The sequence below is a fragment of the Carcharodon carcharias genome, chromosome 6 (genome assembly GCF_017639515.1).
Source record: "Carcharodon carcharias isolate sCarCar2 chromosome 6, sCarCar2.pri, whole genome shotgun sequence".
Lineage (NCBI taxonomy): Eukaryota > Metazoa > Chordata > Chondrichthyes > Lamniformes > Lamnidae > Carcharodon > Carcharodon carcharias.
In genome coordinates this window covers 143,191,394-143,428,023 of record NC_054472.1, presented here as the reverse complement: position 1 = coordinate 143,428,023, position 236,630 = coordinate 143,191,394, and the positions used below count along the sequence as shown (strand labels likewise).

At 47.9% G+C, this 236,630-nt stretch overlaps 1 protein-coding gene, 49 non-coding genes and 1 pseudogene across 53 annotated transcripts; all 51 read right to left on the bottom strand.

Annotated features, from left to right (window-relative positions):
* Positions 1-18,044: 18,044 nt before the first annotated feature.
* Positions 18,045-18,117, bottom strand: trnam-cau. Its single transcript has one exon. It is a non-coding gene; the product is annotated as a tRNA-Met (tRNA).
* Positions 18,118-21,355: 3,238 nt separating this feature from the next.
* Positions 21,356-21,428, bottom strand: trnam-cau. The gene has a single exon. It is a non-coding gene; the product is annotated as a tRNA-Met (tRNA).
* A 1,583-nt stretch (positions 21,429-23,011) lies between these two features.
* Positions 23,012-23,084, bottom strand: trnam-cau. The gene has a single exon. It is a non-coding gene; the product is annotated as a tRNA-Met (tRNA).
* Positions 23,085-24,667: 1,583 nt separating this feature from the next.
* trnam-cau lies at positions 24,668-24,740 on the bottom strand. The gene has a single exon. It is a non-coding gene; the product is annotated as a tRNA-Met (tRNA).
* Positions 24,741-29,619: 4,879 nt separating this feature from the next.
* Positions 29,620-29,692, bottom strand: trnak-cuu. Its single transcript has one exon. It is a non-coding gene; the product is annotated as a tRNA-Lys (tRNA).
* Positions 29,693-31,275: 1,583 nt separating this feature from the next.
* Positions 31,276-31,348, bottom strand: trnam-cau. The gene has a single exon. It is a non-coding gene; the product is annotated as a tRNA-Met (tRNA).
* A 1,583-nt stretch (positions 31,349-32,931) lies between these two features.
* On the bottom strand, positions 32,932-33,004 carry trnam-cau. Its single transcript has one exon. It is a non-coding gene; the product is annotated as a tRNA-Met (tRNA).
* Positions 33,005-34,586: 1,582 nt separating this feature from the next.
* trnam-cau lies at positions 34,587-34,659 on the bottom strand. The gene has a single exon. It is a non-coding gene; the product is annotated as a tRNA-Met (tRNA).
* A 1,584-nt stretch (positions 34,660-36,243) lies between these two features.
* Positions 36,244-36,316, bottom strand: trnam-cau. Its single transcript has one exon. It is a non-coding gene; the product is annotated as a tRNA-Met (tRNA).
* A 1,583-nt stretch (positions 36,317-37,899) lies between these two features.
* trnam-cau lies at positions 37,900-37,972 on the bottom strand. Its single transcript has one exon. It is a non-coding gene; the product is annotated as a tRNA-Met (tRNA).
* A 1,583-nt stretch (positions 37,973-39,555) lies between these two features.
* On the bottom strand, positions 39,556-39,628 carry trnam-cau. The gene has a single exon. It is a non-coding gene; the product is annotated as a tRNA-Met (tRNA).
* A 1,583-nt stretch (positions 39,629-41,211) lies between these two features.
* On the bottom strand, positions 41,212-41,284 carry trnam-cau. Its single transcript has one exon. It is a non-coding gene; the product is annotated as a tRNA-Met (tRNA).
* A 5,672-nt stretch (positions 41,285-46,956) lies between these two features.
* Positions 46,957-47,047, bottom strand: trnay-gua. Its single transcript is given in 2 exon segments — positions 46,957-46,992; positions 47,011-47,047. It is a non-coding gene; the product is annotated as a tRNA-Tyr (tRNA).
* Positions 47,048-48,785: 1,738 nt separating this feature from the next.
* On the bottom strand, positions 48,786-48,876 carry trnay-gua. The gene is given in 2 exon segments: positions 48,786-48,821; positions 48,840-48,876. It is a non-coding gene; the product is annotated as a tRNA-Tyr (tRNA).
* Positions 48,877-57,924: 9,048 nt separating this feature from the next.
* trnay-gua lies at positions 57,925-58,015 on the bottom strand. Its single transcript is given in 2 exon segments — positions 57,925-57,960; positions 57,979-58,015. It is a non-coding gene; the product is annotated as a tRNA-Tyr (tRNA).
* A 1,737-nt stretch (positions 58,016-59,752) lies between these two features.
* trnay-gua lies at positions 59,753-59,843 on the bottom strand. The gene is given in 2 exon segments: positions 59,753-59,788; positions 59,807-59,843. It is a non-coding gene; the product is annotated as a tRNA-Tyr (tRNA).
* Positions 59,844-61,580: 1,737 nt separating this feature from the next.
* Positions 61,581-61,671, bottom strand: trnay-gua. The gene is given in 2 exon segments: positions 61,581-61,616; positions 61,635-61,671. It is a non-coding gene; the product is annotated as a tRNA-Tyr (tRNA).
* A 1,737-nt stretch (positions 61,672-63,408) lies between these two features.
* Positions 63,409-63,499, bottom strand: trnay-gua. Its single transcript is given in 2 exon segments — positions 63,409-63,444; positions 63,463-63,499. It is a non-coding gene; the product is annotated as a tRNA-Tyr (tRNA).
* A 1,736-nt stretch (positions 63,500-65,235) lies between these two features.
* Positions 65,236-65,326, bottom strand: trnay-gua. The gene is given in 2 exon segments: positions 65,236-65,271; positions 65,290-65,326. It is a non-coding gene; the product is annotated as a tRNA-Tyr (tRNA).
* Positions 65,327-68,890: 3,564 nt separating this feature from the next.
* Positions 68,891-68,981, bottom strand: trnay-gua. The gene is given in 2 exon segments: positions 68,891-68,926; positions 68,945-68,981. It is a non-coding gene; the product is annotated as a tRNA-Tyr (tRNA).
* A 3,565-nt stretch (positions 68,982-72,546) lies between these two features.
* trnay-gua lies at positions 72,547-72,637 on the bottom strand. Its single transcript is given in 2 exon segments — positions 72,547-72,582; positions 72,601-72,637. It is a non-coding gene; the product is annotated as a tRNA-Tyr (tRNA).
* Positions 72,638-74,374: 1,737 nt separating this feature from the next.
* Positions 74,375-74,464, bottom strand: trnay-gua. Its single transcript is given in 2 exon segments — positions 74,375-74,410; positions 74,429-74,464. It is a non-coding gene; the product is annotated as a tRNA-Tyr (tRNA).
* A 5,394-nt stretch (positions 74,465-79,858) lies between these two features.
* Positions 79,859-79,949, bottom strand: trnay-gua. The gene is given in 2 exon segments: positions 79,859-79,894; positions 79,913-79,949. It is a non-coding gene; the product is annotated as a tRNA-Tyr (tRNA).
* Positions 79,950-81,687: 1,738 nt separating this feature from the next.
* Positions 81,688-81,777, bottom strand: trnay-gua. Its single transcript is given in 2 exon segments — positions 81,688-81,723; positions 81,742-81,777. It is a non-coding gene; the product is annotated as a tRNA-Tyr (tRNA).
* A 1,737-nt stretch (positions 81,778-83,514) lies between these two features.
* Positions 83,515-83,605, bottom strand: trnay-gua. Its single transcript is given in 2 exon segments — positions 83,515-83,550; positions 83,569-83,605. It is a non-coding gene; the product is annotated as a tRNA-Tyr (tRNA).
* Positions 83,606-85,341: 1,736 nt separating this feature from the next.
* On the bottom strand, positions 85,342-85,432 carry trnay-gua. Its single transcript is given in 2 exon segments — positions 85,342-85,377; positions 85,396-85,432. It is a non-coding gene; the product is annotated as a tRNA-Tyr (tRNA).
* A 1,737-nt stretch (positions 85,433-87,169) lies between these two features.
* trnay-gua lies at positions 87,170-87,260 on the bottom strand. Its single transcript is given in 2 exon segments — positions 87,170-87,205; positions 87,224-87,260. It is a non-coding gene; the product is annotated as a tRNA-Tyr (tRNA).
* Positions 87,261-88,997: 1,737 nt separating this feature from the next.
* On the bottom strand, positions 88,998-89,088 carry trnay-gua. Its single transcript is given in 2 exon segments — positions 88,998-89,033; positions 89,052-89,088. It is a non-coding gene; the product is annotated as a tRNA-Tyr (tRNA).
* Positions 89,089-90,825: 1,737 nt separating this feature from the next.
* Positions 90,826-90,916, bottom strand: trnay-gua. The gene is given in 2 exon segments: positions 90,826-90,861; positions 90,880-90,916. It is a non-coding gene; the product is annotated as a tRNA-Tyr (tRNA).
* A 1,737-nt stretch (positions 90,917-92,653) lies between these two features.
* trnay-gua lies at positions 92,654-92,744 on the bottom strand. The gene is given in 2 exon segments: positions 92,654-92,689; positions 92,708-92,744. It is a non-coding gene; the product is annotated as a tRNA-Tyr (tRNA).
* Positions 92,745-94,481: 1,737 nt separating this feature from the next.
* trnay-gua lies at positions 94,482-94,572 on the bottom strand. The gene is given in 2 exon segments: positions 94,482-94,517; positions 94,536-94,572. It is a non-coding gene; the product is annotated as a tRNA-Tyr (tRNA).
* Positions 94,573-96,309: 1,737 nt separating this feature from the next.
* trnay-gua lies at positions 96,310-96,400 on the bottom strand. Its single transcript is given in 2 exon segments — positions 96,310-96,345; positions 96,364-96,400. It is a non-coding gene; the product is annotated as a tRNA-Tyr (tRNA).
* Positions 96,401-98,137: 1,737 nt separating this feature from the next.
* On the bottom strand, positions 98,138-98,228 carry trnay-gua. Its single transcript is given in 2 exon segments — positions 98,138-98,173; positions 98,192-98,228. It is a non-coding gene; the product is annotated as a tRNA-Tyr (tRNA).
* A 1,736-nt stretch (positions 98,229-99,964) lies between these two features.
* trnay-gua lies at positions 99,965-100,055 on the bottom strand. The gene is given in 2 exon segments: positions 99,965-100,000; positions 100,019-100,055. It is a non-coding gene; the product is annotated as a tRNA-Tyr (tRNA).
* Positions 100,056-101,792: 1,737 nt separating this feature from the next.
* trnay-gua lies at positions 101,793-101,883 on the bottom strand. The gene is given in 2 exon segments: positions 101,793-101,828; positions 101,847-101,883. It is a non-coding gene; the product is annotated as a tRNA-Tyr (tRNA).
* A 1,737-nt stretch (positions 101,884-103,620) lies between these two features.
* On the bottom strand, positions 103,621-103,711 carry trnay-gua. The gene is given in 2 exon segments: positions 103,621-103,656; positions 103,675-103,711. It is a non-coding gene; the product is annotated as a tRNA-Tyr (tRNA).
* Positions 103,712-105,448: 1,737 nt separating this feature from the next.
* trnay-gua lies at positions 105,449-105,539 on the bottom strand. The gene is given in 2 exon segments: positions 105,449-105,484; positions 105,503-105,539. It is a non-coding gene; the product is annotated as a tRNA-Tyr (tRNA).
* A 1,738-nt stretch (positions 105,540-107,277) lies between these two features.
* On the bottom strand, positions 107,278-107,368 carry trnay-gua. Its single transcript is given in 2 exon segments — positions 107,278-107,313; positions 107,332-107,368. It is a non-coding gene; the product is annotated as a tRNA-Tyr (tRNA).
* A 1,736-nt stretch (positions 107,369-109,104) lies between these two features.
* Positions 109,105-109,195, bottom strand: trnay-gua. The gene is given in 2 exon segments: positions 109,105-109,140; positions 109,159-109,195. It is a non-coding gene; the product is annotated as a tRNA-Tyr (tRNA).
* A 1,737-nt stretch (positions 109,196-110,932) lies between these two features.
* Positions 110,933-111,023, bottom strand: trnay-gua. Its single transcript is given in 2 exon segments — positions 110,933-110,968; positions 110,987-111,023. It is a non-coding gene; the product is annotated as a tRNA-Tyr (tRNA).
* A 1,737-nt stretch (positions 111,024-112,760) lies between these two features.
* On the bottom strand, positions 112,761-112,851 carry trnay-gua. Its single transcript is given in 2 exon segments — positions 112,761-112,796; positions 112,815-112,851. It is a non-coding gene; the product is annotated as a tRNA-Tyr (tRNA).
* A 1,737-nt stretch (positions 112,852-114,588) lies between these two features.
* trnay-gua lies at positions 114,589-114,679 on the bottom strand. Its single transcript is given in 2 exon segments — positions 114,589-114,624; positions 114,643-114,679. It is a non-coding gene; the product is annotated as a tRNA-Tyr (tRNA).
* Positions 114,680-116,416: 1,737 nt separating this feature from the next.
* trnay-gua lies at positions 116,417-116,507 on the bottom strand. The gene is given in 2 exon segments: positions 116,417-116,452; positions 116,471-116,507. It is a non-coding gene; the product is annotated as a tRNA-Tyr (tRNA).
* A 1,737-nt stretch (positions 116,508-118,244) lies between these two features.
* Positions 118,245-118,335, bottom strand: trnay-gua. The gene is given in 2 exon segments: positions 118,245-118,280; positions 118,299-118,335. It is a non-coding gene; the product is annotated as a tRNA-Tyr (tRNA).
* A 1,737-nt stretch (positions 118,336-120,072) lies between these two features.
* Positions 120,073-120,163, bottom strand: trnay-gua. The gene is given in 2 exon segments: positions 120,073-120,108; positions 120,127-120,163. It is a non-coding gene; the product is annotated as a tRNA-Tyr (tRNA).
* A 1,737-nt stretch (positions 120,164-121,900) lies between these two features.
* Positions 121,901-121,991, bottom strand: trnay-gua. Its single transcript is given in 2 exon segments — positions 121,901-121,936; positions 121,955-121,991. It is a non-coding gene; the product is annotated as a tRNA-Tyr (tRNA).
* A 3,565-nt stretch (positions 121,992-125,556) lies between these two features.
* Positions 125,557-125,647, bottom strand: trnay-gua. Its single transcript is given in 2 exon segments — positions 125,557-125,592; positions 125,611-125,647. It is a non-coding gene; the product is annotated as a tRNA-Tyr (tRNA).
* Positions 125,648-127,382: 1,735 nt separating this feature from the next.
* trnay-gua lies at positions 127,383-127,473 on the bottom strand. The gene is given in 2 exon segments: positions 127,383-127,418; positions 127,437-127,473. It is a non-coding gene; the product is annotated as a tRNA-Tyr (tRNA).
* A 1,737-nt stretch (positions 127,474-129,210) lies between these two features.
* trnay-gua lies at positions 129,211-129,301 on the bottom strand. The gene is given in 2 exon segments: positions 129,211-129,246; positions 129,265-129,301. It is a non-coding gene; the product is annotated as a tRNA-Tyr (tRNA).
* A 27,259-nt stretch (positions 129,302-156,560) lies between these two features.
* On the bottom strand, positions 156,561-217,698 carry tmem71 (transmembrane protein 71). 4 transcript variants are annotated; one of them, XM_041190366.1, is made up of 11 exons: positions 217,542-217,698; positions 196,011-196,084; positions 194,913-194,973; positions 189,583-189,792; positions 179,182-179,354; positions 177,952-178,146; positions 166,366-166,441; positions 166,206-166,270; positions 166,042-166,109; positions 161,715-161,739; positions 156,561-159,031 (listed from the first exon to the last, which is right to left on the bottom strand). In XM_041190366.1, the coding sequence occupies exons 2-10, from the start codon at positions 196,048-196,050 to the stop codon at positions 161,716-161,718; spliced, it is 912 nt and encodes a 303-aa protein (XP_041046300.1). In that variant the 5' UTR covers positions 196,051-196,084; positions 217,542-217,698; the 3' UTR covers positions 156,561-159,031; position 161,715. The 4 variants fall into 4 exon arrangements, with proteins under 4 accessions (XP_041046300.1, XP_041046301.1, XP_041046303.1 ...); XM_041190367.1 differs by having other exon boundaries at positions 166,042-166,103; XM_041190369.1 differs by lacking the exon at positions 189,583-189,792.
* Positions 217,699-230,303: 12,605 nt separating this feature from the next.
* Positions 230,304-230,682, bottom strand: LOC121278838 (annotated as a pseudogene).
* Between the last annotated feature and the right edge of the window lie 5,948 nt (positions 230,683-236,630).

Genomic DNA, 236,630 nt, shown 5'->3' with positions numbered 1-236,630 from the left:
GAATGGATGGTAGGACACTCAAGGTATAGCTCTAGTGGGGGTGGGGGGGCATAAAAGATTTAAAAATAATGGAAATAGGTGGGAAAAGAAAAATCTATATAAATTATTGGAAGAAACAAAAGGAATGGGGAAGAAACAGAAAGGGGGTGGGGATGGAGGAGGGAGTTCAAGACCTAAAGTTGTTGAATTCAATATTCAGTCCTGAAGGCTGTAAAGTGCCTAGTCAGAAGCTGAGGTGCTGTTCCTCCAGTTTGCGTTGGGCTTCACTGGAACAATGCAGCAAGCCAAGGACAGACATGTGGGCAAGAGAGCAGGGTGGAGTGTTAAAATGGCAAGTGACAGGGAGGTTTGGGTCATTCTTGCGGACAGACTGCAGATGTTCTGCAAAGCGGTCATCCAGTTTACGTTTGGTCTCTCCAATGTAGAGGAGACCACAGTGGGAGCAACGAATACAGTAGACTAAGTTGGGGGAAATGCAAGTGAAATGCTGCTTCACTTGAATGATGCTTCATGCATCATTGTTGTCTGCTGTGCCCTTTACAACTTGTTGCTGCAACGCGGTGAGGAGTTGGCTGAGGAGGAGATGGAGGAGCTGCACATCTCCTCCAATGAGGAGGGCGCTGATGGGGAAGAGGGTGAGGAGGTCCTCGGTGGTGATGATGATGGGGAGCCTCACGCACTGGCTAGATGAGGCAGGCACACTTGGGAGGCCCTCATAGCTGCCAGATTTGTGGAGGATGATGACGACATGCAGTGAGGTGTCCCCGTAGGCCGTCACGTCGCAATTGTGAACATTTGACTGTGATATTGCTCCTGTCATGGAGATCCAGTGGAGGCCCTAATAGTCCCTCGATCGCAGGAGGATGATGACGACATGCAGTGAGGACTCTCCATAGGTCTTCACATGATCTCTGAGAATGTCTTACTCCTGTCTGGCCGAGGGCAGCTTGCTTGCGCTCCATGATCAGGGCCATCTCAGAGACACAGCCATGAAACTTTAGATGCATCTGATGCTGTGTCTGCCTTTAGTACCTCAGCTCTTCAGGAGCTGGTGCACAGCATCACTGGTCACAGATGCTGGTGTGATGGGGTCCAGCCCCACCTTAAATGTCCTGAGAGCACACAGAGAGAATGGCAGATCTCTGTGGCGCCTGCCCACTACATTCTGGCAGTAATGACCAGCACTGCCAAGATGCAGACATCAGTAATGTTTCCAGGGAGTGTGAGGCTGGTCCATCATTGTGGTCTGAAGGCTGTGCAGAGCACAGGGAAGAGGCCCTGGGAAGAGGCACTTGCCTTTATCTTGTGCAGAAAGGTTTCAGGCCTGAGTGACAAGAGCACTGTTCATCAGAACAAGGATCCACATGCAGGGTGACATTCTTAGGAGTTATGTACAGTAGAACAGTATGTATAAGTGATCAACACCCATTGCCAGGCTGTGCAACTACTTTTACCTAACTTTCCTAACTCTGTCATGACGTCTTGGTGCTTCCCTGATATACACAGTGGAGGTAGAGGCAGCCTGCTGAATGAGATGACTTTGGCAGGCGTCCTCTGGAGGGCCGAGACTTGGAGGGCCCCGGCCTGCTTTTGGGGTCCTGCTGTATGGCAGTGGCACCCTCTTCAGCCTGTGAAGCTGGATCTGCGGAGGTCACAGGAAAAGGAGAGTTAGGTGGACCGGTCACTCCCAGAGTCACCTGAGTGGATGGCCCCGGAGTGTGCACCCGCTGACCCTCCTCCCTATGGGTGCCCGAAGGCCCCTGGCTGCCTTCATGAGCAGAAAGGGTAGCTGGAGTGAGATCGAGCTGCCCAGCACCCCTCTCATGTACACACTGTTGGAGGCCAGCCATGGCATTAGCGATGAAATTAAGTCCATGCAGCAGTGCATGAGTGACATCCTGGACCAAGGTCTCCATGGTGGCCAGCATCCTGCCAGTGTTGACTTCGGTACATTGCAATGCCGGCGCTATCACCTCAGATTGAAGACGGATGGACTCCTCCATCGTGCCTTGCAATCTGAGGAGTGCAGCGGACATCACTTCCCGTTGTTCCCGAGCTTGCCTTTGCAGCTCCAGTCACTGTGACATGACTAAGTCCAGTGGCTCATCATCTGACTCGGACTCAGCAACGTTCTGGCCTCCGGCAGCCTCTGAGCGCTGGGGGCTTGGGAACACCTGCCTCTGCCTGCTGTGAATCAGAGAGTGCGATGTGCTCACCAGATTGTGACCCTGAGACTGCTCTAAAGCTAGGTCCCACTGAGGTGTGTGTCTCTCCGTTGGTGGAGGGTGTGGGTGAGTGCTGTGATGAGATTTCAGGGAGGGTGTATTCAGATTCATCTTCAGAGGTTTCTTCGGGGTTTGATTGGATGCCCTGGGTCATGGGCTCTGTCGGCTGTTTGGCAGATGTGCCTGCAAAAGCAAGGGGAGATAATTACTGCATGACAGTGGCCTGTGAAAGAGGACACATCACGCACAGCATGGTTGTCTGATGGATGTTGTACTGCTGTATCCTCACTTGGTAGAGCAGCGCTGACCTCACCGTCAGCACAGAACCAGTCCCGGTCATCGCCGGCCAGCTAGGTGGCTCTGTTTTTGAATTCTGTCAGAACTTTGAATTCCGGCATCCTTCCACCTGTCTGCGACCTTTCCCTCCTGTTGTGAGCCAGTTTGTCCTGCATGGATAGAGATGGGAAGAGTGTATCAGGACGCCTGCAGGGGCAGATGATAAGTATGCCTGTGTGGGTGGTGAGTGGTCCCATGGACAGGATGAGAACAATGACGGTGTGTGTGAAAGAATGAATGGTGATGTCCCTTGCACTGGCAGTGAGTGAGGGCCCTGTGGATGTGTGTTGGGTTTGTGAGTGTGTGAGTTGGGAGTGATGAAAACAGTGATTTACCCTGGCAGAACGGAGAAGATCATTCATCCTTTAGCAGCATTGGGTGGCTGTCCTCTTCTGAAGGGCATTGGCGCTGACCACTACTGTCATCACCTCTCAAACCGGGTTGGTGACATTGCTAGTCATCCTGCAGCTAGAGCTGGGTAGAGCACATCCCAGTGGGCCTCCACGGCAGTCGCTTGAGGGACCTGTCTTTGAAGCGAGGGGCTGCAGTCTTTTTGCCTTTGCTGAACATGTCTCCCAGGCAGCTGTGATGAGTTGATGGTGATGAGTGCTTTGCTAGAGGCTGCCTTTTAAAGATGGCAGCCGGCATGATGCGACAGCAGGGTGATGGCGAACGGGCAAATGAGAGCCTGCCCACCATGGAAATGGTGTGTTTCACGGGAGTGAATATATAATGAGGCGGGCTCAAGAAGATATGGCGTGAAAACCCATCATTTTCATCAGTGGGTGGGACTCCATTTTACCCTCCTGCTACCGCACTCAGTGCAATTCTGAGAAAATTCAACCTGAAGCAATGCTGTACCTTAGGAATCATTTCCTCCAAGGTCGCCAATTATTGGGACTGATCTTGATCAGATAAATTGATTAGATAAATTGTTCTGTATGTATGGAATTCTGATCCATGGTTAAATTTTTAAAAGTGTAGGTTCTGCTTTATGAGTTTCAAAATTTCAAGATGATGTCATCATTCATTTGGAGGCGAAGGGATTCCCTGTGCTTGCCAGTTTTGGCAGGCTCTGCTACGATGATGAGCACGCTCAGCTTGAAAAAACATTTTGAACAATGGCTGTCTGGATCGACTGCCTGCATAATTTTCTTGCTCAGCGTTTTACTTTAAAGTTGCAAATTTGTCGAATCCTGGCTTTTGCTTGCTCACAGCTGAGTTCAGAAGTCACGATTCTCCCGGATTGCTTAGTTATTTTTTCTGTTTAAGAGTGTGACTTGGGGGTTGGATTTTAGCAACGGGTTTTTTCAAACTGCACTCCTGACTCCAAATTTTATAAAAGTTTCTCAGGACTTACTATAGCCTGGAGTTTTAAAAGGTTTAGTTCAGACAGCTGACTCTGAACTCTGGGATCTGAAGCCAGACTTCTAAAGGCTATTCAGTGGAGTCTTCGACTGAAGTAAGGAATTTTAAACGTATGTCATCCGCATCCAAACCTTTCTTTGGAGGCTTCCCCTGGTGATTTTTCCGCAGTGCCACTGGAATTTCTTTTCAGGTCAGGCTGTTTTGTGGAATTTTTTCTGTCTTCCAGCATTTTAGTTTATCTCTACATTTTCTGCAAGATCTTGGGTTTTTCCATGAGATCCAGGAGCAGAAGCAGGCCATTCGGCCCATCAAGTCTGCTTCACCATTCATTGAGATCATGGTTGATCTGATAATCCTCAACTCCACTTTCCTGCCTTTTCCTCATAACCCTTGATCCCCTTTCTGATTAAAAATCTGTCTATCTCAGCATTGAATATACTTAATGACCCAACATCTACAGTCCTCTGCGGTAAAGAATTCCACAGATACACTACCCTCTGAGAGAAAAAATTCCTCCTCATCTCAGTTTTAAATGGACGATCCCTTATTCTGAGATTATGCCCTCTAGTCCTAGACTCTCCCACGAGGGGCAACAACCTGTCAGCATCTTCCTTGTCAAGCCCCTTACAAATCTTATATGTTTCAATCAGGTCACCTCTCATTGCTCTAAACTCCAATGAGTACAGGCCTAACCTACACAACCTCTCCTCATAAGAAAATCCCTCCATACCCGGAATCAATCTAGTGAACCTTCTCTGGACTGCCTCCAATGCAGTATATCTTTCCTTAGATAAGGGGACCAAAACTGTTAACAGTGTTCTAGGTGTGCTCAACTAGTGCCTTGTATAGTTTAACAAGACTTCCCTATTTTTATACTCCATTCCCTTTGAAATAAAGGCCAACATTCTATTGCCTTCCCCATTACCTATTGAATTTATGTGTCAGCTTCTTGGGATTCATGCATGAGGGCTCCCAAATCCCTCTGTGCTGTAGCTTTCTGCAGTCTTTCTCCATTTAAATAATATTCAGTTCTTCTATTCTTCCTGCCAAAGTGCAGAACCTCATATTTTCCCACATTTTATTCTGTCTGCCAAGTTTTTTGCCCACTCATTTAACCTGCCTATATCCCTCTGTAGACTTTTTGTCTCATCCTCACCACTTGTCTTCCCATCTATTTTTGTGTCATCTGCAAACTTCACTTCCCTCATCTATGCCATTAATATATATTGTAAATAATTCTAGCCCCAGCACTGATCCCTGTGGCACTCCACTAGTCACACGTTGCCATCCTGAAAATGCCCCCCTTATCCCAACTCTTTGTCTTTTATTAATCAGCCAATCTTCTACCATGCTAATATACTACCCCCAACACCATGGGCTCTTATTAAGTAACCTTAACAAATGCCTTTTGGAAATCCAAATATATTACATCTACTGGGTCCCCTTTATCTATCCTGCTTGTTACCTCCTTAAATAATTCTAATAAATTTGTCAGGCATGATTTCCCCTTCATTAAGCCATGCTGACTCTGCTTGATTATATTAAGCATTTCTAAATGCTCTGCTATTTCATCCTTTATAATAGACTCTAACATTTTCCCAATGACGGATGTTCAGCTAACTGACCTATAGTTACCTGTTTTTTTGTCTCCCTCCCTTTTTGAATAAGGGTGCTATATTGGCAGTTTTCCAATCTTCTGGGGTTTTTTCAGAATCTAAGCGTTCTTGGAAAATTACTACCAGTGCATCCGCTATCTCTGCAGCTATTTCCTTTAATATCTTAGGATGCAACCCATCAGGTCCAAGGGACTTATTGGCCTTTGATGAATTATCCATCTGATTATTTAGCATTTTTGGCATGCTACTGGTGTCTTCTACCATGAGGGCTGATGCAAAGTATTTATTCAACTCCTCTGCCATTTTCTGGTTCCCCGCTATTATTTCCCCAGCTTCATTCTCTAAGGGGCCTATGTTCACTTTGGCCTCTCTCTCCCTTTTTATATATTAAAGAAGCTCTTACTGTCCGTTTTTATATTACTTGCTAGTTTACCCTCAAAGTTTATTTTCTCCCTCTTTTTTTTTTGGTCATCTTTTGTTGTTTTTTAAACTTTCCCAACCCTCCGGCTTATCACTAATCTTTGCCACATAATATGTCTTTTCTTCCAATTTGATACTATCCTTAACTTACTTGGTTTACCATGGTTGGTTTATCCCCTTCCGAGGATCCTTTTTTCTCACTGGGATATATCTTTGTTTTGAGTCATGAACTATTTTCTTAAACGTCTGCTATTGTTCATCAACAATTTTTTATGCTAAACTCCTTTCCCAGTCCACTCCAGCCAACTCTGTCCTCATTCTTTTGTAATTACCCTTATTTGAGTTTAGCACAGTTGTTTCCAACCCAAGTTTCTCACTCTCAAACTGAATGCTAAATTCTATTATGTTATGGTCACTGTTCCGTCGGGGATCTTTTACTCTGAGATCATTTATTAAACCAGCTTCATGATACATTACCAGATCCAAAATAGCCTGACTCCTGGTTGGATCCACAAAATATTGTTCTAGGAAACTGTCCCAAATACATTCTATGAATTCTTGTTCGTGGCTACCTCTGCCAATTTGATTTTCCTAATCTACATGAAGATTAAATTCACCCATGATTAATGCACTGCCTTTTTTACATGCCCTCATTATCTCTTCATTTATTCTCTCTCCTGCAGTATAGCTGATGTTAGGGATCCTGTAACTAGCCCCACCAGTGTCTTCTTCCTCTTGTTATTTCTTAGGTCCACCCATATGGATTCGACATCTTCCAATCCAAGATTATTTCTTGCAACAGCACTTATTCCATCTCATCCACAAGCTGCTGCCATGTTGAGGGATGTTGGCTACAGTTCTATAGTGTCACAACAGCTGACACATAGAAACATAGAACATAGAAACCAGGAGCAGGAGTAGGCCATTCGGCCCTTTGAGCCTGCTCCGCCGTTCAATGAGATAATGGCTGATCTTCTCTCTCAACACCATATTCCCTCTTTCTCTCCATACCCCTTGATGCCCCTAATATCCAAAAATGTATCAATTTCTTTCTTGAATATACTCAGTGACCCGGCCTCCACAGCCTTCTGTGGTGGAGAATTCCATAGGTTGACCACCCTCTGAGTGAAGAAATCTTTCCTCATCTCAGTCCGAAATGGCCTGCCCCGTAATCTGAGACTGTGGCCCCTGGTTCTGGACTCCCCAACCAGGGGAAACATCCTCCCTGTATCTAGTCTCTCTAGCCCTGTTAGAATTTTATACGTTCCAATCAGATCCCATCTCATTCTTCTAAACTCTAGTGATTACAGGCCAGTTGAACCAATCACTCCTCATATGACAGTCCTGCCATCCCTGGTATCATCCTAGTGAACCTTCGCTACACTCCCTCTATGGCAAGTATATCCTTTCTTAGGTAGGGGCACCAAAACTGCATGCAATACTCCAGGTATGGTCTCACCAAGGCCCTGTAAAATTGCAGTAAGACATCCCTATTTCTGAACTCAAATCCTCTTGCAATGAAGGCCAACATACCATTTGCCTTCCTAATTGTTTGCTGCACCTGCCTATTTACTTTCATTGACTGGTGTACAAGGACATCCAGATCCCTTTGTAAATCCACATTTCCCAATATATCACCATTTAAATAACACTCTGCCTTTCTGTTTTTCACACCGAAGTGTATAACTTCACATTTATCCATATTATACTGCATCTGCCATCTGTTTTTTTTTAAAATATGCTTTATACATAAAACATCTGGAAGAACATTACAAAACATTTCTAAATCACCATCAGAAAAAGTACAATCAGATTCAACTTTTACACATGGATCACGAGGTGTATCAATACAATCAATGAATATTACAATCATTTCAATATGATCATGACAGACAATCAGACAATGGTATCGGAGTTATCAACATACATCATGTTGCACTCTGAGGTGCTTCAATACAATTATAATACAATTAGTATTCAATGCATTAAATCATTGTGAGCAGGACAGCTTGAGGGGCTCTAAACAGTTCCCAGCCCCTCGGTGCACTGTGGCAGATAGGTCTTAGACAGCGACCTTTCCCCATTGTGCCTTTGCAGTGGCTGCCCCAATCTTTAGTGCATCCCTCAGCCCATAGTCCTGGACTTTGGAATGTGCCAGTCTACAACACTCTGTCGGGGGCAACTCTTTGCGCTGGAAGACCAACAAGTTTCGGGCAGACCAAAGAGCGTCTTTCACCGAGTTGATGATCCTCCAGCTGCAGTTGATGTTTGTCTCGGTGTGTGTCCCTGGGAACAGCCTGTAGAGCACAGAGTCCTGTGTCACAGAATTGCTCGGGATGAACCTTGACAGAAACCACTGCATCTCTCTCCAGACCTTCTTTGCAAAGGCACAATCCACAATGAGGTGAACAACGGTCTTGTCCCCACCACAGCCACCTCGAGGGCAGAGGGGGTGAGACTCCTGGCATGTAGGAAGGATCTTACAAGGAGGGCCCTTCTCACCACCAGCCAAGCTACGTCTTGGTGCTTGTTGGAAAGTTCTGGCAATGAGGCATTCTGCCAAATGACTTTGTCAGTCTGCTCGGGGAACCATCCCACAGGATCCACCCTCTACTTTCCCCGTAGGGCCTCTAAGACGTTACATGACGACCACTGCCTGAGGGACTTGAGGTCAAAGGTGTTTCTCTGCATAAATTTTGCCACCAGGGACAGGTGGTATGGCACGGTCCAAATACTTGGAGTGTTCCGCGGCAGCGTGGCCAGACCCATCCTTTGCAACACCAGGGACAGGTAGAACCTCAGCACGTAGTGACACTTGGTGTTTGCATACTGAGGGTCTACGCACAGCTTGATGCAGCCATACGCAAAGGTGGCCATCAATATGAGGACGATGTTGGGCGCATTTATTTCCCCCCTAATCTCGAGGCTTGTACATCACGTCGCTGCAGACACAATACATTTTCAACCTCCAGATAAAGCGAAAGATGGCAGAGGGTGATTGCCATCGCGCAGGAGTCGGGAATGGGATTGCCTGCAGCACGTTCAGCAACAGTGAGAGTGCCTCACACCTTATGACCAGGTTCTTACCCACGATGGAGAGAGAGCATCACTCCTAAATGCCCAGTTTTCTTTTCACCATAGACACTCGTTCCTTCCAGATTCTAATGCATGCCCTGGACCCTCCAAACCATATCCCCAGCACCTGCAGATCATCAGCCCTGATGGTGAAGAGGACAAAGGATTGGCCAGCCCAGTTCCCAAAGAACATGGCCTCGTTCGTCCCATGATTTACCTTGGCTCCCGAGACAAGTTCGAAATGGTCGCACATGTAGATCAGTCTGCGCAACGAGAGCGGGTGCGAGCAGAAAACGGTGACATCGTCCAACTACAGGGAGGCTTTGAGCTGAGTGCCTCCAATGCCTGGGATCGTCACTCCTCTGATGCCCAGATCCTTCCTGATGGGCTTAGCATAATCAACCAGGCCAGAGTACAAAGTATATCAGGCCACATTACAATGAGTGCAGAAACCTTCGAGCTGGACGTGAGCAAAATGCATGGCAGTGTGGGGAATTAACTCAAATGGTAGAGTGCTCGCTAAGCACGTGAGAGGTAGTGGGATCGATGCCCACACTCTCCACTTTGGCGTTGTCATGAGGAAAAGGCTTGAAATGCAGCAGCTTCTTGGAAGAGCCAGCAGTTCACAAATCTGCAGAACCTCCATGTGCTGCTGCAGAATGAGGCCAAACGTTTGGGAGCACTGTGGCAAGCAAGGGGTCTTGATCTTTTTGCCAGCAGCAGAGTTGGAAATCTCACCTGAATGCAAAAAAAAAATGCATAAAGCACCTTGCTCTCTCTGAGGATTGAACTCAGGACCTTCAGATTATGACACTGACACATTGCCTAATGCACTAAGAAGGTACACTGCAAAAACACCGCAAGCTGGTCAACAGACTGCGTGGGGAAATTAGGTCAAATAGCAGAGCGTTCACTTTGCATGTGTGTGACAGTGAGATGGATGGCCGCCTTATCCAGTTTGCATTTTACCTGAGGACAAAGCTTCAGGCAGAGCAGTTGTGTCACTGAGCCCACAGTTCACAAATGTCCAGGGTGGTGCCCTATGCTGGCACACAGAGAGGCCAAATGCTTTGGGGTGCTGCAGCAAAGCAAGGTGTCTCGATTTTTGCTGGCAGCGGCGATGGAAGTCTGAGGTGAGTGCTTGCAAAGAATGTGCAAAACACTTTGACCTCTGTGCGGATTCAACTCAAGAGCTGCGGATGATGAGAGTGACACGCTGCCGACTGCGCTAAGAAGGCATGCTGTGACGCTGGCAGAGAGCATAACCAATTAGTACAAGGTAAATCTGGCCACAATGCAATGTGTACAGAAACCTTCGAGCTAGACGTGAGTATGAACAATCAACCTCCGATCCGTAGTCAGTCACGTTTGCCATGAAACCACAGTCCCAACCAGCAGAGAAAGCTGGTGGCTCACAGTGCTCCGGCGTGTGGCATGAAGAGGCAGGTGTAGCCCGAGCTCGACGTCTAAAGGTGCATGGCCAACAAACAGCAAAGACTTTGGGCTTTAATGCTTCTCCTCGATTGCTCAGTTGATAGTGCGGAGGACTGGAGTGGAGAACATATCAAAATCATCCTTAGGTCAATGCTCGAATGGCGAAAGAGCGTGCGTGCTTTTCAAACAAACGCGTGGTGAGCAACGCTTAGCCGAAAGCAGAATTCTTAACTTGCAACCTAGATAACAGATTAACATGTTGCCGTCATGGCGCAGGAGCCATCTTTCCCCGTCTGAAAACAGCCTGTACACGGCGGTGACACTTCTGCAGTTGCACCTGAAGAGCAGCAGGTGCGTCCTTGAGCACTGAGGAGCACTGAGCTGAAAGCGGAAAAAGACTTCTATCACTGAGACAGGGCTCTCGGCTACTCCCTCACACTTGTGGCGACTGCTAGTTTCTGCTCGACTTGCTTGGAATCTTCAAACTCGGGCTCTTCACTGTTTCTTTCATTGCCACTGTGGTTTAGCATCGTGCTGGTGCTGTAACCTGCTGCTGTTCGTACACGCTGACTGGAGCGAAGTATGACTGTGCTCAGGCCGCAGGCCTACCCGATGCAGAATTGCTCTGCTGGCCCAGGATCGTCTTGGAGACAGGTGCTGAGGAGATCCTGGGCAGCAAATGTGAGGCAGTTGCCCAGCTGTTTGGGGAATTAGCTCAAATTGTAGCATGCGAGAGGTAGTGGGATCGATGCCCACATTCTCCACTTTGGCGTTGTCATGAGGGAAGGGCTTGAGATGCAGCGGCTTCTTGGTGAGCCCGCTTTTCACAAATCTGCAGAACCTCCAGGTGCTGCTGCAGAGCGAGGCCAAACGCTTTGGAGCGCTGTGGCAAGCAAGGTGTCGTGATCTTTTTGCCAGCAGCAGAGTTGGAAATCTGACCTGAATGCAAAAAAAAATGCATAAAGCACCTTGCTCTCTCTGAGGATTGAACTCAGGAACTTCAGATTATGATACTGACACACTGCCTAATGCACTAAGAAGGTAGACTGCAAAAATGCCGCCAGCTGGCCAACCGACTGCGTGGGGAAATTAGGTCAAATAGCAGAACGCTCACTTTGCATGTGTGTGACAGTGAGATGGATGGCCGCCTTATCCAGTTTGCATTTTACCTGAGGACAAAGCTTCAGGCAGAGCAGTTGTGTCACTGAGCCCACAGTTCACAAATGTCCAGAGTGCTGCCCTATGCTGGCACACAGAGAGGCCAAATGCTTTGGGGTACTGCAGCAAAGCAAGATGTCTCGATTTTTGCTGGCAGCGGCGATGGAAGTCTGAGGTGAGTGCCTGCAAAGAATGTACAAAACACTTTGGCCTCTGTGCGGATTCAACTCAAGAGCTTCGGATGATGAGAGTGACACGCTGCCGACTGCGCTAAGAAGGCATGCTGTGACGCTGGCAGATAGCATAACCAATTAGTACAAGGTACATCTGGCCACAATGCAATGTGTACAGAAACCTTCGAGCTAGACGTGAGTATGAACAATCAGCCTCCGATCCGTAGTCAGTCATGTTTGCCATGACACCACAGTCCCAACCAGCAGAGAAAGCTGGTGGCTCGCAGCGCTCCGGCGTGTGGCATGAAGAGGCTGTTGTAGCCCGAGCTCGACGTCTAAAGGTGCATGGCCAACAAACAGCAAAGACTGTGGGCTTTAATGCTTCTCCTCGATTGCTCAGTTGATAGTGCGGAGGACTGGAGTGGAGAACATATCAAAGTCATCCTTAGGTCAATGCTCGAATGGCGAATAAGCGTGCGTGCTTTTCAAACAAACGCGTGGTAAGCAACGCTTAGCCGAAAGCAGAATTCTTAACTTGCAACCTAGATAACAGATTAACATGTTGCCGTCATGGCACAGGAGCCATCTTTCCCCGTCTGAAAACAGCCTGTACACGGCGCTGAAACTTCTGCAGTTGCACCTGAAGAGCAGCAGGGTGCACCTTTGAGCACTGAGGAGTTCTGAGCTGAAAGCAGATAAAGACTTCTATCACTGAGACAGGGCTCTCGGCTACTCCCTCACACTTGTGGCGACTGCTAGTTTCTGCTCGACTTGCTTGTAATCTTCAAGCTCGGGCTCTTCACTGTTTCTTTCATTGCCACTGTGGTTTAGCATCGTGCTGGTGCTGTAACCTGCTGCTGTTCGTACACGCTGATTGGAGCGAAGTATGACTGTGCTCAGGCCGCAGGCCTACCCGGTGCAGAATTGCTCTGCTGGCCCAGGATCGTCTTGGAGACAGGTGCTGAGGAGATCCTGGGCAGCAAATGTGAGGCAGTGCCCCAGCTGTTTGGGGAATTAGCTCAAATTGTAGAGTGCTAGCTTAGCATGCGAGAGGTAGTGGGATCGATGCCCACATTCTCCACTTTGGTTTTGTCATGAGGGAAGGGGTTGAGATGCAGTGGCTTCTTTGTTGAGCCTGCTTTTCACAAATCTGCAGAACCTCCACGTGCTGCTGCAGAGCGAGGCCAAACGTTTTGGAGCGCTGTGGCAAGCAAGGTGTCGTGATCTTTTTGCCAGCAGCAGAGTTGGAAATCTGACCTGAATGCAAAAAAAATGCATAAAACACCTTTCTCTCTCTGAGGATTGAAGTCAGGATCTTCAGATTATGAGAATGACACACTGCCGAATGCACTAAGAAGGTACACTGCAAAAACGCCGCCAGCTGGCCAACAGACTGCGTGGGGAAATTAGGTCAAATAGCAGAGCGCTCACTTTGCATGTGTGTGACAGTGAGATGGATGGCCGCCTTATCCAGTTTGCATTTTACCTGAGGACAAAGCTTCAGGCAGAGCAGTTGTGTCACTGAGCCCACAGTTCACAAATGTCCAGAGTGCTGCCATATGCTGGCACACAGAGAGGCCAAATGCTTTGGGGTGCTGCAGCAAAGCAAGATGTCTCGATTTTTGCTGGCAGCGGCGATGGAAGTCTGAGGTGAGTGCCTGCAAAGAATGTGCAAAACACTTTGGCCTCTGTGCGGATTCATCTCAAGAGCTTCGGATGATGAGAGTGACACGCTGCCGACTGCGCTAAGAAGGCATGCTGTGACGCTGGCAGATAGCATAACCAATTAGTACAAGGTACATCTGGCCACAATGCAATGTGTGCAGAAACCTTCGAGCTAGACGTGAGTATGAACAATCAGCCTGCGATCCGTAGTCAGTCACGTTTGCCATGACACCACAGTCCCAACCAGCAGAGAAAGCTGGTGGCTCGCAGTGCTCCGGCGTGTGGCATGAAGAGGCAGGTGTAGCCCGAGCTCGACGTCTAAATGTGCATGGCCAACAAACAGCAAAGACTGTGGGCTTTAATGCTTCTCCTCGATTGCTCAGTTGATAGTGCGGAGGACTGGAGTGGAGAACATATCAAAGTCATCCTTAGGTCAATGCTCGAATGGCGAATAAGCGTGCGTGCTTTTCAAACAAACGCGTGGTAAGCAACGCTTAGCCGAAAGCAGAATTCTTAACTTGCAACCTAGATTACAGATTAACATGTTGCCGTCATGGCACAGGAGCCATCTTTCACCGTCTGAAAACAGCCTGTACGCGGCGCTAACACTTCTGCAGTTGCACCTGAAGAGCAGCAGGGTGCACCTTTGAGCAGCAATGCGTCCAATCACGGAGCACTGAGCTGAAAGCAGAAAAAGACTTCTATCACTGAGACAGGGCTCTCGGCTACTCCCTCACACTTGTGGCGACTGCTAGTTTCTGCTCGACTTGCTTGGAATCTTCAAGCTCGGGCTCTTCACTGTTTCTTTCATTGCCACTGTGGTTTAGCATCGTGCTGGTGCTGTAACCTGCTGCTGTTCGTACACGCTGACTGGAGCGATGTATGACTGTGCTCAGGCCGCAGGCCTACCCGCTGCAGAATTGCTCTGCTGGCCCAGGATCATCTTGGAGACAGGTGCTGAGGAGATCCTGGGCAGCAAATGTGATGCAGCTGCCCAGCTGTTTGGGGAATTAGCTCAAGTGGTAGAGTGCTTGCTTAGCATGCGAGAGGTAGTGGGATCGATGCCCACATTCTCCACTTTGGTGTTGTCATGAGGGAAGGGCTTGAGATGCAGCAGCTTCTTTGTTGAGCCCGCTTTTCACAAATCTGCAGAACCTCCACGTGCTGCTGCAGAGCGAGGCCAAACGCTTTGGAGCGCTGTGGCAAGCAAGGTGTCGTGATCTTTTTGCCAGCAGCAGAGTTGGAACTCTGACCTGAATGCAAAAAAAAAATGCATAAAGCACCTTGCTCTCTCTGAGGATTGAACTCAGGACCTTCAGATTATGAAACTGACACACTGCCTAATGCACTAAGAAGGTACACTGCAAAAACACCGCCAGCTTGCCAACAGACTGCGTGGGGAAATTAGGTCAAATAGCAGAGCGCTCACTTTGCATGTGTGTGACAGTGAGCTGGATGGCCGCCTTATCCAGTTTGCATTTTACCTGAGGACAAAGCTTCAGGCAGAGCAGTTGTGTCACTGAGCCCACAGTTCACAAATGTCCAGAGTGCTGCCATATGCCGGCACACAGAGGCCAAATGCTTTGGGGTGCTGCAGCAAAGCAAGATGTCTCGATTTTTGCTGGCAGTGGCGATGAAAGTCTGAGGTGAGTGCCTGCAAAGAATGTGCAAAACACTTTGGCCTCCGTGCTGATTCAACTCAAGAGCTTCGGATGATGAGAGTGACACGCTGCCGACTGCGCTAAGAAGGCATGCTGTGACGCTGGCAGATAGCATAACCAATTAGTACAAGGTACATCTGGCCACAATGCAATGTGTACAGAAACCTTCGAGCTAGACGTGAGTATGAACAATCAGCCTCCGATCCGTAGTCAGTCACGTTTGCCATGACACCACAGTCCCAACCAGCAGAGAAAGCTGGTGGCTCGCAGTGCTCCAGGCGTGTGGCATGAAGAGGCAGGTGTAGCCCGAGCTCGACGTCTAAAGGTGCATGGCCAACAAACAGCAAAGACTGTGGGCTTCAATGCTTCTCCTCGATTGCTCAGTTGATAGTGCGGAGGACTGGAGTGGAGAACATATCAAAGTCATCCTTAGGTCAATGCTCGAATGGCGAATAAGCGTGCGTGCTTTTCAAACAAACGCGTGGTAAGCAACGCTTAGCCGAAAGCAGAATTCTTAACTTGCAACCTAGATTACAGATTAACATGTTGCCGTCATGGCACAGGAGCCATCTTTCCCCGTCTGAAAACAGCCTGTACACGGCGGTGACACTTCTGCAGTTGCACCTGAAGAGCAGCAGGGTGCACCTTTGAGCAGCAATGCCTCCAATCACGGAGCACTGAGCTGAAAGCAGAAAAAGACTTCTATCACTGAGACAGGGCTCTCGGCTACTCTCTCACACTTGTGGCGACTGCTAGTTTCTGCTCGACTTGCTTGGAATCTTCAAACTCGGGCTCTTCACTGTTTCTTTCATTGCCACTGTGGTTTAGCATCGTGCTGGTGCTGCTGTTCGTACACGCTGACTGGAGCGAAGTATGACTGTGCTCAGGCCGCAGGCCTACCCGGTGCAGAATTGCTCTGCTGGCCCAGGATCGTCTTGGAGATCCTGGGCAGCAAATGTGAGGAAGTTGCCCAGCTGTTGGGGGAATTAGTGCAAATGGTAGAGTGCTCGCTTAGCATGCGAGAAGTAGTGGGATCGATGCCCACGTTCTCCACTTTGGCGTTTTCATGAGGGAAGGGCTTGAAATGCAGCGGCTTCTTTGTTGAGCCCGCTTTTCATAAATCTGCAGAACCTCCACGTGCTGCTGCAGAGCGAGGCCAAGCGCTGTGGCAAGCAAGGTGTCGTGATCTTTTTGCCAGCACCAGAGTTGGAAATCTAACCTGAATGCAAAAAAAAATGCATAAAGCACCTTGCTCTCTCTGAGGATTGAACTCAGGACCTTCAGATGATGAGACTGACACACTGCCTAATGCACTAAGAAGGTACACTGCAAAAACACCGCCAGCTGGCCAACAGACTGCATGGGGAAATTAGGTCAAATAGCAGAGCGCTCACTTTGCATGTGTGTGACAGTGAGATGGATGGCCGCCTTATCCAGTTTGCATTTTACCTGAGGACAAAGCTTCAGGCAGAGCAGTTGTGTCACTGAGCCCACAGTTCACAAATGTCCAGAGTGCTGCCATATGCTGGCACACAGAGAGGCCAAATGCTTTGGGGTGCTGCAGCAAAGCAAGATGTCTCGATTTTTGCTGGCAGCGGCGATGAAAGTCTGAGGTGAGTGCCTGCAAAGAATGTGCAAAACACTTTGGCCTCTGTGCGGATTCAACTCAAGAGCTTCGGATGATGAGAGTGACACGCTGCCGACTGCGCTAAGAAGGCATGCTGTGACGCTGGCAGATAGCATAACCAATTAGTAAAAGGTACATCTGGCCACAATGCAATGTGTACAGAAACCTTCGAGCTAGACGTGAGTACGAACAATCAGCCTGCGATCCGTAGTCAGTCACGTTTGCCATGACACCACAGTCCCAACCAGCAGAGAAAGCTGGTGGCTCGCAGTGCTCCGGCGTGTGGCATGAAGAGGCAGGTGTAGCCCGAGCTCGACGTCTAAAGGTGCATGGCCAACAAACAGCAAAGACTGTGGGCTTTAATGCTTCTCCTCGATTGCTCAGTTGATAGTGCGGAGGACTGGAGTGGAGAACATATCAAAGTCATCCTTAGGTCAATGCTCGAATGGCGAATAAGCGTGCGTGCTTTTCAAACAAACGCGTGGTAAGCAACGCTTAGCCGAAAGCAGAATTCTTAACTTGCAACCTAGATTACAGATTAACATGTTGCCGTCATGGCACAGGAGCCATCTTTCCCCGTCTGAAAACAGCCTGTACACGGCGGTGACACTTCTGCAGTTGCACCTGAAGAGCAGCAGGGTGCACCTTTGAGCAGCATGCGTCCAATCACGGAGCACTGAGCTGAAAGCAGAAAAAGACTTCTATCACTGAGACAGGGCTCTCGGCTACTCCCTCACACTTGTGGCGACTGCTAGTTTCTGCTCGACTTGCTTGGAATCTTCAAGCTCGGGCTCTTCACTGTTTCTTTCATTGCCACTGTGGTTTAGCATCGTGCTGGTGCTGTAACCTGCTGCTGTTCGTACACGCTGACTGGAGCGAAGTATGACTGTGCTCAGGCCGCAGGCCTACCCGGTGCAGAATTGCTCTGCTGGCCCAGGATCGTCTTGGAGACAGGTGCTGAGGAGATCCTGGGCAGCAAATGTGAGGACAGCTGCCCAGCTGTTTGGGGAATTAGCTCAAATGGTAGAGTGCTCGCTTTGCATGTGAGAGGTAGTGGGATCGATGCCCACATTCTCCACTTTGGCGTTGTCATGAGGGAAGGGCTTGAGATGCAGCAGCTTCTTGGTTGAGCCCTGCAGTTCACAAATCTGCAGAACCTCCATGTGCTGCTGCAGAGTGAGGCCAAACGCTTTGGAGCGCTGTGGCAAGCAAGGTGTCTTGATCTTTTTGCCAGCAGCAGAGTTGGAAATCTGACCTGAATGCAAAAAAAAATGCATAAAGCACCTTGCTCTCTCTGAGGATTGAACTCAGGACCTTCAGATTATGAGACTGACGCACTGCCTACTGTGCTAAGAAGGCACACTGCAAAAACATCGCCAGCTGGCCAACAGACTGCGTGGGGAAATTAGGTCAAATAGCAGAGCGCTCACTTTGCATGTGTGTGACAGTGAGATGGATGGCCGCCTTATCCAGTTTGCATTTTACCTGAGGACAAAGCTTCAGGCAGAGCAGTTGTGTCACTGAGCCCACAGTTCACAAATGTCCAGAGTGCTGCCATATGCTGGCACACAGAGAGGCCAAATGCTTTGGGGTGCTGCAGCAAAGCAAGATGTCTCGATTTTTGCTGGCAGCGGCGATGGAAGTCTGAGGTGAGTGCCTGCAAAGAATGTGCAAAACACTTTGGCCTCTGTGCGGATTCAACTCAAGAGCTTCGGATGATGATTTTGACACGCTGCCGACTGCGCTAAGAAGGCATGCTGTGACGCTGGCAGATAGCATAACCAATTAGGCCAGAGTACAAGGTACATCAGGCCACAATGCAATGTGTGCAGAAACCTTCGAGCTAGACGTGAGTACGAACAATCAGCCTCGATCCGTAGTCAGTCACGTTTGCCATGAAACCACAGTCACAACCAGCAGAGAAAGCTGGTGGCTCGCAGTACTCCAGCGTGTGGCATGAAGAGGCAGGTGTAGCCCGAGCTCGACGTCTAAAGGTGCATGGCCAACAAACAGCAAAGACTGTGGGCTTCAATGCTTCTCCTCGATTGCTCGGTTGATAGTGCGGAGGACTGGAGAGGAGAACATATCAAAGTCATCCTTAGGTCAATGCTCGAATGGCGAATAAGCGTGCGTGCTTTTCAAACAAACGCGTGGTAAGCAACGCTTAGCCGAAAGCAGAATTCTTAACTTGCAACCTAGATAACAGATTAACATGTTGCCGTCATGGCACAGGAGCCATCTTTCCCCGTCTGAAAACAGCCTGTACACGGCGCTGAAACTTCTGCAGTTGCACCTGAAGAGCAGCAGGGTGCACCTTTGAGCACTGAGGAGCACTGAGCTGAAAGCAGAAAAAGACTTCTATCACTGAGACAGGGCTCTCGGCTACTCCCTCACACTTGTGGCGACTGCTAGTTTCTGCTCGACTTGCTTGTAATCTTCAAGCTCGGGCTCTTCACTGTTTCTTTCATTGCCACTGTGGTTTAGCATCGTGCTGGTGCTGTAACCTGCTGCTGTTCGTACACGCTGATTGGAGCGAAGTATGACTGTGCTCAGGCCGCAGGCCTACCCGCTGCAGAATTGCTCTGCTGGCCCAGGATCGTCTTGGAGACAGGTGCTGAGGAGATCCTGGGCAGCAAATGTGAGGCAGCTGCCCAGCTGTTTGGGGAATTAGCTCAATTGTAGAGTGCTTGCTTAGCATGCGAGAGGTAGTGGGATCGATGCCCACATTCTCCACTTTGGCGTTGTCATGAGGGAAGGGCTTGAGATGCAGCAGCTTCTTTGTTGAGCCCGCTTTTCACAAATCTGCAGAACCTCCACGTGCTGCTGCAGAGCGAGGCCAAACGCTTTGGAGCGCTGTGGCAAGCAAGGTGTCGTGATCTTTTTGCCAGCAGCAGAGTTGGAAATCTGACCTGAATGCAAAAAAAAATGCATAAAGCACCTTGCTCTCTCTGAGGATTGAACTCAGGACCTTCAGATTATGATACTGACACACTGCCTAATGCACTAAGAAGGTACACAGAAAAAACATAGCCAGCCGGCCTCTAGCCTGCGTGGGGAAATTAGGTCAAATAGCAGAACGCTCACTTTGCATGTGTGTGACAGTGAGATGGATGGCCGCCTTATCCAGTTTGCATTTTACCTGAGGACAAAGCTTCAGGCAGAGCAGTTGTGTCACTGAGCCCACAGTTCACAAATGTCCAGAGTGCTGCCATATGCTGGCACACAGAGAGGCCAAATGCTTTGGGGTGCTGCAGCAAAGCAAGATGTCTCGATTTTTGCTGGCAGCGGCGATGGAAGTCTGAGGTGAGTGCCTGCAAAGAATGTGCAAAACACTCTGGCCTCTGTGCGGATTCAACTCAAGAGCTTCGGATGATGATTTTGACACGCTGCCGACTGCGCTAAGAAGGCATGCTGTGACGCTGGCAGATAGCATAACCAATTAGGCCAGAGTACAAGGTACATCAGGCCACAATGCAATGTGTGCAGAAACCTTCGAGCTAGACGTGAGTACGAACAATCAGCCTCCGATCCGTAGTCAGTCACGTTTGCCATGACACCACAGTCCCAACCAGCAGAGAAAGCTGGTGGCTCGCAGTGCTCCAGCGTGTGGCATGAAGAGGCAGGTGTAGCCCGAGCTCGACGTCTAAAGGTGCATGGCCAACAAACAGCAAAGACTGTGGGCTTCAATGCTTCTCCTCGATTGCTCGGTTGATAGTGCGGAGGACTGGAGAGGAGAACATATCAAAGTCATCCTTAGGTCAATGCTCGAATGGCGAATAAGCGTGCGTGCTTTTCAAACAAACGCGTGGTAAGCAACGCTTAGCCGAAAGCAGAATTCTTAACTTGCAACCTAGATAACAGATTAACATGTTGCCGTCATGGCGCAGGAGCCATCTTTCCCCGTCTGAAAACAGCCTGTACACGGCGGTGACACTTCTGCAGTTGCACCTGAAGAGCAGCAGGGTGCACCTTTGAGCACTGAGGAGCACTGAGCTGAAAGCAGAAAAAGACTTCTATCACTGAGACAGGGCTCTCGGCTACTCCCTCACACTTGTGGCGACTGCTAGTTTGTGCTCGACTTGCTTGTAATCTTCAAGCTCGGGCTCTTCACTGTTTCTTTCATTGCCACTGTGGTTTAGCATCGTGCTGGTGCTGTAACCTGCTGCTGTTCGTACACGCTGATTGGAGCGAAGTATGACTGTGCTCAGGCCGCAGGCCGACCCGATGCAGAATTGCTCTGCTGGCCCAGGATCGTCTTGGAGGCAGGCGCTGAGGAGATCCTGGGCAGCAAATGTGAGGCAACAGTGCAGCAGTGTGGGGAATTAGCTCAAATTGTAGAGTGCTTGCTTTGCATGCGAGAGGTAGTGGGATCGATGCCCACATTCTCCACTTTGGCGTTGTCATGAGGGAATGGCTTGAGATGCAGCAGCTTCTTGGTTAAGCCTGCAGTTCACAAATCTGCAGAACCTCCATGTGCTGCTGCAGAGTGAGGCCAAATGTGTTGGAGCGCTGTGGCAAGCAAGGTGTCTTGATCTTTTTGCCAGCAGCAGAGTTGGAAATCTGACCTGAATGCAAAAAAAAACTGCATAAAGCCCCTTGCTCTCTCTGAGGATTGAACTCAGGACCTTCAGATTATGAGACTGACGCGCTGCCTACTGCGCAAAGAAGGCACACTGAAAACTGATAGCCAGCCGGCCTCTAGCCTGCGTGGGGAAATTAGGTCAAATAGCAGAGCGCTCACTTTGCATGTGTGTGACAGTGAGATGGATGGCAGCCTTATCCAGTTTGCATTTTACCTGAGGACAAAGCTTCAGGCAGAGCAGTTGTGTCACTGAGCCCACAGTTCACAAATGTCCAGAGTGCTGCCATATGCTGGCACACAGAGAGGCCAAATGCTTTGGGGTGCTGCAGCAAAGCAAGATGTCTCGATTTTTGCTGGCAGCGGCGATGGAAGTCTGAGGTGAGTGCCTGCAAAGAATGTGCAAAACACTCTGGCCTCTGTGCGGATTCAACTCAAGAGCTTCGGATGATGAGAGTGACACGCTGCCGACTGCGCTAAGAAGGCATGCTGTGACGCTGGCAGATAGCATAACCAATTAGGCCAGAGTACAAGGTACATCAGGCCACAATGCAATGTGTGCAGAAACCTTCGAGCTAGACGTGAGTACGAACAATCAGCCTCCGATCCGTAGTCAGTCACGTTTGCCATGACACCACAGTCCCAACCAGCAGAGAAAGCTGGTGGCTCGCAGTGCTCCAGCGTGTGGCATGAAGAGGCAGGTGTAGCCCGAGCTCGACGTCTAAAGGTGCATGGCCAACAAACAGCAAAGACTGTGGGCTTCAATGCTTCTCCTCGATTGCTCGGTTGATAGTGCGGAGGACTGGAGAGGAGAACATATCAAAGTCATCCTTAGGTCAATGCTCGAATGGCGAATAAGCGTGCGTGCTTTTCAAACAAACGCGTGGTAAGCAACGCTTAGCCGAAAGCAGAATTCTTAACTTGCAACCTAGATAACAGATTAACATGTTGCCGTCATGGCACAGGAGCCATCTTTCCCCGTCTGAAAACAGCCTGTACACGGCGGTGACACTTCTGCAGTTGCACCTGAAGAGCAGCAGGGTGCACCTTTGAGCACTGAGGAGCACTGAGCTGAAAGCAGAAAAAGACTTCTATCACTGAGACAGGGCTCTCGGCTACTCCCTCACACTTGTGGCGACTGCTAGTTTGTGCTCGACTTGCTTGTAATCTTCAAGCTCGGGCTCTTCACTGTTTCTTTCATTGCCACTGTGGTTTAGCATCGTGCTGGTGCTGTAACCTGCTGCTGTTCGTACACGCTGATTGGAGCGAAGTATGACTGTGCTCAGGCCGCAGGCCGACCCGATGCAGAATTGCTCTGCTGGCCCAGGATCGTCTTGGAGGCAGGCGCTGAGGAGATCCTGGGCAGCAAATGTGAGGCACTGGCGCAGCAGTGTGGGGAATTAGCTCAAATGGTATCGCGCTTGCTTTGCATGCGAGAGGTAGTGGGATCAATACCCACATTCTCCACTTTGGCGTTGTCATGAGGGAATGGCTTGAGATGCAGCAGCTTCTTGGTTAAGCCTGCAGTTCACAAATCTGCAGAACCTCCATGTGCTGCTGCAGAGTGAGGCCAAATGTGTTGGAGCGCTGTGGCAAGCAAGGTGTCTTGATCTTTTTGTCAGCAGTAGAGTTGGAAATCTGACTTGAATGCAAAAAACAATGTATAAAGCACCTTGCCCTCTCTGAGGATTGAATTCAGGACCTTCAGATTATGAGACTGACGCGCTGCCTACTGCCCTAAGAAGGCACACAGAAAAAACATAGCCAGCCGGCCTCCAGCCTGCGTGGGGAAATTAGGTCAAATAGCAGAACGCTCACTTTGCATGTGTGTGACAGTGAGATGGATGGCCGCCTTATCCAGTTTGCATTTTACCTGAGGACAAAGCTTCAGGCAGAGCAGTTGTGTCACTGAGCCCACAGTTCATAAATGTCCAGAGTGCTGCCATATGCTGGCACACAGAGAGGCCAAATGCTTTGGGGTGCTGCAGCAAAGCAAGATGTCTCGATTTTTGCTGGCAGCGGCGATGGAAGTCTGAGATGAGTGCCTGCAAAGAATGTGCAAAACACTCTGGCCTCTGTGCGGATTCAACTCAAGAGCTTCGGATGATGATTTTGACACGCTGCCGACTGTGCTAAGAAGGCATGCTGTGACGCTGGCAGATAGCGTAACCAATTAGGCCAGAGTACAAGGTACATCAGGCCACAATGCAATGTGTGCAGAAACCTTCGAGCTAGACGTGAGTACGAACAATCAGCCTCTGATCCGTAGTCAGTCACGTTTGCCATGACACCACAGTCCCAACCAGCAGAGAAAGCTGGTGGCTCGCAGTGCTCCAGCGTGTGGCATGAAGAGGCAGGTGTAGCCCGAGCTCGACGTCTAAAGGTGCATGGCCAACAAACAGCAAAGACTGTGGGCTTCAATGCTTCTCCTCGATTGCTCGGTTGATAGTGCGGAGGACTGGAGAGGAGAACATATCAAAGTCATCCTTAGGTCAATGCTCGAATGGCGAATAAGCGTGCGTGCTTTTCAAACAAACGCGTGGTAAGCAACGCTTAGCCGAAAGCAGAATTCTTAACTTGCAAGCTAGATAACAGATTAACATGTTGCCGTCATGGCGCAGGAGCCATCTTTCCCCGTCTGAAAACAGCCTGTACACGGCGGTGACACTTCTGCAGTTGCACCTGAAGAGCAGCAGGGTGCACCTTTGAGCACTGAGGAGCACTGAGCTGAAAGCAGAAAAAGACTTCTATCACTGAGACAGGGCTCTCGGCTACTCCCTCACACTTGTGGCGACTGCTAGTTTGTGCTCGACTTGCTTGTAATCTTCAAGCTCGGGCTCTTCACTGTTTCTTTCATTGCCACTGTGGTTTAGCATCGTGCTGGTGCTGTAACCTGCTGCTGTTCGTACACGCTGATTGGAGCGAAGTATGACTGTGCTCAGGCCGCAGGCCGACCCGATGCAGAATTGCTCTGCTGGCCCAGGATCGTCTTGGAGGCAGGCGCTGATGAGATCCTGGGCAGCAAATGTGAGGCAACTGTGCAGCAGCGTGGGGAATTAGCTCAAATGGTAGAGTGCTTGCTTTGCATGCGAGATGTAGTGGGATCGATGCCCACATTCTCCACTTTGGCGTTGTCATGAGGGAATTGCTTGAGATGCAGCAGCTTCTTGGTTAAGCCTGCAGTTCACAAATCGGGAGAACCTCCATGTGCTGCTGCAGAGTGAGTCCAAATGTGTTGGAGCGCTGTGGCAAGCAAGGTGTCTTGATCTTTTTGTCAGCAGTAGAGTTGGAAATCTGACTTGAATGCAAAAAACAATGTATAAAGCACCTTGCCCTCTCTGAGGATTGAATTCAGGACCTTCAGATTATGAGACTGACGCGCTGCCTACTGCCCTAAGAAGGCACACAGAAAAAACATAGCCAGCCGGCCTCCAGCCTGCGTGGGGAAATTAGGTCAAATAGCAGAACGCTCACTTTGCATGTGTGTGACAGTGAGATGGATGGCCACCTTATCCAGTTTGCATTTTACCTGAGGACAAAGCTTCAGGCAGAGCAGTTGTGTCACTGAGCCCACAGTTCACAAATGTCCAGAGTTCTGCCATATACTGGCACACAGAGAGGCCAAATTCTTTGGGATGCTGCAGCAAAGCAAGATGTCTCGATTTTTGCTGGCAGCGGCGATGGAAGTCTGAGGTGAGTGCCTGCAAAGAATGTGCAAAACACTCTGGCCTCTGTGCGGATTCAACTCAAGAGCTTCGGATGATGATTTTGACACGCTGCCGACTGCGCTAAGAAGGCATGCTGTGACGCTGGCAGATAGCGTAACCAATTAGGCCAGAGTACAAGGTACATCAGGCCACAATGCAATGTGTGCAGAAACCTTCGAGCTAGACGTGAGTACGAACAATCAGCCTCGATCCGTAGTCAGTCACGTTTGCCATGACACCACAGTCCCAACCAGCAGAGAAAGCTGGTGGCTCGCAGTGCTCCAGAGTGTGGCATGAAGAGGCAGGTGTAGCCCGAGCTCGACGTCTAAAGGTGCATGGCCAACAAACAGCAAAGACTGTGGGCTTCAATGCTTCTCCTCAATTGCTCGGTTGATAGTGCGGTGGACTGGAGAGGAGAACATATCAAAATCATCCTTAGGTCAATGCTCGAATGGCGAATAAGCGTGCGTGCTTTTCAAACAAACGCGTGGTAAGCAACGCTTAGCCGAAAGCAGAATTCTTAACTTGCAACCTAGATAACAGATTAACATGTTGCCGTCATGGCGCAGGAGCCATCTTTCCCCGTCTGAAAACAGCCTGTACACGGCGGTGACACTTCTGCAGTTGCACCTGAAGAGCAGCAGGGTGCACCTTTGAGCACTGAGGAGCACTGAGCTGAAAGCAGAAAAAGACTTCTATCACTGAGACAGGGCTCTCGGCTACTCCCTCACACTTGTGGCGACTGCTAGTTTGTGCTCGACTTGCTTGTAATCTTCAAGCTCGGGCTCTTCACTGTTTCTTTCATTGCCACTGTGGTTTAGCATCGTGCTGGTGCTGTAACCTGCTGCTGTTCGTACACGCTGATTGGAGCGAAGTATGACTGTGCTCAGGCCGCAGGCCGACCCGATGCAGAATTGCTCTGCTGGCCCAGGATCGTCTTGGAGGCAGGCGCTGATGAGATCCTGGGCAGCAAAAGTGAGACTACAGCGCAGCAGTGTGGGGAATTAGCTCAAATGGTAGAGTGCTTGCTTTGCATGCGAGAGGTAGTGGGATCGATGCCCACATTCTCCACTTTGGCGTTGTCATGAGGGAATGGCTTGAGATGCAGCAGCTTCTTGGTTAAGCCTGCAGTTCACAAATCTGCAGAACCTCCATGTGCTGCTGCAGAGTGAGTCCAAATGTGTTGGAGCTAGTGGCAAGCAAGGTGTCTTGATCTTTTTGTCAGCAGTAGAGTTGGAAATCTGACTTGAATGCAAAAAACAATGTATAAAGCACCTTGCCCTCTCTGAGGATTGAACTCAGGAACTTCAGATTATGAGACTGACGCGATGCCTACTGCGTAAAGAAGGCACACAGAAAAAACATAGCCAGCCGGCCTCCAGCCTGCGTGGGGAAATTAGGTCAAATAGTAGAATGCTCACTTTGCATGTGTGTGACAGTGAGATGGATGGCCACCTTATCCAGTTTGCATTTTACCTGAGGAGAAAGCTTCAGGCAGAGCAGTTGTGTCACTGAGCCCACAGTTCACAAATGTCCAGAGTTCTGCCATATGCTGGCACACAGAGAGGCCAAATGCTTTGGGGTGCTGCAGCAAAGCAAGATGTCTCGATTTTTGCTGGCAGCGGCGATGGAAGTCTGAGGTGAGTGCCTGCAAAGAATGTGCAAAACACTCTGGCCTCTGTGCGGATTCAACTCAAGAGCTTCGGATGATGATTTTGACACGCTGCCGACTGCGCTAAGAAGGCATGCTGTGACGCTGGCAGATAGCATAACCAATTAGGCCAGAGTACAAGGTACATCAGGCCACAATGCAACGTTTGCAGAAACCTTCGAGCTAGACGTGAGTACGAACAATCAGCCTCGATCCGTAGTCAGTCACGTTTGCCATGACACCACAGTCCCAACCAGCAGAGAAAGCTGGTGGCTCGCAGTGCTCCAGCGTGTGGCATGAAGAGGCAGGTGTAGCCCGAGCTCGACGTCTAAAGGTGCATGGCCAACAAACAGCAAAGACTGTGGGCTTCAATGCTTCTCCTCGATTGCTCGGTTGATAGTGCGGAGGACTGGAGAGGAGAACGTATCAAAGTCATCCTTAGGTCAATGCTCGAATGGCGAATAAGCGTGCGTGCTTTTCAAACAAACGCGTGGTAAGCAACGCTTAGCCGAAAGCAGAATTCTTAACTTGCAACCTAGATAACAGATTAACATGTTGCCGTCATGGCGCAGGAGCCATCTTTCCCCGTCTGAAAACAGCCTGTACACGGCGGTGACACTTCTGCAGTTGCACCTGAAGAGCAGCAGGGTGCACCTTTGAGCACTGAGGAGCACTGAGCTGAAAGCAGAAAAAGACTTCTATCACTGAGACAGGGCTCTCGGCTACTCCCTCACACTTGTGGCGACTGCTAGTTTGTGCTCGACTTGCTTGTAATCTTCAAGCTCGGGCTCTTCACTGTTTCTTTCATTGCCACTGTGGTTTAGCATCGTGCTGGTGCTGTAACCTGCTGCTGTTCGTACACGCTGATTGGAGCGAAGTATGACTGTGCTCAGGCCGCAGGCCGACCTGATGCAGAATTGCTCTGCTGGCCCAGGATCGTCTTGGAGGCAGGCGCTGATGAGATCCTGGGCAGCAATTGTGAGGCACCAGCGCAGCAGTGTGGGGAATTAGTTCAAATGGTAGAGCGCTTGCTTTGCATGCGAGAAGTAGTGGGATCGATTCCCCCATTCTCCACTTTGGCGTTGTCAGGAGGGAATGGCTTGAAATGCAGCAGCTTCTTGGTTAAGCCTGCAGTTCACGAATCTGCAGAACCTCCATGTGCTGCTGCAGAGTGAAGCCAAATGTGTTGGAGCTAGTGGCAAGCAAGGTGTCTTGATCTTTTTGTCAGCAGTAGAGTTGGAAATCTGACTTGAATGCAAAAAACAATGTATAAAGCACCTTGCTCTCTCTGAGGATTGAATTCAGGACCTTCAGATTATGAGACTGACGCGCTGCCTACTGCCTAAGAAGGCACACAGAAAAACATAGCCAGCCGGCCTCCAGCCTGCGTGGGGAAATTAGGTCAAATAGCAGAATGCTCACTTTGCATGTGTGTGACAGTGAGATGGATGGCCAGCCTTATCCAGTTTGCATTTTACCTGAGGACAAAGCTTCAGGCAGAGCAGTTGTGTCACTGAGCCCAGAGTTCACAAATGTCCAGAGTTCTGCCATATACTGGCACACAGAGAGGCCAAATGCTTTGGGATGCTGCAGCAAAGCAAGATGTCTCGATTTTTGCTGGCAGCGGCGATGGAAGTCTGAGGTGAGTGCCTGCAAAGAATGTGCAAAACACTCTGGCCTCTGTGCGGATTCAACTCAAGAGCTTCGGATGATGATTTTGACTGCGCTAAGAAGGCATGCTGTGACGCTGGCAGATAGCATAACCAATTAGGCCAGAGTACAAGGTACATCAGGCCACAATGCAACGTTTGCAGAAACCTTCGAGCTAGACGTGAGTACGAACAATCAGCCTCTGATCCGTAGTCAGTCACGTTTGCCATGACACCACAGTCCCAACCAGCAGAGAAAGCTGGTGGCTCGCAGTGCTCCAGCGTGTGGCATGAAGAGGCAGGTGTAGCCCGAGCTCGACGTCTAAAGGTGCATGGCCAACCAACAGCAAAGACTGTGGGCTTCAATGCTTCTCCTCGATTGCTCGGTTGATAGTGCGGAGGACTGGAGAGGAGAACATATCAAAGTCATCCTTAGGTCAATGCTCGAATGGCGAATAAGCGTGCGTGCTTTTCAAACAAAGGCGTGGTAAGCAACGCTTAGCCGAAAGCAGAATTCTTAACTTGCAACCTAGATAACAGATTAACATGTTGCCGTCATGGCGCAGGAGCCATCTTTCCCCGTCTGAAAACAGCCTGTACACGGCGGTGACACTTCTGCAGTTGCACCTGAAGAGCAGCAGGGTGCACCTTTGAGCACTGAGGAGCTCTGAGCTGAAAGCAGAAAAAGACTTCTATCACTGAGACAGGGCTCTCGGCTACTCCCTCACACTTGTGGCGACTGCTAGTTTGTGCTCGACTTGCTTGTAATCTTCAAGCTCGGGCTCTTCACTGTTTCTTTCATTGCCACTGTGGTTTAGCATCGTGCTGGTGCTGTAACCTGCTGCTGTTCGTACACGCTGATTGGAGCGAAGTATGACTGTGCTCAGGCCGCAGGCCGACCCGATGCAGAATTGCTCTGCTGGCCCAGGATCGTCTTGGAGGCAGGCGCTGATGAGATCCTGGGCAGCAAATGTGAGGCAACAGTGCAGCAGTGTGGGGAATTAGCTCAAATGGTAGAGTGCTTGCTTTGCATGCGAGAGGTAGTGGGATCGATGCCCACATTCTCCACTTTGGCGTTGTCATGAGGGAATGGCTTGAGATGCAGCAGCTTCTTGGTTAAGCCTGCAGTTCACAAATCTGCTGAACCTCCATGTGCTGCTGCAGAGTGAGTCCAAATGTGTTGGAGCGCTGTGGCAAGCAAGGTGTCTTGATCTTTTTGTCAGCAGTAGAGTTGGAAATCTGACTTGAATGCAAAAAACAATGTATAAAGCACCTTGCCCTCCCTGAGGATTGAACTCAGGACCTTCAGATTAAGAGACTGACGCGCTGCCTACTGCGCTAAGAAGGCACACTGAAAGTCGATAGCCAGCAGGCCTCCAGCCTGCGTGGGGAAATTAGGTCAAATAGCAGAATGCTCACTTTGCATGTGTGTGACAGTGAGATGGATGGCCACCTTATCCAGTTTGCATTTTACCTGAGGACAAAGCTTCAGGCAGAGCAGTTGTGTCACTGAGCCCACAGTTCACAAATGTCCAGAGTGCTGCCATATGCTGGCACACAGAGAGGCCAAATGCTTTGGGGTGCTGCAGCAAAGCAAGATGTCTCGATTTTTGCTGGCAGCGGCGATGGAAGTCTGAGGTGAGTGCCTGCAAAGAATGTGCAAAACACTCTGGCCTCTGTGCGGATTCAACTCAAGAGCTTCGGATGATGATTTTGACACGCTTCCGACTGCGCTAAGAAGGCATGCTGTGACGCTGGCAGACAGCATAACCAATTAGGCCAGAGTACAAGGTACATCAGGCCACAATGCAACGTTTGCAGAAACCTTCGAGCTAGACGTGAGTACGAACAATCAGCCTCTGATCCGTAGTCAGTCACGTTTGCCATGACACCACAGTCCCAACCAGCAGAGAAAGCTGGTGGCTCGCAGTGCTCCAGCGTGTGGCATGAAGAGGCAGGTGTAGCCCGAGCTCGACGTCTAAAGGTGCATGGCCAACAAACAGCAAAGACTGTGGGCTTCAATGCTTCTCCTCGATTGCTCGGTTGATAGTGCGGAGGACTGGAGAGGAGAACATATCAAAGTCATCCTTAGGTCAATGCTCGAATGGCGAATAAGCGTGCGTGCTTTTCAAACAAACGCGTGGTAAGCAACGCTTAGCCGAAAGCAGAATTCTTAACTTGCAACCTAGATAACAGATTAACATGTTGCCGTCATGGCGCAGGAGCCATCTTTCCCCGTCTGAAAACAGCCTGTACACGGCGGTGACACTTCTGCAGTTGCACCTGAAGAGCAGCAGGGTGCACCTTTGAGCACTGAGGAGCACTGAGCTGAAAGCAGAAAAAGACTTCTATCACTGAGACAGGGCTCTCGGCTACTCCCTCACACTTGTGGCGACTGCTAGTTTGTGCTCGACTTGCTTGTAATCTTCAAGCTCGGGCTCTTCACTGTTTCTTTCATTGCCACTGTGGTTTAGCATCGTGCTGGTGCTGTAACCTGCTGCTGTTCGTACACGCTGATTGGAGCGAAGTATGACTGTGCTCAGGCCGCAGGCCGACCCGATGCAGAATTGCTCTGCTGGCCCAGGATCGTCTTGGAGGCAGGCGCTGATGAGATCCTGGGCAGCAAATGTGAGGCAACTGTGCAGCAGTGTGGGGAATTAGCTCAAATGGTAGAGTGCTTGCTTTGCATGCGAGAGGTAGTGGGATCGATGCCCACATTCTCCACTTTGGCGTTGTCATGAGGGAATGGCTTGAGATGCAGCAGCTTCTTGGTTAAGCCTGCAGTTCACAAATCTGCTGAACCTCCATGTGTTGCTGCAGAGTGAGTCCAAATGTGTTGGAGCGCTGTGGCAAGCAAGGTGTCTTGATCTTTTTGTCAGCAGTAGAGTTGGAAATCTGACTTGAATGCAAAAAACAATGTATAAAGCACCTTGCCCTCTCTGAGGATTGAATTCAGGACCTTCAGATTATGAGACTGACGCGCTGCCTACTGCCCTAAGAAGGCACACAGAAAAACATAGCCAGCCGGCCTCCAGCCTGCGTGGGGAAATTAGGTCAAATAGCAGAATGCTCACTTTGCATGTGTGTGACAGTGAGATGGATGGCCCGCCTTATCCAGTTTGCATTTTACCTGAGGACAAAGCTTCAGGCAGAGCAGTTGTGTCACTGAGCCCACAGTTCACAAATGTCCAGAGTTCTGCCATATGCTGGCACACAGAGAGGCCAAATTCTTTGGGGTGCTGCAGCAAAGCAAGATGTCTCGATTTTTGCTGGCAGCGGCGATGGAAGTCTGAGATGAGTGCCTGCAAAGAATGTGCAAAACACTCTGGCCTCTGTGCGGATTCAACTCAAGAGCTTCGGATGATGATTTTGACACGCTTCCGAATGCGCTAAGAAGGCATGCTGTGACGCTGGCAGATAGCATAACCAATTAGGCCAGAGTACAAGGTACATCAGGCCACAATGCAATGTGTGCAGAAACCTTCGAGCTAGACGTGAGTACGAACAATCAACCTCTGATCCGTAGTCAGTCACGTTTGCCATGACACCACAGTCCCAACCAGCAGAGAAAGCTGCTGGCTCGCAGTGCTCCAGCGTGTGGCATGAAGAGGCAGGTGTAGCCCGAACTCAACGTCTAAAGGTGCATGGCCAACAAACAGCAAAGACTGTGGGCTTCAATGCTTCTCCTCGATTGCTCGGTTGATAGTGCGGAGGACTGGAGAGGAGAACATATCAAAGTCATCCTTAGGTCAATGCTCGAATGGCGAATAAGCGTGCGTGCTTTTCAAACAAACGCGTGGTAAGCAACGCTTAGCCGAAAGCAGAATTCTTAACTTGCAACCTAGATAACAGATTAACATGTTGCCGTCATGGCGCAGGAGCCATCTTTCCCCGTCTGAAAACAGCCTGTACACGGCGGTGACACTTCTGCAGTTGCACCTGAAGAGCAGCAGGGTGCACCTTTGAGCACTGAGGAGCACTGAGCTGAAAGCAGAAAAAGACTTCTATCACTGAGACAGGGCTCTCGGCTACTCCCTCACACTTGTGGCGACTGCTAGTTTGTGCTCGACTTGCTTGTAATCTTCAAGCTCGGGCTCTTCACTGTTTCTTTCATTGCCACTGTGGTTTAGCATCGTGCTGGTGCTGTAACCTGCTGCTGTTCGTACACGCTGATTGGAGCGAAGTATGACTGTGCTCAGGCCGCAGGCCGACCCGATGCAGAATTGCTCTGCTGGCCCAGGATCGTCTTGGAGGCAGGCGCTGATGAGATCCTGGGCAGCAAATGTGAGGCAACTGTGCAGCAGTGTGGGGAATTAGCTCAAATGGTAGAGTGCTTGCTTTGCATGCGAGAGGTAGTGGGATCGATGCCCACATTCTCCACTTTGGCGTTGTCATGAGGGAATGGCTTGAGATGCAGCAGCTTCTTGGTTAAGCCTGCAGTTCACAAATCTGCAGAACCTCCATGTGCTGCTGCAGAGTGAGGCCAAACGTTTTGGAGCGCTGTGGCAAGCAAGGTGTCTTGATCTTTTTGTCAGCAGTAGAGTTGGAAATCTGACTTGAATGCAAAAAACAATGTATAAAGCACCTTGCCCTCTCTGAGGATTGAATTCAGGACCTTCAGATTATGAGACTGACGCGCTGCCTACTGCCCTAAGAAGGCACACAGAAAAACATAGCCAGCCGGCCTCCAGCCTGCGTGGGGAAATTAGGTCAAATAGCAGAATGCTCACTTTGCATGTGTGTGACAGTGAGATGGATGGCCACCTTATCCAGTTTGCATTTTACCTGAGGACAAAGCTTCAGGCAGAGCAGTTGTGTCACTGAGCCCACAGTTCACAAATGTCCAGAGTGCTGCCATATGCTGGCACACAGAGAGGCCAAATTCTTTGGGGTGCTGCAGCAAAGCAAGATGTCTCGATTTTTGCTGGCAGCGGCGATGGAAGTCTGAGGTGAGTGCCTGCAAAGAATGTGCAAAACACTCTGGCCTCTGTGCGGATTCAACTCAAGAGCTTCGGATGATGATTTTGACACGCTTCCGACTGCGCTAAGAAGGCATGCTGTGACGCTGGCAGACAGCATAACCAATTAGGCCAGAGTACAAGGTACATCAGGCCACAATGCAATGTGTGCAGAAACCTTCGAGCTAGACGTGAGTACGAACAATCAGCCTCCGATCCGTAGTCAGTCACGTTTGCCATGACACCACAGTCCCAACCAGCAGAGAAAGCTGGTGGCTCGCAGTGCTCCAGCGTGTGGCATGAAGAGGCAGGTGTAGCCCGAGCTCGACGTCTAAAGGTGCATGGCCAACAAACAGCAAAGACTGTGGGCTTCAATGCTTCTCCTCGATTGCTCGGTTGATAGTGCGGAGGACTGGAGAGGAGAACATATCAAAGTCATCCTTAGGTCAATGCTCGAATGGCGAATAAGCGTGCGTGCTTTTCAAACAAACGCGTGGTAAGCAACGCTTAGCCGAAAGCAGAATTCTTAACTTGCAACCTAGATAACAGATTAACATGTTGCCGTCATGGCGCAGGAGCCATCTTTCCCCGTCTGAAAACAGCCTGTACACGGCGGTGACACTTCTGCAGTTGCACCTGAAGAGCAGCAGGGTGCACCTTTGAGCACTGAGGAGCACTGAGCTGAAAGCAGAAAAAGACTTCTATCACTGAGACAGGGCTCTCGGCTACTCCCTCACACTTGTGGCGACTGCTAGTTTGTGCTCGACTTGCTTGTAATCTTCAAGCTCGGGCTCTTCACTGTTTCTTTCATTGCCACTGTGGTTTAGCATCGTGCTGGTGCTGTAACCTGCTGCTGTTCGTACACGCTGATTGGAGCGAAGTATGACTGTGCTCAGGCCGCAGGCCGACCCGATGCAGAATTGCTCTGCTGGCCCAGGATCGTCTTGGAGGCAGGCGCTGATGAGATCCTGGGCAGCAAATGTGAGGCAACTGTGCAGCAGTGTGGGGAATTAGCTCAAATGGTAGAGTGCTTGCTTTGCATGCGAGAGGTAGTGGGATCGATGCCCACATTCTCCACTTTGGCGTTGTCATGAGGGAATGGCTTGAGATGCAGCAGCTTCTTGGTTAAGCCTGCAGTTCACAAATCTGCAGAACCTCCATGTGCTGCTGCAGAGTGAGTCCAAATGTGTTGGAGCGCTGTGGCAAGCAAGGTGTCTTGATCTTTTTGTCAGCAGTAGAGTTGGAAATCTGACTTGAATGCAAAAAACAATGTATAAAGCACCTTGCCCTCTCTGAGGATTGAATTCAGGACCTTCAGCTTATGAGTCTGACGCGCTGCCTACTGCGCTAAGAAGGCACACAGGAAAAAACATAGCCAGCCGGCCTCCAGCCTGCGTGGGGAAATTAGGTCAAATAGCAGAATGCTCACTTTGCATGTGTGTGACAGTGAGATGGATGGCCACCTTATCCAGTTTGCATTTTACCTGAGGACAAAGCTTCAGGCAGAGCAGTTGTGTCACTGAGCCCACAGTTCATAAATGTCCAGAGTGCTGCCATATGCTGGCACACAGAGAGGCCAAATGCTTTGGGGTGCTGCAGCAAAGCAAGATGTCTCGATTTTTGCTGGCAGCGGCGATGGAAGTCTGAGGTGAGTGCCTGCAAAGAATGTGCAAAACACTCTGGCCTCTGTGCGGATTCAACTCAAGAGCTTCGGATGATGATTTTGACACGCTTCCGACTGCGCTAAGAAGGCATGCTGTGACGCTGGCAGATAGCATAACCAATTAGGCCAGAGTACAAGGTACATCAGGCCACAATGCAATGTGTGCAGAAACCTTCGAGCTAGACGTGAGTACGAACAATCAGCCTCTGATCCGTAGTCAGTCACGTTTGCCATGACACCACAGTCCCAACCAGCAGAGAAAGCTGGTGGCTCGCAGTGCTCCAGCGTGTGGCATGAAGAGGCAGGTGTAGCCCGAGCTCGACGTCTAAAGGTGCATGGCCAACAAACAGCAAAGACTGTGGGCTTCAATGCTTCTCCTCGATTGCTCGGTTGATAGTGCGGAGGACTGGAGAGGAGAACATATCAAAGTCATCCTTAGGTCAATGCTCGAATGGCGAATAAGCGTGCGTGCTTTTCAAACAAACGCGTGGTAAGCAACGCTTAGCCGAAAGCAGAATTCTTAACTTGCAACCTAGATAACAGATTAACATGTTGCCGTCATGGCGCAGGAGCCATCTTTCCCCGTCTGAAAACAGCCTGTACACGGCGGTGACACTTCTGCAGTTGCACCTGAAGAGCAGCAGGGTGCACCTTTGAGCACTGAGGAGCACTGAGCTGAAAGCAGAAAAAGACTTCTATCACTGAGACAGGGCTCTCGGCTACTCCCTCACACTTGTGGCGACTGCTAGTTTGTGCTCGACTTGCTTGTAATCTTCAAGCTCGGGCTCTTCACTGTTTCTTTCATTGCCACTGTGGTTTAGCATCGTGCTGGTGCTGTAACCTGCTGCTGTTCGTACACGCTGATTGGAGCGAAGTATGACTGTGCTCAGGCCGCAGGCCGACCCGATGCAGAATTGCTCTGCTGGCCCAGGATCGTCTTGGAGGCAGGCGCTGATGAGATCCTGGGCAGCAAATGTGAGGCAACTGTGCAGCAGTGTGGGGAATTAGCTCAAATGGTAGAGTGCTTGCTTTGCATGCGAGAGGTAGTGGGATCGATGCCCACATTCTCCACTTTGGCGTTGTCATGAGGGAATGGCTTGAGATGCAGCAGCTTCTTGGTTAAGCCTGCAGTTCACAAATCGGGAGAACCTCCATGTGCTGCTGCAGAGTGAGTCCAAATGTGTTGGAGCGCTGTGGCAAGCAAGGTGTCTTGATCTTTTTGTCAGCAGTAGAGTTGGAAATCTGACTTGAATGCAAAAAACAATGTATAAAGCACCTTGCCCTCTCTGAGGATTGAATTCAGGACCTTCAGATTATGAGACTGACGCGCTGCCTACTGCCCTAAGAAGGCACACAGAAAAAACATAGCCAGCCGGCCTCCAGCCTGCGTGGGGAAATTAGGTCAAATAGCAGAACGCTCACTTTGCATGTGTGTGACAGTGAGATGGATGGCTGCCTTATCCAGTTTGCGTTTTACCTGAGGACAAAGCTTCAGGCAGAGCAGTTGTGTCACTGAGCCCACAGTTCATAAATGTCCAGAGTGCTGCCATATGCTGGCACACAGAGAGGCCAAATGCTTTGGGGTGCTGCAGCAAAGCAAGATGTCTCGATTTTTGCTGGCAGCGGCGATGGAAGTCTGAGGTGAGTGCCTGCAAAGAATGTGCAAAACACTCTGGCCTCTGTGCGGATTCAACTCAAGAGCTTCGGATGATGATTTTGACACGCTTCCGACTGCGCTAAGAAGGCATGCTGTGACGCTGGCAGATAGCATAACCAATTAGGCCAGAGTACAAGGTACATCAGGCCACAATGCAATGTGTGCAGAAACCTTCGAGCTAGACGTGAGTACGAACAATCAGCCTCTGATTCGTAGTCAGTCACGTTTGCCATGACACCACAGTCCCAACCAGCAGAGAAAGCTGGTGGCTCGCAGTGCTCCAGCGTGTGGCATGAAGAGGCAGGTGTAGCCCGAGCTCGACGTCTAAAGGTGCATGGCCAACAAACAGCAAAGACTGTGGGCTTCAATGCTTCTCCTCGATTGCTCGGTTGATAGTGCGGAGGACTGGAGAGGAGAACATATCAAAGTCATCCTTAGGTCAATGCTCGAATGGCGAATAAGCGTGCGTGCTTTTCAAACAAACGCGTGGTAAGCAACGCTTAGCCGAAAGCAGAATTCTTAACTTGCAACCTAGATAACAGATTAACATGTTGCCGTCATGGCGCAGGAGCCATCTTTCCCCGTCTGAAAACAGCCTGTACACGGCGGTGACACTTCTGCAGTTGCACCTGAAGAGCAGCAGGGTGCACCTTTGAGCACTGAGGAGCTCTGAGCTGAAAGCAGAAAAAGACTTCTATCACTGAGACAGGGCTCTCGGCTACTCCCTCACACTTGTGGCGACTGCTAGTTTGTGCTCGACTTGCTTGTAATCTTCAAGCTCGGGCTCTTCACTGTTTCTTTCATTGCCACTGTGGTTTAGCATCGTGCTGGTGCTGTAACCTGCTGCTGTTCGTACACGCTGATTGGAGCGAAGTATGACTGTGCTCAGGCCGCAGGCCGACCCGATGCAGAATTGCTCTGCTGGCCCAGGATCGTCTTGGAGGCAGGCGCTGATGAGATCCTGGGCAGCAAATGTGAGGCAACTGTGCAGCAGTGTGGGGAATTAGCTCAAATGGTAGAGTGCTTGCTTTGCATGCGAGAGGTAGTGGGATCGATGCCCACATTCTCCACTTTGGCGTTGTCATGAGGGAATGGCTTGAGATGCAGCAGCTTCTTGGTTAAGCCTGCAGTTCACAAATCTGCAGAACCTCCATGTGCTGCTGCAGAGTGAGTCCAAATGTGTTGGAGCGCTGTGGCAAGCAAGGTGTCTTGATCTTTTTGTCAGCAGTAGAGTTGGAAATCTGACTTGAATGCAAAAAACAATGTATAAAGCACCTTGCCCTCTCTGAGGATTGAATTCAGGACCTTCAGATTATGAGACTGACGCGCTGCCTACTGCGCTAAGAAGGCACACAGGAAAAAACATAGCCGGCCGGCCTCCAGCCTGCGTGGGGAAATTAGGTCAAATAGCAGAATGCTCACTTTGCATGTGTGTGACAGTGAGATGGATGGCCACCTTATCCAGTTTGCATTTTACCTGAGGACAAAGCTTCAGGCAGAGCAGTTGTGTCACTGAGCCCACAGTTCACAAATGTCCAGAGTTCTGCCATATGCTGGCACACAGAGAGGCCAAATTCTTTGGGGTGCTGCAGCAAAGCAAGATGTCTCGATTTTTGCTGGCAGCGGCGATGGAAGTCTGAGGTGAGTGCCTGCAAAGAATGTGCAAAACACTCTGGCCTCTGTGCGGATTCAACTCAAGAGCTTCGGATGATGATTTTGACACGCTTCCGACTGCGCTAAGAAGGCATGCTGTGACGCTGGCAGATAGCATAACCAATTAGGCCAGAGTACAAGGTACATCAGGCCACAATGCAATGTGTGCAGAAACCTTCGAGCTAGACGTGAGTACGAACAATCAGCCTCGATCCGTAGTCAGTCACGTTTGCCATGACACCACAGTCCCAACCAGCAGAGAAAGCTGGTGGCTCGCAGTGCTCCAGCGTGTGGCATGAAGAGGCAGGTGTAGCCCGAGCTCGACGTCTAAAGGTGCATGGCCAACAAACAGCAAAGACTGTGGGCTTCAATGCTTCTCCTCGATTGCTCGGTTGATAGTGCGGAGGACTGGAGAGGAGAACATATCAAAGTCATCCTTAGGTCAATGCTCGAATGGCGAATAAGCGTGCGTGCTTTTCAAACAAACGCGTGGTAAGCAACGCTTAGCCGAAAGCAGAATTCTTAACTTGCAACCTAGATAACAGATTAACATGTTGCCGTCATGGCGCAGGAGCCATCTTTCCCCGTCTGAAAACAGCCTGTACACGGCGGTGACACTTCTGCAGTTGCACCTGAAGAGCAGCAGGGTGCACCTTTGAGCACTGAGGAGCACTGAGCTGAAAGCAGAAAAAGACTTCTATCACTGAGACAGGGCTCTCGGCTACTCCCTCACACTTGTGGCGACTGCTAGTTTGTGCTCGACTTGCTTGTAATCTTCAAGCTCGGGCTCTTCACTGTTTCTTTCATTGCCACTGTGGTTTAGCATCGTGCTGGTGCTGTAACCTGCTGCTGTTCGTACACGCTGATTGGAGCGAAGTATGACTGTGCTCAGGCCGCAGGCCGACCCGATGCTGAATTGCTCTGCTGGCCCAGGATCATCTTGGAGGCAGGCGCTGATGAGATCCTGGGCAGCAAACGTGAGGCAACTGTGCAGCAGTGTGGGGAATTAGCTCAAATGGTAGAGTGCTTGCTTTGCATGCGAGAGGTAGTGGGATCGATGACAACATTCTCCACTTTGGCATTGTCATGAGGGAATGGCTTGAGATGCAGCAGCTTCTTGGTTAAGCCTGCAGTTCACAAATCTGCAGAACCTCCATGTGCTGCTGCAGAGTGAGTCCAAATGTGTTGGAGCGCTGTGGCAAGCAAGGTGTCTTGATCTTTTTGTCAGCAGTAGAGTTGGAAATCTGACTTGAATGCAAAAAACAATGTATAAAGCACCTTGCCCTCTCTGAGGATTGAATTCAGGACCTTCAGATTATGAGACTGACGCGCTGCCTACTGCCCTAAGAAGGCACACAGAAAAAACATAGCCAGCCGGCCTCCAGCCTGCGTGGGGAAATTAGGTCAAATAGCAGAATGCTCACTTTGCATGTGTGTGACAGTGAGATGGATGGCCTCCTTATCCAGTTTGCATTTTACCTGAGGACAAAGCTTCAGGCAGAGCAGTTGTGTCACTGAGCCCACAGTTCACAAATGTCCAGAGTTCTGCCATATGCTGGCACACAGAGAGGCCAAATTCTTTGGGGTGCTGCAGCAAAGCAAGATGTCTCGATTTTTGCTGGCAGCGGCGATGGAAGTCTGAGGTGAGTGCCTGCAAAGAACGTGCAAAACACTCTGGCCTCTGTGCGGATTCAACTCAAGAGCTTCGGATGATGATTTTGACACGCTTCCGACTGCGCTAAGAAGGCATGCTGTGACGCTGGCAGACAGCATAACCAATTAGGCCAGAGTACAAGGTACATCAGGCCACAATGCAATGTGTGCAGAAACCTTCGAGCTAGACGTGAGTACGAACAATCAGCCTCTGATTTGTAGTCAGTCACGTTTGCCATGACACCACAGTCCCAACCAGCAGAGAAAGCTGGTGGCTCGCAGTGCTCCAGCGTGTGGCATGAAGAGGCAGGTGTAGCCCGAGCTCGACGTCTAAAGGTGCATGGCCAACAAACAGCAAAGACTGTGGGCTTCAATGCTTCTCCTCGATTGCTCGGTTGATAGTGCGGAGGACTGGAGAGGAGAACATATCAAAGTCATCCTTAGGTCAATGCTCGAATGGCGAATAAGCGTGCGTGCTTTTCAAACAAACGCGTGGTAAGCAACGCTTAGCCGAAAGCAGAATTCTTAACTTGCAACCTAGATAACAGATTAACATGTTGCCGTCATGGCGCAGGAGCCATCTTTCCCCGTCTGAAAACAGCCTGTACACGGCGGTGACACTTCTGCAGTTGCACCTGAAGAGCAGCAGGGTGCACCTTTGAGCACTGAGGAGCACTGAGCTGAAAGCAGAAAAAGACTTCTATCACTGAGACAGGGCTCTCGGCTACTCCCTCACACTTGTGGCGACTGCTAGTTTGTGCTCGACTTGCTTGTAATCTTCAAGCTCGGGCTCTTCACTGTTTCTTTCATTGCCACTGTGGTTTAGCATCGTGCTGGTGCTGTAACCTGCTGCTGTTCGTACACGCTGATTGGAGCGAAGTATGACTGTGCTCAGGCCGCAGGCAGACCCGATGCAGAATTGCTCTGCTGGCCCAGGATCGTCTTGGAGGCAGGCGCTGATGAGATCCTGGGCAGCAAATGTGAGGCAACTGTGCAGCAGCGTGGGGAATTAGCTCAAATGGTAGAGTGCTTGCTTTGCATGCGAGATGTAGTGGGATCGATGCCCACATTCTCCACTTTGGCGTTGTCATGAGGGAATTGCTTGAGATGCAGCAGCTTCTTGGTTAAGCCTGCAGTTCACAAATCGGGAGAACCTCCATGTGTTGCTGCAGAGTGAGTCCAAATGTGTTGGAGCGCTGTGGCAAGCAAGGTGTCTTGATCTTTTTGTCAGCAGTAGAGTTGGAAATCTGACTTGAATGCAAAAAACAATGTATAAAGCACCTTGCCCTCTCTGAGGATTGAATTCAGGACCTTCAGATTATGAGACTGACGCGCTGCCTACTGCCCTAAGAAGGCACACAGAAAAAACATAGCCAGCCGGCCTCCAGCCTGCGTGGGGAAATTAGGTCAAATAGCAGAACGCTCACTTTGCATGTGTGTGACAGTGAGATGGATGGCTGCCTTATCCAGTTTGCATTTTACCTGAGGACAAAGCTTCAGGCAGAGCAGTTGTGTCACTGAGCCCACAGTTCATAAATGTCCAGAGTGCTGCCATATGCTGGCACACAGAGAGGCCAAATGCTTTGGGGTGCTGCAGCAAAGCAAGATGTCTCGATTTTTGCTGGCAGCGGCGATGGAAGTCTGAGATGAGTGCCTGCAAAGAATGTGCAAAACACTCTGGCCTCTGTGCGGATTCAACTCAAGAGCTTCGGATGATGATTTTGACACGCTTCCGACTGCGCTAAGAAGGCATGCTGTGACGCTGGCAGACAGCATAACCAATTAGGCCAGAGTACAAGGTACATCAGGCCACAATGCAATGTGTGCAGAAACCTTCGAGCTAGACGTGAGTACGAACAATCAGCATCCGATCCGTAGTCGGTCACGTTTCCCATGACACAATGGTAGCTCAATCAGGACATGATTTCTGAGTTCAGTAGGCTGCCTATCAATCCTAGGACTTGATAGGCACACAAAGTTGTCGGGAGACATCAAATGTTTGTCGCGCTGCAGCAATGAAGGCGTTTTTTTTTTGGCATGCAGCAAAGATGGTAAGCTGAGGCGAATATAGACCCTTGGCTAGACCGTACTTGGAGTGCTATGATTGATCATGCTTGATCATTCATTCACTTCCATACCTTTTTGCCACACCATGCCCATACCCCTTTACGTCAGTGGCATTTAGAAATCTGTCAATCTCTACTTTACACAAACTCAACGACTGAGCTTCCACAGCCCGCTGGGGTAGAAAATTCCAAAGGTTCACGACCCTCTGAGCGAAAAGATTTCTCCTCACCTGGGCCCAAAGTCGCTTCCCCCTTATTTTGAAATTGTGCTCCTTGGCTCTAGCCTCCCCAACCAGGGGAAACATGTGACCTGCATGCATCCTGTCTATTCCTTTAAGTGTCTTATAGGTATCAATGAGATCACATCTCATTTTTCAAAGCTCTGAAGGATACAGGCCCAGTTTCCCCAATCACTCTTCATAGCACAGCCACACCGTCCCGGGAACAAGGCCGGTGAATCTTCGTTGCGCTCCCACTATGGGAATAATATCCTTCCTAAGGAAAGGGAACCAATACTGTACAAAGCAGTCCAAGTACGGTCTAGCCAAGGGTCTATAGTCACCTCAGCTTACCATCTTTGCTGCATGCCAAAAAAAAAGACGCCTTCATTGCTGCAGCGTTACAAACATTTCATGTCTCCCGACCACTTTGTGTGGCGGCACAAGCAAAAACTTTGGAAGTGTGTCGACTGAATGACAAGTCTGCTGAGGCCGAATAGATCGAGAAACAGGGTAGAGAATGTAGGACTCAGTGCCAAACCCACGAGCCTGCAAAGCGAGCGCTCTAACATTTGAGCTGCGCCCCCTGTGACATGGCACAGCTCCCTCCCGATTGCCTCACAGGAGGCTCTCAGCAACTGTCTCCGAGTGGCTCCGTGATCACCAGGGAAATCCTGCCTCGGTCGGCCTGCTGCCCATGCACAGTACATGCTTTGCTCCAGACAGCAGCTCCGAGCAGCAAGAGATGAGCATCGCCCGCACGAATTGAACAGAGACGACGTAGGAAGTCCAGAAGAGCTCGTACTTAATGATTGAAAGCGAAGCGAGCAGAAAGTGGCGGCCACCACGACGGTGAGGGGGCAGTCGAGAGCTCTGTCTGACTGATTGGATACTACTCGTGCTTTGACTTGGTGCTGGGTGCTTGAATGGATTGCTCCTCCAAGGAAATCCCTGCTGGCCAGCAGATGCAACTGCAGAAATAAAGCAGGCGTCTTCTGACTCCTTTGAAATGAAAAGAGAGCCGATGCGCCTTGGCCTCAACAGGCAAAACTTTAGCCAAATTGACAAGTTGAGAGCTCAGGCAGCAGCAAATTGCTGCTGACTGCTAAAAGCCAGAGGAGACTCTCTTAGAGCCAGAATGGAACCAGCAACCTAACGATGCCAGCAAGGACAATCATCTAACAGTCCTCCGCAAGGGGAGCCCAGCTATGACGACTCTTTTCTAATTGTTTGTCATGCGCCTTTAGCTGCTGGAGGCTTTGTTGACCCCTGAATCCTCCAGCTCTGTCAGTCTTTCAACCATCAACTGATCTCCACATCCTGGGCCTGTGCTGTTTAGCAATCAAGCGTCTGATTATGAACCGGAAGCTGATAGCTTCCTCACGTACCTGGCTTGCAGCCTCATGCAAACGTTGCATTATGACTTGGGTCACATTGCATGCTCAGCAACTGGCTCATGGTGCCTGGAAGCTCAATCAGGACATGATTTCTGAGTTCAGTAGGCTGCCTATCAATCCTAGGACTTGAAAGGCCTTACTTCAATCCCCTGTGGCACATGGTGCATTTTCTTTCTTTAGGAACACAGGGGCAGGACTGGGCCATTCAGTCCACCGTGCCTGCTCTGCTCAATAAGATCATGGTTGATCATTCATTCACTTCAATGCCTTTTTGCCACACCATGCCCATACCCCTTTACGTCAATGGCATTTAGAAATCTGTCAATCTCTACTTTACACAAACTCAACGACTGAGCTTCCACAGCCCGCCGGGGTAGAAAATTCCAAAGGTTCACGACCCTCTGAGCGAAAAGATTTCTCCTCACCTGGGTCCAAAGTCGCTTCCCGCTTATTTTGAAATTGTGCTCCTTGGCTCTAGTCTCCCCAACCAGGGGAAACATGTGACCTGCATGCATCCTGTCTATTCCTTTAAGTGTCTTATAGGTATCAATGAGATCACATCTCATTTTTCAAAGCTCTGAAGGATACAGGCCCAGTTTCCCCAATCACTCTTCATAGCACAGCCACACCGTCCCGGGAACAAGGCCGGTGAATCTTCGTTGCGCTCCCACTATGGGAATAATATCCTTCCTAAGGAAAGGGAACCAATACTGTACAAAGCAGTCCAAGTACGGTCTAGCCAAGGGTCTATAGTCGCCTCAGCTTACCATCTTTGCTGCATGCCAAAAAAAAAGAGGCCTTCATTGCTGCAGCGTTACAAACATTTCATGTCTCCCGACCACTTTGTGTGACGGCACAAGCAAAAACTTTGGAAGTGTGTCGACTGAATGACAAGTCTGCTGAGGCCGAATAGATCGAGAAACAGGGTAGAGAATGTAGGACTCAGTGCCAACCCCACGAGCCTGCAAAGCGAGCGCTCTAACATTTGAGCTGCGCCCCCTGTGACATGGCACAGCTCCCTCCCGATTGCCTCACAGGAGGCTCTCAGCATCTGTCTCCGAGGGGCTCCGTGATCACCAGGGAAATCCTGCCTCGGTCGGCCTGCTGCCCATGCACAGTACATGCTTTGCTCCAGACAGCAGCTCCAAGCAGCAAGAGATAAGCATCGCCCGCACGAATTGAACAGAGACGACGTGGGAAGTCCAGAAGAGCTCGTACTTAATGATTGAAAGCGAAGCGAGCAGAAAGTGGTGGCCACCACGACGGTGAGGGGGCAGTCGAGAGCTCTGTCTGACTGATTGGATACTACTCGTGCTTTGACTTGGTGCTGGGTGCTTGAATGGATTGCTCCTCCAAGGAAATCCCTGCTGGCCAGCAGATGCAACTGCAGAAATAAAGCAGGCATCTTCTGACTCCTTTGAAATGAAAAGAGAGCTGGTGCGCCTTGGCCTCAACAGGCAAAACTTTAGCCAAATCGACAAGTTGAGAGCTCAGGCAGCAGCTAATTGCTGCTGACTGCTAAAAGCCAGAGGAGACACTCTTAGAGCCAGAATGGAACCAGCAACCTAACGATACCAGCAAGGACAATCATCTAACAGTCCTCCGCAAGGGGAGCCCAGCTATGACGACTCTTTTCTAATTGTTTGTCATGCGCCTTTAGCTGCTGGAGGCTTTGTTGACCCCTGAATCCTCCAGCTCTGTCAGTCTTTCAACCATCAACTGATCTCCACATCCTGGGCCTGTGCTATTTAGCAATCAAGCGTCTGATTATGAAGCAGAAGCTGATAGCTTCCTCACGTACCTGGCTTGCAGCCTCATGCAAACGTTGCATTATGACTTGGGTCACATTGCATGCTCAGCAACTGGCACATGGTGCCTGGAAGCTCAATCAGGACATGATTTCTGAGTTCAGTAGGCTGCCTATCAATCCTAGGACTTGAAAGGCCTTACTTCAATCCCCTGTGGCACATGGTGCATTTTCTTTCTTTAGGAACACAGGGGCAGGACTGGGCCATTCAGTCCACCGTGACTGCTCTGCTCAATAAGATCATGGTTGATCATTCATTCACTTCAATGCCTTTTTGCCACACCATGCCCATACCCCTTTACGTCAGTGGCATTTAGAAATCTGTCAATCTCTACTTTACACAAACTCAACGACTGAGCTTCCACAGCCCGCCGGGGTAGAAAATTCCAAAGGTTCACGACCCTCTGAGCGAAAAGATTTCTCCTCACCTGGGTCCAAAGTCGCTTCCCCCTTATTTTGAAATTGTGCTCCTTGGCTCTAGTCTCCCCAACCAGGGGAAACATGTGACCTGCATGCATCCTGTCTATTCCTTTAAGTGTCTTATAGGTATCAATGAGATCACATCTCATTTTTCAAAGCTCTGAAGGATACAGGCCCAGTTTCCCCAATCACTCTTCATAGCACAGCCACACCGTCCCGGGAACAAGGCCGGTGAATCTTCGTTGCGCTCCCACTATGGGAATAATATCCTTCCTAAGGAAAGGGAACCAATACTGTACAAAGCAGTCCAAGTACGGTCTAGCCAAGGGTCTATAGTCGCCTCAGCTTACCATCTTTGCTGCATGCCAAAAAAAAAGACGCCTTCATTGCTGCAGCGTTACAAACATTTCATGTCTCCCGACCACTTTGTGTGGCGGCACAAGCAAAAACTTTGGAAGTGTGTCGACTGAATGACAAGTCTGCTGAGGCCGAATAGATCGAGAAACAGGGTAGAGAATGTAGGACTCAGTGCCAACCCCACGAGCCTGCAAAGCGAGCGCTCTAACATTTGAGCTGCGCCCCCTGTGACATGGCACAGCTCCCTCCCGATTGCCTCACAGGAGGCTCTCAGCATCTGTCTCCGAGGGGCTCCGTGATCACCAGGGAAATCCTGCCTCGGTCGGCCTGCTGCCCATGCACAGTACATGCTTTGCTCCAGACAGCAGCTCCGAGCAGCAAGAGATGAGCATCGCCCGCACGAATTGAACAGAGACGACGTAGGAAGTCCAGAAGAGCTCGTACTTAATGATTGAAAGCGAAGCGAGCAGAAAGTGGCGGCCACCACGACTGTGAGGGGGCAGTCGAGAGCTCTGTCTGACTGATTGGATACTACTCGTGCTTTGACTTGGTGCTGGGTGCTTGAATGGATTGCTCCTCCAAGGAAATCCCTGCTGGCCAGCAGATGCAAAAGCAGAAATAAAGCAAGCATCTTCTGGCTCCTTTGAAATGAAAAGAGAGCTGGTGCGCCTTGGCCTCAACAGGCAAAATTTTAGCCAAATCGACAAGTTGAGAGCTCAGGCAGCAGCTAATTGCTGCTGACTGCAAAAAGTCAGAGCAGACTTCCTTCGAGCCGGAATTGAACCAGCGACCTAAGGATACCAGCTAGGACGATCACCTACAGTCCTCCGCTCTACCAGCTGAGCTATCGAAGGGGAGCCCTGCTGTGGTGCTTCTTTTCTGATTGTTTGTCATGTGCTTTTAGCTGCTGGAGGCTTTGTTGACCCCTGAATCCTCCAGCTCTGTCAGTCTTTCAACCATCAACTGATCTCCACATCCTGGGCCTGTGCTGTTTAGCAATCAAGCGTCTGATTATGGAGCGGAAGCTGATAGCTTCCTCACGTACCTGGCTTGCAGCCTCATGCAAACGTTGTATTATGACTTGGGTCACATTGCAGGCTCAGCAACTGGCTCATGGTGCCTGGAAGCTCAATCAGGACATGATTTCTGAGTTCAGTAGGCTGCCTATCATTCCTAGGACTTGAAAGGCCTTACTTCAATCCCCTGTGGCACATGGTGCATTTTCTTTCTTTAGGAACACAGGGGCAGGACTGGGCCATTCAGTCCACCGTGACTGCTCTGCTCAATAAGATCATAGTTGATCATTCATTCACTTCAATGCCTTTTTGCCACACCATGCCCATACCCCTTTACGTCAATGGCATTTAGAAATCTGTCAATCTCTACTTTACACAAACTCAACGACTGAGCTTCCACAGCCCGCCGGGGTAGAAAATTCCAAAGGTTCACGACCCTCTGAGCGAAAAGATTTCTCCTCACCTGGGTCCAAAGTCGCTTCCCCCTTATTTTGAAATTGTGCTCCTTGGCTCTAGTCTCCCCAACCAGGGGAAACATGTGACCTGCATGCATCCTGTCTATTCCTTTAAGTGTCTTATAGGTATCAATGAGATCACATCTCATTTTTCAAAGCTCTGAAGGATACAGGCCCAGTTTCCCCAATCACTCTTCATAGCACAGCCACACCGTCCCGGGAACAAGGCCGGTGAATCTTCGTTGCGCTCCCACTATGGGAATAATATCCTTCCTAAGGAAAGGGAACCAATACTGTACAAAGCAGTCCAAGTACGGTCTAGCCAAGGGTCTATAGTCGCCTCAGCTTACCATCTTTGCTGCATGCCAAAAAAAAAGAGGCCTTCATTGCTGCAGCGTTACAAACATTTCATGTCTCCCGACCACTTTGTGTGGCGGCACAAGCAAAAACTTTGGAAGTGTGTCGACTGAATGACAAGTCTGCTGAGGCCTGAATAGATCGAGAAACAGGGTAGAGAATGTAGGACTCAGTGCCAACCCCACGTGCCTGCAAAGCGAGCGCTCTAACATTTGAGCTGCGCCCCCTGTGACATGGCACAGCTCCCTCCCGATTGCCTCACAGGAGGCTCTCAGCATCTGTCTCCGAGGGGCTCCGTGATCACCAGGGAAATCCTGCCTCGGTCGGCCTGCTGCCCATGCACAGTACATGCTTTGCTCCAGACAGCAGCTCCGAGCAGCAAGAGATGAGCATCGCCTGCACGAATTGAACAGAGACGACGTAGGAAGTCCAGAAGAGCTCGTACTTAATGATTGAAAGGGAAGCGAGCAGAAAGTGGCGGCCAGCACGACTGTGAGGGGGCAGTCGAGAGCTCTGTCTGACTGATTGGATACTACTCGTGCTTTGACTTGGTGCTGGGTGCTTGAATGGATTGCTCCTCCAAGGAAATCCCTGCTGGCCAGCAGATGCAAAAGCAGAAATAAAGCAAGCATCTTCTGGCTCCTTTGAAATGAAAAGAGAGCTGGTGCGCCTTGGCCTCAACAGGCAAAATTTTAGCCAAATCGACAAGTTGAGAGCTCAGGCAGCAGCTAATTGCTGCTGACTGCAAAAAGTCAGAGGAGACTTCCTTCGAGCCAGAATTGAACCAGCGACCTAAGGATACCAGCTAGGACGATCGCCTACAGTCCTCCGTTCTACCAGCTGAGCTATCGAAGGGGAGCCCTGCTGTGGCGCTTCTTTTCTGATTGTTTGTCATGTGCTTTTAGCTGCTGGAGGCTTTGTTGACCCCTGAATCCTCCAGCTCTGTCAGTCTTTCAACCATCAACTGATCTCCACATCCTGGGCCTGTGCTGTTTAGCAATCAAGCGTCTGATTATGGAGCGGAAGCTGATAGCTTCCTCACGTACCTGGATTGCAGCCTCATGCAAACGTTGTATTATGACTTGGGTCACATTGCAGGCTCAGCAACTGGCTCATGGTGCCTGGAAGCTCAATCAGGACATGATTTCTGAGTTCAGTAGGCTGCCTATCATTCCTAGGACTTGAAAGGCCTTACTTCAATCCCCTGTGGCACATGGTGCATTTTCTTTCTTTAGGAACACAGGGGCAGGACTGGGCCATTCAGTCCACCGTGACTGCTCTGCTCAATAAGATCATAGTTGATCATTCATTCACTTCAATGCCTTTTTGCCACACCATGCCCATACCCCTTTACGTCAATGGCATTTAGAAATCTGTCAATCTCTACTTTACACAAACTCAACGACTGAGCTTCCACAGCCCGCCGGGGTAGAAAATTCCAAAGGTTCACGACCCTCTGAGCGAAAAGATTTCTCCTCACCTGGGTCCAAAGTCGCTTCCCCCTTATTTTGAAATTGTGCTCCTTGGCTCTAGTCTCCCCAACCAGGGGAAACATGTGACCTGCATGCATCCTGTCTATTCCTTTAAGTGTCTTATAGGTATCAATGAGATCACATCTCATTTTTCAAAGCTCTGAAGGATACAGGCCCAGTTTCCCCAATCACTCTTCATAGCACAGCCACACCGTCCCGGGAACAAGGCCGGTGAATCTTCGTTGCGCTCCCACTATGGGAATAATATCCTTCCTAAGGAAAGGGAACCAATACTGTACAAAGCAGTCCAAGTACGGTCTAGCCAAGGGTCTATAGTCGCCTCAGCTTACCATCTTTGCTGCATGCCAAAAAAAAAGACGCCTTCATTGCTGCAGCGTTACAAACATTTCATGTCTCCCGACCACTTTGTAAGGCGGAACAAGCAAAAACTTTGGAAGTGTGTCGACTGAATGACAAGTCTGCTGAGGCCGAATAGATCGAGAAACAGGGTAGAGAATGTAGGACTCAGTGCCAACCCCACGAGCCTGCAAAGCGAGCGCTCTAACATTTGAGCTGCGCCCCCTGTGACATGGCACAGCTCCCTCCCGATTGCCTCACAGGAGGCTCTCAGCATCTGTCTCCGAGGGGCTCCGTGATCACCAGGGAAATCCTGCCTCGGTCGGCCTGCTGCCCATGCACAGTACATGCTTTGCTCCAGACAGCAGCTCCGAGCAGCAAGAGATGAGCATCGCCCGCACGAATTGAACAGAGACGACGTAGGAAGTCCAGAAGAGCTCGTACTTAATGATTGAAAGCGAAGCGCGCAGAAAGTGGCGGCCACCACGACTGTGAGGGGGCAGTCGAGAGCTCTGTCTGACTGATTGGATACTACTCGTGCTTTGACTTGGTGCTGGGTGCTTGAATGGATTGCTCCTCCAAGGAAATCCCTGCTGGCCAGCAGATGCAAAAGCAGAAATAAAGCAAGCATCTTCTGGCTCCTTTGAAATGAAAAGAGAGCTGGTGCGCCTTGGCCTCAACAGGCAAAATTTTAGCCAAATCGACAAGTTGAGAGCTCAGGCAGCAGCTAATTGCTGCTGACTGCAAAAAGTGAGAGGAGACTTCCTTCGAGCCAGAATTGAACCAGCGACCTAAGGATACCAGCTAGGACGATCACCTACAGTTATCCGCTCTACCAGCTGAGCTATCGAAGGGGAGCCCCACTGTGGTGCTTCTTTTCTGATTGTTTGTCATGTGCTTTTAGCTGCTGGAGGCTTTGTTGACCCCTGAATCCTCCAGCTCTGTCAGTCTTTCAACCATCAACTGATCTCCACATCCTGGGCCTGTGCTGTTTAGCAATCAAGCGTCTGATTATGGAGCGGAAGCTGATAGCTTCCTCACGTACCTGGCTTGCAGCCTCATGCAAACGTTGTATTATGACTTGGGTCACATTGCAGGCTCAGCAACTGGCTCATGGTGCCTGGAAGCTCAATCAGGACATGATTTCTGAGTTCAGTAGGCTGCCTATCATTCCTAGGACTTGAAAGGCCTTACTTCAATCCCCTGTGGCACATGGTGCATTTTCTTTCTTTAGGAACACAGGGGCAGGACTGGGCCATTCAGTCCACCGTGACTGCTCTGCTCAATAAGATCATAGTTGATCATTCATTCACTTCAATGCCTTTTTGCCACACCATGCCCATACCCCTTTACGTCACTGGCATTTAGAAATCTGTCAATCTCTACTTTACACAAACTCAACGACTGAGCTTCCACAGCCCGCCGGGGTAGAAAATTCCAAAGGTTCACGACCCTCTGAGCGAAAAGATTTCTCCTCACCTGGGTCCAAAGTCGCTTCCCCCTTATTTTGAAATTGTGCTCCTTGGCTCTAGTCTCCCCAACCAGGGGAAACATGTGACCTGCATGCATCCTGTCTATTCCTTTAAGTGTCTTATAGGTATCAATGAGATCACATCTCATTTTTCAAAGCTCTGAAGAATACAGACCCAGTTTCCCCAATCACTCTTCATAGCACAGCCACACCGTCCCGGGAACAAGGCCGGTGAATCTTCGTTGCGCTCCCACTATGGGAATAATATCCTTCCTAAGGAAAGGGAACCAATACTGTACAAAGCAGTCCAAGTACGGTCTAGCCAAGGGTCTATAGTCGCCTCAGCTTACCATCTTTGCTGCATGCCAAAAAAAAAGAGGCCTTCATTGCTGCAGCGTTACAAACATTTCATGTCTCCCGACCACTTTGTGTGGCGGCACAAGCAAAAACTTTGGAAGTGTGTCGACTGAATGACAAGTCTGCTGAGGCCGAATAGATCGAGAAACAGGGTAGAGAATGTAGGACTCAGTGCCAACCCCACGAGCCTGCAAAGCGAGCGCTCTAACATTTGAGCTGCGCCCCCTGTGACATGGCACAGCTCCCTCCCGATTGCCTCACAGGAGGCTCTCAGCATCTGTCTCCGAGGGGCTCCGTGATCACCAGGGAAATCCTGCCTCGGTCGGCCTGCTGCCCATGCACAGTACATGCTTTGCTCCAGACAGCAGCTCCGAGCAGCAAGAGATGAGCATCGCCCGCACGAATTGAACAGAGACGACGTAGGAAGTCCAGAAGAGCTCGTACTTAATGATTGAAAGCGAAGCGCGCAGAAAGTGGCGGCCACCACGACTGTGAGGGGGCAGTCGAGAGCTCTGTCTGACTGATTGGATACTACTCGTGCTTTGACTTGGTGCTGGGTGCTTGAATGGATTGCTCCTCCAAGGAAATCCCTGCTGGCCAGCAGATGCAAAAGCAGAAATAAAGCAAGCATCTTCTGGCTCCTTTGAAATGAAAAGAGAGCTGGTGCGCCTTGGCCTCAACAGGCAAAATTTTAGCCAAATCGCCAAGTTGAGAGCTCAGGCAGCAGCTAAATGCTGCTGACTGCAAAAAGTCAGAGCAGACTTCCTTCGAGCCGGAATTGAACCAGCGACCTAAGGATACCAGCTAGGACGATCACCTACAGTTACCCGCTCTACCAGCTGAGCTATCGAAGGGGAGCCCCGCTGTGGCGCTTCTTTTCTGATTGTTTGTCATGTGCTTTTAGCTGCTGGAGGCTTTGTTGACCCCTGAATCCTCCAGCTCTGTCAGTCTTTCAACCATCAACTGATCTCCACATCCTGGGCCTGTGCTGTTTAGCAATCAAGCGTCTGATTATGAGCGGAAGCTGATAGCTTCCTCACGTACCTGGATTGCAGCCTCATGCAAACGTTGTATTATGACTTGGGTCACATTGCAGGCTCAGCAACTGGCTCATGGTGCCTGGAAGCTCAATCAGGACATGATTTCTGAGTTCAGTAGGCTGCCTATCATTCCTAGGACTTGAAAGGCCTTACTTCAATCCCCTGTGGCACATGGTGCATTTTCTCTCTTTAGGAACACAGGGGCAGGACTGGGCCATTCAGTCCACCGTGACTGCTCTGCTCAATAAGATCATAGTTGATCATTCATTCACTTCAATGCCTTTTTGCCACACCATGCCCATACCCCTTTACGTCAATGGCATTTAGAAATCTGTCAATCTCTACTTTACACAAACTCAACGACTGAGCTTCCACAGCCCGCCGGGGTAGAAAATTCCAAAGGTTCACGACCCTCTGAGCGAAAAGATTTCTCCTCACCTGGGTCCAAAGTCGCTTCCCGCTTATTTTGAAATTGTGCTCCTTGGCTCTAGTCTCCCCAACCAGGGGAAACATGTGACCTGCATGCATCCTGTCTATTCCTTTAAGTGTCTTATAGGTATCAATGAGATCACATCTCATTTTTCAAAGCTCTGAAGGATACAGGCCCAGTTTCCCCAATCACTCTTCATAGCACAGCCACACCGTCCCGGGAACAAGGCCGGTGAATCTTCGTTGCGCTCCCACTATGGGAATAATATCCTTCCTAAGGAAAGGGAACCAATACTGTACAAAGCAGTCCAAGTACGGTCTAGCCAAGGGTCTATAGTCGCCTCAGCTTACCATCTTTGCTGCATGCCAAAAAAAAAGACGCCTTCATTGCTGCAGCGTTACAAACATTTCATGTCTCCCGACCACTTTGTGTGGCGGAACAAGCAAAAACTTTGGAAGTGTGTCGACTGAATGACAAGTCTGCTGAGGCCGAATAGATCGAGAAACAGGGTAGAGAATGTAGGACTCAGTGCCAACCCCACGAGCCTGCAAAGCGAGCGCTCTAACATTTGAGCTGCGCCCCCTGTGACATGGCACAGCTCCCTCCCGATTGCCTCACAGGAGGCTCTCAGCATCTGTCTCCGAGGGGCTCCGTGATCACCAGGGAAATCCTGCCTCGGTCGGCCTGCTGCCCATGCACAGTACATGCTTTGCTCCAGACAGCAGCTCCGAGCAGCAAGAGATGAGCATCGCCCGCACGAATTGAACAGAGACGACGTAGGAAGTCCAGAAGAGCTCGTACTTAATGATTGAAAGCGAAGCGAGCAGAAAGTGGCGGCCACCACGACTGTGAGGGGGCAGTCGAGAGCTCTGTCTGACTGATTGGATACTACTCGTGCTTTGACTTGGTGCTGGGTGCTTGAATGGATTGCTCCTCCAAGGAAATCCCTGCTGGCCAGCAGATGCAAAAGCAGAAATAAAGCAAGCATCTTCTGGCTCCTTTGAAATGAAAAGAGAGCTGGTGCGCCTTGGCCTCAACAGGCAAAATTTTAGCCAAATCGACAAGTTGAGAGCTCAGGCAGCAGCTAATTGCTGCTGACTGCAAAAAGTCAGAGCAGACTTCCTTCGAGCCGGAATTGAACCAGCGACCTAAGGATACCAGCTAGGACGATCACCTACAGTTACCCGCTCTACCAGCTAAGCTATCGAAGGGGAGCCCCGCTGTGGCGCTTCTTTTCTGATTGTTTGTCATGTGCTTTTAGCTGCTGGAGGCTTTGTTGACCCCTGAATCCTCCAGCTCTGTCAGTCTTTCAACCATCAACTGATCTCCACATCCTGGGCCTTTGCTGTTTAGCAATCAAGCGTCTGATTATGGAGCGGAAGCTGATAGCTTCCTCACGTACCTGGATTGCAGCCTCATGCAAACGTTGTATTATGACTTGGGTCACATTGCAGGCTCAGCAACTGGCTCATGGTGCCTGGAAGCTCAATCAGGACATGATTTCTGAGTTCAGTAGGCTGCCTATCATTCCTAGGACTTGAAAGGCCTTACTTCAATCCCCTGTGGCACATGGTGCATTTTCTTTCTTTAGGAACACAGGGGCAGGACTGGGCCATTCAGTCCACCGTGACTGCTCTGCTCAATAAGATCATAGTTGATCATTCATTCACTTCAATGCCTTTTTGCCACACCATGCCCATACCCCTTTACGTCAATGGCATTTAGAAATCTGTCAATCTCTACTTTACACAAACTCAACGACTGAGCTTCCACATCCCGCCGGGGTAGAAAATTCCAAAGGTTCACGACCCTCTGAGCGAAAAGATTTCTCCTCACCTGGGTCCAAAGTCGCTTCCCCCTTATTTTGAAATTGTGCTCCTTGGCTCTAGTCTCCCCAACCAGGGGAAACATGTGACCTGCATGCATCCTGTCTATTCCTTTAAGTGTCTTATAGGTATCAATGAGATCACATCTCATTTTTCAAAGCTCTGAAGGATACAGGCCCAGTTTCCCCAATCACTCTTCATAGCACAGCCACACCGTCCCGGGAACAAGGCCGGTGAATCTTCGTTGCGCTCCCACTATGGGAATAATATCCTTCCTAAGGAAAGGGAACCAATACTGTACAAAGCAGTCCAAGTACGGTCTAGCCAAGGGTCTATAGTCGCCTCAGCTTACCATCTTTGCTGCATGCCAAAAAAAAAGAGGCCTTCATTGCTGCAGCGTTACAAACATTTCATGTCTCCCGACCACTTTGTAAGGCAGCACAAGCAAAAACTTTGGAAGTGTGTCGACTGAATGACAAGTCTGCTGAGGCCGAATAGATCGAGAAACAGGGTAGAGAATGTAGGACTCAGTGCCAACCCCACGAGCCTGCAAAGCGAGCGCTCTAACATTTGAGCTGCGCCCCCTGTGACATGGCACAGCTCCCTCCCGATTGCCTCACAGGAGGCTCTCAGCATCTGTCTCCGAGGGGCTCCGTGATCACCAGGGAAATCCTGCCTCGGTCGGCCTGCTGCCCATGCACAGTACATGCTTTGCTCCAGACAGCAGCTCCGAGCAGCAAGAGATGAGCATCGCCCGCACGAATTGAACAGAGACGACGTAGGAAGTCCAGAAGAGCTCGTACTTAATGATTGAAAGCGAAGCGCGCAGAAAGTGGCGGCCACCACGACTGTGAGGGGGCAGTCGAGAGCTCTGTCTGACTGATTGGATACTACTCGTGCTTTGACTTGGTGCTGGGTGCTTGAATGGATTGCTCCTCCAAGGAAATCCCTGCTGGCCAGCAGATGCAAAAGCAGAAATAAAGCAAGCATCTTCTGGCTCCTTTGAAATGAAAAGAGAGCTGGTGCGCCTTGGCCTCAACAGGCAAAATTTTAGCCAAATCGACAAGTTGAGAGCTCAGGCAGCAGCTAAATGCTGCTGACTGCAAAAAGTCAGAAGAGACTTCCTTCGAGCCAGAATTGAACCAGCGACCTAAGGATACCAGCTAGGACGATCACCTAAAGTTCCCCGCTCTACCAGCTGAGCTATCGAAGGGGAGCCCCGCTGTGGTGCTTCTTTTCTGATTGTTTGTCATGTGCTTTTAGCTGCTGGAGGCTTTGTTGACCCCTGAATCCTCCAGCTCTGTCAGTCTTTCAACCATCAACTGATCTCCACATCCTGGGCCTGTGCTGTTTAGCAATCAAGCGTCTGATTATGGAGCGGAAGCTGATAGCTTCCTCACGTACCTGGATTGCAGCCTCATGCAAATGTTGTATTATGACTTGGGTCACATTGCAGGCTCAGCAACTGGCTCATGGTGCCTGGAAGCTCAATCAGGACATGATTTCTGAGTTCAGTAGGCTGCCTATCATTCCTAGGACTTGAAAGGCCTTACTTCAATCCCCTGTGGCACATGGTGCATTTTCTTTCTTTAGGAACACAGGGGCAGGACTGGGCCATTCAGTCCACCGTGACTGCTCTGCTCAATAAGATCATAGTTGATCATTCATTCACTTCAATGCCTTTTTGCCACACCATGCCCATACCCCTTTACGTCAATGGCATTTAGAAATCTGTCAATCTCTACTTTACACAAACTCAACGACTGAGCTTCCACAGCCCGCCGGGGTAGAAAATTCCAAAGGTTCACGACCCTCTGAGCGAAAAGATTTCTCCTCACCTGGGTCCAAAGTCGCTTCCCCCTTATTTTGAAATTGTGCTCCTTGGCTCTAGTCTCCCCAACCAGGGGAAACATGTGACCTGCATGCATCCTGTCTATTCCTTTAAGTGTCTTATAGGTATCAATGAGATCACATCTCATTTTTCAAAGCTCTGAAGGATACAGGCCCAGTTTCCCCAATCACTCTTCATAGCACAGCCACACCGTCCCGGGAACAAGGCCGGTGAATCTTCGTTGCGCTCCCACTATGGGAATAATATCCTTCCTAAGGAAAGGGAACCAATACTGTACAAAGCAGTCCAAGTACGGTCTAGCCAAGGGTCTATAGTCGCCTCAGCTTACCATCTTTGCTGCATGCCAAAAAAAAAGACGCCTTCATTGCTGCAGCGTTACAAACATTTCATGTCTCCCGACCACTTTGTGTGGCGGCACAAGCAAAAACTTTGGAAGTGTGTCGACTGAATGACAAGTCTGCTGAGGCCGAATAGATCGAGAAACAGGGTAGAGAATGTAGGACTCAGTGCCAACCCCACGAGCCTGCAAAGCGAGCGCTCTAACATTTGAGCTGCGCCCCCTGTGACATGGCACAGCTCCCTCCCGATTGCCTCACAGGAGGCTCTCAGCATCTGTCTCCGAGGGGCTCCGTGATCACCAGGGAAATCCTGCCTCGGTCGGCCTGCTGCCCATGCACAGTACATGCTTTGCTCCAGACAGCAGCTCCGAGCAGCAAGAGATGAGCATCGCCCGCACGAATTGAACAGAGACGACGTAGGAAGTCCAGAAGAGCTCGTACTTAATGATTGAAAGCAAAGCGAGCAGAAAGTGGCGGCCACCACGACTGTGAGGGGGCAGTCGAGAGCTCTGTCTGACTGATTGGATACTACTCGTGCTTTGACTTGGTGCTGGGTGCTTGAATGGATTGCTCCTCCAAGGAAATCCCTGCTGGCCAGCAGATGCAAAAGCAGAAATAAAGCAAGCATCTTCTGGCTCCTTTGAAATGAAAAGAGAGCTGGTGCGCCTTGGCCTCAACAGGCAAAATTTTAGCCAAATCGACAAGTTGAGAGCTCAGGCAGCAGCTAATTGCTGCTGACTGCAAAAAGTCAGAGAAGACTTCCTTCGAGCCAGAATTGAACCAGCGACCTAAGGATACCAGCTAGGACGATCACCTACAGTCATCCGCTCTACCAGCTGAGCTATCGAAGGGGAGCCCCGCTGTGGTGCTTCTTTTCTGATTGTTTGTCATGTGCTTTTAGCTGCTGGAGGCTTTGTTGACCCCTGAATCCTCCAGCTCTGTCAGTCTTTCAACCATCAACTGATCTCCACATCCTGGGCCTGTGCTGTTTAGCAATCAAGTGTCTGATTATGAAGCGGAAGCTGATAGCTTCCTCACGTACCTGGCTTGCAGCCTCATGCAAACGTTGTATTATGACTTGGGTCACATTGCAGGCTCAGCAACTGGCTCATGGTGCCTGGAAGCTCAATCAGGACATGATTTCTGAGTTCAGTAGGCTGCCTATCATTCCTAGGACTTGAAAGGCCTTACTTCAATCCCCTGTGGCACATGGTGCATTTTCTTTCTTTAGGAACACAGGGGCAGGACTGGGCCATTCAGTCCACCGTGACTGCTCTGCTCAATAAGATCATAGTTGATCATTCATTCACTTCAATGCCTTTTTGCCACACCATGCCCATACCCCTTTACGTCAGTGGCATTTAGAAATCTGTCAATCTCTACTTTACACAAACTCAACGACTGAGCTTCCACAGCCCGCCGGGGTAGAAAATTCCAAAGGTTCACGACCCTCTGAGCGAAAAGATTTCTCCTCACCTGGGTCCAAAGTCGCTTCCCCCTTATTTTGAAATTGTGCTCCTTGGCTCTAGTCTCCCCAACCAGGGGAAACATGTGACCTGCATGCATCCTGTCTATTCCTTTAAGTGTCTTATAGGTATCAATGAGATCACATCTCATTTTTCAAAGCTCTGAAGGATACAGGCCCAGTTTCCCCAATCACTCTTCATAGCACAGCCACACCGTCCCGGGAACAAGGCCGGTGAATCTTCGTTGCGCTCCCACTATGGGAATAATATCCTTCCTAAGGAAAGGGAACCAATACTGTACAAAGCAGTCCAAGTACGGTCTAGCCAAGGGTCTATAGTCGCCTCAGCTTACCATCTTTGCTGCATGCCAAAAAAAAAGACGCCTTCATTGCTGCAGCGTTACAAACATTTCATGTCTCCCGACCACTTTGTGTGGCGGCACAAGCAAAAACTTTGGAAGTGTGTCGACTGAATGACAAGTCTGCTGAGGCCGAATAGATCGAGAAACAGGGTAGAGAATGTAGGACTCAGTGCCAACCCCACGAGCCTGCAAAGCGAGCGCTCTAACATTTGAGCTGCGCCCCCTGTGACATGGCACAGCTCCCTCCCGATTGCCTCACAGGAGGCTCTCAGCATCTGTCTCCGAGGGGCTCCGTGATCACCAGGGAAATCCTGCCTCGGTCGGCCTGCTGCCCATGCACAGTACATGCTTTGCTCCAGACAGCAGCTCCGAGCAGCAAGAGATGAGCATCGCCCGCACGAATTGAACAGAGACGACGTAGGAAGTCCAGAAGAGCTCGTACTTAATGATTGAAAGCGAAGCGCGCAGAAAGTGGCGGCCACCACGACTGTGAGGGGGCAGTCGAGAGCTCTGTCTGACTGATTGGATACTACTCGTGCTTTGACTTGGTGCTGGGTGCTTGAATGGATTGCTCCTCCAAGGAAATCCCTGCTGGCCAGCAGATGCAAAAGCAGAAATAAAGCAAGCATCTTCTGGCTCCTTTGAAATGAAAAGAGAGCTGGTGCGCCTTGGCCTCAACAGGCAAAATTTTAGCCAAATCGACAAGTTGAGAGCTCAGGCAGCAGCTAAATGCTGCTGACTGCAAAAAGTCAGAGCAGACTTCCTTCGAGCCGGAATTGAACCAGCGACCTAAGGATACCAGCTAGGACGATCACCTACAGTCCTCCGCTCTACCAGCTGAGCTATCGAAGGGGAGCCCCACTGTGGTGCTTCTTTTCTGATTGTTTGTCATGTGCTTTTAGCTGCTGGAGGCTTTGTTGACCCCTGAATCCTCCAGCTCTGTCAGTCTTTCAACCATCAACTGATCTCCACATCCTGGGCCTGTGCTGTTTAGCAATCAAGCGTCTGATTATGGAGCGGAAGCTGATAGCTTCCTCACGTACCTGGCTTGCAGCCTCATGCAAACGTTGTATTATGACTTGGGTCACATTGCAGGCTCAGCAACTGGCTCATGGTGCCTGGAAGCTCAATCAGGACATGATTTCTGAGTTCAGTAGGCTGCCTATCATTCCTAGGACTTGAAAGGCCTTACTTCAATCCCCTGTGGCACATGGTGCATTTTCTTTCTTTAGGAACACAGGGGCAGGACTGGGCCATTCAGTCCACCGTGACTGCTCTGCTCAATAAGATCATAGTTGATCATTCATTCACTTCAATGCCTTTTTGCCACACCATGCCCATACCCCTTTACGTCAATGGCATTTAGAAATCTGTCAATCTCTACTTTACACAAACTCAACGACTGAGCTTCCACATCCCGCCGGGGTAGAAAATTCCAAAGGTTCACGACCCTCTGAGCGAAAAGATTTCTCCTCACCTGGGTCCAAAGTCGCTTCCCCCTTATTTTGAAATTGTGCTCCTTGGCTCTAGTCTCCCCAACCAGGGGAAACATGTGACCTGCATGCATCCTGTCTATTCCTTTAAGTGTCTTATAGGTATCAATGAGATCACATCTCATTTTTCAAAGCTCTGAAGGATACAGGCCCAGTTTCCCCAATCACTCTTCATAGCACAGCCACACCGTCCCGGGAACAAGGCCGGTGAATCTTCGTTGCGCTCCCACTATGGGAATAATATCCTTCCTAAGGAAAGGGAACCAATACTGTACAAAGCAGTCCAAGTACGGTCTAGCCAAGGGTCTATAGTCGCCTCAGCTTACCATCTTTGCTGCATGCCAAAAAAAAAGAGGCCTTCATTGCTGCAGCGTTACAAACATTTCATGTCTCCCGACCACTTTGTAAGGCGGCACAAGCAAAAACTTTGGAAGTGTGTCGACTGAATGACAAGTCTGCTGAGGCTGAATAGATCGAGAAACAGGGTAGAGAATGTAGGACTCAGTGCCAACCCCACGAGCCTGCAAAGCGAGCGCTCTAACATTTGAGCTGCGCCCCCTGTGACATGGCACAGCTCCCTCCCGATTGCCTCACAGGAGGCTCTCAGCATCTGTCTCCGAGGGGCTCCGTGATCACCAGGGAAATCCTGCCTCTGTCGGCCTGCTGCCCATGCACAGTACATGCTTTGCTCCAGACAGCAGCTCCAAGCAGCAAGAGATGAGCATCGCCCGCACGAATTGAACAGAGACGACGTAGGAAGTCCAGAAGAGCTCGTACTTAATGATTGAAAGCGAAGCGCGCAGAAAGTGGCGGCCACCACGACTGTGAGGGGGCAGTCGAGAGCTCTGTCTGACTGATTGGATACTACTCGTGCTTTGACTTGGTGCTGGGTGCTTGAATGGATTGCTCCTCCAAGGAAATCCCTGCTGGCCAGCAGATGCAAAAGCAGAAATAAAGCAAGCATCTTCTGGCTCCTTTGAAATGAAAAGAGAGCTGGTGCGCCTTGGCCTCAACAGGCAAAATTTTAGCCAAATCGACAAGTTGAGAGCTCAGGCAGCAGCTAAATGCTGCTGACTGCAAAAAGTCAGAGCAGACTTCCTTCGAGCCAGAATTGAACCAGCGACCTAAGGATACCAGCTAGGACGATCACCTACAGTCATCCGCTCTACCAGCTGAGCTATCGAAGGGGAGCCCCGCTGTGGTGCTTCTTTTCTGATTGTTTGTCATGTGCTTTTAGCTGCTGGAGGCTTTGTTGACCCCTGAATCCTCCAGCTCTGTCAGTCTTTCAACCATCAACTGATCTCCACATCCTGGGCCTGTGCTGTTTAGCAATCAAGCGTCTGATTATGGAGCGGAAGCTGATAGCTTCCTCACGTACCTGGCTTGCAGCCTCATGCAAACGTTGTATTATGACTTGGGTCACATTGCAGGCTCAGCAACTGGCTCATGGTGCCTGGAAGCTCAATCAGGACATGATTTCTGAGTTCAGTAGGCTGCCTATCATTCCTAGGACTTGAAAGGCCTTACTTCAATCCCCTGTGGCACATGGTGCATTTTCTTTCTTTAGGAACACAGGGGCAGGACTGGGCCATTCAGTCCACCGTGACTGCTCTGCTCAATAAGATCATAGTTGATCATTCATTCACTTCAATGCCTTTTTGCCACACCATGCCCATACCCCTTTACGTCAATGGCATTTAGAAATCTGTCAATCTCTACTTTACACAAACTCAACGACTGAGCTTCCACATCCCGCCGGGGTAGAAAATTCCAAAGGTTCACGACCCTCTGAGCGAAAAGATTTCTCCTCACCTGGGTCCAAAGTCGCTTCCCCCTTATTTTGAAATTGTGCTCCTTGGCTCTAGTCTCCCCAACCAGGGGAAACATGTGACCTGCATGCATCCTGTCTATTCCTTTAAGTGTCTTATAGGTATCAATGAGATCACATCTCATTTTTCAAAGCTCTGAAGGATACAGGCCCAGTTTCCCCAATCACTCTTCATAGCACAGCCACACCGTCCCGGGAACAAGGCCGGTGAATCTTCGTTGCGCTCCCACTATGGGAATAATATCCTTCCTAAGGAAAGGGAACCAATACTGTACAAAGCAGTCCAAGTACGGTCTAGCCAAGGGTCTATAGTCGCCTCAGCTTACCATCTTTGCTGCATGCCAAAAAAAAAGACGCCTTCATTGCTGCAGCGTTACAAACATTTCATGTCTCCCGACCACTTTGTGTGGCGGCACAAGCAAAAACTTTGGAAGTGTGTCGACTGAATGACAAGTCTGCTGAGGCCGAATAGATCGAGAAACAGGGTAGAGAATGTAGGACTCAGTGCCAACCCCACGAGCCTGCAAAGCGAGCGCTCTAACATTTGAGCTGCGCCCCCTGTGACATGGCACAGCTCCCTCCCGATTGCCTCACAGGAGGCTCTCAGCATCTGTCTCCGAGGGGCTCCGTGATCACCAGGGAAATCCTGCCTCGGTCGGCCTGCTGCCCATGCACAGTACATGCTTTGCTCCAGACAGCAGCTCCGAGCAGCAAGAGATGAGCATCGCCCGCACGAATTGAACAGAGACGACGTAGGAAGTCCAGAAGAGCTCGTACTTAATGATTGAAAGCGAAGCGAGCAGAAAGTGGCGGCCACCACGACTGTGAGGGGGCAGTCGAGAGCTCTGTCTGACTGATTGGATACTACTCGTGCTTTGACTTGGTGCTGGGTGCTTGAATGGATTGCTCCTCCAAGGAAATCCCTGCTGGCCAGCAGATGCAAAAGCAGAAATAAAGCAAGCATCTTCTGGCTCCTTTGAAATGAAAAGAGAGCTGGTGCGCCTTGGCCTCAACAGGCAAAATTTTAGCCAAATCGACAAGTTGAGAGCTCAGGCAGCAGCTAAATGCTGCTGACTGCAAAAAGTCAGAGCAGACTTCCTTCGAGCCGGAATTGAACCAGCGACCTAAGGATACCAGCTAGGACGATCACCTACAGTTATCCGCTCTACCAGCTGAGCTATCGAAGGGGAGCCCCGCTGTGGCGCTTCTTTTCTGATTGTTTGTCATGTGCTTTTAGCTGCTGGAGGCTTTGTTGACCCCTGAATCCTCCAGCTCTGTCAGTCTTTCAACCATCAACTGATCTCCACATCCTGGGCCTGTGCTGTTTAGCAATCAAGCGTCTGATTATGAGCGGAAGCTGATAGCTTCCTCACGTACCTGGCTTGCAGCCTCATGCAAACGTTGTATTATGACTTGGGTCACATTGCAGGCTCAGCAACTGGCTCATGGTGCCTGGAAGCTCAATCAGGACATGATTTCTGAGTTCAGTAGGCTGCCTATCATTCCTAGGACTTGAAAGGCCTTACTTCAATCCCCTGTGGCACATGGTGCATTTTCTTTCTTTAGGAACACAGGGGCAGGACTGGGCCATTCAGTCCACCGTGACTGCTCTGCTCAATAAGATCATAGTTGATCATTCATTCACTTCAATGCCTTTTTGCCACACCATGCCCATACCCCTTTACGTCAGTGGCATTTAGAAATCTGTCAATCTCTACTTTACACAAACTCAACGACTGAGCTTCCACAGCCCGCCGGGGTAGAAAATTCCAAAGGTTCACGACCCTCTGAGCGAAAAGATTTCTCCTCACCTGGGTCCAAAGTCGCTTCCCCCTTATTTTGAAATTGTGCTCCTTGGCTCTAGTCTCCCCAACCAGGGGAAACATGTGACCTGCATGCATCCTGTCTATTCCTTTAAGTGTCTTATAGGTATCAATGAGATCACATCTCATTTTTCAAAGCTCTGAAGGATACAGGCCCAGTTTCCCCAATCACTCTTCATAGCACAGCCACACCGTCCCGGGAACAAGGCCGGTGAATCTTCGTTGCGCTCCCACTATGGGAATAATATCCTTCCTAAGGAAAGGGAACCAATACTGTACAAAGCAGTCCAAGTACGGTCTAGCCAAGGGTCTATAGTCGCCTCAGCTTACCATCTTTGCTGCATGCCAAAAAAAAAGACGCCTTCATTGCTGCAGCGTTACAAACATTTCATGTCTCCCGACCACTTTGTGTGGCGGCACAAGCAAAAACTTTGGAAGTGTGTCGACTGAATGACAAGTCTGCTGAGGCTGAATAGATCGAGAAACAGGGTAGAGAATGTAGGACTCAGTGCCAACCCCACGAGCCTGCAAAGCGAGCACTCTAACATTTGAGCTGCGCCCCCTGTGACATGGCACAGCTCCCTCCCGATTGCCTCACAGGAGGCTCTCAGCATCTGTCTCCGAGGGGCTCGGTGATCACCAGGGAAATCCTGCCTCTGTCGGCCTGCTGCCCATGCACAGTACATGCTTTGCTCCAGACAGCAGCTCCAAGCAGCAAGAGATGAGCATCGCCCGCACGAATTGAACAGAGACGACGTAGGAAGTCCAGAAGAGCTCGTAAAAAATGATTGAAAGCGAAGCGAGCAGAAAGTGGCGGCCACCACGACTGTGAGGGGGCAGTCGAGAGCTCTGTCTGACTGATTGGATACTACTCGTGCTTTGACTTGGTGCTGGGTGCTTGAATGGATTGCTCCTCCAAGGAAATCCCTGCTGGCCAGCAGATGTAAAAGCAGAAATAAAGCAAGCATCTTCTGGCTCCTTTGAAATGAAAAGAGAGCTGGTGCGCCTTGGCCTCAACAGGCAAAATTTTAGCCAAATCGACAAGTTGAGAGCTCAGGCAGCAGCTAAATGCTGCTGACTGCAAAAAGTCAGAGCAGACTTCCTTCGAGCCGGAATTGAACCAGCGACCTAAGGATACCAGCTAGGACGATCACCTACAGTCCTCCGCTCTACCAGCTGAGCTATCGAAGGGGAGCCCCACTGTGGTGCTTCTTTTCTGATTGTTTGTCATGTGCTTTTAGCTGCTGGAGGCTTTGTTGACCCCTGAATCCTCCAGCTCTGTCAGTCTTTCAACCATCAACTGATCTCCACATCCTGGGCCTGTGCTGTTTAGCAATCAAGCGTCTGATTATGGAGCGGAAGCTGATAGCTTCCTCACGTACCTGGCTTGCAGCCTCATGCAAACGTTGTATTATGACTTGGGTCACATTGCAGGCTCAGCAACTGGCTCATGGTGCCTGGAAGCTCAATCAGGACATGATTTCTGAGTTCAGTAGGCTGCCTATCATTCCTAGGACTTGAAAGGCCTTACTTCAATCCCCTGTGGCACATGGTGCATTTTCTTTCTTTAGGAACACAGGGGCAGGACTGGGCCATTCAGTCCACCGTGACTGCTCTGCTCAATAAGATCATAGTTGATCATTCATTCACTTCAATGCCTTTTTGCCACACCATGCCCATACCCCTTTACGTCAATGGCATTTAGAAATCTGTCAATCTCTACTTTACACAAACTCAACGACTGAGCTTCCACATCCCGCCGGGGTAGAAAATTCCAAAGGTTCACGACCCTCTGAGCGAAAAGATTTCTCCTCACCTGGGTCCAAAGTCGCTTCCCCCTTATTTTGAAATTGTGCTCCTTGGCTCTAGTCTCCCCAACCAGGGGAAACATGTGACCTGCATGCATCCTGTCTATTCCTTTAAGTGTCTTATAGGTATCAATGAGATCACATCTCATTTTTCAAAGCTCTGAAGGATACAGGCCCAGTTTCCCCAATCACTCTTCATAGCACAGCCACACCGTCCCGGGAACAAGGCCGGTGAATCTTCGTTGCGCTCCCACTATGGGAATAATATCCTTCCTAAGGAAAGGGAACCAATACTGTACAAAGCAGTCCAAGTACGGTCTAGCCAAGGGTCTATAGTCGCCTCAGCTTACCATCTTTGCTGCATGCCAAAAAAAAAGACGCCTTCATTGCTGCAGCGTTACAAACATTTCATGTCTCCCGACCACTTTGTGTGGCGGCACAAGCAAAAACTTTGGAAGTGTGTCGACTGAATGACAAGTCTGCTGAGGCCGAATAGATCGAGAAACAGGGTAGAGAATGTAGGACTCAGTGCCAACCCCACGAGCCTGCAAAGCGAGCGCTCTAACATTTGAGCTGCGCCCCCTGTGACATGGCACAGCTCCCTCCCGATTGCCTCACAGGAGGCTCTCAGCATCTGTCTCCGAGGGGCTCCGTGATCACCAGGGAAATCCTGCCTCGGTCGGCCTGCTGCCCATGCACAGTACATGCTTTGCTCCAGACAGCAGCTCCGAGCAGCAAGAGATGAGCATCGCCCGCACGAATTGAACAGAGACGACGTAGGAAGTCCAGAAGAGCTCGTACTTAATGATTGAAAGCGAAGCGCGCAGAAAGTGGCGGCCACCACGACTGTGAGGGGGCAGTCGAGAGCTCTGTCTGACTGATTGGATACTACTCGTGCTTTGACTTGGTGCTGGGTGCTTGAATGGATTGCTCCTCCAAGGAAATCCCTGCTGGCCAGCAGATGCAAAAGCAGAAATAAAGCAAGCATCTTCTGGCTCCTTTGAAATGAAAAGAGAGCTGGTGCGCCTTGGCCTCAACAGGCAAAATTTTAGCCAAATCGACAAGTTGAGAGCTCAGGCAGCAGCTAAATGCTGCTGACTGCAAAAAGTCAGAGCAGACTTCCTTCGAGCCAGAATTGAACCAGCGACCTAAGGATACCAGCTAGGACGATCACCTACAGTCTCCGCTCTACCAGCTGAGCTATCGAAGGGGAGCCCCGCTGTGGTGCTTCTTTTCTGATTGTTTGTCATGTGCTTTTAGCTGCTGGAGGCTTTGTTGACCCCTGAATCCTCCAGCTCTGTCAGTCTTTCAACCATCAACTGATTTCCACATCCTGGGCCTGTGCTGTTTAGCAATCAAGTGTCTGATTATGAAGCGGAAGCTGATAGCTTCCTCACGTACCTGGCTTGCAGCCTCATGCAAACGTTGTATTATGACTTGGGTCACATTGCAGGCTCAGCAACTGGCTCATGGTGCCTGGAAGCTCAATCAGGACATGATTTCTGAGTTCAGTAGGCTGCCTATCATTCCTAGGACTTGAAAGGCCTTACTTCAATCCCCTGTGGCACATGGTGCATTTTCTTTCTTTAGGAACACAGGGGCAGGACTGGGCCATTCAGTCCACCGTGACTGCTCTGCTCAATAAGATCATAGTTGATCATTCATTCACTTCAATGCCTTTTTGCCACACCATGCCCATACCCCTTTACGTCAGTGGCATTTAGAAATCTGTCAATCTCTACTTTACACAAACTCAACGACTGAGCTTCCACAGCCCGCCGGGGTAGAAAATTCCAAAGGTTCACGACCCTCTGAGCGAAAAGATTTCTCCTCACCTGGGTCCAAAGTCGCTTCCCCCTTATTTTGAAATTGTGCTCCTTGGCTCTAGTCTCCCCAACCAGGGGAAACATGTGACCTGCATGCATCCTGTCTATTCCTTTAAGTGTCTTATAGGTATCAATGAGATCACATCTCATTTTTCAAAGCTCTGAAGGATACAGGCCCAGTTTCCCCAATCACTCTTCATAGCACAGCCACACCGTCCCGGGAACAAGGCCGGTGAATCTTCGTTGCGCTCCCACTATGGGAATAATATCCTTCCTAAGGAAAGGGAACCAATACTGTACAAAGCAGTCCAAGTACGGTCTAGCCAAGGGTCTATAGTCGCCTCAGCTTACCATCTTTGCTGCATGCCAAAAAAAAAGACGCCTTCATTGCTGCAGCGTTACAAACATTTCATGTCTCCCGACCACTTTGTGTGGCGGCACAAGCAAAAACTTTGGAAGTGTGTCGACTGAATGACAAGTCTGCTGAGGCCGAATAGATCGAGAAACAGGGTAGAGAATGTAGGACTCAGTGCCAACCCCACGAGCCTGCAAAGCGAGCGCTCTAACATTTGAGCTGCGCCCCCTGTGACATGGCACAGCTCCCTCCCGATTGCCTCACAGGAGGCTCTCAGCATCTGTCTCCGAGGGGCTCCGTGATCACCAGGGAAATCCTGCCTCGGTCGGCCTGCTGCCCATGCACAGTACATGCTTTGCTCCAGACAGCAGCTCCGAGCAGCAAGAGATGAGCATCGCCCGCACGAATTGAACAGAGACGACGTAGGAAGTCCAGAAGAGCTCGTACTTAATGATTGAAAGCGAAGCGAGCAGAAAGTGGCGGCCACCACGACTGTGAGGGGGCAGTCGAGAGCTCTGTCTGACTGATTGGATACTACTCGTGCTTTGACTTGGTGCTGGGTGCTTGAATGGATTGCTCCTCCAAGGAAATCCCTGCTGGCCAGCAGATGTAAAAGCAGAAATAAAGCAAGCATCTTCTGGCTCCTTTGAAATGAAAAGAGAGCTGGTGCGCCTTGGCCTCAACAGGCAAAATTTTAGCCAAATCGACAAGTTGAGAGCTCAGGCAGCAGCGAAATGCTGCTGACTGCAAAAAGTCAGAGCAGACTTCCTTCGAGCCGGAATTGAACCAGCGACCTAAGGATACCAGCTAGGACGATCACCTACAGTTATCCGCTCTACCAGCTGAGCTATCGAAGGGGAGCCCCGCTGTGGCGCTTCTTTTCTGATTGTTTGTCATGTGCTTTTAGCTGCTGGAGGCTTTGTTGACCCCTGAATCCTCCAGCTCTGTCAGTCTTTCAACCATCAACTGATCTCCACATCCTGGGCCTGTGCTGTTTAGCAATCAAGTGTCTGATTATGAAGCGGAAGCTGATAGCTTCCTCACGTACCTGGCTTGCAGCCTCATGCAAACGTTGTATTATGACTTGGGTCACATTGCAGGCTCAGCAACTGGCTCATGGTGCCTGGAAGCTCAATCAGGACATGATTTCTGAGTTCAGTAGGCTGCCTATCATTCCTAGGACTTGAAAGGCCTTACTTCAATCCCCTGTGGCACATGGTGCATTTTCTTTCTTTAGGAACACAGGGGCAGGACTGGGCCATTCAGTCCACCGTGACTGCTCTGCTCAATAAGATCATAGTTGATCATTCATTCACTTCAATGCCTTTTTGCCACACCATGCCCATACCCCTTTACGTCAATGGCATTTAGAAATCTGTCAATCTCTACTTTACACAAACTCAACGACTGAGCTTCCACATCCCGCCGGGGTAGAAAATTCCAAAGGTTCACGACCCTCTGAGCGAAAAGATTTCTCCTCACCTGGGTCCAAAGTCGCTTCCCCCTTATTTTGAAATTGTGCTCCTTGGCTCTAGTCTCCCCAACCAGGGGAAACATGTGACCTGCATGCATCCTGTCTATTCCTTTAAGTGTCTTATAGGTATCAATGAGATCACATCTCATTTTTCAAAGCTCTGAAGGATACAGGCCCAGTTTCCCCAATCACTCTTCATAGCACAGCCACACCGTCCCGGGAACAAGGCCGGTGAATCTTCGTTGCGCTCCCACTATGGGAATAATATCCTTCCTAAGGAAAGGGAACCAATACTGTACAAAGCAGTCCAAGTACGGTCTAGCCAAGGGTCTATAGTCGCCTCAGCTTACCATCTTTGCTGCATGCCAAAAAAAAAGACGCCTTCATTGCTGCAGCGTTACAAACATTTCATGTCTCCCGACCACTTTGTGTGGCGGCACAAGCAAAAACTTTGGAAGTGTGTCGACTGAATGACAAGTCTGCTGAGGCCGAATAGATCGAGAAACAGGGTAGAGAATGTAGGACTCAGTGCCAACCCCACGAGCCTGCAAAGCGAGCGCTCTAACATTTGAGCTGCGCCCCCTGTGACATGGCACAGCTCCCTCCCGATTGCCTCACAGGAGGCTCTCAGCATCTGTCTCCGAGGGGCTCCGTGATCACCAGGGAAATCCTGCCTCGGTCGGCCTGCTGCCCATGCACAGTACATGCTTTGCTCCAGACAGCAGCTCCGAGCAGCAAGAGATGAGCATCGCCCGCACGAATTGAACAGAGACGACGTAGGAAGTCCAGAAGAGCTCGTAAAAAATGATTGAAAGCGAAGCGAGCAGAAAGTGGCGGCCACCACGACTGTGAGGGGGCAGTCGAGAGCTCTGTCTGACTGATTGGATACTACTCGTGCTTTGACTTGGTGCTGGGTGCTTGAATGGATTGCTCCTCCAAGGAAATCCCTGCTGGCCAGCAGATGTAAAAGCAGAAATAAAGCAAGCATCTTCTGGCTCCTTTGAAATGAAAAGAGAGCTGGTGCGCCTTGGCCTCAACAGGCAAAATTTTAGCCAAATCGACAAGTTGAGAGCTCAGGCAGCAGCTAAATGCTGCTGACTGCAAAAAGTCAGAGCAGACTTCCTTCGAGCCGGAATTGAACCAGCGACCTAAGGATACCAGCTAGGACGATCACCTACAGTTACCCGCTCTACCAGCTGAGCTATCGAAGGGGAGCCCCGCTGTGGTGCTTCTTTTCTGATTGTTTGTCATGTGCTTTTAGCTGCTGGAGGCTTTGTTGACCCCTGAATCCTCCAGCTCTGTCAGTCTTTCAACCATCAACTGATCTCCACATCCTGGGCCTGTGCTGTTTAGCAATCAAGCGTCTGATTATGGAGCGGAAGCTGATAGCTTCCTCACGTACCTGGATTGCAGCCTCATGCAAACGTTGTATTATGACTTGGGTCACATTGCAGGCTCAGCAACTGGCTCATGGTGCCTGGAAGCTCAATCAGGACATGATTTCTGAGTTCAGTAGGCTGCCTATCATTCCTAGGACTTGAAAGGCCTTACTTCAATCCCCTGTGGCACATGGTGCATTTTCTTTCTTTAGGAACACAGGGGCAGGACTGGGCCATTCAGTCCACCGTGACTGCTCTGCTCAATAAGATCATAGTTGATCATTCATTCACTTCAATGCCTTTTTGCCACACCATGCCCATACCCCTTTACGTCAATGGCATTTAGAAATCTGTCAATCTCTACTTTACACAAACTCAACGACTGAGCTTCCACATCCCGCCGGGGTAGAAAATTCCAAAGGTTCACGACCCTCTGAGCGAAAAGATTTCTCCTCACCTGGGTCCAAAGTCGCTTCCCCCTTATTTTGAAATTGTGCTCCTTGGCTCTAGTCTCCCCAACCAGGGGAAACATGTGACCTGCATGCATCCTGTCTATTCCTTTAAGTGTCTTATAGGTATCAATGAGATCACATCTCATTTTTCAAAGCTCTGAAGGATACAGGCCCAGTTTCCCCAATCACTCTTCATAGCACAGCCACACCGTCCCGGGAACAAGGCCGGTGAATCTTCGTTGCGCTCCCACTATGGGAATAATATCCTTCCTAAGGAAAGGGAACCAATACTGTACAAAGCAGTCCAAGTACGGTCTAGCCAAGGGTCTATAGTCGCCTCAGCTTACCATCTTTGCTGCATGCCAAAAAAAAAGACGCCTTCATTGCTGCAGCGTTACAAACATTTCATGTCTCCCGACCACTTTGTGTGGCGGCACAAGCAAAAACTTTGGAAGTGTGTCGACTGAATGACAAGTCTGCTGAGGCTGAATAGATCGAGAAACAGGGTAGAGAATGTAGGACTCAGTGCCAACCCCACGAGCCTGCAAAGCGAGCGCTCTAACATTTGAGCTGCGCCCCCTGTGACATGGCACAGCTCCCTCCCGATTGCCTCACAGGAGGCTCTCAGCATCTGTCTCCGAGGGGCTCCGTGATCACCAGGGAAATCCTGCCTCGGTCGGCCTGCTGCCCATGCACAGTACATGCTTTGCTCCAGACAGCAGCTCCGAGCAGCAAGAGATGAGCATCGCCCGCACGAATTGAACAGAGACGACGTAGGAAGTCCAGAAGAGCTCGTACATAATGATTGAAAGCGAAGCGAGCAGAAAGTGGCGGCCACCATGACGGTGAGGGGGCAGTCGAGAGCTCTGTCTGACTGATTGGATACTACTCGTGCTTTGACTTGGTGCTGGGTGCTTGAATGGATTGCTCCTCCAAGGAAATCCCTGCTGGCCAGCAGATGCAAAAGCAGAAATAAAGCAAGCATCTTCTGGCTGCTTTGAAATGAAAAGAGAACTGGTGCGCCTTGGCCTCAACAGGCAAAATTTTAGCCAAATCGACAAGTTGAGAGCTCAGGCAGCAGCTAAATGCTGCTGACTGCAAAAAGTCAGAGCAGACTTCCTTCGAGCCAGAATTGAACCAGCGACCTAAGGATACCAGCTAGGACGATCACCTACAGTCCTCCGCTCTACCAGCTGAGCTATCGAAGGGGAGCCCCGCTGTGGCGCTTCTTTTCTGATTGTTTGTCATGTGCTTTTAGCTGCTGGAGGCTTTGTTGACCCCTGAATCCTCCAGCTCTGTCAGTCTTTCAACCATCAACTGATCTCCACATCCTGGGCCTGTGCTGTTTAGCAATCAAGCGTCTGATTATGGAGCGGAAGCTGATAGCTTCCTCACGTACCTGGCTTGCAGCCTCATGCAAACGTTGTATTATGACTTGGGTCACATTGCAGGCTCAGCAACTGGCTCATGGTGCCTGGAAGCTCAATCAGGACATGATTTCTGAGTTCAGTAGGCTGCCTATCATTCCTAGGACTTGAAAGGCCTTACTTCAATCCCCTGTGGCACATGGTGCATTTTCTTTCTTTAGGAACACAGGGGCAGGACTGGGCCATTCAGTCCACCGTGACTGCTCTGCTCAATAAGATCATAGTTGATCATTCATTCACTTCAATGCCTTTTTGCCACACCATGCCCATACCCCTTTACGTCAATGGCATTTAGAAATCTGTCAATCTCTACTTTACACAAACTCAACGACTGAGCTTCCACATCCCGCCGGGGTAGAAAATTCCAAAGGTTCACGACCCTCTGAGCGAAAAGATTTCTCCTCACCTGGGTCCAAAGTCGCTTCCCCCTTATTTTGAAATTGTGCTCCTTGGCTCTAGTCTCCCCAACCAGGGGAAACATGTGACCTGCATGCATCCTGTCTATTCCTTTAAGTGTCTTATAGGTATCAATGAGATCACATCTCATTTTTCAAAGCTCTGAAGGATACAGGCCCAGTTTCCCCAATCACTCTTCATAGCACAGCCACACCGTCCCGGGAACAAGGCCGGTGAATCTTCGTTGCGCTCCCACTATGGGAATAATATCCTTCCTAAGGAAAGGGAACCAATACTGTACAAAGCAGTCCAAGTACGGTCTAGCCAAGGGTCTATAGTCGCCTCAGCTTACCATCTTTGCTGCATGCCAAAAAAAAAGACGCCTTCATTGCTGCAGCGTTACAAACATTTCATGTCTCCCGACCACTTTGTGTGGCGGCACAAGCAAAAACTTTGGAAGTGTGTCGACTGAATGACAAGTCTGCTGAGGCCGAATAGATCGAGAAACAGGGTAGAGAATGTAGGACTCAGTGCCAACCCCACGAGCCTGCAAAGCGAGCGCTCTAACATTTGAGCTGCGCCCCCTGTGACATGGCACAGCTCCCTCCCGATTGCCTCACAGGAGGCTCTCAGCATCTGTCTCCGAGGGGCTCCGTGATCACCAGGGAAATCCTGCCTCGGTCGGCCTGCTGCCCATGCACAGTACATGCTTTGCTCCAGACAGCAGCTCCGAGCAGCAAGAGATGAGCATCGCCCGCACGAATTGAACAGAGACGACGTAGGAAGTCCAGAAGAGCTCGTACTTAATGATTGAAAGCGAAGCGAGCAGAAAGTGGCGGCCACCACGACTGTGAGGGGGCAGTCGAGAGCTCTGTCTGACTGATTGGATACTACTCGTGCTTTGACTTGGTGCTGGGTGCTTGAATGGATTGCTCCTCCAAGGAAATCCCTGCTGGCCAGCAGATGCAAAAGCAGAAATAAAGCAAGCATCTTCTGGCTCCTTTGAAATGAAAAGAGAGCTGGTGCGCCTTGGCCTCAACAGGCAAAATTTTAGCCAAATCGACAAGTTGAGAGCTCAGGCAGCAGCTAAATGCTGCTGACTGCAAAAAGTCAGAGCAGACTTCCTTCGAGCCGGAATTGAACCAGCGACCTAAGGATACCAGCTAGGACGATCACCTACAGTCCCCGCTCTACCAGCTGAGCTATCGAAGGGGAGCCCCTGCTGTGGTGCTTCTTTTCTGATTGTTTGTCATGTGCTTTTAGCTGCTGGAGGCTTTGTTGACCCCTGAATCCCCAGCTCTGTCAGTCTTTCAACCATCAACTGATCTCCACATCCTGGGCCTGTGCTGTTTAGCAATCAAGCGTCTGATTATGGAGCGGAAGCTGATAGCTTCCTCACGTACCTGGCTTGCAGCCTCATGCAAACGTTGTATTATGACTTGGGTCACATTGCAGGCTCAGCAACTGGCTCATGGTGCCTGGAAGCTCAATCAGGACATGATTTCTGAGTTCAGTAGGCTGCCTATCATTCCTAGGACTTGAAAGGCCTTACTTCAATCCCCTGTGGCACATGGTGCATTTTCTTTCTTTAGGAACACAGGGGCAGGACTGGGCCATTCAGTCCACCGTGACTGCTCTGCTCAATAAGATCATAGTTGATCATTCATTCACTTCAATGCCTTTTTGCCACACCATGCCCATACCCCTTTACGTCAATGGCATTTAGAAATCTGTCAATCTCTACTTTACACAAACTCAACGACTGAGCTTCCACATCCCGCCGGGGTAGAAAATTCCAAAGGTTCACGACCCTCTGAGCGAAAAGATTTCTCCTCACCTGGGTCCAAAGTCGCTTCCCCCTTATTTTGAAATTGTGCTCCTTGGCTCTAGTCTCCCCAACCAGGGGAAACATGTGACCTGCATGCATCCTGTCTATTCCTTTAAGTGTCTTATAGGTATCAATGAGATCACATCTCATTTTTCAAAGCTCTGAAGGATACAGGCCCAGTTTCCCCAATCACTCTTCATAGCACAGCCACACCGTCCCGGGAACAAGGCCGGTGAATCTTCGTTGCGCTCCCACTATGGGAATAATATCCTTCCTAAGGAAAGGGAACCAATACTGTACAAAGCAGTCCAAGTACGGTCTAGCCAAGGGTCTATAGTCGCCTCAGCTTACCATCTTTGCTGCATGCCAAAAAAAAAGACGCCTTCATTGCTGCAGCGTTACAAACATTTCATGTCTCCCGACCACTTTGTGTAGGCGGCACAAGCAAAAACTTTGGAAGTGTGTCGACTGAATGACAAGTCTGCTGAGGCCGAATAGATCGAGAAACAGGGTAGAGAATGTAGGACTCAGTGCCAACCCCACGAGCCTGCAAAGCGAGCGCTCTAACATTTGAGCTGCGCCCCCTGTGACATGGCACAGCTCCCTCCCGATTGCCTCACAGGAGGCTCTCAGCATCTGTCTCCGAGGGGCTCCGTGATCACCAGGGAAATCCTGCCTCGGTCGGCCTGCTGCCCATGCACAGTACATGCTTTGCTCCAGACAGCAGCTCCGAGCAGCAAGAGATGAGCATCGCCCGCACGAATTGAACAGAGACGACGTAGGAAGTCCAGAAGAGCTCGTACTTAATGATTGAAAGCGAAGCGAGCAGAAAGTGGCGGCCACCACGACTGTGAGGGGGCAGTCGAGAGCTCTGTCTGACTGATTGGATACTACTCGTGCTTTGACTTGGTGCTGGGTGCTTGAATGGATTGCTCCTCCAAGGAAATCCCTGCTGGCCAGCAGATGCAAAAGCAGAAATAAAGCAAGCATCTTCTGGCTCCTTTGAAATGAAAAGAGAGCTGGTGCGCCTTGGCCTCAACAGGCAAAATTTTAGCCAAATCGACAAGTTGAGAGCTCAGGCAGCAGCTAAATGCTGCTGACTGCAAAAAGTCAGAGAAGACTTCCTTCGAGCCAGAATTGAACCAGCGACCTAAGGATACCAGCTAGGACGATCACCTACAGTCCCCTGCTCTCACAGCTGAGCTATCGAAGGGGAGCCCTGCTGTGGTGCTTCTTTTCTGATTGTTTGTCATGTGCTTTTAGCTGCTGGAGGCTTTGTTGACCCCTGAATCCCCCAGCTCTGTCAGTCTTTCAACCATCAACTGATCTCCACATCCTGGGCCTGTGCTGTTTAGCAATCAAGCGTCTGATTATGGAGCGGAAGCTGATAGCTTCCTCACGTACCTGGATTGCAGCCTCATGCAAATGTTGTATTATGACTTGGGTCACATTGCAGGCTCAGCAACTGGCTCATGGTGCCTGGAAGCTCAATCAGGACATGATTTCTGAGTTCAGTAGGCTGCCTATCATTCCTAGGACTTGAAAGGCCTTACTTCAATCCCCTGTGGCACATGGTGCATTTTCTTTCTTTAGGAACACAGGGGCAGGACTGGGCCATTCAGTCCACCGTGACTGCTCTGCTCAATAAGATCATAGTTGATCATTCATTCACTTCAATGCCTTTTTGCCACACCATGCCCATACCCCTTTACGTCAATGGCATTTAGAAATCTGTCAATCTCTACTTTACACAAACTCAACGACTGAGCTTCCACAGCCCGCCGGGGTAGAAAATTCCAAAGGTTCACGACCCTCTGAGCGAAAAGATTTCTCCTCACCTGGGTCCAAAGTCGCTTCCCCGCTTATTTTGAAATTGTGCTCCTTGGCTCTAGTCTCCCCAACCAGGGGAAACATGTGACCTGCATGCATCCTGTCTATTCCTTTAAGTGTCTTATAGGTATCAATGAGATCACATCTCATTTTTCAAAGCTCTGAAGGATACAGGCCCAGTTTCCCCAATCACTCTTCATAGCACAGCCACACCGTCCCGGGAACAAGGCCGGTGAATCTTCGTTGCGCTCCCACTATGGGAATAATATCCTTCCTAAGGAAAGGGAACCAATACTGTACAAAGCAGTCCAAGTACGGTCTAGCCAAGGGTCTATAGTCGCCTCAGCTTACCATCTTTGCTGCATGCCAAAAAAAAAGACGCCTTCATTGCTGCAGCGTTACAAACATTTCATGTCTCCCGACCACTTTGTAAGGCAGCACAAGCAAAAACTTTGGAAGTGTGTCGACTGAATGACAAGTCTGCTGAGGCCGAATAGATCGAGAAACAGGGTAGAGAATGTAGGACTCAGTGCCAACCCCACGAGCCTGCAAAGCGAGCGCTCTAACATTTGAGCTGCGCCCCCTGTGACATGGCACAGCTCCCTCCCGATTGCCTCACAGGAGGCTCTCAGCATCTGTCTCCGAGGGGCTCCGTGATCACCAGGGAAATCCTGCCTCGGTCGGCCTGCTGCCCATGCACAGTACATGCTTTGCTCCAGACAGCAGCTCCGAGCAGCAAGAGATGAGCATCGCCCGCACGAATTGAACAGAGACGACGTAGGAAGTCCAGAAGAGCTCGTACTTAATGATTGAAAGCGAAGCGAGCAGAAAGTGGCGGCCACCACGACTGTGAGGGGGCAGTCGAGAGCTCTGTCTGACTGATTGGATACTACTCGTGCTTTGACTTGGTGCTGGGTGCTTGAATGGATTGCTCCTCCAAGGAAATCCCTGCTGGCCAGCAGATGCAAAAGCAGAAATAAAGCAAGCATCTTCTGGCTCCTTTGAAATGAAAAGAGAGCTGGTGCGCCTTGGCCTCAACAGGCAAAATTTTAGCCAAATCGACAAGTTGAGAGCTCAGGCAGCAGCTAATTGCTGCTGACTGCAAAAAGTCAGAGCAGACTTCCTTCGAGCCAGAATTGAACCAGCGACCTAAGGATACCAGCTAGGACGATCACCTACAGTCCCCGCTCTACCAGCTGAGCTATCGAAGGGGAGCCCCGCTGTGGTGCTTCTTTTCTGATTGTTTGTCATGTGCTTTTAGCTGCTGGAGGCTTTGTTGACCCCTGAATCCCCCAGCTCTGTCAGTCTTTCAACCATCAACTGATCTCCACATCCTGGGCCTGTGCTGTTTAGCAATCAAGCGTCTGATTATGGAGCGGAAGCTGATAGCTTCCTCACGTACCTGGCTTGCAGCCTCATGCAAACGTTGTATTATGACTTGGGTCACATTGCAGGCTCAGCAACTGGCTCATGGTGCCTGGAAGCTCAATCAGGACATGATTTCTGAGTTCAGTAGGCTGCCTATCATTCCTAGGACTTGAAAGGCCTTACTTCAATCCCCTGTGGCACATGGTGCATTTTCTTTCTTTAGGAACACAGGGGCAGGACTGGGCCATTCAGTCCACCGTGACTGCTCTGCTCAATAAGATCATAGTTGATCATTCATTCACTTCAATGCCTTTTTGCCACACCATGCCCATACCCCTTTACGTCAATGGCATTTAGAAATCTGTCAATCTCTACTTTACACAAACTCAACGACTGAGCTTCCACATCCCGCCGGGGTAGAAAATTCCAAAGGTTCACGACCCTCTGAGCGAAAAGATTTCTCCTCACCTGGGTCCAAAGTCGCTTCCCCCTTATTTTGAAATTGTGCTCCTTGGCTCTAGTCTCCCCAACCAGGGGAAACATGTGACCTGCATGCATCCTGTCTATTCCTTTAAGTGTCTTATAGGTATCAATGAGATCACATCTCATTTTTCAAAGCTCTGAAGGATACAGGCCCAGTTTCCCCAATCACTCTTCATAGCACAGCCACACCGTCCCGGGAACAAGGCCGGTGAATCTTCGTTGCGCTCCCACTATGGGAATAATATCCTTCCTAAGGAAAGGGAACCAATACTGTACAAAGCAGTCCAAGTACGGTCTAGCCAAGGGTCTATAGTCGCCTCAGCTTACCATCTTTGCTGCATGCCAAAAAAAAAGACGCCTTCATTGCTGCAGCGTTACAAACATTTCATGTCTCCCGACCACTTTGTGTGGCGGCACAAGCAAAAACTTTGGAAGTGTGTCGACTGAATGACAAGTCTGCTGAGGCCGAATAGATCGAGAAACAGGGTAGAGAATGTAGGACTCAGTGCCAACCCCACGAGCCTGCAAAGCGAGCGCTCTAACATTTGAGCTGCGCCCCCTGTGACATGGCACAGCTCCCTCCCGATTGCCTCACAGGAGGCTCTCAGCATCTGTCTCCGAGGGGCTCCGTGATCACCAGGGAAATCCTGCCTCGGTCGGCCTGCTGCCCATGCACAGTACATGCTTTGCTCCAGACAGCAGCTCCGAGCAGCAAGAGATGAGCATCGCCCGCACGAATTGAACAGAGACGACGTAGGAAGTCCAGAAGAGCTCGTACTTAATGATTGAAAGCGAAGCGAGCAGAAAGTGGCGGCCACCACGACTGTGAGGGGGCAGTCGAGAGCTCTGTCTGACTGATTGGATACTACTCGTGCTTTGACTTGGTGCTGGGTGCTTGAATGGATTGCTCCTCCAAGGAAATCCCTGCTGGCCAGCAGATGCAAAAGCAGAAATAAAGCAAGCATCTTCTGGCTCCTTTGAAATGAAAAGAGAGCTGGTGCGCCTTGGCCTCAACAGGCAAAATTTTAGCCAAATCGACAAGTTGAGAGCTCAGGCAGCAGCTAAATGCTGCTGACTGCAAAAAGTCAGAGCAGACTTCCTTCGAGCCAGAATTGAACCAGCGACCTAAGGATACCAGCTAGGACGATCACCTACAGTCCTCCGCTCTACCAGCTGAGCTATCAAAGGGGAGCCCCTGCTGTGGTGCTTCTTTTCTGATTGTTTGTCATGTGCTTTTAGCTGCTGGAGGCTTTGTTGACCCCTGAATCCTCCAGCTCTGTCAGTCTTTCAACCATCAACTGATCTCCACATCCTGGGCCTGTGCTGTTTAGCAATCAAGCGTCTGATTATGGAGCGGAAGCTGATAGCTTCCTCACGTACCTGGCTTGCAGCCTCATGCAAACGTTGTATTATGACTTGGGTCACATTGCAGGCTCAGCAACTGGCTCATGGTGCCTGGAAGCTCAATCAGGACATGATTTCTGAGTTCAGTAGGCTGCCTATCATTCCTAGGACTTGAAAGGCCTTACTTCAATCCCCTGTGGCACATGGTGCATTTTCTTTCTTTAGGAACACAGGGGCAGGACTGGGCCATTCAGTCCACCGTGACTGCTCTGCTCAATAAGATCATAGTTGATCATTCATTCACTTCAATGCCTTTTTGCCACACCATGCCCATACCCCTTTACGTCAATGGCATTTAGAAATCTGTCAATCTCTACTTTACACAAACTCAACGACTGAGCTTCCACATCCCGCCGGGGTAGAAAATTCCAAAGGTTCACGACCCTCTGAGCGAAAAGATTTCTCCTCACCTGGGTCCAAAGTCGCTTCCCCCTTATTTTGAAATTGTGCTCCTTGGCTCTAGTCTCCCCAACCAGGGGAAACATGTGACCTGCATGCATCCTGTCTATTCCTTTAAGTGTCTTATAGGTATCAATGAGATCACATCTCATTTTTCAAAGCTCTGAAGAATACAGGCCCAGTTTCCCCAATCACTCTTCATAGCACAGCCACACCGTCCCGGGAACAAGGCCGGTGAATCTTCGTTGCGCTCCCACTATGGGAATAATATCCTTCCTAAGGAAAGGGAACCAATACTGTACAAAGCAGTCCAAGTACGGTCTAGCCAAGGGTCCATAGTCGCCTCAGCTTACCATCTTTGCTGCATGCCAAAAAAAAAGATGCCTTCATTGCTGCAGCGTTACAAACATTTCATGTCTCCCGACCACTTTGTAAGGCGGCACAAGCAAAAACTTTGGAAGTGTGTCGACTGAATGACAAGTCTGCTGAGGCCGAATAGATCGAGAAACAGGGTAGAGAATGTAGGACTCAGTGCCAACCCCACGAGTCTGCAAAGCGAGCGCTCTAACATTTGAGCTGCGCCCCCTGTGACATGGCACAGCTCCCTCCCGATTGCCTCACAGGAGGCTCTCAGCATCTGTCTCCGAGGGGCTCCGTGATCACCAGGGAAATCCTGCCTCGGTCGGCCTGCTGCCCATGCACAGTACATGCTTTGCTCCAGACAGCAGCTCCGAGCAGCAAGAGATGAGCATCGCCCGCACGAATTGAACAGAGACGACGTAGGAAGTCCAGAAGAGCTCGTACTTAATGATTGAAAGCGAAGCGAGCAGAAAGTGGCGGCCACCACGACTGTGAGGGGGCAGTCGAGAGCTCTGTCTGACTGATTGGATACTACTCGTGCTTTGACTTGGTGCTGGGTGCTTGAATGGATTGCTCCTCCAAGGAAATCCCTGCTGGCCAGCAGATGCAAAAGCAGAAATAAAGCAAGCATCTTCTGGCTCCTTTGAAATGAAAAGAGAGCTGGTGCGCCTTGGCCTCAACAGGCAAAATTTTAGCCAAATCGACAAGTTGAGAGCTCAGGCAGCAGCTAAATGCTGCTGACTGCAAAAAGTCAGAGCAGACTTCCTTCGAGCCGGAATTGAACCAGCGACCTAAGGATACCAGCTAGGACGATCACCTACAGTCCCCGCTCTACCAGCTGAGCTATCGAAGGGGAGCCCCGCTGTGGTGCTTCTTTTCTGATTGTTTGTCATGTGCTTTTAGCTGCTGGAGGCTTTGTTGACCCCTGAATCCTCCAGCTCTGTCAGTCTTTCAACCATCAACTGATCTCCACATCCTGGGCCTGTGCTGTTTAGCAATCAAGCGTCTGATTATGGAGCGGAAGCTGATAGCTTCCTCACGTACCTGGCTTGCAGCCTCATGCAAACGTTGTATTATGACTTGGGTCACATTGCAGGCTCAGCAACTGGCTCATGGTGCCTGGAAGCTCAATCAGGACATGATTTCTGAGTTCAGTAGGCTGCCTATCATTCCTAGGACTTGAAAGGCCTTACTTCAATCCCCTGTGGCACATGGTGCATTTTCTTTCTTTAGGAACACAGGGGCAGGACTGGGCCATTCAGTCCACCGTGACTGCTCTGCTCAATAAGATCATAGTTGATCATTCATTCACTTCAATGCCTTTTTGCCACACCATGCCCATACCCCTTTACGTCAATGGCATTTAGAAATCTGTCAATCTCTACTTTACACAAACTCAACGACTGAGCTTCCACATCCCGCCGGGGTAGAAAATTCCAAAGGTTCACGACCCTCTGAGCGAAAAGATTTCTCCTCACCTGGGTCCAAAGTCGCTTCCCCCTTATTTTGAAATTGTGCTCCTTGGCTCTAGTCTCCCCAACCAGGGGAAACATGTGACCTGCATGCATCCTGTCTATTCCTTTAAGTGTCTTATAGGTATCAATGAGATCACATCTCATTTTTCAAAGCTCTGAAGGATACAGGCCCAGTTTCCCCAATCACTCTTCATAGCACAGCCACACCGTCCCGGGAACAAGGCCGGTGAATCTTCGTTGCGCTCCCACTATGGGAATAATATCCTTCCTAAGGAAAGGGAACCAATACTGTACAAAGCAGTCCAAGTACGGTCTAGCCAAGGGTCTATAGTCGCCTCAGCTTACCATCTTTGCTGCATGCCAAAAAAAAAGACGCCTTCATTGCTGCAGCGTTACAAACATTTCATGTCTCCCGACCACTTTGTGTGGCGGCACAAGCAAAAACTTTGGAAGTGTGTCGACTGAATGACAAGTCTGCTGAGGCCGAATAGATCGAGAAACAGGGTAGAGAATGTAGGACTCAGTGCCAACCCCACGAGCCTGCAAAGCGAGCGCTCTAACATTTGAGCTGCGCCCCCTGTGACATGGCACAGCTCCCTCCCGATTGCCTCACAGGAGGCTCTCAGCATCTGTCTCCGAGGGGCTCCGTGATCACCAGGGAAATCCTGCCTCGGTCGGCCTGCTGCCCATGCACAGTACATGCTTTGCTCCAGACAGCAGCTCCGAGCAGCAAGAGATGAGCATCGCCCGCACGAATTGAACAGAGACGACGTAGGAAGTCCAGAAGAGCTCGTACTTAATGATTGAAAGCGAAGCGCGCAGAAAGTGGCGGCCACCACGACTGTGAGGGGGCAGTCGAGAGCTCTGTCTGACTGATTGGATACTACTCGTGCTTTGACTTGGTGCTGGGTGCTTGAATGGATTGCTCCTCCAAGGAAATCCCTGCTGGCCAGCAGATGCAAAAGCAGAAATAAAGCAAGCATCTTCTGGCTCCTTTGAAATGAAAAGAGAGCTGGTGCGCCTTGGCCTCAACAGGCAAAATTTTAGCCAAATCGACAAGTTGAGAGCTCAGGCAGCAGCTAAATGCTGCTGACTGCAAAAAGTCAGAGCAGACTTCCTTCGAGCTGGAATTGAACCAGCGACCTAAGGATACCAGCTAGGACGATCACCTACAGTCCTCCGCTCTACCAGCTGAGCTATCGAAGGGGAGCCCTGCTGTGGTGCTTCTTTTCTGATTGTTTGTCATGTGCTTTTAGCTGCTGGAGGCTTTGTTGACCCCTGAATCCCCCAGCTCTGTCAGTCTTTCAACCATCAACTGATCTCCACATCCTGGGCCTGTGCTGTTTAGCAATCAAGCGTCTGATTATGGAGCGGAAGCTGATAGCTTCCTCACGTACCTGGCTTGCAGCCTCATGCAAACGTTGTATTATGACTTGGGTCACATTGCAGGCTCAGCAACTGGCTCATGGTGCCTGGAAGCTCAATCAGGACATGATTTCTGAGTTCAGTAGGCTGCCTATCATTCCTAGGACTTGAAAGGCCTTACTTCAATCCCCTGTGGCACATGGTGCATTTTCTTTCTTTAGGAACACAGGGGCAGGACTGGGCCATTCAGTCCACCGTGACTGCTCTGCTCAATAAGATCATAGTTGATCATTCATTCACTTCAATGCCTTTTTGCCACACCATGCCCATACCCCTTTACGTCAATGGCATTTAGAAATCTGTCAATCTCTACTTTACACAAACTCAACGACTGAGCTTCCACATCCCGCCGGGATAGAAAATTCCAAAGGTTCACGACCCTCTGAGCGAAAAGATTTCTCCTCACCTGGGTCCAAAGTCGCTTCCCCCTTATTTTGAAATTGTGCTCCTTGGCTCTAGTCTCCCCAACCAGGGGAAACATGTGACCTGCATGCATCCTGTCTATTCCTTTAAGTGTCTTATAGGTATCAATGAGATCACATCTCATTTTTCAAAGCTCTGAAGGATACAGGCCCAGTTTCCCCAATCACTCTTCATAGCACAGCCACACCGTCCCGGGAACAAGGCCGGTGAATCTTCGTTGCGCTCCCACTATGGGAATAATATCCTTCCTAAGGAAAGGGAACCAATACTGTACAAAGCAGTCCAAGTACGGTCTAGCCAAGGGTCTATAGTCGCCTCAGCTTACCATCTTTGCTGCATGCCAAAAAAAAAGACGCCTTCATTGCTGCAGCGTTACAAACATTTCATGTCTCCCGACCACTTTGTAGGCGGCACAAGCAAAAACTTTGGAAGTGTGTCGACTGAATGACAAGTCTGCTGAGGCCGAATAGATCGAGAAACAGGGTAGAGAATGTAGGACTCAGTGCCAACCCCACGAGCCTGCAAAGCGAGCGCTCTAACATTTGAGCTGCGCCCCCTGTGACATGGCACAGCTCCCTCCCGATTGCCTCACAGGAGGCTCTCAGCATCTGTCTCCGAGGGGCTCCGTGATCACCAGGGAAATCCTGCCTCGGTCGGCCTGCTGCCCATGCACAGTACATGCTTTGCTCCAGACAGCAGCTCCGAGCAGCAAGAGATGAGCATCGCCCGCACGAATTGAACAGAGACGACGTAGGAAGTCCAGAAGAGCTCGTACTTAATGATTGAAAGCGAAGCGCGCAGAAAGTGGCGGCCACCACGACTGTGAGGGGGCAGTCGAGAGCTCTGTCTGACTGATTGGATACTACTCGTGCTTTGACTTGGTGCTGGGTGCTTGAATGGATTGCTCCTCCAAGGAAATCCCTGCTGGCCAGCAGATGCAAAAGCAGAAATAAAGCAAGCATCTTCTGGCTCCTTTGAAATGAAAAGAGAGCTGGTGCGCCTTGGCCTCAACAGGCAAAATTTTAGCCAAATCGACAAGTTGAGAGCTCAGGCAGCAGCTAATTGCTGCTGACTGCAAAAAGTCAGAGCAGACTTCCTTCGAGCCAGAATTGAACCAGCGACCTAAGGATACCAGCTAGGACGATCACCTACAGTCCCCCACTCTCCCAGCTGAGCTATCGAAGGGGAGCCCCGCTGTGGTGCTTCTTTTCTGATTGTTTGTCATGTGCTTTTAGCTGCTGGAGGCTTTGTTGACCCCTGAATCCCCCAGCTCTGTCAGTCTTTCAACCATCAACTGATCTCCACATCCTGGGCCTGTGCTGTTTAGCAATCAAGCGTCTGATTATGGAGCGGAAGCTGATAGCTTCCTCACGTACCTGGCTTGCAGCCTCATGCAAACGTTGTATTATGACTTGGGTCACATTGCAGGCTCAGCAACTGGCTCATGGTGCCTGGAAGCTCAATCAGGACATGATTTCTGAGTTCAGTAGGCTGCCTATCATTCCTAGGACTTGAAAGGCCTTACTTCAATCCCCTGTGGCACATGGTGCATTTTCTTTCTTTAGGAACACAGGGGCAGGACTGGGCCATTCAGTCCACCGTGACTGCTCTGCTCAATAAGATCATAGTTGATCATTCATTCACTTCAATGCCTTTTTGCCACACCATGCCCATACCCCTTTACGTCAATGGCATTTAGAAATCTGTCAATCTCTACTTTACACAAACTCAACGACTGAGCTTCCACAGCCCGCCGGGGTAGAAAATTCCAAAGGTTCACGACCCTCTGAGCGAAAAGATTTCTCCTCACCTGGGTCCAAAGTCGCTTCCCGCTTATTTTGAAATTGTGCTCCTTGGCTCTAGTCTCCCCAACCAGGGGAAACATGTGACCTGCATGCATCCTGTCTATTCCTTTAAGTGTCTTATAGGTATCAATGAGATCACATCTCATTTTTCAAAGCTCTGAAGGATACAGGCCCAGTTTCCCCAATCACTCTTCATAGCACAGCCACACCGTCCCGGGAACAAGGCCGGTGAATCTTCGTTGCGCTCCCACTATGGGAATAATATCCTTCCTAAGGAAAGGGAACCAATACTGTACAAAGCAGTCCAAGTACGGTCTAGCCAAGGGTCTATAGTCGCCTCAGCTTACCATCTTTGCTGCATGCCAAAAAAAAAGACGCCTTCATTGCTGCAGCGTTACAAACATTTCATGTCTCCCGACCACTTTGTGTGGCGGCACAAGCAAAAACTTTGGAAGTGTGTCGACTGAATGACAAGTCTGCTGAGGCTGAATAGATCGAGAAACAGGGTAGAGAATGTAGGACTCAGTGCCAACCCCACGAGCCTGCAAAGCGAGCGCTCTAACATTTGAGCTGCGCCCCCTGTGACATGGCACAGCTCCCTCCCGATTGCCTCACAGGAGGCTCTCAGCATCTGTCTCCGAGGGGCTCCGTGATCACCAGGGAAATCCTGCCTCGGTCTGCATGCTGCCCATGCACAGTACGTGCTTTGCTCCAGACAGCAGCTCCGAGCAGCAAGAGATGAGCATCGCCCGCACGAATTGAACAGAGACGACGTAGGAAGTCCAGAAGAGCTCGTACTTAATGATTGAAAGCAAAGCGAGCAGAAAGTGGCGGGCACCACGACTGTGAGGGGGCAGTCGAGAGCTCTGTCTGACTGATTGGATACTACTCGTGCTTTGACTTGGTGCTGGGTGCTTGAATGGATTGCTCCTCCAAGGAAATCCCTGCTGGCCAGCAGATGCAAAAGCAGAAATAAAGCAAGCATCCTCTGGCTCCTTTGAAATGAAAAGAGAGCTGGTGCGCCTTGGCCTCAACAGGCAAAATTTTAGCCAAATCGACAAGTTGAGAGCTCAGGCAGCAGCTAATTGCTGCTGACTGCAAAAAGTCAGAGAAGACTTCCTTCGAGCCAGAATTGAACCAGCGACCTAAGGATACCAGCTAGGACGATCACCTACAGTCCCCCGCTCTCCCAGCTGAGCTATCGAAGGGGAGACCCGCTGTGGTGCTTCTTTTCTGATTGTTTGTCATGTGCTTTTAGCTGCTGCAGGCTTTGTTGACCCCTGAATCCCCCAGCTCTGTCAGTTTTTCAACCATCAACTGATCTCCACATCCTGGGCCTGTGCTGTTTAGCAATCAAGCGTCTGATTATGGAGCGGAAGCTGATAGCTTCCTCACGTACCTGGCTTGCAGCCTCATGCAAACGTTGTATTATGACTTGGGTCACATTGCAGGCTCAGCAACTGGCTCATGGTGCCTGGAAGCTCAATCAGGACATGATTTCTGAGTTCAGTAGGCTGCCTATCATTCCTAGGACTTGAAAGGCCTTACTTCAATCCCCTGTGGCACATGGTGCATTTTCTTTCTTTAGGAACACAGGGGCAGGACTGGGCCATTCAGTCCACCGTGACTGCTCTGCTCAATAAGATCATAGTTGATCATTCATTCACTTCAATGCCTTTTTGCCACACCATGCCCATACCCCTTTACGTCAATGGCATTTAGAAATCTGTCAATCTCTACTTTAACCAAACTCAACGACTGAGCTTCCACAGCCCGCCGGGGTAGAAAATTCCAAAGGTTCACGACCCTCTGAGCGAAAAGATTTCTCCTCACCTGGGTCCAAAGTCGCTTCTCCCTTATTTTGAAATTGTGCTCCTTGGCTCTAGTCTCCCCAACCAGGGGAAACATGTGACCTGCATGCATCCTGTCTATTCCTTTAAGTGTCTTATAGGTATCAATGAGATCACATCTCATTTTTCAAAGCTCTGAAGGATACAGGCCCAGTTTCCCCAATCACTCTTCATAGCACAGCCACACCGTCCCGGGAACAAGGCCGGTGAATCTTCGTTGCGCTCCCACTATGGGAATAATATCCTTCCTAAGGAAAGGGAACCAATACTGTACAAAGCAGTCCAAGTACGGTCTAGCCAAGGGTCTATAGTTGCCTCAGCTTACCATCTTTGCTGCATGCCAAAAAAAAAGACGCCTTCATTGCTGCAGCGTTACAAACATTTCATGTCTCCCGACCACTTTGTGTGGCGGCACAAGCAAAAACTTTGGAAGAGTGTCGACTGAATGACAAGTCTGCTGAGGCCGAATAGATCGAGAAACAGGGTAGAGAATGTAGGACTCAGTGCCAACCCCACGAGCCTGCAAAGCGAGCGCTCTAACATTTGAGCTGCGCCCCCTGTGACATGGCACAGCTCCCTCCCGATTGCCTCACAGGAGGCTCTCAGCATCTGTCTCCGAGGGGCTCCGCGATCACCAGGGAAATCCTGCCTCGGTCGGCCTGCTGCCCATGCACAGTACATGCTTTGCTCCAGACAGCAGCTCCGAGCAGCAAGAGATGAGCATCGCCCGCACGAATTGAACAGAGACGACGTAGGAAGTCCAGAAGAGCTCGTACTTAATGATTGAAAGCGAAGCGAGCAGAAAGTGGCGGCCACCACGACGGTGAGGGGGCAGTCGAGAGCTCTGTCTGACTGATTGGATACTACTCGTGCTTTGACTTGGTGCTGGGTGCTTGAATGGATTGCTCCTCCAAGGAAATCCCTGCTGGCCAGCAGATGCAAAAGCAGAAATAAAGCAAGCATCTTCTGGCTCCTTTGAAATGAAAAGAGAGCTGTTGCGCCTCGGCCTCAACAGGCAAAATTTTAGCCAAATCGACAAGTTGAGAGCTCAGGCAGCAGCTAAATGCTGCTGACTGCAATAAGTCAGAGGAGACTTCCTTCGAGCTGGAATTGAACCAGCGACCTAAGGATACCAGCTAGGACGATCACCTACAGTCCGCCGCTCTACCAGCTGAGCTATCGAAGGGGAGTCCTGCTATGGTGCTTCTTTTCTGATTGTTTGTCATGTGCTTTTAGCTGCTGGAGGCTTTGTTGACCCCTGAATCCCCCAGCTCTGTCAGTCTTTCAACCATCAACTGATCTCCACATCCTGGGCCTGTGCTGTTTAGCAATCAAGCGTCTGATTATGGAGCGGAAGCTGATAGCTTCCTCACGTACCTGGCTTGCAGCCTCATGCAAACGTTGTATTATGACTTGGGTCACATTGCAGGCTCAGCAACTGGCTCATGGTGCCTGGAAGCTCAATCAGGACATGATTTCTGAGTTCAGTAGGCTGCCTATCATTCCTAGGACTTGAAAGGCCTTACTTCAATCCCCTGTGGCACATGGTGCATTTTCTTTCTTTAGGAACACAGGGGCAGGACTGGGCCATTCAGTCCACCGTGACTGCTCTGCTCAATAAGATCATAGTTGATCATTCATTCACTTCAATGCCTTTTTGCCACACCATGCCCATACCCCTTTACGTCAATGGCATTTAGAAATCTGTCAATCTCTACTTTACACAAACACAACGACTGAGCTTCCACATCCCGCCGGGGTAGAAAATTCCAAAGGTTCACGACCCTCTGAACGAAAAGATTTCTCCTCACCTGGGTCCAAAGTCGCTTCCCCCTTATTTTGAAATTGTGCTCCTTGGCTCTAGTCTCCCCAACCAGGGGAAACATGTGACCTTCATGCATCCTGTCTATTCCTTTAAGTGTCTTATAGGTATCAATGAGATCACATCTCATTTTTCAAAGCTCTGAAGTATACAGGCCCAGTTTCCCCAATCACTCTTCATAGCACAGCCACACCGTCCCGGGAACAAGGCCGGTGAATCTTCGTTGCGCTCCCACTATGGGAATAATATCCTTCCTAAGGAAAGGGAACCAATACTGTACAAAGCAGTCCAAGTACGGTCTAGCCAAGGGTCTATAGTCGCCTCAGCTTACCATCTTTGCTGCATGCCAAAAAAAAAGACGCCTTCATTGCTGCAGCGTTACAAACATTTCATGTCTCCCGACCACTTTGTAAGGCGGAACAAGCAAAAACTTTGGAAGTGTGTCGACTGAATGACAAGTCTGCTGAGGCCGAATAGATCGAGAAACAGGGTAGAGAATGTAGGACTCAGTGCCAACCCCACGAGCCTGCAAAGCGAGCGCTCTAACATTTGAGCTGCGCCCCCTGTGACATGGCACAGCTCCCTCCCGATTGCCTCACAGGAGGCTCTCAGCATCTGTCTCCGAGGGGCTCCGCGATCACCAGGGAAATCCTGCCTCGGTCGGCCTGCTGCCCATGCACAGTACATGCTTTGCTCCAGACAGCAGCTCCGAGCAGCAAGAGATGAGCATCGCCCGCACGAATTGAACAGAGACGACGTAGGAAGTCCAGAAGAGCTCGTACTTAATGATTGAAAGCGAAGCGAGCAGAAAGTGGCGGCCACCACGACGGTGAGGGGGCAGTCGAGAGCTCTGTCTGACTGATTGGATACTACTCGTGCTTTGACTTGGTGCTGGGTGCTTGAATGGATTGCTCCTCCAAGGAAATCCCTGCTGGCCAGCAGATGCAAAAGCAGAAATAAAGCAAGCATCTTCTGGCTCCTTTGAAATGAAAAGAGAGCTGGTGCGCCTTGGCCTCAACAGGCAAAATTTTAGCCAAATCGCCAAGTTGAGAGCTCAGGCAGCAGCTAAATGCTGCTGACTGCAATAAGTCAGAGGAGACTTCCTTCGAGCTGGAATTGAACCAGCGACCTAAGGATACCAGCTAGGACGATCACCTACAGTCCGCCGCTCTACCAGCTGAGCTATCGAAGGGGAGCCCTGCTATGGTGCTTCTTTTCTGATTGTTTGTCATGTGCTTTTAGCTGCTGGAGGCTTTGTTGACCCCTGAATCCCCCAGCTCTGTTAGTTTTTCAACCATCAACTGATCTCCACATCCTGGGCCTGTGCTGTTTAGCAATCAAGCGTCTGATTATGGAGCGGAAGCTGATAGCTTCCTCACGTACCTGGCTTGCAGCCTCATGCAAACGTTGTATTATGACTTGGGTCACATTGCAGGCTCAGCAACTGGCTCATGGTGCCTGGAAGCTCAATCAGGACATGATTTCTGAGTTCAGTAGGCTGCCTATCATTCCTAGGACTTGAAAGGCCTTACTTCAATCCCCTGTGGCACATGGTGCATTTTCTTTCTTTAGGAACACAGGGGCAGGACTGGGCCATTCAGTCCACCGTGACTGCTCTGCTCAATAAGATCATAGTTGATCATTCATTCACTTCAATGCCTTTTTGCCACACCATGCCCATACCCCTTTACGTCAATGGCATTTAGAAATCTGTCAATCTCTACTTTAACCAAACTCAACGACTGAGCTTCCACATCCCGCCGGGGTAGAAAATTCCAAAGGTTCACGACCCTCTGAACGAAAAGATTTCTCCTCACCTGGGTCCAAAGTCGCTTCCCCCTTATTTTGAAATTGTGCTCCTTGGCTCTAGTCTCCCCAACCAGGGGAAACATGTGACCTTCATGCATCCTGTCTATTCCTTTAAGTGTCTTATAGGTATCAATGAGATCACATCTCATTTTTCAAAGCTCTGAAGGATACAGGCCCAGTTTCCCCAATCACTCTTCATAGCACAGCCACACCGTCCCGGGAACAAGGACGGTGAATCTTCGTTGCGCTCCCACTATGGGAATAATATCCTTCCTAAGGAAAGGGAACCAATACTGTACAAAGCAGTCCAAGTACGGTCTAGCCAAGGGTCTATAGTCGCCTCAGCTTACCATCTTTGCTGCATGCCAAAAAAAAAGACGCCTTCATTGCTGCAGCGTTACAAACATTTCATGTCTCCCGACCACTTTGTGTGGCGGCACAAGCAAAAACTTTGGAAGAGTGTCGACTGAATGACAAGTCTGCTGAGGCCGAATAGATCGAGAAACAGGGTAGAGAATGTAGGACTCAGTGCCAACCCCACGAGCCTGCAAAGCGAGCGCTCTAACATTTGAGCTGCGCCCCCTGTGACATGGCACACCTCCCTCCCGATTGCCTCACAGGAGGCTCTCAGCATCTGTCTCCGAGGGGCTCCGCGATCACCAGGGAAATCCTGCCTCGGTCGGCCTGCTGCCCACGCACAGTACATGCTTTGCTTCAGACAGCAGCTCCGAGCAGCAAGAGATGAGCATCGCCCGCACGAATTGAACAGAGACGACGTAGGAAGTCCAGAAGAGCTCGTACTTAATGATTGAAAGCGAAGCGAGCAGAAAGTGGCGGCCACCACGACTGTGAGGGGGCAGTCGAGAGCTCTGTCTGACTGATTGGATACTACTCGTGCTTTGACTTGGTGCTGGGTGCTTGAATGGATTGCTCCTCCAAGGAAATCCCTGCTGGCCAGCAGATGCAAAAGCAGAAATAAAGCAAGCATCTTCTGGCTCCTTTGAAATGAAAAGAGAGCTGGTGCGCCTTGGCCTCAACAGGCAAAATTTTAGCCAAATCGACAAGTTGAGAGCTCAGGCAGCAGCTAAATGCTGCTGACTGCAAAAAGTCAGAGCAGACTTCCTTCGAGCCGGAATTGAACCAGCGACCTAAGGAAACCAGCTAGGACAATCATCTACAGTCCTCCGCTCTACCAGCTGAGCTATCGAAGGGGAGCCTTCCTATGGTGCTTCTTTTCTGATTGTTTGTCATGTGCTTTTAGCTGCTGGAGGCTTTGTTGACCCCTGAATCCCCCAGCTCTGTCAGTCTTTCAACCATCAACTGATCTCCACATCCTGGGCCTGTGCTGTTTAGCAATCAAGCGTCTGATTATGGAGCGGAAGCTGATAGCTTCCTCACGTACCTGGCTTGCAGCCTCATGCAAACGTTGTATTATGACTTGGGTCACATTGCAGGCTCAGCAACTGGCTCATGGTGCCTGGAAGCTCAATCAGGACATGATTTCTGAGTTCAGTAGGCTGCCTATCATTCCTAGGACTTGAAAGGCCTTACTTCAATCCCCTGTGGCACATGGTGCATTTTCTTTCTTTAGGAACACAGGGGCGGGACTGGGCCATTCAGGCCACCGTGACTGCTCTGCTCAATAAGATCATAGTTGATCATTCATTCACTTCAATGCCTTTTTGCCACACCATGCCCATACCCCTTTACGTCAATGGCATTTAGAAATCTGTCAATCTCTACTTTACACAAACTCAACGACTGAGCTTCCACAGCCCGCCGGGGTAGAAAATTCCAAAGGTTCACGACCCTCTGAGCGAAAAGATTTCTCCTCACCTGGGTCCAAAGTCGCTTCCCGCTTATTTTGAAATTGTGTTCCTTGGCTCTAGTCTCCCCAACCAGGGGAAACATGTGACCTGCATGCATCCTGTCTATTCCTTTAAGTGTCTTATAGGTATCAATGAGATCACATCTCATTTTTCAAAGCTCTGAAGGATACAGGCCCAGTTTCCCCAATCACTCTTCATAGCACAGCCACACCGTCCCGGGAACAAGGCCGGTGAATCTTCGTTGCGCTCCCTCTATGGGAATAATATCCTTCCTAAGGAAAGGGAACCAATACTGTACAAAGCAGTCCAAGTACGGTCTAGCCAAGGGTCTATAGTCGCCTCAGCTTACCATCTTTGCTGCATGCCAAAAAAAAAGACGCCTTCATTGCTGCAGCGTTACAAACATTTCATGTCTCCCGACCACTTTGTGTGGCGGCACAAGCAAAAACTTTGGAAGTGTGTCGACTGAATGACAAGTCTGCTGAGGCCGAATAGATCGAGAAACAGGGTAGAGAATGTAGGACTCAGTGCCAACCCCACGAGCCTGCAAAGCGAGCGCTCTAACATTTGAGCTGCGCCCCCTGTGACATGGCACAGCTCCCTCCCGATTGCCTCACAGGAGGCTCTCAGCATCTGTCTCCGAGGGGCTCCGCGATCACCAGGGAAATCCTGCCTCGGTCGGCCTGCTGCCCATGCACAGTACATGCTTCGCTCCAGACAGCAGCTCCGAGCAGCAAGAGATGAGCATCGCCCGCACGAATTGAACAGAGACGACGTAGGAAGTCCAGAAGAGCTCGTACTTAATGATTGAAAGCGAAGCGAGCAGAAAGTGGCGGCCACCACGACGGTGAGGGGGCAGTCGAGAGCTCTGTCTGACTGATTGGATGCTACTCGTGCTTTGACTTGGTGCTGGGTGCTTGAATGGATTGCTCCTCCAAGGAAATCCCTGCTGGCCAGCAGATGCAAAAGCAGAAATAAAGCAAGCATCTTCTGGCTCCTTTGAAATGAAAAGAGAGCTGGTGCGCCTTGGCATCAACAGGCAAAATTTTAGCCAAATCGCCAAGTTGAGAGCTCAGGCAGCAGCTAAATGCTGCTGACTGCAAAAAGTCAGAGCAGACTTCCTTCGAGCCGGAATTGAACCAGCAACCTAAGGATACCAGCTAGGACGATCACCTACAGGCCTCCGCTCTACCAGCTGAGCTATCAAAGGGGAGCCCCGCTATGGTGCTTCTTTTCTGATTGTTTGTCATGTGCTTTTAGCTGCTGGAGGCTTTGTTGACCCCTGAATCCTCCAGCTCTGTCAGTCTTTCAACCATCAACTGATCTCCACATCCTGGGCCTGTGCTGTTTAGCAATCAAGCGTCTGATTATGGAGCGGAAGCTGATAGCTTCCTCACGTACCTGGCTTGCAGCCTCATGCAAACGTTGTATTATGACTTGGGTCACATTGCAGGCTCAGCAACTGGCTCATGGTGCCTGGAAGCTCAATCAGGACATGATTTCTGAGTTCAGTAGGCTGCCTATCATTCCTAGGACTTGAAAGGCCTTACTTCAATCCCCTGTGGCACATGGTGCATTTTCTTTCTTTAGGAACACAGGGGCAGGAGTGGGCCATTCAGTCCACTGTGACTGCTCTGCTCAATAAGATCATAGTTGATCATTCATTCACTTCAATGCCTTTTTGCCACACCATGCCCATACCCCTTTACGTCAATGGCATTTAGAAATCTGTCAATCTCTACTTTACACAAACTCAACGACTGAGCTTCCACAGCCCGCCGGGGTAGAAAATTCCAAAGGTTCACGACCCTCTGAGCGAAAAGATTTCTCCTCACCTGGGTCCAAAGTCGCTTCCCGCTTATTTTGAAATTGTGTTCCTTGGCTCTAGTCTCCCCAACCAGGGGAAACATGTGACCTGCATGCATCCTGTCTATTCCTTTAAGTGTCTTATAGGTATCAATGAGATCACATCTCATTTTTCAAAGCTCTGAAGGATACAGGCCCAGTTTCCCCAATCACTCTTCATAGCACAGCCACACCGTCCCGGGAACAAGGCCGGTGAATCTTCGTTGCGCTCCCTCTATGGGAATAATATCCTTCCTAAGGAAAGGGAACCAATACTGTACAAAGCAGTCCAAGTACGGTCTAGCCAAGGGTCTATAGTCGCCTCAGCTTACCATCTTTGCTGCATGCCAAAAAAAAAGACGCCTTCATTGCTGCAGCGTTACAAACATTTCATGTCTCCCGACCACTTTGTGTGGCGGCACAAGCAAAAACTTTGGAAGTGTGTCGACTGAATGACAAGTCTGCTGAGGCCGAATAGATCGAGAAACAGGGTAGAGAATGTAGGACTCAGTGCCAACCCCACGAGCCTGCAAAGCGAGCGCTCTAACATTTGAGCTGCGCCCCCTGTGACATGGCACAGCTCCCTCCCGATTGCCTCACAGGAGGCTCTCAGCATCTGTCTCCGAGGGGCTCCGCGATCACCAGGGAAATCCTGCCTCGGTCGGCCTGCTGCCCATGCACAGTACATGCTTCGCTCCAGACAGCAGCTCCGAGCAGCAAGAGATGAGCATCGCCCGCACGAATTGAACAGAGACGACGTAGGAAGTCCAGAAGAGCTCGTACTTAATGATTGAAAGCGAAGCGAGCAGAAAGTGGCGGCCACCACGACGGTGAGGGGGCAGTCGAGAGCTCTGTCTGACTGATTGGATGCTACTCGTGCTTTGACTTGGTGCTGGGTGCTTGAATGGATTGCTCCTCCAAGGAAATCCCTGCTGGCCAGCAGATGCAAAAGCAGAAATAAAGCAAGCATCTTCTGGCTCCTTTGAAATGAAAAGAGAGCTGGTGCGCCTTGGCATCAACAGGCAAAATTTTAGCCAAATCGCCAAGTTGAGAGCTCAGGCAGCAGCTAAATGCTGCTGACTGCAAAAAGTCAGAGCAGACATCCTTCGAGCCGGAATTGAACCAGCGACCTAAGGATACCAGCTAGGACGATCACCTACAGTCCTCCGCTCTACCAGCTGAGCTATCAAAGGGGAGCCCCGCTATGGTGCTTCTTTTCTGATTGTTTGTCATGTGCTTTTAGCTGCTGGAGGCTTTGTTGACCCCTGAATCCTCCAGCTCTGTCAGTCTTTCAACCATCAACTGATCTCCACATCCTGGGCCTGTGCTGTTTAGCAATCAAGCGTCTGATTATGGAGCGGAAGCTGATAGCTTCCTCACGTACCTGGCTTGCAGCCTCATGCAAACGTTGTATTATGACTTGGGTCACATTGCAGGCTCAGCAACTGGCTCATGGTGCCTGGAAGCTCAATCAGGACATGATTTCTGAGTTCAGTAGGCTGCCTATCATTCCTAGGACTTGAAAGGCCTTACTTCAATCCCCTGTGGCACATGGTGCATTTTCTTTCTTTAGGAACACAGGGGCAGGAGTGGGCCATTCAGTCCACTGTGACTGCTCTGCTCAATAAGATCATAGTTGATCATTCATTCACTTCAATGCCTTTTTGCCACACCATGCCCATACCCCTTTACGTCAATGGCATTTAGAAATCTGTCAATCTCTACTTTACACAAACTCAACGACTGAGCTTCCACAGCCCGCCGGGGTAGAAAATTCCAAAGGTTCACGACCCTCTGAGCGAAAAGATTTCTCCTCACCTGGGTCCAAAGTCGCTTCCCGCTTATTTTGAAATTGTGCTCCTTGGCTCTAGTCTCCTCAACCAGGGGAAACATGTGACCTGCATGCATCCTGTCTATTCCTTTAAGTGTCTTATAGGTATCAATGAGATCACATCTCATTTTTCAAAGCTCTGAAGGATACAGGCCCAGTTTCCCCAATCACTCTTCATAGCACAGCCACACCGTCCCGGGAACAAGGCCGGTGAATCTTCGTTGCGCTCCCACTATGGGAATAATATCCTTCCTAAGGAAAGGGAACCAATACTGTACAAAGCAGTCCAAGTACGGTCTAGCCAAGGGTCTATAGTCGCCTCAGCTTACCACCTTTGCTGCATGCCAAAAAAAAAGACGCCTTCATTTCTGCAGCGTTACAAACATTTCATGTCTCCCGACCACTTTGTGTGGCGGCACAAGCAAAAACTTTGGAAGAGTGTCGACTGAATGACAAGTCTGCTGAGGCCGAATAGATCGAGAAACAGGGTAGAGAATGTAGGACTCAGTGCCAACCCCACGAGCCTGCAAAGCGAGCGCTCTAACATTTGAGCTGCGCCCCCTGTGACATGGCACAGCTCCCTCCCGATTGCCTCACAGGAGGCTCTCAGCATCTGTCTCCGAGGGGCTCCGCGATCACCAGGGAAATCCTGCCTCGGTCGGCCTGCTGCCCATGCACAGTACATGCTTTGCTCCAGACAGCAGCTCCGAGCAGCAAGAGATGAGCATCGCCCGCACGAATTGAACAGAGACGACGTAGGAAGTCCAGAAGAGCTCGTACTTAATGATTGAAAGCGAAGCGAGCAGAAAGTGGCGGCCACCACGACGGTGAGGGGGCAGTCGAGAGCTCTGTCTGACTGATTGGATACTACTCGTGCTTTGACTTGGTGCTGGGTGCTTGAATGGATTGCTCCTCCAAGGAAATCCCTGCTGGCCAGCAGATGCAAAAGCAGAAATAAAGCAAGCATCTTCTGGCTCCTTTGAAATGAAAAGAGAGCTGGTGCGCCTTGGCCTCAACAGGCAAAATTTTAGCCAAATCGCCAAGTTGAGAGCTCAGGCAGCAGCTAAATGCTGCTGACTGCAAAAAGTCAGAGCAGACTTCCTTCGAGCCGGAATTGAACCAGCGACCTAAGGATACCAGCTAGGACGATCACCTACAGTCCTCCGCTCTACCAGCTGAGCTATCGAAGGGGAGCCTTCCTATGGTGCTTCTTTTCTGATTGTTTGTCATGTGCTTTTAGCTGCTGGAGGCTTTGTTGACCCCTGAATCCCCCAGCTCTGTCAGTCTTTCAACCATCAACTGATCTCCACATCCTGGGCCTGTGCTGTTTAGCAATCAAGCGTCTGATTATGGAGCGGAAGCTGATAGCTTCCTCACGTACCTGGCTTGCAGCCTCATGCAAACGTTGTATTATGACTTGGGTCACATTGCAGGCTCAGCAACTGGCTCATGGTGCCTGGAAGCTCAATCAGGACATGATTTCTGAGTTCAGTAGGCTGCCTATCATTCCTAGGACTTGAAAGGCCTTACTTCAATCCCCTGTGGCACATGGTGCATTTTCTTTCTTTAGGAACACAGGGGCAGGACTGGGCCATTCAGTCCACCGTGACTGCTCTGCTCAATAAGATCATAGTTGATCATTCATTCACTTCAATGCCTTTTTGCCACACCATGCCCATACCCCTTTACGTCAATGGCATTTAGAAATCTGTCAATCTCTACTTTACACAAACTCAACGACTGAGCTTCCACAGCCCGCCGGGGTAGAAAATTCCAAAGGTTCACGACCCTCTGAGCGAAAAGATTTCTCCTCACCTGGGTCCAAAGTCGCTTCCCGCTTATTTTGAAATTGTGCTCCTTGGCTCTAGTCTCCCCAACCAGGGGAAACATGTGACCTGCATGCATCCTGTCTATTCCTTTAAGTGTCTTATAGGTATCAATGAGATCACATCTCATTTTTCAAAGCTCTGAAGGATACAGGCCCAGTTTCCCCAATCACTCTTCATAGCACAGCCACACCGTCCCGGGAACAAGGCCGGTGAATCTTCGTTGCGCTCCCACTATGGGAATAATATCCTTCCTAAGGAAAGGGAACCAATACTGTACAAAGCAGTCCAAGTACGGTCTAGCCAAGGGTCTATAGTCGCCTCAGCTTACCATCTTTGCTGCATGCCAAAAAAAAGACGCCTTCATTGCTGCAGCGTTACAAACATTTCATGTCTCCCGACCACTTTGTGTGGCGGCACAAGCAAAAACTTTGGAAGTGTGTCGACTGAATGACAAGTCTGCTGAGGCCGAATAGATCGAGAAACAGGGTAGAGAATGTAGGACTCAGTGCCAACCCCACGAGCCTGCAAAGCGAGCGCTCTAACATTTGAGCTGCGCCCCCTGTGACATGGCACAGCTCCCTCCCGATTGCCTCACAGGAGGCTCTCAGCATCTGTCTCCGAGGGGCTCCGCGATCACCAGGGAAATCCTGCCTCGGTCGGCCTGCTGCCCACGCACAGTACATGCTTTGCTCCAGACAGCAGCTCCGAGCAGCAAGAGATGAGCATCGCCCGCACGAATTGAACAGAGACGACGTAGGAAGTCCAGAAGAGCTCGTACTTAATGATTGAAAGCGAAGCGAGCAGAAAGTGGCGGCCACCACGACGGTGAGGGGGCAGTCGAGAGCTCTGTCTGACTGATTGGATACTACTCGTGCTTTGACTTGGTGCTGGGTGCTTGAATGGATTGCTCCTCCAAGGAAATCCCTGCTGGCCAGCAGATGCAAAAGCAGAAATAAAGCAAGCATCTTCTGGCTCCTTTGAAATGAAAAGAGAGCTGGTGCGCCTTGGCCTCAACAGGCAAAATTTTAGCCAAATCGCCAAGTTGAGAGCTCAGGCAGCAGCTAAATGCTGCTGACTGCAAAAAGTCAGAGCAGACTTCCTTCGAGCCGGAATTGAACCAGCGACCTAAGGATACCAGCTAGGACAATCACCTACAGTCCTCCGCTCTACCAGCTGAGCTATCGAAGGGGAGCCTTCCTATGGTGCTTCTTTTCTGATTGTTTGTCATGTGCTTTTAGCTGCTGGAGGCTTTGTTGACCCCTGAATCCCCCAGCTCTGTCAGTCTTTCAACCATCAACTGATCTCCACATCCTGGGCCTGTGCTGTTTAGCAATCAAGCGTCTGATTATGGAGCGGAAGCTGATAGCTTCCTCACGTACCTGGCTTGCAGCCTCATGCAAACGTTGTATTATGACTTGGGTCACATTGCAGGCTCAGCAACTGGCTCATGGTGCCTGGAAGCTCAATCAGGACATGATTTCTGAGTTCAGTAGGCTGCCTATCATTCCTAGGACTTGAAAGGCCTTACTTCAATCCCCTGTGGCACATGGTGCATTTTCTTTCTTTAGGAACACAGGGGCGGGACTGGGCCATTCAGGCCACCGTGACTGCTCTGCTCAATAAGATCATAGTTGATCATTCATTCACTTCAATGCCTTTTTGCCACACCATGCCCATACCCCTTTACGTCAATGGCATTTAGAAATCTGTCAATCTCTACTTTACACAAACTCAACGACTGAGCTTCCACAGCCCGCCGGGGTAGAAAATTCCAAAGGTTCACGACCCTCTGAGCGAAAAGATTTCTCCTCACCTGGGTCCAAAGTCGCTTCCCGCTTATTTTGAAATTGTGTTCCTTGGCTCTAGTCTCCCCAACCAGGGGAAACATGTGACCTGCATGCATCCTGTCTATTCCTTTAAGTGTCTTATAGGTATCAATGAGATCACATCTCATTTTTCAAAGCTCTGAAGGATACAGGCCCAGTTTCCCCAATCACTCTTCATAGCACAGCCACACCGTCCCGGGAACAAGGCCGGTGAATCTTCGTTGCGCTCCCTCTATGGGAATAATATCCTTCCTAAGGAAAGGGAACCAATACTGTACAAAGCAGTCCAAGTACGGTCTAGCCAAGGGTCTATAGTCGCCTCAGCTTACCATCTTTGCTGCATGCCAAAAAAAAAGACGCCTTCATTGCTGCAGCGTTACAAACATTTCATGTCTCCCGACCACTTTGTGTGGCGGCACAAGCAAAAACTTTGGAAGTGTGTCGACTGAATGACAAGTCTGCTGAGGCCGAATAGATCGAGAAACAGGGTAGAGAATGTAGGACTCAGTGCCAACCCCACGAGCCTGCAAAGCGAGCGCTCTAACATTTGAGCTGCGCCCCCTGTGACATGGCACAGCTCCTTCCCGATTGCCTCACAGGAGGCTCTCAGCATCTGTCTCCGAGGGGCTCCGCGATCACCAGGGAAATCCTGCCTCGGTCGGCCTGCTGCCCATGCACAGTACATGCTTCGCTCCAGACAGCAGCTCCGAGCAGCAAGAGATGAGCATCGCCCGCACGAATTGAACAGAGACGACGTAGGAAGTCCAGAAGAGCTCGTACTTAATGATTGAAAGCGAAGCGAGCAGAAAGTGGCGGCCACCACGACGGTGAGGGGGCAGTCGAGAGCTCTGTCTGACTGATTGGATGCTACTCGTGCTTTGACTTGGTGCTGGGTGCTTGAATGGATTGCTCCTCCAAGGAAATCCCTGCTGGCCAGCAGATGCAAAAGCAGAAATAAAGCAAGCATCTTCTGGCTCCTTTGAAATGAAAAGAGAGCTGGTGCGCCTTGGCATCAACAGGCAAAATTTTAGCCAAATCGCCAAGTTGAGAGCTCAGGCAGCAGCTAAATGCTGCTGACTGCAAAAAGTCAGAGCAGACTTCCTTCGAGCCGGAATTGAACCAGCGACCTAAGGATACCAGCTAGGACGATCACCTACAGTCCTCCGCTCTACCAGCTGAGCTATCAAAGGGGAGCCCCGCTATGGTGCTTCTTTTCTGATTGTTTGTCATGTGCTTTTAGCTGCTGGAGGCTTTGTTGACCCCTGAATCCTCCAGCTCTGTCAGTCTTTCAACCATCAACTGATCTCCACATCCTGGGCCTGTGCTGTTTAGCAATCAAGCGTCTGATTATGGAGCGGAAGCTGATAGCTTCCTCACGTACCTGGCTTGCAGCCTCATGCAAACGTTGTATTATGACTTGGGTCACATTGCAGGCTCAGCAACTGGCTCATGGTGCCTGGAAGCTCAATCAGGACATGATTTCTGAGTTCAGTAGGCTGCCTATCATTCCTAGGACTTGAAAGGCCTTACTTCAATCCCCTGTGGCACATGGTGCATTTTCTTTCTTTAGGAACACAGGGGCAGGAGTGGGCCATTCAGTCCACTGTGACTGCTCTGCTCAATAAGATCATAGTTGATCATTCATTCACTTCAATGCCTTTTTGCCACACCATGCCCATACCCCTTTACGTCAATGGCATTTAGAAATCTGTCAATCTCTACTTTACACAAACTCAACGACTGAGCTTCCACAGCCCGCCGGGGTAGAAAATTCCAAAGGTTCACGACCCTCTGAGCGAAAAGATTTCTCCTCACCTGGGTCCAAAGTCGCTTCCCGCTTATTTTGAAATTGTGCTCCTTGGCTCTAGTCTCCCCAACCAGGGGAAACATGTGACCTGCATGCATCCTGTCTATTCCTTTAAGTGTCTTATAGGTATCAATGAGATCACATCTCATTTTTCAAAGCTCTGAAGGATACAGGCCCAGTTTCCCCAATCACTCTTCATAGCACAGCCACACCGTCCCGGGAACAAGGCCGGTGAATCTTCGTTGCGCTCCCACTATGGGAATAATATCCTTCCTAAGGAAAGGGAACCAATACTGTACAAAGCAGTCCAAGTACGGTCTAGCCAAGGGTCTATAGTCGCCTCAGCTTACCATCTTTGCTGCATGCCAAAAAAAAAGACGCCTTCATTGCTGCAGCGTTACAAACATTTCATGTCTCCCGACCACTTTGTGTGGCGGCACAAGCAAAAACTTTGGAAGTGTGTCGACTGAATGACAAGTCTGCTGAGGCCGAATAGATCGAGAAACAGGGTAGAGAATGTAGGACTCAGTGCCAACCCCACGAGCCTGCAAAGCGAGCGCTCTAACATTTGAGCTGCGCCCCCTGTGACATGGCACAGCTCCCTCCCGATTGCCTCACAGGAGGCTCTCAGCATCTGTCTCCGAGGGGCTCCGCGATCACCAGGGAAATCCTGCCTCGGTCGGCCTGCTGCCCACGCACAGTACATGCTTTGCTCCAGACAGCAGCTCCGAGCAGCAAGAGATGAGCATCGCCCGCACGAATTGAACAGAGACGACGTAGGAAGTCCAGAAGAGCTCGTACTTAATGATTGAAAGCGAAGCGAGCAGAAAGTGGCGGCCACCACGACGGTGAGGGGGCAGTCGAGAGCTCTGTCTGACTGATTGGATACTACTCGTGCTTTGACTTGGTGCTGGGTGCTTGAATGGATTGCTCCTCCAAGGAAATCCCTGCTGGCCAGCAGATGCAAAAGCAGAAATAAAGCAAGCATCTTCTGGCTCCTTTGAAATGAAAAGAGAGCTGGTGCGCCTTGGCCTCAACAGGCAAAATTTTAGCCAAATCGCCAAGTTGAGAGCTCAGGCAGCAGCTAAATGCTGCTGACTGCAAAAAGTCAGAGCAGACTTCCTTCGAGCCGGAATTGAACCAGCGACCTAAGGATACCAGCTAGGACAATCACCTACAGTCCTCCGCTCTACCAGCTGAGCTATCGAAGGGGAGCCTTCCTATGGTGCTTCTTTTCTGATTGTTTGTCATGTGCTTTTAGCTGCTGGAGGCTTTGTTGACCCCTGAATCCCCCAGCTCTGTCAGTCTTTCAACCATCAACTGATCTCCACATCCTGGGCCTGTGCTGTTTAGCAATCAAGCGTCTGATTATGGAGCGGAAGCTGATAGCTTCCTCACGTACCTGGCTTGCAGCCTCATGCAAACGTTGTATTATGACTTGGGTCACATTGCAGGCTCAGCAACTGGCTCATGGTGCCTGGAAGCTCAATCAGGACATGATTTCTGAGTTCAGTAGGCTGCCTATCATTCCTAGGACTTGAAAGGCCTTACTTCAATCCCCTGTGGCACATGGTGCATTTTCTTTCTTTAGGAACACAGGGGCGGGACTGGGCCATTCAGGCCACCGTGACTGCTCTGCTCAATAAGATCATAGTTGATCATTCATTCACTTCAATGCCTTTTTGCCACACCATGCCCATACCCCTTTACGTCAATGGCATTTAGAAATCTGTCAATCTCTACTTTACACAAACTCAACGACTGAGCTTCCACAGCCCGCCGGGGTAGAAAATTCCAAAGGTTCACGACCCTCTGAGCGAAAAGATTTCTCCTCACCTGGGTCCAAAGTCGCTTCCCGCTTATTTTGAAATTGTGTTCCTTGGCTCTAGTCTCCCCAACCAGGGGAAACATGTGACCTGCATGCATCCTGTCTATTCCTTTAAGTGTCTTATAGGTATCAATGAGATCACATCTCATTTTTCAAAGCTCTGAAGGATACAGGCCCAGTTTCCCCAATCACTCTTCATAGCACAGCCACACCGTCCCGGGAACAAGGCCGGTGAATCTTCGTTGCGCTCCCTCTATGGGAATAATATCCTTCCTAAGGAAAGGGAACCAATACTGTACAAAGCAGTCCAAGTACGGTCTAGCCAAGGGTCTATAGTCGCCTCAGCTTACCATCTTTGCTGCATGCCAAAAAAAAAGACGCCTTCATTGCTGCAGCGTTACAAACATTTCATGTCTCCCGACCACTTTGTGTGGCGGCACAAGCAAAAACTTTGGAAGTGTGTCGACTGAATGACAAGTCTGCTGAGGCCGAATAGATCGAGAAACAGGGTAGAGAATGTAGGACTCAGTGCCAACCCCACGAGCCTGCAAAGCGAGCGCTCTAACATTTGAGCTGCGCCCCCTGTGACATGGCACAGCTCCCTCCCGATTGCCTCACAGGAGGCTCTCAGCATCTGTCTCCGAGGGGCTCCGCGATCACCAGGGAAATCCTGCCTCGGTCGGCCTGCTGCCCATGCACAGTACATGCTTCGCTCCAGACAGCAGCTCCGAGCAGCAAGAGATGAGCATCGCCCGCACGAATTGAACAGAGACGACGTAGGAAGTCCAGAAGAGCTCGTACTTAATGATTGAAAGCGAAGCGAGCAGAAAGTGGCGGCCACCACGACGGTGAGGGGGCAGTCGAGAGCTCTGTCTGACTGATTGGATGCTACTCGTGCTTTGACTTGGTGCTGGGTGCTTGAATGGATTGCTCCTCCAAGGAAATCCCTGCTGGCCAGCAGATGCAAAAGCAGAAATAAAGCAAGCATCTTCTGGCTCCTTTGAAATGAAAAGAGAGCTGGTGCGCCTTGGCATCAACAGGCAAAATTTTAGCCAAATCGCCAAGTTGAGAGCTCAGGCAGCAGCTAAATGCTGCTGACTGCAAAAAGTCAGAGCAGACTTCCTTCGAGCCGGAATTGAACCAGCGACCTAAGGATACCAGCTAGGACGATCACCTACAGTCCTCCGCTCTACCAGCTGAGCTATCAAAGGGGAGCCCCGCTATGGTGCTTCTTTTCTGATTGTTTGTCATGTGCTTTTAGCTGCTGGAGGCTTTGTTGACCCCTGAATCCTCCAGCTCTGTCAGTCTTTCAACCATCAACTGATCTCCACATCCTGGGCCTGTGCTGTTTAGCAATCAAGCGTCTGATTATGGAGCGGAAGCTGATAGCTTCCTCACGTACCTGGCTTGCAGCCTCATGCAAACGTTGTATTATGACTTGGGTCACATTGCAGGCTCAGCAACTGGCTCATGGTGCCTGGAAGCTCAATCAGGACATGATTTCTGAGTTCAGTAGGCTGCCTATCATTCCTAGGACTTGAAAGGCCTTACTTCAATCCCCTGTGGCACATGGTGCATTTTCTTTCTTTAGGAACACAGGGGCAGGAGTGGGCCATTCAGTCCACCTGTGACTGCTCTGCTCAATAAGATCATAGTTGATCATTCATTCACTTCAATGCCTTTTTGCCACACCATGCCCATACCCCTTTACGTCAATGGCATTTAGAAATCTGTCAATCTCTACTTTACACAAACTCAACGACTGAGCTTCCACAGCCCGCCGGGGTAGAAAATTCCAAAGGTTCACGACCCTCTGAGCGAAAAGATTTCTCCTCACCTGGGTCCAAAGTCGCTTCCCGCTTATTTTGAAATTGTGCTCCTTGGCTCTAGTCTCCTCAACCAGGGGAAACATGTGACCTGCATGCATCCTGTCTATTCCTTTAAGTGTCTTATAGGTATCAATGAGATCACATCTCATTTTTCAAAGCTCTGAAGGATACAGGCCCAGTTTCCCCAATCACTCTTCATAGCACAGCCACACCGTCCCGGGAACAAGGCCGGTGAATCTTCGTTGCGCTCCCACTATGGGAATAATATCCTTCCTAAGGAAAGGGAACCAATACTGTACAAAGCAGTCCAAGTACGGTCTAGCCAAGGGTCTATAGTCGCCTCAGCTTACCACCTTTGCTGCATGCCAAAAAAAAAGACGCCTTCATTTCTGCAGCGTTACAAACATTTCATGTCTCCCGACCACTTTGTGAGGCGGCACAAGCAAAAACTTTGGAAGAGTGTCGACTGAATGACAAGTCTGCTGAGGCCGAATAGATCGAGAAACAGGGTAGAGAATGTAGGACTCAGTGCCAACCCCACGAGCCTGCAAAGCGAGCGCTCTAACATTTGAGCTGCGCCCCCTGTGACATGGCACAGCTCCCTCCCGATTGCCTCACAGGAGGCTCTCAGCATCTGTCTCCGAGGGGCTCCGCGATCACCAGGGAAATCCTGCCTCGGTCGGCCTGCTGCCCATGCACAGTACATGCTTTGCTCCAGACAGCAGCTCCGAGCAGCAAGAGATGAGCATCGCCCGCACGAATTGAACAGAGACGACGTAGGAAGTCCAGAAGAGCTCGTACTTAATGATTGAAAGCGAAGCGAGCAGAAAGTGGCGGCCACCACGACGGTGAGGGGGCAGTCGAGAGCTCTGTCTGACTGATTGGATACTACTCGTGCTTTGACTTGGTGCTGGGTGCTTGAATGGATTGCTCCTCCAAGGAAATCCCTGCTGGCCAGCAGATGCAAAAGCAGAAATAAAGCAAGCATCTTCTGGCTCCTTTGAAATGAAAAGAGAGCTGGTGCGCCTTGGCCTCAACAGGCAAAATTTTAGCCAAATCGCCAAGTTGAGAGCTCAGGCAGCAGCTAAATGCTGCTGACTGCAAAAAGTCAGAGCAGACTTCCTTCGAGCCGGAATTGAACCAGCGACCTAAGGATACCAGCTAGGACGATCACCTACAGTCCTCCGCTCTACCAGCTGAGCTATCGAAGGGGAGCCTTCCTATGGTGCTTCTTTTCTGATTGTTTGTCATGTGCTTTTAGCTGCTGGAGGCTTTGTTGACCCCTGAATCCCCCAGCTCTGTCAGTCTTTCAACCATCAACTGATCTCCACATCCTGGGCCTGTGCTGTTTAGCAATCAAGCGTCTGATTATGGAGCGGAAGCTGATAGCTTCCTCACGTACCTGAATGCAGCCTCATGCAAACGTTGTATTATGACTTGGGTCACATTGCAGGCTCAGCAACTGGCTCATGGTGCCTGGAAGCACAATCAGGACATGATTTCTGAGTTCAGTAGGCTGCCTATCATTCCTAGGACTTGAAAGGCCTTACTTCAATCCCCTGTGGCACATGGTGCATTTTCTTTCTTTAGGAACACAGGGGCAGGACTGGGCCATTCAGTCCACCGTGACTGCTCTGCTCAATAAGATCATAGTTGATCATTCATTCACTTCAATGCCTTTTTGCCACACCATGCCCATACCCCTTTACGTCAATGGCATTTAGAAATCTGTCAATCTCTACTTTACACAAACTCAACGACTGAGCTTCCACAGCCCGCCGGGGTAGAAAATTCCAAAGGTTCACGACCCTCTGAGCGAAAAGATTTCTCCTCACCTGGGTCCAAAGTCGCTTCCTGCTTATTTTGAAATTGTGCTCCTTGGCTCTAGTCTCCCCAACCAGGGGAAACATGTGACCTGCATGCATCCTGTCTATTCCTTTAAGTGTCTTATAGGTATCAATGAGATCACATCTCATTTTTCAAAGCTCTGAAGGATACAGGCCCAGTTTCCCCAATCACTCTTCATAGCACAGCCACACCGTCCCGGGAACAAGGCCGGTGAATCTTCGTTGCGCTCCCACTATGGGAATAATATCCTTCCTAAGGAAAGGGAACCAATACTGTACAAAGCAGTCCAAGTACGGTCTAGCCAAGGGTCTATAGTCGCCTCAGCTTACCATCTTTGCTGCATGCCAAAAAAAAAGACGCCTTCATTGCTGCAGCGTTACAAACATTTCATGTCTCCCGACCACTTTGTGTGGCGGCACAAGCAAAAACTTTGGAAGTGTGTCGACTGAATGACAAGTCTGCTGAGGCCGAATAGATCGAGAAACAGGGTAGAGAATGTAGGACTCAGTGCCAACCCCACGAGCCTGCAAAGCGAGCGCTCTAACATTTGAGCTGCGCCCCCTGTGACATGGCACAGCTCCCTCCCGATTGCCTCACAGGAGGCTCTCAGCATCTGTCTCCGAGGGGCTCCGCGATCACCAGGGAAATCCTGCCTCGGTCGGCCTGCTGCCCACGCACAGTACATGCTTTGCTCCAGACAGCAGCTCCGAGCAGCAAGAGATGAGCATCGCCCGCACGAATTGAACAGAGACGACGTAGGAAGTCCAGAAGAGCTCGTACTTAATGATTGAAAGCGAAGCGAGCAGAAAGTGGCGGCCACCACGACGGTGAGGGGGCAGTCGAGAGCTCTGTCTGACTGATTGGATACTACTCGTGCTTTGACTTGGTGCTGGGTGCTTGAATGGATTGCTCCTCCAAGGAAATCCCTGCTGGCCAGCAGATGCAAAAGCAGAAATAAAGCAAGCATCTTCTGGCTCCTTTGAAATGAAAAGAGAGCTGGTGCGCCTTGGCCTCAACAGGCAAAATTTTAGCCAAATCGACAAGTTGAGAGCTCAGGCAGCAGCTAAATGCTGCTGACTGCAAAAAGTCAGAGCAGACTTCCTTCGAGCCGGAATTGAACCAGCGACCTAAGGATACCAGCTAGGACAATCACCTACAGTCCTCCGCTCTACCAGCTGAGCTATCGAAGGGGAGCCTTCCTATGGTGCTTCTTTTCTGATTGTTTGTCATGTGCTTTTAGCTGCTGGAGGCTTTGTTGACCCCTGAATCCCCCAGCTCTGTCAGTCTTTCAACCATCAACTGATCTCCACATCCTGGGCCTGTGCTGTTTAGCAATCAAGCGTCTGATTATGGAGCGGAAGCTGATAGCTTCCTCACGTACCTGGCTTGCAGCCTCATGCAAACGTTGTATTATGACTTGGGTCACATTGCAGGCTCAGCAACTGGCTCATGGTGCCTGGAAGCTCAATCAGGACATGATTTCTGAGTTCAGTAGGCTGCCTATCATTCCTAGGACTTGAAAGGCCTTACTTCAATCCCCTGTGGCACATGGTGCATTTTCTTTCTTTAGGAACACAGGGGCAGGACTGGGCCATTCAGTCCACCGTGACTGCTCTGCTCAATAAGATCATAGTTGATCATTCATTCACTTCAATGCCTTTTTGCCACACCATGCCCATACCCCTTTACGTCAATGGCATTTAGAAATCTGTCAATCTCTACTTTACACAAACTCAACGACTGAGCTTCCACAGCCCGCCGGGGTAGAAAATTCCAAAGGTTCACGACCCTCTGAGCGAAAAGATTTCTCCTCACCTGCGTCCAAAGTCGCTTCCCGCTTATTTTGAAATTGTGCTCCTTGGCTCTAGTCTCCCCAACCAGGGGAAACATGTGACCTGCATGCATCCTGTCTATTCCTTTATGTGTCTTATAGGTATCAATGAGATCACATCTCATTTTTCAAAGCTCTGAAGGATACAGGCCCAGTTTCCCCAATCACTCTTCATAGCACAGCCACACCGTCCCGGGAACAAGGCCGGTGAATCTTCGTTGCGCTCCCACTATGGGAATAATATCCTTCCTAAGGAAAGGGAACCAATACTGTACAAAGCAGTCCAAGTACGGTCTAGCCAAGGGTCTATAGTCGCCTCAGCTTACCATCTTTGCTGCATGCCAAAAAAAAAGACGCCTTCATTGCTGCAGCGTTACAAACATTTCATGTCTCCCGACCACTTTGTGTGGCGGCACAAGCAAAAACTTTGGAAGTGTGTCGACTGAATGACAAGTCTGCTGAGGCCGAATAGATCGAGAAACAGGGTAGAGAATGTAGGACTCAGTGCCAACCCCACGAGCCTGCAAAGCGAGCGCTCTAACATTTGAGCTGCGCCCCCTGTGACATGGCACAGCTCCCTCCCGATTGCCTCACAGGAGGCTCTCAGCATCTGTCTCCGAGGGGCTCCGCGATCACCAGGGAAATCCTGCCTCGGTCGGCCTGCTGCCCATGCACAGTACATGCTTTGCTCCAGACAGCAGCTCCGAGCAGCAAGAGATGAGCATCGCCCGCACGAATTGAACAGAGACGACGTAGGAAGTCCAGAAGAGCTCGTACTTAATGATTGAAAGCGAAGCGAGCAGAAAGTGGCGGCCACCACGACGGTGAGGGGGCAGTCGAGAGCTCTGTCTGACTGATTGGATACTACTCGTGCTTTGACTTGGTGCTGGGTGCTTGAATGGATTGCTCCTCCAAGGAAATCCCTGCTGGCCAGCAGATGCAAAAGCAGAAATAAAGCAAGCATCTTCTGGCTCCTTTGAAATGAAAAGAGAGCTGGTGCGCCTTGGCCTCAACAGGCAAAATTTTAGCCAAATCGCCAAGTTGAGAGCTCAGGCAGCAGCTAAATGCTGCTGACTGCAAAAAGTCAGAGCAGACTTCCTTCGAGCCGGAATTGAACCAGCGACCTAAGGATACCAGCTAGGACGATCACCTACAGTCCTCCGCTCTACCAGCTGAGGTATCGAAGGGGAGCCTTGCTATGGCGCTTCTTTTCTGATTGTTTGTCATGTGCTTTTAGCTGCTGGAGGCTTTGTTGACCCCTGAATCCCCCAGCTCTGTCAGTCTTTCAACCATCAACTGATCTCCACATCCTGGGCCTGTGCTGTTTAGCAATCAAGCGTCTGATTATGGAGCGGAAGCTGATAGCTTCCTCACGTACCTGGCTTGCAGCCTCATGCAAACGTTGTATTATGACTTGGGTCACATTGCAGGCTCAGCAACTGGCTCATGGTGCCTGGAAGCTCAATCAGGACATGATTTCTGAGTTCAGTAGGCTGCCTATCATTCCTAGGACTTGAAAGGCCTTACTTCAATCCCCTGTGGCACATGGTGCATTTTCTTTCTTTAGGAACACAGGGGCAGGACTGGGCCATTCAGTCCACCGTGACTGCTCTGCTCAATAAGATCATAGTTGATCATTCATTCACTTCAATGCCTTTTTGCCACACCATGCCCATACCCCTTTACGTCAATGGCATTTAGAAATCTGTCAATCTCTACTTTACACAAACTCAACGACTGAGCTTCCACAGCCCGCCGGGGTAGAAAATTCCAAAGGTTCACGACCCTCTGAGCGAAAAGATTTCTCCTCACCTGGGTCCAAAGTCGCTTCCCGCTTATTTTGAAATTGTGCTCCTTGGCTCTAGTCTCCCCAACCAGGGGAAACATGTGACCTGCATGCGTCCTGTCTATTCCTTTAAGTGTCTTATAGGTATCAATGAGATCACATCTCATTTTTCAAAGCTCTGAAGGATACAGGCCCAGTTTCCCCAATCACTCTTCATAGCACAGCCACACCGTCCCGGGAACAAGGCCGGTGAATCTTCGTTGCGCTCCCACTATGGGAATAATATCCTTCCTAAGGAAAGGGAACCAATACTGTACAAAGCAGTCCAAGTACGGTCTAGCCAAGGGTCTATAGTCGCCTCAGCTTACCACCTTTGCTGCATGCCAAAAAAAAAGACGCCTTCATTTCTGCAGCGTTACAAACATTTCATGTCTCCCGACCACTTTGTGTGGCGGCACAAGCAAAAACTTTGGAAGAGTGTCGACTGAATGACAAGTCTGCTGAGGCCGAATAGATCGAGAAACAGGGTAGAGAATGTAGGACTCAGTGCCAACCCCACGAGCCTGCAAAGCGAGCGCTCTAACATTTGAGCTGCGCCCCCTGTGACATGGCACAGCTCCCTCCCGATTGCCTCACAGGAGGCTCTCAGCATCTGTCTCCGAGGGGCTCCGCGATCACCAGGGAAATCCTGCCTCGGTCGGCCTGCTGCCCATGCACAGTACATGCTTTGCTCCAGACAGCAGCTCCGAGCAGCAAGAGATGAGCATCGCCCGCACGAATTGAACAGAGACGACGTAGGAAGTCCAGAAGAGCTCGTACTTAATGATTGAAAGCGAAGCGAGCAGAAAGTGGCGGCCACCACGACGGTGAGGGGGCAGTCGAGAGCTCTGTCTGACTGATTGGATACTACTCGTGCTTTGACTTGGTGCTGGGTGCTTGAATGGATTGCTCCTCCAAGGAAATCCCTGCTGGCCAGCAGATGCAAAAGCAGAAATAAAGCAAGCATCTTCTGGCTCCTTTGAAATGAAAAGAGAGCTGGTGCGCCTTGGCCTCAACAGGCAAAATTTTAGCCAAATCGCCAAGTTGAGAGCTCAGGCAGCAGCTAAATGCTGCTGACTGCAAAAAGTCAGAGCAGACTTCCTTCGAGCCGGAATTGAACCAGCGACCTAAGGATACCAGCTAGGACAATCACCTACAGTCCTCCGCTCTACCAGCTGAGCTATCGAAGGGGAGCCTTCCTATGGTGCTTCTTTTCTGATTGTTTGTCATGTGCTTTTAGCTGCTGGAGGCTTTGTTGACCCCTGAATCCCCCAGCTCTGTCAGTCTTTCAACCATCAACTGATCTCCACATCCTGGGCCTGTGCTGTTTAGCAATCAAGCGTCTGATTATGGAGCGGAAGCTGATAGCTTCCTCACGTACCTGGCTTGCAGCCTCATGCAAACGTTGTATTATGACTTGGGTCACATTGCAGGCTCAGCAACTGGCTCATGGTGCCTGGAAGCTCAATCAGGACATGATTTCTGAGTTCAGTAGGCTGCCTATCATTCCTACGACTTGAAAGGCCTTACTTCAATCCCCTGTGGCACATGGTGCATTTTCTTTCTTTAGGAACACAGGGGCGGGACTGGGCCATTCAGGCCACCGTGACTGCTCTGCTCAATAAGATCATAGTTGATCATTCATTCACTTCAATGCCTTTTTGCCACACCATGCCCATACCCCTTTACGTCAATGGCATTTAGAAATCTGTCAATCTCTACTTTACACAAACTCAACGACTGAGCTTCCACAGCCCGCCGGGGTAGAAAATTCCAAAGGTTCACGACCCTCTGAGCGAAAAGATTTCTCCTCACCTGGGTCCAAAGTCGCTTCCCGCTTATTTTGAAATTGTGTTCCTTGGCTCTAGTCTCCCCAACCAGGGGAAACATGTGACCTGCATGCATCCTGTCTATTCCTTTAAGTGTCTTATAGGTATCAATGAGATCACATCTCATTTTTCAAAGCTCTGAAGGATACAGGCCCAGTTTCCCCAATCACTCTTCATAGCACAGCCACACCGTCCCGGGAACAAGGCCGGTGAATCTTCGTTGCGCTCCCTCTATGGGAATAATATCCTTCCTAAGGAAAGGGAACCAATACTGTACAAAGCAGTCCAAGTACGGTCTAGCCAAGGGTCTATAGTCGCCTCAGCTTACCATCTTTGCTGCATGCCAAAAAAAAAGACGCCTTCATTGCTGCAGCGTTACAAACATTTCATGTCTCCCGACCACTTTGTGTGGCGGCACAAGCAAAAACTTTGGAAGTGTGTCGACTGAATGACAAGTCTGCTGAGGCCGAATAGATCGAGAAACAGGGTAGAGAATGTAGGACTCAGTGCCAACCCCACGAGCCTGCAAAGCGAGCGCTCTAACATTTGAGCTGCGCCCCCTGTGACATGGCACAGCTCCCTCCCGATTGCCTCACAGGAGGCTCTCAGCATCTGTCTCCGAGGGGCTCCGCGATCACCAGGGAAATCCTGCCTCGGTCGGCCTGCTGCCCATGCACAGTACATGCTTCGCTCCAGACAGCAGCTCCGAGCAGCAAGAGATGAGCATCGCCCGCACGAATTGAACAGAGACGACGTAGGAAGTCCAGAAGAGCTCGTACTTAATGATTGAAAGCGAAGCGAGCAGAAAGTGGCGGCCACCACGACGGTGAGGGGGCAGTCGAGAGCTCTGTCTGACTGATTGGATGCTACTCGTGCTTTGACTTGGTGCTGGGTGCTTGAATGGATTGCTCCTCCAAGGAAATCCCTGCTGGCCAGCAGATGCAAAAGCAGAAATAAAGCAAGCATCTTCTGGCTCCTTTGAAATGAAAAGAGAGCTGGTGCGCCTTGGCATCAACAGGCAAAATTTTAGCCAAATCGCCAAGTTGAGAGCTCAGGCAGCAGCTAAATGCTGCTGACTGCAAAAAGTCAGAGCAGACTTCCTTCGAGCCGGAATTGAACCAGCGACCTAAGGATACCAGCTAGGACGATCACCTACAGTCCTCCGCTCTACCAGCTGAGCTATCAAAGGGGAGCCCCGCTATGGTGCTTCTTTTCTGATTGTTTGTCATGTGCTTTTAGCTGCTGGAGGCTTTGTTGACCCCTGAATCCTCCAGCTCTGTCAGTCTTTCAACCATCAACTGATCTCCACATCCTGGGCCTGTGCTGTTTAGCAATCAAGCGTCTGATTATGGAGCGGAAGCTGATAGCTTCCTCACGTACCTGGCTTGCAGCCTCATGCAAACGTTGTATTATGACTTGGGTCACATTGCAGGCTCAGCAACTGGCTCATGGTGCCTGGAAGCTCAATCAGGACATGATTTCTGAGTTCAGTAGGCTGCCTATCATTCCTAGGACTTGAAAGGCCTTACTTCAATCCCCTGTGGCACATGGTGCATTTTCTTTCTTTAGGAACACAGGGGCAGGAGTGGGCCATTCAGTCCACTGTGACTGCTCTGCTCAATAAGATCATAGTTGATCATTCATTCACTTCAATGCCTTTTTGCCACACCATGCCCATACCCCTTTACGTCAATGGCATTTAGAAATCTGTCAATCTCTACTTTACACAAACTCAACGACTGAGCTTCCACAGCCCGCCGGGGTAGAAAATTCCAAAGGTTCACGACCCTCTGAGCGAAAAGATTTCTCCTCACCTGGGTCCAAAGTCGCTTCCCGCTTATTTTGAAATTGTGCTCCTTGGCTCTAGTCTCCTCAACCAGGGGAAACATGTGACCTGCATGCATCCTGTCTATTCCTTTAAGTGTCTTATAGGTATCAATGAGATCACATCTCATTTTTCAAAGCTCTGAAGGATACAGGCCCAGTTTCCCCAATCACTCTTCATAGCACAGCCACACCGTCCCGGGAACAAGGCCGGTGAATCTTCGTTGCGCTCCCACTATGGGAATAATATCCTTCCTAAGGAAAGGGAACCAATACTGTACAAAGCAGTCCAAGTACGGTCTAGCCAAGGGTCTATAGTCGCCTCAGCTTACCACCTTTGCTGCATGCCAAAAAAAAAGACGCCTTCATTTCTGCAGCGTTACAAACATTTCATGTCTCCCGACCACTTTGTGAGGCGGCACAAGCAAAAACTTTGGAAGAGTGTCGACTGAATGACAAGTCTGCTGAGGCCGAATAGATCGAGAAACAGGGTAGAGAATGTAGGACTCAGTGCCAACCCCACGAGCCTGCAAAGCGAGCGCTCTAACATTTGAGCTGCGCCCCCTGTGACATGGCACAGCTCCCTCCCGATTGCCTCACAGGAGGCTCTCAGCATCTGTCTCCGAGGGGCTCCGCGATCACCAGGGAAATCCTGCCTCGGTCGGCCTGCTGCCCATGCACAGTACATGCTTTGCTCCAGACAGCAGCTCCGAGCAGCAAGAGATGAGCATCGCCCGCACGAATTGAACAGAGACGACGTAGGAAGTCCAGAAGAGCTCGTACTTAATGATTGAAAGCGAAGCGAGCAGAAAGTGGCGGCCACCACGACGGTGAGGGGGCAGTCGAGAGCTCTGTCTGACTGATTGGATACTACTCGTGCTTTGACTTGGTGCTGGGTGCTTGAATGGATTGCTCCTCCAAGGAAATCCCTGCTGGCCAGCAGATGCAAAAGCAGAAATAAAGCAAGCATCTTCTGGCTCCTTTGAAATGAAAAGAGAGCTGGTGCGCCTTGGCCTCAACAGGCAAAATTTTAGCCAAATCGCCAAGTTGAGAGCTCAGGCAGCAGCTAAATGCTGCTGACTGCAAAAAGTCAGAGCAGACTTCCTTCGAGCCGGAATTGAACCAGCGACCTAAGGATACCAGCTAGGACGATCACCTACAGTCCTCCGCTCTACCAGCTGAGCTATCGAAGGGGAGCCTTCCTATGGTGCTTCTTTTCTGATTGTTTGTCATGTGCTTTTAGCTGCTGGAGGCTTTGTTGACCCCTGAATCCCCCAGCTCTGTCAGTCTTTCAACCATCAACTGATCTCCACATCCTGGGCCTGTGCTGTTTAGCAATCAAGCGTCTGATTATGGAGCGGAAGCTGATAGCTTCCTCACGTACCTGAAATGCAGCCTCATGCAAACGTTGTATTATGACTTGGGTCACATTGCAGGCTCAGCAACTGGCTCATGGTGCCTGGAAGCACAATCAGGACATGATTTCTGAGTTCAGTAGGCTGCCTATCATTCCTAGGACTTGAAAGGCCTTACTTCAATCCCCTGTGGCACATGGTGCATTTTCTTTCTTTAGGAACACAGGGGCAGGACTGGGCCATTCAGTCCACCGTGACTGCTCTGCTCAATAAGATCATAGTTGATCATTCATTCACTTCAATGCCTTTTTGCCACACCATGCCCATACCCCTTTACGTCAATGGCATTTAGAAATCTGTCAATCTCTACTTTACACAAACTCAACGACTGAGCTTCCACAGCCCGCCGGGGTAGAAAATTCCAAAGGTTCACGACCCTCTGAGCGAAAAGATTTCTCCTCACCTGGGTCCAAAGTCGCTTCCCGCTTATTTTGAAATTGTGCTCCTTGGCTCTAGTCTCCCCAACCAGGGGAAACATGTGACCTGCATGCATCCTGTCTATTCCTTTAAGTGTCTTATAGGTATCAATGAGATCACATCTCATTTTTCAAAGCTCTGAAGGATACAGGCCCAGTTTCCCCAATCACTCTTCATAGCACAGCCACACCGTCCCGGGAACAAGGCCGGTGAATCTTCGTTGCGCTCCCACTATGGGAATAATATCCTTCCTAAGGAAAGGGAACCAATACTGTACAAAGCAGTCCAAGTACGGTCTAGCCAAGGGTCTATAGTCGCCTCAGCTTACCATCTTTGCTGCATGCCAAAAAAAAAGACGCCTTCATTGCTGCAGCGTTACAAACATTTCATGTCTCCCGACCACTTTGTGTGGCGGCACAAGCAAAAACTTTGGAAGTGTGTCGACTGAATGACAAGTCTGCTGAGGCCGAATAGATCGAGAAACAGGGTAGAGAATGTAGGACTCAGTGCCAACCCCACGAGCCTGCAAAGCGAGCGCTCTAACATTTGAGCTGCGCCCCCTGTGACATGGCACAGCTCCCTCCCGATTGCCTCACAGGAGGCTCTCAGCATCTGTCTCCGAGGGGCTCCGCGATCACCAGGGAAATCCTGCCTCGGTCGGCCTGCTGCCCACGCACAGTACATGCTTTGCTCCAGACAGCAGCTCCGAGCAGCAAGAGATGAGCATCGCCCGCACGAATTGAACAGAGACGACGTAGGAAGTCCAGAAGAGCTCGTACTTAATGATTGAAAGCGAAGCGAGCAGAAAGTGGCGGCCACCACGACGGTGAGGGGGCAGTCGAGAGCTCTGTCTGACTGATTGGATACTACTCGTGCTTTGACTTGGTGCTGGGTGCTTGAATGGATTGCTCCTCCAAGGAAATCCCTGCTGGCCAGCAGATGCAAAAGCAGAAATAAAGCAAGCATCTTCTGGCTCCTTTGAAATGAAAAGAGAGCTGGTGCGCCTTGGCCTCAACAGGCAAAATTTTAGCCAAATCGACAAGTTGAGAGCTCAGGCAGCAGCTAAATGCTGCTGACTGCAAAAAGTCAGAGCAGACTTCCTTCGAGCCAGAATTGAACCAGCGACCTAAGGATACCAGCTAGGACAATCACCTACAGTCCTCCGCTCTACCAGCTGAGCTATCGAAGGGGAGCCTTCCTATGGTGCTTCTTTTCTGATTGTTTGTCATGTGCTTTTAGCTGCTGGAGGCTTTGTTGACCCCTGAATCCCCCAGCTCTGTCAGTCTTTCAACCATCAACTGATCTCCACATCCTGGGCCTGTGCTGTTTAGCAATCAAGCGTCTGATTATGGAGCGGAAGCTGATAGCTTCCTCACGTACCTGGCTTGCAGCCTCATGCAAACGTTGTATTATGACTTGGGTCACATTGCAGGCTCAGCAACTGGCTCATGGTGCCTGGAAGCTCAATCAGGACATGATTTCTGAGTTCAGTAGGCTGCCTATCATTCCTAGGACTTGAAAGGCCTTACTTCAATCCCCTGTGGCACATGGTGCATTTTCTTTCTTTAGGAACACAGGGGCAGGACTGGGCCATTCAGTCCACCGTGACTGCTCTGCTCAATAAGATCATAGTTGATCATTCATTCACTTCAATGCCTTTTTGCCACACCATGCCCATACCCCTTTACGTCAATGGCATTTAGAAATCTGTCAATCTCTACTTTACACAAACTCAACGACTGAGCTTCCACAGCCCGCCGGGGTAGAAAATTCCAAAGGTTCACGACCCTCTGAGCGAAAAGATTTCTCCTCACCTGCGTCCAAAGTCGCTTCCCGCTTATTTTGAAATTGTGCTCCTTGGCTCTAGTCTCCCCAACCAGGGGAAACATGTGACCTGCATGCATCCTGTCTATTCCTTTATGTGTCTTATAGGTATCAATGAGATCACATCTCATTTTTCAAAGCTCTGAAGGATACAGGCCCAGTTTCCCCAATCACTCTTCATAGCACAGCCACACCGTCCCGGGAACAAGGCCGGTGAATCTTCGTTGCGCTCCCACTATGGGAATAATATCCTTCCTAAGGAAAGGGAACCAATACTGTACAAAGCAGTCCAAGTACGGTCTAGCCAAGGGTCTATAGTCGCCTCAGCTTACCATCTTTGCTGCATGCCAAAAAAAAAGACGCCTTCATTGCTGCAGCGTTACAAACATTTCATGTCTCCCGACCACTTTGTGTGGCGGCACAAGCAAAAACTTTGGAAGTGTGTCGACTGAATGACAAGTCTGCTGAGGCCGAATAGATCGAGAAACAGGGTAGAGAATGTAGGACTCAGTGCCAACCCCACGAGCCTGCAAAGCGAGCGCTCTAACATTTGAGCTGCGCCCCCTGTGACATGGCACAGCTCCCTCCCGATTGCCTCACAGGAGGCTCTCAGCATCTGTCTCCGAGGGGCTCCGCGATCACCAGGGAAATCCTGCCTCGGTCGGCCTGCTGCCCATGCACAGTACATGCTTTGCTCCAGACAGCAGCTCCGAGCAGCAAGAGATGAGCATCGCCCGCACGAATTGAACAGAGACGACGTAGGAAGTCCAGAAGAGCTCGTACTTAATGATTGAAAGCGAAGCGAGCAGAAAGTGGCGGCCACCACGACGGTGAGGGGGCAGTCGAGAGCTCTGTCTGACTGATTGGATACTACTCGTGCTTTGACTTGGTGCTGGGTGCTTGAATGGATTGCTCCTCCAAGGAAATCCCTGCTGGCCAGCAGATGCAAAAGCAGAAATAAAGCAAGCATCTTCTGGCTCCTTTGAAATGAAAAGAGAGCTGGTGCGCCTTGGCCTCAACAGGCAAAATTTTAGCCAAATCGCCAAGTTGAGAGCTCAGGCAGCAGCTAAATGCTGCTGACTGCAAAAAGTCAGAGCAGACTTCCTTCGAGCCGGAATTGAACCAGCGACCTAAGGATACCAGCTAGGACGATCACCTACAGTCCTCCGCTCTACCAGCTGAGGTATCGAAGGGGAGCCTTGCTATGGCGCTTCTTTTCTGATTGTTTGTCATGTGCTTTTAGCTGCTGGAGGCTTTGTTGACCCCTGAATCCCCCAGCTCTGTCAGTCTTTCAACCATCAACTGATCTCCACATCCTGGGCCTGTGCTGTTTAGCAATCAAGCGTCTGATTATGGAGCGGAAGCTGATAGCTTCCTCACGTACCTGGCTTGCAGCCTCATGCAAACGTTGTATTATGACTTGGGTCACATTGCAGGCTCAGCAACTGGCTCATGGTGCCTGGAAGCTCAATCAGGACATGATTTCTGAGTTCAGTAGGCTGCCTATCATTCCTAGGACTTGAAAGGCCTTACTTCAATCCCCTGTGGCACATGGTGCATTTTCTTTCTTTAGGAACACAGGGGCAGGACTGGGCCATTCAGTCCACCGTGACTGCTCTGCTCAATAAGATCATAGTTGATCATTCATTCACTTCAATGCCTTTTTGCCACACCATGCCCATACCCCTTTACGTCAATGGCATTTAGAAATCTGTCAATCTCTACTTTACACAAACTCAACGACTGAGCTTCCACAGCCCGCCGGGGTAGAAAATTCCAAAGGTTCACGACCCTCTGAGCGAAAAGATTTCTCCTCACCTGGGTCCAAAGTCGCTTCCCGCTTATTTTGAAATTGTGCTCCTTGGCTCTAGTCTCCCCAACCAGGGGAAACATGTGACCTGCATGCGTCCTGTCTATTCCTTTAAGTGTCTTATAGGTATCAATGAGATCACATCTCATTTTTCAAAGCTCTGAAGGATACAGGCCCAGTTTCCCCAATCACTCTTCATAGCACAGCCACACCGTCCCGGGAACAAGGCCGGTGAATCTTCGTTGCGCTCCCACTATGGGAATAATATCCTTCCTAAGGAAAGGGAACCAATACTGTACAAAGCAGTCCAAGTACGGTCTAGCCAAGGGTCTATAGTCGCCTCAGCTTACCACCTTTGCTGCATGCCAAAAAAAAAGACGCCTTCATTTCTGCAGCGTTACAAACATTTCATGTCTCCCGACCACTTTGTGTGGCGGCACAAGCAAAAACTTTGGAAGAGTGTCGACTGAATGACAAGTCTGCTGAGGCCGAATAGATCGAGAAACAGGGTAGAGAATGTAGGACTCAGTGCCAACCCCACGAGCCTGCAAAGCGAGCGCTCTAACATTTGAGCTGCGCCCCCTGTGACATGGCACAGCTCCCTCCCGATTGCCTCACAGGAGGCTCTCAGCATCTGTCTCCGAGGGGCTCCGCGATCACCAGGGAAATCCTGCCTCGGTCGGCCTGCTGCCCATGCACAGTACATGCTTTGCTCCAGACAGCAGCTCCGAGCAGCAAGAGATGAGCATCGCCCGCACGAATTGAACAGAGACGACGTAGGAAGTCCAGAAGAGCTCGTACTTAATGATTGAAAGCGAAGCGAGCAGAAAGTGGCGGCCACCACGACGGTGAGGGGGCAGTCGAGAGCTCTGTCTGACTGATTGGATACTACTCGTGCTTTGACTTGGTGCTGGGTGCTTGAATGGATTGCTCCTCCAAGGAAATCCCTGCTGGCCAGCAGATGCAAAAGCAGAAATAAAGCAAGCATCTTCTGGCTCCTTTGAAATGAAAAGAGAGCTGGTGCGCCTTGGCCTCAACAGGCAAAATTTTAGCCAAATCGACAAGTTGAGAGCTCAGGCAGCAGCTAAATGCTGCTGACTGCAAAAAGTCAGAGCAGACATCCTTCGAGCCGGAATTGAACCAGCGACCTAAGGATACCAACTAGGACGATCACCTACAGTCCTCCGCTCTACCAGCTGAGCTATCGAAGGGGAGCCCCGCTATGGTGCTTCTTTTCTGATTGTTTGTCATGTGCTTTTAGCTGCTGGAGGCTTTGTTGACCCCTGAATCCCCCAGCTCTGTCAGTCTTTCAACCATCAACTGATCTCCACATCCTGGGCCTGTGCTGTTTAGCAATCAAGCGTCTGATTATGGAGCGGAAGCTGATAGCTTCCTCACGTACCTGGCTTGCAGCCTCATGCAAACGTTGTATTATGACTTGGGTCACATTGCAGGCTCAGCAACTGGCTCATGGTGCCTGGAAGCTCAATCAGGACATGATTTCTGAGTTCAGTAGGCTGCCTATCATTCCTACGACTTGAAAGGCCTTACTTCAATCCCCTGTGGCACATGGTGCATTTTCTTTCTTTAGGAACACAGGGGCGGGACTGGGCCATTCAGTCCACCGTGACTGCTCTGCTCAATAAGATCATAGTTGATCATTCATTCACTTCAATGCCTTTTTGCCACACCATGCCCATACCCCTTTACGTCAATGGCATTTAGAAATCTGTCAATCTCTACTTTACACAAACTCAACGACTGAGCTTCCACAGCCCGCCGGGGTAGAAAATTCCAAAGGTTCACGACCCTCTGAGCGAAAAGATTTCTCCTCACCTGCGTCCAAAGTCGCTTCCCGCTTATTTTGAAATTGTGCTCCTTGGCTCTAGTCTCCCCAACCAGGGGAAACATGTGACCTGCATGCATCCTGTCTATTCCTTTATGTGTCTTATAGGTATCAATGAGATCACATCTCATTTTTCAAAGCTCTGAAGGATACAGGCCCAGTTTCCCCAATCACTCTTCATAGCACAGCCACACCGTCCCGGGAACAAGGCCGGTGAATCTTCGTTGCGCTCCCACTATGGGAATAATATCCTTCCTAAGGAAAGGGAACCAATACTGTACAAAGCAGTCCAAGTACGGTCTAGCCAAGGGTCTATAGTCGCCTCAGCTTACCATCTTTGCTGCATGCCAAAAAAAAAGACGCCTTCATTGCTGCAGCGTTACAAACATTTCATGTCTCCCGACCACTTTGTGTGGCGGCACAAGCAAAAACTTTGGAAGTGTGTCGACTGAATGACAAGTCTGCTGAGGCCGAATAGATCGAGAAACAGGGTAGAGAATGTAGGACTCAGTGCCAACCCCACGAGCCTGCAAAGCGAGCGCTCTAACATTTGAGCTGCGCCCCCTGTGACATGGCACAGCTCCCTCCCGATTGCCTCACAGGAGGCTCTCAGCATCTGTCTCCGAGGGGCTCCGCGATCACCAGGGAAATCCTGCCTCGGTCGGCCTGCTGCCCATGCACAGTACATGCTTTGCTCCAGACAGCAGCTCCGAGCAGCAAGAGATGAGCATCGCCCGCACGAATTGAACAGAGACGACGTAGGAAGTCCAGAAGAGCTCGTACTTAATGATTGAAAGCGAAGCGAGCAGAAAGTGGCGGCCACCACGACGGTGAGGGGGCAGTCGAGAGCTCTGTCTGACTGATTGGATACTACTCGTGCTTTGACTTGGTGCTGGGTGCTTGAATGGATTGCTCCTCCAAGGAAATCCCTGCTGGCCAGCAGATGCAAAAGCAGAAATAAAGCAAGCATCTTCTGGCTCCTTTGAAATGAAAAGAGAGCTGGTGCGCCTTGGCCTCAACAGGCAAAATTTTAGCCAAATCGCCAAGTTGAGAGCTCAGGCAGCAGCTAAATGCTGCTGACTGCAAAAAGTCAGAGCAGACTTCCTTCCAGCCGGAATTGAACCAGCGACCTAAGGATACCAGCTAGGACAATCACCTACAGCCCTCCGCTCTACCAGCTGAGGTATCGAAGGGGAGCCTTGCTATGGCGCTTCTTTTCTGATTGTTTGTCATGTGCTTTTAGCTGCTGGAGGCTTTGTTGACCCCTGAATCCCCCAGCTCTGTCAGTCTTTCAACCATCAACTGATCTCCACATCCTGGGCCTGTGCTGTTTAGCAATCAAGCGTCTGATTATGGAGCGGAAGCTGATAGCTTCCTCACGTACCTGGCTTGCAGCCTCATGCAAACGTTGTATTATGACTTGGGTCACATTGCAGGCTCAGCAACTGGCTCATGGTGCCTGGAAGCTCAATCAGGACATGATTTCTGAGTTCAGTAGGCTGCCTATCATTCCTAGGACTTGAAAGGCCTTACTTCAATCCCCTGTGGCACATGGTGCATTTTCTTTCTTTAGGAACACAGGGGCAGGACTGGGCCATTCAGTCCACCGTGACTGCTCTGCTCAATAAGATCATAGTTGATCATTCATTCACTTCAATGCCTTTTTGCCACACCATGCCCATACCCCTTTACGTCAATGGCATTTAGAAATCTGTCAATCTCTACTTTACACAAACTCAACGACTGAGCTTCCACAGCCCGCCGGGGTAGAAAATTCCAAAGGTTCACGACCCTCTGAGCGAAAAGATTTCTCCTCACCTGGGTCCAAAGTCGCTTCCCGCTTATTTTGAAATTGTGCTCCTTGGCTCTAGTCTCCCCAACCAGGGGAAACATGTGACCTGCATGCGTCCTGTCTATTCCTTTAAGTGTCTTATAGGTATCAATGAGATCACATCTCATTTTTCAAAGCTCTGAAGGATACAGGCCCAGTTTCCCCAATCACTCTTCATAGCACAGCCACACCGTCCCGGGAACAAGGCCGGTGAATCTTCGTTGCGCTCCCACTATGGGAATAATATCCTTCCTAAGGAAAGGGAACCAATACTGTACAAAGCAGTCCAAGTACGGTCTAGCCAAGGGTCTATAGTCGCCTCAGCTTACCATCTTTACTGCATGCCAAAAAAAAAGACGCCTTCATTTCTGCAGCGTTACAAACATTTCATGTCTCCCGACCACTTTGTGTGGCGGCACAAGCAAAAACTTTGGAAGTGTGTCGACTGAATGACAAGTCTGCTGAGGCCGAATAGATCGAGAAACAGGGTAGAGAATGTAGGACTCAGTGCCAACCCCACGAGCCTGCAAAGCGAGGGCTCTAACATTTGAGCTGCGCCCCCTGTGACATGGCAAAGCTCCCTCCCGATTGCCTCACAGGAGGCTCTCAGCATCTGTCTCCGAGTGGCTCCGCGATCACCAGGGAAATCCTGCCTCGGTCGGCCTGCTGCCCATGCACAGTACATGCTTTGCTCCAGACAGCAGCTCCGAGCAGCAAGAGATGAGCATCGCCCGCACGAATTGAACAGAGACGACGTAGGAAGTCCAGAAGAGCTCGTACTTAATGATTGAAAGCGAAGCGAGCAGAAAGTGGCGGCCACCACGACGGTGAGGGGGCAGTCGAGAGCTCTGTCTGACTGATTGGATACTACTCGTGCTTTGACTTGGTGCTGGGTGCTTGAATGGATTGCTCCTCCAAGGAAATCCCTGCTGGCCAGCAGATGCAAAAGCAGAAATAAAGCAAGCATCTTCTGGCTCCTTTGAAATGAAAAGAGAGCTGGTGCGCCTTGGCCTCAACAGGCAAAATTTTAGCCAAATCGACAAGTTGAGAGCTCAGGCAGCAGCTAAATGCTGCTGACTGCAAAAAGTCAGAGCAGACTTCCTTCGAGCCGGAATTGAACCAGCGACCTAAGGATACCAACTAGGACGATCACCTACAGTCCTCCGCTCTACCAGCTGAGCTATCGAAGGGGAGCCCCGCTATGGTGCTTCTTTTCTGATTGTTTGTCATGTGCTTTTAGCTGCTGGAGGCTTTGTTGACCCCTGAATCCCCCAGCTCTGTCAGTCTTTCAACCATCAACTGATCTCCACATCCTGGGCCTGTGCTGTTTAGCAATCAAGCGTCTGATTATGGAGCGGAAGCTGATAGCTTCCTCACGTACCTGGCTTGCAGCCTCATGCAAACGTTGTATTATGACTTGGGTCACATTGCAGGCTCAGCAACTGGCTCATGGTGCCTGGAAGCTCAATCAGGACATGATTTCTGAGTTCAGTAGGCTGCCTATCATTCCTACGACTTGAAAGGCCTTACTTCAATCCCCTGTGGCACATGGTGCATTTTCTTTCTTTAGGAACACAGGGGTGACTGGGCCATTCAGTCCACCGTGACTGCTCTGCTCAATAAGATCATAGTTGATCATTCATTCACTTCAATGCCTTTTTGCCACACCATGCCCATACCCCTTTACGTCAATGGCATTTAGAAATCTGTCAATCTCTACTTTACACAAACTCAACGACTGAGCTTCCACAGCCCGCCGGGGTAGAAAATTCCAAAGGTTCACGACCCTCTGAGCGAAAAGATTTCTCCTCACCTGGGTCCAAAGTCGCTTCCCGCTTATTTTGAAATTGTGTTCCTTGGCTCTAGTCTCCCCAACCAGGGGAAACATGTGACCTGCATGCATCCTGTCTATTCCTTTAAGTGTCTTATAGGTATCAATGAGATCACATCTCCTTTTTCAAAGCTCTGAAGGATACAGGCCCAGTTTCCACAATCACTCTTCATAGCACAGCCACACCGTCCCGGGAACAAGGCCGGTGAATCTTCGTTGCGCTCCCTCTATGGGAATAATATCCTTCCTAAGGAAAGGGAACCAATACTGTACAAAGCAGTCCAAGTACGGTCTAGCCAAGGGTCTATAGTCGCCTCAGCTTACCATCTTTGCTGCATGCCAAAAAAAAAGACGCCTTCATTGCTGCAGCGTTACAAACATTTCATGTCTCCCGACCACTTTGTGTGGCGGCACAAGCAAAAACTTTGGAAGTGTGTCGACTGAATGACAAGTCTGCTGAGGCCGAATAGATCGAGAAACAGGGTAGAGAATGTAGGACTCAGTGCCAACCCCACGAGCCTGCAAAGCGAGCGCTCTAACATTTGAGCTGCGCCCCCTGTGACATGGCACAGCTCCCTCCCGATTGCCTCACAGGAGGCTCTCAGCATCTGTCTCCGAGGGGCTCCGCGATCACCAGGGAAATCCTGCCTCGGTCGGCCTGCTGCCCATGCACAGTACATGCTTCGCTCCAGACAGCAGCTCCGAGCAGCAAGAGATGAGCATCGCCCGCACGAATTGAACAGAGACGACGTAGGAAGTCCAGAAGAGCTCGTACTTAATGATTGAAAGCGAAGCGAGCAGAAAGTGGCGGCCACCACGACGGTGAGGGGGCAGTCGAGAGCTCTGTCTGACTGATTGGATGCTACTCGTGCTTTGACTTGGTGCTGGGTGCTTGAATGGATTGCTCCTCCAAGGAAATCCCTGCTGGCCAGCAGATGCAAAAGCAGAAATAAAGCAAGCATCTTCTGGCTCCTTTGAAATGAAAAGAGAGCTGGTGCGCCTTGGCCTCAACAGGCAAAATTTTAGCCAAATCGCCAAGTTGAGAGCTCAGGCAGCAGCTAAATGCTGCTGACTGCAAAAAGTCAGAGCAGACTTCCTTCGAGCCGGAATTGAACCAGCGACCTAAGGATACCAGCTAGGACGATCACCTACATTCCTCCGCTCTACCAGCTGAGCTATCAAAGGGGAGCCCCGCTATGGTGCTTCTTTTCTGATTGTTTGTCATGTGCTTTTAGCTGCTGGAGGCTTTGTTGACCCCTGAATCCCCCAGCTCTGTCAGTCTTTCAACCATCAACTGATCTCCACATCCTGGGCCTGTGCTGTTTAGCAATCAAGCGTCTGATTATGGAGCGGAAGCTGATAGCTTCCTCACGTACCTGGCTTGCAGCCTCATGCAAACGTTGTATTATGACTTGGGTCACATTGCAGGCTCAGCAACTGGCTCATGGTGCCTGGAAGCTCAATCAGGACATGATTTCTGAGTTCAGTAGGCTGCCTATCATTCCTAGGACTTGAAAGGACTTACTTCAATCCCCTGTGGCACATGGTGCATTTTCTTTCTTTAGGAACACAGGGGCAGGAGTGGGCCATTCAGTCCACTGTGACTGCTCTGCTCAATAAGATCATAGTTGATCATTCATTCACTTCAATGCCTTTTTGCCACACCATGCCCATACCCCTTTACGTCAATGGCATTTAGAAATCTGTCAATCTCTACTTTACACAAACTCAACGACTGAGCTTCCACAGCCCGCCGGGGTAGAAAATTCCAAAGGTTCACGACCCTCTGAGCGAAAAGATTTCTCCTCACCTGGGTCCAAAGTCGCTTCCCGATTGTTTTGAAATTGTGCTCCTTGGCTCTAGTCTCCCCAACCAGGGGAAACATGTGACCTGCATGCATCCTGTCTATTCCTTTAAGTGTCTTATAGGTATCAATGAGATCACATCTCATTTTTCAAAGCTCTGAAGGATACAGGCCCAGTTTCCCCAATCACTCTTCATAGCACAGCCACACCGTCCCGGGAACAAGGCCGGTGAATCTTCGTTGCGCTCCCACTATGGGAATAATATCCTTCCTAAGGAAAGGGAACCAATACTGTACAAAGCAGTCCAAGTACGGTCTAGTCAAGGGTCTATAGTCGCCTCAGCTTACCATCTTTGCTGCATGCCAAAAAAAAAGACGCCTTCATTTCTGCAGCGTTACAAACATTTCATGTCTCCCGACCACTTTGTGTGGCGGCACAAGCAAAAACTTTGGAAGAGTGTCGACTGAATGACAAGTCTGCTGAGGCCGAATAGATCGAGAAACAGGGTAGAGAATGTAGGACTCAGTGCCAACCCCACGAGCCTGCAAAGCGAGCGCTCTAACATTTGAGCTGCGCCCCCTGTGACATGGCACAGCTCCCTCCCGATTGCCTCACAGGAGGCTCTCAGCATCTGTCTCCGAGGGGCTCCGCGATCACCAGGGAAATCCTGCCTCGGTCGGCCTGCTGCCCATGCACAGTACATGCTTTGCTCCAGACAGCAGCTCCGAGCAGCAAGAGATGAGCATCGCCCGCACGAATTGAACAGAGACGACGTAGGAAGTCCAGAAGAGCTCGTACTTAATGATTGAAAGCGAAGCGAGCAGAAAGTGGCGGCCACCACGACGGTGAGGGGGCAGTCGAGAGCTCTGTCTGACTGATTGGATACTACTCGTGCTTTGACTTGGTGCTGGGTGCTTGAATGGATTGCTCCTCCAAGGAAATCCCTGCTGGCCAGCAGATGCAAAAGCAGAAATAAAGCAAGCATCTTCTGGCTCCTTTGAAATGAAAAGAGAGCTGGTGCGCCTTGGCCTCAACAGGCAAAATTTTAGCCAAATCGCCAAGTTGAGAGCTCAGGCAGCAGCTAAATGCTGCTGACTGCAAAAAGTCAGAGCAGACTTCCTTCGAGCCGGAATTGAACCAGCGACCTAAGGATACCAGCTAGGACGATCACCTACAGTCCTCCGCTCTACCAGCTGAGCTATCGAAGGGGAGCCCCGCCATGGTGCTTCTTTTCTGATTGTTTGTCATGTGCTTTTAGCTGCTGGAGGCTTTGTTGACCCCTGAATCCTCCAGCTCTGTCAGTCTTTCAACCATCAACTGATCTCCACATCCTGGGCCTGTGCTGTTTAGCAATCAAGCGTCTGATTATGGAGCGGAAGCTGATAGCTTCCTCACGTACCTGGCTTGCAGCCTCATGCAAACGTTGTATTATGACTTGGGTCACATTGCAGGCTCAGCAACTGGCTCATGGTGCCTGGAAGCTCAATCAGGACATGATTTCTGAGTTCAGTAGGCTGCCTATCATTCCTAGGACTTGAAAGGCCTTACTTCAATCCCCTGTGGCACATGGTGCATTTTCTTTCTTTAGGAACACAGGGGCAGGACTGGGCCATTCAGTCCACCGTGCCTGCTCTGCTCAATAAGATCATAGTTGATCATTCATTCACTTCAATGCCTTTTTGCCACACCATGCCCATACCCCTTTACGTCAATGGCATTTAGAAATCTGTCAATCTCTACTTTAACCAAACTCAACGACTGAGCTTCCACAGCCCGCCGGGGTAGAAAATTCCAAAAGTTCACGACCCTCTGAGCGAAAAGATTTCTCCTCACCTTGGTCCAAAGTCGCTTCCCGCTTATTTTGAAATTGTGCTCCTTGGCTCTAGTCTCCCCAACCAGGGGAAACATGTGACCTGCATGCATCCTGTCTATTCCTTTAAGTGTCTTATAGGTATCAATGAGATCACATCTCATTTTTCAAAGCTCTGAAGGATACAGGCCCAGTTTCCCCAATCACTCTTCATAGCACAGCCACACCGTCCCGGGAACAAGGCCGGTGAATCTTTGTTGCGCTCCCACTATGGGAATAATATCCTTCCTAAGGAAAGGGAACCAATACTGTACAAAGCAGTCCAAGTACGGTCTAGCCAAGGGTCTATAGTCGCCTCAGCTTACCATCTTTGCTGCATGCCAAAAAAAAAGACGCCTTCATTGCTGCAGCGTTACAAACATTTCATGTCTCCCGACCACTTTGTGTGGCGGCACAAGCAAAAACTTTGGAAGTGTGTCGACTGAATGACAAGTCTGCTGAGGCCGAATAGATCGAGAAACAGGGTAGAGAATGTAGGACTCAGTGCCAACCCCACGAGCCTGCAAAGCGAGCGCTGTAACATTAGAGCTGCGCCCCCTGTGACATGGCACAGCTCCCTCCCGATTGCCTCACAGGAGGCTCTCAGCATCTGTCTCCGAGGGGCTCCGTGATCACCAGGGAAATCCTGCCTCGGTCGGCCTGCTGCCCATGCACAGTACATGCTTTGCTCCAGACAGCAGCTCCGAGCAGCAAGAAATGAGCATCGCCCGCACGAATTGAACAGAGACGACGTAGGAAGTCCAGAAGAGCTCGTACTTAATGATTGAAAGCGAAGCGAGCAGAAAGTGGCGGCCACCACGACTGTGAGGGGGCAGTCAAGAGCTCTGTCTGACTGAAAGGATACTACTCGTGCTTTGACTTGGTGCTGGGTGCTTGAATGGATTGCTCCTCCAAGGAAATCCCTGCTGGCCAGCAGATGCAAAAGCAGAAATAAAGCAAGCATCTTCTGGCTCCTTTGAAATGAAAAGAGAGCTGGTGCGCCTTGGCCTCAACAGGCAAAATTTTAGCCAAATCGACAAGCTGAGAGCTCAGGCAGCAGCTAATTGCTGCTGACTGCAAAGAGTCAGAGGAGACTTCCTTCGAGCCTGAATTGAACCAGCGACCTAAGGATACCAGCTCCGACGATCACCTACAGTCCTCCGCTCTACCAGCTCAGCTATCAAAGGGGAGCTCCGCTGTGGTGCTTCTTTTCTGATTGTTTGTCATGTGCTTTTAGCTGCTGGAGGCTTTGTTGACCCCTGAATCCCCCAGCTCTGTCAGTCTTTCAACCATCAACTGATCTCCACATCCTGGGCCTGTGCTGTTTAGCAATCAAGCGTCTGATTATGGAGCGGAAGCTGATAGCTTCCTCACGTACCTGGCTTGCAGCCTCATGCAAACGTTGTATTATGACTTGGGTCACATTGCAGGCTCAGCAACTGGCTCATGGTGCCTGGAAGCTCAATCAGGACATGATTTGTGAGTTCAGTAGGCTGCCTATCAATCCTAGGACTTGAAAGGCCTTACTTCAATCCCCTGTGGCACGTGGTGCATTTTCTTTTTTAGGAACACAGGGGCAGGACTGGGCCATTCAGTCCACCGTGCCTACTCTGCTCAATAAGATCATGGTTGATCATTCATTCACTTCAATGCCTTTTTGCCACACCATGCCCATACCCATTTACGTCAATGGCATTTAGAAATCTGTCAATCTCTACTTTACACAAACTCAACGACTGAGCTTCCACAGCCCGCCGGGGTAGAAAATTCCAAAAGTTCACGACCCTCTGAGCGAAAAGATTTCTCCTCACCTGGGTCCAAAGTCGCTTCCCCCTTATTTTGAAATTGTGCTCCTTGGCTCTAGTCACCCCAACCAGGGGAAACATGTGACCTGCATGCATCCTGTCTATTCCTTTAAGTGTCTTATAGGTATCAATGAGATCACATCTCATTTTTCAAAGCTCTGAAGGATACAGGCCCAGTTTCCCCAATCACTCTTCATAGAACAGCCACACCGTCCCGGGAACAAGGCCGGTGAATCTTCGTTGCGCTCCCACTATGGCAATAATATCCTTCCTAAGGAAAGGGAACCAATACTGTACAAAGCAGTCCAAGTACGGTCTAGCCAAGGGTCTATAGTCGCCTCAGCTTACCATCTTTGCTGCATGCCAAAAAAAAAGACGCCTTCATTGCTGCAGCGTTACAAACATTTGATGTTTCCTCACCACTTTGTGTGGCGGCACAAGCAAAAACTTTGGAAGTGTGTCGACTGAATGACAAGTCTGCTGAGGCCGAATAGATCGAGCAACAGGGTAGAGAATGTAGGACTCAATGCCAATACCACGAGCTTGCAAAGCGAGCACTCTATCACTTGAGCTGCGCCCCCTGTGACATGGCACAGCTCCCACCCGATTGCCTCACAGGAGGCTCTCAGCACCTGTCACCGAGTGCTCCGAGAAATTAGTTCTGTCGAAGAGTCGGGCAGATTCGAAACGTTAACTGTGTTCCTCTCCATACATGCTGCCAGACCTGCTGAGTTTTTCCAGGTGTTTTTGTTTTTGTTTTGGATTTCGAGCATCCGCAGCTTTTTCCTTTTATGTTAATACTTCGGAGTACTGCTGCTCGATCGAACTCCCTGCTGGCCAGCATGTGCAACTGCAGAATTGAAAGCACTATTAGAATCGAGTTTTCGGACAGGAAATGAGGGCTCCTGTGCTTTTGTGGCAGCATGTTCTCCATAGTCTTTTGGGAACTTAAGAATGCTGCCTTCAGCAAATTGCTGCTTACCAAACACTTCTTTCAAATCAGCACATGCAAATTTAAGCCCATCTTGAAGCAGACACCTGAGGGCACACTTGGTTTGCTCTGCAGGGAAATTCAGCACATTTCAGGCTGAGAAATGAATGAAGATCAGCGAAGATGACTTAGTTTGCTGATAGTCCGCAGGTGAACCTTTCGATTGCTGTTCATCCCACTTTGTAGCACAGCTCTGTAAGATGTGTATGAAGGGCCTGAAGCAGTCAGTTGGGCCATTGGCTCCATGGATAACACGTCTGACTACGTATCGGAAGATGGTAGATTAGAGTCCAACCGGGATCCATGTGGTTTTGCAATCCAATCGTGGTCACTTCACACACTTTGCAAACTGAACTTTCTGCTTCTGCTGTCTCACAGTTTGCATGCTGTCGTGTTCAGTGGTTCATTATCCAAATCAAAACAATGCGCAACATTCCGCAAAGTACTTTGTTGCAAGACCTTTTTTTCTGCTCCCTCACCTGAGCTCTGCATCTTTGCTACATAGCAAATGAAGATCACTTGACTCCGACAGCACGTCAAGTCATTTGCTGTCTCTGTTCTCTTTGGCCGTCCGCAGGAGGACAGCTTTTGGAATAAATTAACTTCACTAGCGTAAACTGACATTTGACACCTTGATTATGTATCAACAATTGAACAGAGCCGACAGAGAATTAGTGGGTGTCGGTCTTAATAACATTGTTTCCCACATGTACAGCAAGCACTGTGTAATTTGACCTTGCTACCCAATGTCTTACAGCTTTTTCCCCTTGAGGTGTTGCAGCAGGATATCAGAGCCAGCATGCCAGTTGCTCCCTTACTAGCAGGGATGGCCTGCTGCAAATTGATCACTGTCTCAAATTGTGAAATGCTTTATCTTGAACACCATGCCCAATCAGCAACACCCAGGTAATTTTAGTTCCGACAAACGCAATAATCTTTAAAGACGCCGAGAACCGCCTAATCTTGCGGAAGCGCCAAAGGAGACTGCAAACTATCAGCAGCCTCCAACCAGCGGCAGCAGGCGAACGTGCTGTTTGACCGATAGAAGACTTCCATTGCTTTCATACTAAGACTTGGGAGTTTTATTTCTACCTTTGAGCCTATTTCAATTCCTTCACCGCATCCCACGCCTACTAGGGCTATCTGTACCTTGCTTGTCCTGCTTTCTACCCTTAATTAGCACATTCCTTTGAAAATGTCACCACATTCAACACGTCTTTGTCCTTTTTTCTATGACATCTTTTAACTATCTCCACTATTACTAGCCCTCTATCCATCCCTACCTGTCCCACCACCCCCATTAAAGCAGCTTATATTTCAACTCTCTTCTATTTTTACTTGGTTCTGTTGAAGAGTCGGGCAGATTCGAAACGTTAACTGTGTTCCTCTCCGTAGATGCTGCCAGACCTGCTGAGTTTTTCCAGGTGTTTTTGTTTTTGTTTCGGATTTCGAGCATCCGCAGTTTTTTGCTTTTATGTTAATATTTCTGAGTACTGCTGCTCGATGGAACTCCCTGCTGGCCAGCATGTGTAACTGCAGAATTGAAAGCACTATAAGAAGCGAGTTTTCGGACAGGAAATGAGGGCTCCTGTGCTTTTGTGGCAGCATGTTCTCCATAGTCTTTTTGTGAATTTAAGAATGCTGCCTTCAGCAAATTGCTGCTTACCAAACACTTCTTTCAAATCAACACATGCAAATTTGAGCCCATCTTGAAGCAGACACCTGAGGGCACTCTTGGTTTGCTCTGCAGGGAAATTCAGCACATTTCAGGCTGAGAGATGAATGAAGATCAGCGAAGATGACTTAGTTTGCTGATGGTCCGCAGGTGAACCTTTCGATTGCTGTTCATCCCACTTTGTAGCACAGCTCTGTAAGATGTGTATGAAGGGCCTGAAGCAGTCAGTTGGGCCATTGGCTCCATGGATAACGCGTCTGACTACGCATCGGAAGATGGTAGATTAGAGTCCAACCTGGCTCGCTGTGGTTTTGCAATCCAATCGTGGTCACTTCACACACTTTGCAAACTGAACTTTCTGCTTCTGCTGTCTCACAGTTTGCATGCTGTCGTGTTCAGTGGTTCATTATCCAAATCAAAACAATGCGCAACATTCCACAAAGTATTTTGTTGCAAGACCTTTTTTTCTGCTCCCTCACCTGAGCTCTGCATCTTTGCTACATAGCAAATGAAGATCACTTGACTCCGACAGCACGTCAAGTCATTTGCTGTCTCCGTTCTCTTTGGCCGTCCGCAGGAGGACAGCTTTTGGAATAAACTAACTTCACTAGCGTAAACTGACATTTGACACCTTGATTATGTATCAACAATTGAACAGAGCCGACAGAGAATTAGTGGGTGTCGGTCTTAATAACATTGTTTCCCACGTGTACAGCAAGCACTCTGTAATTTGACCTTGCTACCCAATGTCTTACAGCTTTTTCCCCTTGAGGTATTGCAGCAGCACATCAGAGCCAGCATGCCAGTTGCTCCCTTACTAGCGGGGATTGCCTACTGCAAATTGATCACTGTCTCAAATTGTGAAATGCTTTATCCTGAACACCATGCCCAATCAGCAACACCCAGGTAATTTTAGTTCCGACAAACACAATAATCTTTAAAGACGCCGAGAACAGCCCCATCTTGCGGAAGTGCCAAAGGAGACTGCAAACTATCAGCAGCCTCCAACCAGAGGCAGCAGGCGAACGTGCTGTTTGACTGATAGAAGACTTCCATTGTTTTCATATTAAGACTTGGGAGTTTTATTTCTACCTTTGAGCCTATTTCAATTCCTTCACCGCACCCTACCCCTACTAGGGCTATCTGAACCTTGCTTGTCCTGCTTTCTACCCTTAATTAGCACATTCCTTAGAAAATGTCACCACCTTCAACACGTCTTTGTCCTTTTTTCTATGACATCTTTTGGCTATCTCCACCTATTACTAGCCCTCTATCCATCCCTACCTGTCCCTCCACCCCCATTAAACCAGCTTATCTTTCAACTCTCTTCTATTTTTACTTAGTTCTGTTGAAGAGTCGGGCAGATTAGAAACGTTAACTGTGTTCCTCTCCGTAGATGCTGCCAGACCTGCTGTGTTTTTCCAGGTGTTTTTGTTTTTGTTTTGGATTTCGAGCATCCGCAGTTTTTTGCTTTTATGTTAATATTTCCGAGTACTGCTGCTCGATGGAACTCCCTGCTGGCCAGCATGTGCAACTGCATAATTGAAAGCACTATTAGAAGCGAGTTTTCGGACAGGAAATGAGGGCTCCTGTGCTTTTGTGGCAGCATGTTCTCCATAGTCTTTTGGGAATTTAAGAATGCTGCCTTCAGCAAATTGCTGCTTACCAAACACTTCTTTCAAATCAACACATGCAAATTTGAGCCCATCTTGAAGCAGACACCTGAGGGCACACTTGGTTTGCTCTGCAGGGAAATTCAGCACATTTCAGGCTGAGAAATGAATGAAGATCAGCGAAGATGACTTAGTTTGCTGATAGTCCGCAGGTGAACCTTTCGATTGCTGTTCATCCCACTTTGTAGCACAGCTCTGTAAGATGTGTAAGAAGGGTCTGAAGCAGTGATTTGGGCCATTGGCTCCATGGATAACACGTCTGAGTACGCATCGGAAGATGGTAGATTAGAGTCCAACCAGGATCCATGTGGTTTTGCAATCCCATCGTGGACACTTCACACACTTTGCAAACTGAACTTTCTGCTTCTGCTGTCTCACAGTTTGCATGCTGTCATGTTCAGTGGTTCATTATCCAAATCAAAACAATGCGCAACATTCCGCAAAGTATTTTGTTGCAAGACCTTTTTTTCTGCTCCCTCACCTGAGCTCTGCATCCTTGCTACATAACAAATGAAGATCACTTGACTCCGACAGCACGTCAAGTCATTTGCTGTCTCTGTTCTCTTTGGCCGTCCGCAGGAGGACAGCTTTTGGAATAAATTAATTTCACTAGCGTAAACTGACACTTGACACCTTGATTATGTATCAACAATTGAACAGAGCCGACAGAGAATTAGTGGGTGTCGGTCTTAATAACATTGTTTCCCACGTGTACAGCAAGCACTCTGTAGTTTGACCTTGCTACCCAATGTCTTACAGCTTTTTCCCCTTGAGGTATTGCAGCAGGACATCAGAGCCAGCATACCAGTTGCTCCCTTACTAGCAGGGATTGCCTACTGCAAATTGATCACTGTCTCAAATTGTGAAATGCTTTATCCTGAACACCATGCCCAATCAGCAACACCCAGGTAATTTTAGTTCCGACAAACACAATAATCTTTAAAGACGCCGAGAACAGCCCGATCTTGCGGATGCGCCAAAGGAGACTGCAAACTATCAGCAGCCTGCAACCAGCGGCAGCAGGCGAACGTGCTGTTTGACCGATAGAAGACTTCCATTGCTTTCATATTAAGACTTGGGAGTTTTATTTCTACCTTTGAGCCTATTTCAATTCCTTCACCGCACCTCACGCCTACTAGGGCTATCTGTACCTTGCTTGTCCTGCTTTCTACCCCTATTTAGCACATTTCTTTGAAAATGTCACCACCTTCAACACGTCTTTGTCCGTTTTTCTATGACACCTTTTGGCTATCTCCACCTATTACTAACCCTCTATCCATCCCTACCTGTCCAACCACCCCCATTAAACCAGCTTATATTTCAACTCTCTTCTATTTTTACTTAGTTCTGTTGAAGAGTCGGGCAGATTCGAAAGGTTAACTGTGTTCCTCTTCGTAGATGCTGCCAGACCTGCTGAGTTTTTCCAGTTGTTTTTGTTTTTGTTTTGGATTTCGAGCATCCGCAGTTTTTTGCTTTTATGTTAATATTTCTGAGTACTGCTGCTCGATGGAACTCCCTGCTGGCCAGCATTTGCAACTGCAGAATTGAAAGCACTATAAGAAGGGAGTTTTCGGACAGGAAATGAGGGCTCCTGTGCTTTTGTGGCAGCATGTTCTCCATAGTCTTTTTGTGAATTTAAGAATGCTGCCTTCAGCAAATTGCTGCTTACCAAACACTTCTTTCAAATCAACACATGCAAATTTGAGCCCATCTTGAAGCAGACACCTGAGGGCACACTTGGTTTGCTCTGCAGGGAAATTCAGCACATTTCAGGCTGAGAAATGAATGAAGATCAGCGAAGATGACTTAGTTTGCTGATGGTCCGCAGGTGAACCTTTCGATTGCTGTTCATCCCACTTTGTAGCACGGCTCTGTAAGATGTGTATGAAGGGCATTAAGCGGTCAATTGGGCCAGTGGTGCAATGGATAACGCATCTGACTATGGATCAGAAAATTGTAGGTTTGACTCCTACCTGGCTCACTGTGGTTTTGCAATCCCATTGTGGTCACTTCACACAATTTGCAAACTGAACTTTCTGCTTCTGCTGTCTCACAGTTTGCATGCTGTCATGTTCAGTGGTTCATTATCCAAATCAAAACAATGCGCAACGTTCTGCCAAGTATTTTGTTGCAAGACCTTTTTTTCTGCTCCCTCACCTGATCTCTGCATCTTTGCTACATAGCAAATGAAGATCACTAGACTCCGACAGCACGTCAAGTCATTTGCTGTCTCTGTTCTCTTTGGCTGTCCGCAGGAGGACAGCTTTTGGAACAAATTAACTTCACCAGCGTAAACTGACACTTAACACCTTGATTATGTATCAACAATTGAACAGAGCCGACAGAGAATTAGTGGGTGTCGGTCTTAATAACATTGTTTCCAACGTGTACAGCAAGCACTCTGTAATTTGACCTTGCTACCCAATGTCTTACAGCTCTTTCCCCTTGAGGTATTACAGCAGGACATCAGAGCCAGCATGCCAGTTGCTCCCTTATTAACAGGGATTGCCTACTGCACACTGATCACTGTCTCAAATTGTGTAATGCTTTATCCTGAACACCATGCCCAATCAGCAACACTCAGGTAATTTTAGTTCCGACAAACACAATAATCTTTAAAGACGCCGAGAACAGCCCGATCTTGCGGATGCGCCAAAGGAGACTGCAAACTATCAGCATTCTCCAACCAAAGGCAGCAGACGAACGTGCTGTTTGTCCGATAGAAGACTTCCATTGCTTTCATATTAAGACTTGGGAGTTTTATTTCTACCTTTGAGCCTATTTCAATGCCTTCACCGCACCCCACGCCTACTAGGGCTATCTGTACCTTGCTTGTCCTGCTTTCTACCCTTAATTAGCACATTCCTTAGAAAATGTCACCACCTTCAACACGTCTTTGTCCTTTATTCTATGCACCTTTTGGCTATCTCCACCTATTACTAGGCCTCTATCCATCCCTACCTGTCCAACCACCCCCATTAAACCAGCTTATATTTCAACTCTCTTTTATTTTTACTTAGTTCTGTTGAAGAGTCGGGCAGATTCGAAACGTTAACTGTGTTCCTCTCTGTAGATGCTGCCAGACCTGCTGAATTTTCCAGGTGTTTTTGTTTTTGTTTTGGATTTCGAGCATCCGCAGTTTTTTGCTTTATGTTAATATTTAGGAGTACTGCTGCTCGATGGAACTCCCTGCTGGCCAGCATTTGCAACTGCATAATTGAAAGCACTATTAGAAGGGAGTTTTCGGAGAGGAAATGAGGGCTCCTGTGCTTTTGTGGCAGCATGTTCTCCATAGTCTTTTTGTGAATTTAAGAATGCTGCCTTCAGCAAATTGCTCCTTACCAAACACTTCTTTCAAATCAGCACATGCAAATTTAAGCCCATCTTGAAGCAGACACCTGAGGGCACACTTGGTTTGCTCTGCAGGGAAATTCAGCACATATCAGGCTGAGAAATGAATGAAGATCAGCGAAGATGACTTAGTTTGCTGATAGTCCGCAGGTGAACCTTTCGATTGCTGTTCATCCCACCTTGTAGCACAGCTCTGTATGATGTGTATGAAGGGCCTGAAGCTGTCAGTTGGGCCAGTGGTGCAATGGATTCAGTGTATGTCTGAGGATCATAAGTTTGTAGGTTTGACTCCTTCCTCTGGTTTTGCAATCCTATCGTGGTCACCTCACAGACTTTGCAAACTCAACTTTTTGCTTCTGCTGTCTCACAGTTTGCATACTGTCGTGTTCAGTGGTTCATTATCCAAATCAAAACAATGTGCAACGTTCCACAAAGTGTCTGGTTGCAAGACCTTTTTTTTTGCTTCCTCACCTGAGCTCTGCATCTTTGCTACATAGCAAATGAAGATCACTTGACTCCAACGGCACGTCAAGTCATTTGCTGTCACTGTTCTCTTTGGCCGTCCGCAGGAGGACAGCTTTTGGAATAAATTAACTTTGCTAGCGTAAACTGACACTTGACACCTTGATTATGTATCAACAATTGAACAGAGACGACAGAGAATTAGTGGGTGTCGGTCTTAATAACATTGTTTCCCACGTGTACAGCAAACACTCTGTAATTTGACATGGCTACCCAACGTCTTACAGCTTTTTCCCCTTGAGGTATTGCAGCAGGACATCAGAGCCAGCATGCCAGTTGCTCCCTTACTAGCAGGGATTGCCTGCTGCAAATTCATCACTGTCTCAAATTGTGAAATGCTTTATCCTGATCACCATGCCCAATCAGCAACACCCAGGTAATTTTAGTTCCGACAAACACAATAATCTTTAAAGAAGCCAAGAACAGCCCGATCTTGAGGAAGCGCCAAAGGAGACTGCAAACTATCAGCAGCCTGCAACCAGAGGCAGCAGGCGAACGTCCTGTTTGACAGATAGAAGACTTCCATTGCTTTCCTATTAAGACTTGGGAGTTTTATTTCTACTTTTGAGCCTATTTCTGTTTCTTCACTGCACCCCACCCCGACTAGGGCTATCTGTACCTTAGATCGTCCTGCTTTCTACCCTTAATTAGCACATTCCTTAGATAATATCACCACCTTCAACAGCTCTCTGTCCTTTTCTCTATTACATCCTTTTGCTATATCCACCTATCATTGGCCCTCTATCCTCCACCCCCTTAAACCAGTTTATATTTCACCTCTCTTCTATTTTTACTTAGGTCTTTTGAAGATTCATGCGGACTCGAAACATTAACTGTACTCTTCTCCGCAGATGCTGCCTGATCTGCTGAGATTTTCCAGGTATTTTTGTTTTTGTTTTGGATTTCGAGCTTCCGCAGTTTTTTGCTTTTATATTAAGATTTGGGAGTACTGCTGCTCAATGGAACTCCTTGCTGGCCAGCATGTGCAACTGCTGGACAAAAACAGAATTACCTGGAAAAACTCAGCAGGTATGGCTGCATCGGCGAAGAAGAAAAGAGTTGATGTTTCGAGACCTCATGAGCCTTCGACAGAACTGAGTGAATATTAGGCGAGGGCTGAAATATAAGCTGGTTTAAGGTGGGGGAGGTGGCGGGTCGGGGGGGAGAAGTGTTGGGGTGGGGTGCGGTGGTTTTGTTGTAGGGACCAGCTAGCAGTGATATGAGCAGATAATCAAATGATGTCACAGACAAAGGAACAAAGAGGTGTTGAAGGTTGTGATATTACCTAGACGAATGTGCTAATTGAGAATGGATGGCAGCTCATTCAAGGTACAGCTCTAGTGGGGATGGGATGGAAAGACTAGCAGGGCAAACAAGATTTAAAATTAATGGAAATAGGTGGGAAAAGAAAAATCTATATAAATTATTGGAAAAAACAAAAGGAAGGGGGAAGAGCCGGAAAAGGGATGGGGTTGGAGGGGCAAGTTCAAGATCTAAAGTTGTTGAATTCAATATTCAGTCCGGAAGGCTGTAAAGTGCCTCGTCGGAAGGTGAGGTGCTGTTCCTCCAGTTTGTGTTGGGTTCACTGGAACAAGCCAAGGACAGACATGTGGGCAAGAGAGCAGGGTGGCGTGTTAAAATGGCAAGTGACAGGGAGGTTTGGGTCTTTCTTGTGGACAGACCGCAGGTGTTCTGCAAAGCGGTCGCCCAGTTTACATTTGGTCTCTCCAATGTAGAGGAGACCGCATTGGGAGCAATGAATGCAGTAGACTAATTTGGGGGAAATTCAAGTGAAATGCTGCTTCACTTGAAAGGAGTGTTTGGGCCCATGGACGGTGAGAAGAGAGGAAGTGAAGGGGCAGGTGTTGCATCTTTTGCTTTGGCATGGGGAAGTGCCATAGGTAGGGGTTGAGGAGTAGGGGGTGTTGGAGGAGTGGACCAGGGTGTCCCAGAGGGAACGATCCCTACGGAATGCTGCCGGGGGGGGTGAGGGGAAGATGTGTTTGGTGGTGGCATCATGCTGGAGTTGGCGGAAATGGCGGAGGATGATCCTTTGAATGCGGAGGCTGGTGGGGTGATAAGTGAGGACAAGGGGGACCCTATCATGTTTCTGGGAGGGAGGAGAAGGCATGAGGGCGGATGCGCGGGAGATGGGCCGGACACAGTTGAGGGCCCTGTCAACGACCGTGGGTGGAAAACCTCGGTTAAGAAAGAAGGAGGACATGTCAGTGGAACTGTTTTGGAAGGTAGCATCATCAGAACAGATGCGAGGGAGGCGAAGGAACTGAGAGAAAGGGATGGAGTCCTTACAGGAAGCGGGGTGTGAGGAGCTGTAGTCGAGGTAGCTGTGGGAGTCGGTAGGCTCGTAATGGATATTGGTGGACAGTCTATCACCAGAAATTGAGACAGAGAGGTCAAGGAAGGGAAGGGAAGTGTCAGAGATGGACCATGTGAAAATGATGGAGAGGTGGAGGTTGGAAGCAAAATTAATAAATTTTTCCAAGTACCGACGAGAGCATGAAGCAGCACCGAAGTAATCATCGATGTACCAGAGAAAGAGTTGTGGAATGGGGCCGGAGTAGGACTGTAACAAGGAATGTTCCACATACCCCATAAAGAGACAGGCATAGCTGGGGCCTATGTGGGTACTCATAGCCACACCTTTTATTTGGAGAAGTGAGAGGAGTTAAAGGAGAAATTGTTCAGTGTGAGAACAAGTTCAGCCAGACGGAGGAGAGTAGTGGTGAATGGGGATTGTTCGGGCCTCTGTTCGAGGAAGAAGCTAAGGGCCCTCAGACCATCCTGGTGGGGGATGGAGGTGTAGGGGGATTGGACGTCCATGGTGAAGAGGAAGCGGTTAGGGCCAGGGAACTGGAAATTGTTGATGTGACGTAAGGTGTCAGAGGAATTACGGACGTCGGTGGGAAGGGACTGGACAAGGGGAGAGAGAAGGGAGTCAAGATAACGAGAAATGAGTTCCGTGCTGTCGGAGTCAAGTGATCTTCATTTGCTATGTAGCAAAGATGCAGAGCTCAGGTGAGGGAGCAGACAAAAAGGTCTTGCAACAAGACACTTTGGGGAATGTTTCATATTGTTTAGATTTGGATAATGAACCACTGAATACGACACCATGCAAACTGTGAGACAGCAGAAGCAGTAAGTTCAGTTAGCAGCATGTTCACTGTAATCTACTTGTCAAGTTAAAATTGTTGCTTACCTGACACTTTCTTCAAATCAACACATGCACCTTGTAGAGGGTGGTGGTGTGTGTCAGCTTCACCTCTGACTTCTGAGCAGTCCGAATCGCTCCCACTCCCTGAGTTCTAGACCTTGGACTTATTTGGGGGTTGAGACAAAGTGCAGCAGACAACTGGTTTTGGTGCAAGAAAAAAACTGTGTTTATTGAAGTCACAAATGAATTTATAACATTAGGATTACTCTGAGATTATACAGATTTACAAAGTACACTTAGTTAAGAATGGGGAACTCACTGCATAACAAGGGAAAATCATGTTACTAATCCCCTTACCCTTGTCCCACCCCCAAAACCTAACAAAATTGAACTAGGAGAGGTCAGGGATCATGCTCAGCAACCAGGGTTCCATGACAGTTTGAAATACAGCCAGGTAAGCCGGTTGCAGTTTTGGGGTACGTTCTTTGTGTCCTCTGGGGCCTGCCGTACCCACGTGGTCCTGGTCTATGGAACCTGCAAAGATTCTTCAGTTGGGTGGAGGGCGCAGTTGTGGGTAGTCGATCTGCGTGGAGAGCTGTGGTTGCGGCCTTGTTGTCTTTAGTTGAGCCTGTCACCCTGTGCCCCTCGCCGTGATGTTGCCTGTGGGCCTGCAAACCTCCAGATCTCCTCCCTTCGCTTGGCTCAGCTCCCTGCTTAAACTCGGCTTCAACCGCTCCCAACTGCTCACTGCCCTGTGTCAGCTTTCAAAACTGCTCACCCTTCAGTGTCTGCTGGCCCAGTTATATTGTTTTTTTTTAAGTTTCTTATCTCAATCCAAATCAAGGTTAGTTCTTTGTCTGATTTGGGCTTCTTCAGGTGATTGTTGTCTCATTGTTTTTAATGGGCTTGCATGATGTATATCGTTGTCTTCCTGCCCCTGTAACTAGTCTTGAACTGAAGGCCATTGTATATGTGGAGTATTGATGGGTTCGCATAATTGCATTGATTGTTGTCTTCCTGCCTTAGTAGTTAGTAGCGATTATTTATGCAAGATTTTGATCGACTTTAGTTTCACGTAAGATGAAGTCTTTTTCTGGGTTGATTGTTTTAAAGAGAAGAATGCTTATTCTGTCTCCTCTCATTGTCTGGTTTCAGCTAAAAGTCCAAAAGTCATATCCTTGTTGATGATTTGAAAAATGTGGGACTTTTGAGAACCCTTCAACCTTCAAGCCCCTATCGAGGACAGATTTGGTTTGCTGTCTTGTAAAATTCAGCACATTTCAAGGTGAACTATTGACGGAAAGCAGTGAAGGTGACTTTGTTTGCTGATTATTCTGCATGCAGGTTTTATCATTCCTGCTCATGCACTTCTTTACAGCACAACTCGGTTAGATTTGTGCCAAGCAAGCCTACTTGCCAATTGGGCCAGTGCCATGATAGATAACACGTTTCACTATGGATCAGAAGATTGTCAGTTTGATTTCTACCTGGCTGGTGCAAGTTTTTCAATCCCTGCAAGATCACTTCACACATTTTGCAAACTGACCTATCTGGTTGTGCTATCTCACAGCTTGCACGGCCACATGGGCATGGGTTCATTTTAAAAATCTAAACATTATGAAACGAACATTGAAAGTGTCTGTTGTTGCAAACCATTTTTTCTCACCTCAGCTCTCTCCATCTTGCCAACATGCAGAAAATAATGATTCCTCACTTCCTACGGTACATTAAATCATTTGAAGTCGCAATCCTCTTTGTACCTCTGCATAAGGAAACTTATCGTAATATATTACATTCACAAGGGTTTACTGCCACTTGACACCTTGATTGTTTCTGAACAATTTCCGGAGCCAAAAGAGAATTATATGATGTGGGTGTTGATCCCGCTGCCTCTCACATGCAAGCACTCTGTAACTTGAGCTAGCTTCATTGTCTCTTGCAGCATCTTGCCCTAGATGTTTTGCAGCAGGCCCTTAGCCTCCACTGTTAGGCAGGTGTTGGTTCCAGAACAGTGTCCCTTAAAGAAGTCTTTGTTGTCTTCAGTAGGTTAACTGTAAGTCTTTATTAATTACGAGAACTATTTACACATGTACAGTAAAAAGTACAGGCTAGGAGGTGTCTCCATGCTTAGGTCATTACCTGTCTCTGCTCGATACCACACTGACTCCTTTGCCTGAGCCATGTACCTTCTTACATCACTCTGCGGATGGTACTGTTCTCAGTCCCACTTTAATCCTGTACGTACCAGATCCTTGTACTGTTGCTAATGGTTCTACTATCTTTATTCCCTCTGCAAGGTAAACCTATTCTCTTGAACTTATGTTAGCTTAGAATCTCAACTGAAAGGAATTCTGATTATTAAAGAAACATAGACTGCTTTGTCAGCCATAGACTGGGCCCTGAATAAGAGGTCCTCTATCCCAGGAGTCTCTTGCCAAACAAAGTTATTTTGGCATAAAACATCCATCGAGGTATATTATAGCAGACTAAATTATTGTCAAATTTCCCAATAGCAGCTCTTGGAATTCTAACTTAGAATCCTAGAATATTGTAATTATATATTTTGGCTCATGAGGATACTAAAGGAAATAGCTGCATAGATAGTGCACTGGTAGTAATCTTCCAAGAGTCCTTAGATTCTGGAAAAGTCCCAGAGAATTGGAAAACTGCCAATGTAACACCCTTATTCAAAAAGGAAGAGAGACAAAAAAACAAGTAACTATAGGCCAGATAGCTTAACACCTGTCATTGGGAAAATGTTAGAATCTATTATAAAGGATGTAATAGCAGAGCATTTAGAAATACATAATTTAATCAAGCAAAGTCAGCATGGCTCCATGAAGGGGAAATCATGCCTCACAAATTTATTAGCATTCTTTGTGGAGGTAACAAGTAAGATAAATGAAGGGAAACCAGTAGATGTAATACATTTGGATTTCCAAAACTTGATCGATAAGGTACCACACATAAGGCTACATAATAATATAAGAGTCTATGGTGTTGGGGGTAGTATATTAGCATGGATAGAGGTCTGGCCAACTAATAAGCAACAGAGAGTTGGGATATGGGGGGCTTTTTCAGGATGGGAACCTGCAACTAGTGGAGTGCCACAGGGATCAGTTCTGGGGCCACAATTATTTACAATACATATTAATGACTTAGATGATGGAAATGAATGTACTATCGCCAAGATTGTGGATGACTCAAAAATAAATGGAAAGGCAATTGATGAGGATGACACAAAGAGTCTACAGAGGGATATAGACAGGTTAAGTGAGTGGGCAAAAATGTGGCAGATGGAATATACTGTGGGAAAGTGTGAGGTTATGCACTTTGGCAGGAAGAATAGAGGAGCTAAATATTATTTAAATGAGAACACTACAGCATAGAGGGATTTGGGGGTCCCTGTGCATGAATCCCAAAAAGCTAGCATACAACTTCATCAGGTAAAGGGAAGACAATTGGAATGTTGGCCTATATTTCAAAGGGAATGGAGTATAAAAATAGGGAAGTCTTGCTAAAACTATACAAGGCACTAGTTAGACCACACCTAGAATATTGTGAACAGCTTTGGTCCCGTTATCTAAGGAAAGATGTACTGGCATTGGAGGTAGTCCAGAGAAGGTTCTGACATATTTATTAGCATATTTTGAGGAGGTAACAAGCAAGATAGATGAAGGGGAACCAGTGGATGATGAGATCACCCTTGGTTGACCCTGGGGGTGGAGGGATTTTCTTATGAGGAGAGGCTGAGTCAGTTGGGCCTGTACTCATTGGCGTTTAGAAAGATGAGAGGTGACATTATTGAAATATAAAAGATTCTTAGGGGGCTTGACAGGGTAGATGATGAGAGGTTGTTTCCCCTTGTGGGAGAGTCTAGGACTGGAGGACATAATCTCTGAGTAAAGGGGCACTCACTTAAAACAGAGGTGAGGAGGAATTTTTTCTCTCAGTGGGTTGTCAATCTGTGGAATTCTTCACCGCAGAGGGCTATAGAGGCTGAGTCATTAAGTATATTCAAGGCTGAGATAGACAGATTTTAAATCAGTAAGGGAATCAAGGGTTATGGAGAAAAGGCAGGAAAGTGGATTTGAGGATTATCAGATCAGCCATGATCTCATTGAATGGCTGAGCAGACTCGATGGGCCGAATGGCCTACTTCTGCTCCTTTGTCTTATGGTCTTATGAGTGGGCATGTGCATGACCTGATTGGGCATAAAATAGCACAAGAAGTCGACGGATGGGAGTCCCGACGTCATCCCGCATGTATGCAATCTTCAGGGAGCGTGTGGGTGTCAGAGCCGCACCCGCCATCAATTAAAAGGCCTATTAAGGCCATTAAAAACCCAATTGAACCTGATTTTACGTTGCCCATTAAATTTCGCGCTTGTGGCACGGGCAAAGCGGGCAGGTGGGCAGCCCACATTTTGCAAAACCTCATCCAAGAGCGGGATAAAAAGGATCTGTAGCATTGCCAATGTGAGTAGTGAAGGGTTAAGGAGGTATTCTGCTGCTGGTTGCTTATTTGAACATGACAGCTTCATCTCAGTTCTGAGCTTCATTCTTAACATTTCTAGGCTTCATTTCAGGACTCATTGGTGTCTCCAAGGCCCCCGGAAGATTTTGACCGTGTGGACACTTCCAGATATCAGACAGCCTTCCCTTACCATGGTAATAGGGATTGTGGTCTCTGCTGGAGGCACCTCCCCTGAGGAGGAAGAGAGGGGCAGCAGGGAGAGGAGGCCAGGTGTCCCAATGCAGCTTCCAGAGGAGCGACATGTGGGAGGAGAGGCTCAGGCACAAGGGGCGCAGGGCCAGCAAGTAGTCCAAGGCGGAAGGAGCTGCAGAAGACACCACTATCCTGCTACCAGGGATTGGAGGGGGCGATGCAGCTACCTCAATATGTATGAGGTGCAATGCCGAAGGAGGCTCTGCCTCTCCAGGGAGACTGTGACCTCCATTTATCAGTTGATTGGGCCTGAGATCAGCTCTGACTGTGTGGGTGGAAACCCCATGCCAGAGGCTCTGAAGGCCACAGTGGCCCTCAACTTCTATGACTCTGGCTCTTTCCAAGGTTCAGTGGGGGATCTTTGTGGAGTCTCTCAATCAGCTGTCCACAGCTGCACCAAGCTGCTGACAGACGCTCTGTTCAGGTGGGTAATAACATTTATTCATTTCCGTATGGACGAGGCCAGCCAGGCTGAGCGAGCCAGAGAGTTTGCAGTGATTGCTGGGTCCCCCACATCCAGGGTGCATTTGACTACACACATGTGGCCTTCAGCACACCAGCAGGTCAGCCGGGTGCCTTCGTCAACAGGAAGGGATTCCACTTCATGTTAGTGTGTGACCACAGGATGCAGATTCTGCAAGGCTGTGCATGGTACCCCGACAGTTCCCATGACGCGTATATCCTCAGTCACTCGCAGGTGCCAAGACTATTCAGTGCTCCAGCCCGAGTGGATGGATAGTTGCTGGGTGACAAGGGCTATTGGTTGAAAAGGTGGCTTATGACGCTTCTCCGCCACCCAAGGACAGAGGCAGAGCTGCGTTATAATAGGAGTCATGCCTCCACAAGGGCGGTCATAGAGAGAGCCATAGGTCTTCTGAAGATGTGTTTCCAATGCCTGGACTATTCAGGGGGCGTACTACAATACGCCCAAGAGTGGGTGTCCCTGATAGTGGATAGATGCTGCTATCTCCACAATCTGGCACTGGCAAAGGGGTACCCACTGAAGGAAGAGGATCTTGACGCAGCTCCACAGGCCGCAGAGGACAAATCCAGTAGTGAGTCAAAAGAGGAGCATAGCGAGAAGAACACTGAGGGCGTGGAGGCAGACCTCTGTAACCTCCAAGCAGGCAGGGACACCAGGGACACCTTGATCCATCGCTCCTTTAGCTAGACTGCCAAAGATCTTCCACCTCATGCCAAGGCTGCCACCTCCATCTTGTGTGTCTGAAATGACCCTTTCATTTGAACCCAAGGTCCACTCAGTGTCTCTGAAATAATGTTTAGAGCCACTCATGTCCAGCACTATATACTGGCATACTCTGCACTAGAAAAAAAAGCGGTGAAGCTTACTCAGGCCATTACAACAAAAACAAAATTTATCTCATTTCGATAATCCAAAAAAATTAACATAACCTTCTCTGGTCTTCATTCCCAGGCTGGTAAACATAAAGAAAACATTACACAACGGAAGATCACCCGTGACCAGTCCCTTTTGTGCTCATGGTGCCTTAAACGTATGCTTGCGAGTGCTACATCTTGGTGACCACCCGCCCTCTTTCACTGGCAGCAGCATTGGAGGCAGCCTGCTGACTCTGCTGTCTTGTTCCTCTCCGCAGATGCTGTCAGACCTGCTGAGTTTTTCCAGCTATTTTTGTTTTGACTCTGGTGTCTTGTTGGCCTTGATGACCTTGGCAGTCGTCCTCTCACCAATGGAGCCTGTGCTGGCCCTGACTGGGAGGGAGCGGTCAGTGCCATGGCTGGCATCTCCCCAGTCATCGCAGCCTCAACAGATGCCACAGTCACTAGCAGAGGGGAAGAGCAGCTGTTGCCATCATCCAGGGTGCCCCAAGAAGACCCTGCAGAAACGACAAGCAGCTCGTGCATCAATATGATGTTTCTCTGGGCCTCCCTGCTTGTCACTGATGGGCGGGTACCTAGCTGGGATACTGAGTGCCTCATGCATCTCCCACACTGGCACTGACCACCTGAGGCCATTGTCTGTGTGAGGGCTTGCAGGTCTGAGTCCCTGATTCTATTCCTGGAGCTGCCTCTCCATGAAAGTCACCACTCTCTCAATGGAGGAGGCAGTGCACTCAGCAATGAGGGTCAACACAGTGCTCATGCTCCACCTGGACTCCTCCACAACAGGGGCCATGGCATACATGCCCTCATGGATCTCCATCAGTTCCTTCTGCACATCCCGCTGGATGTCCAACATCTGCCACCTAATGGATGACTCCAGAGGCTCATCATCTGCCTTCGACTCAGCATTTTCCTAGTCTCCAGCTGACCTCTGACTGCTGGCCTCTGTGCTGGTGCCTGGTTCATAGAACAGGTGTGACACAGGTGCATGTGAAGCTTGGCAGTCCTCAAGCATCAAGGGTGGGTCTTTAGGGTCCTGCAATTGAGTGTGCGCTGGCGAATCTAAGGGAGAACAACAACATGTCATTAGTTTAAGTCATCACACTGTCACTGTGCATGCCTCGATGATCAATGGGGATTCCATTTTTGAGGCTCCTATCAATGGTGAGACTACACGAGAATGTTTGCACCATCCGAAACTCTCAACTCTGTGCACTGCCCTTGTACCTTCTTCTGACACCCCAACCTCTCCACGGCTGGTTGACCAAGGTGGGTGGTACCTCTCCAGTTCCAAGGTATCCTGCTTGAACCTGGAGAGGATTAGGAGGCTTGGAGGGTCTCCACCTGTCCGCGACCTTTCAATGATGTTGTGGGCTTTCTCCTCCTGAAAGGACAGAGGGGCATGGATTAGCCCACTCTCTACCTGTAGCACCATTGCAGCCTGGTCAACCCCACCTAATGAAAATCTTGCAGGACACATCCGAGCCGTGGACCTCCAGCAGCAAGGCACTCAGTCCAAACAGCCAGGGCTCACTCCCTTGGCCCGTTCCAGCGTCATTGACAATTGGCATTCAGACTCGAACACCCCTGTGCTCCACGGGGGGTATGGCCAGCCCTTAACACTTCAACAAACTGATCCATGCCAACACAGTACTCACCCTTCCCAAGCACAGCTTTTGTGGCACTGCACCAATGTGTGCCACAAAACATCATGGCTGCTGACCTGCGCTGCCATGTCATCCCAAGCTCTTTTTGTTAGGTGAAGTGGCTTCGTCCTTCCATCTCTGGGGACAGAGGTGTCCTCCCTAGCAGTCACCTTTATCAGGAGGATCGTGAGACACTCATCTGAAAACTGGAGGGCCGAGTGCCCATGCAACCTGCCCTCCTGCCGAGTGCCTCCAGCCATACTTGAGGCCATAACTTCAGTGTTCATAAAGCTGCGAATGTTTTCCTTCCTGGCAGCCTTGGTTGACAGGCAATGGCTGCCTGTGCCATTGTTAAACCAGCCACTAGGTCGCCAGTGGGCCCAGCAGCTGACAGGCCCCCATAAGACGTAGGAGCAGAAGTAGGCCATTCGGCCCATCAAGTCTATTCTGCCATTCAATGAGATCATGGCTGACCTGATAATCCTCAATTCCACCTTCTTGCCTTTTCCCCATAATCCTTGATTCCCTTACTGATTAAAAATCTGTCTATCTCTTGAATATATTTAATGACATCTCTGTCATAAATGGGTGACCCCTTACTCGGAGATTATGCCCTCTCGTCCTAGACTCTCCCAACCTACTCAGCCTCTCCTCATAAGAAAATCCTTCCATCCCCAGGATCATCGTAGTGAACATTTTCTGGATTGCCTCCAATGCCAGTATATCTTCCCTTAGAGAAGGGGACTAAAACTGTTCGCAATATTCTAGGTGTGGTCTAACTAGTGCCTTGTATAGTTTTAGTAAGACTTCCCTACTTTTATGCCCCACTCCCTTTGAAAAAAAGGCCAACATTCCATTTGCCTTCCCTATTAACTATTGAACTTGTATGTTAGCTTTTTGTGATTCGTGCACAAGGGGGCCCAAATCCCTCTGTGCTGCAGCTATCTGCAGTCCTCCTCTATTTAAATAATATTCAGCTCCTCTATCCTTCTCACCAAAGTGCTTAACCTTACATTTTCCCACAATTCATTCCATCTGCCAAGTTTTTGCCCACTCATTTAACCTGTCTACATCCCTCTGTAGACTCTTTGTGTCATCCTCACAACTTGCCTCCCCACCTACTTTTGTGTAATCCACAAACTTGGTGATAGTACATTCACTTCCCTCATCTAAGTCATTCATATATATTGTAAATAATTGTGGCCCCAGCACAGATCCCTGTGGCGCTCCACTTGTTACAGGTTGCCATTCTGAAAATGCCCCCATTATTCCAATGCCCTGTCTCCTATTAGTTACCCAATACCCTAATATATTACCCCCAACACCATAGGCTCTTATCTTATTAGGTAGCCTTTTGTGTGGTACCTCATCGAATGCCTTTTGGAAATCCAAATATATTACATCTACTGGTTCCCCTTTACCTATCCTACCTGTCACCTCCTCAAAGAATGCTAATAAATTTGTCAGGTATTATTTCCCCTTCATGGAGCCATGCTGACTGTGTTTGATTAGATTATGCATTTTTAAATGCTCCGCTATTACATTCTTTATAATAGATTCTAACATTTTCCCAATGACGAATGTTAAGCTAACTGCCTATAGTTACCTGTTTTTTGTCTCCCACCTCTTTTGAATAAGGGTGTTACATTGGCAGTTTTCCAATCCTCTGGAAATTTTCCAGAATCTAAGTATTCTTGGAAAATTACTACCAGTCAATCCACTATCTCTGTAGTTACTTCCTTTAATATCCTTGGATGCATCCTATCAGGTCTAGGAGACTTAATGGCTTTTAGCCCCATTAGTTTCCCTAGTAATTTTTCCCTAGTGATGGATATTGTATTTATTTCCTCCCTCCCCCTTTTTCCCCTTGATTATTTAATATTTTTGGAATGCTATTAGTGTCTTCTACCGTGAAGACTAATGCAAAGTATTTATTCAACTCCTCTCCCATTTCCTGGTTCCACATTATTATTTCCCTAGCTTCATTCTCTAAGGGGCCTATGTTTACTTTGGCTTCTCTCTTCCTTTTTATATATTTAAAGAAGCTCTTACTATCTGTTTTTATGTTACTTGCTAGTTTGCCCTCAAAGTTTATTTCCTCCCTTGTTATTAGTTTTTGGTCATCTTTTGTTGGTCTTTAAAACTTGCTCAATCCTCTGGTTTACTACTAATCTTTGCCACATTATATGTTTTTTCTTTCAATCTGATAATATCCTTAACTTCCTTGGTTAACCATGGTTGGTTTATTCCCTTCCTAGAATCCTTCTTCCTCACTAGGATATATCTTTGTTGTGAGTCATGAACTATTTTCTTAAACCTCTGCCATTGTTCATCAACCATCTTTTCTGCTAAACTCCTATCCCAGTCCACTCCAGCCAACCCTGCCCTCATTCCTTTGTAATTACCCTTATTTAAGTTTAGCACAGTGGTTTCCGACCCAAGTTTCTCACCCTCAAACTGATTGCTAAATTCTACCATGTTATTGTCACTGTTTCCTAGGGGATCTTTTACTCTATGATCATTTATTAAACTTGCCTCATTACACATTACCAGATCCAAAATAGCCTGACTCCTGGTTGGATCCACAACATATTGTTCTAGGAAACTGTCCCAAATACATTCTATGAATTCTTGTTCATGGCTACCTTTGCCAATTTGATTTTCCCAATCTACATGAAGATTAAAATCACCCATGATTAATGTACTGCCTTTTTTACATGCCCTCATTATATCCTGATTTATTCTCTGCCCTATTGTATAGTTACTGTTAGGGGGCATTTAGACTACTCCCACCAGTGTCTCCTTCCCCTTGTAATTTCTTACCTCCACCCATAGGATTCTATATCTTCCAATCCAAGATTATTTCTTGCTATCATTCTTATTCTATCTTGTACTAACAAAGCTATCCCTCCACCCTTTCCTTCCTGCCTGTCCTTTCGAAAAGTCACATACCCTGAATATTTATTTCCCAGCTTTGATCTTGTAACCATGTCTCTATAATGACTATAAGATCATACCCATTAACCTCTATTTGTGCTGTTAGTTTATTTTGTTCCGAAAACTATGTGCATTTAAGAACCATTAATTTTACCTTTTTACCATTATTCCCCCATTGACCCTACTTGCTGCTGTTTTTTAATGTTTGTACACCCTGTCACACTCTGAGTATCATTACTTAAGTAGCTGCCCTGCAATGCTGCCATATCCTTTTGCTTTGTAAGCCTACGCATCCCCTCTCCAGAACCCTCCCCCCCCTCTATTTAGTTTAAAGCCCTCGCTACAGCCCTCGTTATTTGGTTCGCCAGGACACTGGTCCCAGCAGGGTTCACGTGAAGCCCGTCGCCCTGCCTGCCACTTCCCGACCATTGGGAAGACGCGTTTCACGCGGAGCAGGCCTTAATTGGCCAACCGGTGTGAAATTGCAGTTGGGGGCTGATCGCGGGCAGCGGCCTGTTTCCCAATCTGTCGCGGGCCCACTGATCGCGCCCACCCGCCAAGGGTAAAATTCAGGCATATGTGCTGCCGCAGAGTGTTTGAGGAGCATCAAATCAGCAGGTAGCTGTGTGACATCGTGACGGCACTGATTCAAAGCCTGTGTGTGCATCCTTCTGTTGCTACAACGGTGCAAATGCTGCACAGAACGTGGCCAGTGGCATATCGCATGTCCAGGAGATGGCAATCGACCTCCATGCCTCTCTTGAAGTAGTGCCAAGCTACTGAATTTACATCTCAGAGATTGAAACTTACCTCAGTGTTAATAAGAAGACTGGGAATGTGTTCGAATGCTATTTCCTGCATTGGGACACCAGAATAATTTGAACACTGCTACTAGCTCACTTCAGCACATTCATGGCCCAGAATTGCCCATGACTGGGCCAGCTCCATTGCCACAGCTTTGCTGGAATTTCGATGGAAATTCTATGAACATGCATAAATCAAGTTTCCGCTGCATTCATGTCAAAGCTACAATGGCAGAAAGTGTAATGGAGCCCAATTCACTCGTATTCCTGTCTGTAAATTACAGACTGAGGTAAATCTACATGCTCTGGCCTAATTGTTAGCCAGTCTCTAACCATCCTTCACCTGAGGTCTACACTTGGCTTGGAAAATTCCCTAAGCTGTTCCTGCTTTGCCGCTGGAACTTCACTGGAGGTGCAGCGGGGGCTCTGTCTACACACATGTCAGTGACTCAGAGATGGACTTCCGAGCACATATCTGCAGCATCACTAGAAGTATCTTTTTCCACCTTTGTAACATTGACCATTCCTTACCTGGCCTCAGCTCATCTGCCACAGAAACCCTCATCCATCCCTTTGTTATGTTTAGATTTGTCTAATACAGCCCTGGCTGATCCCCCATGGTGCAGTTTACCAGTCCAATGGTGACAAGCTGAGAGGTGGGAAGGCTAGTAATATGGCAGGAGGAAAGCGCCAGGGAGCTTGTCATCTTCCGGCTACCATGGCATGATACTAGCATCAGGAACGCTCATAGACACAGATACCCACTGAGCTCTAATTGAATCACATAGGAGCCCAATTAAGGGTCACTTACCACACTGCCGGCATCTTGCCTGCATTGGGAGGGTCCGCTGCTGTGTGGGGAGGCCTGTTGGCCTCCCAGTGAGTTCTGGGGGAAGGATGCTTCTTAATGACTGCTTCATGGTTCTCAGATGGCCCTCCATACACCAATGGCACCCCCACCGAGGGGACAACCCCCAACCCCTGCCAGGACCACCGGCCATGGCAACATTAAAGAGAAAGCTTACCCTCTCTTGGCCTCTGCATTGAGATACCCTCTCTTTCATGTTGCAGCCTCAGCAGTGGCCATCTCTAACAGCTGTGCTCCTAAGCTGCCGACCTGTTGGTCCTCTGATTGGGCCGTATGCTCTCGGAGTTGGGCTGCCTTCCTCGCTTGGACAATTGTCCCAGCGACAGCCTCTTAATGGGCTGCCGTAAGTAAAATGCTGCCTCAAGATCCCGCCATTCACCGGAGTGGGCTTGACTCTTGCTTTTGGTCCCGGCATTGGGACCTCTTCCCTGCTTGCAAAGTTCAGGCCCCTTCAAACTTGAGGTTATCCAAAACTCTACTCTTTGTGTTCTAACTCACACCAAGTCTTGTTCACCCATCACCCTTGTTCTCATGACTTACACTGACTCCTGACTAAGCAATGCCTCAATTTTTAATCCCCCAAGGCCTACCTCTGTAATTTCTGCCAGCCCCATAACCCTCTGCACTCATCTAATTTGGGTCTCTTTAGCACCTCTGATTTCAATCGCTCCACCATTGGTGGCCACACCTTTAGCTGCCAAGGGATGAAACTCTGGGATTCTCTTTCTGCACCTCTTTACTTCTCTTTACTATTTTAAGATGCTCCTTAAAACCTACAAGCTCTTGGCGATCTGATCTAATATCTCCTTATGTGACTCCGAGACAAATTTTATAACAGACCTGTAAAGTGCTTTGGGATGTTTTATTATGTTAAAGGAGTTAGATAAATGCTGTTGTTGTTGAAGGAACATAGGAACAGGAGTCGGACATTCAGCCCCTCAAGTCTGTTCCATCATTCAATTAGATCATGGCTGATTTGTAACTTAGCTTCATTTCTGCGCCTTGATTCCATTACTTGTTACATTATTAACAAAATTTACAAGAATTTTGGTTTGTACTGACAACACTAATGCTCATTGCATTATTCAAAATTCAAAATTCTTTATTTGCAAATTTCTATTACATTCAATACTCCCAGAATCTGAGCATTATACAGTTTCACATAAATTCTTATAAATCTTTATTGCAAGATCAGCAGCTAAAACAATGTTAAATAAAGCTTTGAAATTGTTTTACAAGCATTAGTAGATCTACTGTCCATTCTGCTTCTAACAGATGATGCAAGGACTCAATGGAATTAATGTGTAGATTTTAATGACCTTATTATAGATTCCCATAAAGGGAAAAGAGAAACAAATGGAAATAATTATTAAGACAAACACTAATTTGCTGATCAGTAACATTACACTATTTTGTATTTACATGCTATTGAATTAAACCTTACACTAGTTAAAGAAATTCTACTGTTAGCATACAGTGGGTTCAAATAATTAATTAATTAGCAAGTATATGATTGTATACTCATAGCATTGGAGTAGTAACCCAAAAGTTGTGAACTTAGAAAATCACCATGTTAAGTTGTGAAATTAATCTACAAAAAAAGGCAATAGAAAAAGTTGCCCAGAGCACCTCACGGATGCTCACATTCGAGCTGTTGGATCGGTTCTTTATCTGTCCCATTTAGCCCGGTGGTAGTGCCATGCAACATGGTGGGGATCTCCACAGTATGAAATCTGCACTTGGTCTCCACAAGGAGTGTGTGCTTTTAGTATGAACAATGCTGTATGGACAGACATTTCTGTGACAGGGAGATTGGTGAAGATGAATCAAATAGACTTTTCCCCTATGTTTGCTCTCTTACCACTTGTCACAAGCCCAGTCTGGCAATTATGTCCTTCAGAATTAGGCCTGTGGTGGGATTATTGATCCACTTTTGTTGATGGACAATGAATTTCCCCACTCACTGCACATTCTTGCTACACTCAATGCTTCCTACATCTTAGGTTTAACATGGTGGAGGTATGTGATGATCAGCAGGAGGTTCCCCTGCCAATGATTGACCTGAAGCCAACATAGCTATGGGGTCTGTTATTGATGTTGGAGGATTCCTGGGGCCACTTACTCCCAAAGTATGCTCCTATCTCTGGTGGGTGTGCACTGCAGATGCAGTGATGAATGATTCTAGGATGTTGGCTGATGGGTCTGAGGAGTCATAGTGCCACCCCCTGCTGTCCTCAAGGTGGCTGTGGTGGGGAAGAGACTGCTATCCACCTCCTTCTGGAATGTGTTTTTACAAAGAAAGCGTGGAAAGAGATGCAGTGGTTTTAGTCAAGTTTCATCCCAAGTAGCTCCATGGCACAGGGTTCTATGTGCTGAGGGATGCAATAAAACTTGGGAAAGGCCACAGTCTAAAGCCCTCCTGCCATAGTCCACCAAGGGCTATAACCCATGTAAAATCCCCTGGGCTGAATGCATTGGAGAATTTTTGACATGAAACGGATATTGCAAGTATAACCTGTCATTGTAAGTGGAATCCCAGAGTGCCACATACTGTGCTGAAAGTAACTGAACTCTATTGCACTTTATGTAATGCCAAATTTGAATTGTTATGCAATGTACTTGCACAACTTTTATGAATAAAGTATATTTTTTGAGGTAACTGTAGGGATAGCACATACAAGATACTACTGTCCCGAGATTCATTATGGATGGGCACATGTGCCTGACCACTGCTACCAGAATTTCATTCTGAGGGGGCACTGATCAGCAGAAAAGCAGATTCAATGGTGTCATTTAGAATGTAGAAGCTGAATCCATATTCCAGCCACAATTATTTGAAGGGTAGAAGGGACAGCCTTCTCCAATCTGGTATCCAAAATGTCTATGGTATCAGTTGCCAGAATCTTTCACTGTCCTTAGCTCCTTCTTTAAGCAGAGGTGGAGTGTGGTAGGTTAGGTTTGCAGTGCTGTAGGAGCACTCTGATGCAGTTTGCTATGCAACATTCACACTCTACTGGGTGGACAGTATGGTTGAGCTTACATGGATCATGGTGTGGCAAATATTGGTAATGGTCTCCATCAACTGACCCACCATTTGTAGCAGATCCTTGGATACCAAAGATGCCTGGAGTCAGCTGCTAGGAGCCATCCAAGACTAGCCAGGGATAATTCTCTCCAACCGTTTTTTAATGGCCTTTCTCCAGCCTCTCCTCACTGGAGACAGAAATCTCCTCATTTAAAATGGCTCAGTATGGAAAGGGAGCTGGGCCAGATCTAAAGATCTTTGAATCTAGATTTGGGGTTAGGGCAAGAATGGATAATTCCTTACATTGAAGTACCTTTGACAGCTCCCTTCTCATTTAAGTATACCACTCTGAGTTCTGAAATGATTTAGCTTTTACTCCAGACTTGTGAACTGAAGAACAGTTCAAAGCTTTCCTTAAGACCAAAAAATAATGTCAACTTGTTTCCCATTAATTCACTATTGTCAAGATTTTTCCAACTTCTTCACTGGTCTTTCTTTAAAGCAGTTGATGTAAAATTCAGCTTCAAATTCTGTTTCAGGCAAAAATAAAACAGTTACAATCATACCATTTACAACCTTTGCATTGCAGTAAAACTTACACCTTGTCGGTTTCTATTCGGAATAGGAAGAAAATCACACTCAGTCACAACCCCATCTGAAATCTGATTTGGTAAAATGTATTCAAGCCTCAACTTGACTGACCTCTGTCTTGAATTATTAGCAATCCTAAACAGATATTTTGACAGAAGTTATAAAATAGAATAGCTAGAAGGTTTGACCACCCAGTCATGGGTTTCATGTGAATCAGCTGTAGACTTCAGCAATTGATGGATTGGCTGCGATGTGTCCAGCCAACCATAAATTGGGATCACTGCCGCTTTACCAATATCCCACAACCTTAATCTTCACCTAAGATGAAAGCAAAAAACTGTAGAGGCTGGAAATCCAAAACAAAAACAAAAATACCTGGAAAAACTCAGCAGGTCTGGCAGCATCTATGGAGAGGAGCACAGTTAACGTTTCGAGTCCGCATGACTCTTCAACAGAACTGTTGAAGTGTCATGAGGACTCGAAACATTAAATGTGCTCCTCTCCACAGATGCTGCCAGACCTGCTGAGATTTTCCAGGTATTTCTGTTTTTGTTCCTAATCTTCACCTGTTCTTTTCTAATAGCCTGCAGTGCAACATCAGACAGTTCTATATGTGCTCAGCAAAGCATATATGCTTCAATTGCTGATTGTATGCAGCAAATTCACACAGTTAATTAACAACACAGAGGCCTAGAAATTGGTTCATGCCTGACTTCCGGCACAAACCCAATGACACCTATACACTGCTGTGCCAGAAGCTGATTAACAAGAGAACCATGCCAAATTGGGCTTAGCCGCTGTGCTGGGGTCCTGCGTCAGTCACAAACAAGACCAAGGCTGGCCAGTTGGGGCACTGGCATTAGGCTGGCAGTGGGGTGCGGTCAGGAGGAGTCAACCAATGGCAGCAGCCCACAGTTTTAAAATAGTCAGGATATGCACTCCTGCTTCTCCCAGCTCCATGTTCAGTTAAGTAAATACCATTTTGCTGACAGCCTCTGGTGGTCCTTTTAAAGGCTGTTTGTTTGACTGCTTTTCACCCGAGAAGATCGATGGCAGCACGCACGGAGCATGCTGTGGTCAGCCAGGAACAAATTTGTTGAAAGGGCCTGAAACAGGTATTGTGAACCCAGATTTTCATATCAGCATTGGGCCATGCAGCAGGTTTAGGTGGGTGGCCTGGGTGACACTGACTACAAACAGCCTAACCAATATGATGTGTGACCCATACCTACAGAATCACAGAATCGTTACAGCACAGAAGGAGGCCATTCCTTTCAGCCCACCATGTCTGCACCGACTCTCCAAATGAGCAATTCACCTACTGCAATCCCCCGTCTTCTCCCTGTTACCCTGCATGTTCTTCCTCAGTGTGGAATGAATGTCCACGTGCTGTATGCTGTACAAGACTCAACAGTGTCCATTTTGCACCAAAAATGCAGGAACTACGAGATCCAATTTCTCAGCCAGAATCTTTCAAAGACAGGGGGTGGATTTCCACAGGGAATTCTCCCAAATATCCGCTGTAACATCAGCAGAAGAGCTGCGGAAACCCCAGAGATGGACTATTTGCCATTTTCCCCAGATTTCTTTGGCTCTTCCATCCAAGGTGTGGTGGAGGATTGGCAGAAATCCCCGAGCATGTTCAAAACAAGGATTCTGTTATTAACTAGCAGTAAACATGATCCTTAATTCACTCTTACAAAACATTTCATAATAACACATGACTTCACTGTGAGTAATTTAGAGAAAGAAAGCAAAGCTCATGGCACTGAAATCTTCTGAGTTAGTTTGATTTGAATTTGGTATATTTTTAATGGATATTCAAAGTGATTCAGCTGCAGTAAAAACCTGACCCCAAATAATTCTCAATGTTTGGACAGGATGAAACTGATTTAACAATGCAGCTCCAGGAATCATTACTGGAATTGACTAAGTGTAGGGTTTTTTTCCAATTTAAATGAAACTTTTCCCTTGAGGTCTCTCCAAACAAACCACCACAGCCCAGGTGAGACCTGAAGCAGGTGACCTGTGGTCTGGCATCTACTCACGGTGTCTTAATCTGGCAGATTGCAGTCAAATGACTGTGTTTGAATTAAGGTCAGGAGTATTGTCATTTTTGTTACTGGCACAGATGCAGCTTCAATCCAGTACTGTCCCAATGGCTGAATGGAGATGACGGGGTAGAAAGTATCGGATTGTCTGCCTGTTCTACATGCCACCCGATATTCAATCCTATTGATTTCAGTGGGATTTAATATTGGGCGGAGTGAATGACAGGTGGCTGATGCAGTAATGTCCGTTTTGCAACTGTCTCAGATGCGTTACTTCCCCTGCCACCAGCACCCCACCCTCCCCAAATAAATTCACCACACCAGTAAAATTCCATCGCACACAGAGTTTTGGTGGAGTTGTCCATGGTGCAGCGAATGCTTTTTATTTTGTGGACTTGGATCTCTACATTACTAATCACAATGGAAAGAGAATTGTATTTTCCTCTTATTAGACTCACACGCCTTGGCAATTGGGTGCTGTGGAAATAGTGTTGAAGCAATAATAATATCTTTAGCTGGATGTTTGCACAAGCCATTTGCTGGATTAAAAAGAATGCTATTAAATACTTACCTCAATCTTTTTTTGTGGTGATTTCCTTTAAAGGAAAAAAAAACACAGATTAGTTCAATTACAGTAGAAAACTACAATTAAAATAGACCCTTACTTTTCTGTCAAAAATGACATAAATGCGACTGTGACAAAGGTAAACTATTTCTCCTCATCCTTCTTGACCTGTCTGCAGCCTTTAATGCAGTTGATCACACCATGTACCTCCAATGTCTCTCAACTGTTGTCCAGCTGAATTGGACTGCACTTGCCTAGTTCCATTCTTATCTATCTAATCATAGCAGAGAAACGCCATCAATGACTTCTCTTCCTGCTCTCATGCTGTTACCTCAGGTATCCCCAAAGACCTATTCTCACCTACATGCTGTAACTCGGCAACATCATCCAAAAATACATGTTTCCACATGTATGCTGACCACACCCAGCTCTATTTCACCACCACTTCTCTCCACTCCTCTACTGTTGCTAAATTATCAGACTCCTTGCCTGACATTGAACCAAAGAAAAGTTACAGCACAGAAGGATGCCATTCGGCCTATCTTGTCCATGCCAGCCCAAGGACACCCAGGTGCCCTTTCTAATCCCACCTTCTTGCACCCAGCCCATAGCCCTGCAGCTTTACAGCACTTTAGGTGCAGATCCAGGTACTTTTTAAAAGAGATTAAAGCTTCTGCCTCTACCAACAACTTGGGCAGCGAATTCCAGACACCCACTATCCTCTGCGTAAAAAAGTTCTTCCTCATGTCCCCCCTACACCTTCTGCCACTTATCTTGAATCAATGTCCCATGGTTCTAGAATTCTCCATCAAGGGAAACAATTTTATCCTGTCCACTCTATCTATTCTCCTCATAATTTTATACAGCTCAGTCAAGTCACCTCTCAGTCTTCTTTGTTCTAAGGAAAATAACCCCAACCTATCCAATCTCTCCTCGTAGCTACACTTTTCTAACCCTGGCAACATTCTTGTAAACATCCTCTGCACTCTCTCCAGAGCTATTACATCCTTCCTGTAATGTGGTTACCAGAACTGCACACAATACTCCAGTTGTGGCCTCACCAGTGTTTTATACAATTTCAACATTATATCCTTACTTTTATATTCTATACCTCTGCCAATGAAGGAGAGCTTTCCATATGCCTTCTTCACATCCAGCAATGCATGAGCAGTAACTTCCTCCAATTAAATTTTGGGAAGACTGAGGCCATTTTGTTCTGTCTCCCACCACGGCCTCTGTCCCTCTTCCTGGCAACTGTCAGTGGTGGAACCAGGCTGTTTTCAACCTCAGTTTCATGGCCAGAATTTTATGCTGATTGGGCGGGCATATGTCCGACCCTAATGCACGTGAAATTGCATGAAATGACGTCGGGCATGCATTCCAATGTCATCGCGCATGCGAGCAATATTGAAGTTGGCAGGCGTGCGTGGGAATCGGAGCCATGCACATCAACAGTTAAAGGGCCAATTAAGGCCATTAAAAATCCTAATGTCCACGATTTTGTTTGCCCATGAGATTTCGCGCTCGATGCAAAGGCAAAACAGTCAGGCAGCCCGCTTTTAAAGAAACTTCATCCAAGGATGGGATGAAATGTCCAGGGTGAAATATAAGGAAAGATATCTGGGAGCTGATGTCTTTTGAGTTCTGTTGTCAGGCGCTTAAATGTGCTGCATAGACACAGTTTGGTGCATTTTTTCTTGTCATTTAATCAGTCCAGGTCTGCAGCTCCCTGAGGCAGCTGTCTGCCTTCAGGGACCTCGCTAGAAGTACCCACCCGCACCTCACTTTTGGTGGCACCAGCCCTCTCCCCGCCGCCCCGCCGCCACCCTGCCACCCTGCCACCCCCCCCCCCCCCCCCCCAAAAGCAGCGCTGAGGCTTTTTCAGCACGCGTTTCATGCTGGCTGGCCTTTAACTGGCCAGCCAGCGTGAAATTGCATTTGGGAGCCAATCGCGGGCAGAAGCACATTTCATGTCCGCTTCCAGGCCCACCACCAACTTGGCGGACACGCCAAGTGTGAAATTCAGGCCCATATTGGACCCTGAAATGCGTTTTCAACCACACACCTGTGCCCTAAGACCGCCTGGTTCCAACCTCCTAACCTTGATCTTCTCAGCCCATGCCTCAGCTCTTCGGTAGTTAGAAACCCTCATCTGTACCATTCTTACCTCTAGCTTCAACTATTCGAATGCACTCCTGGCTAGCCTCCCACATTCTACCCTCTGTAAACTTGAGGTAATTAAAAACTCTGTTGTCCATGTCATAATTCGTATCACGCTCCTTTCACCCATCAGCCCTGCGCTTGTTGACCTACATTGGTTCCCGGTCAAGCAACATCTTCGTTTTTAAATTCTTATCCTTGTTTTCAAATCCCTCCATGACCTTAACCCTCCCTGGATCTGTAATCTCCTCCAGTCCTATAACTCTACTAAATAACTCTGGCCTCTTGTGCATCTTGAATTATAATTGCTTCATCATTGCTGGCCATGCCTTCAGTTGCCTAGGCTCTAAGCCCTGGAATTCCCTCTCTACACCTCTCCAGCTCTCTATCTTGCTTTCCTCATTTAAGACAATCCTTAAAACCTATGACTTTGACTAAGCTTTTGGTCATCTGCCCTAATATCACGTTATGTGTCTTGGTGCTGTTTTGTTCTATAATGCCTCTGTGAAGCACCTTGGGACATTTTATTCCATTAAAGCTACTACATAAATACAAATCATTGTGTTTACCTGCACTATTTTCCTGAAGTTGCTGACATCTTACTAGTACATTCACAGATACTATGCTGCCTAATATCACCACTAAGTGACCATTATTCATGGTTGAATCTTTTGAGTTTCAATCAACTATTAGATATTAGAGGGCAGTGCTGTCTCAGAAACTGTACCTACACCAATAAGGAATCAAACACTTCAGGAAACTTACAGGAATAAAAATTGGAGGATTCCTGCTCCTTGTAGCCTTACAATAGCAATTTTAGCACTTAATTTTTTAGACCTTTTCTGCTCTTCTGCTAAGCCGAGTTTGCACGACATGCATATCGCAAGTCCTGTGTGTAAGTAAAATGTCACTGGGTTCCTATTTCGACCATAGGACAAACTTTAATTTGTATGGATTAATGGGGCCTGGTTACATGCTGGAAGGGCCTGGGAAATCATTGGCATCATAGAATGCGGTGGCAAAACTACCACCTCCTTTTTAAATTTGCTACTGCTCAGTGTAGGGATTTAAAATCTCCCCTTTATCAGCATCTTTGGAATAATAGAACATTTTATTTCAAAAGCTAAAACAGATAAAGATGAACACTAACTAGTCTTTATCACCTTCTACCCCCATTCAATCACTCACACTTCACTTCCCATTTCACGCAATCAGACTAAGGACTTGTATAAGAACTGTTCCATGACTGCTCTCAGTGTCTCTATATAAACTGGGGTCACTTTCAGCAAGACTTATGCCATCCAGAAGTACTTTCAATGGATAGGAATATAGGAACAGCAGGAGGTCATTTGGCCCTTTGAGTCTGTTGTGCCATTCAATCAGATTATGGTTGATTTGTATTTTCACCCCTTCCATCTCCCCTTGGTTCAGTCATCTTTAATACCTTTGCCTAACAAAAATATATCAATGCCAGTTTTGAATTAGCCTCAACAGCCATATGGGGGAGAAAGTTTCAGATTTCCAAGACCCTTTGTGTGAAGAAATGCTTTCTGACATCAGCCCTGAACAGCTGAGCTCTAATTTAAGGTTATTCCACTTTGTTCATGACTCTCCTACCAGAAGAAATAGTTTCTATCTATCCTATCAACTCCTTTAATTATTGTAAATGCTTCAATTAGATTACCTCTTAATCTTCTCTATTCAAGGGAATCCAAGACAAGTCTCTGCAATTTGAAAATTTAACGCCTACAATATGGTGAATCTGAACTGCACTCCCTCCAAGGCCAATATATTGAGTTGAGATGCTGAACCCAGTACCTAAATAGGGTGTAACCAGAGCTCTTTCGAGCCTTAACCTGACTTCCACCCCTTTGTATTCTAGTCCTCTTGAGAGAAAGACCAAATTCCATTAACCTATTTAATTACTTTTTGCCCCTATTCACTAGCTTTTGTTGATTTCTGTACATGGACACCTCGAGTCCACTGCTCATTCACGCTCTGAGTTTCTCATCAAATAACGGACACATTTGCCAACAATGGCAAGTGGACTGAACAATAGGCAGATCCATGAGCTCAAACCCATAACTCATGGTTGGGATTCAAGTACTCCACTGCATGTCTCTTGTAACTGTCTTCAAACCCAAAAACAAAGAACTGTAAATTGTTATCCTACCTCGGTTTGTGTGTGATGCAAGATGTTGTGGGATTTAATGAAACAGGGATATGCAGATTTTGCTGTATCTGTCAAAAAAAGGATTGTGGATCAGAATTCAGCTTTACTACGAGTCTCTAAGAAACCTCATTATTAAGAGTGGTACTGTAAGAGATTGTACTTACGCAGCACAGTCGTAAACACCAGCACAGTCATGAGCAATACAGCAACCACGCCTCCAAAAAACCATCTGTTCAAGAATGAGTACATCACATTGAAGGTTAGGATACAAGCCACGACACTTGAGAACAAAATTCTCATTCAATGGTCTCAAAATTTCCATACCTTGCGAACACGGCGACACATATTGAGAGGACTAAAATGATCAGGTGGAAAAAGAAATTCTTGACAGTCATAGAATCTGAAGTAAAATCAATAATGCCATTTAACCAATACAGGCAGTACAGGAGGTTTAATTTCTTAAGGAAAAAAACAAACGTTTAACCAATATATGGCGATATGAAAAAATATTCAACATAGCCATTAATACTGCAAATCAAAGTTGATTCCACAAACTGTTTAAACTTAAATGTAGGAAGCAGGTGTGCACCTAAAATTCCACTTGCATTGATCTCATCCTGTTGTCAGGCATCAAGTGTGTAAATCAGGGGCAAAAGAGAAGACTTAGTGCAAAATCAGGAATATGGGGGAGGCAGTGGTGGTGTAATGGTATTGTCACTGGACTAGTAATCCAGAACCTAGGGTAATGCTCTGGAGATGCATGGCAGGTGGTGAAATTTAAATTCAATAAAAAAAAATCTGGAATTAGAAAGTCTGATAGTGACCACGAAACCATTGTTGTAAAAACCCATCTGGTTCACCAATGTCTTTCAGGGAAGCAAATCTGCTTTCCTGACCTGGTCTGATCTACATGTGGCTCCAGACTCTTAAAAAGGCTTCTGAAATGGCCTAGCAAGCCACTCAGTTCTCAACAGCAATTAGGGATGGGCAATAAATGCTGGCCTAGCCAGCATGCTCACATCCCATGAACAAATAAATAAAAACCCCAGAGATCCAAGGGCCTTCGTCTTGTTCCCTGTTGCAGTCCCAGCATTGGCCACGAATGCGCTCTTGGCACTTCTGGGACAATTAGATTGGCCAACAGTTCCTGAAGGTGGAAAATTCTCCCCAACGAGTGGCGGAAGTGCCACTCAGCTCTTGTTTAATTGTTTAGCCCGCCCATAGCAAGTTACGGCTGCGGGACAGGCCAGAGTGGAGCCATCCCGCTCCACGCCAACTATGTTTCGGGGGTTGGGTTGTGGGTGGCATCCACTGCCACTCCCATTTTATTCAGCCCAATGTTTCTACCATTTCTTATTCTTGGGGAGAATTTTCCCCATGTTGGGCATGCTGGTCGGGAGCAGCCACGGGTGGGTACGTACCCGATCGCTGCCCACGATCAGGTCCGTGCCACCATTTTAGGTGGGCGGGCCAATTAAGGCACACCCAGCATAGTTCATGACTCCCGTGCATAGCAGGAGTGGGTGGGTGGTGATGGGCATGCTCAGACCGCCAGGTCCAATGGCGACTCAGCAGTCTGTATAAATGAAGGCCCAGCAGGTCTGGAAAGGTTACTCACAATGGCTGGGAGAAAGGCTCTACAGAGGGGCAATGTTGGTGATGCAAATCCAGACAGTAGGCCATCGGGGCAAGCCAGTCCAAAGGGTAGGCCAGCGGGGCAGTGTGCCCCTCATTTTTCAGACGAGTGCCTAGCTGCCCTCTTGGAGGAGGTGGCAGTGTGTCCGGGGGGGGGGGGGTTCCTTCTTCCTAGGGACGGGAGGCAGAGGCCCCCCCACTTGACCAAATGTGTGTGGGACGAGGTGGCCGAGAGTGTCAGCTCCCATGATGTGGTGTGGCGCACATGGCTCCAGTGCCTCAAAAGGTTCAATGATCTCCTGCACTCAGAAAGAGTGAGTATGATGTTGCCTCAAGTCAATTAATGTAGCCGTCACCCAATCCCCCAAACCACACCCCGCCCCCAACACCCCTGTCAGCTCTGAGTATTGTAACGTCATTGAATCCCTCATGGCATGTATCCCTTGCTGGGTTTGCCAGCAGAGATTGCTTATGCCCAGTTCACCCTGAGAGGGTTGAGCTAGGAAGTGTTCTGCATCCGCAGCATGTGTGACATTGACACCCAGAGTATAGAATGGGGTTAAAAGTAAAGGGTTTGCACCTAGGCAGAGTGCTGAAACTGCGAAGCATGTCGATGTCAGGGTGCTAACACGCTGGGAGGGGAACTTCCAGGTGGCGGAGCACCAATCCATCTGCTGGTCTTTGCGCTCCACGTGCTTATGCCTCCTTGCTTAGCAAAGTGATACCTTCTGGTACCACGTATAACGAAGGCAGCATTTGGACAAGGGGGGTGGGGGGGGGGATGGTGGTCAGCCCTGGCTTGTTTGGGTGAGGATGCGGCAACTGCGGGGTGATGAAGAACTGGAGGCCTGCAATGTCTCACTCTGGCTGGGTTGGCAGGGATATGATGGGAATCCAGGTGCAGGCTGGCCTAATCAACGCTCCTCTCTCCTTTTCAGGAAAAGACTGCATATAATGTGTCGGAATAAATGCGGGCTGGCCGAGGGCAGGCCTGGTTGGCCATCCTAATTGTTTTCGAGCAGCAAGCCATGGATCTTGAGAGGCGCCATGGCCCCAGGTCCACCAGTGGCGATGAGGCTGGGGTGCCATGGGGAGGTATGTTTGGCGAGCACTCAGGTCACCATGTGTGTCACAGAAGCCATGGCACTGCTGAATGCTCAATGATTGAAGTTAACAACATGGGTTTACCCTTGATTGTGGAAGGATGAGTGCATAATGATCCGGGAAGTGGCAAGCAAATTGACATTGTCTGCATTGTAACTAATCAAATGTACTTTTTGTTCCTTTCAGCATCACCAGAGCAGGGCCGGGAGGAGGAGGCAGAGGGGCCGCTTCTCGCCCCTGAAGCCCCAGAGCAAATGCACTCACCAGTGTCACACCATCTCTGCCAGGCAGGCACCAGTGCAGATTCAAGCACCTCAGTGGGAATTAGAGCTTCGACTAGTGTCCTGGGGCACAGCAGTGAGGGTACTTCACACTTGCTTGAGGTGGGGGCAGAGACAGAGAGTGCCCAGGGCGCCAGCAGTCGGAGGACTGCTGGAGATCAGGTACTTGATTGGTCAGTGGCTGATGATGTGTTTCTGGAGTTGTCCCTGAGGCAGCAAATGCTGGAAGTGCAGCAGGGTATGCGGGACGATTTGGCACAGATACATGAGGCAATACATGCCCATGCTGGAGGAGTCCATGTGGAGCATCACCGATGCGATGAGACTCATAGCTGAGTGCCATGCTTCCTCCATGGAGAGAGTGGTGACTCTCGTGGAGAGGTGCCTCCAGGAGAACAATCAGGTGAGCAGGGAGGTCCAAAGCAACCTCACGTTGGCACAGCAACTGCCTGTCATCTATGCCGCCTCCTCTCAGGGTGCTCCGGATGAGGGCAGCAGCTCCTCTGCCCCTCTGCCAGTAACTACGGCATCCGATGAGGCTGCAGTGACTGAGGAGATGCCAGCTGTGGCACTGGCTACTCCCTCCCAGGCAAAGCCATCAAATGCTCCGTGAGCCAGAGGACGTCCGCCAAGGTCATCGAGGCCAACAGGACAACCCAGTGATCAGGTGGTCTCAGATGCCAGTGCCAGTGAGGGTACAGCACCTAGGTATAACACCCATAAGCACAAATTTAACGCACCTTAGGCACACCACGGATTTCTCACTGCTGCTTTTATGATGGCCCATAGTACTTAGTGGAAGACTTGGTGTGATGTCCAACACTGTTTTTGTTTTACCTTATGAATTTACTTTTGTTTACTCAATAAGTTTTGCCATGCCTCAGGGTGATTCCTTACTTCTGCATGTGTATGGGAACCCATGATGTTATGAGTGAGTTGTTTGACATTGAGCTTTCTTGACAAGGGCCTTAGTTAATGTTGTTACCCAGGCTGGTACTCAGCTCTCAGGTATCGAGTGTGGCCTGCAGCCCTGCCATGTGTTGAAGGTCCATCTGTGGTAGGCTAGCTGGATTAAAGCCTCCTGGGTGTCCCTTCCTCCCTGGAGTATGTTCGGGTCAGCGTCTACCCCCTTAGCTATCTCCTATGTGTGCTCATCCTCAGATTCACTGTTGGACTCATCGTGTGCATCCAGAGCAAGTGCGTCCACATCTTCCTCGTCCACTGCATCGCTCCTTTCCAATGCCAGATTGTGGAGAGCACAGCATGCTACCACTATCACCAAGACACGATCTGGGGGGTACTGGAGTGCGCCCCCCCCCGAGCGGTCCAGGCATCAGAAGCGCATCTTGAGGAGACCGATGGTTCTCTCCACCACAGCCCTTGTGGAGGCGTGGCTCCTATTGTACCACTGCTCAGCTTCTGTTCTTGGATGGCAGAGCGGCGTCATGAGCCACCTTCTAAGGGGATAGCCCTTGTCACCCAGCAGCCACCTGTCAAGCCGGGCTGAAGCACTGAAGAGCCTCAGCACCTGGGAGTGTATGAAGAGGTAGGCATCGTGGGAGATGCCTGGGTGCCTGGCGCAGACTTGTAGAGTCAGCATCCTGTGATCACACACTATCTGCACGTTCATGGAGTGGAACCCCTTCCTGTTGACGAAAGCCCCTTGATGGCCACATGTCTTTAGAGCCACTTGCATGGGTTGTCCACCCACACAGTTTGCAGAGATCTCAGGCCCAATCATCTGACAGATGGAGGTGACTCTCTCCCTTGAGAGGTGGAGCCTCCTTCGGCACTGCACCTCAGACATATTGAGGTAGTTGCTTCGCCGCCTGTAAACCCTGGCAGCAGGATAGTGGCGTCTTCTGTGGCCCCTTCCACCTTGCACTTCCTGTTGGCCCTGCGCCCCTTGTGCCTGCACCTCTCCTCCCAAAGGTGGCTCCCCTGGAGGCTGAATGTGGACTCCTGACCTCCTCCTCCTTCTGGCCCTCCCTTCCTCCTCAGAGGAGTGCCTCCAGTGGAGAGCACAACTCCCATTCCCAGGCTAAGGGAAGGCTTCCTGAAAGTTGCAGGCCCCAGAAATGATCTCTACTGTAGAGTCCTGACCAAGCTTTTACTCCTGTCCTAGCAGCTGGTATGAGTTTTGAAGTCTTCCTGCTCACTCAGGCAAATATAAGTTGCTTTCACACTTAAATACCTCAAATATCACATTCGGGACCCCACTCACCCCTCTTATCCCGCCCATGGATGAGGTTTATACAAGTGTCTCCTATCCGCCAGCCTGTTGTACCCGTGCCACGCCCTGAAGATTGCACGGGCTGCGAAAAATTGAGATCAATTGCTGCCTCAAGGGCCTTAACTGGCCTGTTAATTGATGATCCGAACTTATAGCATGCCTGCCTTTCCAAATATCGTGATGGTGCGCGGTGACATCGGGACGCTCGCCCGATGTCACCGCGCTTCATTTTACACGCGGGCTGTGGAGCCAGCCCCCATACTCCAACGGGAGAATCCTGGCCTTGCATCCTGCACCTATCTTCCTGTTATCTTTCTGATGTGCCTCACACAACATGAGATATCCTGCGTGTGCCTTGTACAAGAGCAGAAGCATGTCTGTAATTTTTTTTACAGACATGCTGAGAGGAAACCATCCCTTTAGTGTCCTGAGGAAATCTCGCCCCCAGATGGTTGTCAAGGATTAAAATAGCTGCATCTCGTGGCACCCCCAAGTTCTGGTCAGAATAGAGATGGTGGTTGGGTAACTCTCTTGCCAACCCTATAGTGGTGCTATAAGTAACTGAACTTTACATATCGAATTTTTATATGATGTAACTATGCTCCACTCACTGTTTTTTGCTGGAGAAATATTCTTGCTACATGCGAAGACTACTTACTGTAGTTCCTGAGTAATTTAAAAACACAAGTCACATCGCACCTCCAACTCATTGGTTGGTACAGTCAATACTCCTTTTTAAAACTGTGTTCATTTTTTTTACAAATCAGAGGGGATGGTAGATAAAGATCTCTCAAAGTGCATGCAAAAGGAGAGTTGTCAACCAACCCCCTGAAATCGAAGATTAATCTCCTGGGGCAGGATTTTTAGGTCAGTGAGCAGGGTGCGGGGCCCGCTTGGCTACGTGTAAAATGATGCAGGATGACATTGGGAGGAACTCCAGGCGTCACTCCACATAATTTCCATTTTCAGGTCGGCGGGGACGCAGCCGAATCAGCTGTGCACCCGCCGGCCTGTCAACAGCCAATTGAAGCCTTTTAAAAACTACTTTACGTAATTAATGGACCTGCCTATCCAACCTTAAGGTTGGCGGCAGGCCGGGAGCCTGAAACCCCGTCCACGGGTGGGATGAGGTTTCATGAGGGTTTTTAAATGTTTAATGAAAGTTTCACTGAAAGTGATGGACATTTCCAGTGCCCAGGGCCAGCATGTGTGCAGGAAGTGTCTCCAGCTGCAGCTCCTGGAAGCCTGGGTTTTGGAGCTGGAGCTGCTCCTGGGGTCTCTGTGGAGCATCTGCAAGGCGGAGAGTATCGTGGATAGCACATATAGAGAGGTGGTCACACTGCAGGCTAAGAGTCCACAGGCAGGAAGGGAATGGATGACCACCAGGTAAAGCAAGAGGACTAGGCAGGCAGTGCAGGAATCTCCTATGGCTATTCTCCTGCAAAACAGATATACCGCTCTGGATACTGTTGGGGGAATGGCCACTCAGGGGAAAGTAGCAACAGCCAAATGTGTTGCACCGTGGTTGGCTCTGCTGCCCAGGGGAGGAGTAAAAAGTGCGGGAATGCAATAGGTATACGGGATTCAATTGTAAGGGGAATAGATAGGCGTTTCTGTGGCCCCAAACAAGACTCCGGGATGGTATGTTGCCTCCCTGGTGCTAGGGTCAAGGATGTCTCAGATCGGCTACAGGACATTCTGAAGGGGGAGGGTGAACAGCCTGTGGTCATGGTACACATTGGTACAAACGACATAGGTAAAAAAAGGGATGAGGTCCTAAAAGCAGAATATAGGGAGTTAGGAAGTAAGTTGAAAAGTAGGGCCTCAAAGGTAGTGATCTCAGGATTACGACCAGTGCCACGTGCCAGTCAGTGTAGAAATAGCAGGATATATCGGATGAATACGTGACTGAAGAGATGGTGTGAAGGGGAGGGTTTCAGATTCCTGGGGCATTAGGATCGGTTCTGGGGGAGGTGAGACCAGTACAAACTGGACGGGTTACAAATGGGCAGGACCAGAACTGATGTCCTAGGGAGAGCATTTGCTAGAGTGGTTGGGGTGGGTTTAAACTAAAATGGCAGGGGGATGGGAACCTAAGCAAGGAGTCAGAGGAAGGGGAATCAAAGACAAGAACAAAGACAGAAAGCGGAATAAGAAAAGTGATAGGCAGAGAAATCAAGGGCAAGAATCAAACAGGGCCTCAGTGAAAAATAGTGGGAATGGGACAAGTAATGTTAAAAAGACAAACCTTAAGGCTTTGTGCCTGAACGCGAGGAGCATTCGCAATAAAGTGGATGAATTAACCATGCAAATAGATGTAAACAGGTATGATATAGTCGGGATTACAGAGACATTGCTGCAGGGTGACCAGGGCTGGGAACTGAACACCCAGGGGTATTCAGTATTTAGGAAGGACAGACAAAAAGGAAAACATGGTGGAGTTGCATTACTGGTTAAAGAGGAAATTAACGCAATAGTGAGAAAAGATATTAGCTCCGACAATATGGAATCTGTATGGGTAGAGCTGAGAAACACTAAGGGGCAAAAAATGTTAGTGGGGGTCGTATATAGACCCCCAAACTGTAGTGGTGATGTTGGGAATGGCATTAAACTGGAAATTAGAGACACATATAAGAAAGGAACATCTGTAATTATGGGTGATTTTAATATGCATATAGATTGGGCAAATCAAATTAGTAACAATACCGTAGAGGAGGAATTCCTGGAGTGTATAAGGGATGTTTTTCTGAACCAATAGACTGAGGAACCAATGAGAGAACAGGCCATCCTCGACTGGGTATTGTGTAATGAGAAAGGAATAATTGGCAATCAAGTTGTGCGAGGCCTCTTGGGGATGAGCAACCATAATATGATAGAATTCTTCATCAAGATGGAGAGTGATGTAGTTGATTCTGAGACTTGGGTCCTGAATCTTAATAAAAGAGACTACAATAGTATGAGGTGCGAGTTGGCTATGATGGATTGGGAAAGGTTACTTAAAGGGATGACGGTGGATAGGCAATGGCAAGCATTCAAAGAGCGCATGGATGAACTGCAACAATTGTTTATTCCTGTCCAATGCAAGAGTAAAACAGGAAAGGTGGCCAAACCATGGCTTACAAGGGAAATTAGAGATAATATTAGATGTAAGGAAGAGGCATACAAATTGGCCAGAAAAAAACAACAGACCTGAGGATTGGGAGCAGTTTAGAATTCAGCAAAGGAGGACCAAGGGATTGGTTAAGAAGGGGAAAATAGAGTACAAGAGTAAGCTTGCAGGGAACATAAAAACTGACTGTAAAAGTTTCCATAGGTATGTGAAGAGAAAAAGATTGGCGAAGACAAATGTAGGTCCCTTACAGTCAGAAACAGGGGAATTTATAATGGGGAACAAAGAAATGGCTGACCAACTAAATACATACTTTGGTTCTGTCTTCACAAGGAGGACACAAATAACATACCAGAAATGTTGGGGAACACGGGGTTTAGTGAGAGGGAGGAACTGAAAGAAATCAGTATTAGTAGGGAAACGGTGTTGTGGAAATTGATGGGATTGAAGGCCGATAAATCCCCGGGGCCTGATAATCTACATCCCAGAGCACTTAAGGAAGTGGTCCTAGAAATAGTGGATGCATTGGTGGTCATCTTCCAAGATTCTATAGACTCTGGAACAGTTCCTACAGATTGGAGGGTAGCTAATGTAACCCCACTATTTAAAAAGGGAGGCAGAGAGAAAACAGGGAATTATAGACCAGACAGCCTGACATCAGTAGTGGGGAAAATTCTAGAGTCCATTATAAAAGATTTAATAGTTGAGCACGTTGAAAACAGTGACAGAATCAGACAGAGTCAGCATAGATTTATGAAATGGAAATCATGCTTGACAAATCTACTGGAATTTTTTGAGAATGTAACTAGGAGAGTGGATGAGGGGGAGCCAGTGGATGTGGTTTATTTGGACTTTCAGAAGGCTTTCAACAAAGTCCCACATAAGAGATTGGCGTGTAAAATTAAAACGCATGGGATTGGGGGTAGTGTATTGAGATGGATAGAAAACTGGTTGGCAGACAGGAAACAAAGAGTAGGAATAAATGGGTCTTTTTCCGAATGGCAGGCAGTGACTAGTGGGGTACCGCAGGGATCGGTGCTGGGACCCCAGTTATTCACAATATATATTAATGATTTAGATGAGGGAATGAAATGTAATATCTCCAAATTTGCAGATGACACAAAGCTGGGTGGGAGAGTGATCTATGAGGAGGATGCAGAGATGCTTCAGTGTGATTTGGACAAGCTGAGTGAGTGGGCAAATGCATGGCAGATGCAGCACAATGTGGATAAATGTGAGGTTATCCACTTTGGTGGCAAAAATAGGAAGGCAGATTATTATCTGAATGGTTATAAATTGAGAGAGGGGAATATGCAACGAGACCTGGGCGTCCTCGTACACCGGTCACTGAAGGTTAGCATGCAGGCGCAACAGGCGATAAAGACGGCAAATGGTATGTTGGCCTTCATTGCCAGAGGATTCGAGTACAGGTGCAGGGGTATCTTGCTGCAATTGTACAGGGCCTTGGTGAGACCACATCTGGAATATCGTGCATAGTTTTGGTCTCCTTATCTGAGGAAGGATGTACTTGCTACAGAGGGAGTGCAGCGAAGGTTTACCCAACTGATTCCTGGGATGGCGGGACTGACATATGAGGAGAGATTGAGTCGGTTAGGATTATATTCACTGGAGTTCAGAAGAATGAGGGGGGATCTCATAGAAACCTATAAAATTCTAACAGGACTTGGCAGGGTAGATGCAGGAAGGATGCTCCCGATGGTGGGGGAGTCCAGAACCAGGGGTCACAGTCTGAGGCTACGGGGTAGACCATTTAGGACTGAGAAGAGGAGAAATTTCTTCACCCAGAGAGTGGTGAGCCTGTGGACTTCACTACAACAGAAAGTAGTTGAGGCCAAAACATTGTATGTTTTCAAGGAGTTAGATATAGCTCTTGGGGTGAAAGGGATCAAAGGATATGGGGGGAAAGCGGAAGCAGGCTATTGAATTTGATGATCAGCCATGATCATAATGAATGGTGGAGCAGGCTCAAAAGGCCGAATGGCCTACTCCTGCTCCTAGTTTCTACGTTTCTATGTCCCAACTCATGTGGCAGTGTCACATGAGGGGACGTCAGGGAAGTTTTGTTTTTGTATCTTTAACATTTTTGAATTTGGCAGCACTTAGCCTCAGGAAGATCAGCGCGTTTGTTTGCGCTCATGCATATCTGCGCGAAAGAGTGCACTCTCAGCTGAGGGAATCCCCCCCGCCCATGTAAAATGGCGACATGCCCCCAATCGGGGACGCTGATTGGAGGCTCGCCTGCCCACGCCCGCTCCTGCATTCCCCCCCCTCCCCACCCAGATGGGAGGGGAAAATTCTTCCCCTGGTTGCTGCTGTGACCAAGCCAGGAGAGAGAAAATAAAATAAGGGCATAAAAACGATCGGAAATGAGAAAGAAGGTGGTTTTACTGACAGTTAAGATTAATCCAATTAGGTAATGAAGAGCCTGCTCGCTCTCTAACTGGCGTAGAAAGGTGCTGCATCATGAGGATGGCATGTACCGCGTGATAGTGGGAGAGGGGAGGCTGGAGGTGGGATGTCATGTGGTGAAACCTGTAGGAACATATCCCTGAACTGTTTAGTAGTGCTTTGAGAAATTGCACTGCTAAACCCTGTCCCCAGTCTCCACCTATCTACTGCCATTTTGTTAGGGGCTTGGGGAAAGGTGACCTGAATGTTTCAGGCAGGTAGTTTTACTGAGGTCAGTGGTTGTACATAGGATCCTGTTGCAATTTTCAGGTATCAATGGGCATAGCATGCATGATGCTAATGCTCTTCATTGACATTAGATGCAGAGTGACCCAATGCCTGGAAAAAAAGCTGTGCCAGTCCTTTTCGTTTTCCCTTACAATCTCTCACTTCCAGCTCACTTCTACAGGAGAGTCATTGGATTCCCCACATCCGCAATGATTAGTGAACTTGGTTCAGTGTTCACAGCTGACTAATGTCATGTCAATGAGGGCCAACCAGTAAAATAGCTTGGTCTTCTCGTTGAGGATATCATGATTGCTCTACACCCCAACAAAGTCCACCAATAGTTCAAATCAGCATCTGGCATTTCTTTTGCTATTTGGGTTGTACTTATATTCATTATGAGAACATTTTATTTATCATGCTCATGTGAAGATCAACTTTTGAGGAGTCTGGATTGCCCTTGTGGCCCCCCTCCATTATTGCTGCTCTACAATATTAACCTTGTCTGCTAGTACCATACTTTCTGTAGAGGAATCATTTCAATAGGTTTCCTTGACAGCACACAGCTTCATTGGATGTGAACATCGGGCAGAAATGGGGCAGTAACACTGTATCCCCAGTGCTGATGAGTCTCCACACTGACATGAAGCTGTCCAAAATTACTGCTCAGTTTTCATGCTGGAAGTGGCTAGTTTCAATGAGCAAGTGACCACTACAATAAATTGGAGATCTGAAGCAAGTTGTAAGACAACAGCTGGAGATTAATAGCGGCTGCACTTAAGTGACAAAACGGTTTCTCCATGAACAGTTCACACTTTTTACAACATTCTAATCGTATCTATGCAAAAACCTACCTGGACTTTTTGGCATGTCATTGAAGAAGCACTTTGCGTGATCTAACTGGGAATGAGAAGGAAGTTCCATAAAGCCCCCTGTTGATTTGTTTATCAACAGGCTTTCTCCAGAGTAGGTTTCACCATTAATTGAGGGCAGGTTCTCTTCCGATAGCCAAGATTTACCAGTGAAGGACAAGTCAACACTGCTTCCTCCTGAAACAACATAGAGCATGCTAGCATTTCAATCATACACCCATTTTTTTGTTTAAAGTTCAAATGTCCCATTTTCTTTTTGCACAATAATTCATTCCAGCTGGAGCGACAAAAGGAAAAATAGTGCAAAAGGAAGAAACCAGAAATCTGAACAGAAAATGCTTGACAAATACAAGTCCATCAGTACCTGAAGGAGAAAGGAAAGCCTAGTAATTTCAGTAGAGATCCTTCCTCAAAAGAATTTGGGTGTAAGGTTCTGCGGATAGGTTGTTGACTGAAGCATGAACCTCTCTTTTCTTCTTTTAGATACTGAGGTGGAAATTCGCTTTGGCCCATTTTTGGATCTGAAATAGGCGGTGTGCTGGGAGCACATGCCAGAAGGCAGAGGCCTGAGTCTCACCCAAAACAGGGCCTCAGCCTCGCCAGAATATTGTTGGTGAGCTGTAGGTGCAATTGGGCATCCATTGGCAGCACGCCACTTTCACAAGGACAAAATTAGGTTGTGTTCTCCCCAGCAGTGATATTCAAGTCGTGCCTAGAAGAGCTGGGAGGAGGGGGAATGACCATCAGAGGGATGATCAGGTCAGAAAGCGTATTCAGAGAGGTTTGTCAATCAGGAGGGTACCAATCTCAAGCAGATATCAGGATCTTCATTTGCATATGCCTGTTTCAGGCACAGGCCTCAACCTTTTCCAATGTAGCAGGCAGCGCACCTCCTAAGCATGCAATCTGCCATAATGGGCATTTAGGCACCCATTTTATGCCTGCAACACTGGTGGCTTGTCAATAAATTTCTAGGTCACATTCTAAGCTATGCTGCATTTCCAGCACTTCCGGTTTGTATCTCTGCTCACAACAGATGACACAGTACTCTGCTGTGTCTCAACTGAGGACAGGACTCAACTGCACAGGTTTTGGACAGAGGTTCAAAAATATACTTGTGTCACCACTAAGTCATTAATTACTGACTATTTAGAGAAATAAAATTACTATGGAGTTTTCTCCTAATCAGTTGCAATTATTGGAACAGCATACCTTGGTTGTTACTGAAATTGGAGTCAAAGTCACTTCCCTCATCAATCCAAGAGGATTCTGCAAGAGGACAGTCAGGTCCACTGAAAAGACTGCTGTTTAACCAGGAACTGGAGGAATCGATGGAAAAAAGGCTTGCAAATGATCTACGAACCCTCCTCTTCCGTCGAAAAATTCTGCAGAGTTAAAAAGATTTCCTTTAGGAAACAGCCGAAGGTAGAAAATTATGCTGAGCGTTATGAATTACAGTTTCTCCCATCCACCGGTTCTAGGGCCATTGTTAATGGATAAAACTGAAAAGTAGCTTCTGTAAAAATGTCTGAGTTAATCTTCCACAGTTTTCTGTCACTTTTTCAAGAATGTATATTTTGCTCATCAATGTGAGGGATGCTAATGCTGGGGATTAGGGCTGTTCCTATTTCATCCACCCAGTGTCATCATCAATTACAGTAAAACTAGAAACAAGTAAAGCTCCCTCTTTCCTGTCCCAACATGCCTCAGCCTAAGCCTAATATAAAACTCAAACCTAATCCTAAACTAAGTCGTGCATCTCCAACCTAATAGACTTCCTCCATTTCCCACCTCAGCTATTCTGCAGCCACATTTTGAGTGAGATTAGGGGTGATCTGCAGATCATATCCACTAGGATTAACCCATGTCCAAACCTATTTCACATAGGACTCTTATAGCCAGCAGACAGAGGATTCTTTCATTTGTTAGTCTGGGTTGGATTTGAATGCAAGTTTTTTTTTTCAAAAATATACTTTATTCATAAATCTTCAAAAACATTTCAAATCACCATTACAAAAATACAAACAGGTTCAACTTTTACAACATGAAACACAAGGTGTATCAGAAAAATCAATGAATATTTCAATCATTGGCAGACATTCATTTTAATCTGTACAGACTGAGGGGCTCTTTACAGTTTCCAGTCCCCCAGTGCACTGTGGCAGAAAGGTCTTAGGCAGCGACCCTTCCCCATTGCGCCTTTGTGGCGGCTGCCCCAAGCTTAAATGTGTCCCTCAGCACGTAGTCCTGGACCTTGGAAAGTGCCAATCCGCAACACTCGGTCGGGGACAACTCTTTGCGCTGGAAAACCAACAAATTTTGGGCAGACTAAAGAGCGCCTTTCACCGAGTTGATGATCCTCCAGCTGCAGTTGATGTTTGTCTCGGTGTGTGTCCCTGGGAACAGCCCATAGAACACAGAGTCCTCTATCACAGAACTACTGGGGATGAACCTCGACAGCAACCACTGCATCTCTCTCCAGACATTCTTCGCAAAGACACAATCTACAAGGAGGTGAACAACGGTCTCTTCCCCAACACAGCCACCTCGAGGGCAACGTGCAGAGGGGGTGAGACTCCTGGCGTGTAGGAAGGATCTTACAGGGAGGGCCTTTCTCACCACCAGCCAAGCTACATCTTGGTGTTTGTTGGAAAGTTCTGGTGATGAGGCATTCTGCCAAGTGACTTTGTCAGTCTGGTCAGGGAACCATCCCACAGGATCCACCCTCTTCTTTTCCCTCAGGGCCTTTAAGACGTTATGTGCCGACCACTGCCTGATGGACTTGTGGTCGAAGGTGTTTCTCTGCATAAATTTTCCCACGAGGGACAGGTGGTACGGCACAGTCCAACTACTTGGAGCGTTCCGCGGCAGCGTGGCCAGACCCATCCTTCGCAACACCGGGGACAGGTAGAACCTCAGCACGTAGCAACACTTGGTGTTTGCGTACTGAGGGTCTACGCACCGCTTGATGCAGCCGCACACAAAGGTGGCCATCAGTATGAGGGCGATGTTGGGCACGTTTTCTCCCCCTTTATCTAGAGGCTTGTACATCGTGTCCCTGCGGACACGATCCATTCTCGACCTCCAGATAAAGCGGAAGATGGCTCGGGTGATCGCCAGCACACAGGAGTGTGGAATGGGCCAGACCTGTGCCACGTACAGCAACAGCGAGAGTGCCTCACACCTGATGACCAGGTTCTTACCCGCAATGGAGAGGGAGCGTCGCTCCCACATGCCCAGTTTCCTTTTCACCATAGACACTCGCTCCTCCCAGTTTCTAACGCGTTCCCTGATCCCTCCGAACCATATCCCCAGCACCTTCAGGCCATCAGCCCTGACAGTGAAGGGGACAAAGGATCGGTCAGCCCAGTTCCTAAAGAACATAGCCTCGCTCTTCCCACGATTTACCTTGGCTCCCGAGGCCAGTTCGAACTGGTCGCAGATGTGGATCAGTCTGTGCACCGACAGCAGATCAGAGCAGAATGAGGCAACACCGTCCATGTACAGGGAGACTGATCTGAGTGCCTCCACTACCTGGGATCGTCATCCCTCTTATGCCCGGATCCTTCCTGATGGACTCAGCAAAGGGTTCTATGCAACACACGAAAAGAACAGGCGAGAGAGGGCAGCCCTGCCTGACTCCAGATTTAATAGGAAAGCTATCTGATTCCCACCCATTGATTGAGACTCCACTACTGATGTTAGTGTAGAGTAGTTGGATCCAATTGCGAATTCCCTCCCCAAACCCCTTTTGGAGAGCACATCCACCATGTAGGTGTGCGATACTCTGTCAAAGGCCTTCACCTGATCCAGGCTGATGAGGCAGGTATCCACACCCCTGTCCTGTACATAGTCAATCGTATCCCTGAGCAGCACGAGGCTGTCAGAGATCTTCCTGCCTGGCACAGTGCAGGTCTGGTCAGGGTGGATCACCAATTCCAGAGCGGATTTGACCCGAATGGCGATGACCTTGGACAGAATTTTATAGTCCACATTCAACAGTGAAATGTGTCGCCAATTTCTAATTTCCTCCCTTTCCCCCTTGTGCTTGTAGATGAGGGTGATAATGCCTTTCCTCGTGGATTCTGACATACTGCCGGCCAGGAGCATACTCTCGTACACTTCTAGCAGGTCTGGGCCGATCCAGTCCCACAGAGCCGAATACAACTCCGCCGGCAAGCCATCGCTTCCGGGAGTTTTACTCTTCTCAAAGGACTCGAGGGCCTCAGTCAGTTCGTCAAGAGCTAGCGCTTTGTCCAGACTCTCCCGTGTACTGTCATCTAAGACCTCTGTGATAGAGGACAGGAAGGACTGGGAGGCTGTGCTGTCTGTGGGCTTTACGTCATACAATCCGGCATAGAAGGATTTGCTAATCCTCAAAATGTCAGATTGCAATGACTTAACTGAGCCGTCTTCTTCCTTCAGGCTGCTGATCACAGAGCTCTCTCTGTGTACCTTTTGGAAGAAGAAACGTGAGCACGTCTCATCCTGCTCTACACAGCGGACTCTGGAATGGAAGATGATCTTGGAGGCCTCCGAGGCAAAAAGCGAGGCTTGTTGGCTCTTCACCTCTTGGAGTTCCTCCTTGATATCGACCCCCATCGACCGCAGCCAGAGCAGATTCTGCATGTTTTTCTGGAGTCGGGACATTTCCCTCCGTTCCTTTCTAGCTTTCTGGGTGCCTTTGAGGACAAAAAACCTCTTGATGTTTCCCTTGATCGCTTCCCACCAGTGTGTCAGGGACTCAAAGTGGGGTTTCATGGTTCTCCAACCTTTGTAATCCCTCTTGAGCTCCTCAATGTTCTCTGGGGTCAGCAGTTGCACGTTTAGCTTCCATACCCCCCTGCCAACCCTCTGGTCCTTCTCTAAGTGGCAGTCAGCCAGTAGGAGGCAGTGGTCAGAGAAGAACACCGGCTTGACGTCGGTGGATCTGACTGCAAATGCGCAGGACACAAACAGGAAGTCTATCCTGGAACAGACGGACCCGTCAGGCCACGACCAGGTGTATCTACGCTGCGCTCCATCTGCAGGGTTGCTGAAGACGTCGTGCAGCTTAGCATCCTTTACTGTTTCCATCAGGGATCTAGATGTAGCGTCCAATCTGCTGTCGGCCCTGCCAGATCGTCCAGCCGCATCGATGATGCAGTTGAAGTCACCGCCCAGAATGACCGGCCTGGAGGTTGCCAGCAGCTGTGGGAGCTGCTGAAAAACCTCCAGCCGCTCAGCCCCTTGTGACGGGGCGTAGACGTTAATTAACCGGAGTGCAGCATTCTTATACATTACGTCTGCTACGAGGAGGCGCCTGCCCACCACCTCCTTAACCTGGGAGACGGTGAAGTTGCCTCCCCGCAGCAGAATCCGCAGGCCGGAGGAACAAGAGTCGTTTCCTCCCGACCAGATCGATGGCCCATGGGACCACCATCGTGACCATTGCCTGTAGGAGCTGAGGTGCGGTATCGCACACTCCTGTAGAAACAGCAGGTCAGCTTTGACCTTGGCAAGGTAGTCCAAGGTCGCAACACATCGCGTAGTAGATTTAATGCTACGCACATTTATGGATACAATCTTTACACCCATTTTAAAGCAGTTAGTCGCTTACCAAACCTGTTGTCTCTGAGAGTTCCTTCATGCCCGTGGTGTGCTCAAATTGCTTCACTTGGGATGGGCTGAGGAAAGCGTCCTGAACCTCCCCATTGGAGATGTTCTGCCCGGGTGGCATCTGGGGGTCCGTGCAGAGAGCGGGGTTTGAAATGTCCTCTGTTGGAGAAGCTTCTCCAATCCTCTCCCCCTCTGGGGCGTTGCTGCTCCCGGCTTCCCGGAGCTGGGGTGCGCTGAGCGCCTCACTGCTCCCAGGTTCCTGGGGTTGTGGAGCACTGGCCTCTTTGGGTTGTGGGCCAAGTTGGGGTGCGCTGGTGTCCTCATTGTCACCAATGTTCTGGAGCTTGTGACTCGTCCTCCAACTCCCTAGCGTTTTGCCGCTCCTTCTGTTGGCGCCGCCCTGGCCCTTCTTCGTCCGAAGAGCTGCTGCTCTTGTTATCCATGTCGGATAGGAGACGCCTCTTGACTCTTGTCTGGGAAGTGATTTGGTTTCTTTTTAGCCCCTTCTTCCTTTTGGCTCTCTTCACCAGCTGCCACTCCCCCTGCTGCTTTCCCACTGCTGCCTCCTCCTCCTCCGTTGATTCGCTCTCCTGAGGAGTGGGAGGTTCAGGGGGCAGTGCTGTTGATTGGCTGTCTGCTGCCTCAATTTTTTCCTCCACCTTGTCTCTCTCTGTGTCCTCCTTTGTCCCGGTGTTCTCCCTGGGGGCCTTGGTGGTTGGAGTGACACGAGGCATTTCTTCTGCTTCCCCCTCGTTGGCTTTAGCTGCCTGTACATAAGTATGGCAACGTTTGGGGCAGATCTTGTAGAGGTGACTTGCCTCACCACACAGGTTCCAGCACTTAGCCTGTTTACAATCTTTGTCTGGTGCCCTTCCTTTTTGCAGTTCTTGCAGAGGACAGCACTGCAGTTGGCCGCCACATGACCAGACTTGCCGCATGAGCGACAAAGTTTGGGTTGCCCAGCGTAGACAAGGTAACCACGGCTTCCCCCGATAGCGAATCTGGAAGGGGGGTGGAAAACGGCTCCCTTACCGTCGGTCTTGAGCGTTACCTTAACCTGGCGTTTACATGTCCAGATCCCCAAATTATCTTTAACTTCAGTGCAGCTCCCAACCTTATCGAAGTACCTGGTAAGGAAGGTGAGCACGTCAGCGACAGGGACGTAGGGGTTGTACAGATGCACCGTCGCAACCCGTTCACGATGCAACAGTAGAACAAAGAGCGGCTCCGCCGTCAGGATCTGCATTTCTGGCAGGTCTTTCTTTTCCTCAAACACCTTCAGGAGTTTGACATAAGCTGCCACATGCTTGAAGGTCACATCAAAGAAACCAGCGCTGGGGAAATCCTGTAGGCAGTAGATATCCGCAGCCTCAAAACCACACAGCTTGAATAAGATCCTCTTCGTGAAGAAGGTCCTATCCATTCCTGTTCCTTGCTCGCTGCCCTTCACCATGACTCGGATGGTGTTAGGTACCCCATGGTAAGGGGTTTGACTGGTTATAGCCATTGCTCTTTCCCTGGCAGAAACGCGATGAAGGTCTCTCCCCTGCCAGGTAAGGATTTGAATGCAAGTTCCAAAGGTCACAGTCCAGTTTCAAAACCATTCCACCTCTGCTGATTTGCCCTTCTCACTCTCTCTTGTATGTCACTCACACATTTTTTCCTCAGTGTCTCAGATTATTTTCCTGTATATCTCACACTGTGCATACCTGTAACCATACAGACAGCAGTGGCTCAAGAATAAGGTCCATCATCACCACCTTCTGAGGTGCAACTGCTGATGGGTAATAAATGTCAGCTTTGACAGCATGAATGAATAATTGACTCGATTTCTTTTAACCAATTACATTTCTCCTTTCATCCCAATGTCTAAATATCCTTCAGTTTTACCTGCAGGGTCACTGATTTAAGTGATAAACAGTGAGAACTGCACACTGTACAGCAGCTTGGCTCACATGAAGGCACATCAGACCCACACATGAAAAGGAAGCAAGTGCTTTACTACCAGAAAACAGCACAGGCTCTCTACACTTCTCTGTTTCTTCTATGGTAGTTTGTGAATAATTAGAAAGAAATGTTTTCTATTCTTTCTGATAATTCGAAAACTCTTAAGAACCAATTTATCTTGTATGTTATTTTAAAACTTGGCGATTGTCAAGTTATAAGCAACAGCAACTTTAACTTCAAATACAAGACTTGCCATCGTTAAATCTTTCTCTGCTGGTCAACACTGTTCTACTAGAACTTTGATACAGCCTCTACCTGTTGTTGCAAATGCTTATTTTTCTCCTCCTCATTTTCCTCCTCTGATCTGCCCCATACCTCTGTGAACTCCAAGCACTTCTAACTCCTATGCACATTCTTTGTCATGTTCCTCTGCAATGTTACTTCTAGCAATTCACATCTTACAGGCCTCTACCGTTCATTCATAATACCTCTGTTTCCTTCTGGTAACATTTTTCCTGTCTCACAGATGGATTTAATCACACTTGAACTGCCACCACTTGTTATGATTTTTGGCTGTTCAAATACTATTTCCCACGCCTAGCAAAAAAGTACTGCTCTCAGAGACACATTCAAGCTTCCTATGAACTGTAAAGTGACCTCATTTGTGACGTCATCTGGAGATAGCATGCCCAGGATGAACAATAAAGCCTTTGTGCATCTAAGAAACACACAGTAGAACAGTACAAGGTACCTCACTCTTCTAGTTTCTCTGGCTGCTAGACAAATAACTCTGGCAGACAACTGGGGAGAAATACTACATTTATAAAACCCTGCTTGGGGGGCAAAACCAATGTTGTGGGGGAAGAGGTTCATTTTTCAGAGGTGTACTGCTGAATTCTAGATTTGCAGAGCTTTAGGCACTGGGAAAATAAAAATCGAGGTCCTAATCAATTTCCTGGTTCCACCAAAGTATTGTAGGTCTCTCTTAAACTGGGTCCACCCGTCTCCCCTACCTTGCCTCCCTTTCCCTGCTCCTTTAGGGCTTACCACTATTTTTTTATTCGTTAATGGGATGTGGGCTTCGCTGGCTGGGCCAGCATTTAGTGCCCATCCCTAATTGCCCTTGAGAAGGTGGTAGCGAGCTGCCTTCTTGAACCGCTGCAGTCCACATGGTGTAGGTACACCCACAGTGCTGTTAGGAAGGGAGTTCCAGGATTTTGACCCAGCAACAGTGAAGGAACGGTGATATATTTCCAAATCAGGATGGTGAGTGACTTGGAGGGGAACTTCCAGGGGGTTCCCATCTATCTGCTGCCCTGGTCCTTCCAGATGGTAGAGGTCGTGGTTTTGGAAGGTGCTGCCTAAGGAGCCTTGGTAAGTTTCTGCAGTGCATCTTGTAGATGGTACACTCTGCTGCTATTGTGCATTGGTGGTGAGGGAGTGAATGTTTGTGGAAGAGGTGCCAATCAAGTGGGCTGCTTTGTCCTTGTCAAGCTTCTTGAATGTTGTTGGAGCTGCACTCATCCAGACAATTGGAGGGTATACCATCACACTCCTAACTTGTGCCTTGTAGATGGTGGACAGGCATTGGGGAGTCAGGATGTGAGTTCCTAGCCTCTGACCTGCTCTTGTAGCCACAGTGTTTATATAGCTAGTCTAGTTCGGTTTCTGATCAATGGTAACCCCCAGGATGTTAATAGTGGGGGTTTCAGTGATGGTAATGCCATTGAACATCAACGGGCGATGGTTAGATTCCCTTTTGTTGGAGATGGTCATTGCCTGACACTTGTGTGGTGCGAATATTACTTGCTACTTGTGAGCCCAGGCCTGGATATTGTCCAGGTCCTGCTGCATTTGGACATGATGGACTGATCCAGTATCTGAGGAGTCATGAACGGTGCTGAACATTGTGCAATCATCAACGAACATCCCCACTTCTGACCTTATGATGGAAGGAGTCTTCTGAATTGATCAGGCTCTGACTGACAGGCTACTTAGGACACCTGATGTGTGACTGCTGCTCACTGGTTGAATGCAGACAAGGCTCGAGATCTAATTTTGATCAGGTCTCAGGTCAACATCTAGGGGCATGTGTTCCAATTTATTAAGAAATAAAATGAAAGCAAAACTATGCAGAAGCAAAGTAAACAGCAGATTTCATTGGGTTTTAATAAAGGAATGTTAATCTAGAAGCCAATTTTATGAATGCGCGCTATCATGGGGATTTTCATCTGGCAGACCACTTATTGGAAAATCATGGGCAGTGCGCTAACAGGTTCCAGGTGCCTACAGCCAGTGGCAAAGCTGTTCACAGGCAGCATTTCTCTGTGAAACCAAGCCCACAAAGTTCATGACCCCTCAGCAGAACGGGTCATGGACTCGAAACGTCAACTCTTTTCTTCTCCGCCGATGCTGCCAGACCTGCTGAGTTTTTCAAGGTAATTCTGTTTTTGTTTTGGATTTTCAGCATCCGCAGTTTTTTGTATATAAAATGCCTTATCTGAACATACATTCCACTGTGGGGAAGGGGGTGTGGAGTTGTTTTTCAAATCTTTAATCTCATTTTAGGGTTGTGAATTTTGTCCAAGAAGCCTCCAGTCCTCTCCTTATTGTCCAACTTCAACAGTTTGCTTGTTTGGACATTATCCATACCTTTATTATTATAAGACCATAAGACCATGGACCAAGAGACATGGGAGCAGAAATTAGGCTATTCGGCCCATTGAGTCTGCTCTGCCATTCAATCAGGGCTGATAAGTTTCTCAACCCCATTCTCCCGCCTTCTCCCCGTAACCTTTGATCCCTTTACCAATCAAGAACCTATCTATCTCGGTCTTAAATACACTCTGTGGCAATGAATGCCATAGATTCACCATTCTCTGGCTAAAGAAGTTTCTCCTCATCTCTGTTCTAAAAGGTCTTCCCTTTACTCTGAGACTGTGCCCTCGGATCCTAGTTTTGCCTACTAATGGAAACATCTCCCCCACGTCCACTCTATCCAGGCCTTTCAGTATTCTGTAAGTTTCAATCAGATGCCCCCTCATCCTTCTAAACTACACCGTGTATAGACCCAGAGTCCTCAAACGTTCCTCATATGTTAAGCCTTTCATTCCTGGGTTCGTTCTCGTGAACCTCCTCTGGACCTTCTCCAGGGCCAGCTCATCCTTCCTGAGATATGGGGCCCAAAATTGCTCACAATATTCTAAATGTGGTCTGACCAGAGCCTTATAAAGCCTCAGCAGCACATCCTGCATTTATATTCTAGTCCTCTCGAAATAAATGCCAATATTGCATTTGCCTTCCTAACTACCGACTCAACCTGCAAGTTAACCTTAAGAGCATCCTGGACTAGGACTCCCAAGTCCCTTTGCACTCCAGATTTCTGAATTCTCTCCCCATTTAGAAAATAGTCTATGCCTCTATTCTTCCTACCAAAGTGCATAATCTCACACTTCCCCACTTGTATTCTACCTGCCACTTCTTTGCCCATTCTCCTAACCTGTCCAAATCCTTCCGCAGACTCCCCGCCTCAATACTATCTGTCCCTCCACTTATCTTTGTATCATCTGCAAACTTAGCCAGAATGCCCTCAGTTCCTTCATCTAGATCATAATTATAAAGACTTACAGCTTGTCCCACCTCTGTGAAAAATTACGCCCAATTATACATGGACAAAACGTTCCGACTGAAATGTGAATAGACCGGTTTTATATTTGTACACTTGCGTGGTTTTCCAATTTTGCACACAGCATTTCCCTAAATATCGAGCTCCAGCTTGGCAACCAAGTCACTGCATAATGCTGCTGCACTCTTTCACGATGGCATGCAACATAAGGGAATACCTTCAAACAGCTTCCTTCTATATAATGTAAGCTCTCATATTGTATAAATAGGGTTTGAGGCAGTTCTCTTTGATACTGAAAGTGAACCTATTGATGGGACTTACACTGGTACTTAGATTGTGCGGTTTGGCCTACTGAAGTGGGGTATCATTTATTGAGCCATGTTGTACCCTTTGTGTTCACTGCATTACAATTGACCACAGTAATCACAGAAGGAGACACTCACCGGACGAGATTTTCTTTGTAACTGATGTTTATTTTGGATGGCGTGAGGGTGAGATTGCCTTCCTCATCCATGAAGCTCTCTTCACTTAGGTCATAATAGCCATTCATTAGCAGACGAGGACTCCGACGGCACATGCAGGGGGAACTGCTCAGCGGATTTAGGTGCCAAGGTGAACAGGAGTTTTCACTGGTCATCAATGAAAATCTTGGACTGATGAAGTACATCAATACGAGAAATGATCAAAATATTATTAACTGAAGTTAGCACACAGAATAAATTCATGATTTAGCAATATAGAGGTGGGGTGGAGTGAATCATTACAGTGGTTCTCATGTTCAGAGTGAGCCTCTGTGGTTAGTTTTGGATTGCTCTGATGAAAAGTCCACACAGACACAATTGATTGAATGGTTTCTTTCTGTGAAATAAACTTCTTCACTGGTATTTTCCTGGGGCTGCTCCCAGCCTCACAACATAAATTTGGCAGAAGTTCGGAGAACCCCAAGAAAATTCTCTAATTCCAACATGATCTCAAAACTGTAATTCTTTACTCAATCTTATTTTCTTTTTATAAATTTCTAGGCTGCTAAAACAGCATTTTAGGATCACCTGGTTTCTAATTCCCAACTTCTCTCCTCTTGCTGCTTTCCAACTACTGTCTAGTTCTGTACAATTACTTTGGCTCTCACATTATTTTTTAAAAATCAGCTATTCTCTCATCTCACATTTCAAACCTTACCTGATATCCCTCAAAGCAGTTTTTTCCCAGCCCACCATTTGAATACAGGAATTTTTGTGACATTAATAGCGGAATTTAATGTGTGCGACAGGGGTCCAGCCCACCGGTTGGAGAACCATTGGAAACCCAGCATCGCTTCCTCCAGGAGGTCCAACACAATTACCAGACAAGCAGGCACTTCCTTGGACAGCATCTCACGTAATCAAGCCCCCAGGTAGGCCAGAGTCCCGTCCCCGAGAGCTGATGTCCAATCTGAGACTGGCAGCTCCACAGTACCATCAGCGTCACCAGGAGTGGTGGCCACTGCAGGAAAACATTCAGGCTTACCTTGAGGATTGCCACTGGACCCCCAGATAGTGGTGAGTGTGGGTGGGGATAGGGGTCATCAGCAAGGGGAGGGTTGCTGGAAGCAAGAACAGTGGGGTGTTTTTCAGCGGCCTCCCCATCTTGGGGTCTCTCGATCAGGCACAGAGTGCCTGAGAATGAGGGACTGTCCATACTAGACTGTGGGTTTGCTGCATGTCTCCCTGCATAGCGAGTCCTCTGCCCACCATGGGTTGAATATGAGGCCTTTAAGTGGCTCACTTAATTGGTGCCCAGGCAAGAAGGCCACACTAATGGCCCTGAGCTTAATCGGGGGAGGAGGGTAGGCAGCAGAATCCCCATTCTGCACTCTCCCACACGATCAAATGGCCCCCCCTGCCTCTGCACTAGCCTCCAGGGAGCATTAAATTTTGCCCTGACTGATCATCTCAACTGATCCCAATTTAAATAAACATATCTAATAAAGCAAAAACAGAATTACCTAGAAAAACTCAGCAGGTCTGGCAGCATTGGCGGAGAAGAAAAGAGTTGACGTTTCGAGTCCTCATGACCCTTCGACAAGTTCTGTCAACTCTTTTCTTCTCCGCCGATGCTGCCAGACCTGCTGAGTTTTTCCAGGTAATTCTGTTTTTGTTTTGGATTTCCAGCATCCGCAGTTTTTTTTTTGTTTTTATTATATGTAAGGGTACATGGGCCTCAGTGGCAATGGCATAGTCGTGCCTCACAGCCCCAGTGGAGTGCATTCACTCTGTGGTGAAGTAACCACTGTGCCTCCTTCATCCTTCAACATACATGGAGCGCTGCATGGAAAGGTTGGGGGCGGGTGGGGAAACGGGTTTAGGCACGAAGGGAACTAGCAACGTCCACAAATCAGCTTTTTATCTGAGACTTCTCCTTGCATGGGGATAGGGTCAGCACTGTGGAGGGAGCTGGCCCCTCTGCGTAATTCACACCAGTCATGACCTGCCACACAAAAGTGGGCTGCCTTATGAGGGGTAGTATGATAAATGAGCCAAATTGCAATGTTCGAACACATGCAACATGCAACTCCACTCAAACCCATGTTCTGTTGTCTTTGAGAAGGACAAGATCAATCACAACTGCATAGAGCAGCAGAAGATGGGATTGGGAGGAGGTGCCCACATTTGAGGTCGCTCACTGAGTTCAAGGAGAGGGCATCTGAGCTTGTAGGAGTGGAGTGGGTCTGTGCCATTGGCGCTGGGGAGCTCGGACTTAGGTGCCACCTAGTAAGGATTCATCCGTCCTATAGAAACCTGAGGGTCAAATGTTGGAGGCAGATGATGCTATCACTTGAACTCCCCTCTCTCACTCACAGATGCAACCAGGAAGAGGCCAAGTGCTGTGCAGGAGGACTCCCTCTCATGCGTCAGCACCACCCCCAGCCTGAGAGGAGCCAGGAGACAGGAGAAGACGAGAGCTGCATACCTGTGCAGGCATCACAGCAGACACCTGCACCCTCCACCAGTTCAGGAACACACACCTCAGTGGGTATTAGCGCTAGGTTAGGAAGGGTGACACAATCTGGGGGTCACTGCATGGGCACGTGGACACAGCAGGAGGAGGCAGACTCAGACGAGCTCCCCAGCTCTTGGAGGACTGCTGGGGAAGAGGTCTGAGTCAGATGAGGAGCCTCTGGAATCAGCCTTTCAGGTCATGGTGGAGAGTCGGCAAGAGGCAGAGTTACATCACGCAGAGCTGTTGGAAGCCCTCAACAGAGTGGAATGCAAGTCGGAGGAGTCTGTCCCCCTGCTCTCTGGTGAAGTGCTGCCCACATGTGCATGCATTCAGGTCTCCATGGGGAGGATGGTGGATGCCATGGAGAGCCTGGTTCAGCAGGACGCCAAGTTTCTGCCAGAGATGCCCACTAGCCTGCACTCCATCCTACAGTGGCAACACAAAAGGCTGACGGGACACCTCAACGCCATTCCAGCTGCTCCTTCTCCTCAAGGACACAGGCCAGGGCCCTCGGGCACTGAAAGGGAGGAGCAGCAGCATTGGCACACCTCTGGATCATCTACTCAGAACTCTCAGAGGTTGTCTGCACCCTCTGAATCCCCTTTGCCTGTGATGCCTTCAGCCTTGTCCTCTGTCACCACAGAGGGAGCAGCTGGCCCACTGGCAGACAGCCAAGGGAAGCCATGATCCTCCAGGACTCGGATCTCCAGAGGACGACTGCTGAAGTTATTAAAGGTATACGGCAAACAAGTCAGCAGGCTGCCTCCACCCCTGCTGTGGGTGTCAGGACAGCAGCTAAAAGGAGTGGTAGGCCAAGAAAAGTCAAGAAATGTTCTTCACAACTGGTTGCATGGGTGAACACATAATTGTCACAAGTTAAACGTCTGCAAATATATTCACTTTCACTGCATTATGCCCACTGATTTTTTTCAGCATCCTTCTAAAGGCTTTGCGAGGCCCCTCCCCACCAACCCCAAGCAGTTCTCCTGCATGCAGCCAACCCCACGACTGAATCTGCAGGGAGAAGGGTATGTGGCAGGCCCTGTCAGAGCCTCGTGCAAGCACTCTCCCATGCACGCGAGTCTTCAGCCATCAAACGCATCTCACTGGTCCCTAGCATATTCAATGCTGTGTGTAGCGGTTCCCTTTCAGTTCTCCAGCTGAGATGACCTGCATCTCTGCCCACCCACTGACCCAGCTCCCATGCAGCACTGTGCCCATCCAAAGTGAAGGCTCTGCTCACTTTTGATTTGACCATCATGGTAATTGTCACAAATTTCATGAGCTCCCCAACCATTTCCTCTCCCCCAGTCACCCATGTCTTTACCCCCATTACCACTGACTACCCCTCCAGCAACAGCTTCAACTACACCACTGCCACCCTCCAGCTTGAACCCTTTTCCTTCCAGAATATTCAGGTTTACATGCACATTCCTTTCCTTCCCAAAATCCCACCCCCATTCACACTGATGACCCACACCTCCTCCTGTCCAACCCTCACGTCCATACGTATCTCCGCATTACCACTAATAACCCTCGCCGCCCCTTCACCCGACATCGTTGAACCCTTACTCCCCCACCCTACCAAGCTCCCCCTGCCCCATGTAATCTTAACCATATCCTACTATCACAATCACCCTGAGTTCGCGCCCCAGGAGTCAACAATTGACTCCACCAACTCCTTCCTGTGAAGATGTTCACCTGGACATTTCCCCCCAGTCTTCAGGTCTGGACAGTCCCCCCTTCAGATCTCGACCTTCCTCCTGCTCCTCCCCCCTGCCGCCCATCTATACCTCCGGCTGCCTTCCATCTCACAGCTCGAGGATCCCATCCCCCATGATGAAGTCCCTGGAAGAAGTTTGAACTCCATCCACCATGCGATGCATGTGTTCCTCCAGGGTCCAGTAGCTGTAGGCCTCCAACATCTTCTCCTCAGATGTCCATGAACTGACAAGGCCCTAAAGATGAGTCCCAACTTTTACCTGGCATGCTTGTTCAAATGTGTCCTGGACCAGTGTGTTTTCCCGATGGCATCGAGGAGAAGCGGGCGTGGGGAGGAAGATTCTGGTCAGGCCTTCGTTTGCATCCCATTAGCAGGATGCAAATTGCTTTCCTGCCAGGTTCCAGTGGGATTCCCGATCGGCCATGTCGGGCAACATCGCAAGATCGGTGGCGTGAAGCTGATTTTTGGACCTCCTGCCAAATTCTCCCCACAGTCCGCCATTGATCCCACCAGCGGGAGGCATGGGAGAATTCTGTAACAGGAGCAGGCCATTCAACTATCAAAAGGCTATTCCACCATCCAATCACATCATGGCTGAGAGAGAAAAGCGATGCCTAGAAATGCTGAAAATATGAAATATAAACAGAAAGTTCTGAAAATACACAGTTGGTCAGTCAGCATCTGAAAAGAGAAAAGAGAAACTCATGTTTCAGATGTCGACCATTTACCCAAAACATTAACTTATGTTTTCTCTGAGGGACCTGACGAATATTTCCAGTATTTTCTGTCTCAAATTACCTGACTAAGCAAGCCCCACAAATATTTGTGCCACTCAAGGAAGAATGTGCAGTGTTACAAGGAGAAGGTAGGAGAACGGCACTCAGTGAATCGCTAATTTGGAGAGCAGGTGCAGACACAATGGGCCTCCTTCTGCACTCTAACAAGTCTGTAATTTTGTGATTCTGTAATAGCAGTTACTTAATGTAACAAGTTCTCTTCTGAATTAAACATATCATACCCAATGTTATAAAGCAAGGAAACTATAACATGCACCACAGTGCATCAAATTACCTCTGGAGAGTCTCATCAGAGGATATCTCTTTCTGAACTTCTTCTGGAAACATCTGTACGACTGCCACAAACAACAAATAGTTCAAGCTCATTATAAGACATGGTGAGAAACAACATTACCAACAACTTGAATGAACACTAACTGCATCCATTTATACAAGCTCTGTATATGCAGTGAAACATCTCAAAATACTTAACATCAGAAGGGGAAAAACCTGGGTTATAGCCAGGTGAAGAAAAGTGAAAAATGGAGGGTGGGCCTAGTGTAAAGAAGCACTTTAAAAATGACTTTAAAAAAATCTTACGTTTTATGAAGTAATGTTGCCTGCTTTACAATAGAAATCTCTCTTTGAAAAAGGTTAAACATTAGCAGTTTAGGAGATGTACAACTGGAATGAAGTCAATTCTTATAGTGGCAATATTAGCTGAGTCAATGCACAAACCCCTCCCAAATATAACATGGCCATAGCTTCCCCAGGAACTAATATTAGGTCATTCACCCTGAGTCAAGGCTTTAGTTTTGCCTCATTCGCTCCTCCACACCCAAAGCCAGCCCATCAAATGCAAGAAATTGAGGGAGGGAATCACAAGAGCTTAGGCTGGCTTGAAGGCATGGTCGCCAATGATGGAGCGAAGGCAAATGGGGGTACACCAGAGGCGAAAGCTACAAGAATACGGAGTTCTGATTGGGGAAGGGAAGAAGGAAGTTCCAGAGATAGGGAGGGGTGAGGCCATGGAGGGATTTGAACACAGGGATGAGAATTGTCAATTTGAGGCATTGTAAGTCAGCAAGCATAGGGGTTTTGGGACAACGGGACTTGATACAAGTAAGGATACCGGTAGTAGAATTTTAGATGAGTAGAAGTTATGGATGGTAGAAGATAGGGAGCTGGCCAGTGGAGCACTAAACTACTCGAGTCTGGGGTAACAAAAGACATGGATGAGGATTTCAGCATCAAATGATCTGAGGCAAGAGAGATTATAGACACCCTTGCTGTAAAAGATCAAAGGAGAAATCGAGAAAGTCCATGATATTTTCATAAATAGAATGCTGAACAAAACATAGCTATACAGTTTCATGCAATTGATTTTATTTACCAGGTAATGAAGTCGACAAAAATGGATTATTTGGATGCATTTTTGATGCTTGTCCAGTCTTCAACAATCAAGTACTGAAAGAAGAGCAGATGAATATCAGTTAAAGAATAAACATACACAAATGATTCAGGTATAGTCTTAATAATTCACATTAAGTATCATACCTCAATGAAACTCTTGGTAACAGTATCAAAAATAGCCAAGTGCTCTTGTCTTTTTGGATCTCCAGTATAGAAATGGCAAGGGGAACATCTGTCTACAAAAAACGTTGGCTTATGCAGGACTTATAGACTACCATGTCATGAGAATAATTGATGAGATTCTGGATAGAACAATTTGTTGCAGCAGCACTATGTTTGCTACCTCACATACAGGTTGGTGCTGATTTGTAAGCATTATATCAGAGAATAAAAACAATAAGGGAGGATGAGGAACCAATTGCAAGCTGTAGATATTACCTCACAACCTTGGATCAAAAATATTTCCTGTATCCAAGTAAGAATGCATTCAGAATCATTTCAAAAGGGTTTAGCAGTTTCTATCATTGCGTTCCTTCACTGTTGCTGGGTCGAAATCCTGGGACTCCATCCTTAACAGCACAGTGGATGTACCTACACCACGTGGACTGCAGTTGTTCAAGTCAACTCAACACCACCTTTCTCAAGGGCAATTAGGGATGGGCAATAAATGCTGGCCCAGCCAGCGACACCCACATCCCATGAATGAATTTTTAAAAATCCTTTTTGATATCATTACATCAGAAACAGCTGGGGAGGAAAGGGATGACAATGTGGGATTGACATCAGATTCTCAAGCAATCGTTTGTTTTGACCTTGGGTAGGATGAGACAACTGGGAAAGGGTAAATGAAATCCTTGGTAAATTCAGGCACAATTCAATAATAATCTATTTTGTCCCTGTTTGTAGAGACTTTGAATTCACAGTTTGGATGAAGGTGGTAACATACTCCAGAAGAGTTGGTCCATCTGTGCAACAACCTCCTCATTCTTTGACAATTGGTGCATTTTGTACAATCTGCACAACTTTGGCATTTCTTACCCCCACTGCCACTGGAGAAGTTGACGGGTAACATATTGCCACCAATCAGACACGCCCCACAGCCGTTTAACATTCTAAGGAGTGTTCATTGGCTGAGGCGAAGCCTCCACTCCTCAATCAGCAGGAAGACCTGCCCCCAGGCAGTTGCTGGCCAATCTGTTTTGCCGGCAACTCTGCAGTCCCAGCTGCGCCACCAGGAACACTGGTCACTGTTGGGACTACATCAGTTCCCAGAGTCAATGCGCCACAGCCCACAGGACATGGTAACTCTGGGGTGTCACAGCGGGGAGAGGAGAAGAGGCCCAAGAAGAGGGGTTGGAGAAATGGGGGTTGGGCATTCAAAATTTGAAGGGCAGGTACGGAAGAAGCACCTGAAGGGCCCAGGGCTTGGGGGGGGGGGGTGGGGGGGGCACCTGATCTCGAAGGATGACCAGTAATGGAGGTGCCCAAATGCCCCCCACTTCCACCATTGCCCGAGGCCCAAGCAGACTTATCTGCTGGGCCTCCCCTTACCCATACCTGAACCCCGCCCAGCAGCATCAGTTTTGAGGCTGGGGCAGGAAGCAGCTTTTAAGTGGCCATTAATTGACCACTTTAGAGCTCAACTGGGGCGAGGGCAGGCCGCCTTGTCCATCCCTCCCCCCATAAAATTGCAGAAAGGTCAGAGGTGTGTGGGAGGGCGGTGGGAAGGCCACGGCAAATTTTATGGGCTTCACCACTGGCAAACCTGGCAATGGGGGCCTGTAAGATTCTGCCCTTGGCGTGAAGAACAAGTCTTTAATATATTTTTAGTTGTGCAAATAGTGATTGTCTTTTATTCTCCCTCTTTTCAGACTCATATTACCAGACATTTTACAAAGCCAGTAAGGGAGACAGTAATTTCCCTGAACCCATTAGTAATTTAAGTTGTAAGGTTACAGCTACTGAGCTCAGAATTTAAAAAAGTCACCATTTACAAATCAAATGCACTTACTCACTCAGATCATGAAATCTTAATGCACTGATGTCTGATTTATTGGATTTTGCATAAAAAGTCCTTGGGGCTTTAAACTTTGTCCGATGATGTAAAAATGGTGAAATAAAATTATGAACCCATTATATATTTTTCATTTTCCATTCCATTGAAGTCAAAAGAAGGGCGAGGGTAAAATGGGTAGCCAATTCGACAGTGCCCATTTACTACCATCACCCAAAGTTAAAATTACCCCAAATTGATTTTGTGTAGCCTTGCCAGGCATTAATGGGGTGGTAAGGTCACCAACCTTATTACTGTCCTGCTAATGCCAGAGATGCTGCCATTGCCATTTTAAAATGTTCGCACCACCTGCTTCAGCCTGAGCAGCGTGGGCTCGATCAGTTCCATCGGTGATGGTAAAGAAGAGGCCCATCAAAGATAAGTCTGGAATCAGCAGAAGCTGATGCGTGTCTTTAGTGTCCACAAAATTAAGCTGGACTATTGCCATCGCAGGACACCCATCCTCCGTGATCGTGACCAACTCCCCCATATCCATCTTGGTGGCAGCTTCAACCTGTTTTCCTGTGCCAAATCTGATGATATGCATGGATCGAGTGTTTGACGCCCTGTAGCTTGATCAGCAAATGTAAGTGAAGCAGAAGCCTCAAAATCACAACTACCACTTCAGCAGCCTGTCGGCCGCCCTATTATCAAAGCTCTTCACTCGAGCAATGGACAGATCACCTGAGACAATCCACCATGACTTTAATGAATGGATCAAGATATATAATGCACAGAGATAAAAACAAAAAACTGCGGATGCTGGAAATCCAAAACAAAAACAGAATTACCTGGAAAAACTCAGCAGGTCTGGCAGCACCGGCGGAGAAGAAAAGAGTTGACGTTTCGAGTCCTCATGACTCCAGGTAATTCTGTTTTTGTTTCATATAATGCACATGTTGTCATAGCCCTCATCCTATAGATGGAGCACTTTTCCCTGAAGGGTGAGCTGATGGAGGTCCTTAAAACTATGAAACAGTTTGATAGGGCAAAGACAGAGAAGCCACTTCCACTTACGGGTGAAAGCACAACTAGGAACCATAAACGTAAGATAGTTGCTAATAAATCCATTAGAGAATTCAGAAGGAATGGCTTTACCCAAAGAGTTGTAAGAATGTGGAATGCTCTACCATAGGGAAATATCTTAGATACATTTAAAGGGAAGCTAGAAAAACAAGACAGAGAAAGAAATCGAAGGATGGGATAAATGATGAAGAATGGGAGGAAGCTCATGTGAAGCACAAACACTGGCATGGGTCAAGTCAGGCTGAAAGGTCTGTTTCTGTGCTGTTAATTCTGTGTAACCCTATGTATTTTTTTAAATGTATAAATCTGTGCAAATGCTTTGCAGTCTGTTTGGCAATCTTGTAACCTTCCAGATGATTGGCATGCAGCTTCAAAAACAGAGTAACTTGAGTCTGATATTTAATCTTGGTCAATAGCACTGTAGTACTGGATGCTTTTCAACACAGGACAACATCTCTAAATTCCCCAGTACTTAACATGTTTTGTTATTTATAGAGCAGCGGCACATTCCCATGAACTACACACACACACAAATCCCCTGCAACTGTTTCCTTTCAGACAACATTAGTCACATCCAAAGCTGTGCAGACGGAATGAGGTCATTTCAAGTTAACGTTCCACTTGGCCTGTCCTTACTCCAGTCACAACTTGAAGTTGCACCCATAGCATCCTTCATTTTATTAAATCAGCTTCTTCTTGTTATTAACTTCAAACCTTGCTAATTTTAAATATGTGTTGTGACCAGTTAGGTTTTTAGATTCTTTAACTAAGGTGCTGTCAACTTCTAATATTCAATACAGAATCATTGTTTTTTGTTGCAAACTTACATTGGATCTCTGCCACAGTACTTCCACATTTCCACTTCACTGTGGTGGAACCAATTCTAATACAAACTAACAAACTAGCAAAGAACCATATCTTCTAGATATTCAGTGCATCTCCCTCTGCCTCCTCCACAAGTTCACTGCTTCGAATACTCTTTGCTCAAAAGGTTTATTAACTACCTATTTAATTAAACTCCTACTACAGATTACCAAGTTCAGAACAGATTTTGCTGCATTCACTGGGCTGCTGTGTTTGGGACATTGTCGGCACAAGAACAGCTGCTGCCTTTCATAAGTGTCTGCACATCAAAAGGCAATTTATTGTATGAAAAGTTTTGAAGCATTTCAAAATGAAAAGACAAGCAGTATAATATTAAAGTCAATTACTGATTGGTGAATGCTCGAGTGATAATTGGGAATGCATTAGTTCATAATCATGAAGATTGATGTACATGCCAGGGTGACTCTTTACAAGCTGCTCACATTGCTAGAATTGCTCTGATCAGGTTTTGAATACCATGTACCCATGGAATTGACAATACAGAAAAAGGCCAATTGGCCCAACTGCCGATGTTTATGCTCCACATGAGCCACGCTCCCACCCTAACAGGTTAATCAACTAATCCTTTCTGCCTCATGTGTTTATCCAGCTTACCCTTAAATACATCTGTGCTATTTGCTGCATGTGGTAGTACCATGCAGTAAAAGGTTTCACATTCTAATCACTCTCTGGACAAAGAAGTTCCTATTGGATTCCTATGAATTTCCTATTGGATTTATCAGCTACTATTTTATGTTTTTTAACCCTGATTTTGGTCTCCCAGTAAGTGGTACATTTTCTCCCTGTTAGATTATTTTTCAAAAACACATGGGGTTGCTGATTCTCAAAGGAGTTAATGTGACGTCACCGAGTTATAGCTCATCTTCAGCACTGGATTTAAATTTCAGACATTTCCTTCTGCCAATGCCAGCTACTTTTATCCCTGATTAGTCTGCGATTATTACTGAATGCACATGGACAAAAAAAAGGTCAGCAAGGATTTCACCACTCCGACAGTCCCATTTTCAGATGGAATAGTGATTGGGGAATCTCCATTGTAACTCCTTTGATTATAACGATTGAAACTCACTGCCCGATCCCAATCTGTGTAAAAAACAGCTGGTTAACCTTCAAAACCTGCACTGAAATACTTAGCATAATATAAACCATTCACAGTTCCCCAGCATGCAAACACATTGAAATGTGTTAAATGTCATTAACATTCAACATTTTGTGGAACGATTTAGTAGCTGACATCCAAAAGTTTTAACTTCTTTCCAAATCAACTGAGAGGCCCTACAGGTGGTTTGCACAATGATAATAGGCTGCATTTGCCATTGAGAAAATCAGTTATATATAAATTAGAGAATCATGGTTGCACTTCGATGGAGCAAGTCCTGTGACAAGTCTCATGGATTTCAGCTCTTAAAATGGGTATTTACTGCCCAAGTACCACAGTCTTGTAGAAGAAGTCTTGGAGCCAATGGAAATGGTGCTTTCCAAGAGGTTCCAAATGATCCTACTTGCTGCAATAAACAATTGTCCTAATTATACTATATAGAAGGCATTCTATTCCTCTGTAAAATGCACAGAGCCATTCCCATATCAATTCTGTTTAAGACTGTATTAAACCTTTAACACTAGAGGAGACGATTCAGCCCATCAATCACCTACCTCAGGGTAGCCCAGCATCTTCCTTGTTATCCAGTCACAAACATTGCCAGCAAGAGCAAAAAAAAGCTGAACAAAAATGGCAACAAACTACTCCCTGGAACTTCACTTGTTTATATTACATAGACACATGATTTTCTGTTATTGGTCAGGAACTGGAAATGGGACCCAGTTTGGAGTCCTGACCCCCACATAGCTGGTGAAAACATCCCGGATTTGTACTAAATGCCATAGTGGGTGGGTACCCGCCAGCCGTGATGGCGGGTTTTCACACCGTATCGTCCCAAACCCGCCACATTATTTATGCACACTGGGAAACATGCTATTTCCAATGTGGGTGGGTTCTCATTCACCTGCCCGCCTCACTCCACCACTGCATCAAGCTGGGCGCCATATTTAAAGTCTAGCCACAAGCACACGTCTCAATACTTCCAGCTCACCACTGCTGCACGGAAGACCTGGCCCTGACACTGAAGAAGACTGCAGCCCCCAGGTTCGCGCATCCCTCGAGCGCCTTTTGGATGCCATGGAGGCCCGCCAGGACGTCTCCTACCCCCGCTCTGGCACAGGATGGGCAGCAACAGCACTAATCTGGCTTGGGAGGCTATGGCAGCAGTGGTCAGTGCCAATGCCTTTATCATCTGGCCTGGCAGGCATCCTGCTTTCACTCTCTCCATCTCTATTCATGCAGGACAAGCTGGCAGACAAAAACAGGGAGAGGTTGCAGACCGGCGGAGGAATGGCTGAAATCAAGGTCATCAAATACTTTGAAAACAGAGCCATCCAGCTGGCCAATGATGACCAGGACTGGTCCTGTGCTGGTGATGAGGTTGGCGCTGCTCTACCAAGTGAGGGTCCAGCAGTGCAACATACATCAGACAACCATGCTATGAGTGATGTTTCCTGTTTCACAGGTCACTGCCATGCACTAATTATCTCCCCTTGCTTTTGCAGGCACATCTGGGAAACAGCCAAGAGACTCCATGACCCAGCACCTCCAGTCAAGCCCCGAAGAAACCTCTGAAGGGGAATCTGAAGGCACCCTCCTTGAAGTCCTGTCACAGTGCCCACCGACATCCTCCACTAGCGCAGAGACACACACCTCAGTGGGACCTAGCTCTAGAGTAGCCTCAGGATCACAATCTGGTGAGCACATCGCACTTTCTGATCCACAGCAGGCAGTGGCAGGGGTTTTCCAGGTGTCTGGCACTTGAAGGACTGCTAGAAGCCAGAAATTTGCTGAGTCTGAGTCAGCTGACGAGCCTCTGGACTCGGTCATGTCACAGATGCTGGAACTGCAAAGGCAAACTCGGGAACATCAGGAAGGGATACCCGCTGCACTCCTCAGGTTGCAAGGCATGATGGAGGAGTCTGTTCACTTCAAGCTGAGGTGATAGTGCCAACATGCCAACGCACTGAGGTCAATACTGGTAGGACGGCTGCTGCCATGAAGACCTTGGTCCAGGACATTGGTCCTGCACTGCTACATGGGATGAACTCCATTGCTGATGCCATAGTTGGCCTCTAGCAGTGTCAACGTGTGAGAGGTGCGGGGCAGTTCGATCTCACTCCAGCTTCCCCATCTCCTCAAGGAGTAAGCCTGGGGCCCTCGGCACCCATAGGGAGGAGGATCAGCAGGTGTACGCTCCGGGGCCATCCACCCAGGTGGCTCCGAGAGTGTCCAGCCCATCCAAATCCCCTCTTCCTGTGACCTCAGCAGCCCCGGCTCCACACGTCTAGGAGGGTTCTACTACTACACAGCAGACCAAGTCCCTCCAAGTCTTAGCCCCCGAGAGGTCATCACAGTCAGCAGGCTGCCTCCACCCACTGCTGTGGATGTCCGGGGTGCACCAAAACATAGCGGCAGGGTTAGGAAAGTTAAGAGGAATTAGTTGCACAGCCTGCGCACAGGTGTTAATCACTTGCACATACTGTTCACTATTGTCAATAAACTCCCAAGAATATCCCCCTGCCTATGGTTCCTTGTTCTGATGAGCAGCGTTCATGTCACTCAGATGTGAAACTTTTCTGCACAAGATAAAGGCAAGTGCCTCAGTACAGTGCCTCTTCCCTGTGCTTTGTGCAGCCTCTGGACCACATGGTCCAGCCTCACACTCCATGGACACATTACTGATGCCTGCACCTCGATGGTGCTTATCATTGCTGCCAGAATGTAGTGTGTAGGCGTCACAGAGCTCTCTCATTCTCTCTGTGTGCTTTCAGCACCTTTAAAATGGGGCTGGCCCTCTTCTCTTCAGCATCTGTGACCAGTGATGCTGTGCTCCTGAAGGGCTCAGGTGCTGACAGTGGACAAAGGGTCAGATGCTTCTAAAGTTTCATGGCCGCATCTCTATGATATAACCCTGATTACAGAGTGCAAGCGGGCTGCCCCCGGCCAGACAGGAGTCAGATATTCTCCGAGACTATGTAAAGATCTATGGAGTGTCCTCACTGCATGTCATCACCATCCTCCTGCAATCGAGCGATTATTAGGGCCTCCACTGCATCTCCATGACAAGAGCATTATCACAGAGGGTATGTGTGCTGCCATAAGCCAGACTGGAGTCAAACGTTCACAGAAGCGATGTGAGGATCCATGGGGTCACCTCACTACATGTCGTCATCATCCTCCACAAATCCAGCAGCTCTAAGGGCCTCCTGAGCACGCCTGCCTCATCTAGCCAGTGCGAGGGCCTCATCCACGTCATCATTGCCGTCCTCCTCGTCAAAGGAGACATGCAGTTCCTCCATCTCCTCCCCAGCCAAATCAGCTCCCTGTTGCAGCACCAGGTTGTAAAGGCGCAGGAGACGATGACGATGTGTGACACCCTATGCGGACTATATTGCAGCGTTCCAATAGACCGGTCCAGGCATCAGAACCGCATCTTCAACATCCCAATGGTCTGCTCCACCAAGCTGCGAGCTGCTGCATGAGTCTCATTATAGTGTCACTCTGCTGCAGTGTGAGGCTGCTGCATGAGTGTCATCAGGTACAGCCTCTGCAGGTAGCCCTTGTACTTGAGGAGCCAACCCTGCAGCTTCTGTGAACACTGGAAGGCTCCAGGGATATGTGACCTACTGAGGATGTAGGCGTCGTGCACATTCCCTGGAAACCGTGCGCACACCTGCAGGATGTGTTTCTCGTGGTCGCATACCAGTTGCACGTTCAATGAATGGAAACCCTTGTGGTTGATGTAGTTCACTGTGTGTTGCGATGGAGATCTGAGCACCACGTGAGTGCAGTCGATTGCACCCTGCACCCGTGGGAAACCTGAGACCTGAGTGAATCCAATCGGTCTTGCATCCTGGCTGTCCTGGTCCCAGGCGAAATGCACAAAGCTGTGTGCCCTTGCAAAGATGGCATCCATAACCTCATGGATGCATTTGTGGGTGGAGGCTTGTGAAATCCCAAAGGGGTCACCTGTGGAGTCCTGAAAGGAGTGCATAGAAATTGAGTGCCACGGTCACTTTCACAGCCATGGCAGTGGATGCCCTCCATGTCCCTGTGGTGCCAAATCCTGCAGTAGCTGGCAGATGTGAGCAGTCAGTTCCCTAGACATGCGCAGTCTTCAGTGACACTGGTTCTCGGTCATCTGCAGGAATGAAAGACAGCATCTATAGACCCTGGCTGTCGCAAGGTGCCGACCAGCGACGGTTCACTATGGCTCTTCAGAGCGTGTGCTGGAGCCCCAGCCACCCCTTCTTCCTGAGATTGCTGCTCCTGCCTCTGCATAGCCAAGAGCCTCAGTCGCTCTCTTCTCCGTCATCTTCACGCTCTGTCGGCCATCAGGCCATACAGCTAGTTCACCAGGCTCCATGATCTTGATGTACTCCTGCAAAATGAAAGAGAGAGACACGTGGTTAGTATGGGTGTACTAAGAACCTCTCCTGGTTAAGTGTGACGGTCCTTTAAAGCTTCCCAGAGAGTGCTAGCCACCACTTGGATGGCCAGAGATTAGTGCGCTGCATGGCTGCCCTGTTAGCTTGAACCATGGGGGAGACTGGTCCAAACCAGGATGCTGAGATTGCAAGGGGCTGTGAGCACCTCCAGTAGTGACTGCCCCATGGCCAGCTTTAGTGGGCAGATAAGCTCAGAGCCCGAACCCAATCATGTCAATGTGGCTGTGCCTGAACTGCCTCCGTTGCAGAAGGAATGGTCACTTTCTACAGGTTTCCCTAATGTGTGGCCGCTTCTCTCACCCGCCCTACACCCCCACCCCCCACCCCGAATGCTTGTGCACTATATTTAACATCAGGGCTGTCCTTGACCCCACCCCCACCACCAGTCACCTCAATGGCAGGGCTGCCCTTGCCCCCGACCCCCCAATAACCCCTGAAGGTTAAAGTCCAAAAGGTGACCCTGGCAAGCGCTGCACAACATTACTGTGTACTCACCTCCATGTTACACTCAAAGTGTAGGCTGCCAAGTGCATGTTTTATAGCTGTTGTGAAACACATCGGCGTGCTTTCCTGCTGATGTGGATGGACGATCCAGTGGAGGGGGGAGTGATTCTGGCGGGCTGTCCCGATAATGATATGCTGATGTATTATAATGAGGTTCCTGACATCCAATGACGGGAAACATGGCCCACCATTGGCAGGCTGAGCGGAGGATCGCGAACTGGTTTCCCGCCGTCGTAAAACCGATTGTGCCATATTGTCTGGTCACGCCACTGATCATGCCCGATGCCGGCGAGCATAGAAAATTCCGCCCAGCGTGTTTTAGACATTCTCACATGGATTTTCAAATCCTCAATCAATTAAATGCCAGGGAGTGGGCTTGCCATTCAATCATGGATGGCTGGTAGGCTCCTGACGCTGTAGGGCTAATGGGAAGACCTCCAGCACTCAGTGTTCGGCAGCCCCACTGGTCGAGGTGGGAACTGTCGATCTGGAGAATGTGAGGGACAGACAAAGGTAAGCTTGTTTTTAGGTTTTAAAAGTCATAGTGACCTGACCATGATCCTGGAGGGTCTCTTTGGGAGTAGGGCCCTAGCATGATTCATTGGCCCCCACCCATTCATCCTCAACCTACCATATTAGCATGGACATGATCCAAGCCAGTGTAGGCTGCCCTCAGTGCCAGCTGGAAAACCCAGTCAGTGGGGGAATGGAGCCAGTAATTACCAATAATTGGGCTCAACCTTTCCATGTTTGAAAATTGCTCAGGGTGGCAGCTGGGATTGTGGTGGCAAACTGGCACAGAGGCTGGTGGCACCAAACTATGCCTTCAATTCCAACCCCAAACCCTTTTAAAAATCCTGGTCATTGAGAGTGTTACTAGAATCAACACAGCTCAAGATTGAGACACTAATAAACTGAGTTTACCTTTTGCAGTTCTTGACATAGACCTCTTGCTAACTTCACATAATTACAGAATTTTAACAGCACAGGAGGAAGCAATTCTGCACTGGCTTTCCAAGTGAGCATTATGACCGAGTGCTATTGCCCTGCCTTTTCCCCATATCCCTGCACATTGTTTCGATTCAAATAATCATCTAACGCCCTCTTGAATGCCTCGATTGCAAATCACTTTAAATCTGTGCCCTCTCGTTCTTGATCCTTTTGCAAGTGGGAACGATTTTTCCCTATCTACTCTTTCCAGCCCCCTCATGATTTTGAACGTTTCTATGAAATCTCCTCTTAGCCTTCTTCTCTCCAAGGAGAACTGTCCCAGCCTCTCCAATCCATCTTCGTAATGGAAGTTTCTCATCCCTGGAACCGTTCTTGTAAACCTCTTCTGCACTCTCTCCAATGTGTTTCTATCCTTCCTATAATGTGGTGCCCAGAACTGTACACATTACTCCAGCTGAGGTCTAACGAGAATCTTATATAAATTCAGCATAACCTCCTTGTTCTTGTACTCCATTGTCCCTATTAATAAAGCCCAGGATATAGATGTTTTACTAACTGCTCTCTCCACCTGTCCTGCCACCTTCAATGATCTACATACATATACACCCGGGTCTCTCTGCCTCTGCACCCCCTTCAAAATTTCACCCCTTATTTTATATTGTATGTCCATGTTCTTCCTACCAAAATGCATCACCACACACTCCTCCGCACTGAACTTCTTCTACCACCTATCTGCCCACTCCACCAACTTGTCTATGTCCTCTTGAAGCTCCACATCGTCCTCCTCACATTTTACGACACTCCCAAGCTGCATATCATCCACAAACTTTGAAATTTTCTCCTGCACACCAAGATCTAGATCATTAATTAGGAAAAGCAAGGGTCCCAATACTGACCCCTGGGGAACTCCACTGCAAACCTTCCTCCAGCCCGAAAAATATCCATTGACCATTACTCTCTGCTTCCTATTTTTCAGCCAATTTTGTATTCCACACTGCTACTATCCCTTTTATTTCATGAGTAGTAACTTTTCTCACAAGTCTGTATCAAATGCCTTTTGAAAGTCCATGTGCATCACATCAACAGCATTACTCCCATCGACCTTTATGTTACCACTTCAAAAAATTCCAGCAAGTTAGTTAAACATGATTTCCCCTTTGGAAATTCAAACTAGCTGTCACCATGGCCTGGGTAGCATCTACCTTTTGGGTAAAGACGGATGCAAAGTATGCATTTAATACCTCAGCCTTGGCCCCTTTGTCCATGTTTAAATTCCCTTTTAGATCCCTAATCAGCTCTTCTCCTCTTTTTACCACCCTTTTACTATTTATATGCCTATAGAAAACTTTGGAATTCCTCTTTATGTTGGCCGCCAGTCTTTTCTCATAATCCCTCTTCACTTCTCTAATATGCTTTTTCACCTCCCCTCTGAACCTTCTGTATTCCTTTTGGTTCTCAATTGTATTTTACCTGACAGCTGTCATGAGCACACTTTTTCTCCTTTATCTTAATTTCTAAGTCCCTTCTCATCCAGGGAGCTCTGGATTTGTTTGCTCTACTTTCCTTTTCAATGGAATATACCTTGATCATGCCTGAATCAAATCTTTTTTGAAGGTAGCCCATTGTTCAGCTACAGTTTTTCCCACCAATCTTCCATTCCAGTCTATCTGGCTCAGCTCTGTTCCTGTCCCATCGAAGTTATCTCTCATCCAGTTAATTATTCTTACTCTGGATTGCCTATCATCCTTTTCTATCATCATCCTAAAACCTACAATACAATAATCACTGTCTTCTAAATGTTCCCCCACTGACACTTGATCTACTTGGCCCACCTCATTTCCAAGAACCACGTCCAACAGTGCGTCTTTTCTTGTTGTATTGGACACATACTGTTGTAGAAAATTCCTGAACACAGTCTAGGAACTTTTGCCCCTCTCCACCCTTTACACTAGCACTGCTCCAATCTACATTTGGATAATTAAAGTCCCCCATTATAGCTTCTCTGTAATGCTTGCATCTCTCTGTAATTTCCCTGCAGATTTGTTCTCCTATGTCCTTCTCACTAATTGACGGCCTATAGACGACACCAAGCAATGTAATTGCACCCTTTTTGCTCCTTAGCTCTAGCCAAATTGATTCTATCCTTGAGCCCTCTGGGACATCCTTTTTCTCCAGCACTGCAATGCTCTCCTTAATCAATAATATCACTGTATTAACCAGGGTATTAGCACAATCTCCTATTTCTTTCTTATATTTTATGCAATGTCCTCCGAATAAGAAAACTAACCTCATTGGAGTCTAGAAATTATGTCAGTAATGTTATTGTATGAATGCAGTCATATCAGATTTCTTTCTCTGCTATTTTATTTAAACAGTTTATCTTAATGCTCCTTAAAACACTGGAGAAAGGGATTTATATAAGTGCATTGCAAATTTGTACAATAGCAGTAATATCCACTCATTTGTATTTCAATGTAAAAGTTGGACTGTACCACAACGGTTAATGGACTGAGGTAAAACCTGCATTTTCTAAACCTTAAGACCCACTTTGCAACTGTCACTTTGTTGGCTGTCAGGGTCACCACTAGTATTACAACTGACTGGAAAATTCAAGACTAACTACTTTTTAAGAATTTGTAAAGTTACTGATGATTAATTAGTAGTGCTATCATATACTTTCATAGGATGTGGGCATCGCTGGCTCGGCCAACATTTATTGCCTATCCCTAATTGCTCTTGAGAAGGTGGTGGTGCACTGCCTTCTTGAACTGCTGCAGTCCATGTGGTGTAGGTACACCCACAGTGCTGTTAGAGAGGGAGTTCCAGGATTTTGACCCAGCGACAGTGAAGGAATGGTGATATATTTCCAAGTCAAGATGGTGTGTGACTTGGAGGGGAAGTTGCAGGGGCTGGTGTTCCCATGCATCTGATGCACTTGACCTTCTGGGTGGTTTAGGCAGAGGGTTTGGAAGGTGCTGGAAGATGTTTGGAAGGAATAATTCAGGCATTTGTTTTTTACATAAAACCACATAGAATTATCAACATTGAAACAGGCTATTTAGCTGAACAGGTATGTGCCAGTTTTGATCCACACACGCCTTGTCCCACCCTATTTCATGTGACCGTATCTGGCTATCTTGCCACAAGTATTGCTTGTCAGGTGGGTCAGTTAGCTTAGTTATCTAGGTGGATAGAATATAGCACAGAGTAATTCCAATAGTCCTAGTTCAATACCCTTACCAGCTGAGGTAAAACTTGGGATCTGCCTTCTTGCCCCGCCCCAGTGTGATATCATGGCATAAGCCACAATTAGCAACCTTTGGATAATGCTACATGGAGGGACAGAGACAGAGCAACTGTTTTTTCAGACCTTGAGTGAACAGGAGTTACTCGCTACTTGTATTCTTCAAGTAGAGATGTGGTTGAGGGAAGGGCAGGATTGGCAGCTCAACATTCCAGGATATAGAATCTTCAGGCGAGACAGGGATAGAGGGTAAAAGAGGAGGCAATGTTGCATTATTAGTTAAGGAGTCAGTTACTGCAGTAAGGAGAGATGATATCTTGGAGGGGGCATCAAATGAAGCTTTGTGGGTAGAGCTTAGAAAAAGGCGATTTCATCTTTCCCAACATTAATTGGGATAGAAATAGTGTTAAGGCCTTGGATGGAGTGGATTTCTTGAAATGTGTACAGGAGAACTTTTTAGGTCAATATGTAGGGGGTCCAACAAGGGACGGTGCAGTGCTGGACCTAATTCTGGGGAGTGAAGCCGGACAGGTGGCTGAGGTAATGATGGACGAGCAATTTAGGGATAGCGACCACAACATGGTACAATTTAAAAACAAAAAAACTGCGGATGCTGGAAATCCAAAACAAAAACAGAATTACCTGGAAAAACTCAGCAGGTCTGGCAGCATCGGCGGAGAAGAAAAGAGTTGACGTTTCAAGTCCTCATGACCCTTCGACAGAACTTGAGTTCGAGTCCAAGAAAGACTCTTTCCAGGTAATACTGTTTTTGTTATGGTACAATTTAAATTTGTTATGGACAAAAAAATCAGCAAGTTACAAAAAAAATGTTTTGGATTGGGGGAGAGTGGATTTTAGTAAAATAAGGCAGGGTCTGGCCAAGGTAGACTGGGAACAGTTACTTGTGGGGAAATCTGCAGAGGAACAGTGTGGGGTGTTCAAAAAGGAAATGGGGAGGGTACCAGCTCAACATGTTCCCTCTAGGGTGATAGGAAGGAGTAACAAGCCCAGAGAACCATGGATGACCCGAGATATTCAGGTTACGATGAGAAAGAAAAGAGAGGCTTTCAGCAGGTACAAGGCAAGCAAGAGAGTGGAGGCATGAGTGGAGTACAGACAGTGCAAGGTTGAGCTTAAGAAAGCAATTAGGAGAGCAAAGAGGGGATATGAGAAAGCTCTGGCTGGTAAAGGTAGGGAAGATCCCAAGATATTCTATAAGTATATCAATGGGAAGAGGATAACCAGGGAAAGAGTAAGGCCCATTAGGGACCAAGGGGGCAATCTATGGCTGGAGCCAGAGGACATCATTTGAGTGTTGAATGAATACTTCACGTCCGTCTTCACCCAAGAGAATGAGAATGAAGGTATCGAACTCAGGGAGAGAGACTCCGAGGTTCTTAAGCAAATTGATATAGGGAGTGACAAGGTATTGGAGGTGTTGGCCCGCTTAAAAATGGACAAATCTTCAGATCCGGATGATTTGTGTTCCAGACTGCCGAGGGAGGCAAGGGAGGAGATCACAGGGGCTCTACCCGAATTTTTAATTCCTCTCTGGCCACAGGGGAGGTGCCAGAGGACTGGAGAACAGTTAGTGTGGTTCCGCTATTTAAGAAGGGTTGTAGAGAAGGCAACTACAGGCCAGTGAGTCTTATGTCAGTGGTAGGGAAACAATTGGAGAAAGTTCTGAAGGACAGTATCTATCTCCACTTGGAGAGGCAATGTTTGATCAGGGATAGTCAGCATGGCTTTGCAAAGGGAGATCATGCCTAACAAATTTGATTTAATTTTTTGAGGAGGTGACATGGTGTGTAGATGAGGGTAGTGCAGTTGATGTAGTTTATATGGATTTCAGCAAAGCCTTTGACAAGGTCCCACATGGGAGACTTATAAAGAAGGCAAGGGCACATGAGATACAGGGTAATTTGATAAGGTGGGTTCAAAATTGGCTTCGTTGTAGGAGGCAGAGGGTAAGGACAGAAGGATGCTTTAATGACTGGAAGCCAGTGTCCAGTGGTGTACCACAGGGACCTGTGCTCGGTCCCCTGTTATTTGTCATTTATATAAACGACATAGATGACTATGTGGGGGGTAAGATTAGTAAGTTTGCGGATGACATAAAGATTGGCCGGGTGGTTAACAGTGAGGTTGAGTGTCTTGGGCTACAGGAAGATATAGACAGGATGGTCAAATGGGCAGATACGTGGCAGATGGAATTTAACCCTGAAAGTGTGAGGTGATACACTTTGGAAGGAGTAATTTGACAAGGAAGTATTTAATAAACGGCATGGCACCAGGACGTTCTGAGGAACAAAGGGACCTTGGCGTGTGTGTCCATAGATCTCTGAAGGCGGAGTGGCATGTTAGTGGGGTGGTGAAAAAGGCATATGAGACACTTGCCTTTATCAATCGAGGCATAAATTACAAAAGTAAGGAGGTCATGTTGGAGTTGTATAAAACCTTGGTGAGGTCACAGCTGGAGTACTGTGTGTAGTTCTGGTCACCACATTATAGGGAGGATGTGATTGCACAGGAGAGGGTGCAGAGGAGATTCACCAGGATGTTGCCTGGGCTGAAACATTTAAGTTATGAAGGGAGGTTGGATAGACTTGTGTTGTTTTCGTTGGAGCAGAGAAGACTGAGGGGTGACCTGATCGAGGTGTACAAGATTATGAGAGGCATGGACAGCGTGGATTGGGAGCAGCTGTTCCCCTTAGTTGAAGGGTCAGTCACAAGGGGGCATAAGTTCAAGGTGAGGGGCAGAATGTTTAGGGGAGATGTGAGGAAAAACTTTTTTAGCCAGAGGGTGGTGACGGTCTGGTATGTGCTGCCTGGGAGGGTGATGGAGGCGGGTTGCCTCATATTCTTTAAAAAGTATCTGGATGAGCACTTGGCACGTCATAACATTCAAGGCTATGGGCCAAGTGCTGGTAAATGGGATTAGGTAGGTAGGTCAGGTGTTTCTCACGAGTCGGTGCAGACTCAATGAGCCAAAGGGCCTCTTCTGTACTGTGATTCTGAGATTCTGTGATCGAGCATCTCGGTTTAAAATTAAACTGTCATCTGTCTTCCAAATGTGGGTAAAATATTGAGAATTAGGAAGTAAGTGAAAGGTTGTACAGCTTTGTACTGATGTTAAAAACTTGAAAGTGAAATTGACTGCTCAGGAAATTGTTTTCTGGAAGACTGGAGTTGCACTTAATTTCTTTCAAAAACTGCTTCAAACCGGCACAAATATGCAGCACAGTCATCCTATGGGTAACTGAGCAGATTCCTGCCAGATATGTTGGTAAAGAATTCGATAAAATTCTTTCAGCAATTAACACAGTACATGTGGAACTTGCAAGAAATGGATCCCTGCAATGTGGGTTTCTTTTAAAAGATGTTGCACTTCAGCCTTTTAACGTAACTTCAGATTGTTTATTTTCAAATTTAAGCCCACACCATGAATACAAGATGAACTTTGTGGTTACCACCGGAAAGAGCTCTATATTTCCGCTTTGTTCAACAATTCTCTGAAGAACGAAGAAAAAAATGAAGCATTTAGCAGATAAAGTAAGCCCTACAGCATTACACAACACTTCTACTTTTCTGAAATATAATCTCCACACTTTTCAAACCTGCACTAAATAAGCAACAATTCTATATTCTCCTGTCCATCCAGTGCTGAGTACTGAATCATTGATCATAAAACATAAAGGAATTTGAGTTTCAGGCAGTGTAAGGTTTCTGGAGCAAGCAGTTACTTTGAAAACTCCACATAAACAATTGTTGGTATGCTTTTTCTTTGATTGACGTTGATGACACTGCAGCTCATAGAAACACTGGGTACAGAAGTAGCCCATTCAGCCTCATGAGCCTGCGTCACCGCAGCTGTTTTGTATCTGCTTATCTGGCAACATAAGAGAATAGGAAGAAAGGATAATATGAACAGAAATAAACCATTTAGCCTCCTGAGCCATTCAATGAGATCGTTGCTCCACATAATCACCTTTTATTTCCACGTCCCTTAATACATTTGGTTAACATAAATCTATCAATCTCAGACTTAAAATTAATATTTGAACCAGTGTCAACTGCCATTTAGAAAGAGAGTTCCAAACTTCAATCACCTTGGCGGAGTGCTCTCCTGCTCCTGCCTGCCCCTCTGCCCCAAGCTTCCCCATCACAGGTTTAATTCTGTGCTCCCTTGGCCTGATGCTTTGACATACCTGAAAGCATTGCACTTTGTTTCCTTTCCCTATCCTGTCATCCCTGGAAAATGCTGAACAGAAGCAAGATGCTTCCCAATCCCAGTGGAGATGGGGAAATTCAGCATATGGTCTGAGCAAATAAGTCCTATTAGCCTGGCAACTATTTCAGCAACACATGCCCGAACATGTATGAATGATTATGTTGTCATTTGTACATCTGTTGCTTTTGTGCCAATGTAGACACAATAGTTTCAGGAATTTGTATCTGATATAGATTTATTCAATTGCCTGGTGTTCTTTTTTCCCATCAGGAAAATATTAGGAGTCACAGGTTGCAAAGCCCATTTAAATACATGAAACAGGGCATATTTTAAGGTTGAATCCATAGCAAAATGATTGACTTTAAAATCACAAGGGCAGCACTGATAGTTACTGATACATAGAGGGCTGGTGTTTTGCTTAGCAAAACGAGAAGCTAAACAATCAAAACACTCAGTATAAATTTAGCATGAAAGGCACTGTACTAAAAAATGTTCTAATGCGTTCTATTGCTTTTCAGAATTACATAGGATATACAGCACAGAAATAGACCCTTCAGGCCAATCAGTCCATGCTGGTGTTTATGCTCTACTTGAACCTCCTCCCTTCTTTCCTCATCTAATTCTATTAGCATAATCCTCTGGTCCCTTTTCCAACATGTGTTTATCTAGCCTCCTAAGAAATGCATTTATACTATTCACCTCAACTACTCACTGTGGTAGTGGGTTCCACATTCACCCACTCTCTGGGTAAAGAAACTTCTTCTGAATTTCCTATTTGTTTTCTTGGTGGCTATCTTACATTGATTGTAGTAGTAGGGTCTGGTACATACAGGGACTGTACATGAATGTGGGACTGAATGTAGTGACTGCTCAGGAAATTGTTTTCTGGAAGACTGGAATTGCACTCAATTTCTTTCAAAAACTGCTTCAAACCAGCACAGATATGCAGTACAGTCATCCTGTGGGTAACTGAGCAGATTCCTGCCAGATATGTTGGTAAAGAATTCGATAAAATTATTTCAGCAATTAACACAGTACATGTGGAACTTGCAAGAAATGGATCCCTGCAATGTGCACCCACACAGTGATGTAAGAAGGCACATGACCGAAATCTAGAGCCAGTCTAGAGATGGACAGAGATGTGTAAAGGCCTAGGATGGAGTCAGCTCCATATCTATATGCTCTACTGTATATATGTACATAGTTGTAAGTTCTTAATAAAGACTCGCTGTAAATATACTCAAGACTATGAAGCCGACTTCATAGTGGCCAAAGCAGTATTTTTCATTGATGGCCTACAGTTTTGCTCTTCCCCACTAGAGAAGACACTGTCTCTTTGTTTACTCTATCAAAATGTTTCATAATTTTAAAGACCTGTATTAAGTTGCCCCTCAGCCATCTCTTTTCATGAGGAAAGCAACACAGCCTGTTCATCTTTTCCTTATAAGTATGATTGCGCAGTCCTGGTAGTTTCATTGTAAATCTTTTTGCACCCTCTCCAATGCCTCTCTCTCCTTTTTTTGTAATAGGTCAACCAGATCTATAACAATACTCCAAAGCATGGTTTACTCAAAGTTTCGTTCAAGTTTAGCAATAACATCTCTTTTTCAATTCCACCTGTCTAGAAATAAACCTTAGAGCTTGGCTCATTTTTGTTAATGCCTTATTGACCTGCATCACAGTCTTAAGTCATTTATGTGTTTGTAGTCCAAAATCTCATTGCTCCTCCATCCCACACAGATTCAGTTTTCCAAGTAATTTGTGATCTGCATATTTTTGTTCCCAAAATGCAATACTTCACACCTATGTTGAAATTCATTTGACAATTATATGCCCATTCTGCCTGTTTATTAATGCCTTCTCTTAATTTCACGTAGATCTCCTTGGTGATGATACCCCCCAACCAAACGTGAAAACAATTTTTGGATCCAAAGTCTAAATTGTTAATATAAATTGTGAACAACAGTGACCCCAACACTGATCTTTGTAGGACACCTCATCCCACCTTCCCCCACCCTGAATGACTACACTCTACACCTACTCTCTTCTTTCTGTCTTGCAGCCAAACAGCTATCCATTCTGCTAGTTGATCCATGACTCCACATGCTCCCATGGTAGCTTATCAAAGACCTTCTGGAAATCTTAATATATTACATTTACTACATTACCCTTGTCCACTCTCTCTGTTCCCTCTTCAATGAGGCGGGTCAAGCTTCTCTTTTGAAATCCAGGTTGACTATTCATTATTCTATTTGTGGTCTCTATTTTCTCCTTTAAGTAGGAATTCCATTATTATTTTCCTCCACCAATATCAAGCTGACAGGTCTCTAGTTTTCTGGATTTGTTATATGTCCCTTCTTAAATGTAACCATAACATTATCTATCCACCAGGGAACTTGAAAGTAAACAATGACAAATTCGGTACAAAAACGACAGAACATTTTGAGACGAATTTATGCTGCAGGAAATACTGGTTCTTCTCTTACACATTATGAATATCTGGTTGCTTACAATGAAAAAAACAGTTGAAGACTTTAGGTAACATTTTAAACTGTAAGAACCAAACAACAATGATAATCTGGAAATATTAATTGCATTATTGTTTTGGAGTCACCCCGCACATCTTTTTAAAAGGTGGATAGCAATGAATTGGCGTGATCTTAGTCGGATTTGTGCTCCTCTCCACCGATGCTGCCAGACCTGCTGAGTTTTTCCTGGTATTTTTGTTTTTGTTTTGTGACAGCAGGAGCGGACAGCGCTGTCACTAACTGCCAGCACACTCCACGCCTTTACTTCACCATGGCATTCACTCTGAGCGAGGAGCGATCAGGAGAGAACTTTGCCTAGATGGACATCAAGAGCAGTTAACCGCGGGGTCAATATTCTACACTCAAAATGATAATCTGCTCACTTCTCTCTCTATGTATAAAAAAATCACTTTCGAAAGGACAAATAATCTACAACGATTGGGGAACTTGGCTGGTTGAGCCAAGCCCAGCCTGAGACCGTTAGACACAGCAACATACAAACAATAGCGATTTTCCGAGGCTCCGTCCTGGTTACTCACTCTGTCAGGCTCCCAACCGCTCCTCTGGGCTCAGCACTTTCACAACAGATCGTACCCGCGCACGGTAAAAGTCGGTTGTTGAAGTTCGGCTCTTGCATTAATGCTGAAGCGGATGCTGCCAGTCCTTGTTATCTCTCAAGTCCTGTCCACGTCAGCCTGGCACTCGGAATAGCTCCCTCCTCCAGGCTCAGAGCACCCCCCACCCCCCCGGTCCTAGTGCCCATCTTTAGTCCAAAGCTGCTTCACTTAAGGGAAAATATATATTTCCGCCTCAAAAGAAATTAAAGTTTTTTTTCCCGGCCGAGTTAGATGTTAAAATAGATTTAAAATACATCCGAATATTTTAATTGAGTGACTAATGTTAGAACAATGCAAAAAACAGCGTCACTCCTTATTTAGCTTCCTCAAAATAGTCATGTTCCAAATTAATGAAATTTCTATTAAGTGCAAATCGGCAACAATGTAAAGTTTATTAGATTTGATTTAAAGTTTAAGAATACCAACCAGAACCTTATGAACACAAACACAAAAAAGTGAAATAAAAACAAAAAGATGCTGGAAACTCTCAGCAGGCCTCACAGCATCTATGGAGATAGAAACAGGGTGCAAGGTCAAGGACCTTTCTTCGGAAGTGAAGGACTGTAACTGGGTTTGAGCAAGTCCGGAACAAAAGGGAGGGTCTGAGATTGGGTAGAAGGCAGAACAGATTAACTTCCAAAAGATATCCTGGTAAAAAAAAAGGCAAAGGGAGTGATAATTAATGGTTGTAGTAAAGAAACCAAAAGATTTGTCCATTGTGAGTGAGAGAAAAGCTGTGTCCAGATGCAAAATGTGAAAAACAAGATTTACCACTAGCATGTGGAAAAAAGAAACAAAATGGGACAAGAGTTACAGTTTGAAATTGTTGAACTCTATGTTGAGTCCAGAAGTTCTGCAAAGTACCTAATTGGAAGATAAGATGTTGTTCCTTGAGCTTGCATTGAGCTGTACTGGAACATTGCAGGAGGATGTGGATGGAGATATGCACCTGACAGCAAGGTGGAGGATTAAAATGGCAAGCCACTGAAATCTCAGGGTCATGCTTGTGGACTGAAACGAAGTGTTCCACAAATCAGTCACCCAACCTGCTTTTGGTCTTCCCGATGTAGAGGAGATTGCATTGTGAGCAGCGAATACAATAGACTAAGTCGAAGTAAAAACAGAAAATGCTGGAAAATCTCAGCAGGTTTGGCAGCAAATGTGGAAATTAGAAGCAAAGTTAATAACTTTTTCAAGTTGCAAGTGAGAGCACCAATACAGTCAGTGGAATATGCTGTATAATGTTAGTTATGAATATTTAACTTATTCACATGGGCCTCCTTTCTCCAGTGTCTTAACCATGGGTTAATTAACTCCTCTGAAGTATTGGCATAGGAGGGAATAAAGTCTGCTCCTCATGCGTCAAAGGCAATTTTTAACATGTGGGAAGCCCAAGTTTAGTTAGTCACTAATTCAGTAAGGAATGTGGGTGAAAATTCTTCACCCAAAGCGTTGTTCGAATGTGGAACTTGGTACCACATGGGATAGTTCAGGCGAATACCACAGTGCAATTAAGAGGCAGTTAGGTAAGTACATGAGGTCAGGAGTAATAAAAGGTCATACTGATAGAGTTAGATGAAGCAAGTGGGAAGAGGCTTGTGTGGAGCATAAACATCAGCATAGACTAGTCGAGCCAAATGGCCTGTTTCTGTGCAACAAATTCAATGTAAAAGGACAATAGCAAGGATTTTACTGCTGAAATTTGAAATATCAGATAAATTGAATTCAGTAATTTTGAATTGAACAATAGACTATCATTTGAAAGTAATTTATTAAGTAAATAGCTTGACATGATAATAAGAAAGATAAACGCAACGATCTTGAATGCAACTCTAAGCCTTGTAATGTTATATTCAATTGTTTTGCATTAAGTGGCTTGCAATACTCTCATTAATGTCGTTTAACATCTTGTGCAGGGGAGGGTAGTCATATGACAGCCAACAGCCTCTTAACTCTTCCACTAAAAGCTTATAATCTGAGTTAGAATTTTACATGAATGAAACATCTTAAGCATGAAGCTGAAAGCTTATAACTGAATGTTGAGATTCAACTGATGTTGATAAATTGTCCTGGCTCTGTTCTTTGTGATTTGATGTGATTTGAACCTTTCAATACGCTTTAGTCTTGTAACTTCTTTGTGGTATTTGCTTTTCTATGTAAAAACTCTTTAGCTACCACTAACATTCTTAGATGCAGGTCATTAACAGTATATCCTTTTTTTGGAATACCTTCATCAATTCATTTTACTGATGCTTTTAATATAGTCTAAAGTGAATAATGGACAAATAACTTCAGAATAAAACACCAAACTGTGAGGGCAATTCTGTATATAATGTATAGAATGAGTTGGTCAGCTGTTATGAATAAAACTTTGTTACGAAATTTCAGAATTACTGTATCCATTCAGAAAATAAAATACACAATAATTTGTTGGAGCAGAATAACTGTATAGGCACTAGGACCATGAAGAAGCCTTTCAGGCGATGGATCATTCAAAAAAGGCATTGCATCATTTGAATCGACCTAATACAGTTAGAAATTACAACAAGACCTTGCATAAAAATCGTACGTGTTTGCTGTTGATGATTCATTTTTCATTACTGAATGCTGTCTTGTTTTCCAAATCCATTTGCAACAAGCAACAACATATATGTGGCACATAAAGTGACAAACAAAATCTAAACTATTATGTAACAGTTAATACCGCATAATGTAGTATTGTAGTAATGTAGAAACAGATTTATCAATTTTTCATTTAGCAGCTTCTGACAGCCTTGATTTTAGGCTCCAACGTCCTCATAAATAGAAAGAAAACTGGGTGTAACAGAGTGTAAATTATGGGTGAAGTTTAGCTGCAATTGATTTATACCAGGGGTGGGGAACCTTTTTCTTATCAAGCGCCACTCACACATAAACAAAATCAGGTGCGGGCCACACACACATAGGACAGGATTTTTCTCTCGGCGGAGGTGGGCAGGAGTGGTCGGGAAGCCGACTGCCGCTCACGATCAGGGCTGGGCCGCGATTTCACACTGACGGACCAATTAAGGCCTGCCCAACTTGAAACGCATGCTGCAATGTTCAGTGCTGCCTATGTGTGTTGGGGGGGGGAGGGGGTGGTGGAGGAGGGCAAGAGCGCAAGTTCACACATGCGTGCCGGTGCACTCTGAACTGCACGGAGCTGCCTCAGGGACTTGAGGGGTTTTGAAAACTAAAAATAAAGATTTTTGAAATGATGAAAAACACGTCCCCTCATGTGAATCTATCACATGAGCAGGGACATGTTAAATATAAATGTTCAAAGTTTTAATTTTTAAAAAATCTCTTGTTGTAACCTCATCCCACCTGTGCAAAGGCCGCTTGGCCTTTTCGCCTGCCACCAACCATAAGGTGGGGTGGGCAGTGAAAAATTTAAATCAATTACACTGTTAATGGCCTTAACAGGCCTTTTAATTGTCGGTGGGCACACTGCCAATTCCCGCGCATGCCCACTGACCAAAATATCACACGAGTGCGTCATTTTACACTTGAGTAGGTCAGGCATATGCGCCAACCTGCCCAATGTAAAATCCTGTTCATAAAAACAACTTAATTTATATTTTTTAGAGAGAATACAGAAACGTTCAACTTGCCCATTGCTTTAATCGATGGCTGAGTTTGCTTTTCCTTAATGAGCCTTGTTATATCTACTGGTACTGGTGATGTTGCTACTTGTAACAGGTTTTTCTTCTCTCTCTGCCTCTCTCTCTCTTCTCCTTTCCCATCTTTCTGTCTGTCTGTCTCTCTCTCTCCAATTCCTACCCTGTCTGTCTGTCTCTCTCTCCTTTTCCATTCTGTTTCTCCTTTCCCATTCTGTCTCTCTCTCTCCCACTCTCTCTCTTTCTCTCTCACCACCTGATTGGCAGTCAGCAGCTTTGCACCCTTGCCCTGCACACCTGGTCCCGAATCTCAGGCCTTGCTCTCTCCCCACAGCCTGGGCCTCTGGTGACTGCAGTCAAGGCCCAGGAATCAGATCATGGGGCCAGCTGGCCCAGAGTGCAGCACACGGGGTGGAGGGGGGTGGGGGTGGGCTGTATTTTGAAATCTCATCGCGGACCAGTTGAAAAATGTTATGGGCTGGATCCGGCCCCCAGGCCAGGAGTTCCCCACCCCTGATTTACACCCATGGAGGTGGACTCTAAGCATTGCTTGGCAGACATAGAGTAGAACATTCAGCCCTTCGAACATGTTCTGCCTTTCAACAAGATCATGGCTGATCTGTGCCTTAACCCCATCTCCCCCACTTGATTGATAAAGCAGCTCATCAGCTGACAGATAGTGCCAAAAGCAGGCTCATGCACTGTGAGGCAGGAATCCTGCTGGGGCCCGACCAAAATATCTAAACTACTTAATCCAGAAAATTCACTTAAGTAAGCATCAGTCATGTCGAGCACATGAAGTTATTGTTCCTAGCAAACAAAGTATTTCTCACTTGCTTGATGCATGTATGTGCAGCGATGGCAGGCTACCCCACAGTGACTTGGAACAGCCAGGTAGAACAAAAACACCGTACTCTGGCAACTTTCATTTCTATAGGTGATCTCTGCAGTTCATCATGCAGCAAGTGAAACAGCTGTGACAATGTGAATGTGAAGCAGAGGCAGTGAAGACTGAGCTTTTCTGAAATACCCAAATGGGTCCCAGGTGGTAATTTAAGGAAAGTGATTTGCATTTATATAGTGTCTTTCATGACCTCAGGAGCTCCCAAAGCATTTTCCAGCCTATGAAGAGCTTTTGAAATGTAGTCACCACTATAATGTAGGAATTTATGCCAGCAAAATATCTCAGGTGTCATTCCATCCACTAGTACTTCTCCCTTATGAACTCCTCTTCCTCATCTATACAATGGTTTCTGAACCTGCAAAGGAATTCCTAATTCTTTGTATGGTGGGATTAAAATTCCAGAACCAAGAAGAATAATGACGAAAAATATAATAAAAATTGTAATAAGTAGCTGACCACCCACTCCAATCATCTACTGCATGGAGTAAAATGGAATTAATTATGACAAAAGAATATCTTTATCAGCAACTGAAACAGCCACTTTATCAGCAACTTTCCATTTGGGAGCCTGCTTGAGTAGACCATGAACCAAGAATTCATTTTGCCCATTTAACATGAGTTGAAAACAGTGGGCAGAGTTGTGATCAAAGCTACAAGAGCTGCATGACACCTTTCTAAAATAATTAAAATATCAAAATGGTGCATTTTCGTGTCATTAATATCATAGGAACAGAAGAAATAGGAGCAGGAGTAGGTCATTTGGCTGCTCAAGTCTGCTCTGCCACTCAACGAGATCACAGCTAATCTGATTATGACCTCAACTCTGCTTACTATCTGTCTCCCATAACCCTTGACTCCCCTATTGAGCAAAAATCTATCTAACTCAGCACTAATGACCCTCTAAAAGGAGACATTTCTCCACTCTCTGTTTTAAATGGGAGACCCCTTATTTTGAAACAGTGCCCTCAGTTCTAGATCCCCCCACTAGGGGAAACATCCTCTCAGTGCTGACGCTGTCAAGCCCCTTCAGAACCTTATACGTTTCAATAAAATCATCTCTCATTCTTCTAAATTCCAATGAATATAGGCTGAACCTGCTCAATCCTTCCTCAGCAGACAAACAGTTCATCTCAGGAATCAGCCCAGTGAACCTTCTCTGAACTACGTCCAATGCAAGTATGCCCCTCCCCATGCAAAATGTGAAATTTAATTCTATAAATCTGGGAATACAGGGGCTGGTACTATAAAAACATGGGCCCAGGTCTCCCAGTCAGCTTCGATGCTGCACACGTTGCCTTTGCCCGTGAAGATTCCTTCGTCCCGATCATAATGCGTTATTCTAGCCAGGACTTCTGATCCCAGCTGCAGCAGTGATGGTTCAGCACAGCCATCCCCATGAAAGACCAGTGAGCACAATAGAAGATGGACGAGGAGAGGGCACACCCCCTTATCACGACATTAGCTGCCGTATTCAGGTAAGTTTTTAAAAGTCTCGGTGGGTTAGTGAGTGAGTGAGTAAGCGAGTGGGTGGATTGGTGAGTGAGTGAGTAAGTGGATGAGTGCGAGTGAGTGAGTGGGTGGGCGTGAGTGGGTTAGTGAGTGAGTGAGTGAGTTAGTGAGTGGATGGGTGTGAGTGAATGAGTGCGTGAGTGAACGAGTGAGTGGGTAAGTGACTGAATGGGTGAGTGGGTGGATGGATGTGTGAGTGAGTGGGTGTGTGAGTGAGAGAGTAGGTAAGTGAGTGAGTGGTGTAATGGGATTGGGTCGTCAAGTTGTGGTGTAGTCAGATCGGTGAAGGGGGAGTAGCTGGTTGGGTCAGGGGGTAGTCAGTTCAGGTCAGGGGATAGTTGGGTTAGGTTGGGAGGGGGTGGCGACTGAGGGTGGGAGCATTGGTTGTGGTGCTCTGTTCAGTTACGCTGGCTAATCACTGAGTTAGACCAGAGATTAACTAGCATAACATTCCTAAAGTAAGTATCCAGGTAAGTCTTGTGTATCTGGCCCATGTTTCTGACCCTGAGATCAGCGCCAGAGACTGGAATCACCCCATGTTTGCACTAAGTGCAATAGCGGGCGGGAAAAAAGACGTTTTCTCTGTTAACCACAACGGTGGGTTTTCATGCCATATTGTCCGCTTCCCTCCTCATTAATTAAGCAGCCACAGGAAATATGCTATCTCACTGGCTTCTGAATCACCCGCCATGCCATTAGCACACCGTTTCCACATTCCAGGTGCCATATCTAAACTGCAGCCGTGCACACAGTTCTCATTGCTTGCAGCCCAGGACTGCTCCAGTGAAGACATGGCCCTGAAAGCCAAGAAGAGTTCAGTGACCCGTCACTGGACTGCCTTTTGGAGGCCCACCATGATATTCTCTGCCCCCCACTCTGGCCACAATCTCACCACTCTGGCTTGGGAGGTGGTGGCAGTGGTGGTCAGTGCCAACGCTGCACAAAAGAGGTTGGCTATCCAGTACAGAAAGAAGATAAATGATCTCCGCTGTGCCGCCAGGGTAAGGCAACCATCTCATCAATCTAAACTCATACACCACAAGCGCATCTTACATTAATTCTCATCTCACTCACTGCCAGCTCAAGGAACATCACCACTCACTGTCTCACACATATCCTTACATCTCCATTTGACCTCATCTCCTCTGGAGACTGCCTCCTCAGCCCTCACCATCTTGAGCCAAATGCACAGATCAACATGTGCCCCCACACACACCCTGGGATACCCCCTCCCCCAGTATAGCACTCGCCCTGCAGCGTCTTCCCTTACCTGAGGCCTCTTCTCTCACTTCCCTAAACAATCCCCAGCCTTGCAGCCATTGAAAAGCCACCCCTGCCATACAGCTGGTCTGGTAGGTAGAGACCTGCCCACAAGCCCCCTAAAAGTGATGTGGCGCTGCCTGCGAAGCCTGGCATGGATGACCGCAAGTGCCACCCAAAGCAAGATAGGCAAACAAACCTCGAAGCCCTGAGCGAAATGCAACTCGCCTGGTGCACTTTGTTTATGTACGGTTGTGAATGCATGCCGACATGCCCAGATGATACAGCACAAGGGGAATGATTTCGGCGGGCAGGACTTATAATTATATGCAGATGTATTAAAATGACGTTCCTGATGTCTGGCGGCAGGAAACATGGCCCGCCATTCACAGGTGGAGCGGACAATCATTACAAGAGTGACCAACCTTGGATCTTGTGCTTCAGTCTTCCTAACTTTTGTCATGACCACTGAGCGTCATCCCGAATTACTAACGGACATATTGAACTTTTAAATAAGACATGTGTTTTTTTAAAAAAGGACATACAAGCAAAAGCTGGCTGAGACTGTAAAGTAGCCACTTGCTGGAAAATTCTTTTGTGGATTACACTTGACCAACTATTCCAGAGAGAATGGAATGTCGTACCTAAAAGGTGTCAAGGTCTACTTCAGACTGAGAAACTGCAAAAGAAAAGATCCAATGCAAAATCTGAACTGAACTGGTTTCACAATGTCGTGGAGCCGATTTTTGGCCTTCCCACCATATTGTCCGCTCATGCCCGCCAGGATGCTCAACGCCAACGGGGACAGAAAATTCCAGCCAGAGACTGTGAAGTATCCAGGGCATTGCAAATCACCTCATCGGAAGCTCAAATTTCCTGGGCAATTTCAGCACATGTGCACACATGTGTAGGGTCCCGACGTGGAACAGCAACTTAAGTGTAGATTTCACTCTTTTGGATCTTGGAAGATTCGGACTGCCATGTCCAGCACAGTCAGGAACATATCACAAACTTAAAAACTAATTTTTTTTAAATGAGCACCAAAAGCTGTTTAAGATGGCTGTAGCATATTATATGACTTGGCAGTATCCAGTTCCAGACACTCCTGCAACTCAAGCAAATACCTAATTAAAAAAATGGACAGTCACAGCCACATTCAGACATCCCTTTTGTTAAGGATGGACCGTCAATAGAAAGGACCATGGACAATAGAAACAGTGAACCTCAATGGGTGAATATGAAATGGTGCTCAATGAGCTGTCATTTTATTGTGATGGCTCCTCATCCCAAACACAAAGACATTGGCTGTCTGCAACTTTAAGGGTGTGAAAAGCCACAACACAGAATATTTACCTGTCTAACATCCAATCTTATTTGGAAAAGGGCATTGGACTTGCCACAGGTCATAATGGGTAAGGCAGCCAGGTTTGCTACCTCTTTGAAAAATACAACAGGGGAAGCTATTCTAAAACAGATACCATCAGAAACACCATCTAAGCCATCGAGCCAGCTGCAAGATAACTGTGCAGCCAAGGTAATCTAGTTATACCTTGAAAAGGAGCATCCATCCAACTTGTTCCAATTTCAAGTTCACCTGAGAGCCAACCTCCTGGCAATTAAACTATTAGAAACCTTGCAGCTTACTGAGAATCCTCTGCTTTTACAAGATGCCCACTCCAACTAAAGTCTCAATTCATCCAAGAAACTACAGGCCTGTTACAAAAGAGACTGAAAAAATTCCAAATTGTGATCATATTGCTTTTTTCTTCATCTGTATCTAATTTTTGTGTGTGTGATCATGTGTGTAAGATATCACAATTAAACCTTCGGGGAAAGTGTATGCTAATAAATAATCCTCTTTATTTTTAACTTCACAAAAGCTTGTTGCTGGAAATAATTTAAATTGGGACAAATCACTCTGCAGGCAAGGAAACGCAGTAACATAACACATTAAAACACATTGATTATGGTTAACAATAAAATAAACTCTACCCATGACAGGGCCATGACCACAAAAGTGGCTGGATTGTTCTAAAATCCCAGTTGGTTCATTAATGCTTTTTAGGGAAGGGAACCTGCCTCCCCTACACTGAGCTGGCCCAGATGCAGCTCCAATCCGGCAATTTATGGTTGACCCAAATCCTTCAGGGAACTCAGGGTGAAAATAAATACTATTTTTCCAGATAGCCTACACTGCAAGAACATTTCACATCAATTATTTTGCAGGAGTTAAGCCTCCTGCCTGCATCAGCTTTCAGCTGAGCAATGGTTGTTGCAGAGGGTGAAAGTTGGTATTGGGATGAGAGGGGCAATCCAGTTCAATGTGGGCCTATCTCTTCACAAAATCCCTTGCGTGAGAATCTGAGTTAAGCAGTTGCTGGTGGGTGAACCCCCCCTTCATAATACTGGACTAGGGCATTGGTAGCTTAGAGCTTAATAGCTCTACAACTATCACGCAAAGTGTTATGACAGGTCCCCAGGCGAGGTTCCCCAAATTTGATACGATCCCAGATGAGTTACCCCAGATTGTTATGCTCTCGGGTGAGGAGGAATGAACTGGCTCCCCTTCTTTATTCAACCCCCTCAGTTGGTCGCAACAAGGTTAATTTAAAAAGGATCCCTTCCCTTGTGGATACCTTTTCCCAATCCAAATATATTTTATGTTTTAAAATGAACCAATTTAACAGGGCTTTCTTGAATTAAAGAAAGAATGAGCTTATTAGTTATTCAAATGTGAGGGAAAAAAATAATAAAAACACAACACACATACACACAGATTAGAAATAAGAAGTGAGTCCAGAAATAAAGTTAACACAAATGTATATGTATCAGTCTTTTAGCTTGTCTCTGAGAAATAGATGATGAAACTTTGTGACTGTTATGTTGGATGATTCCGGTAGAGCTGACTTTGGGCAGTTGAGCAGTTGGTTTGGAGATTCTTGGTTCTGCAGGTTAGCTGAAAGGGGTTGTCCTGTTTCATTTGTGACTGTGGCTTTGCTGACTTGTGACTTGCCTCCAGCAATCAGGGAGAGAGGACTTTTTTTACCTGCAAGCACAGGAATGCCTAGTTGATGTTCTTCAGCTGTGACCTTCACAGCACACCCTTGCACACCAGGCCTGGAACACCAAAACTAGCACATAGACTAGGGTTGCAGTTGGCTTTTAACCCTTTTTCTTGTGAATTCCTGGAAGGGAAGAAACAAACAAGTCTTTCGCCCAGATCTACTTTCTTTTCAACTCACATCATGGTTTCTGATGGTTCCTGCTGAGATGGTAATCAGCCTTCATTATCTCTGCAACCACAGGAGACTGGTTCAGTTCAGTTCAGATTTTGCATTGGATCTTTTCTTTTGCAGTTTCTCAGTCTGAAGTAGACCTTGACACCTTTTAGGTACGACATTCCATTCTCTCTGGAATAGTTGGTCAAGTGTAATCCACAAAAGAATTTTCCAGCAAGTGGCTACTTTACAGTCTCAGCCAGCTTTTGCTTGTATGTCCTTTTTTAAAAAAACACATGTCTTATTTAAAAGTTCAATATGTCCGTTAGTAATTCGGGATGACGCTCAGTGGTCATGACAAAAGTTAGGAAGACTGAAGCACAAGATCCAAGGTTGGTCACTCTTGTAATGAGTTCGGCCTTTACAGCGTTGTGCGTATTGTCTATGATTATCATTTACTTTAATAAATTTTGTAGGCTGGCAACCATTTGGATTAAGTCCAGTTGGGTCCAAACTGCATGAGCAGCTGGGTAGAGCAGCCATGCTGTCAACTTCCTAACAGGTACTAATTGCATGACTGAATCAGTGTAGCTCCTTCAAACCTAGCTCAAAATGAGGAAGAAATTTGCTGACGTCAGGGGAAGGTCCAAATGTGTGCACTTTGCACTTTTTCACACTTTTCTTGTGGGGCTCATCATTCAGGGCATAAATTTAAGGTGAGAATTTCTGCAACCTCTGGGAGGTGCCATTTCAATTGTATACCTGCAGTGGTTCAAGAAGGCAGCTCACCACCACCTTCTAAAGGGCAATTAGGGATGGGCAATAAATGCTGGTCAAGTCAATGGGCACATCCTATGAATGGATAAAAATGCATGGCTACTGAATTCTGGTGGGTTTGGGAATAATTGGTGTCAAGTGGCTCATTAATGAGTCTAACTGACGTCCCGTCAGCAGCAGGCATGATACCCGCATCAGACCCTTCCCAGATTAATTGGGACAGTTTTCCCAATGCTAGGAATCAGATATGGGCACTACCACCTGATTCTCCCAGATCCCTGCCATCAAGCCCACACCAGCAGCCTCAATTCAAGTCTACCAATCATATCCAAGCCGTGGCACACTTTTACTGCAGGTGGATGTGGCTGTGGAGAAATCGGCAAAGGCTGAAATGATGAGTGCAAGATGCTTCTCTACCATTGTGGGGCTTCTCAGTGGGGACTGCAGCCATAGATACAGAGGAAAACCCCATTTTCCCAAGGAATATCCACTCAGGATTCTTTGTTTCTGGAAGGCAGCCATGGGCTGACTACATCCTGGCTAACCGTCATTCAGTCATCATGATGCTTCTGTGGTCAGATACCAACTGAACATTAAATGAGTGCAAACTGTTCATCAAGGTTATGGAGCTGATATGAAGAACTTTGATGCCCATAAATGCAACTCCCTGCATTAGAAGAAACCATGCCAACAAGTGAAAATTGTACAAACTGTCCCATGTAGAAACAGAAAAAGTTGGAAATACTCAACAGGTCAAGTAACTTCTGTGGAGAGAAAGAGAGTTAATGGCCAGGATTTTATCAGGTCTTGTCCACCGGTTGGAAAACCAATGGGGAACCCCTGAAACCCCACCCCCGCCCAAACCCCACAGTTCCATGGGCGAGTCCTGATGGAATTAAGTGTCTTTAGACACTTAAGAGGCCATGGTTGGGCTTTCCCCACAATTAAGGACCCAGAGACAGAAATCCCAGCCACCGAGAGATTCCAGCCAATCAGAGGCCAGCAGCTCCTCATGCCACCAGATCCAGCATGAGAATTGGCTTCTGGTGCCACTACATTCACCTGAGGCCCAGGGTCATCATGGGACCCCAGGCCAAAGGTGAGTAAACGCAGGATGGGAATTATGTGGCAGTGTTTGTGGAAAAGAAGCTGGGGGAGGTTGGAGGCAAGTGCAGGGGTGTGCATTTCAGCAGAGACCCTTTGCCCAATGCCAGGGCCCTCGATTGGGAACAGAATGCTTGACTATGAGGAATACTCCCCTCCCAGGAGACCACTGGAAAAACCAACAGGTTTTGCTGAGAGGCCATCTGAGGGCACAGGAAAGAGGTGCTATTTAATCCCTGAGCATCACAAAATTATAATCTTTAGAATAATCGACCTAGACGGGGTTGGAGTATTTGGTGACCGCTTTGATGCCTTTGGAGATGGCGTGTTTGGCCAGTTTCCCTGGCAGCATGAGGCAGACGGCGCTCTGGATCTCCCTGGCCGAGATGGTGTGGCGCTTGTTGTAGTGAATGAGCCTCGGAGGTGATGTGCTCGAAAATTTCGACAACGAAGGAATTCATAACACTCATGGCCTTGGACGAGATCCTGGTGGAAGGGTGGACCTGGATCAGCACCCTGCACACATAAGTGGGATAGCTCTGCTTGCGAGATTTTCTCTGCTTCTTAGGCGGCTTCTTGGTGACTTTAGTCAGCGACTGTTTTGACGCCTTGCAGGATGCACTGCCCTTCACTGCAGCCGCCACCTCAGGCATTCCGCTTGACTAGGACCAAAATTATGATGGACTCAGAGATAATGGGTGTCAATTGGTTCATTAATGAGCCTAATTGACATCCCACCAGCTGCACTAGGATTCCCCTTTCACTTAAGTGGTGTACAGGATGGTTTTCTTGCTGCCTGACTCACACGAGGCTCTCCCGCCATTCAGCGGGCCTGGTTGTCTTGTTTCCCACCATGACAGGTTGCATTTAATCCAGTCCAATGTTTCTGGTTGATGACCCTTAAGCAGAACTTTTGTTTCTCTCTCCACAGATGCTACCTGACCTGGTGAGTATTTCCAGCATTTTCTATTTTTATTTCAGGTTTCCAGCACCTGCAATATTTTGCTTTTGTACTTGTACGAAAGTATTTGTTTTTGCACTTGATTTTCCAGGCAACTTTTCTTGGTGGAAACATTGAACTTTATTTACAAGACAGCAGCAGCTATCAGTGTACATCTAACTCTATGACTAAAGAAGAACTCCCTCCTCGAGGTTCCCCGTGCTGCTAACCAACTGGTTTACACAGATCATGTGATCTTACAACAAATGATTATTCTTAAAGCTACAGTCCTACATTTAGCAAAACTATAATTACTGCACTGTCCATCTGATGCCCTCTTTCCACGGGGAAAGTGACGAAAGAGTTGCCCCATCATGAGAATTGTGGTCATTTCTTTCTTGACACATGTGCACTGCAGACCACCTGATGTGGAGGATCTGAGGTGGGTTGAAAAAATGAAAGCATCATACAATGTTTACCCTCTCATCTATGAGAAGGATGTATGCAGGTCTTGGTGCAACACTCTGTTGCATCCTGTTTGGTGAAGTGTGGGTGTTAATGATAGCTGATCAGATATGTCCAGGTATAAGTCACAGGATAGTGATAAGGGTGACTAAAACATCAAAAGAGTCAATTCCTTGTATTTTTATGGTCATCCAGCAATTCCTCTTGCTCATTAGGGATGGGCAACAAGTGCTAGCCCTGCTAGTGACACCCACATCCCATGAAAGAATTTAAAAAATCAATATTGTAATGCAATAAGAATCCTTAAAGGAAAACCCCTTCTTAGCATATTCTGCAGTACAGTTTGAATGCTAGCAGCAATCAAGAATAATGAAGAAAAGCATTGTCAAGGAAAAACAACTTAGCAATCGATAATAGAGAATTATTCATTAAAATCTGCTAGTGCATGCAGCAAAGTGCATCAAAAGAGAATGAAGATTAGCAAGAATATAGTACAGGCAGTCCTCACTTAAAGTGGTGGTTGTGTTCCTGAAAATTACCACTTTAAGTAAAACCCTTTGAAGTGAAGCATGGTTTCCCTAAAGACAGAATCAGGTTCCTGAGAACAATTTTTGCACGGAAAATTCAATATAAAAATGGAAACACTGCACCATGCTCTGGGCCCTGCCAGACTCTGTTTGGATCTGCCAGGCTCTGTTTGGATCTGCCAGGCTCTGTTTGGCTCTGTATGGCTTTGCCAGGCTCTATTTGGCTCGGCCAGGCTCTGTGCTTTACTGTGTGTAGAGCTGTGCTTTCCCAGCTGAAATAACAATGGAGATGGTTTTTCTCGATCTGGCAGCAGCAGGCTCACCACCACCACCTGCTGGACATTTCTGGATCATGTTCAGATGGGATCACAAGCCTGAAATATTGTACAGTACAGGAAGTGAGTGTAAAATTGCTGCCTTGCCTGCAGGCTTCATCCTTGCAGAGACCCTTTTAAAACACCAAGTTTACAACAGGTTCCTCAAACACAGGTACTGTACATCACAGTACAGAGCAGTAACCCTGTACAGCAAAGAACTCTTAAAAACAGAAGTCCAGAGAGTTCCTCAATTGGTACAGGGTGCAGTAAAAAACAAATTTTAAATGAAGTTTAGTTTAGTATGGGGAAGGGGGGAGGGGTACCTGAAAATGCAGCAAAAAAACGATGTTCCTCGAATGTACAGTAAGGACAAAATGGCGCCAACACATTCACAAGCCAGACTCCACTCTCAGAATCACTGGGCCTGGTCATGAGATGACATCATCTCCTCAGGCTGCGATGACATCATTAGGTTAGGGACTTGATGACGCTATCATATCGGGTGCATGATGACATAATCACACTGCTCCCACCTTCTTAAATGGGGAACACTGTACTTTAAATAGAGCCCAGACATAAAAAGTAAAGTTAAAACAAAACTACTTTAACTGGGACACTTGGAACCTGCATCAAAAGTCTACTTCTGGTGACAAGGGATTTACTGATGCAAACCAGATCCTCACAAGCCCCAACATCTATTTTCTCGTGAGTGAAGCTTGTATTATGGGAGGCACCTCACCACAGATCATTAAGACCTTGTTTCCTTCATTACTTCACCATAATATAACCATAATATAGGGAAAGTAACATACTGTATTAGATTTAGTCCTTAGAGTGACCTTGGCATGAAAAACTGATCTCTATGTGGGGGCTTACCTGGGAAATAGTGGTCAATTATCAGATGGCAGTCAGCTAGGAACATTACAGCTCCAGTCTTCAGTTCAGGTTCAATTTTCAAGAACATGGGGAGATTTGGGAAAGGTTGTTTGGGTGATGCTCCTGAATAATGATATGGAAGAAAAATGCAGTTCATTCATATTTATACAAGGAAATAGTGCACAATCATTGAATAAAAAAGAAAGAACATGAAAAAAAAAACCCAAATGCCTAAACAGATTTTTCTGAAGAAAAGTTAAATTCAAATGTCCCACCATGCAGGAAGACAATAACACCGGGAATTTCCTGAGATCTTCCTCCAGTTCACTGTTGGCTGCACCAGTGGAGCAGGAGAAGCATTGAGGAAATTCTTGCTGTAACTATTAAGAGAGGAGAGATATCATTTTGGATATGGTCAAAATTAACTAAAGCCATCACTGGTAAGGCCCAAAGGGCGGCAGAAAAAAATGGATCATGAGTAATGATGGTGAGGATTTTCAGTCATGTCAGAAAGTGGGTGAGGAAAAGGGTTTTGAGTGACTCGACAGGATAGGTTAGAACTGAAGAGAAAGAAATGGCTGGGGTGCCAAATGGGTGTTTTGCATCTGTTTTCACTCTTGAGTGTGATGCTGAGGTGCCAATGCTGCCCACAGGTCTCCCAAAATTGATTGCATAGAAGAATGGTTTATTATTGCTTGAAAGTATGCAGAAATTAAGAAATGTATTATTGCTACGAAGCTGGCATTTCCAGCACGTCTGCAATCTTTACTGACAAATGATGGAGAGCAAACATTAAAACTTACAAACTTTGTCATGGCTTGTTGTGCAATGTTGAGTCACCTGTGCTAATTCTATCATGTAATGGGGTCACATTCACTTTTATTTAATTGCTACTTTTCGGTGTTGGTGTCCAAACATTTACTGCTCCTAACTCCACAGGAAAACCTGGAATGTAATTAAATGCTCAATGGCAAAAGAAATGTGCTCGGCTTTATTCACTTTGACGGGCCTGCACCTCATTATCGTCTAGGAGCCAATATTCTGCTCGCTGAACACCAGCACCGGCTGGTACTAAACAAGTGGACAAATTTCTCATGGCCAGGTGTCACCAGATTGGCTCCCTGTCTAGTCTGAAGTTGAACAGAAATGAGTAGAACAGCTCTGTAACACTGTGAGCCCACCCACATCACTCATTTTATTGGAGTAGATTAAAAAGACCAGGCTTCTTCTGATTGGCCAGATAGGATGCAAAATATACACTTAGAGCTTTTTTTTTCCAAGCACAAATGGAGAAACTGGAATTAAAAATATTTCTACAGTCTTTCCCTTTCCTTTCAATTAATTTTGAGTGTTTTATTCCTCAGGATGAGTGGTGAAAATATTATGGAACAGGAGCTCCGGTTACTCTTTACACTCCATTTCTCTGGACTGGATTTCTTTTTCTTTTGCCAAATATCTCCAGTCCTCTACCTTTTTAAAGCGTTTGAAAGTTTAGAAGAGTGAGGGGTGATTTGATTTAATTATAGAAGATCCTGAGTGGCCTTGACAAGGTGGATGTCGAAAGGATGTTTCCTCCTGCGGTTGAGTTCAGAATTTGGGGGCACTGTTTTAAAATTAGGGGTTGCCTTTTTAGGAGAATATTTTTCTCTCAGATGATTGGACGACTTTGGAGCTCTCTGCCTCAGAAGGTGGTGGAAACAGGGTCATTGAATATTTCTAAGGCAGAGGTAGATAGATTCCTGTTAGGCAAGGGAATCAAAGATTATCGGGGGTAGACAGCAACGTGGAAGTTGAAACACAAACAAATCAGCCATGACCTTATTGAATGGCAGAGCAGCCTCGAGGGGCAGAATGGTCTACTCCTATTCCTATTTCTTATGTTCTTATGAATTCTTAAACAAAAGCAGAAAATGCTGGGAACACTCAGCAAGTCAGGCAGCATCTTTAAAGAAAGGAAAAATGTGGATTCTAAGCCTTCATGTGATTTGTCTTGATGCATGCATTGAGATTCTTTGAACAATGTAGCAGATCAAAGGCGAAATGGTATTACAATTGCAAACCAGGTTAGGATCACTCCATTTGTTTTCCCCAACATAGAGTAGACAGCATGAGTGGAAAATGCAGTAACAGTGTTCCTGAGCCTGGGAGATTTTTATTTTTAAAAATGGACTTGCAAAATCTAACCCTCGGAATAACCATTCAAATTACCTCAGGGTTGTACATAACTCCTCTCTTCTCACAGATATTGCCTAATCACTGAGTCAACTTTACAGAGACACCACGTCCATCTGACGGAGGAGGCCCTCATTTTTAATTTAAAATTATACCACACTGTTTAGTTATAGTAGCTTGGTGGTGTTAGAATGTTACAGTTCTTTTGAATCGTAATCCCACCACTAATAATATCACTTCAGCGCCTTCCCAGTTACTGCATTTTCATGATATAATGCATGTCTGGGCATGTTTGAGACCAGTTTCCCAACTGTCACCCACTCGAACATCAATGACTCATTAATCAGGCATATGTTCATTTTTACTCACCTAATATTTAGCAAAAAAAAGTTATACTGGCTGTTCTCCTGAGGATGAGATGTATAGAAGCACCAACTGCTCATTGTTCTGCTTTTAAAGACTTTTGGATTTTCAAATTTGATTCATAAAAGGTAATAAAACATTTACAAAGCATTTGGGTGACACCTATTGCCAGAAAGCTAGTACTACATGATATTTTCACATTTAAAGTGCAAAATTCATTGAGGTTAGATTTAAAGAGTTCAACTGGCACAATAGCTTAGATTGGGACCAACATTAATATTTATTCGACAGCTGAAGAGGATATCTGCCAGGCATGATTCCAATGACTCCATGAGTAAACATAGTCAGAGATCTGTACTTTCCTGTGAAATCCTGCCAATTTTGGTGCAAAACAGCAGGTAATTGAGGAAAGTTTGAGCTGTTAAGCCTACTGCCACCCCACTGCCCTGCTCCTCCCTCCACCCATACTGGGGACTGCCACTGCCACTGGCCACTCCTTCCCTGATTATCACATCCAAATAGTACTGTCGGATGGGATCGGATCCCTGGATGACTTTCTCTCATCCACCTTATACATTGTCAGGTGGTGATGGTCCTCAAGTCAGGGAATGCAAAGTGTCCTCTCCTTAACTCAGACCAAGTACTTATTTGCTGAGGGCCTTGACATAGGGAAATGTAATTTGAGGCATAATCAGATACATCAAAGGGGATATTTAGCTGCACCTGCCCAGAAGGCAGCAGACAGAGCGGGGTTAAACTCAAAGTGGTACACTGACCTCTTTTACCACCTTGTGGCTATTTCACACCATTGGTTTCTTGGGTGATTAAACAGTGACTTGGCTCAGATCGAAGCCTCATGAATACTTGTTAACCGGGGCCCTGGGACATATTTAGAACCCTGAAGCAATTTTAGCAACACACTAAAGGCTGTGGATCTTCTG

What these genes read in the sequence shown, in the direction of transcription:
- tmem71 (XM_041190366.1), bottom strand. Translation starts at nt 196,050, where the DNA reads ATGCATCCAAATAATCCATTTTTGTCGACTTCATTACCTG. An exon ending in TCTGATGAGACTCTCCAGAG is followed by an intron (nt 189,793 to 194,912) that starts GTAATTTGATGC and finishes GTACTTCATCAG; the next exon opens with TCCAAGATTTTCATTGATGA. An exon ending in TGACATGCCAAAAAGTCCAG is followed by an intron (nt 166,442 to 177,951) that starts GTAGGTTTTTGC and finishes ATTTTACTTCAG; the next exon opens with ATTCTATGACTGTCAAGAAT.